General features: G+C 37.4%; 11 protein-coding genes and 2 long non-coding RNA genes across 20 annotated transcripts in view; 7 read left to right on the forward strand and 6 right to left on the reverse strand.

Moving 5' to 3' along the window:
- Positions 1–1,895: 1,895 nt before the first annotated feature.
- Positions 1,896–4,065, forward strand: LOC135719268 (uncharacterized). The gene is made up of 3 exons (XR_010521052.1): positions 1,896–2,630; positions 3,027–3,075; positions 3,933–4,065. It is a non-coding gene; the product is annotated as an uncharacterized lncRNA (long non-coding RNA).
- A 1,546-nt stretch (positions 4,066–5,611) lies between these two features.
- LOC135719244 (interferon-induced protein 44-like) lies at positions 5,612–27,407 on the reverse strand. Its single transcript, XM_065241870.2, has 7 exons — positions 27,195–27,407; positions 20,656–20,689; positions 19,076–19,280; positions 18,613–18,759; positions 17,650–17,818; positions 6,153–6,253; positions 5,612–6,058 (listed from the first exon to the last, which is right to left on the reverse strand). The coding sequence occupies exons 1-7, from the start codon at positions 27,241–27,243 to the stop codon at positions 5,882–5,884; spliced, it is 882 nt and encodes a 293-aa protein (XP_065097942.1). The 5' UTR covers positions 27,244–27,407; the 3' UTR covers positions 5,612–5,881.
- Positions 27,408–31,350: 3,943 nt separating this feature from the next.
- On the forward strand, positions 31,351–38,302 carry cist1 (colon, intestine and stomach enriched 1). Its single transcript, XM_065241874.2, has 5 exons — positions 31,351–31,484; positions 35,439–35,969; positions 36,094–36,254; positions 36,436–36,508; positions 37,692–38,302. The coding sequence occupies exons 1-4, from the start codon at positions 31,430–31,432 to the stop codon at positions 36,481–36,483; spliced, it is 795 nt and encodes a 264-aa protein (XP_065097946.1). The 5' UTR covers positions 31,351–31,429; the 3' UTR covers positions 36,484–36,508; positions 37,692–38,302.
- Positions 38,303–38,433: 131 nt separating this feature from the next.
- Positions 38,434–40,073, reverse strand: LOC141280705 (uncharacterized). The gene is made up of 2 exons (XR_012334989.1): positions 39,232–40,073; positions 38,434–38,975 (listed from the first exon to the last, which is right to left on the reverse strand). It is a non-coding gene; the product is annotated as an uncharacterized lncRNA (long non-coding RNA).
- Positions 40,074–61,219: 21,146 nt separating this feature from the next.
- Positions 61,220–141,060, forward strand: pde4cb (phosphodiesterase 4C, cAMP-specific b). Of its 3 annotated transcripts, none has more exons than XM_065241846.2 (15): positions 61,220–61,662; positions 119,707–119,886; positions 120,128–120,164; positions 120,859–120,929; positions 121,058–121,107; positions 123,604–123,716; positions 128,695–128,788; positions 130,954–131,123; positions 131,254–131,352; positions 131,478–131,642; positions 131,732–131,831; positions 131,941–132,095; positions 132,268–132,390; positions 135,852–136,034; positions 136,115–141,060. In XM_065241846.2, exons 1-15 carry the CDS (start codon positions 61,454–61,456, stop codon positions 136,505–136,507), a joined length of 2,142 nt encoding a protein of 713 aa, XP_065097918.1. In that variant the 5' UTR covers positions 61,220–61,453; the 3' UTR covers positions 136,508–141,060. The 3 variants fall into 3 exon arrangements, with proteins under 3 accessions (XP_065097918.1, XP_065097920.1, XP_065097919.1); XM_065241848.2 differs by lacking the exon at positions 61,220–61,662 and adding an exon at positions 92,004–92,472; XM_065241847.2 differs by lacking the exon at positions 61,220–61,662 and adding an exon at positions 101,267–101,713.
- A 1,512-nt stretch (positions 141,061–142,572) lies between these two features.
- rab3ab (RAB3A, member RAS oncogene family, b) lies at positions 142,573–164,292 on the forward strand. The gene is made up of 5 exons (XM_065241876.1): positions 142,573–142,711; positions 153,863–154,090; positions 161,688–161,806; positions 161,893–162,017; positions 162,206–164,292. The coding sequence occupies exons 2-5, from the start codon at positions 153,863–153,865 to the stop codon at positions 162,394–162,396; spliced, it is 663 nt and encodes a 220-aa protein (XP_065097948.1). The 5' UTR covers positions 142,573–142,711; the 3' UTR covers positions 162,397–164,292.
- Positions 164,293–165,346: 1,054 nt separating this feature from the next.
- On the reverse strand, positions 165,347–170,840 carry lsm4 (LSM4 homolog, U6 small nuclear RNA and mRNA degradation associated). Its single transcript, XM_065241883.1, has 5 exons — positions 170,686–170,840; positions 170,099–170,140; positions 169,458–169,556; positions 166,104–166,305; positions 165,347–165,949 (listed from the first exon to the last, which is right to left on the reverse strand). The coding sequence occupies exons 1-5, from the start codon at positions 170,686–170,688 to the stop codon at positions 165,858–165,860; spliced, it is 438 nt and encodes a 145-aa protein (XP_065097955.1). The 5' UTR covers positions 170,689–170,840; the 3' UTR covers positions 165,347–165,857.
- Positions 170,841–170,891: 51 nt separating this feature from the next.
- Positions 170,892–175,897, reverse strand: ddx49 (DEAD (Asp-Glu-Ala-Asp) box polypeptide 49). Its single transcript, XM_065241863.1, has 13 exons — positions 175,634–175,897; positions 175,352–175,475; positions 175,151–175,236; positions 174,471–174,592; positions 174,199–174,386; positions 173,700–173,840; positions 173,540–173,615; positions 173,372–173,448; positions 172,957–173,054; positions 171,698–171,772; positions 171,510–171,598; positions 171,352–171,423; positions 170,892–171,193 (listed from the first exon to the last, which is right to left on the reverse strand). Exons 1-13 carry the CDS (start codon positions 175,746–175,748, stop codon positions 171,065–171,067), a joined length of 1,392 nt encoding a protein of 463 aa, XP_065097935.1. The 5' UTR covers positions 175,749–175,897; the 3' UTR covers positions 170,892–171,064.
- Positions 175,898–175,931: 34 nt separating this feature from the next.
- Positions 175,932–187,862, forward strand: klhl26 (kelch-like family member 26). The gene is made up of 4 exons (XM_065241850.2): positions 175,932–176,242; positions 176,364–176,481; positions 179,760–179,945; positions 183,093–187,862. The coding sequence occupies exons 2-4, from the start codon at positions 176,432–176,434 to the stop codon at positions 184,672–184,674; spliced, it is 1,818 nt and encodes a 605-aa protein (XP_065097922.1). The 5' UTR covers positions 175,932–176,242; positions 176,364–176,431; the 3' UTR covers positions 184,675–187,862.
- Positions 187,863–190,622: 2,760 nt separating this feature from the next.
- On the forward strand, positions 190,623–214,522 carry crtc1b (CREB regulated transcription coactivator 1b). Of its 6 annotated transcripts, none has more exons than XM_065241851.1 (12): positions 190,623–190,771; positions 191,846–191,962; positions 195,728–195,865; positions 195,968–196,029; positions 196,127–196,224; positions 198,537–198,642; positions 198,733–199,066; positions 199,155–199,367; positions 199,568–199,666; positions 204,564–204,650; positions 205,086–205,260; positions 209,454–214,522. In XM_065241851.1, exons 1-12 carry the CDS (start codon positions 190,646–190,648, stop codon positions 209,663–209,665), a joined length of 1,767 nt encoding a protein of 588 aa, XP_065097923.1. In that variant the 5' UTR covers positions 190,623–190,645; the 3' UTR covers positions 209,666–214,522. The 6 variants fall into 6 exon arrangements, with proteins under 6 accessions (XP_065097923.1, XP_065097924.1, XP_065097925.1 ...); XM_065241852.1 differs by having other exon boundaries at positions 199,580–199,666; XM_065241853.1 differs by having other exon boundaries at positions 195,740–195,865.
- comp (cartilage oligomeric matrix protein) lies at positions 210,839–229,365 on the reverse strand. Its single transcript, XM_065241845.2, has 19 exons — positions 229,274–229,365; positions 226,643–226,716; positions 223,186–223,237; positions 222,948–223,096; positions 222,654–222,791; positions 222,501–222,575; positions 221,874–222,026; positions 221,682–221,786; positions 221,493–221,600; positions 220,908–221,067; positions 220,200–220,318; positions 220,070–220,122; positions 219,801–219,994; positions 218,860–219,038; positions 218,734–218,782; positions 218,458–218,654; positions 218,038–218,210; positions 217,808–217,947; positions 210,839–215,014 (listed from the first exon to the last, which is right to left on the reverse strand). The coding sequence occupies exons 1-19, from the start codon at positions 229,347–229,349 to the stop codon at positions 214,959–214,961; spliced, it is 2,250 nt and encodes a 749-aa protein (XP_065097917.1). The 5' UTR covers positions 229,350–229,365; the 3' UTR covers positions 210,839–214,958.
- A 6,281-nt stretch (positions 229,366–235,646) lies between these two features.
- diras1a (DIRAS family, GTP-binding RAS-like 1a) lies at positions 235,647–242,833 on the reverse strand. Its single transcript, XM_065241879.2, has 2 exons — positions 242,611–242,833; positions 235,647–237,353 (listed from the first exon to the last, which is right to left on the reverse strand). Exon 2 carries the CDS (start codon positions 237,297–237,299, stop codon positions 236,712–236,714), a length of 588 nt encoding a protein of 195 aa, XP_065097951.1. The 5' UTR covers positions 237,300–237,353; positions 242,611–242,833; the 3' UTR covers positions 235,647–236,711.
- A 2,243-nt stretch (positions 242,834–245,076) lies between these two features.
- Positions 245,077–288,358, forward strand: part of apc2 (APC regulator of WNT signaling pathway 2) — a 56,348-nt gene continuing 13,066 nt past the window's right edge. The window contains exons 1-9 of the mRNA XM_065241837.1: positions 245,077–245,145; positions 271,240–271,398; positions 273,198–273,288; positions 278,980–279,244; positions 282,004–282,112; positions 282,523–282,636; positions 282,997–283,092; positions 287,753–287,842; positions 287,921–288,302. Coding sequence (XP_065097909.1) covers positions 271,255–271,398; positions 273,198–273,288; positions 278,980–279,244; positions 282,004–282,112; positions 282,523–282,636; positions 282,997–283,092; positions 287,753–287,842; positions 287,921–288,302 — 1,291 coding nt within the window. The 5' untranslated portion in view covers positions 245,077–245,145; positions 271,240–271,254. The remainder of the gene's footprint in view (positions 245,146–271,239; positions 271,399–273,197; positions 273,289–278,979; positions 279,245–282,003; positions 282,113–282,522; positions 282,637–282,996; positions 283,093–287,752; positions 287,843–287,920; positions 288,303–288,358) is intronic.

The raw sequence follows: 288,358 nt of genomic DNA on the forward strand, positions 1-288,358 counted from the left end.
ACATTGTATCTGTTAGGGATTAGTGGAAGAAGCGAACCCAAGCGCAGACTTTTGACGTAACAAAAAGCTTTATTTATAATACAACAGAGAAAAACCAAAACCCACGATAGGGCAAAACCACAAAACACTAAAATGAACAAAAAACTAAAATGACTAACAACAAGGACTAGACTATGACTTACTAAACATCAGATCAAGGTACTCACAGTGACAAGACAAAACGAACCATTTAAGAACACCAAACACAAGGACTTTAAATAGGAGAACAAATAGGGTGAACAGGTGAAAATCATAACAAGTAAGGGATCGGGTAAAAAGTGACAAGACATTGGAAATACGTGGTTAGCATACACAATACAAGCCACGCATTCCCCACACAAGACATTGGCCCTCATTTATCATCATAGCCTCATTTGCAAATAAACCTTTCTTCGTTCTTATATTTTATAATATATTTTTTATAATCCTTAATAATATTTTAACCAAATGCTTTCAAAAAGTGGTGGGGACAAAATCAGCCATTTCAAAAAGTGGTGGGGACATGTCCCCAGCATCCCCAGTGTAAATGACACCTATAGTGATAGGTTCTTCACACAGATGAAGAGCAGTACAGCTTCAATGAATATTCACACAAAGGAGAGAAAGAAGAAGTGAAGAGCTCCTGATATCACAGCACACAACTCCTGAAGACAACAAAATTAAGTTTCTGTTTTACAGTAATTGTTTTACAGTTGTTGTGTTGGTACTGTTATCAAAATTTTGACCTTGTGAGGCTTTATGGGATTGAAGAAATGCCGTGCTTGTAAGAACAGAAGATGAGCAGACAGCAGACTGATGCAGAGGTTGATTAGAGCTACATTGTTCACTCCAGATGGCTATTTCATAAAACTAGATTGCAAAATAAGCCAGGCTTATTTTGTTAAGTCTGGCTTATTGCCTGTGGATTTCGTTTCATAAAACCAACTTGAACTAGTTCAACCCCGGTTACTATGGAAACTTATGCTTGGAAACTAGCCTAATCCAGGGCAAGACTACTGTCAGGCTAAGCTTCAGTTGTTGCTTAACTAGACTTCCACTAACACTGAACTGTAAATGCAATGATATTACAGCTGACTCTTTGACATTTTATTTGACTTTATTAACCACTATTAATCTAACAATTAAAGAAAATCAACTTATATTTTAAATATTCTGTTACAAAATTACCTAAATAACTTCCGGGGGCGTGGCCTGCTGTCCACCCTGTGCTCACCGTTTGTTTTGTTTGTCTGTGTTTTTTAGACTCATTTTATTTTCTAAAATAGCATTTTAAAACTGTATTTCGTTATGGATTTATTTGTCATGAAAATTGTGTTGCTGCTATGGATACTACTTTGCTTAGCGGCATTTGGAATGTGGATTGTTTATCAGACCGTCAAGATTACACTCGCGAGCACCTGCTCTCCCTAAAAGAATCGCTGTTGTTCCACCAACTCTCCCTGGTGACTGTATGGAAATACGACGGCTTTCCGAATGGTCAAAGAGAAGGAAGAAAGCAAAGAAGAAGCTAGGCTCAAGGGGAGGTTTGAGGCATCGACTTTGGAGATGTGGAAATAGATTCCCACTGCCTGTCATCACTCTGACTATCGGTAAGCAATAAACTTGATGAACTGGCGATAAGAGCAGAACATGAGTGTGAATTTAGACAAAGCAACCTTGTGTGTTTGACGGAAACATGGCTTAACCCTGGTGAAAAACAAATATACTTTATTGTATTTTAAGTATATTTAACTTTGCAATAGTACATTACAAATATACTTACAAAAGAATGTACTTTCTTTAAACATATTTAAAGTATGCTTACAACATATTTGCACGTATTTTTTACAATTAAACTTTTAACATACTTCAAAATAATTATACTTTAGTATATTTTCTAAAAGTATACTTTAGAAAAATATACTTAAAGTTAAAGTTTTGTGCAATTTTTAAAGTATACTAAATTTAAACTTATTTTAAAATGTATTTTAGGTATACTTTATCGGTATGCTTAAAGTTATCATTATAATAATGCACTGACAGTATATTTCTAAAATACATTATTTAGTATTCTTTAGAAACAGTATATTTTAAGTACATTTTGATATGTATATGGGGTGTACAAATGTATATTATTTTATGGAGAAATAACGTGGGCTTAAAATTACGAGAGAGCAGTATGTTCAGTTACATTTTATATTGTAGATGTATACATTTGTAATATACTATTAACATAATAAGGTACACTTTAACTTCACTATAGTCAAGCATTGGATAAATCAATTAACTGTGTTTTACCACAAAATAACCATGGTTTTGCTAATAATAATCAATACACCAAAAAAAAAAAAAAAAAAATACTAAACTTTTACCACAAAAAAACATTCATTTTCGTAAGGGGAATATGAGTGTTTGTTTTTTTGTAGTTTTTGAGTCAATTGCATACCGCTTTTAGCTGTACACATTAATTAACTTAAACAGTTTTCGTAAATGCATTTCAGAGAAAAGTGAATTCTGAGATTTGAATAATGCATCTGACGTGTGTGATGACGTCACGACGCACGTATTTTGATTTTTACCAGTCGTTCAAGACGGACGGATTCAGTCCCAAGGTACGTTAAAATATCTTAAAATTAATTATATTTGATTATCGTTTGACCATTCTGAAGTTTATCAGTAGACTATCATATTTCGAATGCGAAATGTTGTCAATAACGCGGTGTCTTACTCGCTATTAGTGATAAGCTGCTGTGTAGCTTAGCTTAGCTTAGCGCTAATGTTTAAGGTTTGAAAGATAGCACTGTCAGGCTGTTATATCGAATTAGTACACCCGATTGTTTTGTTAAATATATGTATTGGTGTGTATGTATATGTTAATGAAAAAAGGTAGTGTCAGAAAATCTGTTTTTTAAATGTAGCGTGAAAGTTAACCATTTATTGACTGTTTAGAGGTTGTAAGGCTTTTACCTAACTTTATTTAGTATTAATGATGCTGCATTCTTCCTCAGAAGCTAAAGTTTTTCAAAGACACTTGTAGGGAGGACTTTGCAGCTAATGGTAAGTCATTTTAAACTCTTAAGATATAATAATTCATTCGTAGTAGTAAATCAAGCTTCAGTTTAGATAACGTTATACATATTGAGGCGGTTTCCCGGACAGGGATTAGACTACTCCTAGACTAAAATAAATGTAAGAGCTGTCCAAACTGAAAACAACTTGCACTGACATATCTTAAAATACACCAGTGTCCTTTGTTTTGCCTCAAAATGCACACAGGTAATGTTTTTATTAAGGCATGTTTTTTGAAACTAGTTATATTTCTTAATTAAACTAAGGCCTAGTCCTGTTTTAAGCTAATCCCTTTCCAGGAAACACCCAATTGTCTGCTTGTTGCATTTTCTTTCTGACAAGTTTTACATTTAAATTTAATACAATAAAATCTTTTTAGGAGCTGAAGTATTTTATGTAAGGAGGATTTTGCAGCCCATATAGGCAAGTCATTATAATGAAAACTCTTAGGGGTGGTTTCCCAGACAGTGATTAGATTTATCCAGGACTAGACCTTAGTTTAATTAGGATAGTTTTAACAAACATGCCTTACTAAAAACATTACTTATGTGCATTACGATGTAAAACAAAGGGCACTGATGTATTTTAAGATATGTCAGAGCAAGCTGTTTTCAGTTTGGACAGCTCTTACATTTATTTTAGTCTAGGACTAGTCTAATCCCGCTCCGGGAAACCGCCCCTTAATATATATGATGACATTTAAGTCAAGCTCTAGTTTAGGTAAAAATATATCTGCTATACAATCTCTGCCAGTAAACTATAGATTTAATACAGTAAGTCTTAAATTAATGTAATGTTTTAATATTAAACACTTTTTAATTGAGCTTATTGTCTCTCTTTTTCAGATTTCCTTAGGCTGAACCAAAACCTGCCAGACTAAAGTTGATTTGGGAGAGAAAGCCGTTGTAAACTCACTCATCTTGACATTCTTCAATGAGTAATTGTTCAATTTTTAGGCAAATACTGTACACTTTGAATGGTGTGAATAAAACTATATTTTAAATATATTTAAAATGAATTGTTTTTGACTGTTTTAATCAGCTTTTATTTATTTGGAAAAAAATATTTTGGTTATGTTACCAGCTAAAGTAATCTATTCACAAAATAGCACTCTTTAAGTTAACTAATTATTAACGCACTTGAAGTATACTCATTACTAATCTAGCTGCAGGTATGTAAAAGTATACTTGGCATATTCATTTTTCACCAGTGCAGTTTTTAGAGTTTTGGATTGGCCAAAAATATATAGAATGTACGCAAACAGTCTATTTAAGGTATACTGATTGTATGTTTGCAAGACACTCATAATACATTTGCAATATACTCCTAACATAAATAAAACACACTCTAAATCCACTTATCAAGCATGAATTTAGCACAAAAACAGTCATGTACTTAAATTGTACTAAATACACTTAAAGTTGTTCCACTTTAGCACACAAAAGTACACTAAATACACTTAAAGTTGTACTTTGTTACAATTAATATACAACTAAAATATATTAAGTACAAAATTAGTTGTTCCAAAATAGCACTCTTTAAATAAACTAATCAATAGCACACTTTAAGTATACTGGTCATTAGTGTGACTGCAAGTATACTTAAGTATATCAAAATTAAATATATTTAGCATACTATTTTTTCACCAGGGAAAGACTATCATGATACTCCAATTCTGTCCGGGTACACCCAGCTAACAGAAAAAGGTTCTTAAAACATTCCCTGAAAGTTCCCAACGTTCCCAAAAACATTCTGCCAACGTAAAAAGTGTCCAGTTTTCTTACCGTTCTAAGAACGTTTTTGTGTTGTCTGAACGTTAGAGGAATGTTACATTTTACCATTTTTAACGTTATGACAATGTCATGTTTTTATGTTCACACAATGTTTAAAACAACAACTGTTTGTTATATTGATATGTTTGATTGTTATGTAAATGATAGAGAAAAATTGAATTGTATTATTTTAAAAAACATTATTTCTGAATGTTCAGTAAAAATATTCCTGTAGAAAACACAATTCACTTATTAGGTTTAGATGTTGATGTTTCGTTTCATTTTAAGTCACCATTATTGTGATTAGTGTTTGTTTTAGTTGGACTCTTGACCCTTGACTTTTTGCTTACTAGTTGTTTCCCTGGTTGTGTTAACTTGTTAATACACTGCATTTGTTATGAACATGTACCAAAAATTGTTAGCTGGGCATCACCTGGAGGGATGGTCCTGACCAGTGTTATTTATTGTTTAAAGTAAAACACCACTGTTTTTTTATATTTTACTATGTACTTACCTCAACCTATTTTTTCAATGCGTCCACTTAATCTTTGTACAGCGCATCGTGAATGTGTTAGCATTTAGCTTAGCCTAGTGTTTTCCATAAAGGGTGTGTCTGATGCTAATAAACCATTATTGCATTGAAATTTGAAGAAAAAACACAAAACACTTCAAAAAGCTTACCAGCTTCATAACAATATTCTCAATCTTTAAAAAAGTTCACAAAAGTCTTTTAAGCTTTTTTTTAAAACACTTTATCAAATGAATATCTTGTGCAGTTATGAATGTACATGGCATAACCATAACTAAAACTCAGATAGTCGGATATTGGAAACGGTAGAACCGGTATATCAGAATTTTTCTACATTTTATCATTATAATCATTATTTAATATAGTAAAAACAGTCAAAGGCTTGTAAAAGCATTATTCCCTGTTATGACATCTTCAGAGGAGCAGTATTGACACACTCTAATGCTGTATGTAATATCATTTACATCCATTTACTATGCAGTATTTATGAATTTTATTTAAGTGAGTGAGGGCCTTTCTGAATTCTTTTTTCAGCAGAACGCACAATCTGATCGAGGGCCTTTAAAATCAGAACATCGACCTCATCGTTCGTGTTGATCTCATTATGGTAGTTCTTCACTGGAAAGATGCTGGTTATTGGCACACCCACTTGGATGCTACAGTACTGCACCTGAAATCAAAAGGTGGATGATAACCTATAATTATGATATTGTAAACATCAGCACTAACAGGTAAAATACACATAAACATTAGGTGTGATTTACCTTTTCTTCGATCTTCTTGCTATAGTAGATCTTCTTTAGATCATTCTTCACCCATGGACATGCTTCATCCACTTTAGTCATGACAATCACTTGAGGAATCCCTACAATGATTACAAAGAGACAATGTAAATGGCCTACAACAAAGATAACAAAAAATTCCTTTGTTGGAGAGAAAGAGAATAAAAATTTTAGAAGCATCTTGCGATTGGGGACTAAATTGCGGAGGATTATAAACTTTATGGTTGTCGTTGAGACTGTGTTACGTTGAGCTATCCCCCATTCCCTGTTAAACACACTTAGCCTCATTCCACTGCATGGTGGTGCACATGGACAATTAGGTATTTTACATGTAGGGTACTCTGAGAGCAATATGTTAAGTTTGGGGTAATAAAGTAAAAGGAGTAAGAAAAAGTCCTTTACTACAGGACACCTATTGTAATATTAGGATACATGATATGTATGATTTACTGTGCTAGGCATCAATCTTTGGGTAATATGGGGAAATTGATTTTTATTTTTTTTATTTTTTTATTTTGAATTTATTTATATTTGCTACTTTCCTGGTAAAAGTGTATTATATTAATGTCTACAAGCCTTACCTCTGCCATATCTGGTGCTATAGTGGTGCTATATCACCCCTGGATGGCTCTTCATAGGTGCTTTATAGGTGCCATATAGCACTAAAAATGGTTCCCCAACGATTACGAGCTTTTAGTGCTATTAAGCAATTTTTTAGAGTGTAAAAGGGGGTAACAAAGCACCACTTTAATGTTCGGCCCGCAAATATTACTTTTATTCGGGAACCAGGGCCGGCCCTGGGCATAGGCGGAATAGGCAAATGCTAAGGGCGCCGCCGACCCCTTGGGGCGTCCGTGCGCCCAAATTATTATTTTTTAATATATGTATTATAAACATTTAACTATAAATATTTATATATTTTATAATATAAATATTTTGCACAAGAAAACAGCAGTTATTAATGAATTATTAGTAGCATAGTATCTCGGAAGATCGTGCTTGTTAAATAGCTCTGTGGCTATGCACTGAAGCAGCAGTTTAAAATATAAACCCAGAATTCAGCGAACGTCAACAACAAGAAAACGGAAACAACAATCAGACAGAGACGCGGAATTTACATAATGTTACAAAGACCATGTTTAAATTTCAATGTTTCTGCACAGAAATACCAACTTGTTCACTTTGTTTGGTATTAATAAGTGCTGGCCGCGGTGCTGAAGACGCGCTCGGACGGAGTACTGGTGGCAGCACAGATATTTACGTGCAACCTATTGGAAACTATTATTCGTTATAATATAATTATTATTCGTTATTTTACGTTATTACTTCCACTTAAGAAGAGTTCTGCACTTTTTATTTCAATATTTCTCTTTATATAAATACTATTTTGTACTTAAATCTATAATTTCATTATTTTACTAACCCCACTAACTCATCTGGGCTTTCCGATAGGTTGCGCGTAAGGGGAAAAGAATAGCTTTCTTCCCCTTGAGAAGAGTTCTGCACTTTTAAACTTAAAAAAATTTATCTCTTTACAAAAAAAACTTTTTTCTTCTATTTAAAAGCTGTAATTTCGTTATTTTACTAACCCAACTAATGACTCCTCCACTTTCCGATAGATTGCACGTAGATATCTGTGTATATGTGTCATCACGCGTCTTCAGCACCGCGGGGAGCAGCCAGCACTCCAATATGCAGCTTATTAATACCAGACAAAGTTGTTATTTCTGTCCAGAAACATTAAAAATGTATACATGGTCCGTGTAACGTAATTTAAATCCCGCGTCTTGGCCTTATTGTTTTTTTCTTGTTCTTGACGTTCGCTGAATTCTGGGTTTATATTTTAAACTGCCGCTTCAGTGCAGTATAGCCACAAAGCTATTTAACAATGAGCACAATCTTCAAAAATCACTAACATGCTACTAATAATTCATTAATAAGAGTTGTTTTCTTGTACACAATTAAATATTTTAAGTTAAATGTACAGTGTTAAAACATGTAAAAAAAGACAACATTTTAACAATGTCAAGATCATATGCCTGAGTAACAGGGTATTGTGTGTATGTGTTCGTGTGCGTGTGTTTGTGTGTGTTTCCAAAATATTTTCAAAATTAAGAAAAACAAGACAAAGCTGTGCAGTTTGTTTCTGTGTAAGTTTATGAACAAAATGATTGGAACACAATTGTGATTCTGTGATTTAAAGGGCACCAGGCGAAATCTTGCCTAGGGCAGCAAATTGGCCAGGGCCGGCCCTGTCGGGAACTACACAGAACCAGAGGGGAACATGGTGTCAGGCAATGAATACAGAAGATCCCAGTGCAGGTAACAGAAAAGTTTATTTAAATAATAATGGGTGCAAAATGACAATAGCACGTCTGGGCAAAAGCCACTCCAAGGCAGACGGCTGAGAGCGGGGAGCACACACAGGCACTGGGGCAAAGAACCACACACGTTCGGGCTCCGGCCAGACAACGAACGGTGGGAGAGAGTATATGTGGCTGATCACTTCACGCAGGGAAAGCTTAGTCAGCCCAGCTGCTGATACACGAGACAGGTGGTAGAGAGAAATCCTGCAACGGGCAGAGAGAGAGAGAGAGGCGGTCAGTGTCTTCAGCAGAGTCCGTGCTGGACAGCGCACAGGGGCTGTCCGAGTCTTATGCAGAATTACGCGCCGGAGCGCACTGCGGCTGGACAGCACAAGATGGAGACAGGCGCTCGGAGAATCCACAGACAGAGTGTTCACAGCGGCTAGATGGGAGACATGCCACTCAGGAGAGACTGACAGCAGGCGGGGAATCTGAAGGGGTAAAGTCAGCAGAGAGCACAGAGAGTAATCCAAAATCAAAAAAACAGGAGACAGATACTAAGGCACGACAGGACAGGACAAGAACTAGACAAGCTAGCGGGCAGGAATATACCAAAACGAACTTGCAAGGAGCAAACAAACACACAGGGATTAAATACTAAACCGATTGGGCATCAAATGAATATCAGGTGAGGGACGCAGGTGAAGGAAATGACACTGATGACACCCGTGACAGAGCCGCGCACGTGTGAAACTGTCAACACAAAAACATGAATAGAGAAACCAAAATACAGCGGTCACAGAAACCGAAATCACGACAGGACCCCCCCCACGACCGCCCCCAGGCGGGCCATGGGAGGACTCACCCCGTCTCCGACGGAAGTCCACAATCAGGTCAGGGTCCAAGATGTCCCGGGCCGGTACCCAGCACCTCTCCTCCGGACCATAGCCCTCCCAATCCACTAAATACTGAAAACCCCTGCCCCGCAGACGCACATCTAACAGGGATTTAACAGTAAAAACTGGGGCACCGTCCAGAAGCTGCGGGGTGGGAGGGGTGGGGGCAGAAGGGACAGGGTTAAGGGGAGAAAAAAAAACAGACTTCAGTTTAGACACATGAAAAACTGGATGAACCCGACCGAGAGCAGGAGGCAATCTGAGCTTAACCGTCACCGGGTTAATAACCTTTTCAATACTGTATGGCCCAAGGAATCGAGGCGCCAGCTTACGAGATGGCCCTCGGAGAGACAGATCCTTGGAAGAAAGCCATACCTTCTGCCCACAGATAAAACGGGGCGCGGGTCTACGGTGACGATCAGCCGCGGCTTTGGTCCGTCTGGAGGTCCTAAGTAATGTATCTCTAGCCCTCCTCCAGGTGCGTCTGCAACGTCGAACAAAGGCTAGCGCAGACGGGACCACCGCATCGAGTTCCTGATCTGGGAAGAGAGGGGGCTGAAACCCCATGGAAGCCTCAAACGGAGACATCTTATGGGATGAAACAGGAAGAGAGTTATGTGCATATTCTACCCAGGGTAACTGTTGGCACCAGGAGCTCGGATATTGAGATGTCAGACAGCGGAGCACACGACCAAGATCCTGGTTAGCCCGTTCGCATTGCCGTTGGTCTGTGGGTGATAACCTGAAGACAAGCTGGCTGTGGAGCCGATCTGTCTACAGAACTCTTGCCAAAAACGGGAAATAAACTGAGGACCCCTATCAGAAACCACGTCAGAAGGCAGACCATGTAAGCGAAAGACGTGTTCTATCATAATCAGAGCCGTTTCCTTGGCAGAGGGGAGTTTGGGCAGGGGGACAAAATGCGCTGCTTTAGAGAAGCGATCAACAATGGTCAAAATTACAGTGTTACCTCTAGAACTAGGTAAATTGGTAACAAAATCAATGGCTATGTGAGACCAAGGACGGGAAGGGACAGACAAGGGCTTAAGCAGACCAACTGGGGCTTGATGAGAAGCCTTATTGCGGGCACAAACCTGACAGGCTAACACAAACTGTCTGACATCGGAGCCCATAGAGGGCCACCAAAATCGCTGACGGACGGCAGCCAGCGATCTCCGAACTCCAGGATGACAGACTAACTTGGACTCGTGACCCCACCGGATGACCTCGGAACGGAGCGATTCCGGAACCCAAAGTCGACCCGCTGGGCACCCCTCTGGCACTTCTTCCTCCCGTCCGGCCTCCCTCACTCGCTGTTCGATGCCCCAGCGCAGAGCCCCCACCACCCTCCCCTCCGGGAGGATGGTTTCGTCTCTGTCAGAACTGGAAACCTCGAACAACCGAGAGAGGGCATCAGGTTTTGTGTTTTTAGAGCCAGGCCGGTACGAGAGGATGAAGTTAAATCTGTCAAAGAAGAGCGCCCAACGAGCCTGACGTGATGTTAACCTCCTGGCTGAACGGATATATTCTAAATTCTTGTGATCCGTCCAGACCAGGAAGGGTTCCGAGGTCCCCTCCAACCAGTGACACCACTCACCCAAAGCCAATCTGACGGCCAGCAGCTCCCGATTCCCTATGTCGTAGTTTCGTTCTGCTGGGTTAAGCCGGTGTGAGAAGAAAGCACAAGGATGCACCTTGCCATCCCTACGTGATCGCTGAGACAGAACGGCACCAACCCCGACATCTGAAGCATCCACCTCAACAATGAACTGGGAGGTAGGATCTGGAATAGAAAGAACAGGAGCAGTGATAAACCGGTACTTTAAATTATCAAAGGCTTCCTGAGCCTCCTTACCCCAGACAAACCTCTCCTTGGTGGAGGTGAGAGCCGTAAGGGGTTGAGCAATCCGACCAAAGTTTCTAATGAATCGCCGGTAAAAATTGGCGAACCCTAAGAAACGCAGTAATGCCTTACGAGAGTCGGGGACAGCCCACTTAGCCACCGTTCTGACCTTATCTGGATCGGGACGTATCTCACCCTCGGCTATCACGAAACCCAGAAACGAAACCGACCTCTTATGAAACTCGCACTTCTCCGCCTTCACATATAACTTGTTCTCAAGCAATCGGCGTAAGACTCGGCGGACATGCTGAGTGTGTTCCTGCATGGAGGGAGAAAAGATGAGAATATCATCAATGTACACAAAGACAAACTTGTTAATCATGTCTCTCAGCACATCATTAACCAAAGTCTGGAAGACAGAGGGAGCGTTACAAAGCCCGAAAGGGAGAACGCAGTACTCAAAGTGTCCAGTAGGGGTATTAAATGCTGTCTTCCACTCATCGCCCTCTCTTATGCGCAATAAATGATAGGCGTTGCGCAAATCTAGCTTAGTGAAGAACCGCGCTCCCTGCAAAAGCTCAAAGGCAGAAGACATTAAAGGAAGAGGGTACCTATTCTTAACAGTAATGTCATTCAAACCCCTATAATCAATACAGGGACGTAGGGAGCCATCTTTCTTTTTAACAAAGAAAAACCCCGCCCCTGCGGGAGAGGTGGAGGGACTGATGAGACCAGCGCGAAGGGCATCATTAATATAACGGTCCATAGCCTCTCTCTCCGGACCAGACAAAGAATAAAGTCTACCTTTAGGCGGAGAAGTGTCTGGGAGAAGTTCAATAGAACAATCGTATGACCGGTGGGGAGGAAGGGAGGTGGCCCGGGCTTTACTGAACACCTGACCGATATCGGCATATTCCGCCGGGACCCCGGTCAAATCAACCGCCGAAACCTGAGGGAGAGAAGAAACAGAACCCGAAGCAGCAGAACCCAGACAAGACACATGACACGACTGAGACCAAGCTAAAATGACATTGAGTTGCCAGTCAACGTGGGGATTGTGTTGTGCCAACCATGCATGCCCTAAAACAATGGGTGCAAGCGAGGCATGAAGGATGTACAACACAATCTCCTCACGATGATTGCCAGAAATAAAAAGACTTACAGAAGGAGTGCAGTGCGTGATCTGTGCCATCTGCTGACCTCTAATGGACCAGACATCAAGGGGAACCTTTAAAGGAACAGCAGGAATGCCGCACTGACGAGCCAAATCCTCACTGATAAAATTGCCCTCAGCGCCCGAGTCGAGCAACACAGTGGTGGAATGATCGAGGCCAGCAAAGGACAGGGTGACAGGAAGCTGAGTGCATGAAGTCGGGGAGGATTTCCTTGAAGTAGCGCCCACCAGGGCTCCCCGGTTCACCGATGGGCGGTCCCCTTTTACCGGACAGGATCTAGCGAATTGTCCCGGTTTGCCACAGTACAGACATAGGAAGTTCTGGAGGCGACGCTCTCTCTCTCTCTCTGCGAAAGTCGCATTCTACCCAACTGCATGGGCTCAGTCTCCGAAGTTAAAGGAACACTGCTCTGACTGGACTGAGAGACTTCACTCTGATGTACACGATGGTGCAGTGTGCGGCGATGATCGCAAAACCGCATCCGAGCCTCCACCCTCAATGCTAACTCAATGATGCCGTCAAGGGTATGGGGCAAATCGTGGGTAGCGATCTCGTCCTGAATGTTGTCGCAGAGACCCTCAAGAAATTGTGCCCGGAGTGCCGCCTCGTTCCAGCTGCAGGCTGTAGCCAAGGTCTTAAACTGGATGGAAAAATCAGTGACGGAGCTGGCTCCCTGCGTAAGGCGGGCCAGCCGGGCAGCGGCGGCATCTCCGCGAGCTGAACGGTCAAAGAGCTTCACCATCTCCTCACGGAACTCCTCAAAAGAATGGCAGCAAGGGTCCTGGGCGTCCCAAACAGCGGTGCCCCATTGGCGTGCTCTCCCAACCAACAGGGTGATAACATAGGCGATACGAGTGCGCTCAGTCGCATAGCGACGAGGCTGGAGCGCAAACACCAGAGAACACTGGGACAGGAACGCCCGACAGGAGGAGGGGTCACCGTCGTACGGAGGAGGGTTGGCGGCATGGGGCTCCGAATCTCGGGAATGGTGAGTCCTGTCCAGACGAGACGAAAGCTCATTAAAGCGAGCGGACAAATCCTCCATCTCCCGGGCTGTTGTAGTGAGCTGCTCGGTGTGTCTACCCAGCCAAGCCCCTTGCTGAGCGATCGCTGAACGAACGGAATCTGCATCTGCGGGATCCATGTTGGCAAGTTCGTTCTGTCAGGCAATGAATACAGAAGATCCCAGTGCAGGTAACAGAAAAGTTTATTTAAATAATAATGGGTGCAAAATGACAATAGCACGTCTGGGCAAAAGCCACTCCAAGGCAGACGGCTGAGAGCGGGGAGCACACACAGGCACTGGGGCAAAGAACCACACACGTTCGGGCTCCGGCCAGACAACGAACGGTGGGAGAGAGTATATGTGGCTGATCACTTCACGCAGGGAAAGCTTAGTCAGCCCAGCTGCTGATACACGAGACAGGTGGTAGAGAGGAATCCTGCAACGGGCAGAGAGAGAGAGAGAGGCGGTCAGTGTCTTCAGCAGAGTCCGTGCTGGACAGCGCACAGGGGCTGTCCGAGTCTTATGCAGAATTACGCGCCGGAGCGCACTGCGGCTGGACAGCACAAGATGGAGACAGGCGCTCGGAGAATCCACAGACAGAGTGTTCACAGCGGCTAGATGGGAGACACGCCACCCAGGAGAGACTGACAGCAGGCGGGGAATCTGAAGGGGTAAAGTCAGCAGAGAGCACAGAGAGTAATCCAAAATCAAAAAAACAGGAGACAGATACTAAGGCACGACAGGACAGGACAAGAACTAGACAAGCTAGCGGGCAGGAATATACCAAAACGAACTTGCAAGGAGCAAACAAACACACAGGGATTAAATACTAAACCGATTGGGCATCAAATGAATATCAGGTGAGGGACGCAGGTGAAGGAAATGACACTGATGACACCCGTGACAGAGCCGCGCACGTGTGAAACTGTCAACACAAAAACATGAACAGAGAAACCAAAATACAGCGGTCACAGAAACCGAAATCACGACACATGGGGTATTATGTTATATTTTATTAGCTGACACGGCTCAGATAGACATTGACTGTATACAATACACTTTCATCAGATAAGTGGTGAACATAAAAAAATTCAAAATAAAATAAATACATTTCTCGATATTACCCGTAGACTTTTGCCGTGTACAGTAAGTCATTTATAGCAGGTATTGACCCCCAAACTTACCACATTGTTACATTTAATACTGTAGAGGTAATCTGTTGTTACAAATAGTTATACTGTAAATTCTGTTGAATTACGCCGCACATTGCAAGGCGTATTCTAAAGCATGACGCTTTGGACTAACTTAATAAAATTACTCAAATTAGTTATGGCCAATATTGTAATATATTGTAAAGTTAAGAAGCTGTTTTACTGTAACTTACAGTATAATTAAATGTATGTTATTAACTGGCAACTGTTTGTTCAAAAATTAACAAGTAGGGTTGTCACAATGATTAAATAATCTTCTCATTACGATTATTTGACATCATCGCAATGATTTCAGATCACTGCAATGATTGCACATCTCTCTAAAAAGCACAAGGGGGAGCTACAATGCCTGTATAAACAAGACAGTATCAGATGCCGCTTCTTAAATGACAGTGTAAAGCTATACATTGCAGAGCTATATTCAAAAACAGAATTTAAAGAAATGCTGCAAAACTTTGATAAAAAAGTATGAACTGCCAGGTAAAACATACACTTCTAAAAACAGAAATTCCAAATTTAGGGAAGGTGAAGGATGATATTCTCAAGGATCTGTAAGAAATATATTTTTTGCAGCCACTACAGACACGTGGTCCAGTACAAATTAATTTTAGTTTTTTTTCAAACACTTTATTGTGTTTATTTTTCTTAAGAATTTTTTGGTTTTGAAAGATATTTTCAATAAATAATTACTTTTAAATATGTGTTATTTGTATTAATACAGCCAGGTAAAATATTTAATTTAAATAATCACAACAATGTGTACAAAAAAATTTAATGAACAAACAAAAAACGTATGAGAATTAAATGTCAAAGCAATAAAACAGGCAATTAATAGTCATAACGTCAACATTTATTAGACAATTAAATGTCAGAAAAATTTCATAATCATGACAGCTTATTAACAAGTCTTTGTCTTTACAACTATAAAATAACAGCTTTATGCAAAGCATTCTGAGAACCAGAAATCCTCATCCACCGTTTTTTTTCCGTCAGATTTTGGTTCCCAGAATGCTTTGCATGAAGCTGTTATTTTAGTTTTATTCCGTAAAGATAAATACTTATTTGACTTTCATTGAGGGGCTGCCAACTCTCAACCGACTCACAGGAGCACACACCCACACATAAGAGATGCCCCTTATGGAATGCTGCCAATAGTTAAAAGACACACACACACACACATGCATATAATACTATACTCTCACTCTTTCCATTTTTAATTAATATAAAATTGTCCCCAAAATTTTGCCACGCTAAGCACCACTTCACATTTTCTACTGAAAATGTACCTATCTAGTTAATATTTAATGTTCATTTAAATTTAAACAAACTGTCGCCATTAAATAACATAATATATTTAAATCTACAGTGACATTTATTATTTTTTCTCAAATAAGTTTATGCTTTGGTTCAAACCATTACTTTTAAATATCAATTAGAAATTAAAATTGACAAAAAGTAAAACATTAGCTGTGTCTCGTTTCACAGGTTGCGTCCTCTATAGGTCGCATTCTAAGGTTGCATACGTCATTAAGGCTGTCTCATTTCAGAAATGTACTGTAAGTAGGAGTCTCTGAAGGCGAACTTCAAATGCATTCTTCTTTCACAGCAATTTGGAGGAGGTGTATCCTCTGCTGCTGCAGATAGCCCACAATTATTTGCGTTGACGTCAAGAACCGTTATTTGAAGAAAAAAAATGGCGGCAGAGGCAGATGTACATACTAACCAAGATGTGGTGTTTAAATGTACAGTAAGTAGTTTCAAGCTTGCTTTTGTTTTAAAAAAAAGTTGTATTCGCCTCAACTCCTCAAGCATTATCAAGCAAACACATTTTTGTGTGAAATTCCTTTCCAAATTTATAAAAAAAAATGTGTTTAGTTATTCATTTGCAGCGCAACGACGCTGTAGTGAACGTGTTGGCATAGCAACGTGATATTTCCTGTTTCCTTTCCTGCCCGTTTGTCCTATGAAGGACGTCTCGTTTAATTCTGGTTAAGGATTAGTCCTCGTGAGGATTCAACCTTTGAAATTAAATTAAATGAAACACAGCTATTGTTCAATTTTTTAGATATTACTATTCCAGGTAAAGTTTTTACTTTTAAAAATGTATTCAAAAAAGTGTAATTTTGTTACATGAAATGTATTAGATTATCTCAAGGTTCTTATTCTTTACTCCAAAAAAATTGTTACTCTTTAATTTAACTGCAGATATTTACATCTATTCATTCAATGTTGGTTAATGTACACACTCTTCCCTTTGAACTAACTAAATAAAAATAAATAGTTAAAGCGATACTCCTGACAAATTTCAAAATTACCCCATGATTTACTCACCCTTTAAGCAATCTGAGATACATATGTCCATCATCTTTCAGACGAGCACATTTAGAGTTATTTTAGTTAATGTTCTTGCTCTTCCAAGCTTTATATGGTACAAAAATGGGATCAGGGAACTTCTGACTTTGAAGCCCACAAAAGTGCATCCATCCTTTACATAAGTAATCCACATGGCTCCAATGGGTCTTTTGTGAGTAATCAATGCAATATTGTGAGAAAAATATTCTTATTTTAAACTTTATTACTTATAATAACTAGCTTCCAGTAACAACGCATCTTGGACCCGCAAGTCACTGCGCAATGTACCTATGGCAACCAACGTTCACAATGCTTAAACTCTTGCATGAGACTTAGATGGTGCCGTTACCAGAAGCTAGTTATTAAAGTTCATAAAATTTGAAATATAAATATTTTTCTTACACAATCTCATTGATTACATGCAGACGACCTTTATTAACCCATTGGAGCAGGATTACCTCTGTGTAGGATGGTGAATGCATTTTTTGGGGTTTAAAGTCAGAAGTTGTTCCATAATCCCTGTTTTCTTCCATTATAAGCTTGGAAGAGCAAGGACATTTACTAAAATAACTCCAAATGTGTTTTTGTCTAAAAGATGATGGACATATGTATCTCAGATTACTTGAGGGTGAGTAAATCATAGGGTAATTTTGATATTTGTCTGATATCCTTTTACGATTGCAGTTTTACCTTGATCACTGATTCTCTCGCGAATAACCTTTAACTTCTTGAACAGATTGTTTTCTGCCAGTTGGACTGTATCTGCAGCTATGACGTAAACCAGACAGAAGACCTGGTCGGAGCCTGAAGGCTTTTTCTTGTAACCTTCATCCTCGGAAGTGAGTGCATTCCCTGTAAACTAGGATAGTAAAATAAGATAAAATATGGACTTTGTTAACATCACTGTTAGACCTTACCAGGCTTTTTTACACTTACAAACAGGCAACACTGTTGCCAACCAACAAGAACAGAAAAAGAGCAGCAAACAGAAATACAACTGCCTTACAATTACGCAGTCTTAAGCCTGGAGTATAGTTTGTTGTTTTACACACATGTGAGTGTACACACACACAGTCGAACGCAGAGCCTTGCAAAACGTAATTAATTTGACTCATACGCAAACACAGCCATTTGACAAATGCACAATGCAAAACTTGCAGTAGCTCACCTGGTCTACTACATGCTTTTGTACGAGCATAAGCGACCTACGTGTACAACGTATGCACGGTTATAAAAATCAATTTTTTAAAAATTACAAACGGGGTATTGACCTAGCAAAAAAAAATTCATTGCCAAAGAAAATGTGGCTTAACACATTCATAAACAGCCAGAAAACAACCTTTAAAACAAAAAAATTAAGAACCCAAATAAAAGAAACACTGATCACCATAATGGTGACTTTATTATCAGTTGTATTTCTGTTTCTGATGGTCTCGTCTCTTTATTTTTCTTGTTCATCTTTTCTTTAGTGATTCTGTTTCTTCAACACTGCTTCAATGTCACTTTATACACTCTGTCTGTAGTGTGCACTCAAATAGACACTATGTTAATGTAAAAATGCCTGATATGGTCCAACAGGAGTATATGTTGCAAACATTAAATCTTTTGTTAAAATGTTTGATTGTCAAATTAATTAATGTAGTGTTTTATTACTTTATAGCTCTCCTTTACGTGGCCAGATATGGTCTTGATGACATCATCCACTTGTAATCCATTTAGTGATTCAGCTTCTAAACCCATTATGTCACCGAAGACAAAAGGCAACTTTCCACTTTTATGACTGATCTGAAATGTTTGGAACTGAAAACCAAGAAAGCATAAATAGTGAAAAAATGCTTACAATGCTAAAACTTCAATAAAGAAACTTAAATCTTTTCTTTGTAGGGGCATGAATGGATGTATCGTGTACAGGGGGGGAGGGGGGGTAAGAGCAAGGACATTTACTAAAATAATTAAAAATGTGTTCGTATGAAAGATGATGGAAATGTGTATCTCGGATTGCTTGAGGGTGAGTAAATGTATTTATTTATTTAAACCTTTATTTAACCAGGCAAGTCAATTGAGAACCAGTTCTCATTTGCAATTAAATCATGGGGTAATACCAAATAATACCTACTCGTTGTGTGAAACTGCAACTTGTACCAGCAGTGGCATCAGCAAGCGCCTCACAATTAATCTCTCCTTGAAAGGCGCTATTGATTGAGTTAATAAAGCTGGACTTTCCTGCTCCAATTTGTCCCGCTACCAGAATCCTGACGTTTGATACTTCTGGATGATTCATAGAAAAGTTTTCCAAGCGTTTTTGCAACTCATCTTTCTCCCTGTGGCAAGTAAATAAAGTAAATGCGTAAGAATGCATGTAATTCTCATGTAATAGATTGCAGAAGGGATGACGTATATTTTTAGGCAAAACTGAGAAACAAGTTAGCATTTTACCACTTCTGGTTCCAACCTCCCAAAGTCAATGGGTTATTTATTTTATTTTGGTTAAATGCCTCAAATAAAATCTTAAGCCCCAAATTCTATGACATAAAACACACCATTAATACCAACACTTGTGACTTTTAAAGCTTTGACGTATCTTTAAAAAGGTGGTTGCTAACAAGTTGCTACGAAGCCCCTAAGGGGACATGGAGCAAAAATTAAATAAAGTTTAGTTTCATGTGCTCACGCGAAACTTTCATGTGCTCACGCGAAACTTTCATGTGCTCACGCGAAACCTTCATGTGCAGAATTTTTTTTTTAAAGTTTAGTTTCGCGTGCTCACATGAAACTATCGCGCGCGCACGATAGTTTCACGCGAGCACGCGATACTACACTTTTAAAAATTTTAAACATGAAGGTTTTGCATGAGCACATGAAAGTTTCACGTGAGCAAATGAACTAAGCTTTAGATTTTTTACTCCAATGTCACCTTAGGGGCTCTGTAAGTTGCTACCTGGGACTACACTGAAAAAGTTATTTATTTAATTTACTAAATTTTTTTAAGGTAAGTGGTCGCAATCAATTTATTTAAACAAAAACATTTAGAAAAACAAAACAAAAAACTTTTGTTTAAATGTAGCTTAAATAAATTGAATGCAACCACTTACCTTAAAAAAATTTAGTAAATTTAATGAATAATTTTTTTCAGTGTGCAAACTTTGTCGGGGACTTTAAACATAATCATGGATGAATATTTTAAAAACAACAGTTTATCCTTATCAGGAAACATGGTTTTAAATGAAGAGTTTCGTTGTAAACAGAGATAACTTTTTTTATTTTTCAGAAATCTTGTTTTTTGGTTGTGCATTCCAATTAATATCAATTCAACTGCAGTTGGTTTGTTTTTATTTAAACCTGCATAACTTAAAAAATACAGCCAAGTAGCACCATTAAACAAAATAATAACATGATAACATAATAATAAACATGTTTTGATAAAACATTTTAAAAATGGAGTTATCTCGTTTTTCACCGAAACTCTTCAAATGTTTTTATTTTTCGTAATCAAGTTGTCAGAAGCTTATTGGTGATGAAGTTGAGTGGCCGTAGTGTTGTAATTAGCTTGTTGCCTTATGTTAGCTTATCATTTCTAGTAAACACATTCATAAAAGTTGTGTTCATCTGTAAAGATTATCTTATAGGACAAAATGTTTGCTCCACATAGCTTAGAAAAGCTTTGATACTACTGCACAGTAAGTCTAATGAACTTACCCCCAATTGAATTCTCTCCATGGTTTCTTCAATTCTAGGGGAGAAAAAAAAACAATTAAATTACTTTGATGTATTTTGACTTTTGTGCAATCACACAACTCATGTAATTTATGACCAAGGGCATGGATTTAAACATTAGGTGTTGAAGTGTGAACCATTTTTATTGAAATGATAACATAATAATTGTAAAAGACTCTTAGTTTCTGCTAGTTTGGAGGTAGAGCATCCCAAATGGGGTGTCAGTTAAAACACCATGAAGCTGAAGCAATTTCCATTTCAACATTTTATTTCACCAAATGCCAGTACAGATTTCATGTGACACAGCTGTGGTTATGGCTTTGCTGTGCTGTGGCTGTGATATGCTGTGGTTGTTTAACTTAAAGACAAATAATAATAAAGAATTAGATAAATCCATATTATATAATAACAGTACAATATATTCCAAACAATCAGGTAAAGATAACATAACTTACATAACACACAGCTAAAGCACCACATATGCATCAGGAATCAAAGGAGAGTCTGAACTGCTGCACTACCCAACACAATTAAAGAGTCCACTAATTGAGTTCATAAAGGCTCCAGCTGTCCTTGGTGGGAGGAGCTTCCAATGACCTAAAAGATCTCATTTAATTTTCTACAATAATAGTAATTTTTCAGTAATTAACGTAACTATTTAAATTGGTGGACAAAATTATTAGAACACCTGATAAATCTGAAAATATTGACATTTTTTGAAAGACGGCCATTATCATAATTCCTCACGGCTCCCGCTTCGGACTCTAAAGTAACTCCTGTTAGCATTTACATTGTGAATCTTTCAGTCAAGGTAAGGAGCGTCACATTTCCGGCTGACGTCAGAGGTATTCAGGCCATACAGATCACAACGTACAGATTAGCTGGCCAATCAGGGACACAGCGCTTTTCAAATCGATGAGCAAAATTAAATTCAGTTTTTTCAGCTTACATATACTGTAGGTTGAAACAACTTAAGATTTTTAGGTGTTACAAATTGTACTTTTTTTAAGTTGATCCAACTTTTCACTTTTTTAAAGTGTATGTTTAAGTGAAAAATACTTTTAAGTGAAAAATGTAAGCTGAAAAAAAACTGAATTTAATTTAAATTCAATTGTAATTCATAATATTTTAAGTTGATACCAACTTTTCACTTTTTACAGTGTCAGAAAAAAATAGAATGGCAAATAAACCTAGCCTTCCAGTAAAAGAGCCAATCGTCAATTGTTAAAATAGCTGCACTTTGCAAAGTGTTGTAAATTTCTTGCCAGCCTTTGCGTATATATGCAGCAATCTGGAAAGTGTTTTAGGGCAAATTAAGTTTTAGATACAAAGTATGATACAGTGGTATACCAGCAGGCACGTGCACAGATAGGGCTCAACCTGTGCAGAACACATGCCCTTTTTGTCCTTACACTCCGAAGTGCCCTTTTTTGGAGGTATTTTATTATTATTATTTTATATATATAAATTAATGATATTGTTAAACATTTACCTCTGTCTGTGTGTTTTACAAATATATTTATCAAATAAAATTATTAAAAAACTAAATATTTTTGGATCCGCTCAAACTGTCTGTCAAACATCTTAACTCCGCCCCCTGAGTGCAGCGAGCTGAAGTTCCACAGCAGTCAGAGGCAGCTGAACGTCTTGCAACGGTAAATAAGTATCTTGTTGTTTGAGTACAATGCTGTCTCATTACGAAAGAAACACTAGTATGTATATAACGGCGCATGTTTTATAAATTTGAGCAGAGCCGAATTATCCATAGACGGGATTGGTCGAGTGGGCAATCAGGGGGCACTAAGAGCTCCAAACTGCGACCAAATTGAGTTTTTGACAAAGCGCGAGCAGTTTTTAAACAAGTGTTCACCCATGTGAAGGGCACCCGTGACAACAATACGGAATGCACGGTCGGGTTTTTACCGCTTTTTTGCATGACGCGTCTCAATCGTTAAAACTAAAGTCAACACATCTCACGCGAGAAGACGCGCCCGCGCGGGTAAATGACTAGCCTACATTAACATCAAAAACATATCAGATTAGAAAGGTCTTAGACATCAGATGCCCAGTTGGGAAAACTGGATAGAGACGAAAAACGTGTAAAGGATACAAGTATGTAGGCTACATTATATTGCCCTGTCACTCATTACAGTATGCAATCTGGATATAATTTATTGTATATGCATGTATCTTATGCATTGAATTAGTCAAGGGAGTTGTATGATTATTTGGTTCATAACTTTTTATTCTGAAATCAACTGCATAGAGTTAAGTCTACTTAGTATTTAGTATATTTTTTAGTAATGCAGTTATTTGCACCTTCAAAAGACCAAGGTTCCTGGTCCTCAGCACAGTTTTTGCCAGGTAGGCAGATACATGTTGAATATGCTAATGGTATGGCTATAGTATAGTATAATCTCCTATTTTGATCTTTAATCTCCTATTTCCCCCTCTTCTCAATCACATACATAAACATGTTAACCAAATAATAAAAATTAGCTTATAAAACAAACAGAATACCTTTTTTTTCTTCAAACATATTTTAATGTAACTTTATGTAAGCAGAGGAAAAAATTAAAATTAATATATTCTACAATTAAATAAGAGCGAGTTCACAAGAGCACTTCACAAACACATGACTACAAATAGGCCTAATACAGACAAACACCCAGGATGTAAATTGTTAAAGCCAACTTAAAAGGGCAGATATCGTTTGCACTGTATAATGCCAAGCTATCATAAAATGTCATTTTTCATTCATTAATAGTGATTTTTTTCAATCATTAATAGCTAATAAATATAAAGCTATTAAGATGATTATTAAGTGATATTTATTTGGAGGGGGTGCCCTTTTTCAGTTTCAGCACATGCCCCTGAAAAGGTCTGTGCACGGCCCTGTATACCAGGTTTATATAAAAAAAATTTGGTGTTTTTTTAAGATATCTGTTTTCCCATTTATGTACAGTATGGCTTCTTATGTGAAGGAAATGCTGCCCAGGGGTGTTACAAATAGTGTTTTCACATTCATTTTTTAAGAACCAAACACAGTTCACTGGAACCAGAAAATGAACTAGAAAAATGTGACCTCAGTCCTTTCAGTGTTCACAACAGGGGCGTCGCTAGACCCCTTTTACTGGGGCACGTGCCCCAGTATTAATCTTTTGTGCCCCAGTGTAAATCTCAAGTTTAAATTTTAGCAGTTAACTAGTGCAATCCTTTACAAAGACAATCGCGGCAAAAACGGATCTATATGCAATGTAGTTACCCAATTTACGTTTGTTAAAGCGAAGAAGCAGTCGCATTGATGCGTGCACGCACGTATCAATGACCGCGCGCGTCTTTGAGTTCATCCGCGGCGCGCACAACCGCATTCAAAAGGTGATGCCACGCGAGTGAGTTAGCTTATGAAAACATGACGAGACTAAAGTAAGTTTCTAAATAATAATGCTAATCTTATTTTGACTCGATCATTATTGGCTTCTGTAGATGTACATCAGAAATGTTTTGTGCAAAGCAGGGAAAGGGAAGCAGAAAGGAGAGATGATGAGTTTAAGGGAGGTACAGTAAGACAAACTACAGTACATCCTCACCCTGTCAGGTCTCAAACATTAGAGGAAAAATCTCAGGAAAATATCTTATTAAGTCTATAGAATTGCATTGTTGCTGAGAAAATCAACACATGTATGTGTTATATTGTTCTGCTTTTTTCAGATATTAAATTAATATTTAGTTTACTAATATTTAACTCTAGGACACTAACTTACATAACAGTTAGCAGTAACTATGACTGAGATTATTTAGTATAGCAGTCATAAAATGACTGGTTTCTTAAAATATTCTTGTAAAAATATTAATCATTGCTATCATTGTATAATGTAGAAAATATTTCTCTGCTGTCATTATTTCCAAACATGTTATGCCATTTATGCTTTCAAACATGTTAATAATGTTAGGTATGATGAAGATTACACTTGTATGTATCTTTTGCAGTAACTGTTGCACTGTAGAATAGTGGATTAAGCAAAAGACATAGTTGCACACCTCTTGCACACAGCAGGCTTTCATAAAAAGTCAGGAAAAAATGTGGGGCCTGTGCCCCAGTAGAGCTTTATGTCTAGCAACGCCCCTGGTTCACAATTTAGTGGACTCAAAAGAAGACCAAGTTCTTTTTTTGGTTCACATCACAACTTCATAAGAACTCAGACCCCAGCGTTCTGTTCAGCAGTTGATTTTGATACATGTCAAAAACCACACGCGAAGCGGACCGGGACTTCTTTGCTTTCACATGTAAAAAAGAAATTGAACCACAAAAGAACCCAAAAGCCATCTTTTGGGTCCTTTTAAGAGGGTCTGGGATCACTTGGTTTGTTCATATATACACACTGAACTGCGCTGAGAGCGTTTGGAGGGCTCAAACGAACTAGATGTGAAAACACCCTATCATTAATGAGTGCAGAGACTTTCAATAAATCATCACTAAAGACTTTTTGCTCTTTGCTCCCCCTACAGGTTGGGAGTGGAATTGTCCATTACCACTGTCGTAAATACTGCAGCATAGCTTGCTCTGATTGGATTGTAGGTCTGGCGTTAAGCAAGTTTTTGTAGTTTTCACTGGAACTACAGGACTGTGACCCGACGGTTAGAAACGTCTTTAGTGCGGTTTTGGCCGATAGAGGGCTGCAAAGCGAATGTGAAAGTGCCATTCACCCTGTTTCCAGTGGATGAACGACTGAAACTTTTTTGGAAACATTATTTTAAAGTAAAAAACTCTTTGGTGTTGCTTTAAAGGTATAATACAGTGAAGCAAGGGTGAGACATGTCTCTGCAGAACACAATACACTTTTCCAAATTAGGCCACCCATAAACCTGTTTTGCAGAGATAGGTTCTTGGCAAAAAAACGTTCACGTTTTTTATGATACATAATTAAAATCGAAAGTTTCTTTTCACTCTTTTTTAAAGGTTAATGTGTCCCAGTAGCCAAACTGACGTATTGTCAACCTGTTTTTTTTTTTTTTGCACAATGTCTTATTATGTACTGTAAGTGATAATGAAAAAACAAAAATTACAACAAACTCACCTCACTTTTTTTATGTGAATGTTTAAATAGTTTCCCATTGTCCTGCATTACTACAGGTCAGTTGTTATCAAAATGTTAAATTTTATTTTTTTCTTAATTATTTATTATTAATTTTTTAAACAAATATCACTGAATGTTTTATATTCCAATATTATATTTTATAAAATTGTACGGGTTATGATTAAAAATATTTCGATAATTTGTAATATACATTCAGCTAACTTCATTTGGCAGACTTAAATAACATTGAATCTCCCATTTGTAATCATCCTAGTTTTTTTTTTAAATCAAAATACCAAAAAATACCACACTAAACTTTGTATAACACAAACAAAATTATATATGAAAATTTAAGTTATAAAAGTGCTGTTTATGTTTCTGTGTTATTGAACGTGTGGGTGTGGTTTGAAATCAGCTCTCATCTGAGAATGTATTATCAAGTCTATCTTTCTTTATAATCTGGTAAAAGCATGTTTGAACCCGCTGTAATGTGCATGCCATAACCCAATACAAAAGCCCCTTTTAAAAGAAAACAGGTTCATTACTATTGGGTTTGTCCATGTTTTACCTTTAGTTTCAGTGATTGTAGACCCGTGCTTTCCAATCCTGGTCCTCAAGGACCCCCTCCCAAAAAGTTTAAGATGTCTCTTTATTTAACACAACTGATTTAACTCATCAGCTTGTTAGGGAGACATGTTTACCATTTTGGAAGGAGGCTGATGAGTTGAATCAGGTATTTTAAATAAGGTGACTAAAACTTTTTGGGAGGGGGTCCTCGAGAACCAAGATTGGGAACCACTGGTGTAGACAATGCAAATGTAATTTAAGTATACATTAAAAAAATTTCTTAAGGTATACTTATTTTTCATAAGGCGAAATACACGCGCACACACACACACACACACACACACACACACACACACATTCTGGTTTCCATGTTTTGTGGGGACATTCCATAGACGTAATGCATTTTATACCATACAAACTGTAAATTCTATTCCCCTTACCTGCCCCATTCCCTAACCCCAACCATCACAAAAACCTTTCTTGTACCTTAGATTTTCAATAAACATCATCTTGTTTGATTTATAAGCTTGTTTCCTCATGGGGACATCAAAATGTCCCCACAAGGTCACAAAAACACTGGTATTCCTATCTTTGTGGGGACAATTGGTCCCCACAACGTGATAATTACCAGGTGCACGCACACACACACACACACACACACACACACACACACACACACACACACACACACACACACACACACATTTTTGTTAATTAAAATACCATGTTAATATCTTTTAAAACATTATTGATTTGTGCAATATAACAAATACATGTTCAGCAAACACACAGTTAATGTGCATATTAAACACAATAAACAATGCAATTTACTACAAAATCTGTAAAATATGTTCCGCTAGCCTGCAATAAACCTACCTGGGTAAGTTTGTGATGCTGCATTTTGTTTTGACTGTGATCCTCCCATTTGTGATCTCTGTCGTGAGTTTTGTCTTACAGTATGAATTCAGCAGGTTTAACAAAAAATCTGATATTAAAACACGTATTCACATTAAATATAAAGTAGGAAGAATGGGAAACTACCCAGAGTAGTCGTGTGGTACAGTATAAGGCAGCTTTCATCAGAGTCTGTATATATACAAGTTTCTCTTTCATTTTCACTTTGTGGAAGTATAATACCTGCCATCCAAGACAAATACATTTTCAATAGAAAAAAAACGGTCCAGGCATCAACAGGTTTAATAACCTCCACCTGCTGTTTTGATTAACAAATATACGTTGTTTAAAGAGAGCATCAGGGCCGGAAAATCTGTTGATGCCCCAGGCAAGTTTTTAATTGTCACCCCATCACAAAAAAAAATCATTTTCCAACAGGACTAGGCACCTGCACACAGTGCGAAAGCTACCAGTACCTGGTTTAAGGACCATGGCATCCTGTTCTTAATTGGCCAGCAAACTGGCCTGACCTTAACCCCATAGCTAATCTATGGGGTATTGTGAAGAGGAAGATGCGATATGCCAGACCCAACAATGCAGAAGAGCTGAAGGCCACGATCAGAGCAACCTGGGCTCTCATAACACCTGAGCAGTGTCACAGACTGATCGACTCCATGCCACGCCGCATTTCCGCAGTGATTTAGGCAAAAAGAGCCTTAATATGTAGGCAAGTCTGAGTATTATTTCTCTACTAGCTCCCCCTAGTGTCTGGGAGTAAATGCGTTCTATATCTAAGACTATACGAGACTGAATGACACCGGGTCGGATACAGCGAACTTGCAAGTGGGGTATTCTTCCTACAGACGGTAGGGGCGGGCGAGAGAGTCTTCATTCGTCATGTAATGAGTCATTTAACCATATACCGACTTACGAAGATGATTTATTAACATAAAAATGCTGCCTTGTGTCCCTTTAAGTTTTTGTGTCAGATCTGAGGGTGATGATCTCTCACTTTAAGTTTTATATATCATTTTAGAGAACAAATTAATTTACTGAAAAGCTACCAAAGCCTTTGACTGTTTTTGATTTTACTGTCCAAAATAAAAAAATAGTCTATACAAAAGGTAACAAATTACATTTACTCACAAAACCTTTCTCAAAGAAAACATTGAAAAATGATTCGGACTTCTCCAAAAGTCCTCGGTTCTTACTCAATTTTGATTGGTTCTTGTTTATGTGACTGTTTGGTTTACCCCTGTCTAAGTATATTTTATATTAAAGTCTACTCTAAAGTGTTTTCCTTTTGTTAGATTTAAAGCACGTTGGGTCACATTAAAGGGATAGTTAACCCAAAATTAAAAATAGTGTCATAATTACTCACCCTAATGTTGTTCTAAACCTGTGTGGTTACCATCATTTATCAAAATATCTTCTTTTGTGTTAAACAAAATAAAGACACTCATACACAACAACACGGCAACATGACCACCAAGAACCAGAACAACAATTTACCCATAATACACTGCAGCATCATTAGCCAATGAGATGCAAGTCTGTATTGGTTTTATTAATCTGTTACTTTTACACAACACTGTTATAATGGCTGAACAAATAATTTTGAAGTAAAGCTGACAAGACACAGTCTTTTGTTGAAATTACTAAGTTAAATTAATCATATGCCGCTACTTTTGTTTGTTAAGTTAAGTGAACAAGAAATTATTTAGTAAAACTGACTCCAACCAAGTTCATTTTTTTGAGTGTGAGTAAATGATGACAGAATTTTCATTTTTGTGAAAACTATCCCTTTAACTTGTGAAAAATCACCCCAAACATTTAATCTGATTTCTTTGGACCGCTGTCAGGGGAGAAATATAATGGCGGATCAGTTTTTTTAGTGATTTATCATTCTAATTATGTACTAGTTTATAACAACTTGTAACAACTAGTTAAGGATAGAGCTCGAATACACGTTGATTCAATCTGACTCAGTCAGTCAAGCTTGTTTAAAGAAGAAAGTGTACCACCTTGTGGTGACTGTGTAAATGATTGTGTAATTTTTTTTAAATTAAAATGTTGGCCCGCTTTAAAAAAGACACTGTAAAAAGTGAAAAGTTAGATTGACTTAAAAAATTGTCAGCCCTGTATGTCTTTTTAGTGTTTCATGTGACAGGATCATGTCAGCCCTTATCATCATTTCTCAAAATATCTTCTTTTGTGTCCATCAGAAAAAAGAAATTCATACAGGTTTAAAACAACATGATGATGAGAAAATGCAAAATATATATATATATATATATATATTTTTTTTTTTTTGAGGGGGGGGGGGGGTGAACTATCCCTTTAAGTGCATAATAGTGACCAAACCAATTCAGGGTGAGCTAAATTTGTGGGTTTGATTAAAATACTTCAGGGAAGTTTAATGACAATGTATAAGTAAATATAGGGCCCTGTGGTCCACACACATCATAGGGCAGGACTAATCGTATTTGTTTGCGTTTCATTTCTGAAAAATATTTGGTCTTTATGAAGGGTTTTTAGAAACATTTACACACAAAAAAAAACATGCATAATAGAAAGCTGCAGGGATAATGTATTTTGTAGGCAACACCCAGAAGCGAGTTTGCATTTTAATACTTGCTGTTCCCTCGTACCATAGTCAATGGGTTTATAAATGGGGGTTTTGGTTAAACGCCTTTATTAAGATCCTGGGTTAACACCACTGAAAATAGTTTCATGTTTTTGTCACAGCCATCAGGTGGAGTGTTTTTAAACCCTGTTATGTTCTCATTCATTGCCTATGTTGGCTGCATTCAAAATGTATAAATTTTGCCTTCGGAGCAGCATTCCAAGGCAGGAAGGCATCAAGGCACGTCCAAATCCAATGTTTGCTTTACCTCCTGACTCATCATCTTCTTGTCCCACAATTCTATGAGTGTGTGTGTGTGCATGGGGAATGTGTTTGGTCGAGCGTGGTCGACTTCTAAAAAATAAAATGGCGGCCAAGAAAGCGGCTGGTAGTTTCAAATTTGGGAATAGTTATCACAAAAACAACTTCTGTTAATATTTCAAACTAAATTTCGTTTACACTGCCTATAAAGCTTGCCAGAGTCAGTGCCTCTCTTGAGGCAGCGAGGCTATGAGGTTTCACATACATCCGGTTTGTCATACTGCAGTCTAGCCTTTTCCTTGATGTTTACCTGCCTCTGTTTTTGGATTGACTACACAAGTTTTGACCTCTGGCTGTTTTATAGACTTAAAATTGTGAATTACCCTTTAATAAAGATGCAATTGGATCCTCACTCTTCGTGTCCTCTGCAGCTTGTGACCGGTTTATTTTATGGAATAAAACACACAAGTAATACCATCACTCATAAGCTAAGTTGGCCTACAAAAATATGTCATCCTTGCAGCACTATTTTAAACAAAAAAAATGTCAATTTTCAAATAAGTGAAACAAAGCAGTGATGTTAAAGGGACAGTAAGTAGGATTTAAGTGTTTTATTAATAAAAATCAACGTCTTTATTCATAATTATGTCCTCATTGGTGTCAAATGCCCTCTGCCAATGATCTGACATGTCTTTGTAAGCTTAACATTTCTTCTCTTTACTTACATTGAACGGGTACATCTTAAACCTATAGTAAAAGAGAATGTACTAACTTTTTTATACTTTATTGCATTTGACAAATGCATTTTCTTCTCACATACATTCAGATATTAGAATAAAAAAGAAAATAACACATAATAATACTACGAATAACAATAACAAGCTATGATAGCACATACCAGCAACCTAAAGCGATCAACCCGGTTTGGTGACATGACATTCGACATATACCATATTACGTGTGATGTTGCACACAGAAGCATATAATGTAGAAATATAGAAAGAAAATATAGAATAATTAATTAAATAAAAATAATAATAGACGTGAATATTTTTAAATAAAATGTGAATAATAAGTTTATTATTAAGTTTATTATAGATTTCTGGATCTCATAAGGGAATCTACCTTATGCAAATATTGAACAGCATTGTAAGCTGTTGTGATGAGGAAACTTTTATGAAACAATCAAACAGTTATTTATTCTGTCATGCTGCTGAAACCACGCCTTCTGTCACACCTCCACATCCTGCTTCTCAGGATATACTCTGTGTCTGCTGAGTTTCACTGTTGTTTAGTCCTGTCATATTTCGCTTACTTTGTGTCTCACATAATGACTAAAATGATTTCCTTAATAGTAATTGTCTTACTTATTTCTGTACCAGAAGGTAAGAGAAAGTCTTTCTCATTTTCGCAATGCTATTGATTTAACTTGAAATAAACATGTTAATGATTTAATATTCAGTAAAATAATACTGATGTTATACAACCTGCAATGCTTTTGAATTTTAATTAAATTTAATAATCTTGATCATTATGGGGAGGTTTAGACTAGTCCTAGACTAAAGTAAATGTAAGAGCTTTCCAAACTGAAAACAACTTGCACTGACATATCTTAAAATACATCAGTGCCCTTTGTTTTGCCTTAAAATGCACACAAGTAATGTTTTTAGTAAAGTGTGTTTGTTAAAACTAGTTATATTTCATAATTAAACTAAGGCCTAGTCCTGGCTTAAGCTAATCCCTGTCTGGGAAACCACCCCTGTGTCCCAATAAGATCTTTATGAAGTATTGTAAGAATAGAAACCAGCATACAGTGTTTTTACTGTACCTTCATATGTTGACCCCTGTAAATAAGTGTAAATTTATGCTTAAAGGGACACTCCACTTTTTTTGAAAATATTCTCATTTTCCAGCTCCCCTAGAGTTAAACATTCAAATCTTACCGTTTGGAATCCATTCAGCTGATCTCCGGGTCTGGCGCTAGCACTTTTAGCATAGCTTAGCACAATCCATTGAATCTGATTAGACCATTAGCATCGCGCTAAAAATTTACCAAAGAGTTTCGATATTTTTCCTATTTAAAATTTGACTCTTCTGTAGTTACATCATGTGCTAAGACCGACAGAAAATAAAAAGTTGTGATTTTCTAGGCAGATATGGCTAGGATCTATACTCTCATTCTGGTGTAATAATCAAGGACTTTGCTGCCGTAACATGGCTGCAGCAGGCGTAGTGATATTACGCAGTGCGTAAAATTAGTCCCCTTGGTTACTTTCAATAGCAGGGGACTATTTTTCGGCACTGCGTATCAACTTTGGCCTCTATATCGCCATATCTGATTGAAATAATAAATTGCAGTAATTGAGAGTAGGGCTGCACGATTCAAGCTAAAATGTGAATCCCGATTTTTTACATGGGAATTGAGATCCCGATTCTCTCACCCGATTCTCTTTATTTTAACAAAAACATTTATTATGCACTTAACTAAAAAAATGTGCTACAGGACTTTCAGTTATAATAACGTTTCTTAAAAGTCTCTTTTTCTTATTTTAGACCCCTTAAAATTTAGAATAATTTAAAATTTATTAGCTGTTAAATTGCACCTGTGCTTTTTGTACTATCAAACTGGCCAACCTTAAAACTTTAAAAACACTAACGTTAAACCTTTAAAAGACTAAAAGATCAACATTTTGAGGCATCAGAGAGAAACGCAGACATGTAACAATGTTCCCCTCGTGCGAAAAACCCTTTCTAATGGGGAACGCAAAGAGGCCGTTTCTCAATGTGAAGGCTGCAGCCTCTCTGGAGGTCGCATTTCTAAACTGCACATCATAAAGACTGTCTAATTTCAGAATATTAACAATTAACGTTATAAAGATGACTAATATTTTTAGTTAATAATAAATTGTTGAAGTATGTTAATGACTTGCGAATGTAATGCTCCGTTGACTCAAATGAACCAGGCTTGATGACGTATACAGCCTGCATGCGACCTCCTGAGGTTGCAGCCTTCCGATTTAGAAACGTCCGGAGCCTGAGGTAAATAATTTCCTTGCCTTTTTTCGAAACCAATGTTGTTGGATCTTCACTTTCTCCGTCGCCACCAGGATTTTCCACAGTGACACTCGTTTATCCTCTCTTTTTTGTGAAAATTGCCACTCCAGATCCACCAAGTAAACGACTGTGTTTAGGTCTGCCGCCTTGTTATACGTCACGCGAGTGACAGCGGAACGCCGCAAATGAGATGAGAGAGAGGAGAGAAACGATCGGGTCTGATTGGTGAATGAATAGGGTTTGGTTTTACCCTGTATGAGTGTGTGTTAGCAAGTTTGACTGATATTCTTGGGTTGTTGTAATGTAAATACGTGAACACTTGAACGCAGAAACTGAATACAGGGAAATACTGTAAATGCAAGTGAATCGCCGTCATTTAAAATGAAGATCGCCTATATGTATGAATCGAGATCGTGATTCTTTTTCGATTAATCGTGCAGCCCTCATTGAGAGTAGTGTTCTGGGCAAGCATTGTGCTTTGCCCCGCTACTCTGTGTGTAAATCTGATGTCTGTGATCGCCGCATCATAGAGTTTCTGTCATTATACATCCACATGACATCCTGGTTAATACATCCGCATCTAAAAACGACTGATCTAAACCCATATAAGTTATCTATTTTCACCCTTCCACACGGGGAATGTGCCGCCAAGCCTGTGGGAAACACGCGGCTGAAAATGCCCGGTGGATGTTTTATTTCAGCCGACTGCCAGCTTTCTTAAGTTTTTCACAGCGCTTTAGTTGCTGTGATACTTCTGCTTGGTTTATGAGTCGCTGATCGTTGCACCGTTGGTTGTTGTAATATTTGTCCCGCCCCCCTCCACTGTGATTGGACAACAGTGTGAGAACTGACATTGACGAGCTGAGCTTTTCACCCAAGGTTGAATATTTTTCAACTCTCGGCGCCCAGCGCTGAAAAACGCTGCGCTTCCATTGGAAACAATTGAAAACACACCAGCCGTCAGCGTATATGCTTTGTCTCAGCTCCAGTGTTCAATCCCTTCAGATGTTGAAAAGCCCGGCTGATATTAACTCTTGTTTGCCCCCTCCTGGATTTTTGTTTTGCTGTTTTTGTTCAATAAAAGTCTTTGCGTTCATATGTTGGCTGCGCCTGGGTTCTGCCCTACCAATCCTGACAAGAACGTAATAAACAGACATATTTAGATGTCATTCCCCTCATGATCGTCTTTTAAAAATTTTCATGTTTTAAACCCTGTTTTTTTATGTATTTATGTACCACTTGTAGTACTTGAACCCATCTTTGTATGAAAATTTGGTTCAAGTTTAATACAAGTGTTAAATAAAACATTTTTTTTTAATACAGAGCTAGTATGTTAAAAGTGCATTTTAGTATATTAAGTACAAAATTAGTATGCGAAAATAGAGCACTTTAAGTATATTATGTAAGTGTACTACTTTTTCACCTGGGTAGTTTTCAACGCTGATTTTTTTGATTTACTGAAAATATTTTACGGATTGCTGCTTTAACTCACAAAGTGACAATTTTATCATGTTATAATAAATTATCTATGGTATTTTGAGCTAAAACTTCACATACGTACTCTGGGGACACTAAAGATTTATTTGACATCTTAAAAAAGTCTTGTGAAAGCTCCCGTTTAAGCAATTTAAGAAACATCTAAGACAAGGTAAATCTTTTCTTAGAACTCAAATCCACATACACACTTCACTGTAGTCCCCAAGTTTCGGGAGTGACAACTACATTTAAATGCACGAGTGAATCTTCTTAATGGAGTATCCATGTGTATTGCGATGATTGACGCAGAGATAACATAGCAGCATTGTGTTATCAAGTGCATTTAGTATTCGCTTTTTGCATTTTGTTCAGCAATTTTAATGAAACCACTGTCTACAGAGGCATTGTATATGTTTGTATATATTTGTAAAGCTTTGAAGAGTGCGCTTTGACAGTGTTGCCAAGTCAATGTGTTATAACAGTTTTAGGGCTTGGCTCATAAACAACCAAAGTTTTTAGAGGTATAGGCCTACTAGTGAGCAGGTGCGGGCCATTATATCATCTGTCTCAGTTTTCATTTCTTAAGCATTTGGATTTATTGCATTTTTTCAGGGTTTGTTTTTGTTTGCCGTTTTGTTTCTTTCCAAGATCTGGCAACACAATTGAATACTCGTACCGCTTTCATTGTGATTTCCTGCACAATGCATATACAGCAAAGATATACTGATATTAGCTGCAGTGTCTACAGAGTAAAATCTTCAAAATCTTCGAAAAGAGCAACCTCTGAACAATTACATTTCTGTTTACAGGTAGTTTTCAAGAATCTCCAGATGCCCCCTCAACTACACTGAGTACCTCCAAACAAACTACAGAGATACAGAACCCAAGCAGTACAACAGCCCGATTAACCACTGACCATACCACACATCAGTCAACAACTGTTCAGTCGACAGCCCAGTCAACCACTGAACATCTGACTACTGTCAATCCAAGCGGTCAGTCAACTACTGAACATCTGGCATCCCAGTCAACTGTTAACCGTTTAACATCACAGTTCGCCACTAACAATTCAACAGTTTGGTCAACCACTGACCGTTTGACAGATCAGCCCACAACTGACCCATCATCCACAACCGAAAAGACATCTCAATCTCAGACAACACTAGAAGAATTTAATAGCACTGCTATCAATCAAACAACACAATTGACAGTTACCAAGAGCACACAAACCACCTCACAATCTACACAGCAGCCAAAAAATTCTACTGTTCAAGAAACATATGAATCTACGACGGGAACAACACAACCTACAGGACAAAACAATGCAACCTCCATCATAGGTACATGATTCAGTAAAGGAAAAGTAAAATAACCAAATATATGAGTTAGATGATGATTTGCCATTTTAATCTGCATGTGTGCTGTTTTATGCACTAATATACAGTAATAAATGGTCTTGTGCAGCTCTGGAAGGTAAAGGGGAGTCATATGTGGCTGGAAATCCTGGGCTCATTGCAGTGCTGTGTATTTTCTTCAGTACGTTGGCCATGGTTATTGTAATTGTGATAGTGAAGGTGGTTCAAGCCAGGAGACCACAGTTTGAAAGGCTTGATGATTTACCGATGGTGGGTCTCATATGCTTACATCATAACCATATACATTGTCAATATCTAGCTATACGCCTTATTCAGTCTGCCGCCATGTTAAATCCAAAACGATGCTGCGAGGGATGGACGTCGCGGAGTGAATAAGGGGTATATGACTATTTATAAAATAAGCTTTAATGATTCTCTTTTCTTTTGTCAGGGTGGAATAACTGAGGATGCGCCCTTTGCCCGCTACCGTTCAAAATAAAGAAGACACATCTATTTTCTTAAAGGTGAAGGATGTCGTTTCTGTGCCACCAAACATTACTGCAAAACAATTATAAACATTTTCAGTCTCCAAAACCAAAGACAGCTATCAGATAGCATTATTTATGAAGTTACTTCCTAAGGAAACTTGGAAGGTTTTAGCTTCCAAGGCAGCATTACATCATCCCTGCATCCGAAATCATGCACTCATACTGAATTAAATGTAGTATCTATTTCTTAACCATTGAAAAAGTACATACTGTACTATACTAGTATGTAGAGTGCATTCCAGACATTCAACATCAACCACATTTTCATTGTCATGTGTCATTTGTTCAGTCACCTACATCAGTGGTTCTCAAACTGGGGGCCGTGATGGTGCCAAGGGGGCCCAGTATAAGGACATTTTCATAAAATACATGAATTTATCATACATTTTGTGTAATTACCTTCATAAAAAATAAAGGCTAACCAACAGCTCTACATTATATAATTTAATATGTTTTGTTTTTAGTTTTGAGATGTTTTATGTCAAAAATGTTCCTTGGGGGGCCATGAAGGGATGCACCTTATACAAGGGGGGCCAAATGCTGAAAATTTGAGAACCACTGACAAATGAAAATTTGGATCAACTTTAATTAATAACACTTAAACTGAAATTCAACTGAAAATTTTTATCTAAAATAAATCTAAAGTGAAATTTTAAGTTTTTATTGTTGGTCCAAATTTTCACTTTTTACCTATAACATCAACCATGAAAATAATTTACTTAGATGTTGTACAATACATGTTAAAGCAACACCAAAGAGTTTTTTTTACCGTAAAATACGTTTCCAAAAAAGTTTCAGTCGTTCATCCACTCGAAACAGGGTGAACGGCACTTTCACATTCGCTTTGAAGCCCTCTATCGGCCAAAACCGCACTAAAGAAGTTTCCAACCGTCAGGTTGCGGTCCTGTAGTTCGAGTGAAAAGTACAAAAACTTGCTTTACGGCAGACCTACAATCCAATCAGAGCCAGCTTTGCTGCAGTTGGCTAAATTATTTACGACAGTGGTAATGGACAATTCTGCTTCCAACCTGTAGGGGGAGCAAAGACTCTTTAGTGTTGCTTAAAGCATGTATTACTTAACCCTAAAAAAGAGTCGACCGGCTTACAGTTTTAAGTTTTTTAAAATGTATTAATTTTTTTTAATTTGGTCTCTCCTCAGCTCCTGGGACCTCATGTGATAGAAAAGTGTCTGTAAGAACACAAAGAAATCTAAGTGGAGGCCATCAGGGATTTTTTCACCGTCATGCATACAGAGATTTCAGACCTACTAGTCATTTAGCGTACTAATTTTTGCATACTATATATTATTGAATTAGGTGATTCCAGTTGCAGGGAATGTGTAATAATACAAAACAGATTTAGCTGAGATTTTGACCAAATAAAAATTTAGATCAGCGTTTACAACAATTATTATTTATTAGTAGGAATACATTTTTTGGACAAAGTTTGCTGTCCTTTATGCTGGGTACACACCAAAAGATAATCGGGCTGATTTTGGGCCAATTTCCTTCCTTCTGACAATCCTAGCTATGTCCTGATTATCTTGATCGTTCTACAGATTATCTTATCAGATTTTCCCTTGGTGTGAGGTGTGTTAAGACTGTCCGAACATGATTGTCAGAACATCAGAGTCTCGCGAATCAGAAATCCTGATGTGTGAGGGAACCCCGAGGACAAACACACGCACCTCTTGAGATTATCACGTGAAACGAAACCATATCCAATCAGAAAACGAGATGATGGAAGACGGAAGCAGTCATGGTGCAGCACAAAGTGAAGTTGATGCAAAGTGAACTTGTACAGACTATGTTCCCCCTATCTACATGACTTCACCCAAACCCTTTTCTTTCCCTTGAATTTTCGGTGAAAATCATTCCAAACACTATCATTGAAATTTTGTAAAAAAAGATGTAAAATATCTTTTGGTGTGTACCCAGCATTATACTACTGCTATACTGTAGGTTAAAACAAAGAGGCTGCAGTTCCATTTGGTGCCACTAGAGGAGCAGTCATTACATACACATCATCTGTTTAACGGTACTTAATCATTCTGTCTTAATTACATTTTTATTAAGTTTGTATATAGTTAAAAATTGTGCAAAAATGTTTAAAGCACAAATTTAAAGCACTTTTATAGAGTTAGGACATGATGTGCAATGCCCAATGTATTTAGGACCTATGGTCACTTTATTTTTGTCCCAAAATGTCACAGCTATGATTTAAATTTGAAAGTGGTTTAGTATTGAATGATGTCTCATTTGCTTAAGGTTAAATACTGTAATTGACTTTTGTGGTGTTTAGGTAGGTTAATGCCCATCCATTACGGGGCTCCGGTAAGAAGTGTGACAGGAGACAGGCAACAGTTAACTCTTTATGTAGCACTTTGAGTATTAATATTCATAGCAGCATACAATCATGGCCAAAAGGTATTAATGTGGTTTTCCTGAAATACACAGAGGAATTATATATCAATTTAAGTCAGCTAACATAACATTGTTGTCAAATAATACAAATAAACATGATATATACATCGTGTGGAGTAAAATTGGTAATATAACATAAAGGTTTTAACCACAATATATATAACTGGCCTTTTACATCATAATTAACATTTATATTAGTAATAGAAACGGATTACTCAAAGTACAGCATTGCAATGAAGTATTAATGTTAATTGTTATTGTTTAAGGAGAACTTACATGCATCCACGCACATTAGCACCCAAAGAAAATGGCGGAGCGAGCGTCTGTGAAAGTGAAACTAAAATGAACCGCAAAGCGGAACTACGCCATCTAGCGGCATATAATAAAAGTCTCAAATTAAAGTTTCATAACCTACTCATAGGGAATTTAGAACAAATACTGTGTACTGGGTGCAATGATGATTTAGACAGTCAATATTTACAAGATACAGTCACTGAAGCGTGACATTTTCATCTTAACCTCTAGATGGCAATCAAATAGTTCACAAGCAATATGATTAAAACATTTTCTACCGAATTTAAACATGAAAAGATCCAGTAAATAAACCTAAATGATGCATCATGCAATACACCCAAAAGACGAGAGAGTTTGCATAAGTTCATATTTATACACCCAAAAGAGTTTTTAATATCAGTATGTTAAACTGTATATAAATACATTCATCCACACTTGACAGAATGTCTTGTGATCTTTATTTTTCATGCTAGAAAGATTTAAATAGACAAATTTGACACTGTGCTATATACAAGGGGTCTCCAACCTTTTTGTGAGAAAGGGCTACCACAATATATAAAACAATCTGAAGGGCTACATTTTTAAACAGTCTACTAAAAACGTTTTTGTTTTACTTGTTGATTGTATTTTATTTTACTTGTTGATGTTTTATCGTTGTTTAAAATGTTAACATACATAGAAGAAGCCAAGTTAATATAAAAATATGTAATAAATAAATATTAAAATTGAGGCTATTAATATGTGCTTTGGCAGGCAACTCACAGACTCCATGTGGGCACCATGTTGGAGACCCCTGCTACCATATATATATATATATATATATATATATATATATATATATATATATATATATATATATATATATATATATATATATATATATATATATATATATATATATATTTATAAAGCCTAAGTGTCCAGTATACTGTTTCAGTAGTTTCCAATTGTATTTTAAAAGAAATGGTAATAAAGAATAAGCATCGTAACTTTTTTGACTGAATCATAATAATAAAAAAAGATAAAAAAACACTTCTGAATAAGGTTAAAGTCTGTATTTTAAATGATATTACTGCTCACAGTTTTTAATCACTTTTTTGCTAATCTAAGCTATTTTTAAGTCCTATGAATTCTTACATTATATATTTCATGTAGTTTCTCTGTTAATAGTTTAAATGCTTTTAACCTAATCATTCTTAACATGCTATTTAAATGAGTTTTAGACATAGTATGGCCTAACAAGCCAGCTACCCTTGAACTGTGTTGAACAGCATGCTCTCATTGTTTACATCAAGACATTTCCAGCCATCATGTGACTGCAGTCGTCATTTGCTAAGAAATCAGTGTGCGGTTCAGAGTTTGAAGTCTAAAATCTTCCACCTCAAATAAAAGCTGAAGTATTTGAGGTCAGCTACGTATCAGTCACACCTGCTTGACACTCCCCTCCTACTGACACATGTAAGACCTTTCTGCCTTTTCACTGCTGAGTTTATAGACATTTCCAGAAATGTTTAGTTTATAAACATCATTTTCAAGTGTTTTGGTATAATATTTAGCTGGTTAAATGAAAGATTATTAACTTTATATTATCAAAAGTAGCTGACTAAATCACGACACACAGTGAGGTGTAATTTGTAAAAGTGTTATTATATAGATGTTGTCTATAAGATCAAATACCAATGTTTTCATTAGTTATTAAATCTTTGTTGTTGTTTATGTTATGCAATGGTAATTTTTATTGTCTAGTTCAGTCATCTACACCATAAAAAGCGAAAAGTTGGATCAACATAAAAATTACTTTAATTGGTAACACCAAAAAAATATATTTTAACTTAATTTTTCCTTTAAAGTGTTTTTCACACAACATGGAACATGGAAGTTGAAACAACTTAATTTTTAACGTTTAAACGTTTATCCAACTTCAATTTTTTTATAGTCTTTAGCATTTGTGTGGTTTCAGTCTCATTAAACTAGTACCGGTATTCAAACAATACTTTCTGTTAACATACATTTTTTAGTTGTTTTTAGCAGGGGTTCTCAAATGGTAAGCCAGGGGTCCATAAAATATTTATTATAAATTATATAATTGTGTTGAATAATTATTAAGGAAAGTATTTACATCTAAGAATCATGTGACTTTTGCTACTGTTGATTTCGTAAAAACTTCTAGCTAATTGAAAAAGTATTGAGGTCAAATGTAATTGAAACATAACAACCCTGAATCATGAAACATTTGTAGGGTCGAATTTTAAGGGGTCCTTTTGAAATGTTTCTACCCCTGGTTTGGGGCTGTTGGCAGGAAGTATTTCTATTTACAACTTGCTGTATAGTAAATGCTGTATAATATCTGTACTATTTAAAACCGAAAGTGAAGCAGTAGCTAATATTCCAAAATTAACATTTCAAGCACTATGCTATGCCTACATTGTTACAACATGTTAAGAAAGGGATGCTAACAACTGGGGTGAAATTTCAAGATCACAAACATCTTGGGAAAATTTTTATGTTATTTAAGTATTCTGTAAATACAACAAGTTCAAGTACAGTGCACTGCAGAAAAAAACTTCATGCATACTGGCAGCCTGCTCTTATTGTTAATAATACACAATATACGACTTTCAAAAACACAAAACATATTTTTTGTACATTTAAATATATGCTAAAGCAAAACATATTTGCAACATTTAATCGTAGCATTATTACGTTTTTACAGCTACAAAACGTAAAACATTTACAGATATTTCATACATAAATGTCACAAATTATTATCATTATTATATTTTACAGCTAAAGCGTATCAAAAACTACACTGAGGCAACGTTACTGTGTAAAAAGTGTACTATAATGTTTACAATGTTACTATAATAAACCGTCTGCCAAACCTCCCTTCACATAGCAGTGATGATCGTCCTCTCCCCTCGTCTTTATGAAACCAAAACATTTGTTATTTTCGACGAGGTATTTGTTTCAGAGTTCAGTTTAGACACTAGTCAGACCATTATACAAACAGAAACCGGATGTTAAGTTCCGACCAGATTCGTATCTGCGACAATGCGTACGATGAAACCGTATGCGATGTAGTGGACAGAAATTTGTAGGACTTTTTTTGCAACAATAAAGCATTTTAAGGCGATAATACAATCATACACAAAACAGTTTATTAAAATCATGTATTGTTATAAATAAAAAGCATAATAGACAGTCAAGTGTAATCACAATCACTTTTTTATTGCGAATTGCAGTACCAAAAGTATTTAAAATGAGGATGTACTGGAGGGCAGTCCTCTCTGGAGTATATGAAGTACAAAGAAGTATTAAAGTTATTAATCCACAATGAAGTTAATCCAGCTTCTCTCTGTGAAGACAAGCATTTTAAATTTCAAACCTACATCGACTGAAAGACAGCAATGTCACACATCTGTGATACAGCACACAAGAGCCAGTGAGCGTTTGATATCAGTGCCTGCGTCCCAAAGCTCAAAGGCAAGGCATCAAGGCACGTCTGAATCCAATGTTTGGTTCCTGTCTCCTGATATATCTTTATGTCTTGTCCCACAATTCTATGCGTGTGTGTGTGTGTGTGCGGAGAATGTGATTGGTCGAGCCTGGTCAAGTTCGAAAAAGTAAAATGGCCAGGAAAGAGGCCGGAGCACAAATTTATTTCTATGAGAAATTAATATTGTAGTTTTCAATTAAGGCGCTCTCTGTTTATATTTCAAACAGAATTTCATATGAAGGCTGTTCGAATGCGTTTCCCAGAGCTGCCTTCATTTTAAGATGTGGATTTATAGCTAATGAATAAAATTAACATCTTTTCTTAACTTATCTTGTGTTTTGGTTTAATTAAACGCCACATGCGTAACTTATTAACGTATTGGTCCTGTAAACACGTTGATAGTATACGTAAAACACATGAGATCACGTTGATACTGGAGTAACATAGGTATAATAAAACAGCGATATAGTAATGAGTTAATCCAAAGAAAGCTGATGTCATATGTTTTTACTGAAGGTGATCACTTGATGACTTATTTTTATAAAAGCAATTTAATTGCAGGTGACTATTCCTTATACAAGAGAGATCAAAACACTCCGAAGAGTTTGACCGTTTAACCTTTATATTATAATAAACTGGCACAAAGTACAGGGAAATTTGAGTCATAAACATTATCCAACGAGATGAAGTGTGTGCTAATAACAAAGAAGTTTATCAGTATTTCATGTACTGCCAGGTGCGTTCCAGTTAATACTAGAAACACCCAGAATGATATGATTTTAAATCTGTCATGTTTGTTTATGGCCAGCCAGTCCTGCATATTGAGATAAACATGTCATGTGACTAATCACACAAAACAATAACATCATGAAAAATTTCCCTTCTTTTCCCTTCTCTTTCCCTACATACAACACATAACCTACTTAACAATGTGCTGCTTTAATAAGCAAGTTCGTAGGTTAAGTTAATGTCAGGAGTCTCCCAGAGAGCAACTTGTATTGTTAATACAAAAACTATAATTTACTAATATTTTAACCAGAAAATTACATGTATACAGGTAGTCATGTTGAAATTTATGGAGATTTTCATGCCAAAATACCATGCTTTCATAGCAATTCACACCATTTTAATTTATACAATTAAATGCATTTTTACTGAACATTATTTACAGTGTTTAGCTCCCAGTATTTGCAATTACATAGTTTTTGTTCAGATTGGTTGCATGCACACAGAGTGGTCTATATATTTAACGGTGATTGGCACATGAACCCACCCATGGTACACATGCACTTAAAGAGCCTTGACGTCTCAGATATGTCATGAAAGACGTATTTAAGCTTTTATTGTCAGTCATATTTTACAGCTATTTTATTGCCTTTTTGTGCTATTAACTGCTAATTAAAGGTGGGGTGCGTGACTTTGGAGAAAACCTTGGAAAAAGGAGTCGGGCTGAGTACCAAAACACACTTGTAGCCAATCAGCAGTAAGAGGCGTGTCTACTAACCGATATCGTTGCCTGGTTTGCGTATGTGTGGGGCGGGTCTATCAAAAGAAGGTCCAGATTCTACTGGGGTAGGGCCGTGTTTGTTTAGTTGATTTCAAATATCAACATTGGCTTTCTGAGATCATGCACCCCGCCTTTAATGGCCAAAATGTTTATCAGTGCTGACTTACTAGAAATTACTGGTGATTAGTAGAAGGCATGATGAACTTAAAGTTTCGTTATTACTTAAAAATATATTTATCAATATGTTATAGATTACATCAGCAAAATAAACTAGAAATCAACGGTCAATGGCCAGACTGAAGTAAACACTGTTCACCATAATTGTAACCAAACATTTTCAATAAGACATCAGCATCTGACCGAATAAAAGTCAAACTGGTTGTTTCATATTCATTTAAATTTTAAATGAATTTTACTATTACATAAATTTATTCATACTGGTTTCATATAAATTACCAATTAGATTAACATTTTACATGCAATTAAAATACATAAATCTTATTAATTAGGCTAAATATTTTTTTAAGTAATTCAATGAATAAATGTATATCCAATTAATACAATTAATGTATAAATATATATTAATAATGTTATCATAACATTTAAAAAGGATTTATTTTTGCTTTTTTAAAACCCTGACACTGTGTTAGAGAATTTCTGTTAGCTATGAATCCATCAAATCCCTGGGTTGTAAATGGACATGTAAAAACGTTTTTGAATCATTTTTGCACTTAAAAAATCTACAAACCTTCTATGTAGATATAAGAGTACAGTTTAACAGATTATTTCAATGCATTCTTTGGCACCTTTAAACTAAAGATTTTGGTTTGGTTTGTGGTCTGAATTTCTGTTTTGGAGTGCATAGTACATTTCTGTTTATTTCTGTGTTCAAGTGAAATCCTTCACTTTCTGTTGTGCCCCAGCACAATGTCATGGTTGATTGATTTGCCTTTGGCACACACTTTTATCCAACGAAACAAAATGCTCCCATCAGAAAAGCAGCCTGAGGTACGATGCAATGGATCAAGACTATTATTACAGGAATTGCTCTCGCAAAAATGCAAATTCTGTCATCAATTTCTCACCCTCTAGTCATTCCGAAACACATGTTGATGGAAACACAAAAGAAATATTGCAGTGCTACTTTCCAGACTAAGGCTTTTGAGCTCTCTCGCCCATACTCACCTAAAGGATTATTAGGAACACCATACTAATACTGTGTTTGACCCCCTTTCGCCTTCAGAACTGCCTTAATTCTACGTGGCATTGATTCAACAAGGTGCTGAAAGCATTCTTTAGAAATGTTGGCCCATATTGATAGGATAGCATCTTGCAGTTGATGGAGATTTGTGGGATGCACATCCAGGGCACGAAGCTCCCGTTCCATCACATCCCAAAGATTCTCTATTGGGTTGAGGTCTGGTGACGGTGGGGGCCATTTTACCACAGTGAAATCATTGTCATGTTCAAGAAACCAATTTAAAACTATTTGTGACATGGTGCATTATCCTGCTGGAAGTAGCCATCAGAGGATGGGTACATGGTGGTCATAAAGGGATGGACATGGTCAGAAACAATGCTCAGGTAGGCCGTGGCATTTAAACAATGACCAATTGGCACTAAGAGGCCTAAAGTGTGCCAAGAAAACATCTCCCACACCATTACACCACCACCAGCAGCCTGCACAGTGGTAACAAGGCATGATGAATCCATGTTTTCATTCTCTTTACGCCAAATTCTGACTCTACCATCTGAATGTCTCAACAGGAATCGAGACTCATCAGACCAGGCAACATTTTTCCAGTCTTCTGCAATTTTGGTGAGCTTGTCCAAATTGTAGCCTCTTTTTCCTATTTGTGGTGGAGATGAGTGGTACCCGGTGGGGTCTTCTGCTGTTGTAGCCCATCCGCCTCAAGGTTGTGCGTGTTGTGGCTTCACAAATGCTTTGCTGCATACCTCGGTTGTAACTTGTGGTTATTTCAGTCAAAGTTGCTCTTCTATCAGCTTGAATCAGTCGGCCAATTCTCCTCTGACCTCTAGCATCAACAAGGCATTTTTCCACAGGAATGCCGCATACTGGATGCTTTTCCCTTTTCACACCATTCTTTGTAAACCCTAGAAACGGTTGTGTGTAAAAATCCCAGTAACTGAGCAGATTGTGAAATACACAGACCGGCTGTATGGCAACAACAACCATGCCACCCTCAAAATTGCTTAAATCACCTTTCTTTTCCATTCTGACATTCAGTTTGGAGTTCACAAGATTGTCTTGACCAGGACCACACCCCTAAATGCATTGAAGCAACTGTCATGTGATTGGTTGATTAGATAATTGCATTATTGAGAAATTGAACAGGCGTTCCTAATAATCCTTTAGGTGAGTGTATATAAAGACAAGACAATATTACCTTTTTTGCACTTTTTTGTATTCTTTATATAGGATTGAAACCTTGATTTGTTTTTAACAGTTCAGATGAACTCTGACTGGATTTGATTGGCTAATTAAGAAATTATTACATAATGTGACATTAGAGACATTTTAGTTCCTTAGACAGGATGAATGTAATGAACGAAATAAATGAAACTCATTTTTATGTTCTGTCCATTAAATGTTAATTTATTGAAAATGATTCAAACTGATCTGTCACAAGATTTATGATTTTTTTTCTCTGTGTTCCACACAGAAATGATACAATTTGTCAGATTTGAGCTGTGATGAAACAGCAGATATGTTTGTCATCAGTCATATTTCAGTGACTGCCTGGCTGAGGCATTTTGCCATCTGAACGTCTCTCATGTGCTGGTGCAGAAAAGCCACCTGCTCTGTTTAAAATGCATCTCCAATTGCATTACCATTCAGATTAACTTAAATCATATTTACAAAAAATTAAACAAAAATTTTTCTGTACTGTACATTAGGCCTGTCGTTGAAACTAATATTAACTTTGTTAAGGTCCAACGCCTTTATCACACAAGACATTCATTAGCCTGCGTCAGTCTACATGAAACACAGAGCTGTTTTATAACACTTGAGATGTGATAAGACACAAGAATGTTGTAAGGAATTAAAGTTTAATGATTAAGAGCTTGCAAAATTGGGGCTTTTCCAAGATTAAAGCACATATCGTACACTTTGACTCAACAGTTAATAATCATATATAAAATAACGTAGAGCATGGGTCACATTCCAATCCCTTCCCTTCTCTAACCCATATCTGTACTAATATGAATAATGGACACTCCCCTCACCAAAAAATAAATAGTTGTTTACACATAATAAGGTTGTTTTTTTTAAATGACCTAACAATGAGCAATATAGGCCAAGTTTTACAAACAAGGCTCAGATAAAGACACAACAACATGTCTCCGAAAGTATTCAGATAAATACACCTTAAGTTGTTTACGCAAGGACACATCAAATATTTCATTTAAAACAAGTGTAAATATTAATAAACTCAACACTTACCAGGATTTTTGAGGAGTTTTGGGGTTGTTTGTCTTCCTGCAAGAGGCGCTGTTTCTTCTGCTGCTGATTAAAAAACCATTGGCTTTGTGATTTTTAAATTTACATCTGATTTACTTAATTTGTTTGCCCACATTTACTCAAATAATACAATCTAATAAATGTTTTACCAAAAATATTGAGTAAATCATAGTTAAAGTTATGCTTGAAATTTACTAATTTTTTTGTTGATGTTAAATACCTGCTTGAAATGAGCAATTATTACAGTTTTAAAAACTAAAATATATAAGTTTGACATTCTCTAATATATTGATTCAAATTTACAACATATATTAAGGATATCTATTAGAAATAATCTGTTAGTTAAATACTTATTTTATTTAATGTATACAAATAAATAATATCTGTACACTTTACACAAAAATATCTGTTTATTTTTTAGTCATTTAGTCAGTGCAAGTTATTTTCACTTGAGACAAACATGTTATTTAGTCCAGGACTGTTATAACATGTACGTTGTATTTAGTCTGTTATTTAGTCTAGGACCAAGCCTTGTCTGTGAAACCAGGGGCTTGTTTTCAGCATTTATTAATCTTTGCACTTAATGCCCAACACAAATGTCCATATTAGTTCATTATGCATTAACTGTTACAACTTTTGATAATTGTAAAAATGTTTTAGTAAATTAACATGAACTAAAATGAATAAATGCTGTAGAAGTTTTAATCATTGTTTGTTCATGTTAGCTAATGCATTAAAGGTGCGGTGAATTGGGCATTTTTATTGTTTTATAGTATACTTGTCTAAGGTCTATTTATGACGTTTGCATGGTTTTTAGATTCAAAAGCAATTAAAAGCAATAAGTAATAGGCTATTTTGTACCCTGGTTTTGATGGGTGGCCGCATTGAAGACTTGGAAATTAACGCCCACTGCTATGAATTTACCACTTCTTTAAAGGAAAACACCACTGTTTTTCAATATTTTACTATGTTTTTACCTCAACTTAAATGAATTAATACATACCTATCTTTTTTTCAATGCGTGCACTTAATTTTTGTACAGCGCTTCTTGAATGTGTTAGCATTTAGCCAAGCCCCATTCATTCCTATGGCTCCAAACAAAAGTTTTATTTTGTGCCACCATACTCAGTCTGTGTAACAGTCTTTAAATAGGGAAAACATGGAAGTGTTTGGTGGCTTCTAAATTCATCCCTGTTTGGATCCCAAGGAATGAATGGGGCTAGGCTAAAAGCTAACATTTTAAAGTGCATGCATTGAATATGAAGAAAGGTATGTATTAATTTGTCTAAGGTGAGGTAAGAACATAGTAAAATTTTGAAAAACGGTGGTGTTTTCCTTTAAGTTTGGGATAATGTAGAGGCAATGGGATGTAATCATAAAAATAAGCCAGACAGTGTGATCAGGAATAACACTGCGGGGCTTATTTCGCAATATAACCCGCTGCCTGTATTTGTGTAATATTATTTTGATGTAATATTCATTTTCGTATAATATTACTTTACCTGTTAAAAGAATTTGAAGCATCCGGGTTACCATGTGTTAGTAATTTCAGTTACCTTGGAATAACTTCGAAAATTGCAAGTTGCGACTCAGCCAATGACTGGCCAATCAAAATTAAGCATTCCAATTAGGTGTGTAATAATTAATATTAACAAATACAACTGTATTGTAAAATGAATTGTGTTTAAAAAAAATCATCATTCTTTATTACTTACTAACTCTCAAAGCATGCATATAGTTTTATGGAGTCATACAAGAGCCTTGAGTGATGAAATTTCATTCATCATTTAAAATTCTGCTTTGAATTCTATTTAAATAATATGATTGAATGATGGATATTTGATTTTCATTTGTGGGTCATTTATATAAGAGGACAGTAACCATCCAAGATTGAATGGTGTATAATAAGAAATGATCGTATTGCCTGAAATATTCATGAGCTTTGAGCTATGGGTCATAATCACAGTTTATCGAGACAGCACATGCCATGCATTTCTGCTCTGGCTTCTCTCCGCCACACAAACAAATGCCCACGGCAGAGAAACAGAGAAAAAAATTTATACTTAAAATACTTGTGATGTGATATACAAATTAAAACAATCAAATTCACTGTGCTGTTGGCATTAAATCACTTTGCTTCATCTTCCCATGCTCTCTAAGTCATGCACATACAGTAGGCCTATACAAATTGAGATATTTGTGTCGACTTGGTTTATTTTGAGACAGCCATAGAGTATACGATTACTCCCACAAACCTCATAAAATTACTACAGTCATAATAAATGCAGTTTCCTATAAATGCAATATTGGTTGAGCTGTAAATATGCTAGACTAACACATTCATACTGAACACAGTTAAATTAACACTTTAGGAAGATCACACTACTGTATTTGTGGAGGTGTAAATAAAGAGGATCTGTCGCTGAATAATTACAGAGGTGAGAATCAGTGAAGATTCGATTAAAACAAAGTAGTGTAAGGGAACTAAAGAACAGGTTTTAATATGTCAGATATTTGTTATAGGGGCGGTTTCCCGGACCAGGATTAGCTTAATCCAGGACTAGGCCTTAGTTTAATTAGGAAATATAACTAGTTTTAACAAACATGCCTTACTAAAAACATTACCTGTGTGCATTTTTAGGTAAAACAAAGGGCACTGATGTATTTTAAGATATGTCAGTGCAAGTTATTTTCAGTTTGGACAGCTCTTAAAAGTGTTTAAGCCTAGGACTAGTCTAATCCCTGTCCGGGAAACCCCCCCATAGAGATTACTCATAAACTTCACCTTCAGTTATTAAAGGACTGCTGTAATAATGAATCATCCTTAATCACATTTCATCATAGAAACAATTTGAAAATCATTTATTGATGATTAATTTGAATTGAACTTGAGACAGAGACAAAATGACCCATTAATTTACCAGCAATTAGGATTGAAAATTGCAAATAGCTAATTTCCACAAGAACGTTCATAAGATAAATGTATCAATTAATTTGAATTATTTTAATTGTTTGACATTGCAAAATCAATCCCTAGCTTGTTATGTTCTGACCATGAATAAACATATTTACACTGTAAAAAGTGAAAAGTTGGATTCAATAAAATATTAGGCTAATTTAATTGGTAACACTTAAAAAATTAAGTTTCTCTGTGTTATTGGAACAACACATTTTGAGTTATTTTAACACAACATCAACACAAAATTACAGATAATGTCTTAAAATGACACCACATACTGTGTTAAAAGCATAACATAAAAAATATGTTAAAATTAACACAACACATTCCTAGACCATAAGGTGAAATTTGTACATTTTTAAGTCAACTTTAAAAAAAAAAATTTATATATAAATAAATATTTTTTTTATTAATTGTTAAAATCAATGTAAAATGTATAATTAAAATCAAAATGATTTGATTATGAGACTTTAGCTTGAATTTTACAGACAGGGTCACATATGTTTTATATGACAGTATATGACATTATAAATATAAAATATATAAAATTGGAATAATTTGAGTAATTCTTAAAGGCACACCATGGAACTTTTTGGCCACTGGGGGGTGCTAGACATGTATTTATAAGCGTGTAGCACCCCTAGAGGCCACAAGCGCCGCAACACTGTCGCAAAGGAAAAGAAGACAACTCTTTAGGTCACAAAGTGTGCCTTCCAGCATGTCATATAATATAATTTCATAGGTTTTATTTTCATCAAACGCCAAAAAAAATTCCGTAGCTCACGTTTCCAAGCCAGTTGTAATGGTGGTCGCTTGGTTAAAGTTTAAAATATTGCCTTAAAGGAGAATCGAACCCGGATCACCTGTCTCGTAGGTCCACGGCGCCACCTCAGCTCCACAATGTCAAGTGATATAAGTCTCTCTCTAAACTCTCAAAGTAGCCTCCAGTAAAATTCACGTAAAAAAATAGTGTTCGGGCGCCAGACAGGACTTATATATGGAAGCATTATAACATTACTTACTAGTACAAAAGCATGGCGGCCAAGTCAGCATCAGTCAACCCCTCCTCCTTCTTTAGTTCACGCCAGCAAGCGAACGCTGGCCCAATATAATTGATCCTCATCCTTCTTTTTATTCTGTTTTCTCTTTCTGGTCTCCTCCGACAAAACCTTGGGTTTCTTTTTCTTAGTTGCTGCTTTGACCATGACAAAAACATCAGGAAAATAAATAGTTGCGCTCTCACGTCCGAGTTTGAGGAAGTGGAGAAAGTGACGTATGCCGTAAAGCAGATTTTTGTAGTTTTATGTTTTGTGCTCGGGTTACTACCCGAAACCCCAAGTTTAAAAGTACGAGTAAAAGCAATACAGACCCCGTCAGGCTATGGTGGACATGTCATTCAACCTAAGTCGATGTACCATCACAAGGGGCTTGAAAATATATTATGAAGGTTGAAAAACTACAAAGTGTCACTTTAATGAACACATCATTGACTAAATTCATCTTCATTTTATCATATATACTCCACTTAAATTTGTAATGAAGGAAATTAACATAACAATTTTGTGTTAAAACTACATGAATGATTTTAGTAAACATAACTAACTAGGCAGTGGACTCGTAGTTCCCATGCTTTGCATGGGACTGCATTTGGAGAGTTCAATTTTAATTTAAACGCTATTTTGTGTGTTTTTAACTAAAAGGAAAGACTTTTAAGTGTTAAATGTTAATTTATCTTCGAGGTTTAGAAGAGTTTCTGTTTCTTCTTTGAGTTTTTGTAGTTTCCATTGTTCAGAAGACTGGTGCTTGTGCATAGACTGCATATTGAAGTATGTCACGCTTTACAGCTGCCCAAAACAAAACTATATATGTATATAACTATATACAACTACCTACCAAAAATAATTTTTAAAAAAAAAACAGCAAATAAAATATTTCATTATCAATTGTTTAGTTTGTCACTATAATCCCACCCACTGTTACTGTTGAAATTTTTAACTCTTCTGCCTTCCTTGAATATTTTTTCAGCTATTTTGGAACAAACAAAATCTACAAATCTGCAAAAAGCACACCAATCTGTCACAGAGTTCCTATTTAATATCTGACATGTGTTGAGCGTTTCATCATGAAGTGCTTTGTAAAGATTTTTTAAAAATTCACCTTCTGTGCTACATGTAAAAAAACAGCATAAGAGACTGAATCCACACGGGGGCGAATAAATGACATGATGTTTATTTTAGTGTGAATGATTCCTTTAATTAAGGATCTCATTCGGTCTGCATGAATATTTTACTGAATCTTACAGCTGATTGAACTCCACTGTTCGGCCGTATTATATCGTGATGTGATTCATACTGTCGTGATACAAACTGCTGCTTTGCTCTTGGCATTTAATGAAGAAAAATCCTGCTGATGCCCTCAGGGCATCACGCCCGCTAGATTGGCCCATTTGAATTACTTTTGCATATTTATAATATTAACCTGTTGAAACGTGTCACTATTTTACATCTCTATCTGTGATGTATTTTTGAGCAGATGGTCAGCAGTAGTTGGTCGTATGCTTGTGCTGAGGGTGCAGGCCAACAATAAACACGAGCCCTCAGTATAAACAGCCTTCAACATTCACTCTATACATTGAAAACATTATTCATACTAACACAATAAGTATTCAATTCAATCTTTGGCCATAACAGATAAATCAATGTCAGCTGACCCAGCCCCATTTCAAAATAACCCAATGTTCTAATATCACAACCTGAATCTCACGGGAATTCTTACTCAGTGGCGCCTCGTAAATTTTTTATTTTTTTGGAGGAGGCACGAATGGGAAACTTTTCAAAACATCGTTACGTGTTTGGAACCTCATGTCAAAATATGTGTTCCGTGTGTCAAGTAGGGCTGTAACGATAAATCGCGTGTCCGATTAAAAAGACCTGTCTAAAATCGACTCTGCATTTTTGTTTCATGCGCAGCTTGTGCGTGTACTACGGTGTTTTGGTCAGTAAGAAGTCCTTATCAATCTAAAACCATTATGAGTCGGAGTCGTTTATAACATGAATTTAAAAAAGCAACACTTGTTAAATAAAATAATTTAAAATATTCTTTATTATGATGAAAATACCTAAAACAATTTGAAGAACAGTGATATAAATATTCTTCTAGACATTACCTGGAATAGTGTTTGTAATGCTACTTCTTCTGTGGCACAAAGGGAGTTTCTGCACGAGAGCGCCCCCTGGCTTTGGGATGTAGCGGCATTTCACCGTAATTCATTCAAATTCCTTTATTGAGAAAATGCGCATTTGCACGTTTAATCGTTACAGCCCTAGTGTCAAGTAATGTGCATTATGTAATAATAATACTTTTCTGAAGTAACAAGTAAAGTAACGCATTACTTTTTAAATGTACACATTCATATTTAAGTTAATGTTTAAAAAAAGTAATGCAAGTTACTTTTTAATTTAATTAATTCAATTAAAAAAATATATGTACTGAATTAAACTAAACATAGTCACATTATGCACTCTTTGCATACAACGGCCCAGTTAGTAATATCAACAAAAATCATTCATGTGGTCCCAACATAAAATGATTAAGTTAATGTAATTTTTTACAACTGAAGTGGATTGAACATGATAAAATTAGGTTGACAACAAAAAAAAATACATAAATTGTGTTGTGTTAACTTGTTTCATTTGAGTAATGTGCAAAAAAAATTTTTTGAGTGTATGTGATAATAGTTTGTGTCAAAATCTGAGATGGCAGGCCAGAGCTCGACATTTACTTTTCAGTCATAAAAACACCTGCAAGGCCTGAAAGAGATCAATCCTCAAGATAAAGTAACGCAAAAGTAACTAAAAAGTAACGTAAGCATTACTTTCCATGAAAAGTAAAGCAATTAGTTACTTTTTTGAGAGTAACTTAATATTGTAATGCTTTACATTTAACTCTTTCCCTGCCAGCGTTTTTTAAAAAAAGTTGCCAGCCAGCGCCAGCATTTTTCGTGATTTTCACAAAAGTTTAATGCTTTCCAGAAAATGTTCTTCTTTAAATATATAAACAAACAATATATCAGATGAAAGAACAGACCCTCTGCTTTAAAAAAAAAAACTGTTTCATCCTACCTTCATTAGTTCTCTTGTAATCACCTCTCAAACATGGGTAGGTGAGCAAAAAGCTGAGATAATTCCATTTTTGCGAAGGACTTTTGATAGAGATCAGATGCAGAGCGATCTTTAAAACATACATGGAGTTCTTTCTCTTTCACATGAGGCGCTACTTCCAGGTTGTATAAGTTGCGGAATTTCCACCTGGTGGATAATAGCGGTATTGCGGAAAGACGGAAAATCTCGTCATTGGCGTGGAAGCGTTTTCTCTTAATTGACGAGATATCTTGTCAATGGCGGCGAAAGAGTTAAAAGTAACTTTCCCCATCACTAAAAACATATGCTACAGACGCTTTGTAAATGTTTATGATAAAAGAGACGCTCGCTTTAGATACTAGATACTTGCTTAATCTCATTTGTAATCAAAGTTTAGTGTTAAGTGAGTGTCTTGGAGATGTGAGCGTCTATTTTTTCATAAACTTTTATCATGTATTTTGACATTACACGCAATGTACAGGTTCCCATGATGAACGGAACACATTTTGACTGGGAACACATTTTGATTTGATTTTTTGCTCATTTTTCTGAGGCATTCTCACGGATTGGTTACTCAACTGCTTTCTCCTATTTTCAAACCATTGTCGCTTCGATTTAGGGTTAGATTTGGTGTTTGCATTAGCATGTCACTTTAAGTATTGGTCTATACTATTTTTTCTGATGTTTTCTTTATATTTTCTAAACTTTAATCAATTGTCGCCTGGCATTGGGGTTAGAGTTGGGTTTGGGTAGGGATGTCATTTTATGTAAATCTAACCCTAAACCGAAGTGACAATGGTAAGAAAATAGGATTGCGTAACCAATCCGTGAGAATGCCACGGAAAAATTCCGTGACTATCCCATGGAAATTCGTGATATCAGGTTGCACACACATGACACTCCGAATACATATTTTGTTATTTTGCCTCCTGGTGGAGGAGGCACCAGCCGCCACTGTTTTTAACTATTTTACTAGGCTAATTTGTGTAAATTCGTACAAAGTTATTCATATAAAAGCGAATAATTTTTTTTACAACAAAAAAACGAATAATGATAGCCCACCCCTAACCCCAGTGTCTAATCCCAGTGTCACCAATATACAAATTTGTTCATATGAAATAGTAAAATATATACAAATTGCCATGAGACATGTTAAACAGTCTTGATTTCGGAGTTTTCCTGTACTTCTGAGTCATTGTAGCTACGACAGATTCACAGCTTGCTTGAGGCAATTAGCACACTAACCACACAGTTTGTGTCTTAATGCCCTGCGGCGTTCTGCTCTTCATATTAGTCACCACTGTGGCTTCTTACTGTTTGTCAACAGTGTGACAGATTCACAGGAATAAAACTGATTGTAGCGGAAAGCTCGGCCGGATCATTAGGGAAGAGACTATTGGATCGATATCACGGTTTGTTTGTACTCTTCGCCTAAACTCGCTAATCGATGGGTCCTTGATCTTCGTCCCGCTGTCCACCACGTGAGACTCCGAGATGTTGTGTTGTTTACTTGTCAGAAGTGAGCTAAAGTGTTTTTCACACTTTTGTAATGGTCTCACACCTCACAGTCATACACGGTCAACCGAACACACAAAGCATTAGAAAAGACGGTAACACTTTATATTAAGAGTTTATGAATCATAATGAACTAATACCTAAATTAATTCTCATACTTATGTAAATATGAAGTAATGCTAAGTTAAGTCATGTACTAATCATATACTAATTAAGAGTCATCATGACTCAAGAATTCATTGTTAATTAATACATTAACTAAAAACATGTCATGTTGTATTGAATGATGACTCTTTATTAGTTAATGATTAGTTCATGCATTAACTCAGTAAAAATAAATGTATGTTCATTATGATTCACGTACCCTTATTATAAAGTGTAACCGAAAAGGGTAAATCCCTTTTCATATTGCTCATATAATTGCTCATCAGGAACCCCTAACCCCTGGTGTTAATTTTCAATGCGTCATTTTTCCTACGCCATTTGTGCTACAGACTGATAAATGATACCCCGAAAAGTGTGGCTTGTTGAGCAAATGAACAAATCAAGTGAATGATTTTTGCCTGGAGGATAAGTGACAGATAAAGAATGAGAGAGAGAGTCATCGAGACTTGGGCGTGGGTTCTTTAACTTGTAGGCCAGAAGCAACCACGCAAAACACCCTTGCAATGACAAAGCAACAACCACCCATAACATCTTAGCAACTGTATAGCAATGCAATGGCAGTAGTTGCATATCTTTGATGTAGGCTTATGTGATATCACTTCCTCCCTTAAGAAAAAAACATAGTTGGTTACTAACATGATTACTACACTTTTTTGTAAGAAACACATGTATTTTTTGGCTATTTTGTGAAAGGTTTCTCATAGAGAAGGAAAAACATCAAGATGTGGTTCTGAAGTGATGAAACCGTGAGCTGTAGAGATGGAATATGCGGTATGTTTTTTGGCTTGATAAAACTATTACTGTTCAATGTGATAAATGTAACAATTGTTCCCTAATTCTTTTTTGTAATTGGGTGCTGCTGTGTTTTTTATAAACAATTTATGCCCTATTAAAAAAATGTATGCCCTTATAAACTTTATTCAAAATCTGAAAATGTACTTCTTGTGATAATCTTTCTCTGATTATGTCAGCTTGACTACTTGGGCAAGAGCATCCTTTAACCCCGCCCCCTCCAGTTCCAACCAATTCATGCACAATATTTTTCTTGTTTGTTTTACTTGGAAACGTGACTTCCTGTTTACCTATCCCAGAAACAACTATGAGCAGATTTTCTGTAAAAAATAAACACAAACTTTGTGGTGTGGTGTTATCAAATCATTGCTGTTTGTTAAATGAATAGACCATTTTGCAAAATGTAAACAACACTGGTCCAGAAGCACTTCCTGTTTCAGTTTTTTAACACTACATAAACGCTGGGATAAAATATAACCAACAGAACACATAGAACTGAATCAAAAACTAAACAAACATCTTTAAGATATATGTGAAATAAATAAAACAGTCAGTCCCTCCAGAAAAACGCGATTATGCGATTGCATGATTCAACCGAGGCGCAACCTTCTGATCTATCTAATGAAGCCAATACGGAAGTGACTTAAACTGCAATTCATCGTCTGGCCGCTTGAGGTTGGCTCCAAAAAGGAGTCAATTCCCATAGACTCTCATGTTAAAATGCCCAACTTTACAATAGAAAATAATATGTTTACAGCCTGGTACAAAAAGGGTTTTTGGTCTGTATAGCAACTGTGAGGGGGGTGAATTTTTTGTAGCTCATCCGTTTAAATTATATTAAGCCTTAAAGTTCTGCTTAATTAAGGGCGTGGGCGCTTGAGTGACGGTTGAACAGCCACTGCTGTCACTACTAGACTCACGCTAGACGAGCGTGGTTTCAGCAACCAGCCACCTCTGCTTCACCCATGTCCCGCCTCATTACCCATTTTCGGTTTTCCGCGAGTGATTGGCGGCGGCCAAGATGGCGACGGCATGCAACGCCTAGTTTAAGCTTCAAAAACAATCTTCACAAACCAATGGGTGACGTCACGGACACTACGTCCGTATTTTTTTAAGGTCTATGGATTCAACGCAAAATCAACCAAAGTCTGCATTATTTATGCAGGGGCTGCATTTTTTAATACGCCGCACATTCGCAGCATAAATTGCAGATTTCCGTGAGTAAAATATGCGGGGCTTGCATGATTTCAAAATATCTTAGCAGAAAGTTGAAAAATGTTGCATTTACTTCACACAAGCACAGCCATGTCCCCTGTTGCCATGGGAACGTTATGTAGTTACATGAACATCATTGCAAAGCTACAAACCATTTTTGCAAGTTCCTGTAGTTTTGCAAGTTCCCGCAATTTTTGCAAGTTCCCGCAATTTCATTGCATAAAATTGCATAAATATTCTGCATATTCCATTGCATTTTTTAAGAAAACGTGCCGCAAGATTTTGCCCGCAACAATCACAAAAAAAACTTTTTCTGGAAAGACTGAACAGTTACAAACTGAAACAGGAAGTGTTTCTGGACCAGTGTTGTTTACATCTTGCAAAATGGTCTATAGCCCCACACCTCAACATGACATTAACAAATGGCGTGGGTTTGGGGTGTAGTTATCGTTTTTTGTCGTTATCTGGCCAGATTGTTTGGGAACCCTAAAAAAGTTATTATTTTTGCAATATTTTACACAGTATATATTTCTGAGTTTAGCATGACTAGAAATTACATATTTCACCTTTAGGTTTTTTGCTTCATAATAAGCACAGTTAAATAAGAATGATTACTGCCATATTACACTCTTGCAAAATTAATTGTTTTTGTTGACAAAATACATTTTGCTTGGTTGACCAATGACTATCAAATTCTTCATTTAGACACGAAGGTTATCCCTCGCCAACATAACTGATCCTCTGCCCAGCAATGCCGTGCGCCGCAGGTTTTCCGGGACAATCCTGCTTCCGCCTTTGGCCCGCAGACAATCTTCCCTGGATGCCAAGAAGTTACTGGACCTGGAAGCTTTGTACAAATCAGCCCTAGCCAGTATTGAGATCCATAAGGAAATAAAGTGAGTACTGTGATACCTGTCAAGTAGTATTAGAATACGAAATCAGAACTGATGTGTTCAGAGCTTAATCTGATGATTAAAGCACATTCAGCCTTCCCGACAGATTGATTCGTTCACGCATGTCCACTGCACTGAAACACGGATCAAACGGTGATACAGTAACCGATGTAACCGGTGTTAACTGTCTTCTGTAATGGTCCGGTACAAGGATCAGAATCCAGTGAACTCAGTTAAACTGACCTGGGAAAGCAAGTGATGGAAAGGTCATAGAGATTTGAGCAGAGGGTGGGAGCAGCTCCCTGGTGCTTTTCTTTCAACGTGCTGTGTTAACTGAGACGGTAAAAGGGCACAATGACTCGAAATGAGATCATATGAGAAGAAAAACAGAATGATCGCCCGCAGCCATTTCATTTAACATGAACATTATGAACCCCCAACATGTCCTGTTTTATTTAGGTGAGCATGAAAACAATAAGAATGAACACTTATTAATAGTTAACAAGTTTGCATATTCGTTTATCACCATGGTGAAATATAGAGCTAGGCCTACCGGGGCTATTGCACACACGGATAGGGGCATACATTGCAATAAAAAATGTAAAACAACCAAAAGACAAAGTTCAGTGATTATAAAATAACTAAATAGGTAAATATATATCATAAATTTGTAGCGCATAGTACAACATTTTACGGCAACAATGCATTTCATGCAACACAAGACTTTTTTAAGATGTAAAATAAACCTTTGGTGTCTCCATATGTGAGGTTTAAGCTCAAAATATCATATAGATAATTTATTATAGCATGATAAAATTGCCACTTTGTAGGTGTGAGCAAAAATCTGCCGTTTTGGGTGTGTCCTTTAAAATGCAAATGATCTGATCTCTGCACTAAGTGGCAGTGCCGTGGTTGGCTAGTGCAGATTAAGGGGCGGTATTATCCCCTTCTGACATCACAGGGGGAGCCAAATTTCAATGAGATATTTTTTCACATGATTGCAGATAATGGTTTACCAAAATTAAATTACAGGGTTGTTTTTTATCACTTTTTTTAGGTTGATAAAAGCACTGGGGACCCACTTAAACATGGAAAAAGTCAAATTTTCATGATATGTCCCATTTAATATATACTTTACATTGTTTTATCAATGTGTCTCTGTTGCCTACACTTTAAGAAAACTGGGTTATTTTCAATCCATTGTTGGGTAAAATATGGACAAACCCAACTGTTGGTTTAAATTATCTTAAAAAATAACGATAAAATAAAAATATATTTGTAACCCTAATATCCATGACCATCAAGTATAGAAATCCAAATGTTGCAACCTAAAAATCTTTATATTTTACCAAGGCTTTGTTTTTTAGGAATGCTTGAAACCAAACCGATCACGAGCCCCATTCATTTATCTTTTTCACTACTATTGAAGTCAATGGGGCTCATGATTGGTTTGATTTCAAACATTCCTCAAAATATCTTCCTTTGTGTTCATCAGAACAAAGAAATTAATACAGGTTTGTAACAACATAAGAGTGAGTAAATGTTGACAGAATTTAATTTTTTGGGTGAACTATCCCTAAGGGCTTGAACCGAAGACTTTGTTTGCTAACTCAATGCTGGACCAGATAAACCAGATGAGCTACATGAACATTGGTATATGCAAATATTTTCATCATCTATCAAATCACATCACCTTTGTTTAATGTTTGAAGCGTGTAATATATGGGAGTGAAGTGCCTGGTGACGTCACGTCATCACGTCGTTCGCCTGGATCTTTATAGAGCGCGCGCTTTACTTCAACCGGATACAAGACGCGACGCTGCCCTGCACGTTTCGTCTTTATTTTGCTCTTCATTACTGCTTATTTTTCAGATAGCGTATGAAATCTCTCGGTTTTCTTCTGCACTGTTTAACTTTAATCAAGCAGTTTTGATTCTTCAGCATGTGAAGTTGAGCGCACTGGTTACAGCACCAGTAAACGGTGGACAGAGGATACCTGACTGTAAAGTTTACCTCAGAAAAGACAAAGCTCGAGATTTATGATGGAGTGCTCGGCATTGAGCAGAGAGGGAGCAGGTTTGGCCAAACCGCCCAAGCATCTGTGGAGGCAACCTCGAACCCACATCCGGATCCAACACCGGTACCACTCCGACAACGAGAGATACCTGTGCTGTAATAAAGCCACGGAGAAAAAACGACCGGGTCTTAGGAAGCCACGCATGTCCTGGCCATCGTCTTTTCATAAGCGGTACATCTTACTTTAAATTGGTACCAGATATTGATTAATGCAATCCGGGCTAGTTGTACAACTGCAAAAATGATAGTTTTCTCTCGCATGTTATAGTTGCACGTTAGGTGTTCTGGGAGCTTACCTTAGCCCATAAAGTTGTGGGTTCGAATCCCAGATAATGCACATACTGATAAAAATGTAATGCATTGTACTATTGCAAATGGATAGTTTAAAGTGTCGAGGATTGGGATATGTTTATGTTTACTAAGTTATAATATATTTTATAATAGACTATTTTAAAATATCTGTGGACTGAACAGGTGATCACAAATACAGCTACTGTATATTCTGACATTTAACACAAACAGCTTCGGGGCAAGGTTGGGTAGATTATTGCTTGCTTTGTGTTAAATGTTTATTAATTTATCTAAAAAAACTTCCTAAATGAAGCCAGAATGACCATAAATCCACTTCACATGTTCTTTAAGCAACACACAAACAGTGCATTTAATGTAAAGCCCTTTAGATTTAGCCTGTATTATTCTTTAGCAGTCACCCACACAAGCGCTTTCTTAAAACACAAGTGCAAGTTGTGCACAATGAGATGGCCAAGAGATGTTATATTAAAAATAGCTGATGGTAAGGCAGCGTATGGCCCGTGAGCACTGATTGTTTGCCATTGAGGTTTGAATAAAAGCTGAATCACAGATATAGTCAGAGGTAGGTGTACTAAAGTGACTCACAGCTCTTCAACTTTCAGTTGTTTTTATTTATTTAAACTTTTACTTTTTACGGTTACTAATGCTATTGTGCATCAGTGTATGAATAACATTTCTGTGTGCCATCAATATTTTCCCCATATCCCATATCAGCCTTTTGTGCAATGGGGCAATTTTGTAAAGAATTGGAAATCAAATAATCTATCACAGTCTTCCTGCATTAGACATCACAAAGCAACACCCAGGAAAAATTCATTGCATTATATTATGACCTCTCATCCGGCATGTAGCGTCCTCTGGGATCATTTAAGTTAATTTGGCTTTCTGTTATTTGTTTGATGGAGCAGGATTCCTGTGTATTTTCCCATTTGTAATAGCATAAGTCATTGTTGGTTTGGTTCAGTGAACAGCTTTTTTAAAGTATTTAGTCTTGTCGAGTAAAAAAGGAAATGAAAAATGGAGCTGCATGCACCAATTACAGGGCTGAGAGCATCAATGGCAAACTGTGAAAATGAGCAGATGTGTTCTGTCACAGCACCTCGGTGATGAATTCATGAAAAGTAGTTCAAACGCTATGAATATATTTACAACTTTATATCATTTTGCACTGCATCTGAATTTATGGGATATTATGTTGCCAGTTTGTCAATTTAAGAAAGTTTTGAATCAGTAGATCTTTCCTGGAGATGGTGTGTGGGGCTTAGTCTCAATCTGATCTGAGAACATTTGAATTGGTGTTGGTGCTGGAGGGTTTGAGAAGAAAACTTTCAAATTGATCAGACCTTCCCGAATCAATGTGAGAAGTTGTTTACCATTTCGTTTTGGTTGCTATGAACTTTCAACTAGAAGATGAAAAATCTAACAAATACAACAGGTGCATACTACAGATAATGCAGGGGAAATATACATAATGTACATAAAGGGCATTTTTATACAAAGGTCAAAAATATTTTAGGCGTGTTTGACAAAATTACTGTTTTCTTGTTCAGGTGTAACCCTGTTTAAAGAGCAACCATACTTAGGCTATGGCCACACGAAGCCGGTGCATTCCCTATCCGATCATTTTTTTCCCTTGCTCTAAAAAAATGATCTGTAAACACGAAACCACTGAAACCGACTGAAAGCGGTGTAGTATATATGCCGGACCAGTATGGGGCGCTGTAATTCTGCCACAGATATACACTATACACGGAGAAGAAGACTTTGAACGTGCGCATAACCAACATATGGGCTGCGTCCGAAACCGCATACTGTATAGTAGGTACTGAATTAGATGAAGTACCTACTTACTTGGCGTTAAAACAGTAGGTACTGTATAGTATGAATCCGGGTAGTATGAATGAGATTCGGACGTACTACATCCGCCATGTTGCTACATCACGTGACATACGTCGTCATCACGTCATGTCATTTCAGCGCGAAAACAGCCGCGTGCCTCTTCTTCTTCGTTGGATAACTCCTCGTCCGGGGCATCATGGGATAGTGAAGCGTCCATCGAATGCACACTGCAAAATCTAACCGGAAGTAGTAGGTCATCCGGGTACTTTTCGCATACTGTTTTTCGAATACTATGTATTCGGACATACTACTCGCCTCGCCTACTGCTTTTCGCGTACTATATAGTATGTAGTAGGCGGTTTCGGACGCAGCAATGGTGTTGTCCATTATTGCTTGTCACCACAATTGCATAGAAGCAATAGATTTTGCTGTAATAAAGCTAGTAGGCTTTAGTAGCTTCTGTAGCACGAACACAATCACGTAGTCCGCCGTTATTGTTGTTGCTGTTACGTGTGACGCTTCTGACACGTGATGTGATGACGTTTTCGCTTCACAAAATATACGGATTGGCTGTACAGACGAAACCGCAAGGGTGTTGGTTTCAGATTTATCCACTTTAGGACCCGGTTTAAAAAAATAGCGGATTCAGTCTCCCAAAACACCGGATCCGTGTGGATGAAACGCCAATACGATAACAAATTTATACGTATACAGTGATACGCGTCTCCGTGTGGACAGCCCCTTAGCATATTGCATAAAATAGGATATTTAATTAAGTGACAAAATATTAAAAATCCCTGTGGGTTTTTCTGAGTTTCTCCATCCTGTAGTGTGGATGTGCTGGATCCAGCATTCACACTTCTGTTCTCCGGACATCTGTGGAAACAGCTGTCATTTACACATTTAAATTACGTTAAGGTGGTGTCAGCTGGCTAATGTTGAGGATGTGTTCAAAACATATTTTATTGCTTTGTTGCACATGTAGTCTAGTCATCAAATCGTTTTATGAGACACATGCTCTGTTCAAAAGCACAGTGAGCTCCCTACAAAGGCACAATCCTGATGTTGGTGCCTCCAAGGTATCAGCATCCTTATTGCCAAATTCTAATACGTGTATTTTTTGCAGAGAAAGCAATCCCAGAATGCATTGCATTCTCATAAAAAGTTCAGTCTGATTAAGTATAAATTTGTTTTTCCAATATTTGTATGTTTATGGAAATTTAACTATACTGGAAATTGTGTGGCATGCAGACTTTAAAGGATTAGTCAATTTTCTTAAAAATCCAGATAATTTACTCACCACCATGTCATCCAAAATGTTGATGTCTTTCTTTGTTCAGTCGAGAAAAAATATGCACTTTTAAACCATAACTTCGCATCTGTCTCCGGTCCTGTGATGCGCCAACGCGACCTCACGCAATAGGTCGTCACGTCAAGAGGTCACAGATGATGTATGCGAGTTACGCCCCAGTGTTTACAAGTGTGGAGAAAGAGAACCGTTCCGACGTTGTTGTATGTTGAATGATACAAATTAATGTCTTTTATTGTTTAAAATGGTCCGCAAATGTGTGCTTCATAACATGTGACCTTTCTACGTGAGGTCACGCAATTACGTGAGGTCGCGCTGGCTCGTCACAGGACCGGAGGAAGAAGAGAAGTTGGGGTTTAAAGGTGCATATTTTTTTATTTTTCTTGTCAAAAATGACAATCGTTTCACTAGATAAGACCCTTAGGCTTCGTTTGGGATCGTTTAGAGTCCTTTGAAACCTTTGTTTGGTTAAGTGTTAAGTGTTGGGGTCCAATAAAGTCCATTAAAATGAGAAAAATCCTGGATTGTTTTCCTCAAAAAAAAAAAAAAACACAATTTCTTCTCGACTAAACAAAGAAAGACATCAACATTTTGGATGACATGGTGGTGAGAAAATTATCTGAATTTTTTTTTAAGAAAATGGATTAATCCTTTAACTCACCTATGAGGGTCCTTCTGGGTTGGCATTCTTGACTATTACTTTACTAGAACGTTTACTACTTTACTAGTTATTTTCAACCCAGCATTGGATCAAAAAGGGACAAACTCAACCGTTGGGTCAAATTAACCCAGAAAATGTTTATATTTGACCGTTTTGCATAGGGTAGGTTTATTCATTTTTGACCCAGCGCTGGGTTGAAAGTGATTCAGCATTTTAAATTCAAGTGTTCAATTTATCATTATTCATGTTTTAAAACAATCTCATTATCACCATTTTTCTTCATTTGGGTGCTTTAGTTCTCTTTCCAGACAAATGATAGGTCATTTTTTATCACTAAAGTGCAGATGATATTTTAATGATAGTATGCGGAATTATATTAAACCAGAGTCCATTTCTTTTCCACTTACATTGCCCCCAATATTCCTCACTGAATTCCGATTTAATAAACCATTGCTTCTGATAGCGATGTGTCCTCAAGCACAAGCAATATATATATATATATTTTTTTAGTTTGGTAGGAAAATACATTACAATCAGTCAAATGCTGTATGACATGTATTTTGCTTTCAAGAACCTCTATTTTCGTGTCAGAAAACATGCTGGGGTTCTACCCTCCGGGGCATGGTACAGACTGCGTTGGAGAAAAAAGTAAAAATTATATCCACTCATTCAGATCAGACCAAGATGTGCTTTAGCAAGTCACCCACGGGATAAAAAAATGCAGCATAAAGTTAAAAAATACTTGGTTTGATCTGTGATCAGTTGACCTGTGATCAGTTGACGTAACAAGTTAAAATTGTTTAACTTAATTTGTTAAGTTAAAGCAACATAAAAAAAATATTTGACGAAAATGCTCCATTTTTACAATGCAAGCCACACAGAATAATGCTTAAAGCTCACACTATACATTTTTGACTTATATAAATTCTGATATAATAACTACGTCACCCATAACTGAAATGTACAGACCCAAGGAGCATCTGAAAGACTACCAAGCTTTTTGAGAGCAGAGGGAAAGAGCTTTCAATGTCGTCTGCCCCACTAAAAGAGGGCCATTGTGTCCTTTTACAAGAGTTTTTAGCGAGACCATGTTGTTCTTTTGAAAACAGGATTGGATATCATAGAGCGCCATTTTCTAATAGAATAGTACTGAGAATATTATGTTCTGGATGAAACTTAGTAAAGGAATCATGGTAGATGCATCATTTGCAGTCTTAAATATGCTATCAACAGACTTTATTATTGCCTACATTGTCTGCTGGCTGTGTTACTGGAGAAATGCACTTTTCTGTCATTGACTGAATATCTGTCATTATCTGTCTGACTGCAGTGGATTTTCCAGACCCTGCAAGAAAAGTCCTGGCTGTTTCTTCTTTATCTGTGTCTTTGTGTCCAAGAAGTTTTACCTAATTATTTGCACGTTTGTATTGCTATGAAATTGCCTTGCATTTTTAAGCATAGAAGTATTATTAAATAGTTTAAATTATTATTACTCTTGCATATAAAAGGGTTAGAAACCTATAACCTTAAAGTCCCCATGAACAGGAAGCCACAATTAAGTATTTCCGAGTAAAACAGAATATCACACGTGGAAAATGTGTTTTTCATTCTGAATCGATTGGATCTAGAAAAGTAGTCTTTTATTCAGAAATGGAACTTGCAGCAGATTAATCCTTTAATCGCATACGGTGACAGAATGTACTGAATTAGATGAAGTAGCTCTTCATTGACTGTTAAAACAGTACATTCTGTATAGTATGGGTAATCTAAATAAAATGTAGACTTTCTACATCCACCATGTTAATACATCACATGCGAGTTGTGAGTTGTAACGTGGATGATATTAAACAAGCGCAATTTAACCACAAGGATAGACCCGCGTTACTGCTATCTGACATTTTTAAATATGACAATGGCTCTCCTTCTTCTTCTTCATGGGGTGACTCCTCTCCCAACGAATGCACAATCCAAAATCTTGCCAGAAGTAGTTTGTCATCCAGGTACTTTTTGCCTACTGTGTTTTTAGAATTAGGGATGTCCCGATCAGGTTTTTTTGCCCTCGAGTCTAAGTCCGAGTCATTTGATTTTGAGTATCTGCCGATACCGAGTCCCGATCCGATACTTCTATAATACATAAAAAAAGAATAAAGAAGAGCGAAAAAACAGAACCAGTCCAGGATGTTCCTTATGTCATGCCGCACGCATTGCTGTTTCTGTGTGGAGTCAAAAGAGTCTAACTCTGTGCCAGCGCATAACTACAGATGTGTTAAAAAATAATGAATATATACTATATATGTTCAGGGGTTAAATTGGGGTTTGTTTTGTGGGGAGGCTCTGTTAGGAGGGAGGGTTCGAGGGGTAACATGTTTAATCCTGATGACAGCAAAGCCACTGGTGTGTTTCAATGACATTTTGTATCTCTGATAGGATTTTATAAGTTTCAGTTTTAAAGCTGTGCCACATGTTGACCCAAACTTTAAAACCTGAACTTTAAATTATGCAAATCTATGAGTCTGACACCCTATATGCATTTGGTGCACATGTCATTATGCACAATTGATCAAACTTTGAATGAAGTTATAAGACTTAACCTCCTTGACTCATTCTAGGCATAAGATAGGCTACCCAAAAAGACTCAATTAACAAGAAAAACAACATACTGATTCAGCAATATATCTTATAAATTAGCCATAGAGATTCCCTAAGCTGGTCAGCAGTTAGTTATCAAATACCTATAGTTAGGTCGTGATTCATTTGTATAATCAAAATACATTATTTTATTAAACTATACAATCAGTTGTATCCAGTTATCTAGTTAACATTTTGTAATTAGATGAGTGACATGGCTATACATACTTTAATACTTTGTTTATAGACTTCTATTAGGTTTTTTCGACATGGGCACCATTCTTGCCTCTCTTTCTCTCTCTCTCTCTCTCTCTCTCTCTCTCTCTCTCTCTCTCTCTCTCTCTCTCTCTCTCTCTCTCTCTCTCTCTCTCTCTCTCATCTCTACAGTAATGTCAAATGATCCTGCGCGAATGCGCGTTCTTGAGGTTCTGAGTGAGACGCGGAACTGCGTCTGAGCACATGTTGACAATAACGATCAACGCGTCGTTTAAATGAGCGGTAAAAACGCGGTTTTGTCATGGGTTCCTTGCACGCACGAGTGTGAAGCCTATGAATGAAAGCACGTCAATAGGCTTGTTCGACTTCATGCGGCGCCGCAACAATCGACAGCCGGGTGACGTCAAACTACCGCGAGAGTGATCCGCGAAATCATACGGAGGAGTTTGCTTTTTAAATCGTTCTCGCGGAACTTTGACGTCATGCAGCACCACAAGAACCGGCAGCCGGATGAAGTCGAACAAGCCTATTCTCTTCAGTTCACACGAACCAGCGCAGCGCGTACACTGGCGCGGAGCAGAGCGAGAACTTAATGGATTTTAAACCCTGCATATGTATCCGAGTCCTGATCGGGAGGTAACGTCTGATTCCGATCGAGTCTGAAACCACGTGATCGGGGCCGATTTCCGATCACGTGATCGGATCGGGACATCCCTATTTAGAATATTATAAATGCGGACATACTATTTACGAGAGATGGGCACGTGGCATCGATGATCGATCACGAAAACGATGATCATGTGGGTTTATTTTTTTGTGTGTGGTTATGAATGTCATTTGAATGTCTAGTTAGCATTACAAGCGCATTAAAGACTGGGTGCGTGTTTGACGTTGAGCTACGCAAACCGGTGTATGACATCACATCAGTATTGTTACCACGCATGATTCAAAAACAAACAGATAAAGTCCACGGACCCGCCAACCGCGTAATAATGTGAAGCCAAACACACCTCACATCACTTCAGTAGGACGAAAATACAGTCAGTCAGATGCAAAATGAAAGTTCTCTCATATCATCTCATATTTAAACATCAAATGTCAAGAGATACCAGAGAGCCATACGAGCATTACATCTTGAAATTGCTAAAATGATAGCAAAAGCTGCTTAACTCTTTCACCGCCAGCGTTTTAAAAAAAAGTTGCCAGCAAGTGCCAGCGTTTTTCATGATTTTCACAAAAGTTTAATGTCTTCCAGAAAATGTTCTTCTTTAAATATATAAACATACAATATACCAAATGAAAGAACAGACCCTCTGCTTTCAAAAAAAAAAAAAATGTTTCATCCTACCTTCAGTAGTTCTTTCGTAATCAGCTTTTGAATATGGGTAGGTTTCTGCAAAAACACCACATTTTGATAATTCCATTTTTGTGACGGACTTTTCATAGAGATCCCATTCAGAGCGATCTTTAAAACAGACACGGACATGCAGCCGCTTGCCATAGGGCAATACTTCCGGGTTAAAAAAGTTGCGGAAGGGTGCCACCTGGTGGATAATAGCGGTATTGTGGAAAGACAGAAAAACTCGTCATTGGCAGGGAAGCGTTTTCTCTTGATTGACGAGATATCTCGTCAATGGCGGGGAAAGAGTTAAAAAGATTTAATTCATTAATAATCTAGTATGTGTTCATTTTTCTGTCATAGCTTCTTCAAAATTAAGTTTTATTTGAGTGCTTTTAATTAAAATATTTTCACTATGACGTATACGCCCCGCCCCTTTGATTGCCCCGCCCCCCAGTAATTGAGTACTCGTTCTTCAGACCTATGGAATAATCGAAATGAAAAAATGACATAAATGCACATCCCTAGTATTTCACCTATATAGAAAGTAAGTAGGTGAATTTGGACGGACTATAATAGTTGGAGGGGGGCGGGGTTAATGGCTGCTTTGATATCATCAGAGAAAGATCACCACAAGGGGGCGGAAGTACATTTTCAGATTTTGATTACATTTTATGACGGCACATGAATTTATCCAACAGTAATGACCCACGCGGATAAACTGTTTATAATGAACACTACAATATTCCATTAAAAGATAAGAATAGTCAGTTTTGATTTCATAAGGACTTTAAGTAGGCCTACACAACTTTAACCTGTAACTGAGCCCAAACCATTTGACCGTTTGAAAATCCAGACTCACCTTGTGTGTTTTTTTCTGTCATTCTCTCTCTAAAATGTGTGACATTACATAGCATGTTGTATTTTAGATTGACTATTAAATGTGAATTGTATTTTGCTATCTTAAAATAGCAATTAATGTAACTTTAGCAAAATGTCTCTACAGGGCACCTTAACCCTTGTGCATCCTTGAGGACATTTTTGTCCTTTTCAGTTTTGTTTTTTTTTTGATAACTTTGCCTGCGTTAATGCTAACTGCATAAAATTTGCCACAGGTGTGCATTTTTATTGGAATTTTAATATTTGACCTTCATTTCCTTTAAAAAAATCTATTTTCTACAAGGTACACAAAATACTTCCTCTCAGAACCTTTTGGACAAAAATGTCCCCATTGAAACCCATTAAAACTGCAATTTTTAATCCCGGTGCCATTCAACTATAAAATGATGCAATCTTTGTTAACAGGCTTTCATTCTGTTGGCAAGGCTTCAAAATTTAAATTTTTACTATTTTTTACCAGATGGTGCCATTTTTTTAGGTTTGGCATATATAGCAAATTATCGCTTTATTGTTGTTTTCTGCTTATGCATATTATAGAGCCATTTAGATATATTACGAAGCTATAATTGTGTGAGTGTGTTGGTATGGATGTCAGAGTGTGGTTTGTATGTGTGTACTGAAAATTGTATGTGTATGTGTGTGAGTACCTGGTAATTATCACGTTGTGGTGACCAATTGTCCCCACAAAGATAGGAGTACCAGTATTTTTGTGACCTTGTGGGGACATTTTGAGGTCCCCATGAGAAAACAATGTTATATATCAAACAGAATGATGTTTCTTGAAAATGTGAAGTAGTAGAAGGGTTTCTGTGATGGTTGGGGTTAGAGAATGGGGCAGGTAAGGGGAATAGAATATACTGTATGGTATAAAATGCATTACGTCTATGAAATGTCCCCACAAAACATGGAAACCAGAATGTGCGTGTGTGTGTGTGCGTGTGTGTGTGTGTGTGTGTGTGTGCGTGCGTGCGTGTGTGTGTGTGTGTGTGTGTGTGCGTGTGTGTGAGCGTATGTGTGAGCGTGTGTGTGTGCGTGTGTGAACAGTTTGAATGAAAAAAAATATATTGTACTGGATATCACAAGACCGCTGCAAAGGAGGTGTCGTTTTTGTTCATAAAAAACAACAGTGGCATTGTGTAAACAAACCAGCATTTGAAGGGTTAAAATTCTGAATTTAATGAATGTTTGGTCATTGTGATTAGAGCTGATGCTGGTTAAAAAAATGGCATCAGTGAAAGTGGAAAAAAATATAAATCTATAATATTTTTATGACACTTTTTGGACATGGACATTTTTGTCCCCTGTGAACCTATGTGTAACTTTTTTTAAATTGATGCACAAGGGTTAATAAAAGTCAGACTGTAGGTTAAACAGTTATGAAGTCACAATATGTGACTGAATCAGGATAATTTCCCTGCGTCTCATACATGTGTGCTATTCGATCTGAATGAATGTTTTGTGCTGACAGCTCTGCTGTACCACTTTTCAGTTTTGACCTTTTATTTCTCCGAATGAATGTGAGAGGGGACATTAAGATGGATTCGGAGACGTCAGTGATGTTAAATTACACTTTGGTGTGCATACAGTACACATTTACAGACGCTTGAGCACCTGAACTCTCCTCCTGTCATATTCATCAAATAATAACCCAGATCTAATTTAAATAAGGTGAAGTGTTTTTAAAATGATTGCTCAATTTTGTCAAGTGGCCAGATAATTCCATTGCTGAAAAAATACGATGCACGAATCCAAATTATGGCCATGAATTGTTTTAAAGGCTTTCTAATTCTTAACGGATGTTTCCGGGGACACTAACCGAGCGTTTGCCAGCTGGCTCCGGCACCACGGCTTACGCCCTCCGATCTCGCCCTCTGCCCTCCACATGGTGCCTCATCTGTGAAATGAAACCCATTTCTCATTTCAGAGGAGAGTAAGGACGGGTGGCTGTCGCCACACACCTCTCTCCGTCTCCACAGACCATGAGGAAAGTGATGCCCAACTCATGTCACGATCAAATCTCTGAGCACCGTCTGGTCACTGAGGCCAGTTCACTTGACCCGAAAACACTGCAATATTATTAGAGCATTAATTCTGTCCATAACCCTAGTTACGCACGGCAGCAATATCTCTCCTGCTTGTGTCCACCTGAACATGCTGTGTACCCTGTGGATTTCTTCAAAGCTTTGATCTCAGATCTTAAAAATGACGCCTAAAGCCATATTGGCGTCTGGACATATGTGACTCTATTTTAAAGTTCCATAATTGCATCATGGTGACTGAACTGATATTTTGTAGCTCTCAACCTCTCATATAGGAGCACCTGCCATCCCAGTACTTTCATAAGAGATCAGATTGCAATCCCATAATGCCTTTATTCTGAAGGTTATGGAGTACAGTAAGAGTTCTTAAAGGGACAGTTCACTAAAAAAATATAATTAACTCAACCCATCAAAGATGTAGGTGACTTTATTCTTCAGTAGAAAAGTATTGATTTTTTGCTAATAAAATGCAAGTCTGCCAGTGCCAGTAGTCGAACCACAAAATTAATACCTGCGGCTCCTGACAATATAGTGAGGTCTTACGATGCCTCAGGCAAACATTCCCAATCCCATCGGGAATGTGATCTTCCTGTTAAATGAATGATATATATTTGGTAAGCATGCACATAGACCAATCATTTTACTTTTTAAGACCTTAGTAGCTGCCGGACCCTAGTTTCTTGTACAAATCTTTTTTTCTTTACTACTTAACAAACAATGTCACCTACATCTTGGATTAAAGAGCACCTTTTGTCCGATTCACGTTTCTACATTTCTTTTGGTGTGTAAGTTTGTATTAGTACATGTTAACCATATTCAAAAGTTACAAACCCCAAAGTAAACGATGACACAAGTTATCGTCTCCAACGTAAATCTCTTTTTTTGGACTACAACAAACACACAGACTGTAGGCTACGGTTTACTTACTAGGACTGGTGATGTAGTAAAGACCGACATTATCATAATTCCTCCCACTTTGAATCACAGCCTGTAAATTAATTCCGTTTAGCATTGCATTGTGACCGAATCTATCAAGCATGGTAAGGAGCTCCATTTATGAACACCAACTACTGCCACCTGCTGGTACGGGAGGTTATCTCACACAGGTGCAGAACAGACGTGTCACTTGATGGCCATGTGTTTGGTGTGTCAGGGCACTTTGGACCCAGAGGGATTCAGCACGTGGGCAATGTGAGCTGACCTCACAGTCTGTGCTACTTTATTAGCGTTGGTTTTGTCCTACCGGTAAGGTGACTATAGGGTTTGTTTGCATTTAAACAATTAACGTTCAGGCTAGGCTAAAAGGTGCAGAACTCATTCTGTGTGCAGTTTAGAGCAAACAGAACAATGTTTAGCTAAGCCATCATGCCAGATGTTGAGCTGAGGATTGGTCAATCACTACTGGTGTTTACTGAGGCAACTCTCACAATTACTAAAGCTCATAGTTAGATTTAAGGATTTTTGATTATTAACACCTATAACCTTTGGCTATCCTACTGAAAACAACAACTAAAACAGGCATAGCCTTGAGAGTTTCATCTTTGAATCCAAATACAATGACTTCAGTTTTGTGTTTTTTGAACTGGAGAAAGTTTTGACACATCCAACTGTTAATGTCATCAATGCACTGGCATAGGGTGTTAATGGGGCTGTAGTCATTGAGGCTTAGTATAGATTTTGGTGTTATCTGCATAAATGTGGCAAGCAATTTGGTTATTTTTCATTATTTGGCTAAAGCCGCTTTTCCACTGTACATGACATTCAGACACGACTGTCATAAATTTTAGTTAAGTCTTAAATCCGTGTCAACTGACAACACAAGAGAGAAACTCATTCCAGAGCCTTCAGTCTAATATTCGCCATAGTGAAATTAATTAATTAATTAATGCAAATAAAAGAAACAATAAACAGATAGGCTATGCATATATGACAAAAACACCATTTATTTTATTTTATTTATTTAGTTATCAGGGACATTGCACATTAATAAAACATTTCTGTAAATGCACCAGAATTAGTCAAAGGCTATTTTTCATCTGTTGTCCCTGGACAGATTGTTATAAGTCACCCTAAAAGGAAATACAGTTTACAAAAAGTCAAAACACAAACAATTAAAAGTAAATAAAAGCATCACAGAAACCATTAAATATACTTATAAGTAATAATAATAGCAGATTAATAGCAGGGCTGCTAGCAAACATTTAAAATTTTAATGTTGAAAAAACTGAGTTCTAGTTAGCCATTTCTTTAACTGAACCTTAAATGAATCATAAGACTCGCAATCTCTTATATTCACTGGAATTGTATTCCATTGTCATGCAGGTTTAACAGAAAAGGCAGACTGACTTAAATTACCCCGTCTCAAAGGAATAATGCAAGCACATCTTAATGCACCTCTTGTAGGACGATGGGCAGATTTTCTAATGCTAACTAATAGGGATTGGGCGTCGTGACATCATTACTTGGCATGGCGGCCATGTTGATTGCCTCCTTTACTGCTACTCGGACTACTGCGTGCTGTTTATAGATGTACTCCTTCTCATTCGTGTGTCTTAATTAGATTAATTTGGCATTATTATTTCAACCATGCTAAACCGTTGCTGTATTAATAAAAAAGTAACACATTAAAAGTAATTAAAAATGACAGATAGGGACAACTTCATTATGTTTTATTCAATGTAGGAAACCAAACATTAACCTCAACCCCTCAGTAATGTGTATAAATGACATATTAATGACATTTATATATATACATACGACAGTGAAACATCTGAATATTAATTTATATAGCTTAGGTCAACATTGAACATTGAAAATAAGGGAAATTTCCCAGTTTACTCGCCCAAAAAACGGGAAAATTTCACCATTAATCTTTCTGTTGCTTTCCCTCTGCTGACAGCAAAAATTCGTACTACAAAACTGCTGCATTAACAAAGTGAGTAGGTCGTACGTGACTTTGCTTACAGATTGGCATAAAATCGTGCTCTCACAACAACCACGCTGTTATCTTAAAAAGGCTCTTTAGTCACTCTTTTTTCATATGGATCCAAACCGTTAATAGTTCAGATTTTGTCCCTGGCATCCTATTTAAGGTATCCCGATAAATTCCACATCCTTTTCAGGATTTTAACAACTTTTTTCTTTCTTTTCATTCTCCCAACTCTGCTGCTTCTCCTCGTTCAACTTGCTGTATGTTTACATTCACGAGGCCATCAACATGGCCGCCACGTCCCAGAATGCAACACAGCACCCAAGCCCTATTACTAAGAGGGGGAGAAGATAAGCCATGAATGATCTTATAACTAAGGGCAAAAATTTGCGAACATAATCATATTATCCCAACTCAACAAATCATATTTTTTAAGTATTAAACAATTATGAAAATATACAGATTTCTTATCCAATACTTTAAGTGTACGTTTATACAAGGACTTTAATGGTTTTAGAGTCATTGAACTTGCCTGGGACCAAGACTTTAAACAATAGGTCACACACACTAAAAATGGCTGGGTTATTTTTGACCCATAATGGGTAAATATTGGACAGAACACGTGCTGGGTTAAAATAACCCAATGTTGGGTTGTTGTTATGCAACCATGGGGTATAATAACCCAAGCAGTTGGGTTAAAATAACCCAGCATTGGGTCAATTTTTAACCCAGCACGTGTTCTGTCCAATATTTACCCATTATGGGTCAAAAATAACCCAGCCATTTTTAGAGTGTATGGGAGATGATCATAGAAGGCGTATGCATAGTTGCCTCAAACGACATATAGTAAATGATTAAACTCAACCTGTTTACAAACCTATTTAACCTGAGCTTTAAAAGTAAGTTTTGAATCAATCAGAATTCTAAGGTATTTAAATTGAGAGACTAGCTGTAACCTCACACCTGACACAAAAACATCCAGCTCTTTACTAATACTATTTGACTTGGACTATTTGACATACATACTGTTTTTGACACATTAAGTTGCAAACAATACATCCCCCCACAGTTTGTCTGGAATACACTGAAATACTTAACTTCTGGTCGGCGTGTCGTATGTGGTGTAGTCGCACAAGCACAGTTTTTAATGCATAAAAAGTTGTGGCTTAAGTGGGAGCATAGGATTGAACAGAAGTGGTACACGAATCAAGCCCTGTGGGACTCCATGTCATGAACAGTCCAATCAGATTTATAGGTATATGTTCACAAAGTAACCCCTCCCTCTTAGGTATGATTTAAACAATTTGAGGACCATTGCAGAGAGCCCTACCCAGTTTTCCATTCTATGTAAGAATATGATGTGATCTACAGTCAAAGGGAGCATAAGATCAAGTAACACCAGAGATATAATTGATTATCTTTATGAGCACTGTCTCTGTGCTGTGATGCTGACGGAAACCAGATTGAACATTGTAAAGGTAGTCTTTTGCCTATAAAAGGAAGATTTGAGATGGTCTGTAGTTGCTAAGTATGGTTTTGTCACCCTCAAGCAATACAAGATACATTTGACCCTGCTTTTCCAAGCTTATATTGGGAGAAAACAGGGACCAGGGAACAATTTCGGGACTTTGATGCCCCAAAAAAGTGCATTTATCCTTCACAGAAGTAATCCACACGTCTCCAAGGGGTTAAAAAAGGTCTTTTATGGGTAACTGATGCAATATTGTAAGAAAAAAAAAACGTTAAACTTTATTAATTATAATAACTAGCTTCCGGTAACAACGCCATCTTGAACTCACATGATTCACGAGAGTCACTGCGCAACGTACCCATGTCAACTAGCGCTTGCTGGGCTAAAACTCTCACGTAAATCATGTGATTTCAAGATAACGTTGTTACCGGAAGCCAGTTATTATATTTTATAAAGTTTGAAATATGGATATTTTTCTTACACAGTCACATCAATTACCAGCAGAATTACCATTGGAGCCATGTGGATTACTTCTGTAAAGGATGGATGCACTTTTCGGGGTTTAAAGTCAATAGTTGTTCCCTGATCCCGGTTTGCTACCATTATATGCTTGGAAGAGCAAGGACATTTACTAAATTAACTCCAAATGTGCTCGTCTGAAAGATGATGGACATATGTGTCTCGGATTGGTTGAGAATGAGTACATCAAGGGGTAATTTTGATATTACTTTAACAACTGACATTTAGAGACTTTTTAGACTTAAATTCCTTTTTGAGAAAGGATGTAAGGAGTGTGTCAATGCTGCAAGTTGATGCTTTAAGATGCTGTACTGCAAAAATGGTAGCAAAAATAGTGCAAGTGTTGTTTATGTTGTTGTTTAAGAAGAAGGTCTGTATAGCAGTGCCTAGTTCTACATTCTAGCATCTATAAGGACAGCATTCATGCTTTCAATGTACTTCAAGTGTTGATTTCTGCAATGCACGTTGAGTTTTTCTGCATGTCCTTTTCTTGCCCTGTACTGCTGCTGGGTTTCTCCAACCTCCTTTATGACTGCCAGTGATCATCAGAGAGATGGATGTTAGGTATTCAGGTCTTTTTTCTCCGAATTATAATACGTGTATATGTGTCGTGTCTAATGAGTATAAACTCTTCATGTTTCAGCTCAATCTGCCATCTGTTGTGTATATCTCAGACATGCAGAAATCCGGTTACGGTGATTTTCAACAGCATTCTGCAAGTTTATTGAAACACACACGCGCGCACAAACGCACGCACAAACACAAACACAGATGTCTCTTTGAGCAGCGGAGCTCAGGTGTGTTGGTTATGCTGATTGTGATTATTTTCCACAGTAATGCCACCAGCAACTGTTACTCATGGATTTGTGATTCATATCAAAATCTTACATAACATTACCATTGGACTGCATGTGTAATGCCAGAGAAAACAATTCACTCAAAATTCGAAATATGATCATTTTTATCACTCCATGTCGTTCCAGGCAAAATACAAATGAGAACTTTTGACATAATTGAGAAAAAAAAATTTACTTGACATGCGGATGAGAAAGTAATGACAAAATGTTCCTCTTTGGGTGAGCTGTCCCTTTAAATAATCTACAACTGTAATAAAATAAAGTGCGTGATTTTAACCCATATGTATATGTAATTGTGATAATGTGGTGTCACAGCTAGGGCTTGGCAAAAGTTTTTATTTTCAATCATCAGGCGAGAAAATCAAGTCTGTATATTCATATACTGTCCCGTTTGGCCTTATGTTCCAATCACCCTTAATTCACCCTATTGGTTCAGTGTTTAAAGCTAAAGTTTGTACACAGTGCATGAATGATCAATGATTAAACAATAACAATAGTCACATAATTGTACTGCATAATGACACATAAAGGACGTGGAAGCCCGGGACAGAGATGCCTGGCGATCCCTGTAGATGCAATGTATGAATGAATGAAACATAATCAGACCTAAATTACTTTCTGAAGCATGGGAAAGATTGGATCTAAATTGTAAAAATCAATGGATAAAATCAACCTGTGATATTAAAGGTGTGACAGATAATTATCTTCAAAAACATTACTTGGTCTAAAGTCTCATATCCTGATAACAATCACTGTGTTAAGTGATATAAATGTATTTTATAGTCTATGGAAGGTGTAAGACCATAAAATGTTCATTCAATCATTGCATTTGGTCTGAATTGTAGAGGTAATAAGGAACACACTACATTTACTTTGTTACATTTACTTAAAGCTCCCCTGAGAAAAAGCACTTTTAAATGTGTCTTTTGAATCGATTCTTTACAAAACAAACAAGCCAAACTTTTTGAATTGGTCCGCGAGTCAGTTTGAATGACAAGTTCGGTTCTCTGCAAAAACTGAATCGTCTGATGCAGTATCACTCGTATCAAGAAACACGCAGCAGAACATAAAGAGTGTTGGATGACATGGATGTGAATCTACTACCTGTATATCTTTTTACTACAAGCAAAAGGTGTACCCGCCATTTTATACGCGCGACCTGTTCGGTCATCAGACATAGTTAAACGCGTGCAATCTCCAGAAATACTGTATACACTTGAAGCACAGAATGAAGAAAATCCATTGATGAATACTGTACACACATGACATTTACGTTCACTCAATTTCTGGATTGTTGTTTTTTGTTGGCCCCAAATTGACTCAAATATAAAAAAGTATGTTTGCTCAACTAGCTTTATAGTTCATTCAACTAAAATGTTTTAATCAGTTGAATCTTTAAAAACTTACAGCAAAGACTCTGTCAATTAAAATTTAAGTATTTACTCAATGTTTTATGTGTTACTTCAATTAATATTTATTAGTTGGGAATTTTTAATAAACTTTTTAAAGTTATTTGTCAAATAATTTATGCTGGTGTTGTTAACAAATAATTAACTTCAGTCACATAAAAACAAAAGCTTTATTCACTTATCATACAGACTGAATATACAGAATTAAGTCTTCTTAAAACAGTCCATAAAACAGTCCAAAAAGCACTCCAAAGTCAGTCAGAACATCTGCAGGGCCATTTAGGAGAATTTTCGAGGAGACAGTCTTGCAATGTATCCCTCCGGTCTGCCTCTCCACATCAACACCGCTCTGGTTTGATAAACAGAGGAATATAAATACATACATAAATACATGTTTAATATAATAAAGCTTGACTGTGAAAGACTTTATTCCCTAAAATAACGTTAACGTTAGGCCAAATTTCCCTCAGACATCACACGTAATTAAATTCGGACAGGGCTTATCACTGACTAAAATACTGACATCTCTTAACATATGAGTGCTATAGTTTCGTCTCAAAATGCATGCCAGTATTGTATTTTATAACGTTTGTTTGTAAAAATGTCCCAATTATAATTAAGACCGAGTCCTAAACCCTGTCCGGTAAACCAACCCTATTTCCAGGCTATCGTAACTAAAATAGCTTCAATTCACTCTGACACATAACATAACACATCTTTATATAAATATCTTTACAAAAACGTCGAGTATTTGCATCTTTGCCAATAAATATAGTCTAAAATTAACATTTGTTTACAACCACTTACCTGACGTGAACTTGAGGAAATGGCTGATGACTTGTGTCCTTGTGGGAAACAGTGAGTGATTCCGGCTGTTACGTGCGGATTGATCTCAGATGAAATGACCTGTGATACAGATCCTTCAGAGTTAAGACATTTTAAATTAAAAACTCACACGCACATACATACATACTCACGAGCGTGCGCAGGGCGCGCACACACGCAGGCACACGGGTACAGACACGGGTATATTTAGAAGTTTTATTTAAGATTGTTTATGATATTGGGACTATTTCTCCACCCGCTCCTTCAACTCTGAAGTTCAAATTCGCAGGCAGGACGCAGTCCGGTTAAAACAAATGTGAAATATATGAAACATCACTCAACAGCAATATCAATTAAGTGCAATCCTTAAATATGATTTAAAACATAACCTTTCATTATTAAGTATAAGGAATTAAAATGAATTAAATCACGTTTAAACGCCACAGAGAAATTTGCCAGCAGTCGATTTCTGATGGGCTTGCCGAGGCGAGGCTGCGCTGGGCGGGGTGTGAGCGCTTAAGTGTCGGTGATGCTCTGGAGCTCATCTCTGTTCGAAAGTGTTTGAGCACACTTTTAAATAGACGCTATCTTTATTAACTGACCACATATTTAAACTTTAAGCACATACATTCACGCCTGAACAACTCTTACAATTACATTTTCTGACCAAATAACAAAACAATAAATAATATTATGAGCATTTTGTGGTCAGGAAACGTAGCTGTCATAAGTCCACATATTTACCAGATTTGTTTTAATTAGTTGAGTCAACACTAGCCATTCTGAATGTTGACTGAATTTGAAAATAACCATTCATTTGATGTTTTAAACAAAGATTTATGTAGACTTAAAATAATATGTCTTCTCAACTAAACCCAAACAAGAAAATTGGTTTAACTTATATATTTTTGCCCGTCCAACATTTCATTTATTTGATTTTTACAGTGTATACCACATTGACATTTTTGCAATTATCCCCCAAATATTCTGTCAAAATGAAATAAAACCAGAAATTTTAGACTTGGTCCTCAAAAAAGAGAATGTATGCAAGTAATCCGCAAATTTATTTTGAAGTTTTAACCCTTTTACATTTAACTGAACCATACTGACACAAAATAATTAAGGTCACTTCATTGACCCCTTTACTGATACTTATAAAGGTACATAATATAGCAGAGTAACTAGTAACTCACTAATTCAGAATTCTTTTCATTGCATAATTTTTTGCTTTTACTCAAGTAAATTTTAAACTCATGACTTTTACTTCTACTTGAGTAATCATTTCTTAAGTTAATTGTACTTTTACTTAAAGCTCTACTGTGTACTTTATTGAGTTAATTCTTAACAAAAACCCATGTTTTCTTTCAAAAGTATGTGCTCAATCATGTGTAATTACTGCCCACCCACTAATGAAAGTATTCTCGTAAGTGTAGAATCTGCTATTTAAAATGCATACCGTCGAAGCGCTCTCTGGCTGAATCCATGTTGTGCCTCCATCTTTGAAATACATTCGCCGACGAGGGACATTCCTGAAATTCAAGCTCCGCCTTTCGCGCTTTCTCTCTACACTCACGCTGGCCGATAGCTGAAGCCTCCGGAGGTTGCATGTGTAGGCGGTATACGTCATCAAGAGTCAAGACAGTCTTATTTCAGAATATTAACAATTATAAAGCTGACAATTATTCTTAGTTAATTGTAAATTGATGTAATATGCTTATGACTTGCGAATGTAATGCGCAGTTAATTTAAATAAACCAGGCTTGATGACGTATCCAGCCTGTGACCTGCAGAGCTGAATCCTTCGGATTTTACAACAGCCGCACACCGTGATGAACCTGCGATCTAATGCTTTGATTTGAAAGCCTGTTGAAGACATATTCTCAAGGACATTAAAACAAATCGCCAAGGAAGCGAAACGGGGATTTTAAACGACAACGTGACAGGAAAAACATCAAGACCAAAGTCACTATTGGAGTTAGTTTTCCAAGATGGGGCTCAAGGGACACTGAAGCTGCACTTTCTATATTCTCCACAGGTAATTCAGCATATTCGTTTACATCGATACAGTCCATGTTGTAAACTTGAAGTTTTATAGTTCCTTGGCTAACTTTAGCATGATTATGCATAACACTTAGTGTAAACACGCATGTGGTTTAATGTGTTCGAACAGCCACACGCCGTCTCTCCGCCCATTTATGTAATCTGAGGTACTGAGAAAAATGTTTTTCATCTTTTCTGACCTCTAGCACAAACACACGGTGACAGCCCTATTTTTAGCTTTTCATTGATAAAAGCGTCTGATCTGCGCGTCTTTCGTTTCATTTTACAAGCGTGTGAAAGTTGCGCGATCTTTTTTCACCAATATGAGAGAAAGCTCTTACATATACACGGACATGTAACGTTTACTTAAAACATAAGCATTGTACTCTGACATAATGTCTGACATAATACTCTGATAAAAGCGTCTGATCTGCGCGTCTTTCGTTTTATTTTACAAGCGTGTGAAAGTTGCGCGATCTTTTTTCACCAATATGAGAGAAAGCTCTTACATATACACGGACATGTAACGTTTACTTAAAACATAAGCATTGTACTCTGACATAATGTCTGACATAATACTCTGATAAAAGCGTCTGATCTGCGCGTCTTTCGTTTCATTTTACAAGCTTGTGAAAGTTGCGCAATCTTTTTTCACCAATATGAGAGAAAGCTCTTACATATACACGGACATGTAACGTTTACTTAAAACATAAGCATTGTACTCTGACATAATGTCTGACATAATAATCTGATAAAAGCGTCTGATCTGCGCGTCTTTCGTTTCATTTTACAAGCGTGTGAAAGTTGCGCGATCTTTTTTCACCAATATGAGAGAAAGCTCTTACATATACACGGACAGGTAACGTTTACTTAAAACATAAGCATTGTACTCTGACATAATATTAGTTCGCGTCCATTTAAACCCGTCATGGTTGCTTTTTGTATGTGATTTTAAGCGGACATATCATGACAATCAGACTTTTTTCATGTTAAACATAAATCTGTGTGCTTTGATGGATCACAGGCAAAGGACATTGCAAATTGTTCATTTTTTCTCATTGCTTTTGCTTTGTAGCTACTGGAAGCCATGTTAACCTTGGCATGACACGGCCGGGCCACCGTAAAAGTTAAAACCCGTTCCGAATGGCGGGGTTAGAAAGTAATATTCAGTTGCTTGTCATATAGACTTTCACCGCTAGATGGGAGTAGATCCTACACAGTGGAGCTTTAAGGAAAATATTTGGCTACCCTTTCCACCTTTGCCGAATGGTACGATTTGAGAATAGCAGGCAAATAGCAACCACCTTACTTTGCTTCTAAACCAACTATAAAGTTTGAATTTTGTGTGTTTTGAAGGAGGCATGGCTTTGGATATGCATCAATGCTATTAGGCTAAAGTTAGTTTTTTTCAAATCATAGACTCCACCTTTAAGGAATTTCTCTTTAAGCATGGCCTTATAATTCTTAAGCCTTGATGTTTTCGACGATGTGGTTTTAGCTTTTTTATCCACAGGAAATATTACATTATTCTGACATGAGATGTCAGATTTGTTACTTTAGTCATACTAGAACAGGAGAAGACATCATGTTACAAATGAATATATGAATGCTGCAATGCATACATTATTGTCTCATCAGCAGAGGGCAACGTTTTTTGTTTTTTTTCCGCTAGGGGGGTAAATTTCTGATTAGACACTTATTACCAATCATTGAGGCTGTTTTCATCAGGATCTGTACGCTCCTATGTCATTTTCTTCACAGTAGGTTGGCCGATCGGACGCAGGTCAGGCATGATTTATAATGATTCAGATGATGAATGCAGGAATGTTAGCAAGGCTGAAGATGTGCTTCTGATATCTGCTAATTGAAATGATGCTAAAAGCTTTTACCGCATCTGATCGGTAAGGGTCAGCATGTCATCAGTTGCACACTGGGACAAAATCCAGATTTATCAGAGGGGGATGGGACAAACGCTGCGTGCCTCACGATGATAGCAGATGGCTTAATGGTACTAAACAAATGGGCCGGCCACAGTTCTTCATGACATCTTCCACCTGTTCTCAAAAACTAATTATTGGCTTATTTTTCCTACTAGGGATGATAAACCATTTTTAGAGCACGAGAAAGAGAGTGAAGAAAAGTACAAATATGTAAATATAAACATTCACGGGTGTCTTTGAGTGTCTATGACTCGCTTTTAAACACATATTTAATTTTAGACTTGAATGCTGGTCAGGGATTAAAAATGTGTTTAAGATTATCATTTTCTGTCTGGGCGTGACTGGAAACATTTGTTTTGTAGGACACTTAATTCTTCAAAACTTTAAAGGGACACTCCATTAATTAAAAATACGCTCATTTTCCAGCTCCCTTAGAGTTAAACGTTTGATTTTTACCGTTTTGGAATCCATTCAGCCGATCTCCGGGTCTGGCGCACTTCTACTCAACATGCTGTATGAATTGAGGTATTATTTATAATAAAAGATTTGCACAAAAGTTTGTACAAAAGTTCAGGAGGTAATGTAAATTTTTCCGAATTGAGAGCTGTTATGTTAAGATATCGTGATGACAGAAAGTTGTGTACAGATGGTGGTGTCGACATGTTATTTATATGAGACCATCTGTTATGAAGATGATGATGAAGAAGATTATTATAATGAGGAGTTTAGGTTAATCCATTAAGTGCACCTGTAACGTCTCGTTCTGTTAAAAACAGCTGAAAATGATTTTCATTTGTGCTTTTACATACAACCTCAGAGGGGTGAAAAAAGCTGTAATGCCCCTAAACTCCACTGTGGCACCATTGGTGACCTGCTGCTGGTACCGTGGCATTGCAGATTTCCAGTGTATAAGATCCAACATGCGAAAAAAATGGCATTTAGGCAACTCTGCTTTTCCTGTCTCCCATTTCCTTTGTTTGTTGCAGCTAGGTGCTTGATAATCCAACCAAATCATCAGTCTGGTTCTGTGTGATGTTTAGTTCTGGTAGAGCATTGCATTTGCAGCGGTCAACAGTTGGAAGCACAGGATAAAGGCCTTGGCAAAATGCATAAAAATTGTAAATGTACATTTGATTTTAGCATTGAGTTCATGACATGTATTTGTGGTCTTGTACATCTGCTTACACTGTTACAGCTGCAGTTGCAGACCAAGTACTAGGGCAAGATGATCATGAAGCTTCTGATTTTCAGATCTACTCTGAATCGCTTGGGGTGAACAGTGTTTGGCTTTATTTAAGCATTTAACCTTTCCCTGGCAGAAACTGGGCCTTGTTTGGATCCACAGCATGCACCTCTGCACATCACGCGCAGTCCTCCGGACTAAAGGTTAACCAAGGTTTCAGTGATAATGCATCAAAACATTGAGTTCGGAAGGAGACAACCACATGGTGAATATGAAAGGAGGCTATTGTTGGGTTCAGGTTTAGATCTCAGATGTGCCTCAGGTGATTTCTCATCCCTGCACTCTAAAAACAAACGGTGCTAAATAGAACTAAAAGTGGTTCACTGGCTCATAATCATAGGGGAACCATTTTAGGTGTCATATAGCAGGGGTTTTCAAACTTTTTGTGTGTGTGGACCACTATTTGTAATCAAGAATTTTCGCGGACCACCTTATAATACTCATAATAAAATGTCTACACAAAGTCCTGAATTTATCTGCACTTCTAAATAGGCTTACTAGCACTAAAACTATAACTGGTCATCACATCATTACCACAGATTCTTAAAACATATTCTTAAAAAAATATATATTATTCTTAAAAAAATATATTATTTTATATTTTATTTTGCCTTTATACGGACCACCTGCAGTACCCTCACAGACCACTAGTGGTCCGCGGACCACAGTTTGCGAATGGCCTTCATATAGCATCTACCCGTGTGGAACTATATTGTGCTATATAGAACCATATCTGGAGCTATAGTGGTGCTATATCACCCCCTTATGGTTCTTCATAGATGCTTTATAGGTTAGGGTGACTATACGTGCCATTCTTCCCGGACGCATCCTGTCCAGGATCTCGGTGCGTCTTCCGGAAGTCGTATTTGTTGACCGCATACGCCATTTAGTTAAAAACAGAAGATATACAATCGTAGTTTCATTCTTACCTTAAAATGTAACGGTTGCTTTTCTGTAATAATAATTATAATTATCCTCTATGACGTATGCGGTCGACAGATACGACTTCCGGAAGACGAACACAAAATCCTGGACGGGATGAGTCCGGGAAGAATGGCACGTATAGTCACCCTATTATAGGTGCTATATAGCACTAAAAATGGTTCCTCAAGCTTTTAGTGATATTTAACACCAATTTTTTTAGAGTGTGTTACTAAACCCAAGGTCAGAAAATTTTTGAGACTTCTTTGTCAAGACAACATATATTTTTATAGGATCTCTTTTTTTCCTCTTTGACAGTGATAAGTAATTTCAGTGGAGCTGAGCAGTCAGATTTTTGCATCCAGCAATGAATGTGTATAATGAGCCCTTAACATAAATATATTTTCAGTGGTGTATACTGTAAAGACTACCTTAGAATGAGCCGTTTTATGTAGATACACAGCAGATCCCACTGAAGTCATAGAAGTTGCCATTTTGTGCAAAAGCATTTCAATAGCAGTCTCCTATGTATGATTTCTCAAATCACTCTTGCAGGATTTTGATGTCACCCCTCAGTTCTTGTGGCACCAGGCACTGGTTAGGTTAGCGTAGCAGTCAAAAACAGGACGCGGGACAAATCAATCGACCCCAAAACGGAACATCCCAGCTAATACAGGACAGTTGGCAACGCAGCATCGACATGCAGACGACTAATAGGCAGTGTGAATGGGCATGTAACCGGTGTAACCCAGAGTATAAAGGCAAAGCTGAAGAAGCAGCATCTTGTTGTGTATGTTGTTGGAGAAGCATCAGCAGAGATGGCAGCAAATAGACGACAACTATTGTTAAACAGGTAAACCTGTTGTTATCTGTGCTTTGCTGGAAGTTCCCAAACTCCCTTGAGAGATGAAACACATCCACAGGTTGAAAATCAGGAACACCATAACAGTTTTTTTCCAGACTTGCAGTTTGTGGCGACACATTCGCTGCGCGCACTTCCGCATGCTTAAATGCAACTTAAAGGAACAGTATGTAGGATTGTGGCCAAAATTGATATTGCAATCACAAAACTTGTGGCTAAAACTGGTACTGCAAACACACAACTGGTGGCCAATACACAAAACGACAACATAAACATCAGTTGAGGGTAGGGTGGCCATTCGTGCCAGTTACGCCGGACACGTCCCGAACATGTATTCGGGTTCGTTCTCCGGAAGTCGCGTTGCTCGACCGCATATACGTCATCGAGGTTCTCACATTTCAGTTAAAATACATTAGAAAATTAAGATTTATTTATTTTAAGACATACAATCATTGTAGTTTCATTCTTACCTTGAAATGTAACGGTTGCTTTTTTTTAAATTAAACCCGAAATATTAAACCTTGATGATGTATGCGGTCGACCAACGCGACTTCCGGAGAACGAACCTGAAAACATGTTCGGGACGTGTCCGGCGGAACTGGCACGAATGGCCACCCTAGTTGAGGGCTGCAACTCCACTTTTTAAATGACAATATCCTTGCCAGACCACTGTTGTCAGTGATATAAGTATTTGAAATGAAAATGATTTCTTAAAGTCTAGTGACATATCAAGGCCATTTTATGATTCATTGATATACATTTCTTACATACTGTTTCTTTAAATGAGCCTCAGCGGAGTGCCGTCGACTGACGCCACGTGTGTTCATACAGAAACTGTCATGTGAGACAGAGGTAGTGATAAACGTGATGTGCAAACATCTATTTGTGGTGATCAATTTTAATTTTGTTGCAGTCTGAGAAATAAATAAATGTATGTGGATGTACAACGACACTCTCACTTGTATGATGTCACAGCAGTAGGCAGCGCAAATATAACGACATGCCTATAATCCCTCCCACTCTGAAGTGTTACTAAACTCGATTGAAACGCTAACCAAACCAAAGTTAGGTGAGCTGACCCAACCTGACCCAAACCAAACCGTGGGGTACTATGCAATGGAAAGCGCCATATGTGTAGAATACGCCGTACACTAGACGCAGAAGTTTAAATTGGGCTTTACTGTATCTGCTCAGACCTTCAGATGAAAGTTTCACTTTGAGATCACTGCTGTTTCTGGGAAACAACTGAAATATTGAAGAGATTCTTATCTGTGATTTTTCTTTCTCATGGGTTGATGCTGTGACATGTCAGAATTTAGAATAGTTGGCAACATGTCTGATGATCTTTATTTACCCACAACTATCAAGATATGATACCACAACGATGAATCATGAAAACACTTTAAAGTTACTCCTGTAGTAACACGACTCCTGTGCTTAAAGCAGGCATAAATCGCCTACTTCTCATATCTTCTCAAGATCTTTCTCACAAAGAAATGTGGGTTTAAAATAAAATACTGTGAAGCTGAAAAAATACATCAACCTTTGAGTACATTTTATCATCTCGTGAACAAATAAGCTGTTTATTACTCAGACTGTCATCTCCTCTAAATTGTGACTAGAGAGGAAATGACAGAATATGAAGAAAAGTGCATCTGACATGCTTTCCTGTAAATGACATTTTTATCAGACTCTTAATGGATTCTGACAACAAACCCATATTTCTAAATGGCCGGGATAAAGTGGATCTACAGCAGATTTTAAAATCAAGCTTGGAATATGACGCCAATATGTGTTTACATAACTACATCTCCACACAAGACAGACAAAACAGGCGTCTCTACTCTTAAAGTTTTCAAACATTTCTTAAAGGGGCGGTGAATTTGTCGATTTTATTGTTTTATACTGTTGCCTGATGTCTACTTCTGATGTCCGCGTGGTTTTTACATTCAAAAACATCAAAAACAATAAGTAATAGGCTATTTTGTAACATAGATTAGTGGCTGTCTGGAGAAATGGTTCGTTTGAAGGGGCGGGCCGCATTGAAGACCTGACGTAAACACCCACTGCTATGATTGGACGGCTTCATTCCCCGTCATTACATGTGGGGAAATGTTTTAAAAACATTAATGTGATAAAAATAGCAGCCGAACACAAATATGTTTGAGCCACAAAAGATTCTGGGTGCTAAATATGATACACATAAATGACAATACGTATATTAAAGTAGAAACAAAACTCGACGCGACTAAATTACCGTATACAACACAGTAAGCGCGCATCAGAATCTAAACTGCGGCTAATAAATCCTTATCAATAACTTTGTATAATTCGATTGTGCTTGTGAGGTTGCTTTTACATTCACGTAATGTTAAATACCACAGTTATATGATAAAAAATAAGCTTTGTTGAGTGTTTGACCTTTCAAACGTAACTCGCCTAAATTACCGTATACAACACAGTAAACGGGCATCAGAATCTAAACTGCGGCTGATAAATCCTTCTTTATAAATAACACTGTATATTTCTACCGTTAAATTACAGTCGTGTTGTTAAGTGGTGTATCTTTATTAATCGTTTAATGTTTTTAGTACATTAAAACAGTCAAACATACGTGTTTAGACACGGATGTTACAACAGACATATCAAGCGATCTCTTCTAACAAAGCAATAGTGAAACACAGTAACTTATATAAAGTAAAATGTCTTACTGTGTATAATGCTGTGTCATTGTTGTCAGATCCAATATAAGTGGTGCTTTTAATCACAGTCTCTCTGCAAATCCAGCATCGACTTCTTTCCAAATAAATCCGTGTACACAAAGTTAACAAACACTCCCCACACGAGCTGGAACTTCTTAAAAAGCAAACTTTTTCCAGGCATTTAATGTTATGTTCCAAGCCTCTGAATTAAAGTATTTAGCTTCTGTGTTGTTCCCACGCGGTTCTTCCACAACCGAAAATGCGTTTCCAGTCTATCATAACAGATCACCGCGTCAAAATAAAAGTCTCTCAGAAAAAAATGTATTTAAAAGTCATTTTGGTTACATTTGTCAATCTTTAAAGACATATTTACTTGTTGAGACACACGTGTGTCACGCGAAGCTGTGGGCGGGACTTCAAAAGTGGTCCTTGTATTTGGCTATGGGGCGGTGCTTCAATTCTACTTTGACGTCATAGATTTCCGAATTCCACACTGGCTTGTTTTACTGGCTTGGTGCCAAAAACGGTTATATTTCAGTAGCACGGACGTTTTCAGTTCTGAAACTTGCAGGATGTTCATTTAAGTATGATGACCTCTTATATAACAAATTATCAAGTTAAAATTGAGTTTTTGATTCACCGCTCCTTTAAGACGGTCATGACCTGTTAGTGGAAAATAACTTGACGTCAGAGTACAGGAAGAGTTTTTCACTGCATTGGGGCAACAGAAGAAATGTTTACATGAAAGTAAGATTCACTAACATATGCACAGCTCGGTCACTACAAGAGTTGCTGTACAGTACGTTAAACACGTGATTTTGAATGGAGACTCCTTAGTTAAAGGAATAGTTCATCCAAAAATAGTTCATTGCTCGCCCTCGTGTTGTGGGAGAGTAAGATACACAAAGGATTATATTTGGAAGAATGTTACTGGAAAAATAATACTATGATGCCCCAGATCTGCTTTTGCAACAAACATTCAGTAAATAATAACAGATGAACCATCCCTTTAATAACAGAGAGTAAAATTTTGTGAATAAATAAATAAATAAAAATGTTAGCTTGATATAAAACAACCAGTACATTCCGGTCTCTGTGAGAAAGCTCTTGGGAAATCTAAAACTTCATGATAAGAGAAGCAGACAGCTTTAGGCCTGCCTGTTAGATGGCACGGGTTCAACCAAACATGTCTCTACAGGAAGGACTCTATTTTGAATATACATCACTGTGGCATGTCAAATCTATACGTCCAGGTGTTGAGAAAATGACCCGACCGGATCCATTTTGATCAGACAGAAGTGCCGTGAATCGAGCATGCAGACGACAACATATGCATGTCAGAGCATCACCCGCTGCGAAAGTGTGTTGTTATGCTTTCATGCTGTGTGCTTTCACATGCTGTTCCGATGCCATTGGCAGGCTATTTACAACACACACAGATGTAGGTATGCATTACTGTAGCGTGTGACCGCACACCACCCTCCAGGCTCAATGAGTTGTACCTCCTCTTTCTTTTTTCCGCTTTCTCCTCCCGCCCATCTAACATTCAGCCAAAGAAACTAATATGGAAACTAAACGGGACCTCATAGCCCCAAATAGCTTCTCCAGGGAGTGTAATAATGTGGTTGATGCGCTGTTGTTTTCATTTTTTTTTTTAAAGTTAACAGAACAGTTTCTGGTGAGCCTGTGAAAAAGTTTATCTGGTAATAAGGCATCGGTCATGCTGGAGTTAACCTTGGAGACGCTGAAAATGCATTAAATCGAGATTTTATTGGGAGTGAGATGTTAGACTTTCTTTCAGGCCCCTGAGGTCTTCACCTGACTGCAACTTTTACCTGTACACGTCCATTGAGCTTTGGAATAGACCGCCGCTCGTTGAAGATGTTTCCTTCAAATAAAAAACATTGGTGAAACGCCAAAGTTTTGATTCAGTTTGAAATGATGCACAAGGACCATCGTAACTTCAGGAGGAGTTCGTTTTTTAACTCGGGCTCCGCTTGGAGACGCCACTCCTGCATCGGGTACGTTAGGTTAAAAAGCGCATTTAAAATGCTTTTTTGCTTGCTGCGAATGAATTGTACGTGGATTTTAGAGATTTCGATTGCTTAGTTTAGATCAGTCAAGGGTCGTCTGCTTCAATTCAGTTCATATTTATTGGCACACTTCTCTGATGATACACAGTCCCATAACAGCTGTGTAGACATACTTTAATAGTAGTGTTGATGTCTTCTTGTATAACCAGATATTTTATTATCAAATGCAGCGTTTGGCGTGTTGTTATTGTTATTGTTATCTGTGGTTCAGTAGGGATCTGTTAGGAAACCGTGTCTACAAATGCAAATCTAAGTCACATGGTCTGTCTAAACATATAAATAAACACATTTTTTACATTTATATTTATAACGTTAACTTGCTCATGTTTGAAACGATGAAAACGTGACTATTGGAAGTTAACATCGTGTGACTTTGGTCAGTCGTTGCTAAAAAACCACAGCAGACCGCTTTTCTATTATTAGGAACGATTACTGACTGACTTTGCTGACTAAACTCCTCTGCGAAATCTTTTCCAGATGTTCAGACATCACAATTGCGCACGTGAGCTTGCGGAAACTTCTTTTACGGTTACAATTATGCTAAACCATTTCATCGAAAGCCTTTAAACATCAAAGCGGTGTTTTAACCACAGTCCAATGATTGGACATGTTTAATGTCAATTCCAGACCCATAACCAAACCAAGACTACACACCCCTCATGACCAAATCCAGTTACAAACCAAGACGTTGTTTACTGTATATGGTTTCAAGACGTCTGAAGACCAAGACCAAGAGATCAAGACTTCTCAGATTCTCTGGTTTAGAGTCTGTGTGGACGTGAAACTTGATGAGATAGATATAGTCTCCATTTGTAGGATGGGGTAGTCGTGGCCTAGTGGTTACAAAGCAGGCAGCACCTTACAGGGCTCCAGACTGTCACCAAATGGGGGCATTTTGCCACCAAAATTTGAGAGTGTGCCACTGAATTTTACATCCAGTTGCACATGTGCGACCAGTAAATTTTACCTTTTTTTTGTGATATGACACTGAATTTGAAAACTGCACATTGTACTTTCTGTATCTATCATTAAAGTTTTTATTAGTAATACAGTGGAAATTAGGAGAAATGTGATTATTTGGATAGCATGTTGATTAACAGTGTGTGCCCCTAAATTTTCTTGTTGCGCCCCTAAAATTTTCAGTTGGGGGCCACTGTGCTCCTAGTAAAAAAAGTTAGTCTGGAGCCCTGCCTTACCCCCAGTTGCTCACCAGCACATCATTTTGTATTATACAGTATCTGTATAACTAAGAAACAAATAATATCCAAAAGGTGAGTGAATATGGCCAAATTGTCGTATTTACTTGGGTGAATTATGTGCTAGCGAGATAAATGGGAATGCTAACAGAAAGGGGATGTAAAAGAGTCAAGTGGGATTTGTCAGGACACATTTCAGTAAAATCTGTCAGTTAGTAGACATTACAACTCTTAAAGCAGATGTAATGCTGCAGTTTATTCTTCTCTCTCCATTCAAACCTTTATACACCAGCATCATTCATGAGTATGCAGCCTGCACTGTTTACTGTTTTATTTCTGAGATTCAAGATTTTTATTTGTCACTTACACAGTAAGGCTGGATTTACACTGCAGATCTTGATGCCCAATTCGTTGACTATTTATATTTTTCTGATGACCCGCTTACATCATCTTTAAAAGCAGATCTAATCCGATATCAACATTTACACTAAACACTTGGCAAAACAATTCAAGGTACTCCACTAAGCAGAGACGTCCATGAAGCTGTTGTCCTCTGTTGCCCTGCTAGGGATTGCAGGTGTGTCTACCTGAGTTGACACCTGAGTCAGGTTTTTCGATGACGTACGACATGGGAATATCCGATCTGTTACATTGCAGAGGCGAATGCATGTATCTGATTCATATTTAATTTATTTATACATATGAATGAGGCATAAAACCGAATATCGTAATCCATGCGCCTTCATCCTGCTTTTTGTGGGTCATATCCGATCTGTGCCACATATAAAAAGAGAAAGAAATCGGAATCACTTTAAACGTGTAAATGCGGCCTTGTGTGCATATGAAGAGTTTGCTTCCAAAATGCGATAAAAAAATGTGTTACCACCAAAATCAGTATTGCAACTGGTCAGCATTAAAAAGTAAATTCTTAATTTTACGCAAAATCGATATCCGCTTTGTTATTCTGTCTTCTTTTCTCTCTTTTTTCCCAAAACGCGATAAACGCCAGTCTTACTTGTCTGCAGATTCCAATAAATCAGCTCAACAAATCACAACAATGGCGGCGCTTTAAACACAGAATTAAATGTTTTTCTGATCTACTTTGTACTTCGTGATCAACAAACAAACAAAATCAAAACAAACATTTTGATGGCATTGATAAACCTGTGGTGGTTTTCTGTTGCAGGGAAGAAACGTAAGCCATCAACATCTAAAAATTTATGCGGGAGGCACGCAGGCGAAGAAAAAATGTCGGCTGTTGCTTGTTCTCACACGACAGCATCAAGATTATCTCATGCTAACACATTGACCCCATAGGATCTTATGAAAACCTTTCCATTATTTTACTCAAAGTCAACAAAATCGAGCAGGACCAAAACATTTTACAGCTGATCGCTGTCAAAAAAGTTCAGCGACGACGTCCCAAGGATGACAGCAGCAATGACAGTGTTCTTAATATGACAAAGTAAAGGGGGTCGCACACTGGACATGCAGCTCAGCGCCATGTCGAGTCACGTCTAGGACAACTCGAAGGTATCGTAGAACCGGAAGTGCACATTAAATAGCGTGAGCTTAGTCAGATAGCGTCTACTTCAAAATGCAAAATATACGTTAGCAGCCAATGTTAATCGTTAATGATTAATTAATGTTAAAGTATGTGAGTGGCGCTCTGTGGCGTGACCGGGATTTGAGCAACTTCCTGAGTCGTAGCTGGGCGCCGCGGACAGGTGCCACCTGTCGGCGGCAGTGTGCCTACACTCATAGAAAACAATGTGTTTGATTTTTTTAGAACGGCGCTGAGCTGCGCGTCCGGTGTGCGACCCCCTTAAGTAATTTGATTAGTGCCATTAATGTTTATTTTTTTAGTCAGTGTACCACTATTCAACTTAATTAATATAACATGACAAAGATGAATGCACATTTATATATTGATTCAATAGATTTATAGCATTTTGAAAAAAAAAACTTGGAATTGCAGACAAAATAATCAGTTTATATACTAAATCTTTGAAAATCAAATAATGGATTTTAATTAATTAATTTGTAATTAATCTTATTATGAACTAAAGATACTATGTGAAAGTTTTTAACAGAAAATAGTGGTTTTCATCTTGTCACTTTCTTGGTATAGAAAACACTTTTTTACCCAAATTAGTCAAAATGGATTTATTGCGTTTGGAACCAAACTCTTCTTATACACCTGCAGTGAAAACAAATTTAGACTTATATACATCTTGTAAAAATATATACAATATATACACTAAATTAAAAAATAAAAGGAATCCAACATTTAAGAAAAAATTAACTAAATAAAAAAACTAAATTGATTTAAGAGAACAGAGATTGAGGTAGGACTTTAAGGTAGATAAACTTGGTTTAAGTTATTTTTCCTTGTGTTATACTGTTGGGTGTAATGTTCACAACAGTTCTTTGTGTGTGGCTGCCCTCCTCTGGATAAAATGGTGAACTGTGTTTGTTTTATTTATACAGTAATAAGTTTTATCTTGCAGATAACATAATGATTACGCAATTACTTCGGAACGCTTTATTTACCAAATGAAAGAAGACGTGCAATTGAAAATTGTGCAGGCTTTACAAACTGTCTGGACTTTTATACAAAGTTGTTAGAGAGAGAGATGCCATTAGTCATTAAAGATAAACAAATACACTGCTCTCTCTCTCTCTCTCTCTCTCACTCACTGAAGAAAAAGGGACACCAGGGAATTTATTACATGTGGAAAGATACACTTTTGTAGGTGTGTGTGTTTACATAGCTCTGTGTCTTTGGTAGTTGTTTATTCATACAGTAATGTGTACAGTATTTAGACTTAATAGATTTAATCCATCATAATGCCTGCTGCATCGCACCCTTATCTATTCCTGTACTCCATGTGTAGGTAACCTACAGTAGGTTTGTAGGTGTGCACTTGCCACATTTTTCTACCAAGGTTTATTCTGTATTTAGCAAAATAATTAGTTTGAGCAAATTAAGCCCACATGAAGTTTGACATGTAAATCAAGCCAACGTTCTGCATTATGAGGTTTGCAAAAGCATGCATCACTCTTAGTTTTTTCATATGTAAAATGTAAAAACGCAGTATGAAGTCAATTCAAAAGTTTTGACTTGTGATAAGCTAAAATTATTTAACTTCATTTGTTAAGTTAAAGTAACATTAAATTAACATGTATTTTATATAATTTTTACAGTGGTGTAAAGATTTACCCAAACGGTACAGTATTAAACTTATAAAACACAAACCTTGACCTGCACCATAAGTGCTATATAATGCCTTAACTTCTGTGAATTGGTTAAATTGAATTTTAAATTGGGAATCTATATACTTTAAAAGAAAATGCAGCATTTTGTCAAATCAACTTACATTTTTGTGTTACTTTAACTTAGCAAATTAAGTTAAACAATTCTAACTTGTTTTTATAGGTTGTGTAAACTTATCACATGCAGAGCATGTGAGCGGTGCGGAGCGGGAGCGGAGCGTTGAGCGGTGCGGTAATATTTCCATCAGAGCGCAGAGCGCATTTCCGAAAATTCCGCTCCGCTCGCTCAATACGCTCAGCACCGCTCGCTCATCCCAGAATGCCCTTTGGTAATTTGCTAGTTCGAGAATCTATAAAAATGGCTAGCAATAAGTTATGGAGTTCAAATATTGTTTTAATGAAGTTGTCAGCCTTATATATAAATGAAAGAAATGAAACTAAGATGACAGAATAACTGTAGCGTCGTCTGCATCTAGATGCAGTTTTAAAGATTAAAATAACTTTAATCTAACTGATCAACACAAATACAAATATATTTATAACTGATTGCTTAAAACCACTTAAAATAAAAACATTTAATAGTTCTTTGTGTATGTACAGCGGCCACTCCGTGGATGAGGAAGCTGTAGCCAAAAACGCCGGTGCATTTAGTATTAACTGACTGAACACTTGACTTACCTGGCCATTTAGATATTACATTTTTTCATCAACAGTATCTGCGTGGAACATTATAAACATTGATGATAATCTGCCGACTCGACTGATTCAGCACGTCCTCTATTTTACAGAGAGTCCGCTTAATTAACGGCTTTTCGTTCGGTCCGCGTGACCTAAACATTTTTGTTCTGTAATTTGTTCTCGTATAGGCTATATTTCTACATATTTTCGACCATGTAACATTTGGGATAAAATGTAAGTTGTTAGATAGCATTTAAGCTTGTTCTTGTACTGAAATGATGAAATGTTTAGTCTGAATAAAATGATCTATCCAGATTAATTTAGCCAAAATAATGATTTATTCGTTTTCATATAGATACATGTTAATTTATCTACTAATATACTATTGAAAATGCCATAAATAAATATTCTGTATTGCATTCGTTTTGTACATTTACAGGTTCATAAATACTGTCTAATTTTAATTTCTTTAAGACACTGTGTTCTGTTTTTACCGATGCAATGTAAATTCGCACTTAAAAACCTTCTTGTTAAGAAATTGTTCTTAAATTTATTTTAGTTTTTTTCAAATAATATATTTATATAATATTATAGTTTGTTAATCTTTTTCTCGTAAGGGGAACTGTTATAATATTTCGTATTATATGATCTATCCAGATTAATTTAGCCAAAATAATGATTTATTTTTTCATAGATACATGTTAATTTATCTACTAATATACTATTGAAAATGCCATAAATAAATATTCTGTATTGCATTCGTTTTGTACATTTACAGGTTCATAAATACTGTCTAATTTTAATTTCTTTAAGACACTGTGTTCTGTTTTTACCGATGCAATGTAAATTCGCACTTAAAAACCTTCTTGTTAAGAAATTGTTCTTCAATTTATTTTAGTTTTTTCAAATAATATATTTATATAATATTATAGTTTGTTAATCTTTTTCTCGTAAGGGGAACGAATTGTTATAATATTTCGTAATTACTTATTACATTTATTATAACTTAAAATTGTGAATTAGTAAAACATGTGGATGTCGTGGAAACAAATTGTTAATTTGAATTATATCCGTATCAGTTAAACTAGGTCTAATAGCCAACACACAACTGTACATAACTGCTATTTATCAGCTAATACTTTAATTAAATGCAATTATCCAAGAACGTCAGTACAGAAAACAATTAGGCTTACTAAATATTTTTTTTTATGTCGGAGCGGGATCTGAGCGGGAATTGGTTTATTTGTGAGCGTGAGCGGAAAGTTAACGGAGCGCTTGCTTGGGCCGTGAGCGACTGAGTGGAGCGCTTGAACAGTAGAGCGGAATATTTAGCGGAGCGTCACACCGCTCCACACCGCTCACATGCTCTGATCACATGTCAAAATTTTAAATAGTAGGTTTATTTTTTTACAAAGCAGATTTGTGTACATTTGACAAGTGAAAGGATTGAATAAAAAGCGTTGACCATACGGTCTCTTCCTGAATATCAGGGCTTGGGGCAACCATTTAAATCTTTAACAAAACTACATAGCGATGTGCTTAACTCTTTCCCCACCAGCGTTTTTTTTTTAAAGTGGCAGCATTTTTAATTATTTAAAAAAAAGTTTAATGCCTTCCAGAAAATGTTTTTCTTAAAATATATAAACATACAATATATTAAATAAATGAACAGACCATCTGCTTAAAAAAAAAACTAAAACATTTCATCCTACCTTCAATATGGGTACCATTCAGCGCGATCCTTAAATCTTGCACGGACGTACAGCTGTTTGCCCTAGGGCGATACTTCCAGGTTTTATAAGTTGCGGAAGGCCACCTGGTATAATAGCGATATTGCGGAAAGCCGGAAATACTCATCATTGGCAGGGAAGCGTTTTTTCTTAATTTATGAGTTAACTCATTAATGGCAGGGAAAGAGATAAAATACACTCAGAGCATCTTATAATTATAAAACATTGCTATAGCAACCACATACTGTTGAAACAACCTGGCAACCTAGTCATAGACTGGCAATCATGCAAAACACCCTACACACAACACCTATGCAACCACATACCAACAACCTAACCAACACTCATAACAGCATAGCAATCATCATAACATTAGCCAACAAAGTCAAGTCAAAGTCCAAGTTTAAATATTTTTACATGATAATTTTACTGAATAATTTGGTGAAAACCCATGTGTGGATATACTGTAGGATGTGTGTGTATCTCCAGGCATGTATTTATTTACACACGGAATTCGGCGATGTGTGTATAAGCCCCTCTGTGATAGACCTTCCCTCTCATGTCCCCCAAAACCACTGACTGAACAAATATTTACCCTGATTTGAACACAGATCAGATTCAACCCTGAGGGAGGAAAAATCAGCCCAGACTTCCCTCATATGAAATACTGATAATGTATAAAAATAAAAAATATGACTTTTTAAAAAAGTTTGAATGTCACAGAATTTGATAATGAAATAATAAAGTGACATTTCAAGAAAGACAGCACAAGCACACACATTTATAAAATCAAAAGGTACAAAATGGCAGCGATGCCAAAGAAGAAAGATTTTTGAACAAAGAATCATTTATTTTTTGTGTAAAAAATTTGCTGTAATTATGCAGCTGTTTGCCAGTAACTTACTGTAGAAGATAAAGACTGAAAATGTTTAATGTTCATTTAACTTTGAACAAACTGTTGCCTGTAAATAACAATAATGTAAAATCTACAGTAAGTTACTGGCAGCTTGCCAGTAATACCCAGTTATACTGTTATTTCTACAGATTTTTTTTACAGTGTAGTCTATGTTACACTACAAATTACCTTTTTGGTTTTTCGTATGTTAAAGGTTCTTTATGGAACCATACAGCATGACAAAGGTTTTAAGTTTTATATTTGTTAGGTTTCAGATGGTAAAAATGAGTTATTTTAAGCATTTACACAGTGTTAAAAAATATTATACATATAACATCTGAAAGTCGTTGCATTATATAACAGCATATCAAAGCATTTGGCATCTGCTAACAAATCATGCTAGACCTGTTCTCAGAAGTTACATCACTTTTCTGAGACATTTTTGCATTTGCTTTTAACCGACTGCTTTCATTGTGTATTACTGGCTGTGTGTGGTCACTTGCCTTCAGGTTCACAAAGGTGTCCTATAACAAACTGACCACAAGTGCTGTTTAGAACATGAACAAGTTTAAACATCTATATCAATCATTTTTAACTCATCAAAATAACATAAATGTGTTTCATTAATGTGTGCTTGCGCTATCTTTCTCACAAAAAATAATGTCACAGTTGTTTATGTTGCTGATGCATTGACGTTCTTAAATTAATACAGTAAGTGTCCAAGCACTTTTTAAAGAGATGTACTATAAATACAATGCAAATTAATGTAACTGAGGGAAGCGTGCAGTAAAGAGTTAATGCTGAAGATAGTCATTTGCTTGCCCCGCCCCTTATATGGGCTGTGACCTCACTGTTCAGCTGCCAGTCCCTCCAACACACATAAACACATGCATGCGCACACACACATACGCACACACATACACATGCTGCTTTAAACTCTTGGATCAGTTCAGCTGTCAGAGAGAGAGAGTGAATGAGAGAGAGAGAGAGTAGTTTGGTGACTTTGGAGGTGTCCCGTTCTCGCCATTGCACGTAACAGCAAAAGAGTTTTACGAGTCGGCCGAGACCTTCATGCTGAATATTTTTGTGATTTTAAGTTGAAGAATGACAGCTGAACGAGACCTTCAAGCCATCTGGAGAAGCTCAGTCATGTCAGTGTACCTCCATGTGTTCAATGCTCTTCTGTGAGCGTAAGCCAGCGGTTGGAGGCATGTGTCTCAAACTCCACGTGAGGGAGAGCTGATTTCTGGGGCACTACTGGAAAATATGAGTTTGCCGAGCGGCTGCTTCTTTCTTCCTTCGACCGACCGCACTTTCAAAGTTCGGAATGGGAATCTCTACGGCTCACCGTGTGCCGTCAACTGTCCGATTGACATTGTGCAGAAACGCAGGCGGTAAATAAGTTTGTTTTTCTTATGCTTCTGTTGTGATGTGTTTGACTCTTAAATGGTTCATTTGTTTTTACCATTTTAACTATTAAGATTCATTGACTGACTTCCTAATGAGTGTAAATAGTGTGGCTTTGAGGAGCTATCAAAACATGAACAAGTTTTTTTGCTTGAATTTTCTGACATGTCAACTTCTTATTTAACCAATGGTGTGGGTTTAGGGCGGGGCTACATTAATAGGAGGCGGGGTAAGAGGTAAAGTTTGGGAAACTTGTCTGAAAACAGTCACAATTTCTTGAAATTCTGCCTGGTTACAGAAATAACTTTCAGTTGACAACACTTTACAGATGCGACTTTGTTAAAGTGCACCTATTTCATTGCTAAAAACAATGTTTTTTTGTGCATTTGGTATAATATAATGTGTTTGCGTTGTTTATGGTTAAAAAACACATTTTTTTCCACATACTTAACATTTTTGTAGCTTCAGATTTCAATCTCTTTCTAAAATGCGTGGATTTGAAAAGCGCTGTGTCTTTGATTTGCCAGCTAATCTGTACGTTGTGATTGGCCTGAATACTTTTGACGTCAGCCAGAAATGTGACGCTCCTTACCATGTTTGAAAGATTCAGGCTGTGAGTCAGAAGCGGGAGGAATTATGATAATGTCGGTCTTGTCTATATCACCAATCCCAGGAAGTAAACTGTTGCCTACAATCCGTGTGTTTGTTGTAGTCCAAGAAAAGAGATTTACGTTGGAGACGATAACTCGCGTCATCGTTTACTTTGGGGTTTGCACCTTTTGCATATGGCTAACATGCACAGATACACACAAAAGGAAATCGGACAATAGGGGCTCTTTAAACTTTGTGTTTGATCCTGTAGCTCAATTTGTAGAGCATTGCTTAAGCAATGCAAAGGTTGTGGGTTCGATCCCAACACAAATTTTGATAAAATGTGTAGATTTAATTCACTGTGTGTCATTTGCTTTGGATAAAAGCGTCGGCCAAATGTGTAAATGTTAAACTACAGTCTTATGCCAATGTTACACCCCTGCTGATATACATCAGCACCGGATCAATGGGTTGTTGTAGATTGTATAGGCCGTCTTTAATTTTGTTTTATTTTATGTTCGGTTACAAAAGCTTAAAGGATTACTCCACTTTCATAAAAAAATCTAATTATTTACACCCATCCTGTCATCCAAGATGTTTATGTTTTTCTTTGTTCAGTCAAGAATAAATTAAGTATTTTGAGGAAAACATTCCAGGATTTTTCTCCATATAGTGAACTTTATTGGACCTCAACACATTACAGTTTCAATGCCGCTTCAAAGGGCTCTCAATGATCCCAACCGAAGTATAAGGGTCTTATCTAGCGAAACTAGATCGCTTTTTAACCACAACTTCTCATCTTGCACTAGTCGTGTGACCGGGTGTGCATCATACATACATCTTGAAAAGTGAAGCCGCTGGCTCTTTGATCGCCCCCTGGTGGCTAGCTGCAGTACAAGTCATAAAACCCGGACTGGGCTTTAAATTAAAAAAAAATGTACACTTCCAATAAAATATCCTGAAAGATAATTTTGGTTCTTTAAGTTAGTTGTCATCACGCTTATATGTGTTTAATTGTTCGTTTTGTGATAAGTTTCATTTTAGCTAGTAATTTGATGCTATAGAAACGGGGCGTTTCGTTATGATTGGCTCCTCTGGCTCCACGGACGATTCTTTCTCCGTATTCCCTGGCCCCAAACTGACGTTTTAACGTAACGTGGCAGTGCCCGTGGTTGGACATTTTTGGCTTCAACTCATTAATAAATGAAGAGCAGGCTTCACTCAATGTATATGTAATTCAACTTTAAGAGTGCTGGCCTAAATAATTGGAATACATGAAGTAGGAAAGGGGCCGCACTATGCATAAATTATTTTATTTGAAAAATAAAAAAATAAAGAATTCAAGTAAATAAAAGAATTTATGCATAGTGCGGCCTCTTTCTAATGGTTTCAATTCATTATAATGAAAGGAAGCGTTGTCACGTCGTCCATCTTTTTTACAGTCTATGCGTGTGACACTCCAGCACGACCTTACATATGATGTATTCACGTGGAAAGGCCATGCATGATGTATGCATAACAATCGCTCCAGTGTTTACAAGTGTAGAGAAAGAGGACCGTTCTGATGTTGTTGTATTAATGTCTTTGTGTCAGTTTATTATTTAAAATGATCCGCAAGTGTGCATTTCACATAATGTAACACGTGACCTTACGACGTGATTACGTAATATGTAAGCTCACGCTGGCACGTCACACGGCTAGTGCGAGATGATGATTTGTGTTTTAATAAATACTTTTTGGGCGAAAATGTCGATTGTTTCGTTAGATAAGACCTTTATGCCTCGGTTGGGATCGTTTAGAGCCCTTTAAATCTGTGTTGAAACTGCAAATTTAAACTGCATTGACACTGACTGCGTTTACATGCAGCCAATAACCCGTTCAAATCCGGAATATTAGCAATAACCCGGTCGCGCACGTCCATGTAAACACCGGCAAAAACCCGAATATGCTCATATTCCTGTTTTTAAAATCCCGAATATTACCCCTGGGTTACCTCTTTTCTAACCCGAAATTTTGGTCATGTAAACGCGCATACTGTGAACCATTAAGGTCCAATAGTCCACTATATGGAAAAAAATCCTGGAATGTTTTCCTAAAAAAAACACGTAATTTCTTTTCGACTGCAGAAAGACATAAACATTTTGGATGACATGGGGGTGAGTAAATAATGTACTTTACGTGGACAGTAATATATCAACATATACAATATGCATTACTTAAAAAAGATATTTGCTCCATGTGGTAATCATGTTATTCCCATGGTACTTTTCGTACACTTTCAAAAGGTACGAAAGCTGTTGGGTGGCACGTATTTCAAAAAGTACACCTTTATACCTAAAGAGTGCATGTCAGTACCTCTTGGTATCAAATGTATACGTGCTTCAATGGTACACATTAGGACCTTTTTTAAGGGTACTGTCCTGGTCAGGCTTTCGTCCCTTTTTTCTTAATGAGCATATTTATGTAAGATTTCTTGTGTCAAAGCAATCATTTGCTCACCCTTATGTCCCTGGAAAGTCATTGGTCTTGATGATCTTTCTGTAAAACCAAAAAATAATCAGGAGCTGAAATGGACAGTCACATATATAAGCGTGAAACAGTTATTTATTTTAAATGCTATATACAGTATAGTCTTCGAAGCCATAAAACTGTTTGAAAGATGTTCAGTTTTTGGGGGGTTATTTCATGTTATTCTTTGACGTACATTGGACTACCAATGTAGTATCTGATACAGTATCATAGACAGGGCCGCCTTAACCTAATGTGAGGCCCCGGGGCTAAGAGGTTTTGTAGGCCCCCCTTCCCCTCGATTTATAGTCTAATTTTTTTTTGTAATATCTAGGTAATCTACATCACAAAATGCATTAGTTTCTTTCGAGACATACAACTGTGAGTTTTCCCTCTTTGAGCCAGAAAACACCATAATATTGTTATTAACATATCACTGAGCCCACTTGAGCATAAACACAAGACACTTTATTAACAACCACACACAGCAACATGTGGTGATAATAAAACCAAAATGTGTGAAAGTATATATGTTTATAAGCTTTATATTTATATAGTTTTTGGAATATACAAATTTGCAGAAAATTGCCACTCATACTTAAATGCTCACCACAGTTTTAAAAATATAATAAGTTAAAGTTAGTTTTAAAGTAAAAATGCATTAATGATAACAAAAGATAAGTCTTTATAGACAGAATCTTGTTAAATGCATTAATGATAACAAAAGATAAGTCTGACAAAATCTTGTTTTTTAATCAGTTATTTATTTTGTAGGCTATTGAAGATATAGTATGCATTGTATTTAGTATTTATGCATACATAAGCATGTAAAACGACCAAGTATGAATATGCACAAGACAGACAGGGAACATACCTGTATATAAGATCTTTAGATAATGAGATTATAATGGTGCTATCAGGGGATGATCATTTGAGATGGTCTTGTCGCTCTTTACTTTCTTAGACTTGCACCTTTACCGTTGCGTCTCTTTCTCGTCTTTCTAAACCAACAGATGTATGTACTGTGAGCTAACGTCGCGTCAAACATCGCTCCAGCTGCGCACGCGTCACTGATATAAACGCGAGTAAACTTAAACTTTATAACAACTAACAGCATTATGTGCGGGAACTCCTTTCTTAATTTAGCGGCACAGTTTCTTGTGCACTTTTGGAGAGACTTCTGCATGCCAGAGACTCAGACAGCTGCACGAGCACAGAGAGAGCGAACGAGCGAGCGCGCGCACGAAAGAGAGAGAGACCTGCACCTCACTAGTGCTTATTATGAAATTTCAGAAATTACTCTTTCATTTGTTGGTGGATTATTTCCTGTTTCTCTGTCATACTCAGTCTAACATGCAGGAATGTCAAGTTGACAACGCGCACTTAATTACATTACGCGGAATAAAAAATATGTTACGTCTGACATTTTATTTCACGTTAAGTTACAACGGACCAATCAGCAGCCATGTAACGTTCAATTAGAGTGATTGACAGAAAACCTGACAAGTTACAAAACAATATGACCTTTTCAGCTCATCATGAACGCAAACTTGGGAGGCCCTTGAACTTGGGAGGCCCCTGGGCTTCAGCCCAGGTAAGCCCGTGCATTAAGGCGGCCTTGATCATAGATATAATGGTATTACCATCAGATACCATCACTGTACCATGGTCTTTTATTGCACTTTTAACTTTCACATGTCCCTCCCTGCCTGATGATTGATGTACTGTGAGGGGCCTTGCTGTGAATCTTTGTAACCTGAGAGGTCTAGACATGAACTCAAAAAGATACTGTGCTGATATGCACTGTAGATATGAAAGGCTCAAGTCTTATCTCAAGCACATCAACCACCACTGCCTCTTATCTCTGAGCAAACTCGCCTTACTTTCAGCCACGTGCAGAGCAACACAGATGTCTGTTAGTCAACCGGAAAGACCTGCGTGTGTTTAGTGGGTGCTTAAGGAATGATTCTCAAATCTACATTACAGAGGCTCACAACCTGGTGTTTTAGCTGCCTTGGTTTTGAAACAATTTCCTGTAAATTTTTTCCATAAGGATTAGAGAGTCGGGGATCAAACCAGTCAGCTTGGAAACCAGTTATGACATTATAATGTTTTATCATGTCTTTAAAATCATGTGTTGTGTCTTTAATGATTTATATACTATGAAACATTGAGAGGCATGTAATCGAATAATAAGAATATATATAAAACTATTATGATTAAAAAAGATATGGAATTTGTTAGAAGTATATTACAAAATCTATTGTAGTATATTTGTGACCCTGTCTGTGAAGGCCAGGCTATAGTCTCATAATCTAATGAGCGTCAAAGTTTGATTTCACTCCTCGATTTCAATACTCAGTCAATATTAAAGATATCAAGGTTATATTTTCACATAATGTTACATTGTGTATTATCACAAAAATTACTTTAAATGGGATTTCACAGACAGGGTCACATATAATATATTTTTTTAATATAAGTTGATTAAAACTGTGGACAAATGATTTGATTGTCACAATTGGTTGGTTACAGTAAGAAAGTTTAACTAGTTGCCTCAAATGGATAGTTCACTTTAAAATGAAAATGCTGTCATCATTTACTCATCCTGATGTTGTTATAAACCTGTATGAATTGCTTTTTTCTGATGAACACAAAAGAAGATATTTTGAGAAATTATGGTAAACACAGCAGATAGTAACCATTGACTTCCATAGTAGGGAAAAAATATTTTTAAAGTATTGTGATAAATGATGAAGAAAATATTTTGATAAATGATGGTAAGCAAACAGTTGACAGTACCCATTAAATTCCATCATATTTTTGTATTCCTACTATGGAAGTCAATGGTAACAATCTGCTGTGTGTTTACCATAATTTCTCAAAATATCTTCTTTTGTGTTCATCAGAAAAAAAGAAATTCATACAGGTTTAGAACAACATTAGCATGTGAAAATGATGACAGAATTTTCATTTTAAAGTGAACCATCCCTTTAAAGTTAATTTAAATTAAAAATATTAGTCTCTCTCTCTGAGGTTTCCATTCTTTAATGCAGGGAGGGGTGTCAAACTCATTTTAGGTTAATGGTAAGCACCATTACCATATTAGGGCCAGATAACTTTTTTTAAACCTTTGTGTGCTGATAATTGTGTTATATTAACTAAATAAACAACAAATCAATTAGTAAGAAAGTAGAAAAACATATTTCACAAATCTTTAGAAACATTAACATACTTATACTGTACAATAAAATACCACACACAAATTTACATCTGTAAAAACCCACTGGTCTTGGGTTGAAAAGCCTTAATTAACTTTCTCTCTATGGAACCTTAACTAAATTATACCTTATGCTTATAGATGGTTTCATCGGACGCATGCGATACACGTCTGGATTCGAACCTTACTTCCAGTTTCGTTTTTTAATGGTCTGACTAGTTGCTAAACTGATCTCTTGAACAAATGCCTCGTCGAAAATAACAAATGTTTTGGTTTCCTAGGTAATCTATGTGTTGTTTTGTTTGCTTGTTATATAAATAAACTATGTTTAAAGAATTTGTTGTTATTTATTATTAGCGGAGTTTACCGGAAGTTAGGTTGCTAGTCTCATTTGTAGATGTGTGTCCAGATCAGCCACGACAGTTAAAAGAAACCGAACCCACTGCTGTTTGTCGCATGTTGCCATCGCAGCAATACACAGTACGCGGCAAGCGGCAGATTCGCCGCACAGCTGCCGTGTTTCTCAGCGCCTGCCACGAAAAGCCATGCCTGTGGAAACATCAGGATTTTTGCTGCAGCGTCCGGACCGTCTATGTTCCGCCTGTGAAACCTTTCCCTATGTCTCCTATTGAAAATGAACTAGACACTTGGCAGTCACGACTTGCCTGAAAGGGTTTTTAAAATATGTATTTAATATTTAATAATACTCTATAAATCATCATTGCGAGCCAGATTACACACTTTTGTGGGCTGTGTTCGGCCCACAGACCATATGTTTGACACCCTTGCTTTAACAGTTGCTGACTGGCTCTTTTTACTGGGAGGCGGGTCTAGAGCTGCCATTCTGACCGTTGCTATCTCCTCTATTCATATCAATATTAGTGACACATCTTGTTAATGTTAAATATCTTTGAAAAAATTGTGTAGGCAACCATGTAACTTACTTTTTCTTGTTTTATTTTACAGTGTAGATTAGATTGCCACAATTCAAGCTGCCACTGTAATGCTACATTAAGACCAGCCACGGTAGAGGCATCAAGCATGAGTGATTTCAATGTTAAGTCAATGTGAAGATGCGTTGACGCGCGTCTGGAGGTCTCGCGGCGTGAATGAGACGTTTAGCGCGGTAGACGCGATTCCGCCTTATTCGCGCATCTAGTTTGTGCAAATTGAACGTTGCCGTGGGATACGTGTGAGTTGAAAATTTTGAACTTTTACCAATCAGGAGCTTGCTCTAGTAGTGACGTGATTACAGAAAGCGAGCGGATTCGCAGAAGCCCCTCCCATTTGACTAGAATTTCACGCGCGGCTTTCATGCGCAAATAGAGCGAGTAATCTCAAAATGTTCAAGCGGCAAACTAGACGCGGTAGACGCGCATTTGATGCCTAAAACGCGGCTGGTGTGAACCCACAGTAATAGTGGATTGTGTAGAAGTATATACTGTACTGTCTTTCAACAGCCTTACGGCTCGTGTTAGATCTATCTTGTAAAGCTAATATGTTTTTGCCATAAATGAATTTCTGTATGGAAAAAATTATGAGAAGCGACTGTTAGACTAGTTTCAGCATTGCTTAAAGACACTTTACTCAAAAAAGTCCACCAGATATGGGGAATTTTTTTCCTGAAAAGCAAGATTTTTCATGAATATTTATTTAAACTTTATATATATATCGTATAGAGTACTTACACAGTAGTGTACTTCACAGTACTTTAGCCAATGGTCATGGTCTGCTTTTGTTTCTGTTCCACTAAAGAACAGAAACTAAAGTCATACGTGTTCAGATCAAATTACTTTAAATAGTTTCATTGCTCTTCTGAGGTAAACATGCTAACTGGTATGACTTAGTCCTCCTGAGCTCATTATTGACTAATTTAGGCAGGAAGTGGCAGCGGCCGAGCTTGATTTACTCATTTATTGAAATGTTTTGATTTAGGCCACATCTGCACCTTTAATCCGTCCCTCCAGAGCTGCTTCATGCATCCCATCATGCATTGAGCCCTTATGACTGGCCACTGTGCAGGCTAATTGCCTGTGCTCGGTAACCGATGCGTCCTGTCCTGTCACGATCGAAGCAATGTTCCAAATAAAGACCGAGCCTTAATAAGAGCCAGCAGAGCTCTGGACTACAGCTGCTGATCTGATGAGACGTGGCACGAGTGCATTGTGGGAGAAGAACTGTCCCCATTACCGCAGACCTCTCATCGCGCCCTTCACACCAAGAGCTTATCGATCCCACCATCCTCGTTCTCCTCTCATAACACGAGCACCCGGTGTTATTGGTTGTGTCTTTTCTGAATCCACAGCTTTATGTTAGCCAGAGCACAAACAATGAACATGACCTTTAATGGTGAACTAGCATTACATGCTCGCAGGACGAGACCATAATGCCGTTTCAGAAGAGTTGGAATAGGTTAGACTAAATCTATGCTGTATTGTACTGTAAGTAATAGTGATGTTTCATTTCAAGATGCCCTTTTTTTCAAAGGTCAAATGCACTTTAGGAAAAAGCTGGGTTTTCAATATTGGAGTAAAATATGGACAAACCCAAGTTTTGGGTTTATTAGGTTTAATAATAAACATCTGCGGAAGTACTGTTTGATTTTGCAGATAATTTGTTTAGTCAATGCATATTATGCTGTTGTTCAGTAGAGGAAAGATGTTCCGGTTGGTTGGTGTAGTATTTGTCCCGCCTCTCCACCATCATAACTGGACGGCTCATAAAAAGTGACTTTACAGAGCGCCACATTTTGATAAATACAAATAGTATAACAAAGTGTATTACAAAGTAGTCCCAGCCTTACCCCCAATTTCCACCGACTGCGGGAAGGCTGGGGATCCGCTACAGTTTCAACAGAATTTCAAAGGACTCTAAACAATCCCAAACGAGGCATAAGGGTCTTATCAAGCGAAATGATTAAGAAAAATAAAAAATATGCACTTTTAAACCACAACTTCTCGTCTATCTCCGGTCCTGAAAGCACCAGCGCGCCCTCACACAATACGTCATCACGTCAAGAGTTCAGTAGTAACTGAGTTATGGTCTGGCAAAGCTTCATAGACAAATCATTTGCAAAGGGGCGTCACCAAGGGCCATCGCTTAAATGGGTCTGGGTGCAATTGGATAGTGTCACGGTGAAATCCGTGTCATGTTTTGTGTATGTTCCGATTACGTCACCTGGACAATTAATTGATTCCTCATCACACCTGCACATCATTAGTCTGTCTGTATTTATACCCCTGTTTGTGTTGTACTCACTTGTCGCTGATGTCATGTTTGTTTCCAGTGTTCCAGTCGTTGTTCTTACCTGCCCGTGTTGTTCCTCGTGTTTGATTTCATGTTATTTATATTAAATGTTACCCTTTCGTGTGAACCCTGCGTTTGTGTCCTTACTCGTATTCCCGAATGTGACAGATAGACCTAAAACCAATCAGAGCGATAAATAACCACTACCAGAAGGCTCTCATTACAACCCATTCTTTTAGCCACTAAGGGGGCAAGCAAGTATATAAGACTTTTGCTGAATACAGTAGGTAAGACGGCGAAAACATCTATTTTTAGATATGAAGGCTTCGAGTGTTGTTCTTTGCTCGTGTTTTAACGAAAAGGAAAAGTTGAAATTGCTTAAAACAGAATGAGTGATGTTCCACGGCCGCATCCATCTTTTTAATGTACAAAATCTGTCGTCATCGTGTAAAGCCCGCCCCAACGTTTCTGATTGGTGCAGCGATTTCAACTGATTAGAAATGGGCTTGAATGGCCTCTTTGCCAGACTACTTGCAAAGCAAATCTAAATTTGCAGGAAGTTGTCTGGGTTTTCCCAGGCTATCTTAAATACATATATGTGTCAAAATTCCCGTCTTTGCAAGTTTCCTTATAAACACAACCACTATTAAAAGAAGGTTAACAGCTTAAAGAGAAAACGCATGTGTAAGAGTAGATTGGATCTGGACTTTGGTCTTAAAGGGGAAGTTACCTAATTTTGCTTCTGTCTGTCACTCTTTTTACTTTTTTTATTATCATTCTTTCATCACTGACTGTTTTTGGCATTAAATATTAGGGCTGAAAAAATCTATTTTTTGATTAATCGTTTTTTAAAACGTGGTCGATTAAAAATCGATTCTCAAAGAGCAGAATCGATTTTTTTTTCATATTTATTTCCGCAAACATTGACCGGAGGAATGGAAGCATTTTAGATTTCGCAAGCTTTTAGATTTCGTGTTGTGGCTTTTAATTTCTTTTTATTAATTACCCACTTGTAAACTGCTGTTCACTGTTCTTTTTTATTAATATAGTATGTGTATTAAATCTATATTCATTGAGTTGAATCGAGAATCGAGTATAAAAACCAACCTGAGAACCGGAATCTAAAATTTAATCGAGAATCGGAATCGAATCGATTTGATAGCTTGTGAATCGAAATCGAATCGATCTGGAACATTTGAATCGATACCCAGCCCTATTAAATATTTTAATAGCATAAAAACCTTACTAAAAGATGATACATATAGTTCTCATGATATGAAATGAATCCTATCGTGAAATAAAATTCTGGTCATAATTCTTGCCCACCCCTACAAAGTAATGTTTTAAAATATATAAGAACCTAAATTAATATGTATATTTCTTTTGGAATATAATTAACATTTTTATCATTTTAACCTGACCCCCCCCCCCAGAATGCTCCGCATATGATTGGATGTGAAGGAACATTCTCAATTCAAAATGTCACACAACCCTGACTTTAATTAGCTGAATGTTTCTCAACCGGATTAACATTCACAGCTGATGACGCCACTTGGATGTGTGTCGAAACGCAAACAAGAAACACGTTGACTAGAGTATCTCAACAGTGTAGGATGACCTGGATAACTGGAGACTCTTCATGCACATTGCTTCATTTAACTTACGAATACAGTATTTGTACAAGCGGTTTGCTTTATGGCTTGAGTAAATACTGTGTGTACTAACATTTACCCTAACTAAGCTCATCTATCTCTTTATCTTGGTGTGTGTTACTCATACTGTAGGTATTGTACGTCAAAGTATATCATCTGATAACATTACTGTACCATGACACTGAATTTTCAGTGAGGGTTATTAAAGGACCAAATGCGCTTTTCAGTTTTCATAAAACTTAATTAAATCATACTTGTTTAAATAAACAAAACTGATCAGATAATCTGATAACATTTTTTTTTTGTGACTGAATTTTGCTACAAATGCAAATATTAAGCAAATGATAAAGATGACATCTTGGGTGTATTAATATAGCAAGATTTTAATTAAACTCTTAGAAAAAATTATAAAAAAGCTGTCACTGGGACAGTACCCTCTTAAAAAGGTCCTAGTATGTACCCTTTAGGTATAGGAATGTATAGATTTGGTACATTTGATGTACTTATATTAACTTTTTAGGTACAAATGTGTACTTTTTGAAAGTGTACCCCTTGGAAAATGTCACATTGTCACATTTCACACAAAAATGCTAAGAGAAAAATAAATATATTTCTAAAAATATATATATACAGTATGATGTTTTGCATTGTAACCATAACAAAGGACAGCAAGCCAAGTTCGTTTACTATAATCATTAAGACTAAATGCGCAGGTGAACTAGTGAAGCTGGTGTAGCAGGCTAGTTTTAGAGGGGCTTTGGACACTTTTTAGCTGGTCTGGAAGCTGGACTTAGACTAGAAGACCAGCTGACCCACCAGCTTAAACCAGCTTGACCAGGCTGGAAGGTTTAAGATGGAAGTAGCAGGTTTAAATGGTTTTCCCAGCTTGGCAAAACAGGTTTACAAGTTGACCGCCAGTATTTTTGTGATTTTCACAAAAGTTTCACAAAATGCCCTCCAGGAACAGGAACTAAAAATATATAAACATACAAATATATAAAATGAAAGAACAGCCCTCTGGTTTCAAACAAACAATAAACAAACAAACAAACAAACAAAATGAGGGAAAAAATTCATCCTTTGTTAGAGATCAGATTCAGAATAATTATCAAAACATACACAGAGTTTGAAATTAGTAAATCATTTCTTGCTTCAGTGTTTTTTGTAAGTGGATAATCGCGGTATTACATATTAACATAAAACTCATTAGGAATACTTATTTTTCAAGCAAATGCTTTATCTTAATTGACAAGATAACTCGTCAATGGCGGGGAAAGAGTTAAAGGATTAGTACATTTTCTTAAAAAAAATCCAGATAATTTACTCACCACCATGTCATCCAAAATGTTGATGTCTTTCTTTGTTCAGTCGAGAAGAAATTATGTTTTTTGAGGAAAACATTCCAGGATTTTTCTCATTTTAATGGACCCCAACACTTGACACTTAACAGTTTTTTTCAACAGAGTTTCAAAGGACTCTTAATGATCCCAAACAAGGCATAAGGGTCTTATCTACCGAAACGATTGACATTTTTGTTAAGAAAAAAAATCTGCACTTTTAAACCCCAACTTCTTGTCTATCTCCGGTCGTGTGACGCGCCAGCGCGACCTCACGCAATACATCATCACGTCGAGAGGTCACGGATGACATATGCGTGTTTACAAGTGTGGAGAAAGAGGACCGTTCCAACGTTGTTGTATGTGGAATGAAACTAATTAATGTCTTTGTGTCAGTTTATTGTTTAAAATGGTCCGCAAATGTGCGTTTCATATATGTAACACGTGACCTTTCGACATCATTACGCTATTACGTGAGGTTGTGCTGGTGCGTCACACAGCCGGAGGAAGAAGAGAAGTTGTGGTTTAAAAGTGCATATTTTTATTTTCAAAAATGTCAATCGTTTCGATAGATAAGACCCGTATGCCTCGTTTGGGATTGTTTAGAGTCCTTTGAAACTCCGTTTAAAAAAACTGTTAAGTGTTGAGTTAAGTATTAAGTGTTGGGGTCCATTAAAGCCCATTAAAATGAGAAAAATCCTGGAATGTTTTCCTCAAAAAACATAATTTTTTCCCGACTGAACAAAGAAAGACATCAACATTTTGGATGACATGGTGGCGAGTAAATATCTGGATTTTTTTAAAGAAAATGAAATAATCCTTTAAGCTGGTCTCCCAGCCTGGTTTTAGCTATTAAAGCTGGTGTCAAGTTGGTTAGGGTCTTGTCAGTAGGAAAATGATATATTTAAATGAGTTATAGTATGTTTACAAGTACACTTGTGTTTAACTGTCATGAAAAAGTGCAATAAATACTACAAAAAAAAAAAAATTCATTTTCGATGTGTTCTCTGCTAGGCAGCAAGTCTGTTCCTGAATTTCTCTGACATGCTTCACCGTGGTATTTAACAAATCTGTCGGATCACTTGACGTGCGTGTTGGGACTTGTGCATTGGCAAAGAGCAGAAGCACACGTTACTGTATATGTGTGTGTGTGTGTGTGAGTGTGTAGGAGAGAGAGAGAGAGAGAGAGAGAGAATATAAATGCTAGTCTCTTCATTTATCCAACTAAATAAAGGTCTTTAATTGAAATGTCAAGGTAAATTAGTTATTGTAAACCAGTATTACATCATTATGGTCAGGGCGTATTTAATATAGTAAGGTTGGCAGTAAATGTGTCTTCAAGGATCCTTATTAAAAGTCTGGAGAATGGCAGTCTACCCACGAGAGAGACAGATATTTGACCAAAGGCACGTACGCTGGTGAGTTCACTCTTGCCACATCATACAAACTCTGCGCTGTTTTGTCAATCTGCTCTTCACGACTCATCATTTGTACTTTGCTCTTTAACACTCTGTGGAAATCCTGCTGCACAGATGCATAAGTTACGAGAAAGAAAGAATAAAAGCATTTTTTTCTGTGGGGTTGTCTGTGTGATGATCACTCTAGCCAGCCGTTTACACCACACGTCTTGTCTTGCGTGTTGTTTTTTCCTGTGGCACATTCTTTTGGTCCCCTGTCTATGAAGAGCCAAGGCTATATAGGAGCCACCAGGAAAACTATAACCTGTTTTTTATCCCACTGCATAAAGAGAGGAACAGGGGTCGGGTTTGGCCTTTCTTTTAAATGCACTTTTCTTTAATGATAACATCTGTGCAGGAAATCTGCAGTTGTGTAAAGGCCCGTTCACACCAAGAACAAAAAAGGAAAACATTCACTTTATTGCATGATACAATGCATCTGATAATACAGAATGACCTGTGAAGTCAGCATGACATCAAATATGACCCTGTTTACATCCTAAACACATTATCTAGTGGTGCACGTGAATGCAAATCAAAGAAATGTTTATAGTCTCACTTCTCATCATAAACCTGACTTTGTTTTGGTTTTATTGTTCAGTGCGGGTTTTTTGATTCAAAGTTTTATTTATTTGTTTTAGAGATACAAAAGTAATCATTTAATTCAATTCAAATGTATTTCTGTAGGGATTTTTTATTGTAGCTTTAAAGTAAACACAAATTATACGCACATTTAAAAGGAGGCTTATGAAATATATGGGATATATGGTATTATATTAATAATACATGTAGATAGGCAGTACCAACAGCAGAAGCATTTGTTACTGTATACTCATACTGGATTGTTATATTCATAACTTAATTGAACATTTTATCATAAGCAAAATATATAGTTTATTACAAAAATCAATAAATATGTTTTCTAAGCATGATGTAAATGTTGTAAATAGGGATGGGCATTCGATTAAATGTTTTTAGTCGATTGTCGGGAGAATTAACAATCGACTATCGATTAATCATTAATATTTTTATAATGAAAAAATAATTATTTAACTTTTATAATTAAAAAATGTTGAATACAAAAACACAGCGTGTTTCCCTCCATGAGACCTTTATTACAAGATCAACTTGTGGCAGACAGTTAAACTACATTTAGTTAGACATACGGAACATATATGCGCTTGAATATGCGGTGCTCTAAAGCAGCGGAACCTGCAGCTGCGAGCCGCATTCTTAAACAAAGACCTCATTTGTTCCAAAAAATCATGACCTCTTCATGATTATTTTTTTGAAATCAAAACGGAAGGTCTCAGATAACGGAGTATGGTGTCAAATATTGCACCCTGGTGGTAAAATGTTGAATTGCTGCCACACAGTGAAATTCATTTAATTGCTTCAAGACCCACGCTACGCTAGGCAACGCATCCTGCATTAGATAAAAAAAAGTATTCGATTAATCAATAACAAATTAACGTCATCGACTAAATTCTTAACGATCAATTATCGATCGTCGATTAATCATGCCCATCCCTAGTTGTAAATGATAATGCTAGGCTGTTATCAGATAAGCAGGGCAGAAGGATGATGATAAGGGGTTAAGGTGATAAGGATGTATATTTCTTCGTCAGACATACGTAGTACCCTCTACGCTGTAGGCTACGTCTCTGTTTTCATTTATACTTGATATTTTTAAATATCATTTTAAAATGATATTAAGGCAAAAACTGAAAAAGAAGAAGCTTGTTGTGTGCATTGTTGGAGAAACATCAGCAGTGTTAACGCTATCTCACGATAATTCGTACATATTTTATGAGTTGGCTAATCCATTTTAATTCGTACGACCACATTCGTAAGTTTTGGTACGATTTTTCTTAACCCCTGTGATGTTGGGGTTAGGGGTTCGATTTTGTTGTTGTTGCTTTTTTTCATGAGAATCATACGATTTTGCAATATGATGCATATGAGTAAATGTACTCTTTATTTTGACCTGAGGAAGGGGTTCTAGCAGTGCTTTCAGTCCATGTAAAATTGTTACATTTTTGGACAAGTGTCTGCATTTGTGAATCATGGTTTAGTCAGTCAGTAAATTCTTTAAATATGAACACATAGACTACTTACTAGGGGTGTAATGTTGCGTTTACACCAGCCGCAGTAGGGTTGTTTTTGGCAGCCTGTTTTAATTTTAGTTTTAGTCTAGTCTTTGTGTCAAGCTGTCATTTTAGTTTTTATTAGTTTTAGTCACGTTCATACTCTTTTAGTCTAGTCAAGTTTTAGTCGAATAAAGTCTGGGCATTTTAGTCTTATTTTAGTCAAACTAATCCATGACTATTTTTGTCTAGTTTTAGTCAGTGAAATTGTATTTAAGTCTCTTTTTATTAATGCAATTCTACACCCCAACTTACCCTTAACTCAAACCCTAACCATTTTTAAACCCTGAAATTAGTGTGAAATAATAGTTTGAGGGGTATTTTTTAAAAGCCCCTAACCCAATCCTAAACCTAAATCTAACATACACCCAAATCCTAATCCTGCAATCTTATTGGTTAATGAAAATGTTGATCCAGGACCAACAATGATGTTGATACACGTCACTACTACAGCAAGGTCCTGATTGGTTATCGCGGGGCGGAAATCCGCTGAAGTTCAGAATTTTCGACTTGCGCGTTTCCCGCGGCAATGCTCAATTCGCGCGGAATGCGTGGCGCATTCCGCGCGAATTGAGCGTTGCCGCGGGAAATGCGCAAGTAAACCTGACCCTTAAACCGTGATACGCACCGAACCGTGAGTAATTTGAACCATTTCACCCCTACTACATACAGGCTGTGAGTCAGAAGCGGGTGAATTATGATAATGACCGTTGTGTCTACGTCAACCAGCCCAGAAAGTAAACTTTTGCCTACAATCTGTATGTTTTTTGTAGTACAAGATAAGAGATTTACGTTGGAGACGATAACTCACGTCATCGTTTACTTTGGGGTTTGTAACTTTTACACATTGTTAACATGTACTAATACACACTTATATTAAATCGTGAATTGGATAATAGGTGCTCTTTAAAGTAGCTTCCCGAACACTGGCAGTTTTGGTAACTTTGGTTCCTCTTTAAAGCCCAGGATACATTGCACAATTTTTAGCTGTCCCAGACAAAAGATTGCCATCGTCACGATTTCTGTGATCATGGCTCTTTATCAGTGGTCCTATATCGTACAGTGGGAGAGGTTCAAAGATGGCCGTTTTCCCGGTCTTGCATCCAAAGATAGCCTACAATAGTTTTCGGACAGTGTCAGAAATTCAGCATGATCAACTCACAGTGCGTTTGCTGCTACGACATGCGTACTGGTATTTGTTTACCACTAGGGCATGCTGGTGACGTTTCACTAACGTGTGACGCAGCCATTGAAGCCCCTGTGTCATCATCGTGCCGTCTACATGCCTGTTGTACCCAAGTTTAAACGATCAGTGTCGTACAGTGAGATAAGATAATGATCTTATAGGAGTGCAAAAATCCTGCAGTGTATTTTGGCTTAAGGTTTTTTTTTACTGTGCATGTGTTCATATTCTCAGTGGAGAGAAGCAAGATTTTACCTTTAAGAGAGATTGAAAATAGACCCTCAGTCCATGGTGGGGAACCTTTTCCGCAGATATAAATAAACCAGCCCTGGCAAACCTTTACTTTAGAGCAGAGAGAAATCAGATGAATGGTTTCACTGAAGGTCTGTCAACCTTTTCAGCATACAGTACGGTGTTTACAGCACGTGGGCTTGATTCACTCAGGAATGAATAAACAAATTCATTCACAACTTTAAAATGAGTCTTTCCACGGCTGATGGATCTGCACAGACAGAAATGTTAAAATATTACAGTTTTCACTCACTTAGATAAATAATAAGAACTATTTTTAATGTTCCTCATAACAAAGTGTTTTAAATCTTCCATCAAAGTCCTAACATCAAAGTCTTTCTTCCGCAGCTTCGATGTGGAAAATGGGTTGTCGATCGGGCGAAGTCCACTGGACCCCACGATCAGTCCAAGCTCTGGCCTGGTCCTCCAGGCGAACAGCCAGCGGCGCGAGTCGTTCCTCTACCGATCCGACTCGGATTTTGACCTCTCGCCTAAGATGTCCAGAAACTCCTCAACGGCCAGCGAGCTGTGAGCTATCATCATATCTTAAAGTCAAATAATGTTATAATCATTCTGTGATTAGGCTTATTTGACTTATTTAATGTGAGCAGTGTGATTTATTGATGAGTTATTTGTTAATCTCTTGGCGCTGTGCTCCTGAGACTTTTTATGAAACTGACCACATTTGAATTTAGTTATTTTCATGCGGATCTCGGTGTTTTGTGATTTTTCCATGTTATAATGTATGTATTGTTTTGGCTTTTTGCAGTCATGGGGAGGACATGATCGTAACGCCGTTTGCTCAGGTCAGTTGGCTGCTAATTTTACACGTGAATAACATTTAACATCTTGTAATATTTGAGGCAAAGCTCCTAGCGTTAGGATCCATATGCAGCTTTAATAACAACCGGCAGGGATACTAACATACAATACAACAGCTAGGCAGTGATCAGATAATATACACAGGCCATATAACAAGCAATGGTCAGGGAAGCCAGCCCAGCAGAGATACGTACAACAAAAACACAGTCCCGGTAAAAACAACAAATCTATCAAAAGATACAAGAAATGCTCAGAAATGTTCACCAAGGCAAATCATTTTTTAATTTTTATATATTATATAAATTTTTGGTGATTATGAATTTATATATATATTTGTTGCATTACAAGTAACGCGCATTAAGTAATAATATTACTTTTCTGAAGTAACGAGTAAGGTTATGCATTATTTTATAAATGTACACATTAATATTTTAGTTACTTTTTTTAAAAGTAATGCAAGTTACTTTCAGTTTAATTAATTAAATTTTAAAATAAAATAGTAACTTAATATTGTAATGCATTACTTTTAAAAGTAACTTTCCCCAACACTGTATATATATATTACTATTTTGCAGAAGCATTATGGTGGTATTTGTTTTTAGTTGCTGCATAAAGGCGGCTTTGTTTTTTTCTGATTTCACAGTCCATGATTTTTGTGTGTTTTTGTGTGCACTGTAGGTTCTTGCCAGTCTGCGTACTGTAAGAGGAAATGTTGCAGCTTTGACTCACGGGCAGGACAGAGGCAACAAGTGAGTGCATTGCCAAATATTTTCAGGCAGACAGTGAATGAATTAAACGGAAGGATTAACAACATTACCAGAAAGAAATATTTGAATACGTTGTTAATCTTTATGGATGTCATTTTTTATTATGTTAGGAGACCGCCTGTCACGAATCCTCCAGCTGTCTGTAAGACAAACCTATCAGGTGAGCAAAAACTTGAGCTGAGCTTTTTAAAGACACAAAGATCTGACGACAGTATTGAGATAATGCAACAGGTTTATTCTAACATGATAAGCAATAAGGATGGCCGGGGTGAAAGAGTTCAGGACCAGTTCGGTTTGTCGTACGTTATATTGTACATTCCTTAACTCTTTCCCCGCCATTGACGAGAATTCTCGTCAATTAAGAGAAAACGCTTCCCCGCCAATGACGAGATATTCCGTCTTTCCGCAATACCGCTATTATCCACCAGGTGGCGCCCCTCCGCAACTTTTTAAAACCGGAAGTATTGCTCTATGGCAAGCTGCTGCATGTCCGTGTCTGTTTTAAAGATCGCTCTGAATGGGATCTCTATGAAAAGTCCGTCATAAAAATGGAATTATTTCTGCTTTTTGCTCAAAATATGGTGTTTTTGCAAAAACCTACCCATATTCAAAAGCTGATTGCAAAAGAACCACTAAAGGTAGGATGAAACGGTTTTTTTTGTTTGAAAGCAGAGGGTCTGTTCTTTCATTTGGTATATTGTATGTTTATATATTTAAAGAAGAACATTTTCTGGAAGGCATTAAACTTTGGTGAAAATCATGAAAAACGCTGGCGCTGGCTGGCAACTTTTTTTAAAAACGCTGGCGGTGAAAGAGTTAATAAACCTTTTTTCAGGACAATGCTTGTAGCCTGCATTGAGCTGTGTAACTATTACTGTATTATTGCAAATTAAAAAGAAAACATTATTTGCAGTGTTCGAATTATGTCAACGATTATGGGGGGGTCCTCTAACTAAGCCCCACCCCCGTCATTATAGGGCCGCCATGATTTCACAAAGTAAGATGATCCTGGATCAAGATTTTTTGTTAGTCCTGGATCAACGTTTTAATTAAAGAAACCCCAAATTACCCTTAACTCAAACCCTAACCATTTTTACCCCTCAGTAGTGTGAATTTTTTAAAAAACCCTAACCCAATCTAAATCTAACAATCTGTCAATTCATCCACAAAACAGTGTGAGGTGCACTTAAAGGCGGGGTGTATGATTTTTGAAAACACTTTGGAAAAGGGAGTCGGTCCGAGTACCAAAACACACTTGTAGCCAATCAGCAGTAAGGGGCGTGTCTACTAACCGACATCGATGCCTGGGTTGTGTATGTGTGGGGCGGGTCTATCAAAAGAAGGTCCGGATTCTATTGGGGTAGGGGCGTGTTTGTTTAAGTGATTTTAAATGTCAACATTGGCCTTCAGAAATCATGCACCCCGCCTTTAAGGGTTTTACATTTATTTCAGACAGAAATCTTTTGGATCAGTTTATTGCAAAATTGGGAGAAATAATGGACAGTATCATTTTGTGGCAGCGCTGCACGAAAATTTAAAATTCATTTTAATAAAAAAAAAAACAAGGCACCCCCATATGTGTTCCTGTATAGCTCAGTGGTAGAGCATTGCATTTGCAGTGCAAAATGTCATGGGTTCGACCCCCGGAAACACAAGTACTGATAAAAATGTATCACTTGTAATGCACTGTAAGTCGCTTTGATAAAAGCGTCTGCCAAATGCATAAATACATTTATATTTTTGTGCTTTATAGGGGGTCCCTCAATGCTGATAGGAGGTCCGGGACCACCCCAGACCCCCCTCAATTCAAACACTGATTATTTGTTGTATATAGTTTTTTGCTAAGAAAAAATGGTAACACTTTATTTTACAGTGTCTTTGTGACATATGTTAGATGTAATTACCAGTATTACCAGTAATTTATGCAGAATAACATGCAACTTACCCTAGACCAAACCCTTATCCTAACCCTAACCCACTGAAATGTATAATTATAAAGGAAAATATCACAGTTTTTCAATATTTTACTATGTTATTACCTCAACTTATACGAATTAATACATATCTATCTTTTTTCAATGCGTGCACTTAATCTTTGTACAGCACGTTGTGAATGTGTTAGCATTTAGCCTAGCCCCATTCATACCTTAGGATCCAAACAGGGATGAATTTAGAAGACCCAAACACTTCCATGTTTTCCCTATTTAAAAAGTGATGTATGGTGGCACAAAATAAAAATTTTCAAATAAAATTTTTTAAGAGGATAAAAAGTGAGAACTATATTGTATGGCGGAAGAGCACTTAGTTTGCAGCACCTCGACCTTGGCGCGCAGTAACATCATCACTCCTGACTACTCCCCCTCTCGCTCGATGTTATTTTCAAAATATTGAAAAACAGTGGTGTTTTCCGTTAATTGAATGAATACAAAATTACAAACAATATGTAACTACTTTTGAAACTGTAACTGTTTGTATCACATAACAATATGTAACTACTCATTGAAATAAGTAAATACTAAATAGTTGAAAAATAGTTGAAAAAATTATCTTTTTGTTGTGAGTCCTGTGAAAATATTGTCAGGGCACACACAACCAACCAGCAGAAATAATTTGTATTGTAAAGTAGTGCGGTTCTGAGATCTGTTTTGTTTCGTAGATGAGGCGTATCAGAAACTCGCTGTCGAGACTCTTGAAGAGCTGGATTGGTGTTTGGACCAGCTGGAGACCCTGCAGACACGTAACTCAGTCAGTGAAATGGCATCCAATAAGGTGAGAGGGCGACAAGGTTCATAGACATAAAAAGCATTCATTTGGATGGTGTTCATGATAACATGTCAATACTTATCCAATGTACATTGGCTTTTGTGTACGCTCCACACCCCAAAACCATACATAAAGAAGACACAGGGTTGTAACAACTCAATACTGTAGAGAAACTCTGATGTAAGCATGTAGAGGAAGTGTTTTGAGGCAGTACGTTTCAATACACTAAAATACCTTTAGGACTTAAGGGACTTTGGCTTAACTACTTGAAATGTATATAATATGCGACCCTGTCTGTGAAATCTAGGCTAAAGTTTTAAAATCTAAAGGTACATTCACATTATAAGCGACTTTGTCGCACTGTGTCTCTCATCTCTTTCAAAAGAGGTGTTTCTATATCTGGTTGTCATAAACAAATGAGTAACAGTCACTCCAGTAACTGAGGAAAGATGTATGACGTGAACTCCCCTGCTTCATTCTCATTGGTAGTCGCTCCCGAATGTCGCTTATAATTTGCATAAAGTTAAACATTTCTCAACTTTGTTGTGCGACTGGACGCGCCCATCCAGCCGTCACTGTCGCTCGTGTCGCCGGATGCCGCCGAGCTTCCATTAAAATCAATGAGATTGTGTTGCTCGGCTACTGCTAGTCATTTATCATAGATATATACACTAGATGTCACCTTGGCTACGGGAGTTCATTGGACTTAATGCGTCAAATAGAGCCACCATCTTGAAACAGGGGAACCCCGCATCAGCGTCATTGTAGGCAATGGTGTAACGGAAATAAAACCACCATAAATCATCATGAATGTGATTTTCTTGGTTTTCTTTTGGTTCGTTTCAACAGTCAGACATGTATTTAGCATTGAGTCCAGAAAAAAATTAAAATCTGGATATTATGAAAATCTACTTTTTATAACTATAATGCATAGTTCTAGTAGGCCTAACATCCATACGCAGCACAAAAGTCCGGCATCATCTATGAATTTGAAGTACAGGCGGAGATAGCAGTTTTACCTAGCTATTCCCTATGACAAGACCCCTGTTTCAAGATGGCGGCGGTTTTGATGCATGCTTAGAACCCCATGGCGACATCTAGTGTATATATATCTATGGTCGTTTATAATGTAAATGTACCTTAATGATAAGATTAGGAGCACCAAAGTTTGATTTTAATGATTAAAATTAACATTGATTTCAATCTTTGACATGATCTTACTCATTCAGTATTTAAGATATCAAGGTTATTTTCCATAGAAAGTTCTTTATATATTTATGTAAAAAATAGTAGATTACAAAAAATTACTTTAGCGTTAACAGGCAGAGTCCAGGCCAGTCTCACGAAATTACGTACCTATAGTATACATCATTTTTTGATTCTTTTTTGTGATACCATCACAAATTTCCGTGTTTTTTCGTGATCGTATTACAAATTTTTGTTTATGTGTCATTGTCATGTATTGGTTACTATTGTTTTTTGCTGTTTTCTTACCATTGTTGCTTCAGTTTAGGGTTAGATTTACATAAAATTACATCCTAACCAAACCCAACTTTAACCTTAACGGCAGGTGACAATGGTTTAAAAATCAGAAAATATAAAAAAAATAATCAGAAAAAATAGTATAAACCAATACTTAAAGCTCCACTGTGTAAGATCTACTCCCATCTAGCGGTGAAAGTCTATATGACAAGCAACTGAATATTACTTTCTAGCCCTCCCCATTCGGAACGCGTTTTAACTCGTACGGTGGCCCGGCCGTGTCATGCCAAGGTTAACATGGCTTTCAGTAGCTACAAAGCAAAAGCAATGAGAAAAAATGAACAATTTGCAATGTCCTTTGCCTGTGATCCATCAAAGCACACAGATTTATGTTTAACATGAAAAAAGTCTGATTGTCATGATATGTCCGCTTAAAATCACATACAAAAAGCAACCATGACGGGTTTAAATGGACGCGAACTAATATTATGTCAAAGTACAATGCTTATGTTTTAAGTAAACGTTACATGTCCGTGTATATGTAAGAGCTTTCTCTCAGATTGGTGAAAAAAGATCGCGCAACTTTCACTTTATCAGAGTATTATGTCAGACATTATGTCAGAGTACAATGCTTATGTTTTAAGTAAACATGTTACATGTCCGTGTATATGTAAGAGCTTTCTCTCATTTTGGTGAAAAAAGATCGCGCAACATTCAGACGCTTGTAAAATGAAACGAAAGACGCGCAGATCAGACGCTTTTATCAATGAAAGGCTAAAAATAGCGCTGTCACCGTGTGTTTGTGCTAGAGGTCAGAAAAGATGAAAAACATTGATCTCAGTACCTCAGATTACATAAATGGGCGGAGAGACGGCGTGTGTCTGTTGAACACATTAAACCACATGCATGTTTACACTAACAAGCATTATGCATAATCATGCTAAAGTTAGCCAAGGAACTATACAACTTCAAGTTTACAACATGGACTGTATAGATGTAAACGAATATGCTGAATTACCTGTGGAGAATATAGAAAGTGCAACTTCAGTGTCCCTTGAGCCCATCTTGGAAAACTAACTCCAATAGTGACTTTGGTCTTGATGTTTTTCCTGTCACGTTGTCGTTTAAAATCCCCGTTTCGCATCCTTGGCGATTTGTTTTAATGTCCTCGAGAATATGTCTTCAACAGGCTTTCAAATCAAAGCATTAGATCGCAGGTTCATCACGGTGTGCGGTTGTTGTAAAATCCGAAGGATTCAAGCTACGCAGGTCACAGGCTGGATACGTCATCAAGCCTGGTTTATTTAAATTAACTGAGCATTACATTCGCAAGTCATACGCATATTACATCAATTTACAATTAACTAAGAATAATTGTCAGCTTTATAATTGTTAATATTCTGAAATAAGACTGTCTTGATGACGTATACCGCCTACACATGCAACCTCTGGAGGCTTCAGCTATCGGGCAGCGTGAGTGTAGAGTGAAAGCGCGAAAGGCGGAGCTTGAATTTCAGGAATGTCCCTCGTCAGCAAATGTATTTCAAAGATGGAGGCACAACATGGATTCAGCCAGAGAGCGCTTCGACGGTATGCATTTTATATAGCAGATTCTACACTTACGAGAATACTTTGATTAGTGGGTGGGAAGTAATTACACATGAATGAGCACATACTTTTGAAAGAAAACATGGGTTTTTGTTAAGAATTAACTCAATAAAGTACACAGTAGAGCTTTAAAGTGACATCCTAACACAAACTCCAAATCTAACCCTAAAGCGAAGCGACAATGGTTTAAAAATAGGAAAAAGCAGTTGAATAACCAATACGTAACAATGACACATAAACAGAAATTTGTGATACGATCACAAAAAAACTCAGATATTCATGACAGTATCACAAAAAAAAGACTGGGTAGCAGAGTCACATATATCTATATAAATTATGCTTACATTTCTATTGCTGAAAATGTACTTCAATTATTATTTTGAATTGGTCCAGTTAATGAAAGAAAAATACATGGGAATCCCAGAAACGGACCGTTTCATTTGTGTTATTTCAACCCAGCCTCACTGAAATTCGTGTCACGATATATTTGATTCATTTATTTGTGTTATTTACACGACTTTCCACTGTTTTTCTGGCCACTAAATAGTTTTTTGTGTCTGTGGCACGACTATCTTTATCTTGTCATTTTATATTTTGTTTCTCATTATTTTTTCCTATTTTTTTACCCCTGTTGTTGGGGGTTGGGGTTGGGGTTAGAATCACTTTCTGCGACATCTTAACCCAAACCCCAACTCCAGGCGAGTATAGTTTTAAAAGCGGAAGAAAAATGTAGAAACTAATGCATAACATTACATCCTTACACAAACCCTGAATCTAACCCCAACCCCCAAGCGACAATGATTTAAAAATAGGGGAAAAAACAATGAGAAAAAATATAAAATGACACAATAAAGAAAGTCGTGCCACAGACACCGAAAACGAAAAAGACATTCGCGCTCTAGTGGCATGAAAAACAGCGGAAAATCGTGTCACTAACATGAATACAACATTTTGTGACTATTAACACAACTTGCCTTGAGATAGGGTAGGCTATTTAGTTAATATCAATATGACTGCTATTATGTATAAACAGTAATACTAAAGAATAAATAGGTGTGTCCCAACATTTGACTCATAGTGTATACGAAACATAAATTAAAGTGTTGTATTAGAAACCTTTGTGAGCATCTTTGAGTATTTGATGTTGAATGCAATGGATAGTTTTGAAAAACAATCACTAAATTAACTGTCTTTTACATTCATCTGTATTTATCTGGCATCATTTTGCATATGTTTGTGTTTGTGTCAACGTCTTTGTGTGATAAATCACATTTGGAAATTACAGACAACACCCATTTGTTTCTCCTGGAGGGTACAAACCAAATCATGTGTCTGGTTTAAACACAGACACTCAGCAGAATGTAAGATCTAGTGATAATTTATCAAATCAAAATAGAAAAACAAAGGTGTTGTAAACCAGAGCAGGTAGTTAAGAATACAAATGACATTAATAATGTAATACAATTACATTACATGGCGTGGCAGGCTAGATCTGTGACCTCCGCCCAGGCTCTACAGTTGAAGTGTAGCCTGTAGCAAATCCTGTTTCAATATTACAATAAGATTATTTTATAGCTTATTGTACAATTAAAGTACATTTGTATGTTTTGAAATGCAATAATCACATTTTGACAGTATTTATTAGAGTTATATATTAGTTTGCTGATGAAGGATTTTATAAACTGTGAATTAAGTCTGAATAAAGATGGGTTCTTTTACAGCCTCAGTTACCATAGTAACCCAGTAACATTGTTTTGTTAACATTGTTATTGTATATTGTGCTAAATCATTTATATTTCACTGCTCAAACCATTTGCACTGCATTCTCTCTCAATCTAATAGACAGCTATACTATAAGACTGAAATGTTTATGTTTGTGTTTTATTGTTTGTAGTTTAAAAGAATGCTCAACAGAGAGCTTACTCAGCTATCCGAGACCAGCCGATCTGGAAACCAGGTGTCGGAGTTCATAGCAAGCACATTTTTACGTGAGTGATTTTATGTGATGAAGACGACGTTAAGGTATTTGACAGCCAGATTTGTCATAAAGAGAATTAGATGACTACCACAAAACAATACATAAACAATAAATAGACATTGTATTGGACCTGCATACGGAAACAAACATAGTCCATCAAAGACTTGCGGCCAGGTTTACTAAATGGTGCAAATTAGTGTGAGAGCGCAATTTCAGAAAAGCGCCGATACAAGTGGTAATATCTGTGGGTTTATTTAAAAGGCACATATTAACTCTTTCCCTGCCATTGATGAGTTATCTTGTCATTAACATTTGCATGATAAAACGTGTATCTGATGGGTTTTTATGGTCATCTGTAATAGCGCGAATATCCACTAGATGTTACCCAATTTATAAAAAAACTGAAGCAAAAATTATTTGTTAATTTTACTCTCCATGTGTGTTTTGATAATTGCGCTGAATCTGTTCTCTAACAAAATTTCTTCACAAAAATGCAATTATTTCAGTTTTTTGCTCAAATTTTTTTATTTTTGAAGACAAATAACCATATTTAAGAGTTTATAAACAGATGAAAAAATAAAGATATGATGAATTTTTTTTTTCCTGTTTTGTTTGTCTGTTCTTTCATTTGATATATTTGTATGTTTATATTATTTTTTAAGAAAATTTTCCTGAAAGGCATCTTGTGAAACTTTTGTGAAAATCACAAAAAATGCTGGTGGGCAACCTTTAGAAAAAAGCTGGCGGGGAATGAATTAAATAACACAGGCACAACAGCTGATTTCCATAATGACCAACGCAATCTACTAAGAGCAGTGCAAATTAGTTCAGGGTCGCAAGTAAGCAGAGCTGATGCTCCTCAGGTGCGAGTGATCTTCTAACGCCTAATGCGCTTGAGTTCAGCTCCACATACATCACAGATTATGGATAGGACACTGAAAAGAACCGGAAGACAAAAAAAGTAAGATTTACAAGAAGTTTTGAAACACATGTTGCATGTTATTGTGTGACTTCTGTAATTTAAAAAACCTAACATGGCTTGGCAAACAATATTTTTGAATAATATGTTCTTCTGGCATTACAAATAAACTATTTTGTGTGGAAAAAATCCTCCGCCTTGTACTATCTCTGCCATGCCTCCTCTGATCAGCTACAATTGCAACCATTTCAAGCACAAAAGATTAAGACATGCTTTTTGGCTTTAAATAATGGTGCAATACCAGTTACTGTATGTTGCAACACATTCTCACTTCCCAAGGTGTCAAAATCTGAAGCCTGTTCAAATGCCTTCAGCGTCAGTATGAAGACGCGAAGGGTGCCCCTATGCGTCACTATTTCGACAAAATGGGAACTCCGTTGCTTTCATGCTAATTCCTATGCAACGTCAATGTATGCGACGTCAATGTATGCGACGATCGGCAGGATCATATGCCACTTCTAAGAAGAGCCAATCATAAATCAGGAATGATTCTCTGGAGGAGGGACTCTCACTGTAAAAAAAATCACAGCATTTTTGTCAAATCAAAAAAATTTATGTTACTTTAACTTAAAAAATTAAGTTATACAATTTTATCTTGAACTCGTCAACTTTTTAAGCCAAAACTTCAAAAATAGTAAGGTTGAATTGACTTGCAAAACCAAGTTGTTTTAACGTTGTGCTGTTTTTTTACAGTGTGTACAGTACTGTGAGAGAACTGCCAGCCTTTGCACATGCGTAACTGAAGCAACTTGGACAAAAAAATGTTTTTAGCATGAATTTAAGCTTATATCTTTTCCCGCCAGCATTTTAAAAAAAGGTGCCAGCATTTTTTATGATTCACAAAAGTTTAATGCCTTTCAGAAAATCTTCTTATTTAAATATATAAACATACAATATATCACATGAAAGGACAGACGCTCTGATAAAAAAACGGTATATCCTATCTTCATTTGTGCTCTTTTTATAGACTCTCAAATATGGGAAGGTTTCTTCAAAAATACCCAATTTTAGATAATAGCATTTTTGTTGGTTTAAACCTTTTTTAGTGAAGACTTGGTGACTGCAGCTCCCGAGATATATGATCTGATTTGAAGATTGTTTTTGTAAAGGACTTTTGTCCCCCTAAAGGGACTAAGTTCTTGTAAAAATGAAATGAAGTGGATTTCACATTCATATGGCCTGTGTTTGTGTTGCAGAGAAACAACACGATGTGGAGATTGTGCCAGCAACATGTAAAGAAGAGAAGAAACGGCGTCCAATGTCTCATATAAGTGGAGTAAGAAAACTGAGCCCCAGTCCAAGTCTCCCACCAACATGCATCCCAAGATTTGGTGTCACCACACCAAATGAGAATCTCCTGGCTAAGGTGCCCATCCATTATTATATACACACCCTTAAATAACCAACAGATTGTTTGATCAACTTATGCTAAATCATTTTATATAGCAGTAGTAGGTCTCTTCCTTTGAGTAAAACCTCAATATTGTTCTCTGCAGGAGATTGAAGAAATAGATCGATGGGGTATAGATATCTTTAAGATAGCAGAATATTCCGGAAATCGGCCGCTGACAGTCATAATGTACACAATCTTTCAGGTAATGGTGTCACTGGTTCGCTGTCGTAATACCCAATATATCTTACAATAAATAGTTTTACTTTCAGTTTGAATGCTGACTTTAAACAGATCATCCAAAGAATAATTCGTAATTTTCATTCTCAGGAGCGAGATTTGCTCAAAACCTTCAAAATCCCATCAGACACCTTCCTGACCTTCCTCATGACTTTAGAAGACCACTATCACGCAGACGTAGCCTACCATAACAACATCCACGCTGCAGATGTTGTACAGTCCACGCATGTTCTTCTCTCCACACCTGCACTAGAGGTCTGCATGGATGCTATTGACACATACATACACTACTGACCATGGGAATTATGGGGTTATCACCATGTTATATCTTTGTTTACTTTCAGGACGTGTTCACAGATCTTGAGATCATGTCTGCTCTGTTTGCCAGTGCGATTCATGATGTGGATCATCCAGGACTGTCCAACCAGTTCCTTATTAACACAAGTATGAATCTAGGCTTTTGTGCCCTTTGTCCTCTTTTGAACACAAATACACAAGCACATTTCAACAGCCAGCAGGACCAAAGCGTGTTATTTTCTATGCTTTCTTTCAGACTCTGAACTGGCACTGATGTATAATGATGCCTCTGTGTTGGAGAATCATCATTTGGCTGTGGGCTTCAAGCTTCTACAGGAGGAGAACTGTGACATCTTCTGCAACCTCAGCAAGAAACAACGTCAGTCCATGCGGCAGATGACTATAGATATGGTGAGTCACAGACTGAGACTATGCATTATTCATCTGAAAATATTTTTTACCATTTTTAATGCATCTTTACCACATGATAGTCCATCTATGACACATGCATAACATAAAATACGCATGGATCATAATACTTTCTATAATCCACAATTATGCACCTGATATTGTATTTCTCCAGGTATTAGCCACTGACATGTCCAAACACATGAATTTCCTTGCTGACCTCAAGACAATGGTAGAAACCAAAAAAGTCACCAGTTTAGGAGTTTTGCTGCTGGACAACTACTCAGATCGAATACAGGTACTGTAATTCAATAAAAAAAAATGTATGTTGTGCTTTCTATAGAATATAACATTATAACAAAGCAGCTTAACAGTACTCAGAAAGAGGAAAATCAGGCAAAGATAAAAATGTATAAGAAATATACAGAATATACGATATTAAAGAAGTCCATAGCAACTGCATCCACTCAAAAAATAAATAAATAAATAAAGTGTTGATATATTTATGTTAGGAAATTTACAATATATCTTCATCTTTGGCATGAAAAATGATCATTTTGACCCATACAATGTATTGTTTGCAATTACTTCAAATATACCCATGTGACTTACTTGGTTTTGTGGTTGCGGCAAATCGTACAAATACTTATGAAAGTGGTCGTATGAATTCATGCGAAGTGAATTGTGCAAATATTTATGATTCTCATGGAAAAAACAACCACAAAACCTAACTCCGCCCCTAACCCCAATGTCACAGGGGTCAAGGCAAATCGTACAAAAACTTACGAATGTAGTCGCATGAATTCATACGAAGTGAATTGTGCAAATATTTATGATTCTCATGAAAAAAACAAAATCGAAACCAGTCCCCTAACCCCGCCCCTAACCCCAACATCTCAAGGGTTGAGGCAAATTGTACAAAAACGTACGAATGTGGTCTTATGAATTCATACGAAGTGAATTGTGCAAATATTTATGATTCTCATGAAAAAACAGCAACGAAACCAATCCCCTACCCCCCCAACCCCAACGTCACAGGGGTTGAGGCAAATCGTACAAAAACTTATGAATGTGGTCGTATGAATTCATACGAAGTGAATTGTGCAAATATTTATGATTCTCATGAAAAAAACAACCACGAAACAAGTCCCCTAACCCCGCCCCTAACCCCAACATCTCAAGGGTTGAGGCAAATCGTACAAAAACTTACGAATGTGGTCGTATGAATTCATACGAAGTGAATTGTGCAAATATTTATGATTCTCATGGAAAAAACAACCACAAAACCTAACCCCGCCCCTAACCCCAATGTCACAGGGGTCAAGGCAAATCGTACAAAAACTTACGAATGTAGTTGCATGAATTCATACGAAGTGAATTGTGCAAATATTTATGATTCTCATGAAAAAAACAAAAACGAAACCAGTCCCCTAACCCCGCCCCCAACCCCAACGTCACAGGGGTTGAGGCAAATCGTACAAAAACTTATGAATGTGGTCGTATGAATTCATACGAAGTGAATTGTGCAAATATTTATGATTCTCATGAAAAAAACAACCACGAAACCAGTCCCCTAACCCCGCCCCTAACCCCAACATCTCAAGGGTTGAGGCAAATCGTACAAAAACTTACAAATGTGTTCGTATGAATTCATACGAAATGAATTGTGCAAATATTTATGATTCTCATGGAAAAAACAACCACAAAACCTAACCCCGCCCCTAACCCCAATGTCACAGGGGTCAAGGCAAATCGTACAAAAACTTACGAATGTGGTCGCATGAATTCATACGAAGTGAATTGTGCAAATATTTATGATTCTCATGCATAAAACAACAACGAAACCAAACCCCTAACCCCGCCCCTAACCCCAACGTCACAAATCGTACAAAAACTTACGAATGTAGTCGTATGAATTTATACGAAGTGAATTGTGCAAAAACATACGATTCTCATGAAAAAAACGATAACAATGACAAAACCAAACACCTAACCCCATCGTCACAGGGGTGAGGGCAAATCATACAAAAACTTACGGATATGGTCTTATGAATTTATACGAAGTGAATTGTGCAAATATTTATGATTCTCATGAAAAAAACAACAACGAAACCAAACCCCTAACCCCGCCCCTAACCCCAACCTCACAAATCGTACAAAAACTTACGAATGTGGTCGTATGAATTTATACGAAGTGAATTGTGCAAAAACATAAGATTCTCATGAAAAAAACGATAACAATGACAAAACCAAACACCTAACCCCATCGTCACAGGGGTCAGGGCAAATCATACAAAAACTTACGGATATGGTCTAATGAATTCATACGAAGTGAATTGTGCAAATATTTATGATTCTCATTAAAAAAACAACAACAAAACCAATCCCCTAACCCCAACGTCACAGAGGTCGAGGCAAATCGTACAAAAACCTACGAATGTGGTCGCGTGAATTCATACGAAGTGAATTGTGCAAATATTTATGATTCTCATGCAAAAAACAACAACCAAACCAAACCCCTAACCCCGCCCCTAACCCCAACGTCACAAATCGTACAAAAACTTACAAATGTGGTTGTATGAATTTATACGAAGTGAATTGTGCAAAAACATAAGATTCTCATGAAAAAAACGATAACAATGACAAAACCAAACACCTAACCCCAACATCACAGGGGTCAGGGCAAATCATACAAAAACTTATGGATATGGTCGTATGAATTCATACGAATTAGCCAAATCATGAAATATATTCGGATTCTCGTTAAAAAGCGTTGGTTTGGACATAAATGTGTGTTGGCAGCATGTAAACACAGTGGAAAAATCCACTGTCTCATGTTTTTAATCCCCATAGCAGAGCAAAGCATTAAACCATAGCAGTCTCATTAGACATGCTGTTTTGATTCTTGTGTAAATGTGATGTCACACAAACAAATCCCCGCCCACAGCCACTTACTGACTGCTTAACTTTACCCAAAAGCTTTTCAAAATGTGTTTGTTAGCACAGTGTAGGGCTCATTCGGCTAAAAATAGTATTGTCTCAGACTGTATTCACAGAAGTCAGATTTAAAGCGCTCACTGTCTGTTTGTAAGAAAGTGAGGAGCAGTAGCTCATTTGCATTTAAAGCAACACTATGTAGTTTCCATGTAAAAATGACTAACAGCTACCCCATGTGGTTGAAAAGCGCAACAGTGCCTGGTATCAGACACTCTTCTGCAGGCAGGGGGAGGGGCGGGCTGTGTTTCCTACCCTCCACCGCCACTTTCAGAGTGTGCTTGTAGCAGCTAGGAGGCTGCTCAGGTTGAGAGACATTATTTAAAGGTAAAAAAACTACATAGTGTTGCTTTAAAGGTGCACGCGCAAAAAAATCTATTATTACATGCTATAATAAATGATCTGTGGGACACATTCTACAGTAGCCACACCTGAGACTTATATTACTATCTATATCTAATAAGAATGGGGCGGGCATAATACGTAATATAAACAAATCTAAATACCAAAACAAAATACAATACAGCATTGGGAATGTGCACAACTACATAATTAGAAAATCAACTTGTTTGATTTAATTATATTTATATTAAAAGCTTGAACATTGCCATTAGTACAGAAAACACTATTTTCCTTGCATTAAAGTGTTGTTAAGTAAATTCTACTGACTATTCTATTATACAACTACTTAAATAGATGACCACCCTGATCCATTTGGTTTCATAGCTGTTTTTAGATACAAAATGGCAATTTTGTCTTCTGCAGGTGCTCCAAAATATGGTTCACTGTTCCGACCTCAGCAACCCAACCAAACCCCTGGAGCTCTACCGACAGTGGACAGATCGTATCATGGTAGAGCTCTTCAGTCAGGGTGACCGCGAGCGGGACAAGGGTATCGAAATCAGCCCCATGTGTGACAAACACACAGCATCTGTAGAAAAAACTCAGGTATGCTGTGACGTTATCATCATGTGTCCATAACACAAACATTTGCTGTGTGTTTAACTACTGTCTCTGTAAATCTAAAGGTGGGATTCATCGATTACATCGTCCACCCTTTGTGGGAGACGTGGGCTGATCTAGTCCATCCAGACGCTCAGGATATTCTAGATACATTAGAGGACAATCGTGAATGGTACCAGAGCATGATTCCACGCAGCCCTTCGCCCACCCCTGAAGAGCAGGACTCACGGGCTATAGTGGGTGCCGGGGGCTCAGCGGCAGAAAAGTTTCAGTTTGATTTGACTCTTGAAGAAGAGGATGGAGAGTTAGAAACTAATGAAGAGAACATTAATAAAAAAGCACCAAGGACTATGAACGTCAAGCATTTAGCAACATCCGAGAGCTTTACGGTTATAACTCCTATGTTAGACCTGGACCAAGAAATGACCAGCGTGTCCATCCTGCAGTTGGAAACTTAACACGGCCATCTTCTACCAGAGTTGCTTCGATCATGATGCTTACACTTGTGAGGTTTGAGGTTTAGTGGAGACTGGCAGGTGTGTCAGCCATCCACTACTAAATCTGGAGCATTTAATATACTTTTTAAATAATTGGACTCAACCGGTTTTAAAAACGCAAACTCTTGTGAAGGATTGAGGAGGAACATAGATGAATGTTTCCACGAAGATACATGGTGTCTTCCCTTATCCTGCCCACGAATGCTGACATTCTCATGATGTGAACTTTATCAGACTCTAGGATATTTATTATCTCCAAACTTTTAACTTAATGCTTTTGATTTTTTATGCTTTTGCCACTGAGATAAACCGAGTTGAATGGAACAGGACAGTCGTTACAACTATTTAATGCATCAGCGATAAGATTGTGATGCTAACAACCTCAGGATAAGAATGATATTATGTAGCAAGACTCCATAGGGCAGTAGGGCAGTCACTAAACTTTATAATCTTGTTATAAACCAATTAAACAGGAAAAATGTTTAATAAATTATCAAAAAACTCACTGTCAAATTTAAGCCCACCATATGGAGAATCCCTTTACATGTGTTTGTACTGAAATACCTTTATACCTCTTGACAGATTAGCACTATGTAGACAAACAGGATTGATCTTGAACTTCATTCCTGACCAATGAATGAACTCAAATGATCTTCACACACTCCTAAAAATAAAGGTTCCTAATGGCGCACTCACATTTGCCAAGGTTGCATTGAACCTTGCCCACTCTCCCACAGGCTTGCACTCACACTATACTTTTTTCGATCCGTGCCCAAGCACGCTTTGTCATTAGGATGCGGTTGTTTTGGAAGTAAAGCACTCTCGTAATGTTTAATTTGTGGTTTTTCATTTGGGACGCGATGACACACATTTCTCTCACCATGCCTGCCATCATATTGCTTAGTCGATCTATTGACGTAACTTGCTGCTGAACCAACATAGTACGATGCATAATTGGAGAAACTAACTACCTTGTCACGACTGTTTCCCGAAAGCATAGTAAGTTTGTCGCACATTCGTTGTTTGAACCATGTTGGTTTAACAACATAGTTGATGATGTCACATGGGAGGTTAAGTACTAATTAATTTGTGCAAATTGATTTAATGTCAGATTATTGTTGTAAGATTATTGTTGTAAGAAGACTGATTTTGTTATCGTGATTTAGTTATCTGTTGTTTATTTTCAAGATATTCAATTAATGCGCAAGTTCCCTCTTACGTCACTCCTCCCAGGGATTCCCCAGGATCTTAAAGCTTGTATGACTGCGCTCATGCGCAGTTTTCAAATGCAGCGCTTTAATTTTGTTTACAAACTTAAAGACATAAAATAAAATTTGTATATATTTCGAATGATGGATATAGACTGTACTACATGTTTTTTGCTTATTTTGTTCGAAAACATGATCAACGTAAAGTCTACAGATTAAAATAACAAGGAACTATGCTTCTAACCACAGGTGAAGAGCTGTCGTTCCAACGACACAACTTTGCGATGCAGTTTGCGAATGTCCGCTGGAGCGATGTTTTCGGGAAACACCCGAACTATGCTGAAACGATGGAACTTGCAATCGTAGTTTGCTAACGATGCTTTCGGGAAAGGCACCCCTGTGCGATTTTCTAGGCAAATATGGTTAGGCACCGAAAATATTCCCCTGTATTGAAGTTACCAAGGGGAGTATTTTCGGCTGCTGCGTAATATCATTGCGCCTCAAGCAGCCATGTTACAGCAGCAAAGTCCTTGATTATTACACCAGAATGAGAGTATAGTTCCTAGCCATATCTGCCTAGAAAATTGCAACTTTTAATTTTCCGTCGGTTTTAGTAACTACAGAAGAGTCAAGTTTTAAATAGGAAAAATATCGCAACTCTTTGGTTATTTTTTTGCGCGATGCTAATGGTCTAATCAGATTCAATGAATTATGCTAAGCTATGCTAAAAGTGGTACCGCCAGTCCCGGACATCAGCTGAATGGATTCCAAAACTGTAAAAATCAAATGTTTAACTTTTAGGAAGCTGGAAAATGAGCAGATTTTCAAAAAAAGTGGAGTGTCCCTTTAGCCCTGCTGTGCAAATCAGAAGGTTTTTGCGACGAATCACCTTCTCAAACTATGCTCAAACCCACCTCTGCATGTGGGCCAGGGTCTGATCAACCAAACCGGAGCGCTTAAGCGAACCAGGCTTTGGGGGTCAAATGTGCTTGGGCATAGTGTGAGTGCGCCCTAAAATGTTTGTTGTCAGGCTCAGATAATATCCACGCTTTCTGTTGCACAAAGGGTTTTTTGTAGTGAAAATAAGACTATAAATATGAAAGAAATGACTGAAAGGTTCATTGAGAAAACCAAAAAGGGTTCTCCGAAGGCATCACACTCATAAAATAAAGGTGCTTTAAAATTCCCGAAATCGAATCACAAGAATTTCAGCATTCCAAAGATATGTGACATGTTTAGTTTTCTGTCAAATAATGTATACCTCTCACCACACACTGGAAGGTTAAGGGGTTAAAGGTTCCTTTTTTGGGTTGCCATAGAGGAATGTTTCACAATCTTGGCCCTCGAGTAGCCTGGTCCAACCAGACTCTCGTAAATTCATTTCATTTGTACAGAGAGTCTGGCCAAGCTCTATTGCAAAGCGTTACTTCCGTTAAGGAGGGTCCATTGTTGAAGTTTAAAACTATTGGATCTGCCCAGAGTCACTCAGGATCTGCCAAAGCCAATCGCTAACGTGTGGTCGTGAGGTATATCATGCACCGAAACCGGACGGAAACAACAAGTCAGAATAATCAGACAAACAAAACTTAGCAAACCTGGTTCTTGCTCCGGCTTTAACTTCTGTATATTCGGCAGTTTTGCAACAACGGACCGAATAGCTTTTCTCACGTCTTTCTCCGCTGCCATTACTGAACTACAACTCAAACTGTCGCACGACCTCAACGTCATCGTTCTTAGCCACCCCCATCTGTTCGCTGATTGGTCCTGCAGATTTTTGCAGGAGAAAACGAAACTCTATAGAGCAATCCCAGACGTACTGCTGAAGCGAAATGAAAATTAAGCGGAAGCGCGTAGGAGGGCGGAGCCAGGCTAGCCCTCAAGTACCCCCTTCCAGAATGTTTTAGATGTCTCCTTATTTAACACTTATTAAAAACTCATTAGCTTGTTGGGGAGACATGTTAACCTTTCTGGGAAGAGGCTGATGAGTTGAATAAGGTGTTTTAAATGAGACGACATCTAAACCTTTCTGGAAGGGGGTACTCAAGGACCAGGATTGGGAAACATTGCCATAGAGGAACAATTTTTGGTTCCTTAAAGAACCATTCAGTCAAAGGTTCTTCATTTCTGAATGTTAAAGGTTCTTTATATAACCATTCAGCCAAAAATATTTATTCTATGGCATCATAAAGCACCTAAATGTTTCTGAGTGCACTACAAAAAACACGTTTTAGCACCTTTATTTTTAAGAGTGTCGAGCCTTCTGTTGGCAAAATCTAATCTCCCCCACACTTGCACTAACTGAATCAGTATTTTATGCTGATTTTCACTGATGTATCCATGTTCAGTGAGATTGTAAATTGGAGAAAGCCTCTAAAAAACTCTGGCTGCCTCCACCAGGTCATAAACAAAAGTGGATCTAATATTAAATGTCACAGATGGATTTATTTTTGTTAACCCCAGATCAGCACACTATGAGCTTGCAGGCTTTGAAAAAAACCTTAAGTCAGCATTTGTAGATGTTTATTCTTCAAAATATTCCATGAATAAAAGATCTGGATGTGTAGAGTCAAAGTTGCAGACATGCCATGAAACGACTTTAAAGGTGAAGTGTGTACTTTCTACTGTATAGACAGATTTATTTATTAACCCTAGATTAGCACTGCTACATTTTTGAAGAAAGAAATATTTTAAATGTATATATGCTTACAAAAACACACAGCTACTTTAAAGGCAATCATTGGAGAAATATTTTTTCACAGACAGATGGTGGTGTAACGGCACAGGCTATCCTGCCAAAACTGAACCCCCTATAGGTTTAAGAGTAAGTTTAAAGAAGGACTACCTTTATGTTTGACCAAAGGCAGACTGTTACACACTTCACCTTTAATATGTAAAGAATAATAAAAAACGAATTTGTAACATTTTCTACATTCCCTTAGAAAAGCAACAGTCATCTGCACCGAGAGAGGAGGTTAAGTCTGCATTTACATTTATTTCAGCTTTGATGCTAAAAAGTGCCACATACCCAGTAGCCTTGGCCACACTCACCTCAGAGATGAGCCAGGGTAGAAACGCAAGCATATACAGCCTTAAAACACATCCCTTTAGCTTCAGTGCTCTTACAGTACAGTAAAGACTGTGAAACATTTATAGTGTCTAAAACCAATTCTGTTGTATGATAATAACTCTTATCTGTAATGATGTGCTGAATTCTCTGTATGTAATATTACTGACAGTCTCAAAAGTATTTGTTCAGTTTGTTTACAGGTTGAGGCCGCATGTGCTTCAGATAAAGGTGGTTTATCACATTGTGTGTTTGTGCCCTCTTTTTGTTCTTCACTGTTAGAGCCAAAAAATACATGATTTTTAATTCAGGTTGCTCTAAATGTACAATAAATTAGATTAAAAGCATTAGTGTTGTGTCGTGCGGATCTGTGTTTATGTAAATGTGTTTATGTAAATGTCCAGTAATAAATGTCAATAAAAGGTAAAACATAAACAGATTATTTGCTGGGGCGGACGCAATAAAAACAGGGATCATTAAACATTTTTATGAATACAGTTTTTCTTATGTGGTAACATAAATTTTAAAGATTTGTCAACTTTCATTAATAAATGGAAACATTTAGCTTTGTTACATTTTTTGATAGTTTAATTGCTTTCCCCTGATGTGTTTGTATATTATTTTGGTTGGGTTTTTTAGTTTTTGGTTTACAGAAATCAGTGAAATCCTAAACTCCTATAAGATAAATATGAGATTAGTAGCATTAAAGATTAATTTTAATCATTGATCTCAATCTTTGACATGACATAAAGTTATCAAGATTATATTTTCACAGAATGATTTTATGCAGAAAAGAGTAAATACTTTAGGTGGGTTTTCACAGACATCTATTCAAAAGAAAAAACATACTGAAAGCTACTTTGTTTTAAAGAAAGATTTTCCTAGTAAATAACAATATAGCCAAGTACTAATAGTATTTTGGCATAGATATACACTAGATGTCGCCTGGGGTTCTAAGCATGCGTCAAAACCGCCGCCATCTTGGAACAGGGGTCTTGTCATAGGAAGTGTAAAGCTGCTATCTCCGCCTGTATTTTAAATTCATGGACGATGCCAGACTTTTGTGCTGCGTATTGATGTTAGGCCTACTAGCACTATGCATTATAGTTAGAAAAAGTAGATTTTCATACTATCAACACTTTTATATTTTTCTGGCTAAATACATGTCGGACTGTTGAAACGAACTAAAAGAAAACCAAGAAAATCGTATTCATGACGATTTATGGTGATTTTATTTCTGTTACACCATTGCCTACAATGACGCGGATACGGGGTTCCCCTGTTTCAAGATGGCGGCTCTATTTGACGCATTCCGTCCAATGAACTGCCGTAGCCAAGGCGACATCTAGTGTAAATATCTATGGTATTTTGGCAGAAACTACAGTGAATTCATAAAGTATAAAGGACAAACATTGGTTACATATCAGCGTTGCGCAAAGCCACTGACCTTCACTGAACATGTAAACAAATCCTTGTGTCAGCTGCTCATTTTCTACAACCATTTTAATTGATAAATTATGGAGGGACCGAAGCCCGGCTGTTAAATCATGAATGATGCCGGTTTTGAATATTTTACGTCCTGTGGGAGGGATTGTTTTAGAAACAGGCGTATTCGACTTCATGCGGCGCTGCGCAGACTATCCGCGTATGTCATCACAGTACCGCGAGAACACAGCGTTCAAATTCAGTGCTCTCGCGATATTTTGTCATACTTCGATCGATCTGCGCAGCGCCGCGTGAGATCCAACACGCCTATTAGTTCTACGAGACGCCAATCAAAGCTGAGGCGATCCCGCCCTCTGCGTCACACGTCTTTCAAGTGACGTCAATGTGTCTGCAGGTGTTGGAAGAGGCGCAGTATTGGCGTAAGTGACGCTTGAAACGGCTTTTACGGTAAGACCGCATCACTAATAAGCGTTTTTATTATTTGCGTTAAAACCCTTAAATGTGCTGCACGCGCTCGTTATTACTAAATAAGGCGAGAAAACGAGCTGACGGTAATAAGAATAACCTTCATTTGACATGAATCTCGCGCATCCTCTGCTTCAATTTTTGCTCCCTATCTGCTACATAGCATTGGCATTTCACATATCATATCAGATGTTTCCCTTTATCGTTTTATATCTATATATATAAATAAAAGAAAACCGCGATCGTATTTCTGATCTCGTGATGGTGAATGAGGTGAAAATATCTTCCGCAGCGGTTTTGGTGTACATGTGTGCTGTTTCCTATTATGTAAGGATGCTCTGATCGCATACTGGTTTATAAATCTTAAAATATATACTATATGCTATAATGTGGTCAATATATTGATTAAATCGATTAAAAAAATAAACATGAGAGCACATCTCACATCGTGATCTTAGATGTGCAGTTATAATCTCATTTATGGCTTTAGCCTGGAAGATTTTCCTCTTTCGTTTTTTTTTTTAGTCTGGACGATTTTCATGTTTCATTTATTTAACAAAACTACTGATATGCTTATATGCTTACATCTATCTTCTTTTCTCCACTGTAAAGCCGCAATAACACATTTTAGCTCTGTGTGGTTGCTTTATTTGATTTCTGCATGGAATCGACCTAGTGGGCTATTTAATATTGGGATTTTGAAACAAATCACCATGACAGTTGTTGGACAAAGCAGCAGTAAGCACACAGTGCCCAGTGCTGTCAGTGTGGATTACCCGGACCTTTGCATTATTGAGGATTGGAGTGTAAAGGAGGTGAAAAGCAGAGCCTGAGCTTTTCATTGGGTCTCATTGCTGCCCAAACCCCTTTTCTTCAATGTTATGATCTGCGCTCAGCTCCCTCCAGGGCGCTCCTGTTTTTGTTGGACTGAGAGAGCAGCTGGTCTAAAAGTTCGTCTCTATTTTTAGTCAGCTCTGGCCCTGTGTTATCAGGAGAGATGCTGACTTCAGGATGCTTTGGTGTTCTGCGAATCTTTCCGGCACACCAGACCAGACGTGTGTTGAGTCGCAGATCATTTCCAGGGTCTCCTGAGGAGAAGTGTTTCATTCTGCTTGTGTGCTGGTCTAGGTGTTATTTTGATTGAAATGAGGGTTTAGTTGAAGCAAACGAATGGATGTTATTTGAATGTTTGTGCTGTATTTAGCAGAAAATGAATGTGCTGCTTTCTCAAATGTATCTAAAGATCAGGTTTCCTTGAAACTGAATAGCACGCTAACATCTCCAGTTCCTGTTTTTGCGTTAAGTCTTTTCCTCCGTATTGAAAATGTTTTCTTTTTATACGTGTGGGCTACCTTGAAAAGATTATACGATTATTTTAAGAATCCCTTTCTTTGTGTGTGAGAGGGACTCTTTCTGTGTCCCCATTCACTCACTTGTACTATGCCCTACGAGTATGGTAATGTTTTGTTTTGGCAAAGTGTATACATTTGAGTATGTAAGAATGTGCAATATCATACCATACTAACGTTTAATTGAAGTAATCGTTGCCTAGACACACATTAACAATAACACACTTCACTGCATTTAAGCTATTCTTCATTCATTATTTATTTTGTAGTGTTTAGTTTATTCATTCATCACTAATTAGATTTTTTCAGTGAAGTTTTATTAAACTCATCCCTCTTGCATTGAATTGTGGGTAATATCAGTCGTAAGAATGTGCATCGATCTTTGACCTGAATAAATTCCATTCTGTGGCTGCTTTAAAGGGACAATAAGTAGGATTTACCCCCATCTAGTGGTGAAATTGTATTTTGCAATCAAAATGAACAGTGCTGTCTAGCGCCTCGCATTTCCAAATTCATGCTGCAACTATGGTAGCTATTATGTAATCACTGATCTCCTTGTCCGTGTCAGCTGGTTCACATGGTCTGAACAAAAACGCGTTGTGGAAACGCGTTGGTAGGCTAGTGCTTTTTGTCCCTCTCTGCTATTATAGTTTATCAATACGGCGAAACGACATGGAAGCCTTCTTGGACTTACCCGTTCAATGTAAGTAAAGAGAAGAAATTCTAAGCTTACAAAGAAAAGTCAGATCATTGGCAGAGGACATTTGACACCAATGAGGACATATTTATGAATAAAGACATTGATTTTGATTAATAAAACACTTAAAACCCTACTTACTGTCCCTTTAACTCTTTCACCGCCAGCGTTTTTAAAAAAAGTTGCCAGCCAGCGCCAGCGTTTTTCATGATTTTCACCAAAGTTTAATGCCTTCCAGAAAATGTTCTTCTTTAAATATATAAACATACAATATACCAAATGAAAGAACAGACCCTCTGCTTTCAAACAAAAAAAAAACCGTTTCATCCTACCTTTAGTGGTTCTTTTGCAATCAGCTTTTGAATATGGGTAGGTTTTTGCACAAACACCATATTTTGAGCAAAAAGCAGAGATAATTCCATTTTTGTGACGGTCTTTTCATAGAGATCCCATTCAGAGCGATCTTTAAAACAGACACGGACATGCAGCAGCTTGCCATAGGGCAATACTTCCGGTTTTAAAAAGTTGCGGAAGGGCGCCACCTGGTGGATAATAGCGGTATTGCGGAAAGACGGAAAATCTCGTCATTGGCGGGGAAGCGTTTTCTCTTAATTGACGAGATATCTCGTCAATGGCGGGGAAAGAGTTAAGTATACTCATTTCTACATACTACTATTTGGGACACACTAATTCTATTTTTGAAAACTATTTAGTAGGGCTACAATGATAAGTCGCGTGTCCCATTAAAAATACCTCTGAGATCGATTCAGAATCGATTCTGTGTTTCATGCACAGCTTGTGCGTGAACTACGGCATTTGGTCAGTAAGAAGTCCTTATCAATCTAAAATCATTAGAAATCTAGTCATTTATAACGTGCATTTAAAAAAGCAACACTCGTTAAACAAAATCATTCGAAATATTCTTTATTATGATGAAAATACCTGAAACAATTTAAAGAACAGCAATATAAATATTCCTGCAGACATTTCCTGAAATAGCGTTTGTAATGCTGCTTCTTCTGTGGGGCAAAGGGAGTTTCTGCACGAGAGCGCCCCTTGGCTTTGGGATGTGCCGGGATTTCACCGTAATTTATTAAAATTCGCACATTTGCTCGATTAATCGTTGCAGCCCTACTATTTAGGAAAGATGTCAACCGATAGTGGATTTTACCGATACCTATAACTAAGTTAGTCCTTACTTGCCGATAACCGATTAATCCACCAATAGTTGGATAATGGATAAAAAACAAATATAACACTTAAAGTGAAACAGTGCGGAAATTTATTACAAAAGTTATAAAACAATAGTACTGAACATGAAAATGTGCTAAATGAAAAAATATATATATATATCAATAAGTATTGAAGTAAATACTTTTGTGAAATACTCCCACTGGTAAAACTGAAATTACATAAATGTATATTATGTCTTGTACTTTATTTGCTTCTGTTTAAACATTTAATGATTATCTAATCAAAATAACAAAAGATGTACTGCAGTGATGATAAAAAAGAACTGAAATCAGATTTTGATTAGTTGGATAGTTTGCTTTCTCTCGTTATTAAAGGGCACATATTTCATTGATAAAAACGTTATTTTGTGTATTAGGTAAAAAATGTGTTTGTTATTTTCCACATGCCATATATTTTTACAATTCCAGATTTCCATCTCTTCCGGAAACGCACACTTTTTGTACAAAACTCATAGATCTGAAAAGCTCTGTGTCTCTGATTGGCCAGCTAATCTGTACTTTGTGTTTGGTCTGAATACCTCTGACGTTAGCCGGAAATGTGACGCTCCTTACCATGTTTGAAAGATTTGCTCACAATGCAATACTTACAGCAGTTAACTTACAGGCGCAGTCCGAAACAGATGGAATTATGATAATGTCGGTCTTTACTACATCACCAATCCCAGGAAGTCAACTGTTGCCTACAATCCGTGTGTTTGTTGTAGTTCAAGAAAAGAGATTTACTTGTTTCATCGTTTACTTTGGGGTTTGTACCCTTTGCATATTGTTAACATGTACTAATACACACACCAAAGAAAATGTAAAATCGTGAATCGGATAATTGGTGCTCTTTAACTTAAAATATGGAAAAATGTAATCAGCTGGATATAAACTAATGCAAATTGATGGTAATAATCATAACATTAAACATTTGGGTTTGATTTATCTGCATGCATTTTTGTATAACTGTTTGAGGTAATATTAGCGTCCTGTCAGCCTTGACGACAAACTTAGGTCCCTGTTGTTTTTCTGCAAATGCAGTATCTATACAGCAAATAGATGACTTCATAATGATAAAAGATTTTTTGCAGACATCCGATTGTTCCACCAATTAACTATTGTGCCGATTAATCATCAAAACCGATTCATCAGTATACCTCTAATTTAGGATGCATTATATAGCCTAAATTGGTACGTTGTGGTTGGAATTCTAACTTACTCTCTAAAGAGCCCCTATTTTTTATGATTTTACATTTCTTTCGGTGTGTAATGCGGCTTTCACATAGGATGCGGTGTGCGCTGCGCTCGCCGCTGGGTTCGGCGCAGCCAAGTGATTGTGCTCTGATGGCCAGACCAAAGTAGGCGGGGTTTTCAATAAATTACTACAGTGTTTATATTTGCGTTAAATAGTCGACGAGGAATACAGAGACTGATGTTGCTCATCTCCATTTCACGTAACTTTAAGCATACCTACAACAAGCTGCTTGACTTAAACCACACCTAACATGTCAACTTGAATTGCTTACGTGTTTCCATGACACGGCTTTCCTTCCGATGTCTCTGTATGAGCATAAACTTGTATTATAAAGCTCTGAGAATCCCGAGTATAAGCTTTCGTCCATTTTGCTTGTTTGGATGCCCCATTTCTATTGGCCGCGCGGGTAATCGTCACAGAGCGCAGCACAAAAGTTAAACTATTTTGAACTCGCGCTTTGCTCGGCGCAACAAAAAACCGCCCTCGCGCGGCGCAAGCCATTGAAATGAATGGGTTTCATAGCGCAGCGCAGCGCACACCGCTTCCTATGTGAAAGACCCATTAGTGTGTGTTAGTTAACGCTGCAAAGTTACAAATCCCAAAGTCTATGATAATGCAAGCGCGTTATCCCTGAAGGGCACCTTCTCAATTGCTCAGAAAAAATAAATGTTTCATTCTGTATAAATATGGAGTCACAACACACCATTTTTTTGCGGTAAATGCAGTAAGTCACACTGAAGAAAATGATTCATTAAATTTACTAAATTTTTTTAAGGTAAGTGGTTGCAATCAGTTTATTTTAGCTACAATTAATCAACATTTTTATATTTTACTTTACTAATATTTTTTGTTTAAATGAAGCTTAAATAAATTGATTGCAACCACTTACCTTAAAAAAATTGATTCAATTCAATTAATCATTTTTTTCAGTGCACAGCACTTTTCCTGCGTATGCCGCGGCCCCGCCACCTGCAGATGACTGCAGATGAACAAATGTGTGTTTGATGGCGCTGCGCAGATCAATCCACGAAAAACATAGTAATACTTTCATGCCATACGCCATCCGTTTGCACAGTAACACATGTCACAATTGATGGACAGCTATGCCGGGAAGTTACCGTTCTGTCTCCAAATGAAAAAAAGTCCAAAATAAAACCCATGCATAACTTTCAGATCAGTTCACAAGCCTGTGAAAATGTATTGCTTTGGCGGCTGACACTACCAACTTATCTACATGATTTAAATTTGTCACATTAGATTAAGCAGTACAAAATTAAATTCAGTTGTTGGTTGTGGTTTAGAATCAGTATGCAGAGTAGTCCACTTGACCAGCACAATGTCCTATAACATTGACACATTCATTTTTTAGAATCCAATGCTGAGGTTGAACGTTGCATATAAACTATATATATAACTATATATCCTATAGTATATAGTAAACTATATATTACTAATATTTGTATAATTGTGTTGCTCCCAAAATACAATTATAGGCTTAATTATTACAATAACATTTTAATAAAGTTGTATTCTCACAAATAATATAGTATAGATTTTGTTGTTGTTTTTTTTTACTAAAGGTGGCACCACAGTGTAAGTCCGCTTAGGGAACCCCCTTGGTCCGTTGACATGAAAATGCAGTATTTGTATTTATGTACCTAATGTGACATACAGTTCACTGAAAATGCTCTTAAAACTGCTCTTTACATACAATGAAAGTAAATGTTGACCATGAGTGTGGATTTTGTGAAAGAAGAAAAATATGAACATACTGAACTACATACTGATTTCATTTTGTATTCCAAGAAAAAAATCAGTTTAGTTGTGCAATGACGTGAATAAATCATGACAGAATTTTCATCATAGCACTTTATAAATCCCTTTTCTCCCTTTACTTAATTTTGTTAAACTTTGTGAGGCTGGAATGGTCACTCTGAGATCATATAAAGCCAACGTCATCGTTAAACAGCTTGAGACAGCCAGATAAAAATCTAACATCTGCCCTTGTCAATGTGAAACGCTCAGTGTTTCAGCCTCCTTCTTTTACAAAAAATAAAATGGATATCATCAAACATCTGGTAGATCCATAATTGCTTTTTATTTGATCTGAATAGGTTTCTCTGTGCTTTGCCAAGTCATTGTGATCTGTAAAGCATAGCATGTAAGCTCATGTTACAGTTGCCCTGCATACTTAACTTCCTTTCCAGCTCACCTTTATTAACATCCTGTACGCTTCATTGCCTTTTTGAAAAAAAAAAACTCTACTGTTACCAATCATTTCAGTGATTCCAACAGCAGCTTATGTAAACCTTCCCTGGACAGTTAGGTAAAGCTAAAACATGGTATTTCTTATTCAAATGCAGATTAAAAGAAAATTTAAAAAAAGAAAATGTCATATCATTTTTTTTTTAAGGCAGTAGTAGCCTGTAATTTGGTAGTAGGCATAATTGACTATTGGGGATTACTTCCCTTTGACCAAGTTTTGTAGTGCATTTGATCAGGTGTGAATCTGTATGGGTAATGAATGGGAACTGTCGTTACAGGAGTTTTCAATCTTTTGAAAGAATGGAAAAGCACTTTAAAAGTATCATTAAAATTATAAAATTTTGTCCTTACTGTCACGATCTCCATCTCTCTGTCTGCCTGTTTCTCCATTCATCATCCCTTTAAACTCAATCTCCCATAATTCTCCATACTACCACACCTGTTCATTGTCAGTTATTATCCTCACCTGCCAGCCATCATCCTCATCTACTCTACCCCATGTATACTCTGTCTGTTCTCCCCACTCTTTTTAGTTATTATTTTTTTGCAGCGTTTTAATTGTTGCCTTTATTCCCACCATGGGCCTACCTGCTGTTTAGCATATGTGCCTGGAGCAGGGAGATCGCTCCCTTAAGGATCACCTGGCCTCAACCCCACCACACAAGCGCAGCTGTCCGGGAGGCTCCTCGAGGGAGCTTTGTCACCTTTGTGGAGTGGGTGCTGGTATCCTGTAGATCTCCATTCACTGTGGAGGATGATACCAGCCCCACTCCCATACCAGAGACCCACCAGCCTTCACCCCGTTCCAAGGAGTGTGAATCAGGGCCCACTGCTATTGGAGAGCCTGAGCAAATGAATGACTAAGGGCGCACTCACGTGACAGATCAACTAAGCAATATGATGACATGTGAGAGGGCTGTCTTAAATCACGCACCAAACGACTCCGAAAAAAAAAAAACACAGACTTATCATTACGATGGGTTCCAGTGTTAAGAGAGAGCTTTACTTCCTGCTTTTTTCAAAACAATCGCATCTTAAAAAGTACAGTGTGAGTGCGTGCACCTGGGGGAGTAGGGAGGGGTGACAATCGCGCTGGGGCATGGTTTGCTTTGGATAATGTGAGTGCGCCCTAAGCCTGTCACCGCCCAGAGCCCGAGCCTCTCCAGAGGTCTGACCAAGTGCATGAACCGGTAACACCGTGCGTTACCATAGGAGTCCTGTTGGAGTTCAAGTGCCTTGAGGGAAGCCCCAGCCACACTCCCAAGGTAGAGGTGAATTATTTAAGTGTCTTAATGAAGATTACCGCTGTCTACTGCTTCCGCTGGTTCCAACCATCTCTCCTTAATGCCTGCTGGTCCTGACCATCTCTCCTTTTTCCCGCTGGTCCAACCCAGCTCTCTTTCATCAACGAAGGTCCCGCCCAACTCTCTTTCGTCTCCGATGATCTCGCCCAACACTCTTTTGTCTCTGCTGGTCCCTCCCAGCTCTCTTTTGTCTTCGCTGGTCCCGCCAGCTTTCTTTCACCTCCGCTGGTCCCGCCTAGCTCTCCTTCGTCTCCCCTGGTCTCATGCAGCTCTTCTTCGTCTCCGCTGGTCCTGCGCTGGTCCCGCGCAGCTCTTCTTTGTCTCCGCTGGTCTCGCGCAGCTCTCCTTCATCTCTGCTGGTCCAGCGCAGCTCTCTTTTGTCTCCGCTGGTCCCGCCAGCTTTCTTTCACCTCCGCTGGTCCCGCCTAGCTCTCCTTCGTCTCCCCTGGTCTCATGCAGCTCTTCTTCGTCTCCGCTGGTCCTGCGCTGGTCCCGCGCAGCTCTTCTTTGTCTCCGCTGGTCTCGCGCAGCTCTCCTTCATCTCTGCTGGTCCAGCGCAGCTCTCTTTTGTCTCCGCTGGTCCCGCCAGCTTTCTTTCACCTCCGCTGGTCCCGCCTAGCTCTCCTTCGTCTCCCCTGGTCTCATGCAGCTCTTCTTCGTCTCCGCTGGTCCTGCGCTGGTCCCGCGCAGCTCTCCTTTGTCTCCGCTGGTCTCGCGCAGCTCTCCTTCATCTCTGCTGGTCCAGCGCAGCTCTCTTTTGTCTTCGCTGGTCCCGCGCAGCTTTCCTTCATCTCCGCTGGTCCCGCGCAGCTCTCCGTCATCTCCCCTGGTCCCGCGCAGTTCTCCTTCGTCTCCGCTGGTCCCGCGCAGCTCTCTTTCTTCTCCGCTGGTCCCGCTCAGCTCTCATTCGTCTCCGCTGGTCCCGCGCAGCTCTCCTTCGTCTCCCCTGGTCCTGCGCAGTTGTCCTTTATCTCCGCTGGCCCCGGGCAGCTCTCCTTCTTCTCCACTGGTCCAGCGCAGCTCTCCTTTGTCTCCGCTGGTCCTGCGCTGGTCCCACGCAGCTCTCATTCGTCTCCGTAGGTCCCGCGCAGCTCTCCTTCATCTCCGCTGGTCCTGCGCAGCTCTCCTTCATCTCCGCTGGTCCCGCGCAGCTCTCCGTCGTCTCCCTGGTCCCGCACAGTTGTCCTTCGTCTCCGCTGGTCCGGCGCAGCTCTCCTTCGTCTCTGCTTGTCCCGCGCAGCTTTCCTTCATCTCTGCTTGTCCCGCGCAGCTCTCCTTTGTCAGACAGTATTTAAAGTCTCCACCTCCCACCTCCGAGACCGGACACCACCTCCACCTCCTGGCTCCCTCGTCTTAATGTAACCCCTCATCTCATTAGCTCTGCCAGGCTCTCTTGTTCCTCCGTCTCCGCCTTGGACAGTTGTTGTCCCGCCTCGGGACTCCACTCCTCCAGCTGTGTCTTATCACTCTATCCCACCGGCTCTGTTGGGCTCCTCCTTCCTTCCAGCATCACCTCGGTCTTCAGTCACTCTGCCTACACTGCGGTCCACACTCCGTTGACTCCGCCCTGGGGCATCATCCTTGCTTGTCTCTGGACCATCTTCTGGCCCCTCCTGCTCCAGGCTCCTCCATGATTCCTCCCATCCTCACTGTCCTGTCTCCATAGACTGTACACTTTTTCTGTTGTCTGCCTGTTGCCTGTCTCTCGTCCAACTCCTAAACCCCCACCCATCCTCCTCTGATCTCTGTCTGTCTGTCGGTCTGTCTGCCTGTTTCCCCTGTTTTCCTGATCATCATCATCCCTCTTGACTCAATCTCTCATAATTCTCATCACTCCCTCACCTGTTTATCTTCAGTAATCATCCTCATCAACTCTACCCCATGTATTCTCTGTCTGTTCTCTATCTGTTCTCCCCATTGTTGTTCGTTATCATCAATGTTTTATGTGATTATTGCCCATCATCCTGTTGTTGTTTTATTTATAATTAAAGTTTATTCTCATTTCGGTTACTCATTGTCTCTCAGGTTACATAATGTGACACCATGCTATGTATCTCATGAAGTCATATTGTTGCCTTTGTGTTATAAGACAGTAAAAACTTGACATTAACATTAGATCTTTCTTGAAGTCATGAGAAAAGTACGCTGTCAAAAAAAATGTCTCCAGCTCACAGTTTTCAGTAAATACTTTCCAGACAAATCTATTCAATAGTTTCAAAAGACTTGGAATGAAGACCATTTTTATGGTATTTTAATTATGTTAATGTATGTCTTTGTAAGAAAAAATATATACAGTAGTATATTTTATTTTCTAAATGTCTTCTAAATTGGTTTACAAAGGAAAGAAATTATGGGCTCTCAAGGCATTTCGTGGTATAGTCTTGAAATCTTTGATTTATTTATTCATGTTCATGGACACGATTTTCTTCTTTATTCATGTCCCAAGCACGACTTTCTTTTAAGTGTCATTTTATGAATCGATTTCTAAATTTTTCCTAGTTTATTACCATTGTCGCTTGGGTATAGAATAATAATAACAATAAGACCCCTTACGAAAATGAACCATGTTTTCTTTGTGGTATAATTGGGACTGGGTTAGCTGCCAACTGCTTCGGGTGTTGTGTGTATGTTTTACTACTACTTGCCGTGCCAGTGTTCACTACTCACTGGGATGGGTTAAATGCCGAGGTCACTTTTTGAGTATGAGTTGCATACTTGACATAGCTTGTCACTTTCACTTTTTAAATTTCACATTCGTGCTCAATGACATGAAAAAAGCCGTGGAAAATCGTGTCCAATAACCCAAATAAATAAATCACATATTTAATGACTATACCACGAAATGTCTTGAGATAGGGTTTGGTTTGAAGCTGCATATGTAGATGAATTATTTTCTTAAATTGAGCAGTCACCCTTGGTTATTATTCATCTTAAAATTCCAAATAAATAAGCAAATTTATATATAGAAACATATATACACTTGGTATTTTTATGTTTTATTCAATAACCACATTTTCTCTAAATCCTCTAGATGGCTTCAGCTACAGATAACCGTTATGGACAAAAGGAGTCTTCTGATCAGAACTTTGATTACATGTTCAAAATCCTGATCATCGGGAATAGCAGCGTCGGAAAGACAAGCTTTCTGTTTCGTTACGCAGATGACTCTTTCACCCCAGCATTTGTAAGCACAGTGGGCATCGACTTTAAGGTGAAGACCATCTACAGGAATGACAAGAGGATAAAACTGCAGATCTGGGTGAGAAATCTTTTCCCATCAGTAATGAGAAATTTTGATCGGGTTTTGCCCTACAATATAACCTGTCTGACAATTTATGGATTTGTGGTTATTTTAAGCCAGAGGTAGAAAGAGGCCAATGTATACAATACAAATATATCATTTATAATTGTATATAATACAAATTATAGATTAAAGGCACAATATAGTTTTAGCACTAGGGTCGCATTTTCAAAACAATAACAAAGGCAAAGCTTAATGACGTTATAAAGGAGAGTGGAACGATGGGAAATGTTGTTTTCACCATCCAAAGATGTATGGAATTCGCTAATCATGCTCATGGAAGAGGTAATGAATTAAGATTTTTTATAACCTATACGTTTGATCACATTATTTTATGCCATCATGATGTATTAGCTGCAAGGCACAACAGCTGTGTGCTAGAGATGCTGTAAAAACCACCACTTCTGCATTTGTCCACTCGTGTTGCAATCATTTCTACAAGTGGAAACCGAGAATAGCGCAAATATTAATTACAACAACAAGAGACTAGCCACTATTTAATTTGGATTTACAAATCCTTGACAACATTTGGGAAATGCAAGTACACAACTGCATAAGATATGTCACACTGCAAGTGGTTTTCTGATAATTAATTACATAAATCTTATACATTGTGCCTAGAAAACCAGGACAGCTTTATTGATTCTAGCTGTTTTATTATTGTAAAGTTCATTACCTTTTAGTCTTAGCTCTATAGTGAATCATCAAGTTTATACTGCCGTCAATATTGATCATCACATTTTAAACTAACAAAGCCCATCTCAGAAACATTGGCAAACGTATATTTGTTCTCATGGAGTTTGCCTCAGGATCCAGATTTCACATTAGACATCAAGTGGCATACTACTAATAGAAAAACAAAAGTAAAGAATAAGTGTTTTTGGTTTGTTAGGGGTTTCTAAATGTCTCTTGAATTGTATTGCTCCATTGCATTGTGGCAGCCAATAATTCATTGCATGAAATACTGAATTGGACATGTCTTTTCATTTTCCCAAGTAAATAATATCTCTCTTGCAGCAAATTTAATATATAGAAATATATAATTTCAAGTTTATTTTATTTATATAACACTTCTTTACAATGGTGCGTTGCTTCAAAGCAGCTTTAAATGAAAAGAAAAAGAACCACATAAAATTGGAGAATTATTAATATAATCTAGATAGAATATAGTATTATTGGAAATAAATTTTTAATCTAATAAATTATTTATATTAATATCATATTTATATAATAAAATGGTGTGTACTTTCCATTGACTATGAGATGTTTAGTCAGTTAATATAATAAATGACAGGCGTCATATTAACTCTTTCCCCACCAGCGTTTTTTTTAAGTTGCTAGCAAGCGCCAGCATTTTTCATGGTTTTCACTTCCAGAAAATGTCCTTCTTTAAATATATAAAGATATAAGATCTTTAAAACATACAAGGAGTTCTTTCTCTCTCACATGAGGCTTTACTTTCGGGTTGTAAAAGCGTTATTGTGGAAAGCTGGAAATTCTCGTCATTGGCAGGGAAGCATTTTCTCTTAATTGACGAGATAACTCCTCAATGGCGGGGAAAGAGTTAAACTAGACATGCAATAATACCTACTGTTTAGGGTATAATTGGTAATAATAACATGAACAGCACTGTAAAAACATCATTAAGTGCACCTCCGCATCATACACTAACAAAAGTGAAATTATGTTATGCCTTAATACTATACCTGGACCATTACAATAAAAGCCATATTAAGGCGATGGTCAACTTTATTTTGAAAAGTAAAGTTTTTAACCAAACTGAAATCTCAGATGTCAATATTTGGTGGTTTAAATACCCATGCAAAGTCTCTTATAATTTTTTTGTCATGTCCATATGAATGTCAAGTCCATAACATTGTTTCTTCCTCATAATTGCGCATACTCAAATTTAAATAAAAAAATATATAATGTTCATTGAATAGCCATCTTTTGTCCATTTGTTGTTGCTTCTGGTTTGTGCCTTTTTAATTTACAAAATTCCTACAAAGTATGTTGTCTCCCAAAAACATCTGTCCTTTTTTTGTCACATCCATAATAACACATGCATGTTCCCCTCATCTAAAATAATAATATAAAGGACTGTTGTGGTCTACAGCGAGAGTCAGCAGTCAGTATGGCTATGTAGGTTTTATGATGCATAGGATGAGTAACCAATCAGAAAAGGCCAAGCTCTATCAGGACCCCTCCCCCTCAATGTGTCAAATTTCTTCTGGTGTAAAATTATCCTCCCCCACCACCCCACAGGCTCAACCAGATCCACACAGAGAAAATCATTCACTTTATTTCTTAAGGTTTAAAGACAATAGTTTGCAGTTTACTTCTTAATAAATATATGCAAGTATATACCGTATACCCTTGTGTGATGTTTAACAATAGTATGTAAACGCATTATGCAACAATAAATCTTTTAGTCTTAGTTATCACATAACCTCACTGTGAAACCTCATGCACGATTTAGCAAACACTGTTCAGTTACCATTTATCATCATTTATTTTTTAATCCATTTTTGTATTTGGCAGGTCAATAAAGTAATTTAATTATAATTACAGTTGATATGACTGCCAGTCCATTCTTTACACTGGAAATGGAAGTCTAGTCAAGCGCATTGCATTGTGGGATTTGGTTTTGTCCGTCTGCATTGCACATTGTGTCGTAAAATGCATACGGAAAGTTGCATACTTTATTTATTCATGTTTACTATTAAGCTCTATACCAAATTTAAATGATTCAGGGACAGCATCATTGAAATAATAAACACTGCAGCGTATTCCTGAAGAGATGCTCATGTGTTTTGTGTGCTATCAGACTTCAAAGCCAAAAATAGGCTTTCAGTCTCCATTCCAGATCTTTTGGTATATTAATAGGTCTGTCAGTAGACGGCGTGCGGTAGAAAGCCAATATGACCTCATAAAGTCTGTATAGGAATGAGAGGTTGGTTACACTGAATGCCAATGAGGAATCTAGTCTATCGATCTGTGATGTTATTTTGATATAATCAGCACTGATGCGTGATGCTTGGACAAACTCATAGTTTAACTGTACTTATTTTTATCTTAGAAAATAAATGGGTATTCAATTTTTAAAAATATCTCTGATGATGGGTTTCAAGCTTTACTGGCTGTTAATATCACTATAGTATACACACAGACAAGTCAGCCCATAGACAAGCTCTTGTTACAGTGCAAGACTGTTATACAGTAGTTAAATTGAGTATATTCATTATTAACAGACTAATTTCGCTTTTCCAGTGATGCACAGATCAGTTCCCTATATAAAACTATTTATATTCTGAAGGCTCTTATATTACATTTCATGGTAAGAGGAGCCAAAAACTGAAACCATGGCTAAATCTTGTTTTCCTGGTTGCGTGAAAAGAAAGTGCAATGTCACTGACCGAGAACTACCTAAAGACATACTAACATCTACTAACTACTCATTTCTTAACTACTATCTGAATACTCATATCACGGTGTAGACAAATCAGTATGGGTTTTTTTGTATTTTTAATTGATCTAATATTACACTACCACACACTTGACTGAGTTTATGTCTCTTGTAATCTCATGAAACCTTTTAATGCGAATGTTAATCCCTAATTGCTTAAAATTAGTTTTGTAGGCAAACATATGAATGCATAAATTTCTTTATAAAACAAAAATCATGTTTGCGAAATGTTTTTAATAAGATTTAGAAAGAAATTCTGAAGCTTACAAGCATACAGCAAATATGTGAACTTCTTCAATATTGTTTAAAAAGCATCTCATGGATCATTTCTGGGAATGTCCCTGGATTTTCAACTTCTGGGTTCAAATACCTGTTATTCTATCAGATATTTTGGATCTGACACTTGATCCTTAAATTTTAAACAGACTATCTATTACACTGCAAAAAAGAGTATTTTTGTCTTGTTTTCAGTAAAAAGATCTAAAAATTCTTAAAAATTCTCAAATTAAAATGTTTTTCTTGACGAGCAAAATGACCCAAGAAAATAAGCCAAAAATCTTGAACATTTTTCTTAAACACTACATTTAAGAAATATTCAAGAAAACATTGCTTACCCCATTGGCAGATTTTTTTGCTTGTTTTATGCACAAAACCACTTACATTTGATATTTTTGGTCTAAAAACAAGTTATTTTCTTTGATCGTTTTTTATTCTCGTTAATTTAAGAATATTTAGATATTTTTACTGAAAACAAGACAAAAATAATAAGATTTTTTTTCCTCTTGAAAATCATTTTTTGCAGTTTAGTTCATGGTTTCCTCCCAATTCTTTGTCAAACGGCAGTGGTTGTCCTATTTTATAGATATTGTTTGTTAGGAGCAATCCAGTGCCAATGAGTAAAGGGCGATTTATAGTCGTGCGTAGGTCCGTAGCCTGTGCGTAGCTCTGCGTAGCCTGACGCGCACCTCGCAAAATTTTTAACAGCGCGTCAGATCTACGCAGACCGCAAGCACTGTGATTGGTCCACCAGAACCCCTCTCGTCAGGTAAAAAACTGCGTCATAGGTATTTCCGTTTGTGACGGTGAAAACAAAGATGAGCCAAGTTGAGGAGTGATTTAACCCAAACTGCAACAAAAGTCTCTGTTTATTTACTTCCATCATTGCTGGTCTTCTCAAATTATACACAACAAGTTGCCGTTTCTTCTTCGTTTGTGGGTTAACTTGCCAAGCTTCTTCTTCTCTGACGGTCGCGCTGCTACTGTGGATACACGCGTGGATACTGCCCACCAGCGGTCGCGCGTGTGTTTGCACGTGGACACAGACGACGACGCAAAAGTATAAATGAAAACCGACGCGGAACCTACGCCGTAGGACCTACGCACGACTATAATGAGCCCTTAAAGATAACAACTATTATGCACTGAAACTAAAATCATGACTGCTTAATTTACATTCTTAAACGTAAACTTCAATGATTTTAGGGCGGTTTCCCGGACAGGGTTTAGATTATTCTAGTACTAGGCCTTAGTTATATTAGGACATTTAAGTAGTTTTTACAAACAAACCTTAATAAAAAACAATAGTGCATCTTGAAACAAAAAATGGCACTGATATCTGTTAAGATATGTCAGTGCAAGATGTTTTTCAATTAAGGCAGCTCAAACAGCAGCATTTTAGACTAGGATAAGCTCTGTTTAAGAAAATGTCCAATAAAGGTTTAAGACAGGAAAGCATCCTAACTGTGGTTTCACACCACACGCGAGTTCAACAATTTGCATGTGTAGATTAAATACAAAGTCAATGCAAAGACGTGATCAGACGCGTCCTTGTGTGTGGCGATGCAAATATGGGCGTCGCATTTGCTGCGAAAACACGGCCTTTTCGCCTCAAACACGTCTTCGCATGATACAAAGTTAAATGCCACAAGTAATCTAGAGCGAGTAACGCGATGCCCCACGTTTGGTGTGTACGTAGCATAAGATGTCAGAGATGGATTATGAATTTGGAGTGCCCTGGGCACAGATGTCTCAAAGCCGAAAATAGACATCTAAAAACTACTGACCTTTCTAAATCATATTACTTGGAAAGAGTCTTGGTATTATTTACATTTCTGCATTAGACGAGCGTTTAGCAGTCCATGCATTACAAAACAACCAGTATCAAAAAGCAAGCTGGCAACTTGTGTCCCAGAGGGATAATTTAATTACTATTACAGTACAAATTCACAGCGGCACCGCTATGGTCTCCTAACTTTGCAAGATAACCAAGAAGGTTCCAGTTATTTGTACTATTTTGGTAATCTCATAACTTACTGGCAACTGACAGGCAACTTACAATTATATAAACATTAACTTATCTCATTGTTGGAAATCTGCCCTTTTTGATAAATCAATATTAAACCCAGCAAACACAAAACGTTCCCCTAACATTAGCTTTTGGTTATTTTTTGGGAACCAAATAATATAAGGTTCTTTTAAGTTAAAAAGTTAGAACTAAAGTTAGGGGAACGTTTTGGGAACCAAAAATTGTTAGCTGGGAATACACCATTTACATTCACAACTTTTCAGAAGTCATTAAAACAGCATTTAAACATGACATATTAGGGTATAGTCTCACAGAATCTCGTCTGACAGCATTAACAGCGCATTTTTGAAAGGGGACAGAGAATGAAAAACCATTTTTACCTTGTCTTTGTTGAATAATGGTAGTCTACCCGCATTCACGAACATACAAAAAGTGCTAGACATGCTAAACATCTCAGTCTCATAGAAATTCCTCTTTTAAAATGGTCAGCCAGAAAACGGCCCAATCTGAAAAACTGATGCTTATGACATCAGAGGCATCTCACTGCCCCTCCACTTTAAAATAATTGGCTACATTTTTTGAGTACAAAGTCAGCCAATCAGTAATGAGATTGCATGTTAAGCCAGTAGGGGAAGGCAAATAGGTGCAAAACCACTTGTTTAAAATCCCCCACCCTAATAGAGCTATCTGAGAGAGGTTTTTAGGAAGCTTCTAAGGCATTATAGACCCAAACAAAAAAAATTTTTTCTATATGTCACATCACAGAACAAGGATAAATACTCTGTTCAATCATTCTATGTCACCTTTAGGGTGCCAAGTAGTACTGACAGGAACAGTAAGAAAAAAATTGGTTTTACCTTAGCTGGACAGTTAAGGGAGGCATACAAAATATGCAGAGCAGTGGGTCCCCTGGCTGGGACAAGATTGAAAACCCTGTAACCTCTTTTATGCATGAATGCATAACATTGTTTTTTTACTCGCTCTCAACAATGATGCAATGCATTAGCATAATTTATTTCTTAAACATTTATTTGTTATTTATTTATAAAAAACACGTTATTTCACAATATTTAGTGCCATTTCATAAAATAAAATAAACATTTTATGAAACATTTACATATAGTAGCCTAAATGTGGCAGGGCCCCCTGTTGGTCCATTGCCCTGGGTACGTGCCCTAGGCCCGTGCATTAATTCATCCCTGTAAGATGCAATTGAAAGCAATTTGGACTGCAGCTCTTTGGGTTTGTATTTTTTCTTCTCTCTTTTTTTTGGTTATCTTTACTTAGAAAGACACTTTCTTTTTCTCAGACATTATGTCTATATGTCTTTTTTTACTTATTTGTATATACATACTATATGTCTTTTGTATTTCTGTTTCATATTCGTTATCAGTTATGTCCTTCACACTGAAATAAGTCAGTGAAAACTTGCTACTGCGTCAATACTGGTAACTTTATACTTTATTTAAAGCACAATAAAGTAGTGGTCAAAAAAGCGTCCCATTGAGCACCATATGAATATAGTTTATGAATACACACTTGTAATATAAGCAAAGGTGGCTATTTGGAAGGATGTCAAATCTATGAAAAATAATTTGTCATAGTAGTATTACATAATTTTCTTAATCTATGAATTTCTTTCATATTTGATATTTTTCCAGTTGAAATGTTTTTACTCTAAAATGAGGTATCAGCTTAAAAAATTTATGTTTGTGTATCAAGTTATGTTTTTTTAAATCTCTTGGTTTAGTTCATGTCATGTCTTACTTGCTCTTCTTCAACAGGATACAGCAGGACAGGAGCGATACAGAACCATCACCACTGCCTACTACCGTGGAGCCATGGGCTTCATCCTCATGTACGACATCACCAATGAAGACTCTTTCGCTGCAGTGCAGGACTGGTGAGGCAACAAAACATGCATCAGATCCGGCTTTAAAGGACTTTTCATAGTATGATATAAAAATCAAACTCGCTGATCTTTCACAGGTCCACACAGATTAAGACATACTCGTGGGACAATGCCCAGGTACTACTAGTGGGCAACAAGTGTGATATGGAGGATGAGAGGGTCGTCGCCTCTGAGAGGGGCAGACAGCTCTCCGAGCACCTCGGTAGGGATTTCTCTTATATATCTATTCTTAGTATAGTATAGTATAGTATAGTATAACAAAATAGTAGACTAAAATATATGTTAACATGAAAATTGCAGTAAATGTGGGAGTGCAAAGAATGCATCTTTAAAAAATTGTCTTTGGTGTGGATCAGAGCCTTAGTATGAATTATTTTTTTTTATCTTTAGGTTTTGAGTATTTTGAAGCCAGTGCCAAGGACAACATCAACGTCAAACAAACCTTCGAGAGGCTGGTGGACATAATCTGTGAGAAGATGTCCGAGAGCCTGGATGCTGCTGATCCTGCAGTGACGGGAGCCAAACAGGGACCCCAGCTCACAGAGCAACCCGCCGCTCCGCACCAGGACTGCGCCTGTTGAAATAAAACCCAGCTTCATCTGCACTGCCTTGCACCAACACAAACAAACAAGTTTAGGTATTTAAAAAAAAAGAGCGAAAAAACCCTCTATCTCCCTTCATGTTTGTTCTAGCTCATTTTAGGACTGCCCCTTAGCTCCACACCCATTAATGAATTTTGACATCTCAAGCTTTGATAATTCCACATGCAGTTCATAAAATTTAAAGATAAAGAAATCCATAGTACTTCGAGGGGTTTTATTAGGCTTTCATTTTTAATGTTGATTTTATAAACCTTATAATTAGGCCCAAATTTAAATTTTAGGACACCAGATCACATAGTTCCTCATAGCATTTCTTTTTCAGTTTTGAAGGTTTGTGTCCGCACACACATAATCTCTGTTAGAGCCGTCATTTCAGGTTTCTCTTCTTCCCTCTCCTTGGATTATTTATGAACAAATTTAAAAGAGGAACGGGACAGATTTCTGTATATTTATTCCGATTATGTACATAATAAATACAGTGCAGTATTTAAATGATACAGTTAGAGATGCATATCTAAAATGTTTATTATAATTTTTTTTTTAATGACCAGTTCACAAAAATATAAAGTTAGAGAAGTCAGATAACGCTGTTTTCATGGTAACTTTGCAGTGCTTGTCACGAACCTTTCTTGCTTATTTGTATCTGTGACGTATTAATTGTTCACTGCCTTGCCTCATGTTATCTCAGTCGGGAGACTGAAACCCAAAATATCATACACAAACATTCCTTAATGTAAATTGCATGGAAGGAAATAAAGCCATTTAGGCAAATAGTGGTAGGATTCCTTTCTAACCGCTTTGTTAGGTCTAGTCAAGTGTATTTCTAGTCAAAATCTGAGTTTAATTTGTGACCGTGCTGTTGCTTCCTTAAATGTAGCGACAGAGGCATTCATATCAACAGTACTTATATTATATCTCAACATTTAGCAAAAGTTACTAAGATTTGACTAGCATTTCCCATAATGACTCTATAGATTGGCGTGTCCTTGTGTAAGATTTTATGTGGCAACAGGCCTGCAACTATAACGCAAAAAAATATAAATGTTTACATGTGTAAGATCCTCCCAGATATTCCTGCATCTTTCCTTTGCTATTCCGTCTTCCTTTCGTGAAAATTTATTGTAAATACGTTTGAGTCTCTGGTTTTACGTGTGGACCGTGATGTATCGATCCTGGGCTTCAAAAAAACGTAAGATAAGTGAAGAAAATTGATATGAAGGATGTACTTTTCCTGCTGTCGTGTATGCCTGCTTGTGAATGAATGTGTCACTTTATTACAGAGCAATATTGAAGAAAGTACCTTTCATGTGTTACAGATTAGTCACCATCACTCTGATAGCATAAAGCATTTCATGATGTGAAAGAAATGTGATGAAGTGGTTTAATTGTGAACCAAACGAGGCTGATAGACTGAATGTCACATCTGATGTGGAGCAGGTTTACTGATATCCAAAACATGACATAAAAAAATCATTTTTTAAATACTGAATGAATTAGTTAAGCATCACCTGTTATTTAATTAATGTAAATATCAGATGTTTAAAAGATATGGGCATCCTGTACTGTAACCTATCCACCATCACATCAGTTTATCATGAAAAGATCTCAAATTTGTCCTGCATTATGTATAATTGTTTTTATTTGTATGTGTGCTGGTTAATGCTTACCATTGTGTTTTTATTATTATAATTTTTTAATGTTCCTTTATCAGATATCAGAGTGTGTTGTATGATGAAAAAACACTAATATGCAGTAGTAAATGTACTGTATTTACAATAAGGGGTTTGGTGTCAAAGTGTCCAGTGAAATTTACCAAATCAACTGTCTATGTTGTGAAATGACTGAAGTTATACAAATAAAGGTTTGTGCTGTTTACCTCAGAATGTGCGCTTGCTTCATTGTGACCTGCTGCTGTGGCTGTTTTAAAATTAAATGAAATGAGGAAAATACAATGACTTGCGTTGCAAAACAACCGCTAGAGGGAACTAAAAGTTAAACATTTAGTTCATGTATGTGAACCTAAAAATAGCAGCCGCTCCTCTAGGAATCTGTGCTCGGATGAAGGTTGATTCAATTGTTGCCATGGCAACACACGACCGTGTGAGCCGGTTGTTCTGGCTGCAGCTACCGCCAAATCTCGCGAGATTATGGGTTTAGCGTTAGGATTGGGTTCAAAACAGCGGTTTTGGCTAGATTGAATACAGATACGGCTAGAATCCCGTGAAATGTTGTGTTTAAGGGTAGGATTAGGATAAAAACAGCGCTCATCACGCAAGATTTCACGAAATTTTGGCCCTAGCTGTATCCCTTCTAGCCACAACCGTGTGAGCCGCAAGGTAAGATCGCTGATTGGCTAGGAGTCGGGGGGGGAGCACGTAATTTTTAAAGGGAGAGTTTACCCACAAAAAAAATCTGTCATCATTTACTCATCCTTATGTTGTTACAAACTTGTATAAATTTCTTTGTTCTGATGAACACAAAGGAAGATATATTGAGAACTGTTTGTAACCAAACCATTCCTGGACCCCATTCACTTCGATAGTAGGAAAAAAGAATACTATGGAAGTAAATGGGGTCCATGAATGGTGTGGTTACAAACATTTCATAAAATATCTTCCTTTTCATTAGAACAACAACATGAGAGCAAATGATGTCATAATTTTCATTTTTGGGTGAACTGGTCCTTTAAGGTAAATTTATTAAACAGATCACTTTTTAAGTAATTTACATAATTCAATTATTAATGCTTGCAGATACCGATAAGATTTTAGTTCTGCGAAAATGCAACTATCAAGAAATAGGTCTACTATCACAAAACTTCATTCGATAAGTATAGGAGTCCATTTACTTACTGTTTAATGTATGCCAATAATAGTTTACTTTTTATTTATTTGGCTGCAATTAAGTCTTCACAAACACATTAACAACATTTGCCATTTTTAACAAAAATGTTTTATTCACAAGTGCATTATACACAAGTTACACCATAGTTGCATTGTAAAGCACAAAAAATTAAAACAGAGCAAACGAAAAACGTGAACCAAAATGTGCCGTGAACAGAAAATAAAAACAGTTCGGAGAAAATGGAAGAGCATCTTTACATCAGGATGTGTCTAAATTAAAATCTTCACAAAGATCCCTTTTAAAGTAAACTCATTTTTTCGGTTGACTATCAAACTGAGAAAGTAAATGACACAAAACGCCTGTTCATACATCAGATACTTCACATGACCAAGTGTTGTTTCATCCAAGGTCTTAAAAAATAAACTTAGTGCAAAACATTTGAAAACACTAATCTGTCAGCTTGATGCATGGACCAAAACTTTCAATGAGGCTCTTTACAGAGAAAAAACAACAACCTTGAAGTGTAAATGAGACCCAAAGAGGTGCTCTCAAATCAAAACCAGTAAAACTCTAATCAATCAGGCTATGTTCTTTAGCTAGTGTTTGTCACCCTGTGGTTTTCCAGGTTTTTTGTCTTGTTGTCCACGACCTGCGCCTGGCGCACCTCTGCCACGACCTCCAAAAACACCTAAAAAAAGCAGAGAAGGTCAATATTTGTGTGTATTTCATAAACTCTGACCTCAAGTTTTAACAAACTGAAAATTTATTTTGGATTTTCAACAGAATAGATTGTAGTGGTGTGTAGTAAAACTTAAAAAAAAAAAAGTGTAAATGCATCTTACCTCTTCCTGCTGGGCCTCCTCTTCCAGGTCCACCTCCTCTGCCCTTTCCTTGTGGTTTGTTCTGCTGCATTCCACCTCGGCCACGACCCTTTGACATTACTTCCTCTTTCACCATGTCTATGATTTCATCAGGGATTCGTAAGTATTTAATGGTGCTTCCTCTGATGTAACATTCCGGCATCCTCCAAAATTTATCTCCATCCTGAAAAAAAAGGTCAATGACATCATTTAGATTTTAGCCACAAATCGTGTCATCTCTCTCTATTCTGTTTCTCCAACAGTGACTGAAGCTATGTTTACATTAATGCGTTTATCCTTTAAAACGCGTTACTTTTGCTACGTTTACGCCTTTCATTTACACTACACCACCGGTTTCGACCCTCATAAACGGATTCGTTCGCAAACGCTGCAGACCCTGTTTCAGTTTGAGAACTCAGACGTTGCGCTGCAGTGTAAATAAACGTAGACGTAGTCTTATGTAAACGAACAGCGCATCATTTTCAAAGTAAAACTATTTTTATTCAGGTAAATGGAGGTTTTGCCAAAAATAGTAAACATCTACCAACCAGCTATTATAAACGCTATATCAGATTGTTTTAACATGTATCCTTACAGATAATGTCTGTTTTATATTTATGTTTGAGTATTGTTGAGTTTGAATATTGTTGTAATGTTGTTTATGTTTTGTTTAAATCTAGTTAGCTTATTACGAAAGATAGACTGTAATTTTAAACACCATAGAGGGTTTTCACGGCGCGTCATCAGAGCGGAAGACGCCATATTGGAGGCACTCCGCATTACAACAGAGCAGACACTGATGTATATCCCGAACGTCGTCAAGGAAAATAGTTAATTATTGCCGTGTTTGAGATGGTACCAACAGTACATATTGAGAAAAACATTTGGATTATTATCGACTTCCAAAAGTTATTAAAAACCAGGGAAAGGAATGCAAGAAATTATCAGAGGAGCGGCGCTTGTGGTTGGTAAAGCTCAGGAAAAAGAGTAGTATTCTATTAGAAATATGATTGAAGTACATAAAGTATAAAACAATTATGCTTCTACTTGTTGTGCTTTATTTAAAGAGTATTTAATATGTACTTTAGTGTATGCACAAAATGTACTTAAACACAAATAAAATTTGCGCTGCAATGCCTTAATGCCAGTGTGCTTAATTGCTCATAACAAATTTTCTATTGTAATGATAATTATATTTTTAATAGTAAATGGTAAAAACAATTATTGCTTTTATTTTTTACTGTGCTTATTTTACAGTAAAGCACTTTGGTAGGACACTGGCTATTTTAAATTTGCTATATAAATAAAGCTTACATTGACATATGGGCTCTGCATGAAAACTAGGTAGTTCACTAACTTATATCGGGATATGCAACTGAAGGAAGAATCGCCGGGTCGTCACGGATCCTAGAAGAGGGAGCTCGTAGGGATCTGCACTGCCTATAAATTGTAATTTCTCGAAATATCGTGCCTTTTCTTGTGGTCCAAGTCCTTCCCTATATGCATTTGCATCTTGGATGCGTTTTCTGTTGTTTAGACATGTCTACATTCACTTAAAGTATCCAAAGCGCATAATATTCCATTGCACTCCGTTCAGTTCTTTACACCGAGTGCCTCCACAATGGCCGCGCATCCGGGTTACCGCCCAGAACGTGACGTCGGTGAAAACCCTCTATACAGGGCATTGTAAAGGCCAATATGAAAGGAGAATTGTAATAGGTCAGACATTATTTTCGAGTTTAAGTTTTGTTTGCTACTTTAAAATTAATATTGTTTCATATAATTTGTCTTTTAATTTTAATCAATGTTTTGGGAACATATTAATATTTAATGCTCGTTTAGCCGATTGCGCTTTTTGCTATTTCTGTGTTGCTAGCGGAGGACGTGCATGGACCTCACACACTTTAAAAAATTTACTTCATATTAATTTTTGATACTTTAGCCAGCCACGCTTTTTTGACGGAGAACGCGTGCGAGGGAACACACACGCGCACTGAACAGCAACGGGTAAGGGGAAATAAATTTTTGCTTCAAGTTCGCTACTGTTTAGTACTGTTCACTTGAATGCTTCCTTTTTAAATCATAAAGACCTTTCTGTCTGGTTTATAACATCAACATTAACCTATTAATCATATTAATGTGTTGTAGGAGGGAGCTAGAACAATATAAAACTTTCCCAAAGACATTTTTATAGATTCAAAAATAGTGTCTGTTGTAGTTGCCGGCAAAACTTCAACTTCAAAACAACTTTATCTATCCCCGAAGGGCAATTCAGTTTCTAGCCTACCAGTCGTATCAACAAGACGAGACAACACAACACTTAATTTGAGCCTACAGAGAAACAGAGAAACACTGTCAGTGACATCATTTTGCATAGATTGGCATAAAAAACCATACAACAAGCAGCAAGTACACCAGCCACAGTACTGACTAAGCAGCAACCAATGCTCACGATCATAATAATAAATAGACAATATGGAACAATAAATACTAATAAATAATAATGCAAGGTTTAGGATGGCTGGCACCTAGTTCCCACTGTCCACAGTATATCTATAGATATACATTCCATCAATATATACAGGAAATAATAATAATTAGGAATCAGTATTTAAAAATGTAATAGCAGAAGGAATAAAATAATTTGCGTATCTGTTAGTTTTCCTTGGGGGAGCAAGGTAGCGTCGTCCTGACAGCATTAGACAAAATTCCTGACTGAGAACATGGTCAGGATAACTCATGACCTGTCTAGCCTTCTGGAGAACCCCTTTTTTCCAAAGGGTGCTCAAGTCTGTCAACTGAACACCAATAATCTTGGAACAGATTCTAACAATACTGTTTAGCCTATTCTTGTCCCGCACCGACAATCCATAAAACCAGAAGGTGAAGGAAAATGTTAAAAGGCTTCCGCATCAAGTGGATTCTCTGTTGTCCTCGCTTAATGATTGACTCTGTGTTTTATCAAACCTAAGGTTAGAATCAAACATAGTTCCTAGGTACTTATACGTCTCTACAATTTCCAAAGGATCCAGGTATGAATTTTTGTCAATATCGCACACCCCTAGGCTACATAAATGCGCAAAGGTAAGCTATTATTAGAGTAATAAGTTATTTTACACTTTAATGCGCATGCCCAGTTACGTGATTGGTCATGTTTCATGCGTTTATTGTCGTGTATAGTGTGGATGAAGATTCTTTTTAAAAAAATGCCTGTATAAACGAGGATCGTTTTCATTTTAAAATGCCGTTTTAAAACGCAATTGCTCTAATGAAAACAGGGCCAGAAACATTTAAATGAACGATGACTTGGCCTTTTTAGGGAATGTATTTACTTACCCGTGAGGTACAAATAACTTCTCTTAAATTGATGTTCATCCAGTTGTCACAGCTGACCAGATGACCGTTGTACGTCTCACCATTCTTCAACTCCACCAGCTGGAAACAAAAGTAGGCTGACTTAAAACCTAAGAAATTGACAATTCCTTTAATTTTCTGCGTTAACTGGTTTTATGGTTTTGGCAGTAGTACAGTGATGCCATCATTTTGATTGTATCATGTGACACATCACATTTTTTAGTATCCTTTGTTCCAGAAGTAAATGTGTCATGAATTATCTCCATTTGCATTTCAATTCCTACAATTGGTTTGTGTGTGAATGTTCATCCAAAAATAAGCTCCAACTGGGGTACAAAATGAAACTTTCATCCATTTATTAATAATATTAATGTGCGTGTGTCAGATTGAATGTAATTGTGTCATTTACATTGCCTTTTGGAAATAGTCATCATTACTCAACTATTTTGCTGCTATTGCTATAGCAACAGCAACTTGTGAACCATATCGTTGCTGTTTTTCCATGATGCTATATGGATTCCGCGTGCTGCCATGGTAATAAATTAAAAGTCTGTACTAACTTTAATGTTTAGTAAGTGTTAGGACACACTGACTAAACACTTCGGGTGGTTCTGCATACTCACCATCGGGTGGTTCTGTGCGGTCTTCAGTAACGATAACGGGAGCTGGAAAAAAATGCAAAATAATTCTCAAATCAAACATCATATCTACTTATTTAAGTATCACAAAACAATAATTCTGTATTCACAATAAACTTCCAAGTGTATGCTTTCAAAAGAGACCAACTTATGTGTTTAGAGCAAAGGCTTCATGGATTATATATCTATATAGTTTGGGTTACTTATGACATTTTTGGGGGGTTCAAGAGGACGGTAAAAGCCAAAGAGGTTAAATCGCCCAACACTTGGGATTTTGCATTTGATGTTGTCTACTGTCGATAGAGAATCACATGGGGAAACGAAAGTTACGTGATATATCGGTCAATGTCCAATATATCAGCGAATTCTTGCGTGTATTGTCTTTAACATAGATCGAGTTTGTACATCAACAGGTGGATTCGTCTAAACATGAATATTATATCATATATCAGAAACATATACCCCTAACTGTGCATAGAAGTGAGCGCCAAACTACACCGGTTCAGTAATGCATTGCGCCACAGCTTCGTTTATTTTCTGATTAGGCATCAGGATTACGGACGTTTACTTACCATGTTAGCTACACGACTGGTTAATCTCCTTGAAAGGTTTTGATCAAATCGGTTGAGGTTTGAAATCACAAAGGTTTGATGCGAATCATCCGTACAACATAATGCGGTCAAAATGACTACTGCTGTACTTCCGGCTGAGACCGGAACTTACCAGAATAAAAGTCGGGAAAAAGTACTGGTGCTGTTTGCATGTTATCAAAATATTTATTTGAATTTTTTGAGACTTATGTTCTTTTGCCACACATGCAACGTTTCCATAAATTGTATTTATTTTGAAATATTGCAATATTTTACACAACTGGTTATGGAAATAGACAATATATGTATATATACACACATACAAACACAGAACTCAATTTACAAAATTAAACAAGCAGTTTTAAGAGTCCACTTCTGTCGTGTTGCTCTGTTCTCCCCGCTCCCTTTTCTTCAGATTTTTTCCTTTTAATTTCTTATTTTTCCTGATCTTGTCAAGTTCGTTTCTTCTTTTTTCTTCCAAATCTGGATCCTGTGATTCATGTAAAAAAGAATTCCTGGTCAAAAAGAAAACTGAACCACGCACACAATGTAATTTTGTACATACAGATAATTAAATATCAAGTTCACAGAAAGGCTTCTTCTACAGCTTTTCTGACAGTGAAACATAGTACTTAAAAGAAATCTCACTTTTCCCTCTAGAATCATCTGTTTCCGCTTGTTTATCTTCTTTTTCTCATCAAAATCGGTTGACTCCAGTTTCTACAACAAAACGAAACATTATCCAATTAAAATGTGTGTTCTGTATAAAATAAAATTAAATGATCTCTCAGAATCTAGAGGCTCACAATTTCACACTGTCGTCTTGTCACATTGACTTGCGTGAGGATCTTCAACACTTCTTTTTCTTGAACAGGAAATTCCTTTAATTTTACCTCTAAACACAAAAATAATGCAAAAAGTTGTGTCAACCCCTGTAAAATAATCTAAATTACTTTTTAAATTCAGATTTAAAAGGTTTTAGTGGTAAACTTACGGATCTGTTCCTCAATGGCACTGACAAGGTGGATGTCATACTGAGTGACCAGTGTGATGGAAACACCATTTCGGCCTAAAAAAAAAAAAAAACAATTTGAGCTGACCTACACTAGTCAACATTTGAAATGGATCAAAACCTTTCATAAAAGTTGTCTTAAAATTTTAATTTCTTGTCTAGTGACAACTTTGATGAACTTTTTTGATCCACTTCAAATGCTGACTAGTACAGTTGTTTCAAAGGGGACATATCACGAAAAATGTAGTCTTTTTTCCATGTTTAAGTGCTATAATTGGTTCCCCGGTGCTTCTATCATCCTAAAAAAAATTGAAAAAAGATCAACCCAGTAACTTAGTTTTGGTAAACCATTCTCTGCAAGTATGTGAAAAAATAGGTAACTGACATTTGGCTCCCCTTGTGATGTCAGAAGGGGATCATCCTATAATTATACCACCCCTTTACCTGCGCTATCCAACAACAGCACTGCCATTTAGTGCAGAGATCAGCTCATTTGCATTTAAAAGGACACACCCCAAAACAGCACATTTTTGGCAAATTTAACATGCTATATTAAATTATCTATATTGTATTTTGAGCTAAAAATGTACTGCGGGGACACCAGAGATTCATTTGAAAATGTCTTGTGAAATGTCCCCTTTAATCTTGACAGATACTAAGCACTAATATTGACAAATAACTTATAAGGCTTCAGTCACACCAAAAGCGCTTTAAACGCTTGCAAACGCAAGGCGCGACGCACTGCCTTTTTTAAAAAAAGAGCAGTGCGACGCGGCTTTTCATATTGCTAAGCAACCACCGAGTCAGCTGTCTTGTCAATCAAATATTGAAGCGTGAGCGCTCTTTTGCTGTTAACTGTCATATCAGCAGAAACTTTAAAAAGAGGACGCTTGCTCTGACCTTGTTTGAGGGTGAGAGGTGCACAAACACGCAGGAGAGAGTGAGCGAGTGGAGTCCGGTTCTTCAAAGCAACTGTAAACTTCCCTCGCCACAACGTAAGGCCCGCCTCTCCCCTCATTCGATTGGACAATGGAAAGACACGAATGACGTCGGGCGCTTCTCCGCTCTCAGCGCTCCTTCAAAAACGCGTCCGCGGCAGGCGGCAAAAAACCGCAAGGCGCTCGGCGCGCATAAACAGCGCGCAAACGCGCCCTGCCCATAGAATATCATTCAAAAAAGGCGCCTGCAACTGCCATAAACGCTATTGGTGTGACTGGCCCCTAAGTCTGCACTAAACTCACCAGCTCGAGCAGTTCGTCCCACTCTGTGGATGTAAGTTTTTGGCAAACCTGGTGTGTTGTGATTGATAACAACTTGTACCATAGGAATGTCCAAACCCCTTCAGATAAACAAACAAACAAAAAAAACAATATATTAGAGAGGAATAAATTATTATAAACCTTGGGTTATATGATTTGCTTCTTGTTGGAAACTTTTGAAATAAATTTGTATTGAACCAAGGAGGTCAATAACATTAAATAGACTAAATAAACTCATGAGGGGATATGCTTTATAATCTAAGGAAAGGTCATCTTGGCCTCTTGATGTTAATTTATCTCTCAAATGCTCAAACTAAATACAAAACATAAAAGTGATTGGTTGTTTCTGAAACCATTGTTAAAGTATTGATATTGAAGAAATCTGTTTGCTCTGCACCTGGAAGCAACATCTGTTGCTATAAGGATTTTGAAGACGTTGGACTTGAACTTTGCAAGGTTGGCAAACCGTTGTCTCTGGAAAAAAGAAAACACAAAATCAACCATAAGGCAGACATTAGGCAAAGAGCAACAACCAATTATAACTATATAATATCATGTCACCTACCTGCTTCATCATTGAGTGCAGAGAGATGGTTGGGAAATTGAATTCACGCAGCATCATTGTGAGTATCTGACAGTTCCTGTAAAAATAACAAACATTACAATGTCATCTTAAATTTTAGCTCTGAAAACTGTTTTTAATTCCCCGAAACTGAGAAACTTACTTGCATGTGTTGGTGAATATTATAACAGACCAATCATCATGTTCATCCTGGAACTTCTGGATGAGATGGACCAGGTAAGCATCCTTGACTTTCTCAGGAGTGAGGATGTATCTCTGATCCAACTCTTCTACTGTTCGCACCCTGTCAGAAAAGTGCAGATGACAATATTAAGAAAACGGATCAATCTAAACCACTATCTGAACAGTGTTACCAGCTTTATTTTAACGTAGGCACCGTAGTGTATTGTTTTCATCTGTGTGGTTGTACTGTATAGCTGATGTGAGTATATTGTATGGTGTATATTGTCACGTGTTATGTATATATGTGCAATGTTCTTTATATTTGTTCAAAGTATTTTTTTTTGCTCTTATGTTTATTAATATATGTATCCACTGTACTTTTTCATATATGTTCCTGTGTTCTTATGCTTTCTACTTGTTTTGTTGGGGATAATAAAGTATTATCTTATTATCTTCTAGTCTGGATTTGAGTGACTTACTCGGATTTGTGCTCCCAAAAGAAAGGTCTGTTCAAGGCAATGCTCTGTAGCTGCTGCAGTGTATCTGTAAGTGTGGCACTGAAAAGCAGCGTTTGCCGTTTCGCTGGAACAACACTGAGAATGACCTCTAAATCTTTAGTGAAATCTGTGCAGCCCTGCTCCAAAAGACGGTCAGCTTCATCCATGATCTGCCAAGAAATTCAGAAGAACTGCTTTAAGACATGTGAAGATAAAACAATCATTTGTAGTTTCTCAAAAGTTCAGCACATTACCAGAAACTGGATTTTGTTCAAGCTGACGGTGTCAGAGCTTCTGATGTGATCAGCAAGACGTCCTGGTGTCGCAACAACAACATGGGGCTTTTTCGACAACTCCAAACCTTGGGTCACCATGTCTTAAGAAAGAAAAAACATCCATTTATATATTTTTTTATTTTTCTAGTCATTTCAGTTAACTGGGTTATGTTTTATACAGGGTTCCCACACCTAAGTTAACTTCAAATTCAAGGACCTTTCAAGGACTTTCCAGGTCCAATACCCTGAAATTCAAGGACTAAATGTAGGGACACATTTCAAGTCAGAGCAAGGTTACATCGTGTTACCTTTTAAGATACATTGTTACAATTTCCGTTCGAGGACGCGTCTGAATGGGTATATCAAATTCAACCAATGGTGAGGCTTAACGACAAAGACTGGGTGATGCGGGAACCAGGAAGTATATCGCTATCTGAAATATTGCCAAAGACGGCGTTACAGGGTCGCAAGAAGTATGGCAAGGGAGACGCAGCGTCTCGTTCCCTTCTCAGGGAACAACAGTTACACAAGTGTCACAATGTCAAATCCACACATCTTTCCAAGTTTTCCATAAACGTGGAAATCCCTGAATAGGGGCAATTCATACAGTGATGGATTTGTTTATTAAATATGTTTGAAGAGGTTTTGTGTTAACTTACCCATTCCACCCACAACGATACAATCTTTCAAACCCAGTGGCTTTCCTAATGCTTTGAACTGTTCTGCTATCTGGTAAGCAAGCTCTCTAGACAGACAGAAAGACAAAAAACTCATTTTCTTGTGCATTATCTGACATTAAATATTACAATATAGCAAAATTAACATATTTGTATAAACAATTGTCATAGTAAAGAGGTAACCTGGTAGGGGTTAAAACCAAGCAGAAAACACCATAAGGATCCTCAGACAGCTTTTGCAGAACCGGGAGAACGAAAGCTGCCGTTTTCCCACTGCCAGTTTTGGCACATCCCATGCAATCCCGACCTGCGTGAAACACAACCAAGATTACGCTTATTTGTTTACAACGAACACCCAAAACATACGAAAGTACAATCGACTGTATTTGTATAACATTTGTTAATGTGATCGTGCCACGTATGTGGGGTTTAATGTTGTCATAAAAGTAAAATTGGGATCTTTACCATCCAGTATTGCAGGGATGCATTTCTCCTGTACTGGTGTTGGTCGACTCATGCCCATCTGCTTACATTGCTGGATCAACCAATCACACAGCCCGAGAGACTCAAACGTAGCCATTATACACAACAATATGTCTATTTAAAACCAATACTCAAGGAACTATATTAAACATTGGTTAATTAACAATATTCAATGTATATCCAACAAGCGTCGCTTTAAATACCGATCGTAGCTTTCCTCGTGTGATTCTAGGATGGACGCGTGAATTACACGTCATGTGATGACGCGAAGACCACGCCCCTCACGGTCAACGCGGAGCGGCGCGCGTTCTTTCCTCAGATTTGATTAGAGGAAATATGTAAGATATAACAGTCAGGGTTGCTCTGAACCGATTAATCGCACATAAACTAATATTAAATGATATTACATGCATTGTATTGTAAATAGAAAACGGCGTCATAGATGTAATGACGAGTTTTGCGGGAGTGGCGTGTTCGTGAGCGCGCAGCCTTTGCGGGGTCGCGCATGTCCGGAGGGAGAGCGGAGCGCGCAGGTGATCTCTCAGCACCTGGCTCGTGTTCTTCGGTACAGGTCGTGTCATATTAAAAGAGGTAAAATAATGAATTGCTTGCTTACTTTTATTTGATTGTTGGCATCATCATAGCGGTCCATGAACTTTGTTTGTGTTTGTTTACTGTCCAATAATATGACGTGTCTTGCTTTATCATTTAGTAATATTAAGCATGGGCACCGGTGGTTTGGGTTTGTGCACATGATGATCTTCCTCATCCTCGCTGAGTATGGCGGAATCGGATGCTGTGCAGTTCATTGTGAATCGAGCTCAATGCAGGTACACATGCATGACAACAGCATCATCATATCAGATACACATAACCAGATGCTTTCAATAAACTTCAATGTCTATAAGGAAAATAAATAAATAACTTACTAACTCTTTATGTCATGTAGTGTAACGGGTATATTCGGTGACATTAGGAGAATAGAGGAAACGTGTCGGTTAGCAGTGTAAAAAAAATAGCAGTATTATTCTTAAGGGCAGTCCCGGGCAGGGTTAGATTAAACCTGGACTTTGCCATGTTTTTTTTTTTAGGATTTTAAGTAGTTTTTACGAACATGCCTGCACTGATTTATTATATAAGCTGTTTTAGCTCAAACAACCCTTTTAGTCATGGACTAAACCGTCCCCTTAAAGTATTTTTCTTAAATCATTTTGTTGCATCGCACATGAAAAAATTACAGTAGTATCATATTTGCCATAGTATATAACAGTAAGTACTACACTTTGTTAATGTGCAATATTCTGTAGTATTGATTATAGGGAAATAATAAACTGTGGTGCATACTGTAGTGTACATTAATATTTACTATGGTGTTACTGGAATTGTACTTTAGCTTTCTGTACTGTATACTACAGTATTTTTCAATTGGTATTTGGGGAGTTTAAGATGTTGTTAAAAATTATATGTAGGAAGTAGGGCTGGGTATCGATTCAGGTTCTCGGGACGGTTTTTTATACTGGATTTTCGATTCAACTCAATGAATATAGATTTGAATTTAAGCTTATTTGTTTACAACGAACACCCAAAACATACGAAAGTACAACTGACACTTGTTCAAATACTGTATTAATAAAAAAGAACAGTGAACAGGAGTTTACAAGTTTGTAATTAATAAAAAGAAATTAAAAGCCACAACACTATTGTCGTCGTCTTGCTTTTTGAAATCTAAAATGCTTCCATACCTCTGACTTTTTATGTGAAGGTGGCATCAACGTCGATGAAGCGCCTAAAACCGCCATTTTAAGCACTGAATGAATGAATGCTTGTATCTCGCTCCTTGGTAACATCGCGCATTAGATTAATCTAGTAATTAGATTAACGTTTATCTTACGTTCATTTTTTGCGGAAATAAATATGAAAAAATAGATTCTGCTCTTTGAGGATCGATTTTGAATCGACCAGATAAAAAACGATTAATCGAAAAATCAATAAAATTTTTTTTTGCCTAGGCCTAGTAGGAAGAGCATAATTGACATTCATGGATTGGATTGTGTAAATAAATACTCATTTTATATCTATTAGAGCCCGACCGATATATCAGCAGGCCGATATTAGACATTTTCCAAACTGTCGGTATTGGCATTCATAATGGTCGATAAATTAATATATAATAAAAAAACAGACAAAACAGCCTTCATTATATTTCCTCTTTATATTTTAGCTGCTGGTGGGGTCCAGATTTAGGCGTCTAGCCACTGCCTGAGTCAAGTGATCAGCAACTTAACAGTGATCAGAAGTCTCCAGTCCTATTTAAAGTTATATTTATGAACCAAGTCTTTTAAAACTGGTAACTGATTTGGTTGTTGTTGTTTTTGTGTTTTTGTTCAAAGGCCTTTACGTTTCATATCTTAAGTTTGTATTTTTATACATTTTATTTATCAGAACTTTAATATATTTTGATGTTTCTCTGTTCTTTTGTGACAATAAAAGAAACAAGTTTCTTTTTAAAATGCATTATCATATTATTTTAATTAAAACTCATAAATAACTACAAATAACTAATGTTAGAAAAACGGCCAATATATCGGAATATCGGATTTTAAAAGCAACAAACATTTGTATCCGTATCCGCCTTCAAAATCCTTTATCGGTTGGGCTCTAATATCTTTCTAAGGTTTTTTCTGTGTTTACATTTATGCGTTTGGCAGACACTTTTATCTGAAGCGACTTGCAGTGCATTACAATGTACAAGTCATGACGTAAGGAATACCGTTTCCGGGTCCAAGCCTCATTAATTTCAATAGAGGATATTATTCAAACAGCCATTTATGAGCAGCACTAGTTATTAATATCACATGTTTACATAAAAAACTCCCAGTTTTGCATTATGATACGAGTGTATATTAGCGTGATTTTTCTGTTATTTCCCTATGGCATTTGATATCGGTTGGACCTGGAAGTGGCGCATGACTTCAGACTTAACAAGCGGATACATTTGATCTTTTATCAGCATGTGTGTTCCCTGGATTCAACCCAGAGCACCCTATACAAAACACAACAAAATAGACAATATACTGTATTTGTTTTGTTGTTTCTATTTTTCTAAGGTCTTAATCCTGGTCAGGAATCCCTTAAATAAAAATTAAAGTAAAAGATGCAATAAAAAAGTTTGTTGTCCTTTGGACTCAAAGTCTTCTTTAATAGCTTAACAGCTCAATCACATTTCTGAGAAGTGCAGACATATTTTGTAAGAAGAAAGGCAGAGGTTCAAATGAATGATAGACTGATATATTACAGTGCCCGATGTTTCAGACGATATTTACATTGGCCGATTAAATCTTTTCAGTCGGCCAATAAATCTTTCTGTTCCTTAAATGTGTTGTTTGTAATGAAAAGACACTCAGCTTTAAAGCAAATGTATCCCAGAAGCTAAACTGATCAATCATTATTTACTTTTTAACATGATGTTATGTTGTGTTAAACAAAACAACACTTCAACTTGCAGCAAATTCTTATTTAAACAGTACTGTAAGGTGTCAGATCTGCAGTTTGTTTTGTAAATATTCTTCTGTATAACAAATGTTTATTTAGTTTTACCAATGATCAGGTTTTTTTCTCATTTACTGTAATAAATTTAGTCTTACATCGGCCACATTGTTTTATCAATATTGGTATCGGCAACGACAAACTCATATTGGTTGACCACTAGTTTAAATATATAATAATAAAAATAATATAATATCTGGCTAAATAGTTATAAGTCAAAGGATCTCATTCAGATAATTCAAAAGTAAAACAACAGTTAACTTCTATCTACTATCATCACAAGCACCAGTTGAGCTTGTCAGGATTTGGACACCAACTGTTTGTTGTTTGGTATTTGTAATGCTAATGGGTTCTGTGTCCAAATAGGTTCTTTATCCATCCATTCTGATGAATAATTGAAAAGTATGCGCCATTACAGAGATCATGTTGATGCACCAGTTTAGAAACCGAGAGCAGCTGCTGGTGTGTCTGGATACAGCAGATCTGAAGTTCAAATGACTATGTGAGCAGACATAATAAGCAGGCAGTGTTGAAGGATAAAGTTGCTTCTCTCTTCTTTCAGCATGGCTAACAACAAGAATAGCACACTCCGTTGTACTTTTTCGGCCCCCGGCCACAGTAACACTCTCCTGAGGGGGTTGTCTGCATTACGCGCTCAAGGTCAATTGCTGGATGTGGTTCTGGCCATTGAGAACGAGCGCTTCGAGGTTCACAAAGCTGTTTTGGCTTCCTGCAGTGACTACTTCAGGTGAGACATTACATGATGAGGGCATTTACTATTGATCATAATTAAGATATTATTTGGACTTTTCCTTTGTTCTGACTTAATAAATGTAATTGCTTGACAGGCACAATGGTCTTTCATGTGTTGACACTGTTTTAATGAAACATATTGAAGTTTGCAGGACACAACAAGTTAATGGTTTTTTCATTCTCAAAAAAACCCATGTTCACATTTACATGGAGAGGCAATAATATAAGACATTATGTTATGTTATATCAAAAATAATGTTGAACTTTTTTTATTTTGTATCAACTTTTACCAGTTTTGAACATTGGTAACACCAAGTTGATGGAAAAAATAAATGTTGCATTATTATATATATATTTATATATTTATATATTTATATATATATATATATATATATATATATATATATATATATATATATATATATATATATATATATATATATATATATATATATATATATATATATATATATATATATATATATATATATAGGCCCAGTTTCATAGGCAGGGCTTAGATTACACCAGGATTAGGCTTTAGTTAAATTAGGACATTTAACTACGTTTTCATAAAAAAAAACTACTTGCATTACTTGCATAAAAATATGCCTTATTCAGTCCGACGCCATGTTGGTTCCAAACCGAGGCTGTGAATCTCAGAAATCATGGAATGTGAAAATAAGAAGGAACATATGACCTAATTTTGAGATAAGAGCAGCACAATGTGTACATAAAATCTGTTGGCTAATCATTAATTTCTAATGTTGTAAGTATGCTTACTTTTCTTTAAAACACCAATATAGTCCTATAACTGTGTACATATCTTCAATTCCTACAGATTACGAAAAACCCAAAGCTTGAATACGTAAAAGTTTTTAAAGCACATTGACTGAAATCAACATTTGCCCCATTGCCTCATTTCTAACTAAATAACATTTGTACACAACTTTAAGGGTTGATATGGGGTTTCACCCACTGATCTATATAAATGACTGGATTGCGCATGACGTCAAAATTTTGAAGCCACCACGCCGCCATGTTGGTATACCCAAACATTCTATTAAATCAATGGACGTTATCAGATTTTAATGATAAAACATCACTTTACTAGTCTTCGTTTTTATATCTACCCTGTACATTATTACAATGCATACGTCCTAAGCATGTACATAGTTATTTACTGAAAGTTGTACATTTTGCGTTTTAATCAGTTATTATACATTCATCTTTATTACAGTATCAGATCAGCGGCCATCCGCAACATATTTAGTATTAATGACAAACATGCTCATTCTGAAATATCAATAAATAATCATGCTTTGTACCGTATGTGCATGCAATAGTTTGCTGGTTTTGTAATTATGTTAACCTTACAAGTTACCAAAACTTATTCAGAAAAATAACACTGACCATGTAGCTTAATGTCAAAACCTTTATTTATACCCGTGTTATTAACAGAATGCAGCAGACACGCTCACCTTAACGGTTTTTATAAATCCATTATCGTGCCCGATTAAAACATAAACATTGCAAATAACACCAGAATTAACAATTAATTTACATACACATATCCTAAAAACAAACCTTGTGTGACTGATACGCTGTAAAGCAGGTGAATTTACGTCATGATTTTGAATAGAAGTCAATGACGCCCTCTGCCGGCTGGGTATACAAAGATTGTGGCTCGAACTCTGCGCTGGCTTCACCTCACGCTGTTACGTAAGCGTTCTATGCGCAATCCAGTAATTTATATAGATCAGTGGTTTCACCTCTAACAATACTTGGACAATCAATCGTGTCTACGTCAATAGGCCGAGGAATTAAACTGTTGCCTACAATCCTGTGTTCGTTGTAGTCCAAGAAAAGAGATTTGCGTTGGAAATTATAACTTGCACAACGTTTACTTTGGGATTTGTACCTTTTGCATATCGTTAACGTAGTAATACACACACACACACACCAAACGAAATGTAAAATCTTGAATTGCATAATATGTGCTCTTTATGACAGCTACATTTACATGACAACTATGTAGTAAAAAATTAGTTTTTCCTTTTGCATTTAAAAAAAATCTCACATACACATGATAAAAAGAAAACACGGATTTGCCAAGACAACTAAATGTGCAGCATTATGTGTGCCAGGCCAGCAGCAAGGTTACTTTGTAAGGAAACACTACATGCTTGCGCATATGCACATTTATCTGCAGAATGATAAATACAAACAATCAAGACACCAAAGCATTGGGCAGTTTTGTTTAGACAAACAACGCGGTAGGTTTATTACTACAAGTGACTCTGGAATATAAAGTAGCAAGACCCACTCACTTTTTAAGACCAATGATAATGGACCCACCCACTTTTTCTCTAATTTAGCGCATAAGTATCAAAATGCTTTTTTGCATAGTTGTGTTTGAAACATGAAAACGTCTTCGTTTTACGTATGTAACTGTTGTTCCCTGAGAAGTGAACGAGACGCTGCGTCTCCCTTGCCATATTTCCTGCGTCCCTGTAACGCTATCTATGGCAATATTTCAGATACGATATACTTCCTGGCACCCACGTCACCCTGTTTTTGTCTTAAGTCTCACCATTGGTTGAATTTGATATACACATTCAGACGAATTTACCCCTGGATGCGTCCCCAAAGTGTCACCGCAGTGACGCAGGGTGAGTTCCCTATAAAGGGAACTGTAACAATGTATCTTAAAACGTAACATGTAATCTTGCTCTCACTTGAAATGTGTCCCCACATTTAGTCCTTGAATTTGAGGGTATTGGACCTGGAAAGTCCTTGAAAAGGTCCTTGAATTTGAAGTTAACTAAGATGTGGGAACCCTGATAAAAGCAATTGTTTAATTAAAAGGCACCAGAATACAAGAAAATGGCATCTACTCCGGTCAATGCATTTTTTTACTTATTACCTTGAGCAGCACAAACCCAGTCCTGTAGGCTGCTACTGCAGTTTTGGTTATATTACAGACTGGGCCAAAAAGTTCAAAAGCCCCAGCCGAAGATGTGTCTTTGAACTCTGCACTGTGGGAAAGAACGGAGTTAAGATTTTAAAAATTTCTCCGGTCTGGAATGACATGACATGAAGCAAAAAGTTGTTTGATCTTTCTCAATCTTCTTAATCCACACAGAGCCATGTTCACTGGAGGGATGAAGGAGTCAAACCAGGACACCATTGAGCTAATAGGTCTGTCACCCAGAGGCCTGAAGCACATTATTGATTTTGCCTACAGCTCCGAGGTCACGCTGGACCTGGACTGCATTCAGGATGTTCTCGGAGCGGCCGTGTTCCTACAGATGGAGCCTGTTGTGGAGCTTTGTGAGGAGTTCCTCAAATCGGCAATGAGCGTCGAGACTTGTCTGAATATCGGTCAGATGGCCACTACTTTTAGCCTCTCCTCCCTCAAGCAGTCCGTGGACACGTTTACGTTTCGTCACTTCCTGCAGATCGCCCAGGAAGAAGACTTCCTTCACATTCCCATGGAGCGACTGGTTTTCTTCCTTCAGAGCAACAAGTTGAAGAACTGCAGCGAGATCGACTTGTTCCACGCGGCTATCCGCTGGATCCAGCATGATGAGGCTCGGCGAGCCATAGCCAGCGAAGTGCTCTGCCACGTGCGCTTTCCGCTAATGCGGTCCTCTGAGCTGGTGGACAGCGTCCAAACGGTCGGCATCATGGTGGAGGACGTGCGATGTCGACAGTTTCTCTTGGAGGCCTTCAATTACCAAATCCTTCCGTTTCGACAGCACGAAATGCAGTCGCCCCGAACTTCCATTCGGTCCGATGTCACGTCGCTAATCACCTTCGGTGGAACGCCGTACACCGATAACGACCGCTCGGTCAGCAGCAAAGTTTACTATCTACCCGACGTCGTGGCACGACAGTTCAAAGAGATAACGGAAATGGAGATGGGGTGCAGCCATGCCTGCGTATCGGTTCTGGATAATTTTGTATACGTGGTAGGCGGGCAGCATTTGCAGTACCGTAGCGGAGAGGGTGCGGTCGATATCTGCTTCCGCTACGACCCTCATCTGAACCAGTGGCTGCGGATCCAGCCCATGCAGGAGTCTCGCATTCAGTTTCAGCTCAACGTGCTGCAAGGGCGTCTTTATGCCACAGGGGGGCGCAACAGATCTGGCAGCTTGTCCTCTGTAGAGTGCTACTGCCCCAGGAAAAATGAATGGACATATGTGGATTCCCTAAAAAGGAGGATCTGGGGTCACGCCGGTGCTACGTGTGGGGATAAACTTTACGTCTCCGGAGGTTACGGAGTATCCGTTGAGGATAAGAAGACTCTACATTGTTACGATCCAGCCTCTGATCAGTGGGACTTTAAGTGCCCCATGAATGAGCCGCGAGTCCTGCATGCCATGATCAGTGTAAATAACCGCATTTATGCCCTCGGTGGAAGAATGGACCACGTTGACCGCTGTTTCGATGTTCTAGCTGTAGAGTATTACGTTCCAGAGACGGATCAATGGACGACAGTCAGCCCGATGCGTGCCGGTCAGTCAGAGGCAGGCTGCTGCTTACTCGATAAAAAGATTTATATAGTCGGAGGATACAACTGGCATCTTAATAACGTCACAAGCATTGTGCAGGTTTATAACACAGAGTCGGATGAGTGGGAACGGGATCTTCATTTTCCAGAATCTTTTGCAGGAATAGCTAGCACACCCATCATACTGCCTCAAACCACCACCCAACGATAAGAGTTTCTTCAATACAAAGCACATATTACTATATTTGCCTCTAGGCTAAGAAAGGTTGTACCCAAACAATTGTGGTAGAATTGATTGGAAGGGTTTACCCAAGAAGGATGAAAATGGATCATATGTGCTTTTAAACATGCACCATGAATGATTTAAGGTCTGTTTTTATCAGTACGATTACATGACACGAACCGTTAACTGTCTAGATCAGGGGTTTTCAAACTTTATGATGGCAAGGACCCCCAAATATGATGAACCTTATACAAGGGACCCCCATACTAAAATATATATCATTTTTTGTGTAAGATAAACAGTAATTTTGATATTATAAAGACAGCAAATTGTTTCCAAATAATTGGCTATGTAGTATATATTTGCTATTTTTGCTTTGTCTTTTTTCTCAAAAATTTTATGGGGACCCCTTCGAACCTTCCAAGGACCCCAGTTTGAAAACCACTGGTTTAGATGAACTTGTTCAGACTGTGAAGTATCTTATCTTACACTTCGCAGGCAGTAGATTTAGTTACGGCTATTTTTTTATACTGTTGTTTAGACAAATCCAATGGATACTTGCACAAATGCCCCATTAGGATTCAGTTTTCATGAAGAATGAAATGTTTTTGTCACACGTGAATGATTTAGGGCCTGTTTACATTGATGCGACTAACAGACACGAGCATAAACCGGCAGGCAATATTTGCACAACTTATTCCACCAAATCATCTTATAATCTTTTATTAACTTCCTTTATAAAATTAGATAACTAAATAAATTTTTCGGCATCTAAACAACAAAAAATGATCAGCTAGCTAGCCATAAAACAGAGGAAATAATATAATGACACAAGGTGCTTGTTCAAAATGTGAAGTGTCCCAGTACGGGCTTCTTTAAATTCTTAAAATGTGTAAATATTTCACAAACATATTTGATTGTAAAAGTCTGTATGAGAATAGCTTTACAAACAGTTTGCCTACATACTCCTTATGCTCATGATGTCTTTTTAATGGACATGACGATTTTCTCAACAGGATCGATATCGTATGTTGCACCTCAGTTGCATTCATATTTCATCTGTAGTTAAAACCCCACTAGCAATATAACGGCAGCCGAAATGAATTTTTTTTAAACGGCATAGAATTATTATATATCATAACATAGAGGAACCAGATGGGTAGATCTGGGTTATCAATTTTGTGTTTTTGAATGGTTTTGTATTTTCTTAAATGATAAATTGCCTGGGACAGTACCCTTTGAAAAGGTATTTATATGTGGTTAGAATCAATATGTACCTAATATGCACTCAAGGGTACCGCCCTAGTGACAACTTATGTATTTTTTCTGAGTGTGTAGGAACCATTAAAGAAAAGCTGTGTACATTTTCATTCTGAACACTTCAGGGATATTTGTATCACTACAAAGGCCTGAATTTACACTTTGACGCATAATATAAATTGGATAAAATGTGTCTAACCCTTACAGGTGTTTTTTCAACTAAGCAAGCACATTTCATTATGCACTTTAATCAGTGACTGATATATAAAAAAGGTGCATTGTTTTATTGTGAATGTATAATTTGTGCTGTATGTATGTCTATGGTCTGCATATGGAGCAACGGTTTCCCAGTTTCTTCATTGCCATGTTTTTTTTTTCAGAATATGAATGTTTAAAACACTGAATTAAGAAACTTCCTAATGTGGTGGGGGTTTTTGTAACCCTTTATAATAAGGATGTTTTTGTTAATATTATTTGAATACATTAGTTTACACAAAGTAACAATGAACAATACTTCTACAGCATTTAATAAACTAAGTTAGTTAATTTCAGCATTTATAAACGCATCTGTTAACATTAGTTCATATGATCTAACACGAATGAACAATGATATATGTTTTAAACGACAACCCTAACCCTAAATATCGAAAATATATTGTTAATTGTTTGTTCATGTTAGCAAATATATTAACTAATGTTAGTGAATGTGACTTTATTGTTAAGTGTTATCCATTTTTGTTTTGCGACTTCCTATGTTTAAATGCATTTGTTGTAGATTTTTTTACTATTACTATTAATTTCATATGAAGGAATGTTCAGTAATATAAAGTAAATTGTAATTAAAAGCATTTTTGGCATGTTGTTAATTACCACAGAAAAAATGATTGATATAAAAATCATGGTTACTCAGTGGGTCATTTAAGAAAATATTAAATACAAATAAAATAATAAAACACAGCCAATAAAACAATGTAACACATAAAAATTGTGATATAAAATCACTTGCAGTATTAACCTTGTGTTTAAAGTTCTAACAATAATTTTATTACCCTTATTATGGTGTCATGGCAACAAAGTGGGAATAAATGGATATATTCTTACAGATGTATGTTATTTTGCCTTTGGTTTGACAGGACACGCAGAGGAAAAAATTTAGGAAAGGAACTTGGAGCCAACACAGATTATGTTAGTAACGTGGTTTTATCACGCATAAATCATGAAAACAAATAAACGTTTATATCTTGTGTATCTTTACATTTATGGAATGGCCTCAGTAAATTTCCGAGATAATCAACGACATGCCAAAAATGCTGAGCTATTGAATTTGAAATATTTCCTTAATGGTGATTTTGCTTTTCAACAAAATAATTTTTTGTATATTATTATATTACTTAACATGTTACATTAACAGTGTATAATTACAGCGGTGAATGACTGTCAATGTCAGCTCAGGGAAACTTTGAAATGTAAAGATGGGTGACATCTGGAAAGGACTGTTGAGTTATTTATTTGACCTGTAATCACTTCCTACAAAACTCATTTCACAGGTCAGCCTTAATTCGCCTGTTGAAAGCACTTTAAGTGCAGACTGATTCTTTCAAAATCAAAGCATTATTTCACAAATATTTTTGGAAGTTAAAAGCTTAGTCAATGTTTAGCTCGAACAGTAAATTCAAATCCATTTCAGTTTTTGTCACACAGATGTTCATATAAACTTGAAGTATTAATACAGTTCTGAATTTAGTGGTATTCGTTTTTGAAAGTTCTGAATGTAATCTTCATAGCACTTTTTGCAATTACGCCTTTATGCTTTTTGTCTTCCACATATAAATATGTTCATGTGTTTTGCATCTTGCTACATCTGTTATGTTGTGTCCTTTACAGTGTTGTCAAAATAAAAGTTCACTAAATGTTTATTGATTGGTGCCTGTCTACAATTTATCTATTAATCGATTTCTTACAAAAGGTTTGATTTGAAGGCCAAGTTAAGTTGTGTATACACTGAACTATAAACGCAACACTTTTTTCCCTTATTATTCATGAGCTGAACTCAAAGTTTTAAGACTTTTTCTATGTACACAAAAGGCCAATTTCTCTCAAATATGGTTCACAAGTCTGTATTAGTTACCACTTCTCCTTTCCGCGATAATCCATGCAACTCACAGGTGTGGCAAATCAAGATGCTAATTAGGCAGCATGATTATTGCACAGGTGTGCCTTAGGCTGGCCACAGTAAAAATGTGTGATTTTATTACACAACACAATGGCACAGATGTCGTAAGTTTTGAGGGACCATGCAATTGGCATGCTGACTGCAGGACTGTCCCCCAGAGCTGTTGCCCTTGAATTGAATGTTCATTTCTCTACCGTAAGCCATATCCAAAGGCATTTCAGAGAATTTGGCAGTACATCCAACCGGCCTTACAAAAGAAGACCATGGTTTGCATAACCAAAGAAAACCGTCTCAGGGAAGCTCATCTGCATGCTCGTCATCCTCATCGGGGTCTCGACCTGATTGCAGTTCGTTGTCGTAAGTGACGTCTGGCACTTTGGAGAGGTGTTCTCTTCACGGATGAATCTCAGTTTTCAATGAACACAGTTGAACTTTATTGATGGCATTTCGAATGCACATAGATAGCGTGACAAACTCCTGACGCCCATTGTTGGGAAGTTCATTCAAAACCATCACCTAATGTTGCTGAATGGTAGGTAATGCACAGCCCCATGTTGTAAGGATCTGTATACAATTCCTGGACGCTATCCCTATTTTTAACATGGCCAGCATACTCTCCGGACTCACATATATTGAGCATGTTTAGGATGCTCTGGACCAGCGTATTAGACAGTGTGTTCCAGTTCCTGCCAATATCCAGGAACTTCACACAGCCATTAAAGAGAAGTGGAACAACATTCTACCTGATCAACTGTATGCGAAGGAGATTAGACGTGAGGCAAATGGTGGTTACCCCAGATACTAAGTGGTTTTCGGACCCCAGTACAGTACAACTGCACATTTTAGAGTGGCCTTTTATCGTAGTCAGCCTAAAGCACACCTGTGCAATAATCATGCTGTCTAATAATCAGCTTCTTGATATGTCACACCTGTGAGGTGGATGGATTATCTCAGCAAAGGAGAAGGGCTCACTAACATAGATTTAGACAGATTTGCAGTGGCGTGTTTACCCACCACGCAAACCACGCAATTGCTTGGGGCCCCACGGGCTTGGGGGGCCCCCTACTGTCCACAAGCGGTTAACTTATTTAATGATTTTTTATTTAATGATTGCAGAGTTATAAAAAGTCTGCGTGGTAAGCATTCCGCTTTTTTCTTATTTTTTTTTTTTAAGATCACACACTGAAGTTGCAGTACTGTATTAATTACATCATTTTAAATACATCCTACAAGGAATTTGCCAGCAAAGGATATATCTGAGATAGGCTTAAAAATATATTTCTGTACAAAAGGGAGGCCTTTTGGAAAAAGTTTGGAAACCACTGCGGTAAAACCAAGACCTTTATGTTTTTGACAGATAATGATTCTTTATTCTTTTGAATAAGACAATGGGCACTATTTGTATTTTTAAACCAATAATTTTTTTCTTAATGTTGGGGCATGGGGGGCCCCAGGTCCTTGGACTTTGCTTAGGGCCCCCAAAATGGTAAACACGCCACTGCAGATTTGTGAACAATATTTGAGAGAAATAGGCCTTTTGTGTACATAGAAAAAGTCTTTGAGTTCAGCTCATGAAAAGGCAAAAACAAATGTGTTGCGTTTATTATTTTGTTCACTGTATGTTTTTATTTAACAAATATATTGATATATAAAGAGATAAATGTTAAACATTAAATGAAATACTTTTATATAAAGGTTAAAAGTAAAATGTACACATAAATTACAAAAAAAGAGGGCTGCACAATATTGAAGAAAGTGCAATATGATAATGCACGTTGGTAAAATCAAAGTTTATAAAATATTTTATATATATATATATATATATATATATATATATATATATATATATATATATATATATATATATATATATATATATATATATATATATATATATATATATATATATATATATATATATATATATACATATATTTACTTTATATAAAGTTATATAAATAACATACATGTTTCCCAATTTTTCTGGAATAAAGGTAGCAGCTCTCTTTGTCTAACCAGTTTTTCTCTTATCTGCATCAACCTTAAGATTTGGCTGTAACTTTTTAAAGTATCAAAATAGTTGTGTTATTGCAAACCATTGCTATGGCCATTTGCAATATTTCAATAATTTCAATATATATGGGAGACAAAGAAAAATATAAAGGAAATCTTAAATATAAATCGAATTTAGAAAACATGCAATGTGTGTGGCATATTGCATTTTATGTGACTAATTAGAGCAGTTTCGCAACACGTTTGATAATACAATGGCGCCCTTAAAATCCTAAAGAATATTTGACTGATGCCACATCGATGAGAATACACAGTAAATATTATATAAAACGATATATCTTCTGTATACTCATTGAAGATGATGGTGGGTGTGTTTGTGTGCTTCCCCAATGAGATGCTTCAGCACCTGACCGTCCCTGGACTCCAATGCCCAGAACTCTGGCCGTGATGACGCGCCGCCGCAGCGCGCAACGCGTCTCACGCAACGCTCTGTGTTTTGGAGAAGAACGGAAGATGGCGACCTCAAACAATCCGCGCAAATTCAGCGAGAAGATCGCCCTGCACAACCAGAAGCAGGCGGAGGAGACCGCGGCGTTTGAGGAGGTCATGAAGGACCTAAGCATCACGCGAGCTGCGCGGGTAAGTGTGTCACGGATAAACGTGTAATGACGAACCATAGCACAGCTGCTATATGGGATATAAGCTGAAATATGAATGAATCGCCTTTGTCGAGCGAGAGTCGTGATAAATCGGCGGATTATGATGTCCGTTCGGTTAAACGATCAGATGAATGTGGTGCTGATGCTGAGGCTGCGCATCTGTAACGATGCTCGGCCAGTGGCCGTATACAGATGCCATGCACATCTGTACAGGGACTGCGAGTTTGTTCTGGCCTATCATATACTAAATCCATTCATGTTTTTGTTTCTTGTCCTATTGATGTGTATTGGTCAGAGTGCTTTTGAAATGATGAAATGTCATATACTGTAGGAGAGACCGGGGTTAATTGTCACAAGGACTATACCTCCATTCACACAAATGTTTCTCTTTTGTTAAAGTGGCTTTTTATGTTGGCTTTAAAGACCTAGTCAGTAATCTTTTCAAATTATAATAAAAATTAAATAATATAATATAAGTGAATTTTATCCTATATAGGCTATACTTTAAGGGATACAAAATAAGTATCATCAAATGTCTGTAGTTTTTGTATAAATAACATAATCATACTGACAGACATTTTGGCATGGGTAAACTGCATCACCAATATATATTTTAGCTTTATAAAAAATCTGAAATGTACACGTTATGTATATTTTACAATTCTTTACTTGGGAATGTTACTTCCCACTTTTAATATTTTATAGTTTTAAATTGTTAAAAATAACTAAAAATACTTCTTTGTATTGTATAAAAAATGCAGAATTGACCAAAAAATAATAACTTGAGAAATATTCACTGAAGTAAATGGTGTGACAACTTGCCCCAGTTTCCCTGTCAACGTTTCCCTAGATGAAAAATTTGGAGTGTGTCTTTTTGTACCGAACTGAAGTCTAATGTGACAGGTTTATAATAAGCTGACGCTCATGTTCTGCTGTTCACCGGTGGCTTTTTTCATGCCTCGCCTGATGAAGTGTTCAGTATCTGCTTTAGGTTTCATTCATGGGTTCATTACATCATTCACTGCTGCTTTTCACACACTGTTATTTTGCACAGCTGCAGTTGCAGAAGACCCAGTATTTGCAACTAAGCCAGAATCGAGCTCAGTGCTATGGAGGGTCACTGCCCAATGTCAATCAGATTGGAAATAGCAACACTGACCTCCCTTTTCAGGTGAGACCTTAGATCTTCATAAGACAATTTTTTCTTCTGTCACCTTATGGATGAATTTCCCTGATCTAGATCATGATTTCATAAACGCCCTATAACTGGATAATTCTGATGTAGTGCTTTAGATGCATCACTCCTGTAATGCAGTTACTTTTGAACTTTGCAGCTTTTAGGAAGAATTTCTTTAAAGAGCACCTATTCACGATTTCCTTTGGTGTGCAAATGTGTATTAGTACATGTTAATGATGCAAAAGGTGTATGCCCCAAAACAAACGATAATGCAAGTTATCGTCTCCAACGTAAATCTCTTTTCCTGGACTACAACAAATACACGGATTGTAGGCAACAGTTTACTTCATGGGATTGGTGATGTTGAGAAGAACGACATTATCATAATTCCTCCCGCTTCAGACTCACAGCCTGTAAGGTTCTAACTCCTGTTAGCATTGCATTGTGAGCGAATCTTTCAAACATGGTAAGGAGCGTCATATTTCCGGCTCACGTCAGATGTATTCAGACCAATCAGAACGTACAGATTAGCTGGCCAATCAGGGACACAGAGCTTTTCAAATCCAATCGTTTCAGGAAGAGAGTGAAATCTGGAGCTACAAAAATTTACTGTATGTGGAAAATAATGTGTTTTTTTAACCATAAACCACGCGAACACAGTGTATTATACCAAATACACAAACTAATGTTGTTTTTAGCAATGAAATAGGTGCTCTTTAAAGGTGATTTGTTGGATTTAGTGCCATCTAGCTGTGAGATTGTGAATTGCAACCAACGGTTCAGTTCACAGCTCACCCCCCCCCCCCTGCGAAACACATAGTGAAGCCTATAGAATAGCACTCTATAGACGGTTTCATCAGATGCACGTGTGTTGTTGCCGTTACGTGTCTGAGTGGAACTTTACTTCCGGTCTCTGTTTGTTTAAAGGTCACGTTTTTCCTGGTCCCATTTTTCAAACTTTAGTTAGTGTGTAATGTTGCTGTTAGAGCATAAATAATACCTGTAAATTGATACAGCTCAAAGTTCCCTGCCAGGAACTTTGACAGCGAATGGTCCGTTTAAACTACAGTCCTCCACTTCCAAATTAAATTACGTCAATATAAGAGTTTTTGACTAAACTCCGCCCACAGGAATACATCAGTCGCCAGCTAAGCTCAAACGGCTCTGCTAAGCTAAACTGCTGTCGAATCACAACACACTAAACAAACTACACAATCAGAACTCGATACGTATTTCTGAAGGAGGATCTTCATAGAACAAGAAAGACATCAGCCTGTAGGACAGTGAAAACAGCAATTAAGAAATAAGTAAATTGTGTGAAAAATACTGTGTTTTTTTACACATGAAACATGAACACATGTTATATTGCGCACTGTAAACAGAATTTAAGCTTCAAAAACACAGAAAGAACGGGAGTTTTAATGAACGGGTTAGTGGTTTAACTGAATTCTGGAACAAATACCTTGTCGAAAATAACAAATGTTTGGTTGTCCTAAAGATGAGGGGATGTGAAGGGAGGTTTGACAGCCGATCTGTAGTTAATATTGTATACATTTTATAGTACACGTTTTACACAGTAATGTTAGCTCAGTGTAGTTTTCACTTTAGCTATGATAAGTCGGCACACCTCTGATCTACACTCAAAAAAATGAACTTTCGCCTTTGCCAGTTTTACTTAATCCTTTCATATTGTGATTACTTAAAAAAATTAATTTAACAACGTGAACTTAATTTAATTGAGTTTATTCAACAAAAAGGTGTGTCTTGTCAGCTTTACTTAAAAATTATTTGTTCAGCCAACATAACAGTGTTGTGTAAAATTAACAGATTAATAAAACCAATACAGACTGGCATCTCATTGGCTGATGATGTTGCAGTGTATTATGGGTAATTGTTGTTGTTCTGGCACCCTCTTGCAGAAGTGTAGCACCATTAGATAGGTACCTGTGGCCAACTATGAGTGAATTAACTTGTTCTGATATATTATTAGAACAAAAACAAACAAATTAATGGTTTGAAATGTAACATTTCATTTCAAATATATTTGTGATGCACTTGATAAGTTATAATTAAGAGGCTTATATGATTAGTTGTATTAAGCAGCTGCACTATGATTGATTGATTGATTGATTCGGTGTTAAGGAGTTATTAGATAAAAGGGGTGGAGTTTAAATGGCAATGTTCAAATTTTTGTCATCATTAATTAATTTTTTTATGTACAATCAACTCAACTGTTGTTTGTTAAGTTTACTTAATCTTTTTTTGTTAAATGAACTAAATTATTGTTCGTTGAGTTTACTTAACAAATTATGTGGAACCTGTTGACAAAATATTTTTTTTCCGTTGAATTCAATGGGGTCGCTGTGTCCATTTTTTTTTTTACTGTCTATGATTTTGCCACGTTTTGATATTTTGAAAGTTACTTGTAATGCTACTGGTTCCCTCCAAAATGAGGGCACTTTCTGCGAGATGAAGTCATTATGGAAATGGCTTTTGATTGTTTTGTTATTTTTACAGAAAGGATTTTACAAAATACTATCTACATCTACTACATCTATGAATAAATATAAAACAACATTCATAAGAAAGCATGTTTTGTTAGTGCTTGACACCATTGGAATCCAAAAGGCAACATCCTATATTATTAAAAAAAAAATAGTGAAATTATTTTAAATGTGCCTCTTTGTTCACTTTGTTCAAAGTTAACTTCTGATAAAAGTGAAATAATGTGACTTCCATCTTCCATCTGTTGGTTAATATTTTTTATTAAAGGAGCATAGATTTTCAGTTACTGTTCGTAAACACAACATTTAGTCATCTGAAGGTGTGCTATTAGCTGAGGCCTAGATGTTTTTTCGTGTCCAAAGAAATCTACCCAACCCAAAAAAACAGAATCACTTTGTACAAGAACCCGACGTGCATAAGTAATTTTTTTTAAAGGCCCAACCCTGACAAACCCAAAAAAATTACATTCGGGACCCGAATGTAAACGCCAAACATATGTTTGCAGTCTGCATCCCTGCACACACCAGTCAGACAGAAAGAAACCCAGTAGCGTTGCATCCAATTTGGCCTGCTGCTGCAGTTATTTTACTTTCTTATTTGACGACGACACCAAGGTAACCGCTAAAATGTGCATTCAAAATTGATTAACAGATTTGCCTCAATGAAAATTAGATAGTTCGGGTCCGTTAGGAAAAAACACATTCATTTTAAATTACCCGAGAGTCGATGCGCTAAACCCAACCCGCGTCCGAGGCACACGTGAAACTTTTAGACCCAAACCCGTTTGGTCTCGGGTCGGACCTCTGGTTTTCGGATCTAACTGGACCTGTGAAGACCTCTACTGATGGCTACACACCTACTGGGCAAAAGTTGCCTTCCTAAACATCCCAAGCAACCCAAAAAATACAAAACAGGAAGAGGATTGTAGTAATAATTGTTATGGATTATGAACTGATAGTCTATACCAAAAATTCACAATTTTATTATTCAATAAAGTCTCCAGTATCTAGCAAATCATGGTGTTCATGAAGTCATTAAAAATGTGCATTTGCTCAAGAGCCATTCCTCTTTTATCATTGCTCTTCATTTGAGACACATTAGCTTAATGATGTTCAGGTCGGATCCCATTGCACAAAGCTTTCATGCTGCCAATCCATCTTCTGCGTGAAGCTATATTATGCTTTTATTTGCCTAGCAAGGCTGCAATACAATTGTGACCAAGTTATGAGCAAAAATATCTCTTAAACATATCAGATTATTTTTCAGACGACAGTTCTGGACACCAGTCGGACAACCCGGCATCACGGCCTGGTGGACCGTGTGTACCGTGACAGAAATCGCATCGCTTCTCCGCATCGCAGGCCTCTCTCCGTGGACAAGCATGGACGTCAGATATCCTTCACCTTAACCCGACACAGCTTTAACTTGGTTGATTTGTCGATGTTTTGTTAATGTTGGCTTTCATGTGACAAATTTTTCTTAATTCCTAGTTACATTGACAGCTGCCCATATGGCTCAGTATATCTGTCTCCACCTCCTGACACAAGCTGGAGGAGGTGAAATGATGTTCCTCATAGACTATAATCAAATAATATAATTTTCTTATAAATCTTGCCTTCATTTCTGTTGCGGTATTTTCTGGTTGTCCTGCAGGACAAACTCTGACTCAGCTCTACACCAGAGTGCTGTGACTCCACAGGACACTTTTGTCGGTGGATCTCAGGAACTGCAGTCAAAAGGAGTTAAAACATGTAAGAATATGGGTGGTTTGTCATTTAAGAATGTGCAAAACCAGGACAGTAGTCTGTCTTTTCTAAGGGTACGCGAGCGTACCTGCACGGTCGAATGCACAGCCTTGCAAAGCAAAGTTTATTTGCCTTATTGTGACGTTCGACGCTTGCGCATTGCAACAATGCAGTGCATCTTCTTTGCTACATCCTACATTCTCCTGTAAGCAGAGCCGATCCTGGCCTTCTGGGGGCCCTAGGCAACTTTGTGAGGGGGCCCTGTCAGCACCTCCATAAAAACCCATTCACTGTCTCTGCTTAAATGTAGCTTTAAACAAAATGTTCACTAAAACATGTTGTATTACTGTACAGCAGTACATTTTTGCCATTACGAAGGACATTACTTTGACACTCATCAGAATACTTCCTAATTATAACATTGACATGTGTTTTCTGAAAATCCCTTAGTCTGTTACATCTGTACTTAGAAAACAATGTCTACCGCCAAATATATTTATTAAGAGATGTAGAACATCAGGGAAACAAATCGAAAAGAAAGAAAAACTATAACAAAGAACTCAACAGATTTTCCAATTGCTCAAATTGTTTTAAAAGGCTAACAGAAGTCACACAACATCTTGCATGAATAAATGTGTTTATTTCTTTAACACATTAGAAAGATTTTGATTATTGATGCGTACAAGCATTTTTTTCTAACAAAACATACTCGACTTATACTCTGGGGATTTGGACTGAGTGTAATAAATCCATTGCATGGTTAGTCAAGGATAAATAGGAATTTAAAGGAAAACACCACCGGTTTTTAATTTTTTTTCTATGTTCTTACCTTAAATTAATACATACCTATCTTTATTCAATGCGTACACTTAATCTTTGTACAGCGCATTTTTAATGTGTTAGCATTTAGCCTAGCCCCATTCATTCCTTAGGATCCAAACAGGGATCTATCTGCTTAAAAAATCGGCACGTTTTATTTTGTGCCATCATATTTACTGGTGTAACTACTCATGTAACAGTCTTTAAATGAGGAAAACATGGAAGTGTTTGGTGGCCTCTAAATTCATCCCTGTTAGGATCCTAACCCAGATTCACAACGCGCTGTACAAGGATTAAGTGTACGCATTGAAAAAAGATAGGTATGTATTAATTCATCTAAGTTGAGGTAAGAACATAGTAAAATATTGAAAAACTTTTTTCTTTAAAACATTAATGTGTCCTTCATGGTGCTTTTTGTCTTTTCTGCTCTGGGCGGTTCGTTTTAAATCATATCCATATATCAAGACGCATGTCCATAGGCGCGTCAACTTCATGCGGAGCTGCTGCACTGACCGATTGACAACTGGAATTTAATACCTTGTTCACACTGTCAGACCATATCCAAATTTTGTTGCATATCCAATTCGACAGACTAACTGTCCATATTGTGTATCACAACTGTTCAGATCTGATCTGTTCGTCATGTAGCGTTCTGCTGGTTCCGGATTATCTGCACTGTTTCTATGGCAATGACGTTGTGCGGGCACCACAATCTACCTTGACGTCTGACATTGTAGAAACTATACATGGACTTGCCCAAACACCTCTATAATTTCATTAGAAATGGACTGTTCCAAAGTTCGTGCTGGGGTTTTGTTTACCCGATGTGACAGCATGACATAGACAAAAAGCTACACAAATGCAATCAGAGCAGTCAGTCTAAAATGGGTTTCCAGAAATGCGATTTGAAAGGGATTTCAAACTACCTCTGGATGAAGCCTGAAACGGATTCGAAAAAATGGATTACATGCATTTGTTGACCGTTCACATGTTCTAAATGGGATTTGGGAAATGGGATTCCAATCGTATATTCACCAAAATCGGATTTGGACTGACAGTGTGAACAAGGTCAAAGTATCGTGAGTTGAGACTGCTTGTTATGCTTTTGAATAGCTCTGGTGGCACAATGATGTCACTCGGCAACTGGTCTGTGCAGTGCCGCATGAAGTTAAGAGCAAGGGGGCCCCCTAGTGGTTCGGGGCCCTACGCAGCTTGCATACCCTGCGTATACGGAGGATCCTCTCTGCCTGTAAGTGCATGTGTAACTTACGTGTACAAAGTACATGCAGTTTGAAAGATCTGGTGGCGCGTGTACTATTCTGATGACAAATGTGCATTACGCACACTGTACGTGGACTCTCATAGACATTCATAGAAACCGGACTGTACTTTTAGCGCAAGAATCAAAGTGACTTCAAACACGTTGTGGCAAAAATTCTACTATGCAATGACCTGGCAACTTCATCTCTTTGTTAATATGTCTGTCTCTGTCCCTCCAGTGCTGTTGCTCACCCCTCCAGACACAGAAGACACCGAAACAGAGATGGAGAAAGATGAGCCAAAAGGATCTCTACACTCAGAGTCACATGATGTTCCTGGAATTAAGTGAGTAGTCAGATATGCTAAAGAGTTGCCTTATTGAATCTTTATTTTTTTATAACATTTGTCATCTCTGTGCTTTTATTATATTTTCAGCATATTTCCATCTCCTGATCAAGAAATGAACAGCTCTCTGATGCCAGCGGCTCACAGCACAGGTGGCTCTTTACCCGATCTGTCAAACATCCAGTTTCCATCCCCTCTTCCCACCCCGCTGGATCCAGATGATCCCATTACCTTCCCCACATCCAGCCCCAGCACTACCAATAACCTGACAACAAACCTGACACATTTGGGCATCAGCGCAGCCAGTCACGTTGCTCCAAACCCTCCCGCCCAGCACACCGGACCCTCGCCCAATATCAACCAACAGCAGCAATCCGCTCCCACCCTCCAACCTGCGGTCTCATCTCAAATACCCATCGCACAGGTGAGGCAGTCTCAAGATTTTTAGATTTGTTTAGTGAATGATGCGTTTGATGGATATTAAAAGTGCCATTTCTCTTTTGTACTCGTAGCCGATGGCGATGGACAGCCTGACATTAGAGCAGCAGTTATCTCAATACTCGCTGTTGAGTTTACTGAACGATCTGCAGAAACAGCCACACATGCTCCCACAAAACATCCGTCTCATACGACTTCCGCCTCTCACTGTAAGCTCCACCCCCAACACCACCCAAAACTCTCTCGACAGCCAATCACAGATGGTCACGAGCGGAACCGCCAACTCGGTAAGTTTTACTCTTGTGCACAGGCACACATGAAAATGTTTTGTTTTGTAAGCCTCGTAATTTTCATTCATCTACTCGTATTAATGCAAGAATGTCATGTTTCAGCCGTAGATGCTGTACATTTTTTAAATGCTGATATCAGGCACTGTTGAAGATATGTCTCATTGACCTGAATGAGATTTGTTACGTAACTCTGTTAGTTCACTCAACAGTATCGCAGTCAGACCGGCTCTTCAGCCAATCAATCACCCACATCTCCAGTATCCAATCAGGGCTTCTCACCTGGAGGCTCACCACAAGTAAGACATACATTACTACGGTTTCATTTGCTGATTTATTTTGTGTATTGTTTTGTGTGTTTATTGCCATCTTATTATCTACTGTTGTCTGACATATTATTCAATGCAAAACTTAAAAAAAAATATGGCTTATTCCAGAATTGCAGGTAGATGAAAGAAAAATAAAAGTAATTTTACCAATAAAAATTTTTCTATTAAATTCTTATTTTAATTGAACATATTTTAAATGTTATTTTTAGGTATCTGCTGACCTTAATCCTGTAAGATTTTAAATATTTATTCTGAAGGTCAAAAAATATATAAAAATCTTTTCAAACCATAAACGGAGCTCGTGAAAAGAGAGTTGACATTTCAACCTTTTTGTAGTTTAACTTCATATGCTAATTAGGGGTCAAGCCCAGAATGGGCGAAGACCCCTATTGTATCTGTTAGTTTTCTTTTTCTTTTTCTTCCTCCGCCATTGCGGTCTATGGCAGCCTATAGAACCGTACGTAGGAAAGTTATGAAATTTGCCACACCGATAGAGGACTGTCCAAAAAGTCTCCACAGCAAATTTGAAGCCTGTACCTCTAACCCGCTAGCGCCACCTACAGTCCAAATTTGCACTTATGTATTTGCTTATAACTTCTGACCCGTAAGTCCTAAACACTAAATTCTTTATAGATTCCTTGGCTCAAGACCATTCGATTGGACCCTATGACGTCATTTTCCGTCATGAAAAAATTTCCGCCATTTTGATTTATTCATAAAATTTACTTTTGTGAACTTGTCCTAGAGCTTTTGCCCAATTGCCACGAAAAACGGTATGTAGCATCTAGAGACACTCAGGGCAAAAAGTTATTAAAAGAATTTTGATAAACCATTCCGTTTTCGTATAGCGCGTCAACAAATTTTACGTAGAGCGCAAAAAAACAGGTTTTAGTGTGTATCTTCGCCAATCTTATGTCTATTGACGCCACACTTGGTAGTTGTGATGCCAGTGAGGATCTGAGGGGGCATGCAGTGTTTCGTCACAGCGCCACCTAGTGGTCATACGAATGCTGTACATGCTTATAACTTTGGCTGTGATCAACGTATTTTCACAGGACTTGATTTTTCGGAGTCCTGAATAGTTGCCAAGTCCAACGATACCAAACATGCCAGAATTCGCCTTACGGTTAGCCCTGTGCATCAAAATAGTGCTTAAAAAACACACGCGAATATCTCCGCGAGCGTTTTTCCGATTGACTCGAGAACGCCATAGGAAGAACATTGCATTACCTTCTGAACAAAAAACTCTATTGGCCCTATATTAACATTTTAATCAGAAATGGCCTAAATTTGCGAAAAACAAAAAATTACCTTCAAATTTTGTGTTTTTTACACTTAAATGGTTATAACTCCGCAACGAAATGGAATTTTTTCACCATATTTCATACGCTGATGTACGACCACAGTCTGAGGCTACACAAAAAATTTTTTATGCTTGCACCACTAGTTGGCCTTATAATTGAACAAAACCTTAAAATCAAGCCACCCTATGGTCATACAACTGTTTCTTCACTAAACTAAAGTGTATAGTCATAAAACTAGCTAGATGTAACACAGTTATGACCTGAGGTTGCATGCACAAATTTTGTCATTGCGCCACCTACTGGTTTTGAGATAGAATATGGCATTTTTTGCCTAAAACTACTGCAACAACACATCTAAAACCTTGAGTCATCATGGATTATTCCTTTCATGGCTTTGACTATAATCACTGATGGTTGCCAATTCACTCCCTAGCAACCAATGAGAATACCTTATCAACCGTTTTTGCAAGAGCTATATCTCTGCGTCAGAACATTGTAGAGACATGGGGGTGGTCTCTTTTGATTCATTAACACCACTGTAACATTTTGTGAGCTGAGTATTGCCACTGCAAGCACCACTCATTTTTACTTCAGTGTTCTAGTTATCAATGCTCGTCGAAAGAGAGGGAGAGATTTCACTAAATGAGAACACAGCGTTTTTGCTGATAACTATTATATTGTTTTGTCTGAAATCAAGAGATTTTCCTAGGTTCTTTAAACTGCACATCCGAAGTCAACTTTACTTTCTGCTGTGCCCTTTTTGGCTTGACCCCGGTAATTGCTGCTTGCAGCTATATTTTCAAATTAGATTCCACGTGGCAATTTTTTCATCATATTATGTTTTTAATTAAATGAGAGAACATAGGAAGAAACACATTTTTTATTTTATTTTTAACTCTTCCACCGCCAGCATTTTTCATGATTTTCACAAAAGTTTAATGCCTTCCAGAAAATGCTCCTTTTTAAATATATAAACATAAAATATATGAAATAAAAGAACAGACCCTCTGCTTTCAAACAAAAAATCCGTTTCATCCTACCTTCATGTGTTCTGTTTTATCACCTTTCAAATATGTGTAAGTTTCATCAAAAACACACAATTTTGAGCAAAAAGCTGAGATAATTCAATTTTTGTGAAGGACTTTTGATAGAGATCAGATGCAGAGCGATCTTTAAAACATACACGGACATACAGCTGTTTGCACTAGGGCAATACTTCCGGTATTTATAAGTTGCGGATAATAGCGGTATTGCAGATTGACGAGATATCTCGTTAAAGAGTTAAACAGAAAATACATTAAATGCAGAAAATAAATGAAAAGCTCAGATGCAAAAGGCTCTAAAAACCACCTCCGTCAAAAATGAGATAATGATATTGACAGAAAGTGCTCGGCACATACAATACGTTCATTAAATACTTTCTCTCCAAAAAGAAAGTATCTTCAAGACCTAAACTAATCTTTCTTTTCTCCCAAACAGGTATTGATTAGAAATAGTGAAATCTTGTATCTTCTTATAAGCACCTTTTGTACTATTGCATCCCTATGACACATCACTTTTATGGTTTCCTTATCTTTGTAAGTCGCTTTGGAAAAAAGCTTCTGCTAAATGCCTAAATGTAAATGTGCTTTGTAGGCAGAATCTGCCACAATGACTTTTCAGAAGTCCTCTAAGTGCATGGAGGAAGAATTGGATGAATGATGGGACACGTGCAAGAGGTTTTTATTTGGTTAAAAGAGGTTTACTGAAAATATAAGGATATGGACAGATTTTTTTATCTTATTACCTTCATTCAGAAAGGGCAGTGAAGAGATTGGAGGGTTTTGCGGCGAAAGACTAAATGTCTAAAGTGATATCACTTTGCAAGCACGAGTGATTTACATGTTAATTCAATGGAAAGACGCGAATAGGCATCCTGTGGCGCAGGACGCGTGGCACAAAACGCACAAATTGAGCATTGCCCTGGGAAACGCGCAAGTTGAAAAATCTGAACTTTGGTGGATATTTGCACCACATTAACCTATCAGGAGCTTGCTCTAGTAGTGACATGATTACAGGAAGCGAGCGGAGTCGCAGAAGCCCCTACCATGACGCGAATTTCCTACCCAGTCTCATGTAGATGCATATAAATAGCACAAAGAGTAAAAATCGTGCAATACATATACATAGGCCAGTTCTTCCCATTCACTTAAACGGTGCATCTTTTTTTGTTGTTTTATTTATTGGTTTCTCAATTTTTTTCTGTTTTTTAAAGCATTTTCGCTTGGGTTTAAGGGTAAGATTTAAGATTTGCTTAAGGAGGTTATTTAAAGGCACACAAGGCAAGTCTGAGTATTATTTCTCTACTAGCTCCCCCTAGTGTCTGGGAGTAAATGTGTTCTATATCTAAGACTATACGAGACTGAAGGACACCGGGTCGGATACAGCGAACTTGCAAGTGGGGTATTCTTCCTACAGATGGTAGGGGCGGGCGAGAGAGTCTTCAGTCGTCATGTAATGAGTCATTTAACCATATACCGACTTACGAAGATGATTTATTAACCTAAAAATTTTGCCTTGTGTCCCTTTAATAAACAGGTTTCTCCATGTTTTTGTCCATATTTAAGCCATGGTCGCTTGGAGTTGGGGTTTGGGTTAGGATGTCATTTTTAGATAACAAAAAGTTGTTCTAACCCTAAACCTAAAAAAAAGCTAAAAAATTAAGAAACCAATAAATAAAACGACTAAAAAAGATGCACCGTCTAAGTGAATGGTAAGGACTGGCATATTATATGCGCGCCAAAGTGGAATTTGGCGTATGTATTGCACGATTTTTACACTTCGTGCTATTTATAAGCAACTCCGTGAGACTGGGTTCAAATTTCCACGTGAATGTCTTGAATGACTAGAATTTCACATGCAAATGAAGCGAGTAAACTCAAAATATTCAAGCGTCCAAATACACGCGAAATAGTGTGTTTTTGCCGCCTCTACTGTCTCGTGTGTGAACGCACAGTTACAAAAAAATGCTCATTTACCAGAAAACTTGTCAGACGCGCTTAGAGGGTTTTGCATCTGAGCAATTCAAATATTATAAACAATTGATTCTACAACAATTAAATGAGTAAGTGTAAATGAACATTAGATTTCATTTATTTATGTTAATACAAGAATGAATGTATTAATCATTTAGTCATTCTTTTCTAAATGGTTCTTATATGTAGTGAAATTATAATATAATTGTGTTTATTCTTACTTATGATATTCGGGTTAAGTAGAAAAAAATAATTTATAGGAAATATTTTACAATAGTCAGTGAGCAAAATACATTTTATCAAATTAATATGATGTTAATATATCTACATTCTTTGAAATTTGTAAAATTGTTATTTGTTGGTTTTTTTCTTGTTATGGTAAGTTCCTGTATTTTTGTAAATGCTCGAGTGTGTCACTTTGCATAAAAGTATTTGCTAAATGAACCAATGTAATGTCAAAGTGTGTTATTAGGATCATTTCTCTTACTTATGATTTCTTAAATGTTCTTTATTGTCTCATGGTGGGTCTTGTTGTGTGGGTCCTCACAGCACATGCCTGTCGTTGGCAGCATCTTTGGAGATTCGTTCTATGATCAGCAGCTGTCATCCAAACAGACCACTGCCCTCTCTAACCAGGTACACACATTTGTGTACATTTTTGTGTAGGGAGATCCTGAAATATGGCAAGGAAAAGTGGTTAATTTCAGTTTTAGTAGTCAAATAATGTATGTTTTACTATATTTCATGTTTAGACATTTGCAGAGTTAAAAGTACACTATTTAACTATTAAGCAATGTAATTGTGTACAACACATTCATATTCATATTTTGTTTGTTAAAATCATCACATAAATATCTGACCAAAACTGTGTCTACTTTCACATTGCTTTAAAAATAAAACTACAATAAAGATATATACTACTGGGGTTAGGGTTGGGTTAGGATAAGGGTTAGGGTAAGGCACTGTTTGGGATTAGAGTAAGGGGGTAGGGATTGCATTACCTCTATGAATGTCCTCACAAAAATAGCTGTACAAACCTGTGTGTTTAACTTTGTAATATTGGTGTTGCAGTTGGAGCAGTTCAATATGAATATGATGGAAAATCCAGGCAGCTCCAGTCACTGTTCGACACTGAACTACACGCAAGCAGCCATGATGGGCTTAACTGGAACCCACAGCAGTCAGCCGGACTCACAGCAGCTGAGCTACAGTAGCCATGGCAACATTCCCAACATCATCCTCACAGGTATCATGCATTCCAGTTCAACAAGAACTTTCCAAGAGGTACAAAACCATCAAGTTATTTGACTGTCTCAACATACAAATATGTTGCTGTTGTGTTTAAGTGGATTAAATTGCTTACTTGATCAGAAAATACTTTAATCTGATTGGCCGGCCTAATACAACTTCCTAGAGAATTGGGTTTACATCAACACATCAATCAATCACTGATGCAAAGGTTTTGGGTTTGATTTGCAGGGAACACACATACTGGTAAACATGTAGATATAGTGAGGAAAATAAGTATTTGAACACCCTGCTATTTTGCAAGTTCTCCCACTTAGAAATCATCTGAAATTGTCTTCGTAGGTGCATGTCCACTGTGAGAGACATAATATAAAAATTATCCAGAAATCACAATGTATGATTTTTTTAACTATTTATTTGTATGATACTCCATTTATTATCCTAAATTAGATGCACCTGTTTGAAGTCTTAAGACACATGTCCACCCCATACAATCAGTAAGAATCCAACTACTAACATGGCCAAGACCAAAGAGATGTCCAAAGACACTAGAGACAAAATTGTACACCTCCACAAGTCTGGAAAGGGCTACAGGGAAATTGGCAAGCAGCTTGGAGAAAAAAGGTCCACTGTTGGAGCAATCATTAAAAAAATGGGAGAAGCTAAACATGTCTGTCAATCTCCCTCAGACTGGGGCTCCATGCAAGATCTCACCTCGTGGGGTCTCAATGATCCTAAGAAAGGTGAGAAATCAGCCCAGAACTACACGGGAGGAGCTGGTCAATTCCCTGAAAAGAGCTGGGACCACCGTTTCCAAGGTTACTGTTGGTAATACACAAAGACGTCATGGTTTGAAATCATGCATGGCACGGAAGGTTCCCCTGCTTAAACCAGCACATGTCCAGGCCCGTCTTAAGTTTGCCAATGACCATTTGGATGATCCAGAGGAGTCATGGGAGAAAGTCATGTGGTCCGATGAGACCAAAATAGAACTTTTTGGTCATAATTCCACTAAACGTGTTTGAAGGAAGAAGAAAGATGAGTACCATCCCAAGGACATCATCCCTACTGTGAAGCATGGGGGTGGTAGCATCAAGCTTTGGGGGTGTTTTTCTGCACATGGGACAGGGCGACTGCACTGTATTAAGGAGAGGATGACCGGGCCATGTATTGCGAGATTTTGGGGAACAACCTCCTTCCCTCAGTTACAGCATTAAAGATGTTGAGGCTGGGTCTTCCAACATGACAATGACCCGAAGCACACAGCCAGGATAACCAAAGAGTGTCTCTCTAAGAAGCATATCAAGGTTCTTGGCATTGTCTAGTCAGTCTCCAGACCTAAACCCAATAGAGAATCTTTGGAGGGAGCTCAAACTCTGTGTTTCTCAGCAACAGGCCAGACACCTGACTGATCTAGAGAAGATCTGTGTGGAGGAGTGGACCAAAATCCCTCCTGCAGTGCAAACCTGGTGAAAAACTACAGGAAACGTTTGACCTCAAACAAAGGCTACTGTACCAAATATTACCATTGATTTTGTCACGGCCGGGGGCGGACCCAAGTTGACTAAAAGGCCACGCCCCTCTCTAACTTCCACCTCGAGGAGGTTCCCAAGACCACTCCAATGACCAGACAGACAAGTATACTACGTTTAAAAATATATCTTTAAATAATTAAAAATAAGGAAAGGGGATGGGAAAAGGAGAAAGGGCATTTTAAAAACACTTCTTCTCGCCCCCCAGGGCGGCTTAGACCATGGAGCGGGGGCCCGGACTCCTGTCCACTTGGTCCTTGAATTCGTGGCGCCCTCCGCTTCCTCCTGGAGGCAAAACAGGTAAAACACTGTTAGTGACTTGTTTTCAACGCGGGATTGCGACTAGTCTGATTTTTCCTCCATATCTCCTACACCCTTAGGTTTTCCTTGTTGGGGCCCCTCACTCTCTTCGGGACGGTGTACTAGGACAAAGGTAAGTAATTTACTCCTTCCACACAGTTAGTTCCTTCCGCAGGACGTTGCTGTGGGCACAGATGGATCAACACATAACACAGGTAAGTTACTCACAGGGCTTGGACCTCTCGTCTGCTTCGAGACGGTGCACTAGGACAAAGGTAGGTATTTCACGCTCTCTTCACAGTTCGTTCTTCCCTCGGGGCTTTGCTATAAGCACAGACAGATTACCACATCACAAAGGTAAGTTACTCACGGGGCTTGGACCTCTCGTCTGCTTCGAGACGGTGCTATTTCACTCTCTCTTCACGGTTCGTTTCCTCCGCAGGACTTTGCTATAAGCACAGACAGATTAACACATCACACAGGTAAGTTACTCACGAGGCTTGGACTTCTCGTTTGCTTCGAGGCAGTACGCTAGGGCAAAGATAGGTATTCCACAGTTCGTTTCCTCCTCAGGACTTTGCTATAAGCACAGACAGATTAACACATCACACAGGTAAGTTACTCACAAGTTACTAGGTATTTCACTCTCTCCTCACAGTTCGTTCTTTCCTCGGGGCGCTGCTGTAAGTATAGGTAGGTTAATACATCACACAGATAGGTTACTCACAAGGTTTAAACTTCTTGTTTCCTTCGGACAGTGGGCTTTCGCAACAACGTTCATGCACCGTATACCTCCACCCGTCTGCTTACGCCTCAGGGGTGTCGTAGGGGCTGATGGGTCGAGTGCCACGGAGCCGAACGCTTCCCTAGCTCTCCCTCCTTGCTTGGACAGCCGGGGGCCGCGAGCTGGGGCGAACTCTCGATGAGGCTCCGCACACACCAAAAACTTCTGGGGGATAGATTCAAATATTGCCACGACCCAAAATCCGTACAGTACACTTAGTTGCTACTCACTTGGACGTAACGCTGGACTTCACCACTGCCTACTTTCAAAGTGATGCGGTTATTACTGACACGCAGGGGGCCGAAAGATTTGGTTTCTTCTTCGCACGGGGCACGAGCCACAACGTGTTCTTCTTCCCTCACGAGTCGTCCGAGGCTGGGGCAGTTCTAGACACTACAAGCACAGCACACACAGCAAGCTTTGTGTAGACACCAATGATAATTGCACTTACCCACAGCACTCGACACACTCTCACGTGAATTTCGGGACTGGACCACCTAGCCTCGAGCGATCAGTGAGGCTGGTTGGGCGTCGCTCTTGTCGCAGGAGAGATAGTATAGTACACAATGGAAAAATCAGCACAACCCATGTGTGTTATTTTACTACCTGTTTGGCTCACCCACACTTCTTGTGTTCGCAGGGCCAGACGACCTACAGCAGACGGCTTCCCCAACCGAGTGGTTCCTGTTCGTGCTTCGGTAGTCCCACGGCTCACCCACGCTTCCCTTCACAGTGGGGCCAGGTACCTTTAACACACTCCGAATACACAATAGCAGCCGTTTGTCAATACTGCATCCACACACAACAGCGGTTACTCACTCGTTGTTTGTTCTCACAATCTGGGGTTTAACTGCACTCGTTGACTCTGAATTCGCACACTCACAAGTAAATCCGTCCACCAATCTCTTCACCTAGTCACCTTCTGCCTCTTTCTTCCCCAAGGGATCGATGTGCATCAAAACGGTGGCCCTACACAGCAGCAACACAGCGTGGACAAAGTACACCAACAAGCTCCCCTCTGATGTCTTCAAATGCCTTTTTGTACTCTGCTTGTTCTCCTGATCGACCTATCAGAAATCGCTGTGTAAATCGCCCCCACCTGTGTATAATTTGGCCTGATTTCGTGTTCGGGGAAACCCCGGAAATTCCGGTGTTTGGAGTTAGTCGTCCGGGCGGAACCCGTCTTCCACACTTTTGGTTCCGCCCTTACAGATCGTCACCTGGTGACAATTTTCTCAGGTGTTCAAATACTTATTTGCAGCTGTATCATACAAATAAATAGTAAAAAAAACCATACATTGTGATTTCTGGATTTTTTTTAGATTATGTCTCTAACAGTGGACATGCACCTACGATGACAATTTCAGACCCCTCCATGATTTCTAAGTGGGAGAACTTGCAAAATAGCAGGGTGTTAAAATACTTATTTTCCTCACTGTATGTATATGTATAAGAAATGCACTTAAAGGGGCTTTGGATAAAAGTGTTTATCCAAATGCATTCATGTAAATGCCATCCCATTTAGTAGTTGCTGTATCAAGTCTAACTCGCACAAATTGCTGTGTTTCACTTTAGTGACGGGAGAGTCTCCGCCAAGTCTCTCCAAGGAGCTCAGCAGCTCATTGGCCAGCGTTGGCGATGTCAGCTTTGACGCAGACTCTCAGTTCCCATTGGATGAGTTGAAGATAGACCCCCTTACTCTGGACGGACTGCATATGCTCAACGACCCAGACATGGTTCTCGCCGACCCGGCCACTGAGGACACGTTCCGCATGGATCGACTGTGAATCTGTGAATGCGATTTTAGCAAGACATTCAGCTGCATGGCCTCTCTGTTCACCATCTGGTCAGTGGCCATCCCCCCAACCACCCACATGACGGCATGCTGGCGAACCGCTCGTGACCGGAGGCTGATGGTGGGGGTTTGGGGGGTGAGTGGAGGTGGAATTGCTGTATCCACACTGGATAGTTTCCAATGCGCAATACTGTCCACCATCCACTTTCTTTTTGTAGTCATCGTTTTGCATTTTGTTGTCTAGTGTTTGTTTGTTTATTGTTTTGACTCTGGAGGAATATAGCTTTTATTTGATGGGTCATAACATTTAAGTATCGTTTTATTTGTTTGTTTTCATTGAAATGCCAAAATATCTGTTTTTAATGTTTACATAATTATGCCATATGTCCTTTAATAATGATCTGTGTATGTGTTAAGTCAACATATTTATTCATATTTTGTATTAATTATAATACTTTTTATTCATGTTTATGTAATGTTAAGGAGCACTACTCCCCCAGATTGTGTTTCAAGGGTTTAAGGGAGGTTGCTCAACATGTAGTGGAAGAGTTAAAAATTGCTTTAACAAAATGGCTTCCATAATATTTCATTTTGCTAGCATTTTATAACATTCAAACATGACGATCTGTTATTATTCTTGTTTGTATATTCCAATATTCTCCAGTGATTCCTTACAGAAGGACAGCAGACTCTGGAGGTTTTGTGTACGTGGGACATCTTGTATCTTATGCATATGTTTTGTTCGATGTTATCGCTGTATTGTTCGCTTCACAGGTGGTCGGTAAATGTGACCCAAGAGCTGCTGCAGTAACCTGCTAAACACTTCACTGTGAGAGGACCTGATTTTGCCTTATATAAAAACAAAATGCTGTTTTTAACCGTCAATGTGTTTTCTAACGTCTCAGAAACGATTTTCTCTCGTGTCTGTTTCTAGTTCGGCTGTGGTATTCTTGTTTTGACTATGCCATTTTGTTCGGTATTCTGTATGGTTTGTATTTGTACTGCCACAAAAAACGTCAACTTGAGGTTCTGTTGTAAAGATAATGTCAATCTAATGGCTTGGGGTGAGTAATGCTCCTTATTCTCTGTGCTGTTATGGGAAGTTTTGTGTTTGTTATTTTTTAAGGGTATGTTCGAGCCCTGCTGCACATTGATCAAATTATATTTTATTTTTTGTGTGTGCTGTACGAAAGGTATTAAGGAATCACTCATTTGTAATTCAGCATTGTGGTGTACAGTCTGGTGCAAAAGTCTGAGATCACATGAAAATGAATGACCAATGTAACAAAAGGTCCGATTTCCTTCCTTCCATTGAAGCACACAAGATGATTTATGGAACAGTATGAGATAATCATTATCAGGTTTATCACAAACTTGTGGAGTCTATGCCAGCTTAAAGGGATAGTTCACCCCAATTTTATTTATTTTTTTATGTTTTTTTACTTCTATAGTACGTTTTCTACTGTACTATAAAAAGTCAATGGTGCTCCAAAACAGCTTGATTACAAATATTTTTCAAAATATCTTCCTTTGTGTTTAAAAAATTGCAGGTTTGGTCAACTAGAGGGTGCACTGCAGAAAATTACTTTCTTACTAAGTATTTTTGTCTTGTTTTCAGTACAAATATCTATATCGATTTATTTTCTTGATGAAAAAAATGACCTAAGAAAATAAGTCTAGTTTTTAGGCAAACAAATATCAAATTTAAGTGAATTTGTGCTTAAAACAAACAAAAACAATCTGCCAATGGGGTAAGAAAATTTTGATTGAATTTTTTTAACGTATTTAAGAAAAAGGTTGGCAGATTTTTTCTTAAAAAATTTTAAGCACAAATTTACTTAAAGGAACAGTATGTAAGAAATGTATTAATCATTAATCATAAAATGGCCCTGATATGTCACTAGACATTAAGAAATCATTTTCATTTCAAATACTTATATCACTCACAACAGTGGTCTGGCCAGGATATTGTCATTTAAAAAATGGAGTTGCAGCCCTCAACTGATGTTTATGTTGTCATTTTGTGTATTGACCACTAGTTGTGTGATTGCAGTACAAGTTTTAGCCACAAGTTTTGTGATTGCAATGCCAGTTTTGGCCACAATCCTACACACTGTTCTTTAAATTTTATGATTTTGTCTAAAAGCTAAACATATTTTCTTATGTAATTTTGCTTATCAAGAAATATTATTATTCTTTTTTAAATATTTGTACTGAAAAACAGACAAAAATACTAAGTATGTGAGAAAACTTTTTTAGTATTTTTGTCTTTTTTCAGTAGAAATATATAAAAATTCTTAAATTAAGATGCTTTTTCTTGACGAACAAAATGACCAAAGTTTTTAGACAAAAAATTTAAAATGTAAGTGATTTTGTGCTTAAAACAAGCAAATTCACTAACATTGTTTATTTTGGTTTAAAAACTAGACTTATTTTCTTAGGTCATTTTGCTCATTAAGAAAATACATCTTTATTTAAGAATTTTTAGATATTTCTACTAAAAACAAGACAAAAATACTAAGTAAGAAAGTAATTTTTTGCAGTGTAAGTAAATGATGACAGAATTATCAAAAAGATTTTTAGGCAAACTATCCCTTTGCTGTCATTAAAGGGTGACATATCAAATGTCAATTTTTCAATAAACTCCTGATTTAAATTTGTATACTGTTTAACAACATTTTTTTTATTAAAATAAAAAAGAATTTGAGGTGGTCTCAGATTATGAACCTGACTGTACTGTACTAAAGTGTATCTTTAAGAAATGGTGCCACTATAGATGAGTAGCCAGGCAATGTTAAGCCCTTTTCTAAAACTAATCGCAATGTTACTTTATCAAATTTTTGTAATTTTGATTAGGTTTATTTGGATAGATTTGGGGTCATAAAGGTTAACCTGGGTTCTTCAAAAAAATTGCTGCAAAAAATTGCAAAGTCAAATTTGTGAATCTATGCAAACTGAAGGCATTAGCCAACCAACAAAATTTCGTTGAATACGATTTGTGTACAAAGTTTGGGCCAAGACATTAGGCACTGGTCAGATTGTGGATATACTGTAACTAGACACAACAAAACTCACTTTATATTTCATAGTCTTATAGTCTTTCTTCAGTTGTTTTACGTGTTTCTCAACCATTCATCTTGAATATAGTGTACATAAAGCATATCGCTGGAATATCATGACTGCATGTCAAAATGAGAAAAAACCTTTGGAACAAGGTCTTTGTTAGCTTTTTGGTATGAGGTCTTCATTAGCTTGGCTGATTCCAGTAAAAAGTTTTAATGCAGATGAAACAATATAGACCCCCAAGACATGGTGCATGTATTATTTAATGCTAGTGGTGTCATTTTACGGTTTTCTTTCTGATATCCGCGTCTCTGATCATGTTTAGAACAAGAATGTATTTATGGGGCTCCATGTTATGATGAGCGCATTACACCAAATGACCTGCTTGCTTGACCAAAGCACTACTGTTTATTTTGGATCTGATTTGTTGGTTTTTTTGGTCATGGTAGCATTTTTTTCTGTTTATCACAATTGTAGCATGTTTAATATCTTCAGTTGGGTCATTTTTCTGCTTACATCTCAAATTTCCATCTGAAATTCTATCAGAAATCTCCAAGATACGGCAGCTTTCAAATTGACGTATGTGCATCTCTTCAAAAAAAATATTCTTCTGGCTGTCGCTCTTCAGAGCTTCAGCCTTAGCTTTGCTCATGAAACTTTGACTGTTTAACCTTCTGAGAATGCAGACTGTTCAACGCTGTACATGCATTTTGCCCCGATGTATTGTGAAGGTATCCTTTGTGAACTGTTCTCTGCATTGCACTGAAAATTCAGAGGGAAAACTATTTTGGAAGTGTATGTGCGACTTCCCAATGCAAACTGAAAAAAGGGCTCAGTCTGTTTGTTGCTTTACCATGTTAAACATTAGGAGATGCGGGCAGATCGCATGTGTTTCTTCGTCAAATACTCTGTTTTCGATGCTTAGCATCTTGCTAACATAGCAGCATGCAGCCAAACTGGTTGGGACGTTTTACTGGTACGGTTTTAATACGGCACTTATGTGTATGTTGGAATTGTTAATTCATGTCCAAATAATTTTTGTTAAAGCAAACCCCTTTAGCGTAACTTTCCCTTTAAGCCTTAATAGAACTGTTGAGCAGTTAGTTACCATGGTTACCATGTCCTCACCCCTCACCATTAAGACTAATAAGGATGTAGATGTTTAGCTGGGATGTATTTCTTAATAAACATAATGATAGTGACCCATAGGGCATAGCTGAGAAAAATAACAGCCATTCCCCATAACGTATAGTGTAAGCGTAAACTAAGTGCCATCTACATCGATTTCTTTCTGTAAAGAATATATATATTTTATTTATTTTGTCAACCTTCATTTCACTTAAAGCAGGTTTAATAAGCATTAAAAGAGGATGTGAAAATAAACGTTTTGTGAAAGCGTTAGAATACAGAATACACGTACGATTTTTATGTGGAGAGCACAAGCAATGCTCGCTCTTTATTGGAATTAATGGTATATTAGGACATATCATTTGTGGTCGTCTAGAGCTTTTATTGGGTTGGTTCTATAAAGATACCCCGTTTTGTAGTCGCTGTGCTGATGTGGTCATCTCTTTCTGTGTCTCTTCTGTGGTAACGTATTGTAGAAGGAGCTGATTTCGTCTTTGTTGTTTTGCTGGTCCTTTTTCTTTCTTCAGAAAAATATGCTAAATATGGATGTGCATGATGTCTCAGCTGCATATATCAGAGCCTTCTTGTTATATCATTTATATTTTGTAACCTGTATTTCTGTACGTGTTTTTAAAATACATAAATATATTTAAATTAGGGTGTTTGTGAGTCTGTTTGGGGAAACAGGAAAGACAAAAATCTGATCACATTAGCGACAGTGTTGTTCTGATTATAAGCACGGCAGTGAAATGTATGAAGCCGAAGGGTAATCACAACCGTGCTGATATTCAGAGCAACTATGCGAGTTTGTTACGTTTAACAGTTAATGATACACAAACTTAGTTTGTTCTGATATTTTTTGTCTGCCAATGAAAATAGAAGTCAAAAAAAGAAAGCCAAAGAAGCCAGGGTCAGTGCTACAAACAGTAAAGTCCCAGTAAATCTAGGTAAATGTAAGCACTCTTGGAATGACACTTCAATCAGATTATAAAAAAGGCTGAAAAAATGTAATGATAAAAATAACAGAAATATACAACTTTTCATTCATCTGGTATAAAAAAGTTTATATAACTATAAAATTGTTGAGTCTGAGTTTAAAAAAGCTGGATTTGCTGGGATCGGAATGCTTCAAAGTCCTCAGGAATGGTATCTGTAAAACAAAAACAACAGGAAACTGAATTTATATTAATTGAATATTGTTCATTGAACATTGCTTGTAGTCAGCAATGACCCAGACCAGACTTATGTTGAAGAACTTTTGTTAATGTTCACATGAAATGCTGTTGGCAGCCAATTTTACTTTTATAATCTGATTCTGACTGAGTGAACTGAGTTGATACCATTGACCACAGCATTCTCCTGAATACGATTGAAAATTATGCTGGAAATAGCGGCAATGCGTTGGTATGGTTTAGATTGTATTTATCTGACCAAATCTAATTTGTAGCTGTAAAGAGGTGTCAAACTGATCATGAGTACAGTACGGAGTGCCACAGGGCTCAGTGTTTGGACCTCTGCTTTTAATTCTGTGCATTCTATCTCTTGGAGCTAAAATCAAGATGCGTAGAGTTAGTTTTCACTGGTATGTTGATGATACTGAGCTGTATATTTCTTCAAGGCCTGACGAAACACAACAACTCAGCAAAATTAAAGAATGCTGATATCAACAACAAGACAACTAGCAACTTCCTACTACTGAAATCATATAAAATGGAAATCTTAATATTTTTAAGAATAAGTACCAAGTAACAATCTAGAACACTGTCTAACTATTAATGGATGTTATATACATTCCAGTGGCGAACCGTGGGTACTTCAGCTGGGCCTTCAAAATATGCAATGAAGTGCAAATGCCTCTCCATCCATAATACTAGACTATTCATATTTCGTTAAATCATACAGTGAACGTGTAAAAATTCTGAGCACGCAAAGTTAAATTACAGAATGGGCATTGTCTGCCTTTAAATGCAGTTTTAAAGTTTAAAATTACTTTAATCTAACTGATAAACACAAATACAGACTCTGCTGCTCTGTAATGACAGGGGCTCTGTAAATTTGCATTTAACAAGCTTAAATTATGTTCTTTAATTTATTTTTTATTTTTTGGAAATATATATTTAGCTGTAGGATACCTTGTTAATCTTTTTCATAAGGGTAAATAGCACCCTGCGTTCTCAGTGCACCTCCTTGTGGCTTATAACTGTTGTTATAATATATCTAGGGCTCGCAAAATCTCTAGCCCGAGCCCCGAGGTCCCGGGGCTATTGGGAATTCTTGTCGGGCTACCAAAATGTATCTCCGCCCTGCCCATCGGGTATAGCGAGGTAAAAAATATTTGAATGTTTTCGCATTCTCTCAGATTTAGTTAGGAAATTATATTGTATGTAATTCGGCGTCGTCTGTCAGTCATTACTATCCTCACGTAACAAGTGAAACTGTCAGGAAGTAAAAGTATAATTAAACCCATTATTTTTCTCGTGTTCGCGTCATATGCACAGGCTCCTCTGCACGCGCTTCTCCCATCTGTGCTCTTCACGAGTACGCGCTTAAGTAATTTCGTTTTTACCTCAGCCCTATCAATCACGTTTTCCGCCATTTACCTCAACCACTCTCACCGCAGAGATTCGGGCCATTAGACTGTATTAATATTAACGGTCTATGATCTTCGTCTTTGGTGTTTTACGGCAGCTCGCATCCAGTTTGTTGCATGATTAGGACTTCATGAAGGTCTACAATGTTTTGTTTTTTTGCCCGCCCACTTGAAATCAAAACGTGATTGGTCGATTTGCCCGTCACTCTCCACACCAAAACACATACTTGGCCTTCCCTGGGATTCATGAAGTCCTAACCAATGAATGAGCCAGATAACCGGGCCTTAATAGAGACAGACGATTCTGATTGGATTAGATGTTTTCATGACATGAACCTGACAGTAAGCTTAACGTTAGAACATAGATGAGAGAAAATATATTACATGTATTGTATTAAATTGAATTAAATAGAAATGTAAAAATGTAAAAACATATTTTTATTGAATATTATTTATTTGTATTATTATAATAAAAAATCTTTTTATTAATTTCTTTAGGCCTTCTCTGAAGGCGTAGAAGGCCCTGAAGGTTCCCCACTGATACATTCCTTGTAGTCAGATAGGAATTTAGGTGTCACTTTTGACAGCAGTTTATCATTTGAAAGCTACTATCTTAAAATATATCAAAACCACAACATATGCTCTCTAGGTCAAATACTGAAAAGTTAATGAATGCTTTCATGACATCTAGACTAGATCATTGCAATTCCCTAATGGGTGGCTGTCCTGCAGGTTTAATACTGACACTTCAGCCCGTCCAAAATGCAGCAACCAAAGATCTCACAAGAACAAAAAGTACAACCTTATTAGCCCAGTTCTGTCAACCTGGATTAGTTACCTATTAAACACTCTATTAACTTTAAAATCTTGCTAATGACCTGAATGATTCAGCTCTGCAATACCTGGGCAAGCTTATATTACATTATGGTCCTTCAAATTCACCACAATCACAAAAGTCTGGCCAGATGATAAAACCTAGAATACCAAAATCAAGCGGGTTCATTTTTCTATCTAGCACCCAAACTTTGGAATGGTTTTCCAGCTTTGTCCGGGAGGCAGACACACAGTGTCAACTGTTATACTGCTTTAAGCCTGTCTCTCTGTCTTTTCTCTGAGGTCTGTTGTCCCAGCTCCAGTCAGATGCTAATCCTTGTGCCAACTTACAACTATAGCTGTACCCTGGATCACCAAGAAGCAACTGGAGTAATAAAAAGTAGACCTTTGAATGTAACCATGGATTGAATTGTATAAAGAATATTTATAGTCAAAATTAACAGGATTAACCTTAGATATTTGCTATAAAATAAATCATGCATAGTATATGGTATTGGTTGATTCATCAGAAGAACTGACCATTGCATCTGTAGCGCAGGTTGGCCCAGATGATGTTCTCCTGTGAGAAGCAGAAAACTCCCAGCCTACCACCTCTCATGGTTGTGTCAATGATAATTCCTGTGTCTGCCACCATCTGTGTGCCTTCATAGAACCGAACTCTGCATGACACAGAGAGCACTTACTTCACAATACTCTGCTAAGGAACAAAAGGATAATTTGTGGATGCAACAATGTCATTTTGGTTATACCTTATATAGCCTTCCTGGGGTCTGTGCTGCAGAAACCAACGGTAGGAGGTCTTATCCTTCCAGCCAACATTTCTGGCATCTTTCCACAAAAGTTTCACCTGGTCGGTTGAGTCTCCTGTGTGCCAGAGTGAGTTGCGGAGGTTCTCTCCGGGACCCGTATTAGATTTTACGGCCTACCAACAAAGTAAACACACTGACATTGCATTACCTGCTAAAGAACAGCATAAGCCGGTATTTGTCTTTTGGGACATTGTAGAAAGAACCTGTTTAAACACATATTGGATAGTACAGCCAACTAATAGCTGCATGGTTTATTGATGCATCTCAGATAATGACCAGTCTGGACCAACTAGAAACCGGCTACCATTTTCCAAAGCTTAAGTGGGATTTAAGGGAGCAATAAATAAAAGCAGATCATACCTTCAGCTGGATTCCAGGCTCAGCCACGGCCCGGAAAGGATTGGCTTGCCAATAGATCTGCTCCACCTGCTTCCACATCACCACATAGAAACTAGAGCTGTCCTGATAGCCAAAGATGAAGCCTGCATAGTCATCATCTGTCTCAGTATTCACATGAAACGTCCCTTCAAAGTCCACGCCATTGAATGCGGTGTAGCCTTTCAAAATATCAAGAAAGCAATGAGCTCGAAACCTTCTTTGGTTAGCACAATGTTTACCTGTGACATAGTATCTTACCCACAGCCAGCCCAGGGTCACTGTTCATGGTCTGAACAATCTCTCTTCCCTGTTGAAAATGATACATATTGCTTCAGGTTATGTAAACTTTGAGGAAAATCAAACATACTGTTTAAGGAGGCTGACCTGATTGAGCACAACCCAGTTTGGATCAATCTGTGCATCGCCTTCTGGATCCAGAACCACAGTCTGATAAGTTCTAAAGTCAGTGAGAGTGACCTCGGCATTCTCAGGGCAAACGTCAATGACATCGCTGTATGTGTCATTGTCAAAATCGTTTTCACAAACATTGCCAATTCCATCACCTGCCAAATGAATAGTAAAAAAAATTACCCAGACAATTGGGATTAGACAGATGACAATGCTAAAGATCAAAGTTGGTATATAAGTCCATCTTCACCAGGAAATTGTTGTTGGTTAAAATAGTTGATGCAATGAATAACTGAGACATCAGCATAACAGCATCTTATGTTCGAGATCAACCTTTAAAACCAACACATCCTCACCCCATTTCGTCAATATTTGACGACACTTGACCATTCGTCATATGTTGACGTGAAGGGTATACCTTTCGCGTCATTTTTTGACGAACTGGGGACTTCAATACTATTACGTCCGTTGCATTCTCTTTCCTATTTTATTACCATTTGCGCGTCGGTTTAGGGTTAGATTACGCGAAATTAAACAGTGTACGCGAAATTAAACAGTGTACGCGAAATTAAACAGTTGTCACCTGGCGTTGGGGTTAGAAACAGTTGTCACCTGGCGTTGGGGTTAGAGTTAGGTTTGGGTAGGGATGTCATTATGTAAATCTAACCCTAAACCGACGCGCAAATGGTAATAAAATAGGAAAGAGAATGCAACGGACGTAATAGTATTGAAGTCCCCAGTTCGTCAAAAAATGACGCGAAAGGTATACCCTTCACGTCAACATATGACGAATGGTCAAGTGTCGTCAAATATTGACGAAATGGGGTGAGGATGGGTTGTTAAAACACCTCACATGCTGGTCAACAACAGTGTCATCTGTTTGTGTTAAGAAAGGTTTCTAAGCATAAAATCCTGACCATCAAAGTCCTCCTGTAGAGGGTTTGGGACTAGACGGCAGTTGTCTGGCCCAGGTGGAAGAAGGTCAGGAATGCCATCGTTGTCGTCATCCTCATCACATTCATCCCCAATACCGTCCTTGTCTGTGTCCAGCTGGGAACTGTTGATAACCGCTGGACAGTTGTCTCGAGAATCCTGATGACCATCTCCATCACTAAGGACAGAAACCCGGAGATCAGGAACAGAACAGGAATGTGACAATCATCAGCTAAAGATTTGTGATAAGTACCTGTCTTTGTTGGTGTCACAAGGATCGCCGATCAAATCATTGTCCACATCCATCTGTGACCCAGAGAACAATTATTATAATGCATGTAGTAGGAGAACTTCATTTAAAGAGTGTAGGGTGTTATTCTGACCTGATCAGGGTTGCGGATGTAAGGACAACTGTCGCAAGCATCACCAACGTTATCACCATCTCGATCTTTCTGGTCACGGTTTGGTACCTTTTTGCAGTTGTCCTTATCATTTTTGATTCCTGGAAAGCAAACCCAAGTTCTCTGAATCAGTGCAAAACACATAATAATATCCATTAGAGCAGGGGTGTCCAAGTCGATCCTGGAGGGCCGGTGTCCTGCAGAGTTTAGCCAAAACTTCCCTCAACACACCTGCCTCAAAGTATCTAGTCTGCCTGGTAAGACCTTGGCCGTTTCTCAATGTCAAGGATACTTCCTTGGCAAGACTAGTCCTTACAATTCACTTCCTTCAGAGGCTAGGCGAGGCTCCTCTTAAGCATTCGGAGAACACGTTAAATGGAACAGGCTAGCCAGTGCACGTCATTGCGTCAATGAAAGGTGTGCTTTCGGTGCTGCGCGCATAGGATTGTAGGTGATTTCAGCACGCGAAGAGCACAAAGGATACACATATGCATCCTTTCCTGTATATGGGATATGTCTCGAACGAAGGACTCAGTCTTTGGCTGAAATTCCGAGGATCCTCGACATTGGAACAGTCCTTCGACGGATGTCGATGACGTAGCATCCTCGAAATTCTGGCTTCCGAGAATCCTTCATTGACATTGAGAAACGATTGGACACCCCTGCATTAGAGGAATATTAAAATCTTACCATCCCCATCAATATCATCATCACATTCATCACCATCCCCATCACCATCTGTGTCCTTCTGGTCGTTGTTTTTGACCAGACGGCAGTTATCACAAGCATCTCCGTAATCATCCTGGTCAATATTCTTTTGATTCACATTGGGGACGAGGACACAGTTGTCCTATCAGAGAAGACAACAGTATGTGAAGTGGTGAACACAGATTTCATGTATTCCAGCAAGCAGCCTTGTGTTTGAAGACGTATAATAGCATCCAAACCCAGCCCAGATGGCTAGGCTAAAACAAGGAAAAGTTTGGGCTGTCAGATAAATTTTTATAAACTATAAAATTTTATAAACGTCTAACCATAGTCCAAAAACAAGTGAATGAACAAATAAATTAAATCAAACACCTGTTTCGGCAAAAACGAAGTGTTACCAAATTCAAGTTTATTTTGGCTAGAAGTGGGTTACTCATAGCTGGACTATATATAGTTAACCTAGATAGTGAAATGATGGCTATTGCTTCCTGGGATTGTTCATATTTTTACATTTTTTTTTTCACCAAAATTTAGTAACAATTTAATAAATGAACAGATTGTGCAGACCTCTATGTTCAGGATCCCATCTCCATCTGCATCATCATCACATGCATCACCAATGTTGTCTCTGTCTGCGTCCTCTTGACCCGAGTTTGGAACGGTGAGACAGTTGTCCTACAAAACCATTTTTTAAACGTCATTAAGGTTTGTAATATGATGTTTGTAACATTTTTGTTGATTATGATTTCTTTTCACCTTTGCACAGTTTCTCTCTGCACAATTTAACTTTTCATCGGGAAAGCCATCGATATCAGTGTCTGCTCCACACAAGTATCCATTCCCAGCCCATCCAACTCCACACTAAAACAGAGCAGCTCGGCTGTATCAGTCAAACCCATACACTGTAACAGTTTGCATGTGTACATAACCTGATTCTTATCGACCTACCACACATTCGATCTGTCCATCACGGTGAACGACGCATTCTGCGCTGGCGTGGCAGGGGTTTGCCTGTCCGTTGCCACAGGCACGCTCTGGTTTACAGCCACTTACCTGATCCCCAATAAAACCAGGTTTACAGCGGCCACAGCGGAAAGAGCCCTGATGTAAACAAACATTGTTTTACATGGTAGAATTTGTATGATTATATCTGTCTGTTTGTCAGTCCATTTATCTGTTCTATGTATATGTATATATGAGCATGTATAAGAAGAATATAGTGCAAAAGTCTTGGACTGCATCTGAAATCGCATATTGTGACAGTAGGTACTGAATTTCAGGCATTTTTTAATAAAACAATGCCCCTCCGTCTTCTTCTTCTCCTCTCCTGGGGATCACTTCGGGATCTTGCCGGAAGTAGTAGGTCATCTAGGTACTTTTTGCCTATATACAACTTCGAATACTATGAATTCAGACATACTGCTAGCCTCGTCTACTGCTTTTTGCCAACTATATAATAAGGAAGTAGGCAGTTTCGGACGCAGCAGGTGACCATTACACCAAAAAAAACAAAAGCTGGTGGTGGTGGCCTAAGACTTTTCCACAATACTGTTTATACCATAAGGCATTACTCACGGGTGTGTTGATGCAGTTGGAGTTCTCCACACAACCTCCATTTGAGTTCTCACACTCATTAATGTCAGAGCAGACCTGCACATATGAGTTTCCATTTTAACAATTTTATTAATTCTCTGTAGGTATTAAAAGATTTGCATACAAAAACAATACCTGTTTGTTGGCAGATGCATAGGCGAGCCCTACGCCCTGTACCTGGGGTCCCATGTACCCAGCAGGACATGGGCCACAGCGGAAACCAGGCGATGTGTTTATGCATCTCACACCCATGTGACACGGTGTTACAGCACACTACACACAACAAATCAACCATAGAAACAGATGTTACAAATTTGAAATAGTGTTTACTAAGAAGGCATATGTGTAATGTTGAATTTAATTTCCAACAGTTCAAATCCCATATAACCGCTATATAAACTGCTAATGACGTGTGTGCAGCCGTCTCACCTCATCAACATCTGTACATTTAGATCCAGTTCCAGTCATGCCATCTGGACACGTGCCGCACCTAAATCCACCGGGTGTTATGATGCATTCAACACCAGGGTGACAGGGGTTGGGATTGCATGCATTCTGTGGTTCTACCGGCCGCATGCCTGCAGGGGAACACGACAAAAAATGTCCAAAAAAGATGATAAACTCTTCTTTGTGAATATGATATGATGGTAAGCTTAGAATTCCTCACCACAGGCTTCACACTCCATGACAGTGTTCTTCAGGAAAACTATTTCTTGTATCTATATAGAAAGAATTAGAGTTTAATAGTTTTTAAAGAATATAAAATGATAAAAGAGTTTGCCTCTCTATGCTTGCCAAAAATATTTCAACCTTAAATTTCACAGACATGGCTTAAGGCCAGTCCTAAACTAAAACCTATGTTTGAGCTGTCTCAACTGAATATAACTTGCACTGACTGATGTTAAAATATACCAGTGCCATTGATTTCTCTCAAGATACACACCAGTAACATATTTTTCTAAGGAATTTTTATAAAAGACATCTAAATTAACTAAAGCCTAGCTAAGCAACCCAGTCTCACCCCATGTCGTCAATATTTGACGACACTTGACCATTCGTCATATGTTGACGCGAAGGGTATACCTTTCGCGTCATTTTTTGACGAACTGGGGACTTCAATACTATTACGTCCGTTGCATTCTCTTTCCTATTTTCTTACCATTTCCGCGTCGGTTTAGGGTTAGATTTACATAATGACATCCCTACCCAAACCTAACTCTAACCCCAACGCCAGGTGACAACTGTTTCATTTCGCGTACCTAACTCTAACCCCAACGCCAGGTGACAACTGTTTAATTTCGCGTAGACTGTTTAATTTTGCGTAATCTAACCCTAAACCGACGCGAAAATGGTAAGAAAATAGGAAAGAGAATGCAACGGACGTAATAGTATTGAAGTCCCCAGTTCGTCAAAAAATGACGCGAAAGGTATACCCTTCGTGTCAACATATGACGAATGGTCAAGTGTCGATGGGGTGAGACTGTGTTACGCTAAGCGATGTCTGTGAAATCAGGCCTGTTGTCAGCCATTTGTAACATTTAAAACAAATTTTAATAGTAGTTGGACTAATATCATGTTTTTAGGCATTAATGTTTTAATTTTTAACATGTACAATGGAAATATGGTTAAAAAAAGGTACAAAAGCTGTCACTGGGGCGGTAATGTAGCCTATATCTTTGTACCTAAAGAGAGTTTGTCTCTAAATGGACCTTTTAAAGGGTTACTGTCCCAGTGACAATTTATGTTAGTACCTAAAAGGTACATATTGGTACCAAATGTATACATTACTGTCCCAGTGACAATTGATGTTAGTACCTCACAGGTACATATTGGTACCAAATGAATGCATGTCTGTACCTAAATGGACATTTTAAAAGGTTACTGTCCCTTTGAAAATTTATGTTAGTGCCTCAGAGGTACATATTGGTACCAAAAGTATGCATGTCTGTACCTAAGTGGACGTTTAAAAGGTTACCGTCCCAGTGGCAATTTATGTTAGTACCTAAAAGGTACACATTGGAACCAAATGTATGCATGTCTGTACCTAAATGGACCTTTTAAACGGTTACTGTCCCTTTGAAAATTTATGTTAGTGCCTCAGAGGTACACATTGGTACCAAAGTATGCATGTCTGTACCTAAGTGGATGTTTAAAAGGTTACTGTCCCAGTGGCAATTTATGTTAGTACCTAAAAGGTACACATTGGTAACAAATGTATGCATGTCTGTACCTAAATGGACCTTTTAAAAGGTTACTGTCCCTTTGACAATTTATGTTAGTACCTCACAGGTACACATTGGTACCAAATGTATTCATGTCTGTACCTAAATGGACCTTTTAAAAGGTTACTGTCCCTTTGACAATTTATGTTAGTACCTCACAGGTACACATTGGTACCAAATGTATATATGTCTGTACCTAAGTGGACGTTTAAAAGGTTACCGTCCCAGTGACAATTTAGGTTAGTACCTAAAAGGTACACATTGGTACCAAATGTATGCATGTCTGTACCTAAACGGACCCAAGCACCTGCCCCTTTACCCCTGGATGACCAAAGTGCCCTTTTTGTCAAGGCCTTTTTTTGTAATTAAATGCCCTTTTGTGAAGGCCTGCCCAATCTAACTATTAGTAAAATTAATAAAAAATAATTTAGACGCAAATAAAATTAGTCACATGATGACGTATTGACCTTTCATTGGACAATCTCTTTAGGGACGATCATCACTAGCTAGCTCACAGCGCTAGCAGCGCCCACACGTGCACGACACGGTGCGCAGTACAGGGAGGATCCCCCTCGAGCCGGCATTGAACCGAAGCGATATGCTTGTTATATTATTATTATTTTACAAGAACAATGTGAGGAGAGCATGCACAGCTTTTGTTTATTGCTGTCTGTGTGTATTAACATCTCTACAACGTTAGATGCAAACAGGGCTCTCAAGTCTCACGCATTCGGCGGGAGACACACGCATTTCAGCCAGTTTACACGCCAGTGACGCCACACCTTGCATTTCTCACGCTGAAAATAAAACATTCTTCCCATATAAAAACAATGGATGAGGCAAAGGCAGGGACGTTCTCTGCCGGGAGTTCATACAGGTAGCTGTCTCGAGTTTTTAGGTGTGCTCAACTTCACGCAGCAATGCAAGAACCGAAACGCACATGACATCAAAGTACCGCGAGAAATATTCGGGAAATCATACGGAGGAGTTTGATTTCAAATCGCTCTCGCGCTGTTCTAATGTCATCCACTTGTCACGCGGAGTTTGTTGGAGGAGCAAGATCCGATGAATACGGTAAAAAAACTCGTTTAATTTTTGTATCATATTGAATTTACGATTCCTGGACTCGCCTTTGATAAAAGACAATGTGAGCTGATGTTGGGTAATATAGCAATACTCGTGCTAAATTATTAACTCAGTCAAAAACTCTCCAACTTTGCAACCAGTTTTAGTTTACCTGAAAATAAAGAAAGTACTAGAGGCTTCATGAAATGAATGAAAGGAGAGATGAATGTCATTATTTTATTGCCGTGTCATCAAGGCATCAAAGTGTGCAAAAACACGATTCAAAACTATAGGCTACTCTCTTTGTATACAAACTTCGAACAGGATTAGAATAGAATAGAATTATATTTTAAATATGACAACAAAAACACAAGACTGTAAACGTAATAATTAATGTCACAATGCAATAATATCATATAATTTCAAAACTGCATATGTTGACACACACAAACACAAAATGAAATGCACTGTAAGTCGTTTTGGATAAAAGCTGCTGCCAAATGCATAAATATATAGATATAAAACTCAGTCTATATAGATTTTTCTCTCTCACTCTATTTGCAAGGAAAATAAAGGAAAACGTTAGACTTAAAATCATCTTTCTATTCTGTATTACTTTATTATTTGTTTCAGTTGTGTGCTTGCGTGTCAACGAGCAAAGTGCCCTTTTTATTTTTTGAGCACCTGCCCCTCCAATTGTCTCTGCACGGCCCTGTAGTAGGGTACTGTCGCAGGGTACTTTTACAGCTTTTGTACCTTTCTTTCTGAGAGGGCTATTCAATGTTTCAATCCCACAGAAAATGTTTAAAACAGTTATTATTTGGTGTGTTGCATTACCTGTTGCTTTAGTAACTCTTTGATTTCAGAAAGCTCTTGGTTTGTGCTTTTAATCTGTTTGATAATCTCCCCATCTGTTGTAAAGAAAAATTGAGTTAAAAGGAGGATTTTGTAATCTTGATCTATATGTAAAGCACATATATCTTACCAAACAAATATTAATGTTGCCATCATTTATCATTTGGTAAATAAGAACTGTGAACAGCAGATCTCTGAAATGTGTTTTTTTCATACAATGACTATGGAAGCATGCTTATACTTTTATTGTATGAAAATAAGCAAACTGGAGATTCTACTAAACCTCTCTGTTTCACAAAAAATAAGAGGCTTAACATGACAGATTTATCTTTTTTGGGTGAACTATCCCTTTAAGAGTGCATCAATAGTAAAATACATAAGCAAGAACAACAGGGAAATTCCATTATTAATGTGTATAGCTCAGCTCAAACTATAATGTTTTTCCCAGCAGTTCTTCTGGATCATTTTCAACACCTGACATTTGTGATCTGTGTTAGAGTCATGCAACAGGCACTTTATTTATATTTATGAAGTCTGAGTTCATTATAAATACTGAATGATTGTGCATGATGTTCCGCCCAGACCAACCACAACTAATACTTAATTCCTGTATTTAAACATGAAAACAACATCAAGATATAATCTTTCATTCAGCTTCATCTCTTGGGTACACATGCTTTTATGACAGCAGAGGGGGTAAACTGTTTCTGGTGTGATTTATGAGCTTGTTTTTTTTAAACCACAGACCACTGGATCAGCAACACTTAAATGGACCCTAGACTCTTTATTTCCTTTGAATTAATGTTGGGTAAGGTTTTTTTTTTGTTTATGATTGTAGTACATTTAAGCAAAAGAACAATCCAGAATATAAAGCTAATGGGGCTTCTGTCAGAATTCTCTCTCCCTATAGGGGGTTTGGATAAACAGAAAAGGAAATGTGCTCAATCCATTAGCGATATCAATGTTTTCCATACGCATACCAGGCATAAATTCAACTTATCAGTTATTAATCTTGCCTGGTGGGCCACTAAAATGTTGATCTTTATCCTGCAATTGCTCTGAAAATAGAAGTTTGAAATCTGTTTTGCAGTATACGCCTTTAACATCAATACAAACTTTCTGTTTTACAAAATTTTCTTTGTAGTGAAAAACATTCTACGCACTATTAAAGGTAAGAAAGCTTTGATTTAAAGGTTCTTTGGAGAACCAATAATAGTTCTTATAGGCTCTAAAAAATTTAGCTTTGCGATGCCATCGACGAACTATTTTCATCTGAAGAGTCTTCCTGTTCTTTACAGTTATAAAGGGTTTTACAGACTATTAAAAGGTAAAAAATGTAAGAAGATCAAAAATATTGCAATACAGCATCATAGTACTTAATGAATAATAACTTATTTTGAAGCACAGCACACAATGTACCATGTAAGGAATAATTGACGACGGGCCATTAAATTATTCGTAAATAATGCACACGCAAGGTGGTAATGTGGCATGACACAAACAGATTCTATTTATTATTATTATCATCAAATATATTATTTTCAAATAATTCAAATGAGTCAATTATTCTGCTTACACAACTGTTACCAAACACTGTAACAAATTGTTTGCTGCCTTAATTTTTTGTTGAATCAACTCAGATTTACAAGTCATTTCAACTTACCACTATTTATCTTGACTAGAGCTGAGTTGTTATAACTACAGATGAGTTGTTATAACTTATAAAATATAGCTGAAAAAAGTTGTAGCAACTCATCTCTTATCAAGATAAATAATATTAAGTTGACATGACTTGTAAATCTGAGTTGATTCAACAAAAAAATTAAGGCATTTTTTTACAGTGCAGACATTGCTCTGGTGGTTATTTTAAGACTGGTCAGGTGTGCATTTATCAAAAAACAATGTGTAGTTGTGGAACGTTTCTCAACCAATCAGAATAAAGCATTTAACAGATCTGTGGTATAAATCAATTATAATGTAAGTATATGCATGTCCTAGCTTTAAATCCAGAGATAAAGCTATACATTTTGGAATAATGTAAATTATTTTAATGTGTGATTTTTAGACCTGGAAAAACATGTTACAATTTCTAAAGCATAATCTAATTTGCATGTACAATATTACACTGTAAAAAGTGAAAGCTGCTCTACTTAAAAAAAACTTGCACTTCAATTGGTAAAAAAAATTATAAACTCAAATTTTCTCACTTTAAGTATAAAATTTAAGGTGAAAAAAACGTATCAACTGAAGTAATTTTTTTAAGTTGATCCCAAACTTTTACTTTTTACAGTGTTGCAATATTCAAATGTGTAAAGTGTGTAATATAAATAAATGCACTCTAAGAAAGGATGTGTTAATTTTAACACGTTGTTTTGTGTTATCCTTAACACGTTATGTGTTATTTTAACACATTATTTGTCATTTCATGTTCAAATAAATAAAAGGGACCTCACATGATGTGTTATAACACCACAACAATTTAAGAATGTATGCTCATCTTATGCTCAAAGTTAATTGCGACTTAATTTTCAGGAACAAGTTATGGAAAAGCTGAAGTTGTATAAACTCTTAATGTGTGAATAATAAAAGTGAATGCATCTCATAAGGACTCACCTCTGGATAATCCTTGAGCAGAAACCAGAAGAGTGTGCAAGCAGAAACCACAGCTGAACAACAGAGTCCACAGCATGTTTAATGTCTGAGGATCTGAATGTGTCTGTGTGTGTCTTCAGTCTCTGCTGCTTTTATACAGCGTCTCTGACGTCATCTGCAGTCTGACTCTTCACACATCACACCTTTCACCGCAGTCCAAACTGAGATTAAAGCCAAGCACACACCAAACACACAACTAAGTTGGGGTTTGCTATAATTAGAAAATATTATAAACAAATATTTGTTTACTACTTTATATAACGATGTTTCACAGCAGTTTAGTTTTCACCATGTGAGTCACTTTGGAAAAAAAGTATTTGGCAGATGTGTAGCCTAAATGTAAATGAAAAAAACAATCCCTGATCAAATATACAGTAAGCACAGTACAATAATAAACCTGTGTGCCCTTAGCATAAACCTACTAGACTGAGAAAGTCTTTTCCAGTTTGGTGTGCAATATGCATCAGACAGATGGCAAACTGACTGTGGGCGACCTGTGGTTGAAACTATGTAATGTCCTTTGCCTACATTACAGCTTCGCACACTTTGGCCATTTTCCCACGCAACCAACTTTATAAGGTAATTCCTGTACACTTTTATTTAGGTCAATATCATAGATTATAACAATTATACTGTATTTGATACTGTACAATTAACAAAAAAATCCCTTTAGTAGTTATAGAGTAAAGCAAAACCTCTTACATCACACAGGTTTTCTGCACAGTTGAGCTCGTGTGTTTATTATAGTAAGTCCTGTTTGCTGATAATTGCATTCACAGATGTATAGTTTGAATTCCAGCTTGTAGAGCCCATGGGGTTCACGTGCTGCACCTTGAGCTCTTGGTCCATTCTGCTGAACTGACTCTCTTACTGTGGAAAAACAAACATAGCAACTACAGGACTGCGGTTTTCAGATCACACGGGAGAGAGAATTAAACAAGTTTTCTCAAAATGCTTCTAGATTTTTTAGTTGGGTTTACAGGAAGGATGTGATACAAAAATATATTCAATTCTACCCATTGTGTTAAAAACAGCACCAAATTCTTTAAAATTCATCCCAGGGTGAGACCTTAAGAATCGGCTTCAAAAAATAAAAAAGGTACTAAATAATTTTTTTTTTAATTGTACTCTACTGAAGATGATAACATAAATGGTTTCTTTTTTCGATGCCTTTAGTCGCAACATAATTCCTATAGCTACAATTGACTTATTCATATACCATTATTCAATTTTTTTAAGGTTTTTAAACTTTTGAATATACATGATATTATGTTATAATTTAATTTATTGTTTATGTGAAAACTTGTGAATGGGAATCAAGGGGTCTCTGTTCCTGGGAAATGACCACTTGGTGTGAGTGTAATAAAGGTTGAAAGGTCCTGGCTTTTAATGGTACTCAAATTTCTAAGCAGTGGCTAAAGGACAGAGCTTTGCAAGGTGAGCAAACAAATGTGTGCTCGCAAATCATACACTTTAATTACCAAGATCGCTGATTACTTTTAAAGATGTTTCTAAAAAACTAACCTACAAACTATGATCATAATATCATCACATCTGTTCAATAGCTGTTTGGTAAACAAGTGAATACAATAAAACCACACTAGTAGACATTGATGTTATACTAATCATTTAATGGCAAATCTACAAGTAATACTTGCAAAGTAACTGCAATTTGTTCACAGACTGGCGGGACCATTGAGGACTGGGCTTCCCGTGACATCTTTGACCTAAACTGTCCCTAGTAAACAAGTGTGATATCATTGTAGTTCTCTTATACACAATACATCATATACATAAACAATCATGCATTAGTCTGTTCATAAATGTTATGTCCGTGTTTTAAAAATACTTACATGTACACCACTTTGAAAACTTCCCTAAAATGTTTAACTGATAGATTGTTGATCATTAAGAATATAAAGATCATTGTTTCATTAAGAACTTTGATATGTAAAACAAGGTTTAAAATATCACATTATTATGCAAATCATGATGTAACTACACAAACCATAAATCAATAATGGCAAGTTGCACAGGAAACTAGGAAATACTCCACCATGTTTTTATATTCACAACAAAATAAAATTCAATGACACAGAAGGTAGGCTACATTACTATTTAAGCAATAATACAAAAGAGAAAACTTTCACACGCAATAATCTCTGAATGTTCAGGTTTAAGAAATGAAACCACTGCTTTTAATTCTCAGAAGTTAGATCTAAACTGGACTTAACCATTAAATCGTGATCCTTTATAAACTATAGTAGCCTATTTGAAATATGACACAAATATCCACCGGATCCTATTAAAGGCTAATAAAGATTTTTCAATGGTTTTCTGCCATCCTCCTTAAAATAACACAATTTAAAAATTGAGTGAGTAAATTGTTTATCCAGGCCTTTTGACAAACAGGGACATTAAACAATCCAGGATACAACTTTTATTCTGCTTTATTTGAACTATGGTGCATTAATTCATTAAATCATTAAATGTCAAGACTTATAAATACACAAAATGACTTGTTCAGTTACCCTTTTTGGATCATTCATTATTAGGCATTAATTTTGTATTTCAAATTTGCTTCATTCCTTTCTTAACCATCAGAGGGCAGTACCAGGGCATTTTACCTTGACAAACAGGATTATAGTACACTCACCTAAAGGATTATTAGGAACACCATACTAATACTGTGTTTGACCCCCTTTCACTTCAGAACTGCCTTAATTCTATGTGGCATTAATTCAACAAGGTGCTGAAAGCATTCTTTAGAAATGTTGGCCCATATTGATAGGATAGCATCTTGCAGTTGATGGAGATTTGTGGGATGCACATCCAGGGCACGAAGCTCCCGTTCCACCACATCTCAAAGATGTTCTATTGGGCTGAGATCTGGGGACTGTGGGGGCTATTTTAGTACAGTGAACTCATTGTCATGTTCAAGAAACCAGTTTGAAATGATTCGAGCTTTGTGACATGGTGCATTATCCTGCTGGAAGTAACCATCAGAGGATAGCTACATGGTGGTCATAAAGGGATGGACATGGTCAGAAACAATGCTCAGGTAGGCCGTGGCATTTAAACGATGCCCAATTGGCCTTAAGGGACATAAAGTGTGCCAAGAAAACACCCCCCACACCATTACACCACCAGCAGCAGCCTGCACAGTGGTAACCAGGCATGATGGATCCATGTTCTCATTCGGTTTACGCCAAATTCTGACTCTACCATCTGAATGTCTCAACAGAAATCGAGACTCATCAGACCAGGCAACATTTTTCCAGTCTTCAACTGTCCAATTTTGATGCGCTCATGTAAATTGTAGCCTCTTTTTCCTATTTGTAGTGGAGATTAGTGGTACCCGGTGGGGTCTTCAGCTGTTGTAGCCCATCCGCCTCAAGTTTGTGCGTGTTGTGGCTTCACAAATGCTTTGCTGCATACCTCAGTTGTAACGAGTGGTTATTTCAGTCAAAGTTGCTCTTCTATCAGCTTGAATCAGTCGGCCCATTCTCCTCTGACCTCTAGCATCAACAAGGCATTTTTGACCCACAGGACTGCCGCATACTGGATGTTTTTCCCTTTTCACACCATTCCTTGTAAACCCTAGAAATGGTTGTGCTTGAAAATCCCAGTAACTGAGCAGATTGTGAAATACTCAGACCGGCCCATCTGGCACCAACAACCATGCCATGGTCAAAATTGCTTAAATCACCTTTCTTTCCCATTCTGACATTCAGTTTGGAGTTCAGGAGATTGTCTTGACCAGGACCACACCCCTAAATGCAATGCCATGTGATTGCTTGATTAGATAATTACATTAATGAGAAATTGAACAGGTGTTCCTAATAATCCTTTAGGTGAGTATGTATATATATATATATATATATATATATATATATAAACATCAAACCATTCTTTTCAAACATAAATAGGCAATTGGAATTTGGCTCCCCTTGTGATGTCAGAAGGAGATAATATCACCCCTTAATCTGCACTAACCAACCACCTCACTGCCATTTAGTGCAGAGATCAGCTCATTTGCATTTTAAAGGAACACGCCCACATTTTGGGAATTTAGCATATTCACCTTATTCCCCAGAGTTAGATAAGTCCATACATACCTTTCTCATCTGTGTGCATGCTGTAATTCTGTCTGACAAAGCCCCCGCTAGCTTAGCTTAGCACAAAGACTGGAAGTGAATGGCTCCAGCTAGCATACTGCTCCCAATAAGTGACAAAAAACGCGAACATTTTCCTATTTATGTGTTTGATTTGTATAGTCACACTGTTTAGAAACTTGGGCGGAGTGATTTGCACAACTGACCGAACTCTCTGCTCCTCACCGGGGGCTTCTCGGGTGCTGTGAGCAAATCACTCCGCCAAAGTAGCAGTGCTTCACCTTCTGAGAATATAGTTCCCAGTATGTATACTGTTAAAAGATCGCTGTGTCTCATATCACCTTGTTATTTGTACACGGTGTGACTATACAAATCACAACATAGAAATAAGAAAATGTTTGGGTTATTTTGTCACTTATTGGGAGCAGTATGCTAGCTGGAGCCATTCACTTCCAGTCTTTGTGCTAAGCTAAGCTAGCGGTGGGTGCGTCACACAGAGTTACAGGATGCACAGAGATGAGAAAGGTATGTATGGACTTATCTAACTCTGGGGGATACGGTGAATAAGCGAAATTCCCAAAATGTTGGAGTGTTCCTTTAAAGGACACAACCAAAACGGCAAATTTTTGCTCACACATAGTAAAAAGTGGCAATTTTAAAATGCTATAATAAATTATCTATATGATATTTTAAGCTAAGACTTTACATGTGTACTCTGGAGACACCAAAGATTTATTTTACATTTTAAAAAAGTCTTCAGAAATGTCCCCTTTAATGTACCTATACATACATATCTGCCTGTGTGTTATAGTCTGTATAGTCTGTGTAATGTATTTACTAAATGTATTTAATAAAATTTTATATATGATTGTAATAATAAAAAGTTATTAACTATTTCATTAAATGCTAGTCAATATAGTCAAACTCTAAAGAATTTATGTTTGTAAGAGGCCTCGTGTCTTGTTTTACGCCATCTAGTGGCTGTACAGATACAGCAGATACATCATAATGGAGTTACGTAAAGCCAGGTACACACCACAAAATAATCAAGCTGAATTTGGCCCGATTTTCCTCCTTTCGACAATCCTAGGTAAGGTCCTAATCGTCTTCGTGGCACAGATTATCTTACCAGATTTTCCAGTGGTGCGCGGTGTGTTAAAGGAACGCGCCGACTTTTTGGACTTTAGCTTATTCACCGCATCCCCAAGAGTTAGATAAGTCCATACATACTTTTCTCATCTCTGTGCGTGCCGTAACTCTGTCTGACGCACCCACCGCTAGCCTAGCTTAGCACAAAGACTGGAAGTGAATGGCTCCAGCTAGCATACTGCTCTCAATAAGTGACAAAATAACGCAAACATTTTCCTATCTATATGTTGTGATTTGTATAGTCACAGCGTGCACAAATAACAAGGCCATATGAAATACAGCCATCTTTTAACCGTATACATACTAGGAACTATATTCTCAGAAGCACTGCTACTAAACGATGATGCGAGTTTTGTCTCCAACGTAAATCTCTTTTCTTGGACTACAACAAACACATGGATTGTAGGCAACAGTTTACTTTCTGGGATTGGTGATGTAGACAAGATCGACATTATCATAATTCCTCACGCTTTAGACTCACAGCCTGTAAGTTAACTCCTGTTAGCAACCAAATCTTTCAAATATGGTAATGAGGGTCATATTTCCGGCTGACGTCAGATGTATTCAGGCCAATCACAACGTACAGATCAGCTGGCCAATCAGGCACATAGCGCTTTTCAAATCCGTACGTTTCAGGAAGAGAGTGTAATCTAGAGCTACAAAAATGTACGGTATGTGAAAAATTATGTGTTTTTAACCATAAACCACGCAAACACATTGAATTATACCAAATACACCAAATAACGTTGTTTTTAGCAATGAAATAGGTGCACTTTAATTGAGTTTCTTTCTCTTTGATCTCTTTAGAGATGACCCACTGAACAGTTGTTCCACCAGATGTCCTGTCCTGTCTTCAGATACATTCCTCTTCACCAATGACCATCCATTTCCATCATCATAACCTTCAGTTGACTGTTGACGTTAAGGAAGTTAATGAGAATTTTCCTATTATGTAAACTATTCATTTAATATGAGCATATTTATAAGTTAGTAAAAGAAAGTACTTCAATAACAAAAAACCTTACAGTACGAGTCCTCGTGCTCGCCTACATCTAAAGCCACACATAAAAAACAAGCCAGTCGTTGTTTTACATTACATTTGTGCTTCTTTATTTTTCTGGTCCCTCACATAATATTTATTGAATAAACACTGTTATCTGCAGTAAAGTTGTAAACGCAGAGTGCTGTCGTAAAGGTTCACGCTCTGTGTTTCGAATGTGCTCAAGGTTCTCTAAAAGTGCTTTTATATCATGTATTGCTAAAGCAAATGGCATTAAATCATCAGAGGAAATATAGACACCGACAGAAAAACAGGGTCTGTACAGGGGATTTCATTAGTGCTGATCATACACATAGATTTCACATACAGAATACATGTTTCTCGGTTAGATGATGAAATGCATATATTAAGGTTTTCCAGTGCCATCAACACTTGAAAAACAGTAAAACAAAACAGCGACACAGGCCCCTTTCCCCCAAGCCCCGCCCCGTCACAAAAAAAATAATGACCTTTATAAATAATCACATTTAGGACTTATTCACTGTGCTTTAATAAGATATAGCTCTGTTCTGGATGAAAAGATCATAATCACATTTAATATGAAGGTAGTTTTATATCGTCAGACATGCATTATGCACTTAACTCCAGGTTAATCACTGGCAAGCCGGTTAACTAAGAATGTCCTGCGTCCCAAATTATTTTCTAATTCATAATAGGTTTTTGTGCCGCTATAGTATGTAATTTGGAAGAGCAGATAGTGCCGCCGCTGCGTTCGAGCCTTTTCCATCTTTGGATGAGCAGTTCAAGACATCTGCATTTCGACACTGTCCCATTAAAGAGTAAAAATGGGCTCATTGATGATTTGGTCTGTCTTGAATTGAATCAAAAGTTAATAATATGCAGTGTGTGTGTGATACTCGTGGGACATCCATCCTCCCTGCTTCATGTGTCAGCTCGTATAGTCTTGTACAGAGAGTCACTACAGGAGCCAAAACATACGTAAAGGAGACGGTCGAGGGGATGCGCACTAAAGGATACCTGATTAAGACTGAGAGGAGTGAAGAGTTAAGGTGAGGGACTTATGTACAAATATTCGATGAGTCTGTCACACGTCGGGTGACGCGGGTTCGGCCTCCTACATCACGCTGCACTTGGCCTTCAGCTTGTCGGCGCGTCTCTGCTTGCTGGAGCGCATGTTCAGGCTCATGTCGCGCTTCTTGTCCAGGTTCAGAAGCTCCTGAAAAAGCTCCTTGACGTTGGTGTTGGTCTTGGCTGACGTTTCCATGAACGCGCACTTCCAGATGTTCGCCTGAGCTTCGCCCTCCTTGGTGTCCACCTCTCGCTGACTCTCGTCGCTCTTGTTGCCCACCAGCATGATGGGGATGTTCTCCACGTTGCCCTTGATGGCCAGCACCTGCTGGTAGATAGGCTTGAGCTCCTCCAACGACTGCCTGCTGGTGATGGAGTAGACCAGGATGAAGGCGTGACCCTTGGAAATGGACAGACGCTGCATAGCGGGGAACTGGTGGCTGCCGGTGGTGTCGGTGATCTCCAGAGTGCATACGCTCTTGTCGCAGCTGATCACCTGCCGGTAGGTGTCCTCCACCGTCGGGATGTAGGTGTCCCTGAAAGTGCCCTTTACGAAGCGCAGAACCAGGGAGCTTTTGCCCACGCCCCCTGCTCCAAACACCACCACCCGGTAATCGTTGCTCTGCTCTGGCATTCTGCTTGGGTTTGTCGGGGTATCTGGCGATTAACACTCAATTTTCCCTGAGATCTGAAAAACAGAAAGGCACAGAATGGTTCACATCTGATACACGTGCATACATTTCCAGCATGAATAATTTCATGGTGTCCAGTATGAATCTCCCATCTAAGGTGGAATAACAGAGATATAAAAGATTGTCTTAGGACAACTTTGATTAACTTTTTTGATCCACTTCAAATGTTGATAAGCGTACATTTTTAGAAATCATAGACGTATTCGACTTCATGAAGCAGTGCGCAGACTAATAAGCATATTACATCAATGCGATCCAAAACTAGTACTATTGAGTCGCTCTTGCGAGATGCCATTGATCGATTAAGCTCCGCATCGCCACATGCGGAAGTAGTATTGTAGCGTATAGCACGCCACTCTATTGTTGTTTCCTTCAAGCCAATCTGTTGACTTATAACGATTTAAAAAATCTATTAACATGATTTGTGAGTCCCATTAGATTGATTTCCAGTCAGCAGTGAAGGGAAGGACTACACTTTCCAGTAGTGATGCACCAAAATGTAAATTTTGGCCTGAAATTCAATTCATTCTGGATGCACTTGCCTGATAATGACTTAAAGGAGACATATCATGAAAATCTGACTTTTTCCATGTTTAAGTGCTATATTGTGCTCCTATCAACTTAGAATAGAAAGCATGAAAAGAACAACCTAATAAGTTTGTTTTAGACCATTCCCTGCAAGCATGTGAAAAATTTGCTAATTCAGATTTCGCTCCTGTTGTGACGTAGAAAGCGAATCTTTTTACAATAATACCTCCCCTTAATATACACTATTCAACCACGGCACCACTATTTAGTGTAGAGAGAGAGAGAGAGAGAGAGAGAGAGAGAGAGAGAGAGAGAGAGAGAGAGAGAGAGAGAGAGAATAATTGACAGCAAAATTGAGTTTCAATTTTAAAAACCCACCATTATGGTGATCAGTGTTTGCATTACATCAGCTCATTTGTATTTTAAAGGAGTAGTCCACTTTAAAGGGCGTCGCACACAGGATGCGCAGCTCAGCGACGCGCAGCTCAGCGACGAGCAGCACTGCGCCATTCTAAAAAACTTGAACACAAGGTGGCGCCTGTCCGCGCCGCCCAGCTACGACTCAGGAAGTTGCTCAAATCTCTGTCGCGCCATAGAGCGCCACTCACATAGTTTAACATTAAATAACATCATATTTGTCCCAAATCATTAACGATTAACATTGGCTGCTAACGTATATTTTGCAATTTGAAGTAGATGCTATCTGACGAAGCTCGCGCTATTTAATGTGCACTTCCAGTTTACGATACCTACAAGTTGTCCTAGACGCAACTAGACGCGACGCTGAGCTGCGCGGACGGTATGCGACCTCCTTAAAGATGGGGCCCATTGACTTACCATAGTATTTTTTTCCTACTATAAAAAGTCAAAAGACCCCATCTTTAAAGTGGACAACTCCTTTAAAGGACCCCAAAACTACAAATTTTGCTCACACCTTCAAAGTGGCAAATTTAACATGCTTCGTAAATTATCTGTGGGGTATTTTGAGCTAAAACTTCACTTGTGCACTCTGGGGACACCAAAGATTTATTTACATCTTAAAAAAGTCTTATGAAATAGCACCTTTAAAAAAACAATTTTAGTATAATTTACTTTTTAGATTAATTAATTTAATGAATCTAAGTTTTTAATTAAACCAATAATTAAAAAACAATAATAATAATTACAAACCAATAAAATTATCAAACATGTTTGAATGTAACACACTAAAATTGGATGAAAATAAAACCAAAAATACTTTTTTTTTTCATTTAGTTCTATGCAACGGAATCAAATTAAAACTATTATATGCAAATATTAAAAGTAAAGTAATGCAGAAACACATTAGTGTTAAACGTACATTTAATTAAGGTTACACAATCATTTTAATCAATGAAAACAACAGGTAAGACACAGCATGACAGCAAGCCTTATGTCAACGGGATTAAAATGAGCTTCAGTGACATCATCACCTTCCACATAACAGTCCAACATGAGTTACTGAAAACTTTCGACATCAGTTATTGACAGTCCCGATCAACATTAACAGCTATATTTGATAGCCTGTTGCCTTTTAGAACTTGCACATGATCACATTAAAGTGCAATCACAGGCAGTGGAGCATCATCATGTGTATCATTTTAAGTATTTGCACACACACATGCTGTGTAGCGCAGTTATAAGGGCAAATTTTCGCTTTATATTTTCAGTTGTTTTTTTCTTTCGGACAAAAAAACAATAATGGCATTTTCGGACAAAGATTTTCGATGGATGAAATTTCGGTGCATCTCTACTTCCCATAATACCACGCTCCTTCATATCGTCATCAAGCTGCGATTTTGCTTTTGTATGGCGACCTCTAGTGGCAAATATTACAAACTGTGCCTATAAATACTATTATATTGTATTAATACTTTAATGTTTTTTTTTTTGTGAAATAAAACCAGGACGTGTTCATAACAGGGGTCTCCAACCTTTTTGTGAACAAGGGCTAAAAAAAATAAAAAATAAAATCTCCCCTCCAGATAAAATCTGGATGGCTACTTTTTGATATAGTCTACTCAAAACCTTTTTGTTTTACTTGTCGATTTGATTTGATTTTACTTGTTTATATGTTTTATCACTGTTTAAATGTTAACATAACATAAAAGAAGCTAAGCTAATATAAAAATATGTAATAAATAAATATTAAAATTGAGGCTATTAATAGAATGAGCATTGGCGGGCAACTCACAGACTCACAGTGCTCGAGGGCACCATGTTGGAGACCACTGCTATATAAAGTATATACCACATTACACCATTGGCAACAAGGTTGTCTTACATTGTTCTTTGTGGCACACAGAATTGATCTCCAAGAGTATAGTCAGCATATTCCAGCATATGTGTGTGTTTGTACACTGTAAATATGAAAGCGTGAGCCTGTGTGCCTTGTATAGGATGGTCTTTACTGCCATCAGCATCAAGGTCATCTATTAATGACTCATTTATCTTGCTGCGAAGCAGCCGATGGACTCGGCCTCCTGTGGGAAGCAAGATCGCACCGGATATTTCCGGCACGGATTTCTTGCAGCATTCAGACACGGTGGTCACTTCCTGACTCGCTCAGCAGAGGTTTATGACTAATTTTCAGATGATGGATCATGTTACACAGACCGATGTGATTAACACCTGTCAGTGTTTAAGAGCTTAAAAATCCTCTGCGGGGCGCACATCTACTACAACCCCAAAGGAAAATTAGGCGGTGCTTGTGAATCACCAGTAATGACAGACTTCCTACAGACTGTCCTTTCAAATACAGTACATATTCCACCATTTTACTTTTATGGTAAAACCCTGATCATATGCAAAGATCAGACATTTCATAAAAAGGTTTAGCGAATCCCATCCACTGGATTTAATGGATAGGAGCGTCAGGGAATATGTGACAAGCTGCCTGACAGCTTTAGGATGGATTTATGAATGATAAATGCCAGATGATAATAAATAGTTGGACAAGGTGCTGCGTTCTGGTTGTACATTTTGTCCTCTCTGCAGACACAAAACAACATTGCATGTAGTACACCACCAATTTTTCATTGTAAATAAACCACTAGACACAGGAATGTAAAGTTCATTGCTTTATGAATAATTGAATAATGAATCATTAATAATGAATAATAATAATTCTGCCTCTACATAACATGAGTCACATTCAATGGCACTGAAAAGATTGCATTTATCAACACTTTATTGCATAATATCAGTGCATGTCCTTTTAAACACAAGTTTAAATGATTTTCTACAACCTCGAAATGCTAATGAAAACTCAATATCAAGTGTAGATAAATGCAGTAAACACAGCCTATAGGTTTTCTTATTTGGGAGATGTTTTACTCCGATTAATAAATTTAGTTTTTTAACATTTGTGCATTACCATCTCACTACTCATGAACTACACCAATTTTACCATGCTTACCACGCTTAAATGCCACTTTTACAGTAGTAAAATCACTGTATCAATTACTGTGCCTCTCTTGGTGTTTTGCATTTGATCAAGTATTACTTAGCTACATAACGTTCATCTTTTTCACACGGCATCAAAGTGGTCTCTGCTGGTTTGTAACAGCTTGCGTGATGTCAGTAGATACATCAGGCCTTTGAACACCTAAGCATGTATCAAAGACTCTCCATGTGTCTCCCTGTGTGACTCCGGGGTTTCTGTTGTGCGTCTTTTTTGGAAGTCTGGGAGTTACTGTGGTAACAGACCTCGGGGGCATGTACTGTAAAGCGGCCGGGCTATAAAACAGACATCTAATGTTGGATGGGTGGGATTATAGACATATCATTTTTTCTGTCAGTTCAGTTACCTTAGTAACCAGCTGACAAACAGTGGGTTTAATGTACGTCATCGCAGCCTTTTCATTCACTGATGTGAAAAACTATTTATAGTGATGAAAGATTACTACAGGATATATGTAATCTCTACATCAGCCGTTTGGTTCAGAAATTGCAAGAACTACAGAAGAACACACACTAATGTAACTTAGATTTTATTTTATTTAGATTAAAAAACATAATTATATATAAATTTATTTATTTCAAATGTAAGCCCTTTGGTGGCCTGTAAGGTTTGCAAACATGTAAACGTCCTAACATCTCATGTGTCTATGGATTGTGGAGTCACTGAAGCTCTGATGGAATTCACATCTGATCTATGAATCAATGGCATTTGCTATTAATACTGCTTTTAATGTAATGTTAATATTAGCTGTATTTGGCCAACATTATAAACTGTTATTTTCTCTCAGTCTGTTGGCTATAGAGCACAGCATAGGCCATGCAATCTGAATGCATATAAGCCATGCATTATATAAAATGCTTTTTCTCTTCATTAATACTGAATTTGCAGTCACATATGTCGACATCATGTGACAACAGATGCATCATCCTGGGTTAAATCCTTACGTGATCGCATTTTTATGAAAGGTTTTTGCTGCGTCCATACTCGTTGGTTTGGCATCCAAACCGCGTCGTTCAGACACACAGGAGACGAATAACAAAATGCAAATGATTCCTAAACTCATTGCGTTTCTCGGCATGCCGCTGCCTTTCCATCATACGCCGCGCCGAAAAGATGCTACTGCGCTCCGTCACGCGAATTTGCGCAAGGACGCGCGACAAAAACATTCGAGCGCATCGATACACATTTTTCTATACGTTTTATAAAATCAACACATTTAGCTTATAACAAATATTTTTTCTTACCTGGCGACTGTGTTTGCAACGTCCCAATCCTTGGTTTTTATATATTTATAGGAAGCATTAGGAGGTCAGATACACGACAAATGTCTCACGTTCCAGTCCCGTTTCATTTTCTCGTATTATTTGCATGGCGTATATCGAGCGATGTCGATGAAATGCTGTTTATTGCTCTTCGGGCGGGCGGGCGGGCGCGCGCGCTCCAGCTATCCTACCACGTCCTCTGTGACGCACACAAGCGCAAGATGTGCCGCTCACCCCCGCGTCCTGTGTCCCGTTACACGACACAAACCCCACCTGCTCAACACCGTTTAAACACACTCCATCAACACCATTTTTCCGATACTGATAGGAGCATGACGTTAAAAGAAAACATTATTGTGTGCCTAAGGTTCTACATAGCCTACAAATACTGGACTGATACACGGTTAGCCAATATAAGACAAACATAGTTTCATTTGATTGCTATCTACATATAAAATATGAGATATATACAGACAGGCTATGTATGTAGTTTAGGCTATATGAGGTTTCACCTGTGAAAGTGTTGGCCTATCAAAAGCAGCTTTATCTGGTTTTCAGATCAGATTACATTTCTATCTTTTCCAACAATCGCGTAAAACCGACATTTATTCAGAGTAAAAGACTGTTAGGATGAAATATGAAATAGTAGACTATTAAAATAAACAATGATGTGAAAAAATAAGCTGTCAGATTTATTTAGATCCTGCAACAACAGATTTATACAGACACACCTTAACTGTAAGGTGTGTACATCTTTGCGTCATCATGACCGCTTTTGTTCTTTGGTAAACTAGTCTTTGTCTCCCTCCAATGGTTTTCACACAAATCGACAAAATACTCAGTTTATACATAAAACCATTAAAACACTGTGAAGACCCCGGTCACATAAGATGGCAGAGAAAAGCACATCTCGGTAACGCAAATTTTTTTTGGAGCAATGTTTGTTACATTTCATTTGTTATATAATTAACAACATTTCAATTAAAATATTTTAATCAGTTCTATCTTCCAAACCAAAATCCCAATATATGTACAATAGGCTATTGTTATAGGCAATATTATATATTTATACATTTTTGTAATACCGTCCTTGCTTCAGGGTAAAATACTGATAGTTTGTAGGTTAATTTAACTAAAAGGCAGGGCTTGTCTTAAAACCATGGATTGAAACAATGGTGGGTTTAACTAGTTTATTAAATTACTACTAAGTTATTATTCATTTAAAAAAAAACCAACGTTTTACAGATGTAAACGCAGATATCAAATTCAAATCATGTCAAATATTTATTGTGTGTATATATATATATATATATATATATATATATATATATATATATATATATATATATATATATATATATATATATATATATATATATATTTAGGGCTGGGAAAAGATTAATCGCGATTAATCGCATACAAAATAAAAGTGATTTTTGGCATAATATATGAGTGTGTGCTGTGTGTAATTATTAAATACACACACATTTATGTATGTATTTAAGAAACATTTACAGGTGTATATATATTTATTTATATTTTTATATTTTATATATACATTTAAAAAAATGATATATAAATAAAAAAATCCGGCATGAATATATGTATGTGTGTGTGGTTAAATATACACAATAATTACACACAGTTCAAACACATAGGCTATATTATGCAAAAAAAATAACTTTTATTTTGTATGCGATTAATCGCGATTAATCTTTTCCCAGCCCTTATATATATATATATATATATATATATATATATATATATATATATATATATATATATATATATATATATATATATATATATATATATATATATATATTATATATTATATATTATAGTAATTCATTTAATTTACAAAATTTTTAAGGTAAGTGGTAGCAATCAATTTATTTAAGCTACATTTAAAATAAAATTGAAATACAAAACAAAACAAAAAACTTTTGTTTAAATGTAGCTATAAATGTATATATATATACAATATTTACACACACACACAATAAATATTTGATATTTGATATGATTTGAATTTGATATCCGCGTTTACATCTGCAAATGGCAAGATGTCTCTAAATGTATGTAACTCTTATAAGATTACCTTTATCAGATATTTTTACACAGCAGATGTTTTCCAGATCCCAAACCTAGCAGACATCATACACACGTATCTGGGCTATCTGGGATATGTCAGCTTGCTCAGGTCTGAATATTTAGAAAGTATTCTTGCCCTGATATACATTAATTTAATGCCATTGCGGCATCATATTACGCAATAGAGCTTTTGAAAAGCGCATTACAGATTATTCCCAATAAACCTGCGTATTTTTATAAAACAACTGGAAACACTATTTATGCATGTGTGTGGGAGAGCGAGAGAGAGAGAGAAAACGTTGCGTTGCGTGACATCAGAGCGCGCGTGCAGCATCACTGAACGCAGGGCATCATCGTCCTCGCAGAGAAAGACAGCACAGACTCCACGCCCAGTAAATACCACCAACCCCTCATGAACATGAGGTAAGATTCCTTCGTCTTTAATCTATTAACCTGTATTTTAAATCATGCACGACCGATTATCACATAGCATGCATGTATACTGATTGTAATGTGGAGAAATCCAACGGTTACGCTATATTGGTACTGATGAGAATATTTATGAGCGCGACGCAGATCATGGCTGCTCGCGCTTTCACGTTTCTTTTTTAACCTATAACGAGCACAAACAGGATTAATCAACCCTGCCTGGGACAAATTAATTACTATTTATTAAAAAAATCGGTCTCAATTCTGTATTCAAAGTATTACGGCCAAGGTCATTAAAACTGATCAGCATCATACTTCAGTACTGCGTTTTAATATAATTAGAAATCCAATAGTCGGGGTCATTTCGTGGTTCAGTTTATACAGCAGTAATAACGTTTAGGCATTTAAAGACTTTGATATGGAGAAGAAAGCTTTGGATCTTGAACAGAAGCTCAACTGCGTGTGTGTTTCGGCCTGGGTTGGTGTTCTTGCAGTAGCACAAAGAAAATGTGATTATTAAAGTTGCAGGTGATATAACAGTCTATACATTTTTGTGACTTTTTTAGACTTTGTTTAGGAAATCATCATCGTAAACTGGCTTTCAATTAGATATATTTTAATAATAGTGTAGTCATCATAATTTGAAATTATAATAAACCTAAGAGTAAATAATGAATATTTCTTTTTGAAAAAAAAGGTGCAAATGCTGTAACTGGGGCAATACCCTTTAAAAAGTACACAATTATAAAATATGTGTTAGTACCTTAAAGGTACATACTGTATTGGTACATCACGTCACAGGTTCATATCTGTAGCTGGTCGTTTATTAAGCGTACCGTCCAACTGCAGCTTTAGTAAATTTTTCTGAGAGTGTACATATAAATGTTTATTAAGCCAAATAACTAAAACCTACGCCATAAAACACTACGAGTCCAAAATTTTATATCATTTACTGTGCCCTGGACCACTAGTTCACCATCACAAAGGCTTTTCTTTGAAATATACTGATACTGTATGAATTACTTTAGCTTTCCACCAGCGTTAATTCATGCACTGTTTGTACAACAGAACCCAGTTTCACGGAGTTGCGTATAAATAGCACGAAGTGTGAAAATCGTGCAATACATACGCCAAATAGGAATTTGGCATATGTATTGCACGATTTTCACACTTCATGCTATTTATACGCATCTACGACCGAGTAGGTAGATCCCAATAGACAGTCCCGTGGACACTAAAGTCCCACAAACAGTTTACATAATGTTGTGTATGAAACATTATAGAAAGTGAAAGCTGTTACGTTTGAGTGTGTATAAGTGAGTACTACATATTCAGACACAATATGATGGTGCACTTTTGGACCAGTATTAAAAGCTTGTCTTATTGAGGTCTGTGTAAAATATTATAATAAGTGTTTTACTGACCCCCCCAAAATATAAGATTTAATTTAGGGTGCTTAGTTCATGAGAAATATTTCTAATCTAAATGTTACATTCATTATTACAATAAGCCAGTTTAATACATTTGTTTCATAGGGTTTGTTGTGTTCAGATGTTTGAAAGAAAACCTGTTTTATTTCTTATTTGTGACCCTGTCTGTGAAATCCAGATTGAGATTTGGAGCATCAAAGTTTGATTTCATATTGAATTCAATCTTTGACATGACCTAACTCATAAATAAAGATATCAAAGTTATATTTTCACATAATGATTTCATGTAGAAAACCCACTTTAACTGGGTTTTCACAGACTGGGTCACATTTCCATTTATTATTGGGTTTTTTTCTGTACCGTTCTGTGTAATATCAGCCTGTTTGTCCTCAGAATTGTGATATGTATGATGTCCTAATTGCATTTAAAGAAGGTGCAGTCATGTTGTGCTCAGAGTAGATTGAAATGTCCCATGAGAGAAGATATCCTTCTGTTTAAAGATATGTGAGAACTCAGCTTCTGAGCTAAAACTTGTGTCATGTGTACTTCATAGTATGAGTTGAATTAGATCATAATACAGTATATGGATCTGTGCATGCAGATTTTCAGTGAGCAGTCTTATGTTGTAAGTGCTATAATATCAACAACAAAAAAAAGGTTATTGGCAAACTTAATGAAGGTTTCTGCAGTCAGTTGTCTGATAAAAGATGAGTCAGTTTTATTAGTATGCCCCTGGTCATCTGAATAATTCAGTGACCCTTATTTGATAAAAATACGTTGTCAGCTGGTTTGGTTTTGGTGCATCTGCATGAAGACTGCAATACTCAGAAAGGTCATCTGTATGAGAAAAGCATTGATTTTGTGCAAACAGTGACACCAGAATTTCTACACCTAAGCTAAACATTTGAAATATATTATTATCACTTTAAATTCCCCAATACATTTTGTCTTAATGTCTTTAATACAACAAATACAACCTTATTTATTAATTGAATTTTTTTTTTTAACATATCTCCATTTAAATGTACATTACACTCTTAGAAAGGATTTACGCATTTTAAGCTTTTATCACATTATGTGTCATTTTGTGTTGATTTTGTGTTAAATAAAACACATGTTGTGTTAAAAGTAACACAAAATGTGTTTTTTCAATAATAACACAATGCATTTAGTGTGTTGTCCCAGAATCAACACTAATGTGTTGTTTTTAACACATCCGTTCTAAGAGTGTATATCTCCTTTAAGTCACACATACGTGAGCTGCACAATGTGTCTTTCTTTATCCTCCGCTTGTCTGAATTCTCTGAATTTGTGGCCACCATTTTATTCAAACCGTTCAGAGTACAGTACTACTGTAAATCTGTTAATGCGATCTCTTAACCAAACACATGACCTGCTGGCTCCGATCCTGAATTCTCAGGCCTGCCTTCCTTTCGCAGGTGCTGTTTCCTTGGTAACCAGACGGTCTGGGATTGAATGGTTGTTGGGAGATAGATGTGATCTGGGAGGGGGGGGCAGGGTAAGCATCCTCCATCTTCTTTGTTCTCAATCCTGCTGCTTGTGGCCTACTTTAGCCCCATGTATAATAATAGATAAAGTATCTATTGATTTCTAAAATTAAATAAATCATTGCTTTTAGCTCAGTAAAGGTTCAGTAAATAAATCGTTAGATTGCTATCTTGTTGATATATATTGTTTCTCTTTCTTAGATAGTCTTAATGAACAGAGCTTGAAAGTGGCTTCGTGCCCTTTACAATAATGTCTAATATAAATATATAGTTAAATATAATAAATAATATAAAATATTTTTTTAGATTAAATTAAATTAGATTATGGTGATGGCTGGTTTGTCTGCTGTCGTGTGTCCATGACTAAATAGCCTCAGGCTTTATATCACAAAGAGTCGCAGACATTTCTGACAACATCACTGATGTTTGGTGTCTGATGCAGCACATATTGATCTCAATGTAATTGTTATTAAAATTTGTATTTTTTTTACAAACGTTTATAACAAAACAATCAATCATGTGACTGAACCATGTCCTATCTGTAATAGTTTAATGTTATTATTTTATCTTATGTAAGCAATAGGGGTGTGACGAGATCTCGTGCGACGAGATCTCGCAAGATTAAATGTGTTTCGCAAAGTTAAATGTGTCTCGCGAGATTTGTTGTGGAGGTGCTGACTGTTTCTCAAATAAAAGACTGCTTCCTTCGGAGGTCGCATTTTTAAACTGCATTTACTTCATCACTGTCTTATTAGAGACTATTAACAATTATAAAGTTTAGTAATTATTTAGTTAATCGCAAATTGTTGTAATATGCTCATGACTTGCGAATGTAATGCTCAGTTAATGATCTGAAATAAACCTTGATGACGTATGCAGCCTGCATATGTGACCTCCGGAGGATGCAGCTTTCTGTTTGACCCTTTTACAGTGCATGCATTATATTTGTCTTTTACTGCATTTGCTTTTTTGTTTGGGCTTTCAATAATGTTCATTTGGGAACTCGTGTGAAGTCTGAGACACGTTGTGTTTGTCTGTTGATCAGTGTCAGATGTGAAGTCTCAGCAGATTAAACCTTCACACAGAGTTTACATGATTTAATGTCTGCATGTTCTTGCTCAAAAAAAGGCCAGTGTCTGTATTATTTCTAGTGTAAAGAAATGGACATATATTAAATAATAATATGGGTTTAAACATTGTTTGGCTAAAAATAAGCGTTTCTCTCTGTCTAAAGTGAAAGTGAAAGTGAAGATAGCGTCCGCGAGACGAGTCCACAATCGCCCCCTTCAGGCATTTACTATAATACATACATAATGCTTTTTATTTATAGGGCACAAATGTAATGTGTTTGTTAATGTTGTTTAATGTAACTTGGTTTTAATACTTTATTTGAACCAATTATTATTGCATCTTCGTTATTATGTAATTTTAAATGCTACTGCTCACTTGGGTCTATTTTATTACCCCAAAATAACAAATTACTTCATTATCAGTTAGCAAAATAATTGTTAGGGCCAGTCCTTGATTGGTTAAAACATTTTAAAATAATGTGATTTCAGTTTCTCATTCTTTTATTTTATCATTGAGGGTTTCTAAAAAAGTGTAAAAATATCGTCTCGTCTCGTTCTTGTGAACCCAATCTCGTGTTTCGTCTCGTCTCGTGGATTAAGTGTCTCGTCACACCCCTAGTAAGCAATGAGATACAGGATGGTATGCCGAATCATGTAATATGCGAAGCAGAGAGCCAATCCCTTCAGTCTTGACTTATTCATGATACAGCACTAGCCTCGAATACCTTATTGCTCTTAGAAAACCACACATCAAGCGGTTATCCAAAGCGACTTAAAAGATTAGGAAAAAATAAAATGAAACAATAAAGTAAACAATAAAAAAACAAATAAAATATCATCACTGATATCACTGGCCTCCCCTTGTAAATAGCGCACTAACTCTTGAGTCATTTGCTGGCCATTTGCGTTCACACGAACTTGAAGATATCTCGCTGATCAAGACTTTCATAGTTTGTGATGTGCACCCCATTGCGGGTTAGAGGTGTGCATTGGCACTGCCCTCACAATTCAATTCAATTACGATTCACCAGGTAACGATTCAATTCAATTCGATTCTACGATGCATTGCGATGCATCAGAATTCTACTGTACACAACAAGGCAAATTTTTAATAAGTCAAGTAGTAAACTCAAGTGCAACTATTCTCAACAAAAACGAAAGCTGACCAGGGCTCGCAAAATTTTAAAATCCCTGGTAGCCCTTCGGGCAGACACTCTTTTGGTAGCCCGAAATGAATATAAGTAGCCAGAATAAAAAAATACACTGTTTAATGTAGAATATTGATAAATCATGGATTTCCATGTAAGCCAAATATTCCTGCCCATCCCAGCTAACAATTTGGTTCCCAAGACGTTCCCCTATTTTCCAAGGTTTTTGGTGAGCCAGGAATGTTTTCTTTAAGAAAATAAACATTCCCCTAATTAAATTGTTATATTACTGAAATATTATATGAATGTATTATAACACAGGTTATTTTTTATAAAAAATACCTCAACACATCACACATTGTATTTAGATAACATGGTTTTTTATCAAATATATAAACAACCAGTGACTTTAACACAATATAAAAGACTTAAAGCAGATATTTATTAAAAAGGAATAAACATAATTCCCTTTATGTTCCCCTAATGTTAGACTCTGAGGTAAAACGAAATGACAAACACACATTCTATTCGCTTTAGGTAAACATATCTTACCACTGCTGTTTAGTCACCTATCAGCTTGTAACATCATACTCTCAATAGCCTAGATGTAAATCACTCAAACATATTTTCCTTCTCACATATTTAAGTTACTAACTGAAGAAAGAAAAAAAATACGATAAAACAATGTTAGTCTATGAGGTAAAAATGAAATGACGTTATTTTATTAAATGACTTGAGTTTGCGTAAGGTGCTCGTGAAGAACCTAGCCGGTAGAAGCGCGTGCAGAGGGTCGCACGCATATATCAGACGTGCACATTAGAGGATGAGTTTATTTATGCTTTCACTTCATTTCCTGACAGTTTCACTTGGTACGTGAGGATAATGACTGACAAAAGGACATCGAAATACATACACTATAATTACCTAACTAAAGTCTTGTTTCCCATTAACTTCATAGAATCCGAAATGTGCCCATATGTCCACTTTCCATGGAAAAGGGTGCGTTTTTATTTACCCGTCTATCACTGTCATCTCCAGAAAATAAACAGTGACATAATCGATTATGGCATTTGCTGCTTCGATGCTGAATCGTGCATGTGCGCATTGCGATGCATTGCCGAATCGATTATTGTTGACACCCCTATTGCGGGTCACACTACACCACCTGAGGTTATGACAACCTTCACATGAGAGCGCATACCTGGCTATCAACCCTCCCTTTTTCCCGGGATTCTCCCGAATTTTACCATTCTATCCCACCATCATCCGTTTTTTGATGTTTTGCCGGAGGATGACGAGCCGCACACATTAAAGCGCACACCTATGCCCACATACAAAACCTTGCACGTTTAGATCCCACTAAACACTGGACGGAGGATAGACATGCAGATCATGTCTATATTGAGTCTGTCAGTCCATGACCAATTCTGGACATCTATTCGACGTCCAAACTAGGTCCACATATTACGGGTCAACGTTTGACTTTTGAACTGGGTAAATTTTTTGGACGTCAATTGGACGTCTATGACTGGCCTATATGTATATATTACATAACGTGTTCGTGACTTGCAGTGGATGGGTAAAAATACATGTCATGTTTCTTTCACTTTATACGCTTTTACACAGATGTCCCACAGACGTGAAAATTAGACGGGCAGAAGACATAAAAAAGACGTCACCTGGCGTTACAAAACAACCCCTTTGATGGAGCAAATTTGGACATCCAAAAATGAAATAAAAAAGACGTCACTCCGACATCACATTGCGCAGTGCAGACTGATGCGTGTGGTTGCTAGGGGTGTGCATTTTATTTTTATAACTTTGCGTGTATGGAACACTGATGTTTGTATTAGGGAAGGTGTTAAGGAATGCAGTGTCTGCGACCTATGTGTACTGTATAAGGAAGATGCAAAAGAGAGACATACAAACAATTATACAAGGTATATACGGCAAAAAATGACTTTCTTAATTTGTTTTTTTTTTGTCTTGTTTTCCATACAAACATCTAAAAATATTTTAAATCAAGATGTATTGTCATGTGCAAAGTGACCTAAGAAAATATGTTTAGTTTTTAGACTAAAATATCAAAGTTAAGTGGATTTGTGATTAAAACAAGCAAAAAGCTATTAAATAAAGCAATGTAATAAGAAAATATTTCTTGAATTGTTTAATAAAAGGGAACTTATTTAAAAAAAAATCTTTTAAAGCACAAATTTACTTAAATTTGATATTTTTATCTAAAAACTAGACTTATTTTCTTGCACATCATTGTGCACATCAAGAAAGTGTCTTAATTTAAGACTTTTTAGATATTTGTACTGAAAACAAGACAAAAATACTAAGAAAGTCATTTTTGCATCGAGAGGAGCTGTTAGGGTTCGGGAATTTTCCCTTATTTTCAAATCCCAATGTTGACCGGTATGGAGAGCGGGTAAATGATAACAAAATTTTCATTTTGGGTGAACTATCCTTTTAAGCTTTGTTAGATGTGTAGTGTTGGGCGGTGTGTAATGTTAGTCAGTGTTCTCAGTTTATTCCACTGAAAATTTATTGACACGTTCATTATTAAATTCCCAAAATTGTCCTCGTACACAGTCTAAAATGAAAACAAAACTCTATCCCTCTTGAATAATGTCTGCCAGTTTGTTCCAGTTGTTTTTTGATGTTTCCTGACATCTTTACTATATTTAAAGATTGTGCATTATGAGTCAGAGCATACTGTGGGGTTATAGATGATCTAATTTTTGTGTGTGCATGCGTGTGCGGCTATGTAGATTTTTGTGCTGTATGAGTCACTGGAGTAACTTACAGACTAACAGCATTTGCAATGTTTCTGCTGTTCCCTAATTTGCAAAACTCCCTCAGTGAATTGGGTGCTAAACTATGCAGGCAACCAATGTACGTAAATAAACAACACAATCAATGGGTGCTATTCATTGTGAGTCATTAGTCCTCTGTGTGTATCTGTCCTCTGTCAGTAACACAGTCTCACCCCATGTCATCAATATTTGACGACACTTGACCATTCGTCATATGTTGACGCGGAGGGTATACCTTTCGCGTCATTTTTTGACGAACTGGGGACTTCAATACTATTACGTCCGTTGCATTCTCTTTCCTATTTTCTTACCATTTCCGCGTCGGTTTAGGGTTAGATTTACATAATGACATCCCTACCCAAACCTAACTCTAACCCCAACGCCAGGTGACAACTGTTTCATTTCGCGTACCTAACTCTAACCCCAACGCCAGGTGACAACTGTTTAATTTCGCGTAGACTGTTTAATTTTGCGTAATCTAACCCTAAACCGACGCGAAAATGGTAAGAAAATAGGAAAGAGAATGCAACGGACGTAATAGTATTGAAGTCCCCAGTTCGTCAAAAAATGACGCGAAAGGTATACCCTTCGCGTCAACATATGACGAATGGTCAAGTGTCGTCAAATATTGACGACATGGGGTGACGCTGGAAAGCTCAGTTTCCTACGTAGCCCGGGGGAGATGTGCCGTACAGCCAGAAACCTGAACGTCAGATCGTACAGTGACACATAACGTACATCAGACATCACTTCTTTTCCCGTCCGTCAGTGTAAAGTCAGATGCTGTGATTTTTAGCTCTCTCCCTCCTGAAGCAGAACAGGGATATAGGGAGTTTCCATGGCAACCGTCTAGAACCGCTGCAGCGCATTGGCAGCTCACTAACCCTCTCTCGGTTATTGTCCTCGAGGGACTGATCTTTGAACAGATTACCCAGCATTCACTGCGACGCATAAAACGCAGCAACGTGGAAAACTCACAAAGCAGTTTTCCTTTAATATAAGACACCTCCAGCAGCCAATTAGAATTCAGCATCATCTAAAGTCCCTGCGTGGTGCCCAACTGGTCATGTATTGAGCCTATTAGATGGGGAACAAAACTAGCCAGATGAAAAGATGAACCAGCTGAGCTTGAATCCCTGTGGACGGGCACACATGCTTTATCATCAAACATTTCTCTATCCTTAAGCTCTCCACCCCCTATTTTTCTTTCATGGTGACTTACCATTGACTTTTGATTTTTTTATACAGAGCTAATGATATTTTGGACTTCTCCCCTTCCTCCTATCATTAACATATTTTTTTGATTTATATAAAGACATTATTTAGTATGTTTTTGAGACATTTTTCTTGATTAATTAGTAGATACTGTAGTTAATAGCTGTTAACACTCTACAATAACACTGTATTTGCTAACAGTAGTAAATAAATAAGCTACTAAACACTATAGTTTTTCAGCATTTATTATATAATTAAACCAAATAAAAACTTATTATAAGTGTTGCGAAATAATTTATGTTCTACAAAATGGGTTTTTTTTTTTTGGCTAATTTATGAACTGATGTGTCCTCGTAAACTACGTATCTGACTCCACAGTCCACTGCTCTGTCCCTCTGTTGCCATCTGATTGGTTTTCTACATTGATCTGCAAGTCTGAATTTGAATGGATTGATTTTAGGGTCATGCACGATCTTTACATAATCCAGTCTGTCCTCAGATGGATCTCGGTTGAGCATAAAAGTGTTCTAGAGAGATCTGGCTGAACGTGTTAATGTAGTTTAACACTGAGATTGGTTGGGTCTGGAAAACACAGCAGCCTGTTTGTGAGTAAATCTTTATTTGACTAATAGAGGGCTATTAGAAGAGAATTACAGAGACTTCATTTAGGAAATTAGAGGATAGTCCTGATTGTTGTGAATGTCTTGGTATTTTGGATCTGTGCTGGCATCTCCATTAAGAAAATGATCAAACCAATATGTTTATTTTAATTGAGTAAATAGTCATGTTATGTTATATCAGGGAGCCAATTTAAGCACGCACACCTTTATTTAATCTGCAATGCTGTGTTTCCCCTTGGTTTTCAGACTACAACAGGGTCAGGGTCTTTAGTTTCAAGGGTTGAAAAACTCGGGAGTAGTGTGGATGCCAGACATAACCGTAACAACCCATATGGAAAAAATATATATATTCAAATTTAAATATTTTTCAAAATATGCAAAAAAATGGCAAAAAATATATATGCTGGAATATGTTTAAAAGCATTTACATTCACATGACAATATTAATATATAATAATTTGATATTTTATATATACGTATACATTTTATACTTATACTTTATACATTTTATACAAACTTATATATTTTGGCCAGGAAAAATATATATTTTGCCGTATGGGTTGTAAAATTAGAAATGTAATTGTTGCCCCTGAAATACATTTTGAAATATATTCTCCTATATGAAGGTTTTCAAATTCAAAAATATATTTATTTAAGCTTAACTTACTACAAAATGTATTTAGTATATATTTATAAAAAAATTTTGGCCAGAGAAATTTATTTTATGCTGTATGGGAAAAGCAATGCGTTTTAAAACAAAAACTCGCTAATGTAAATGTAGCGTTAGCTTGTGTTAACCTGTGTTGGGCTGCAATAGAGTGTAGTAAACTGTGCTGGCCCATGTGAGATGTGTTAAGATGCATTAGGGTGTGTTACAGTGTATAAACTGTGCTGGCCCATGTGAGATGTGTTCAGATGCATTAGGGTGTGTTACACTGTATAAACTGTGCTGGCCCATTTGAGATGTGTTAAGATGTTACACTGTGTAAACTGTGCTGGCCCATGTGAGATGTGTTAAGATGCTTTAGGGTGTTAAACTGTGTAAACTGTGCTGGCCCATGTGAGATGTGTTAAGATGCGTTAGGGTGTTACACTGTGTAAACTATGCTGGCCCATGTGAGATGTGATAAGATGTGTTACACTGTGTAAACTGTGCTGGCCCATGTAAGATGTGTTAAGATGTGTTAGGGTGTAAAACTGTGTAAACTGTGCTGGCCCATGTGAGATGTGTTAAGATGCTTTAGGGTGTTAAACTGTGTAAACTGTGCTGGCCCATGTGAGATGTGTTAAGATGCGTTAGGGTGTTACACTGTGTAAACTATGCTGGCCCATGTGAGATGTGATAAGATGTGTTACACTGTGTAAACTGTGCTGGCCCATGTAAGATGTGTTAAGATGTGTTAGGGTGTAAAACTGTGTAAACTGTGCTGGCCCATGTGAGATGTGTTAAGATGCTTTAGGGTGTTAAACTGTGTAAACTGAGCTGGCCCATGTAAGATGTGTTAAGATGCTTTAGGGTGTTACACTGTATAAACTGTGCTGGCCCATTTGAGATGTGTTAAGGTGTGTTACACTGTGTAAACTGTGCTGGCCCATGTGAGATGTGATAAGATGCTTTAGGGTGTTAAACTGTGTAAACTGTGCTGGCCCATATGAGATGTATTAAGATGCTTTAGGGTGTTACACTGTATAAACTGTGCCTGCCCATGTGAGATGTGTTAAGATGCGTTTGGGTGTTACACTGTGCAAACTGTGCTGGCCCATGTGAGATGTGATAAGATGTGTTACACTGTGTAAACTGTGCTGGCTCATGTAAGATGTGTTAAGATGCTTTAGGGTGTGAAACTGTATAAACTGTGCTTGATCCATGTGAGATGTGTTAAGATGCGTTAGGGTGTTACACTGTGTAAACTGTGCTGGCCCATGTGAGATGTGTTAAGATGCATTTGGGGTTGTTAAACTGTGTAAACTGTGCTGGCCATGTGAGATGTGTTAAAAAGCGTTAGGGTGTGTTACACTGTATAAACTGTGCTTGATCCATGTGAGATGTGTTAAGATGCGTTAGGGTGTTACACTGTGTAAACTGTGCTGGCCCATGTGAGATGTTAAGATGCGTTAGGGTGTTACACTGTTTAGACTGTGCTGGCCCATTTGAGATGTTTTAAGATGTGTTAGGGTGTTACACTGAGGGTCTTACACTGTGTAAACTGTGCTGGCCCATGTGAGATATGTTAAAATGCGTTATGGTGTGTTACACTGTATAAACTGTGCTGGCCCATGAGATGTTAAGATGCGTTAGGGTGTGTTAAACTGTGTAAACTGTGCTGGCCCATGTGAGATGTGTTAAGATGCGTTAGGGTGTGTTACACTGTATAAACTGTGCTGGCCCATGTTAGATATGTTGAGATGCATTAGGGTGTGTTTCACTGTATAAACTGCGCTGGCCCATGTGAGATGTGTTGTAAGATGCATTAGGGTGTTACACTGTATAAACTGTGCTGGCCCATGTGAGATATGTTAAAATGCGTTAGAGTGTTACACTGTATAAACTGTGCCTGCCCATGTGAGATGTGTTAAGATGTGTTTGGGTGTTACACTGTGCAAACTGTGCTGGCCCATGTGAGATGTGATAAGATGTGTTACACTGTGTAAACTGTGCTGGCTCATGTAAGATGTGTTAAGATGCTTTAGGGTGTGAAACTGTATAAACTGTGCTTGATCCATGTGAGATGTGTTAAGATGCGTTAGGGTGTTACACTGTGTAAACTGTGCTGGCCCATGTGAGATGTGTTAAGATGCATTTGGGGTTGTTAAACTGTGTAAACTGTGCTGGCCATGTGAGATGTGTTAAAAAGCGTTAGGGTGTGTTACACTGTATAAACTGTGCTTGATCCATGTGAGATGTGTTAAGATGCGTTAGGGTGTTACACTGTGTAAACTGTGCTGGCCCATGTGAGATGTTAAGATGCGTTAGGGTGTTACACTGTTTAGACTGTGCTGGCCCATTTGAGATGTTTTAAGATGTGTTAGGGTGTTACACTGAGGGTCTTACACTGTGTAAACTGTGCTGGCCCATGTGAGATATGTTAAAATGCGTTATGGTGTGTTACACTGTATAAACTGTGCTGGCCCATGAGATGTTAAGATGCGTTAGGGTGTGTTAAACTGTGTAAACTGTGCTGGCCCATGTGAGATGTGTTAAGATGCGTTAGGGTGTGTTACACTGTATAAACTGTGCTGGCCCATGTTAGATATGTTGAGATGCATTAGGGTGTGTTTCACTGTATAAACTGCGCTGGCCCATGTGAGATGTGTTGTAAGATGCATTAGGGTGTTACACTGTATAAACTGTGCTGGCCCATGTGAGATATGTTAAAATGCGTTAGAGTGTTACACTGTATAAACTGTGCCTGCCCATGTGAGATGTGTTAAGATGCGTTTGGGTGTTACACTGTGCAAACTGTGCTGGCCCATGTGAGATGTGATAAGATGTGTTACACTGTGTAAACTGTGCTGGCTCATGTAAGATGTGTTAAGATGCTTTAGGGTGTGAAACTGTATAAACTGTGCTTGATCCATGTGAGATGTGTTAAGATGCGTTAGGGTGTTACACTGTGTAAACTGTGCTGGCCCATGTGAGATGTGTTAAGATGCATTTGGGGTTGTTAAACTGTGTAAACTGTGCTGGCCATGTGAGATGTGTTAAAAAGCGTTAGGGTGTGTTACACTGTATAAACTGTGCTTGATCCATGTGAGATGTGTTAAGATGCGTTAGGGTGTTACACTGTGTAAACTGTGCTGGCCCATGTGAGATGTTAAGATGCGTTAGGGTGTTACACTGTTTAGACTGTGCTGGCCCATTTGAGATGTTTTAAGATGTGTTAGGGTGTTACACTGAGGGTCTTACACTGTGTAAACTGTGCTGGCCCATGTGAGATATGTTAAAATGCGTTATGGTGTGTTACACTGTATAAACTGTGCTGGCCCATGAAATGTTATGATGCGTTAGGGTGTGTTAAACTGTGTAAACTGTGCTGGCCCATGTGAGATGTGTTAAGATGCGTTAGGGTGTGTTACACTGTATAAACTGTGCTGGCCCATGTTAGATATGTTGAGATGCATTAGGGTGTGTTACAATGTATAAACTGCGCTGGCCCATGTGAGATGTGCTGTAAGATGCATTAGGGTGTTAAACTGTATTATCTGTGCTGGTCCATGTGAGATATGTTAAGATGCATTAGGGCAGTGGTTCTCAACTCCAGTCCTCGGGACCCACTGCTCTGCACATTTTGGACGTCTCTCATATCTGACATACTCAGTTCAGTTCATGGAATCTATCCTAACGAGCTGATGATCTGAATCAGGTGTGTTAAATAAGGGAGACATGCACAATATGCAGAGCAGTGGGTCCCGAGGACTGGAGTTGAGAACCACTGCATAAGGGTGTTAAACTGTGTAAACTGTGCTGGCCCATGTGAGATAAGTTGAGATGCGTTAGGGTGTGTTAAACCGTGAAAACTGTGTGTTACACTGTGGAAACTGTACTGGTCCATGTGAGATGTGTTAAGATGCGTTAGGTTGTTAAACTGTGCTGGCCCATGTGAGATATGTTGGGATGCGTTAGGGTGCTACACTGTATAAACTGTGCTGGCCCATATGAGATGTATTAAGATGCATTAGGGTGTTACACTGTATTAACTGTGCTGGCCCATGTGAGATGTGTTAAGATTCGTTAGGGTGTTAAACTGTATAAACTGTGCTGGCCATGTGAGATATGTTGAGATGTGTTTGGGTGTGTTACACTGTACAAACTGTGCTGGTCCATGTGAGATGTGTTAAGATGTTACACTATATAAACTGTGCTGGCCATGTGAGATATGTTGAGATGTGTTAGGGTGTGCTAAACTTTGTAAACTGTGCTGGTCCATGTGAGATATTTTAAGATGTGTGAGGGTGTTAAACTGTATAAACTGTGCTGGCCATGTGAGATATGTTGAGATGTGTTAGGGTGTGTTAAACTGTGGAAACTGTGCTGGCCCATGTGAGATGTGTTAAGATGCTTTAGGGTGTTAAACTGTATAAACTGTGCTGGCCATGTGAGATATGTTGAGATGTGTTAGGGTCAGTGTTGGGAGTAACGCATTACAAAATATAATATATTACAGTAATATATTAGTTTTTGCAGTAACGCAGTAATATAACGCATATTACTAATAAAATTTTGGTAATATTTTACTCGTTACAGTCTTAGTAACGCGCACGTTACAACAATGCATTTCAAAAATAGACCGTGTTATTTTTATTTTTTTATTTTTGACCAATGCGCGCGACCAGCATCCACACAGGAAAAATCTGCGGGTAAAATAGGCTGCGTCCCAAACCGCATACTTCCATCCTATATAGTAGGCGAAAAGCACTACTTCTCGTACTCTTTGCCTACTATATAGAATGGAAGTAGGCGGTTTGGGACGCAGCGTATGGCCGTTTCCAGGTGCTGTATGCAGCATGTTCATTTTTACTTTAATTTTGTATTTAAAATGCGATTTGGACGCGGTGCGTGTTAAATATAGACGCGTTTCTTAAAGAGCCGAATCTGGGAAGTCCGCGGCCGTATAAGCATTGACTAAAGTGGTCGCAATCAGGTCCGGTAGCGTCGCACACGCATAATACTGCGAATGAGAGCACTAAGTAAAAGCAACAGAAAGTTTCTATCGGTCTCCCATGCTGCTTGAACCTCAGAAGTAAAGAGACTTTTAGAAATCTTGCCAGTAAAATCCATTTCACCACACCAGCAATGACAAGGTAAGCTAACGTTGCTATGGTTACAGTCCATATGCATAATAGATTGCTAGGCTATTCCTATGCTATCTACAGTTTTATTACAAACAGCAACCTAAACTACAACATAACATTAATGTAGACTTAAACATGGTTATTTAAATAGTACATTTAAACATCACTGGTTAAAGTTTTTACCAGCCTTTGTATGGGAACCTATATTCATTGTTTGGCAAAAAGCAGTGTTCCTCTGTTTGTCTATGTTTTATATGTTAGTCTACATGTAATCCTTATATTGTACTGAAATGAGCTGTTTTCCTTGAGGCCTGATCCTCCAATAGCACTTTTTGATAAGTTGTGTCAACCCAGTGCATGCCAGGTTTGTGCTGTGAATCTGAATCAAAAGTGAAGAATAGAAATGAAAAGAGGTTGCGTGTCTTGCCATGTTATTAGTCTATAGGTTGCATTATAGTGGGCTCTAGCTCTATTGTGTTTGGTATGTCTACCATCATTTACCAGACTTTTACCAGATCATTTGTCCATGTTTATGATTCTGACAGTGATTGTTACTGTATTTTGCCATAAGTCTTCACAGTGCCTATTCAAAGCTTGAGGGCCAACACATAACTTCTAGATTTATAAGCATCGATAAACTACATTTTAATATTTTATATGCCACGTCATACTTCTGTTATTTTGATGAAAGTAACTCAAAAGTAACGCAAAAGTAGTGTAACTCATTACAGTTCAGAGACAGTAATATTGTAATGTAACTAATTACTTTCAAATGACAGTAATTTGTAATATATAATGTATTACGCTTTGGAAGTAACTTGCCCAACACTGGTTAGGGTGTTACACTGTGTAAACTGTGCTGGCCCATGTGAGATGTGTTAAGATGCGTTAGGGTTTGTTAAACTGTGGAAACTGTTTTGGCCCATGTGAGATGTGTTAAGATGCATTAGGGTGTTAAACTGTACAAAGTGTGCTGGCCCATGTGAGATGTGTTTCGATGCGTCAGGGTGTTAAACTGTATAAACTGTGCTGGCCCACGTGAGATATGTTAAGATGCTTTAGGGTGTTACACTCTATAAACTGTGCTAGCCCATGTGATATGTGTTAAGATGCATTAGGGTGTGTTACACTGTATAAACTGTGCTGGCCCATGAGATGTGTTAAGCAGCATTTGGGTGTGTTACACTGTGTAAACTGTGCTTGCGCATGTGAGATGTGTTAAGATGCTTTAGGGTGTTACACTATATAAACTGTGCTGGCCCATGTGAGATATGTTAATATGCGTTAGAGTGTTACACTGTGTAAACTGTGCTGGCCCATGTAAGATGTGTTTAGATGTGTCAAGGTGTTAAACTTTATAAACTGTGCTGGCCCATGTGAGATGTGTTAAGATGCTTTAGGATGTTAAACTGTATAAACTGTGCTGGCCCATGTGAGATATGTTAAGATGCTTTAGGGCGGCCATTCCCAAACTGTGGTCCGCAGACCACTAGTGGTCCGTGAGGGTACTGCAGGTGGTCCATGTAAAAGCAAAATAAAATATAAAATAATATATTTTTTTAAGAATATGTATATTAAGAATATTGATATCAATTTTAAATTAAATTGTCAAGTTATTGTGTGATTACTAAAATAGGCCAGTGGCGCTCGGCTGTGACATTCAAGTTCAGTGCCGTACAAAATGGATCGGTGGATAGCAACAGGTTCTCTGAAAAGAAAAGAGGCAGAGGTTTGCCTTATTTATATGAAACAAAATGTTTATAAATGGAATAAATAAGGCCTGTTATTATTTTAATTTCCAGTTTCTTGATCTCACGTTTCTGAAATGTTTTGCAGATGTGCTGTTAAGTGGACTTGTAAAACTCTGAAGATTAATAATCCCCTAAAATCAACAAAAGTTTTGATATGTTGACTATATCCAAGTGTTCTTGTTACTGTATGGATTTCATACTACTCCATTGCTATGGAAATAAGCCCGTTGTTCAAATGAACCAAGCCCTGGGGCGCTTGAGTAAATAAATAAATAAAATATGTGGCAGCCGTTTTGTGCAGAAAACTTTCTTTTAACAAACCTGTTGTTATGATGTGATGACCAGTTATAGTTTTAGTGCTTGTAAGCCTATTTAGAGGTGCAGATGAATTCAGGACTTTGTGTGGACATTTTATTATGAGTATTATGAGGTGGTCCGCGAAAACTCTTGATTACAAATAGTGGTCCACACACACAAAACGTTTGAAAACCCCTGCTTTAGGGTGTTACACTGTATAAACTGTGCTGGCCCATGTGAGATGTGTTAAGATGCCTTAGGGTTTGTTACACTGTATAAACTGTGCTGGCCCATGAGATGTGTTAAGAAGCATTTGGGTGTGTTACACTGTGTAAACTGTGCTGGCCCATGTGAGATGTGTTAAGAAGCATTTGGGTGTACACTGTGTAAACTGTGCTGGCCCATGAGATGTGTTAAGAAGCATTTGGGTGTGTTACACTGTGTAAACTGTGTTGGCCCATGTGAGATGTGTTAAGAAGCATTTGGGTGTTACACTGTGTAAACTGTGCTGGCCCATGAAATGTGTTAAGAAGCATTTGGGTGTGTTACACTGTGTAAACTGTGCTGGCGCATGTGAGATGTGTTAATATGCGTTAGGCTGTGTTACACTATATAAACTGTGCTGGCCCATGTGAGATGTGTTAAGATGCGTTAGGGTGTGTTACACTGTATAAACTGTGCTGGCCCATGTGAGATGTGTTAAGATGTGTTAGGGTGTGTTACACTGTGTAAACTGTGCTGGCCCATGTGAGATGTGTTAAGATGCGTTAGGGTGTTACACTGTGTAAACTGTGCTGGCCCATGTGAGATGTGTTAAGCTGCTTTAGGGTGTGTTACACTGTGTAAACTGTGCTGGCCCATGTGAGATGTGTTAAGAAGCATTTGGGTGTTACACTGTGTAAACTGTGCTGGCCCATGAGATGTGTTAAGAAGCATTTGGGTGTGTTACACTGTGTAAACTGTGCTGGCGCATGTGAGATGTGTTAATATGCGTTAGGGTGTGTTACACTATATAAACTGTGCTGGCCCATGTGAGATGTGTTAAGATGCGTTAGGGTGTGTTACACTGTATAAACTGTGCTGGCCCATGTGAGATGTGTTAAGATGCGTTAGGGTGTGTTACACTGTGTAAACTGTGCTGGCCCATGTGAGATGTGTTAAGATGCGTTAGGGTGTTACACTGTGTAAACTGTGCTGGCCCATGTGAGATGTGTTAAGCTGCTTTAGGGTGTGTTACACTGTGTAAACTGTGCTGGCCCATGTGAGATATGTTAAGATGCTTTAGGGTGTGTTACACTGTATAAACTGTGCTGGCCCATGTGAGATGTGTTAAGATGCGTTAGGGTGTGTTACACTGTGTAAACTGTGCTGGCCCATGTGAGATGTGTTAAGATGCGTTAGGGTGTGTTACACTGTGTAAACTGTGCTGGCCCATGTGAGATGTGTTAAGATGCATTAGGGTGTTACACTGTGTAAACTGTGCTGGCCCATGAGATGTGTTAAGAAGCATTTGGGTGTGTTACACTGTGTAAACTGTGTTGGCCCATGTGAGATGTGTTAAGAAGCATTAGGGTGTTACACTGTATAAACTGTGCTGGCCCATGAGATGTTAAGATGCGTTAGGGTGTGTTACACAGTATAAACTGTGCTGGCCCATGTGAGATGTGTTAAGATGCCTTAGGGTTTGTTACACTGTATAAACTGTGCTGGCCCATGAGATGTGTTAAGAAGCATTTGGGTGTGTTACACTGTGTAAACTGTGCTGGCCCATGTGAGATGTGTTAAGAAGCATTTGGGTGTACACTGTGTAAACTGTGCTGGCCCATGAGATGTGTTAAGAAGCATTTGGGTGTGTTACACTGTGTAAACTGTGTTGGCCCATGTGAGATGTGTTAAGAAGCATTTGGGTGTTACACTGTGTAAACTGTGCTGGCCCATGAAATGTGTTAAGAAGCATTTGGGTGTGTTACACTGTGTAAACTGTGCTGGCGCATGTGAGATGTGTTAATATGCGTTAGGGTGTGTTACACTATATAAACTGTGCTGGCCCATGTGAGATGTGTTAAGATGCGTTAGGGTGTGTTACACTGTATAAACTGTGCTGGCCCATGTGAGATGTGTTAAGATGTGTTAGGGTGTGTTACACTGTGTAAACTGTGCTGGCCCATGTGAGATGTGTTAAGATGCGTTAGGGTGTTACACTGTGTAAACTGTGCTGGCCCATGTGAGATGTGTTAAGCTGCTTTAGGGTGTGTTACACTGTGTAAACTGTGCTGGCCCATGTGAGATGTGTTAAGAAGCATTAGGGTGTTACACTGTGTAAACTGTGCTGGCCCATGAGATGTGTTAAGAAGCATTTGGGTGTGTTACACTGTGTAAACTGTGCTGGCGCATGTGAGATGTGTTAATATGCGTTAGGGTGTGTTACACTATATAAACTGTGCTGGCCCATGTGAGATGTGTTAAGATGCGTTAGGGTGTGTTACACTGTATAAACTGTGCTGGCCCATGTGAGATGTGTTAAGATGCGTTAGGGTGTGTTACACTGTATAAACTGTGCTGGCCCATGTGAGATGTGTTAAGATGTGTTAGGGTGTGTTACACTGTGTAAACTGTGCTGGCCCATGTGAGATGTGTTAAGATGCGTTAGGGTGTTACACTGTGTAAACTGTGCTGGCCCATGTGAGATGTGTTAAGATGCTTTAGGGTGTGTTACACTGTATAAACTGTGCTGGCCCATGTGAGATGTGTAAAGATGCGTTAGGGTGTGTTACACTGTGTAAAATGTTCAGGCCCATGTGAGATGTGTTAAGATGCCTTAGGGTGTGTTACACTGTATAAACTGTGCTGGCCCATGTGAGATGTGTTAAGATGCTTTAGGGTGTGTTACACTGTGTAAACTGTGCTGGCCCATGTGAGATGTGTAAAGATGCGTTAGGGTGTGTTACACTGTATAAACTGTGCTGGCCCATGTGAGATGTGATAAGATGCGTTAGGGTGTGTTACACTGTGTAAACTGTGCTGGCCCATGTGAGATGTTTTAAGATGCGTTAGGGTGTGTTACACTGTGTAAACTGTGCTGGCCCATGTGAGATGTGTTAAGATGCGTTAGGGTGTGTTACACTGTATAAACTGTGCTGGCCCATGTGAGATGTGATAAGATGCGTTAGGGTGTGTTACACTGTGTAAACTGTGCTGGCCCATGTGAGATGTTTTAAGATGCGTTAGGGTGTGTTACACTGTGTAAACTGTGCTGGCCCATGTGAGATGTGTTAAGATGCGTTAGGGTGTGTTACACTGTATAAACTGTGCTGGCCCATGTGAGATGTGTTAAGATGCGTTAGGGTGTGTTACACTGTATAAACTGTGCTGGCCCATGTGAGATGTGTTAAGATGCGTTAGGGTGTGTTACACTGTATAAACTGTGCTGGCCCATGTGAGATGTGTTAAGATGCGTTAGGGTGTGTTACACTGTATAAACTGTGCTGGCCCATGTGAGATGTGTTAAGATGCGTTAGGGTGTGTTACACTGTGTAAACTGTGCTGGCCCATGTGAGATGTGTTAAGATGCGTTAGGGTGTGTTACACTGTGTAAACTGTGCTGGCCCATGTGAGATGTGTTAAGATGCGTTAGGGTGTGTTACACTGTGTAAACTGTGCTGGACAATGAGATGTGTTAAGATTCATTAGAGTGTGTTACACTGTGTAAACTGTTCTGGCCCATGTGAGATGTGTTAAGATGCGTTAGGGTGTGTTACACTGTATAAAGTGTGCTGGCCCATGTGAGATGTGTTAAGATGCGTTAGGGTGTGTTACACTGTATAAACTGTGCTGGCCCATGTGAGATGTGTTAAGATGCGTTAGGGTGTGTTACAATGTATAAACTCTGCTGGCCCATGTGAGATGTGTTAAGATGCGTTAGGGTGTGTTACACTGTATAAACTGTGCTGGACCATGAGATGTGTTAAGATTCATTAGGGTGTGTTACACTGTGTAAACTGTTCTGGCCCATGTGAGATGTGTTAAGATGCGTTAGGGTGTGTTACACTGTATAAACTGTGCTGGCCCATGTGAGATGTGTTAAGATGCGTTAGGGTGTGTTACACTGTATAAACTGTGCTGGCCCATGTGAGATGTGTTAAGATGCGTTAGGGTGTGTTACACTGTATAAACTGTGCTGGCCCATGTGAGATGTGTTAAGATGCGTTAGGGTGTGTTACAATGTATAAACTCTGCTGGCCCATGTGAGATGTGTTAAGATGCGTTAGGGTGTGTTACACTGTGTAAACTGTGCTGGCCCATGTGAGATGTGTTAAGATGCGTTAGGGTGTGTTACAATGTATAAACTCTGCTGGCCCATGTGAGATGTGTTAAGATGCGTTAGGGTGTGTTACACTGTGTAAACTGTGCTGGCCCATGTGAGATGTGTTAAGATGCGTTAGGGTGTGTAACACTGTATAAACTGTGCTGGCCCATGTGAGATGTGTTAAGAAGCGTTAGGGTGTGTTACACTGTGTAAACTGTGCTGGACCATGAGATGTGTTAAGATTCATTAGGGTGTGTTACACTGTGTAAACTGTTCTGGCCCATGTGATATGTGTTAAGATGTGTTAGGGTGTGTTACACTGTATAAACTGTGCTGGCCCATGTGAGATGTGTTAAGATGCGTTAGGGTGTGTTACACTGTATAAACTGTGCTGGCCCATGTGAGATGTGTTAAGAAGCGTTTGGGTGTGTAACACTGTATAAACTGTGCTGGCCCATGAGATGTGTTAAGATGCATTAGGGTGTGTTACACTGTATAAACTCTGCTGGCCCATGTGAGATGTGTTAAGAAGCGTTAGGGTGTGTTACAATGTACAAACTGTGCTCGGAGCTGTTAATACATTTTGGGTGGAATTAAACTGTGTTGACCATTTGGTGCAAATGTGTTGTGCTGTGCATAGAGGGTATAAAACTGTTGACTCTGTAGAATCTTATCTTAACTGACTGATAAGAAAGACATTGAGGTTTATATTCCAGTACAGGTGTCAAAATCCTGTTGGTTTTGACGGATTTAAAAGAACAGTTTAAATATTTGAGGCTTAAGCCTTAAAATCCATCAGCTTTGTGGAGCACAGCAGTTCACAAAGACCAACACAGACATGCATCTTATTCATGCTGTAGATCAGATCCCATCTGCTGTCATGAGGGATATGTGCATGGGTTTTATTATTGGAAAGTAAGAGAGAGAGTAGTATGATGATGATTGAGTCTGTGAGAAAGAGAGATGGGGAAATAAAAGGTTTGATGTGTTGCTGGTGTGGATTGTAATGTGGGGGATGGTTAGAGAAAAATGCTGGCACCAGCAGTCACTGAGAGAATTAACAGCCGTGAATAATGCAAACCTGTCATATCTCTGGCCATACAGACAGATGGCTTGGTCCTCATATTTTGGGACATGGCCATTCACAAGCTTAAAGACAGACTTTTATTTGCTTCTGTCTTCCAGACATGGCTTTGCATTTATTAAGTCAAAAATTGTTACTCTGAATGATGTATAAACTGTACTGTAGTATACATGAGTAATGAGTAACATTTAAACACGAATATCTCTTCATCCATTGTTATAAATGCTCACTTGCCTGTCAGGCATCGACTGAAGTTTCTCTTGTATGGCAGTTAATCTGAATAGCTACACAGGAAATGCATTCAGGTTTGGCCAAGTGTGAACGGTGATAAAAAAAATTTTTAACTGAATTTGACAGATGATTTATTCATTTTTGGTTTTTTTACTGCCAGCAATATGAAATGTTACTGAGATCTTTCCAGTGAAAACTTACACCAGCTAGCGGTTTGTCTGGTGGGTTTGATGTATTCATATTGTAAACCTGCAGTATTTGGGGGGAGGGAAATAAAACTGCAGGGTAAAAAGAGCTGAATTCATTTTTATTGTCTATTTTTACAAAAAAATATGTATGAAGGGCAAAATATTCTGAAAGATCCAGCTACATCCAGGTTTATTTAGTATAGCAGGTTTACATGGTTTTCAGTTTGTGCATATCACATATGGATGTTGGCTGGTTCAAGCTGGTCTGCTTGGTTAATCATCTGGGTTGGTTTGAGCTGGTTGGCTAAAAAATTAATCAAAGTGTGTGAGACAGTCTCAGTATATGAATAATGAAAATTAACAAATCATGTCAGACAGTCGAAGCTGATATATTTGTAATACATAGGATTGTTAGGCTCTTAATCTGTTTTCACCATCTACACCATGCCATTGGCTGTACAGCACCCTTACGATCTTATAGTTTATATTTTAAATAATGTTCAATTTTTGTTTTTAATAAAGATTTGCAAACTACACCAGTGCTACTTTGAGGCTGTTTAAGATGCGTTTTGATCGATCGCATCATAAGTGGATGTTTTATAGATTTTATAGAAAGTAAAGCTTGATTAAATATATGTTGGAATTTGAAAATATATTTACGTTTAAATATAAAAATATATCTGGAGACCCTATGTATTTAAGGGGCAACAAATACATTTTTAATTTTACAACCTGTACGACAAAAAATATTTCCTGGCCAAAATATAAACGTTTGTATAAAATGTTTAAAGTACAAGTATAAAATGTATAAATATGTATAAAATCTAAAATTATTAGTATACATTTTTGCAGTTAAAAAATATTCAATTTTAATTGTTTTAAACCTTTTATGTTCACAGGTTTGTAACTTACAAAGTTCTTCCAATGCGACATGAATATAAATGCTTAAAATATATTTAATTGTAAAATATATTTCAAAATTGTCAAAAATATATTGGTGAAAAATAAATTTTTGTAAACATATTTCAAATATATTTTAGCACATATATTTCTGGCCATTTTTTTGTATATTTTGAAGTATATTTAAAATTATATTTGAAAATATATTTTCTGCCATGTAGACGGTTTTAGCAGTAACAACATAAACAATCGGCTTTCGTGGTCCACATGTAACTTCCGGTAAACTCTGCTAAGAATAAAATAACAACAAAGTACTTTTAAAGTAGTTTATTTATATAAGAAGCAAAATGAACAACACGTAGATTACCTAGGAAACCTAAACATTTGTTATTTTGATGAGGTTTTCATATGTTGAAGAGTTCAGTTTAGCAACTAGTCAGGCCATTAAAAACTGAAACCGGAAGTAAAGTTTGGACCAGACGCGTATCGTATCACCGCACGTGCGTCTAGAGAAACTGTCAATAGGAGACACATTCACGTTTACAGCAGGGATTTTAATCCGTCTCTTTTGTCCACTTTCGACTGCTTCTGTCCAAAATACTAAGGTGATGGTCTGTGGGCGAGTCCCTCTGCTTTCGTTTAAACACGAACTGAAGAAATTACAGATTTAAATTGACCTGAACTAATATTATGTAAGAGTCACGGCATGTGTCGTTCATAAAAATGCTGCACAACATTTTGTATGTGTATATATATAAGAGCTTTCTGTGATATTTCAGAGCAATTGATGAAATAAGCTCACCCAACTTTCACACGCTTGCAAAATGAAACAAAAATTAAAGAGGCAGAGAGCAGATGCTTTAGTTTTATAAATGAAATCCTAAAGATCACGCTGAACACTGTGGGCTTGCACTAGAAGTCAGGCTTGGCGTTAAAGGAGACATATCATGAAAATCAGACTTTTTCCATGTTTAAGTTCCATAATTGGGTCCCCATTGCTTCTATCAACCTAGAAAAAGATCAACCCAGTAACTTAGTTTTGTAAACTATTCTCTGCAAGCATGAGAAAAAATAGCTCATCAAAATTTTGCTTCCCTTGTGATGTCAGAAAGGGATAATACCGCCCCTTAATCTGCACTATCCAACCACGGCACTGCCATCTAGTGCAGAGATCAGCTCATTTGCATTTTAAAGGACACACCCAAAAACCACACATTTTTGCACACACCTACAAAGTGGCCATTTTAACATGCTATAATAAATGATCTATATGATATTTTAAGATTAAACTTCACATATGTACCCTGGGGACACCAAAGATTTAGTTGACATCTTAAAGAAGTCTTGTGAAATGTCCCCTTTAAAACATTGTGCTCGGTTCATCACATTGGAGCAATAGGCTGAAAGTAGGCATTTTTATGTTGCTGCTCGAATGCATTTTCAACTACCTCTGAATGTGGTCGAAAGTGGACGAGCTCAAAATGTTTTAAACCCTGTTTACAGCTGTCTTCAGCATCGTTCAGTTGTCACCCGATCGACCAGAATGCATCTTAATGCCAGATGTTAACACCCTCTTTGTTCCTAAACTCAGCACAATCACTTCATCTTGTATAACTTGGTTTGGTCAGCTGTTTACTTAGTGTTGTGTACACACATAGCATTTTATTCCTTCAGATTTTGTGCCAGTGGTTGGATTGAACTATAACCCCTGACCTCTGACGTCCTCAGGGATCTCATCCTGTGATGATGTCGTACCCGACGGCCTCCTATGATCAGCTGGTGCGTCAGGTGGAGGATCTCCGTATGGAGAACTCTCACCTGCGACGTGAGCTTCAGGACAACTCACACCACCTATCCAAGCTGGAGAATGAAACCTCAGACATGAAGGTGAGTTAAACTCTGATGATTTCATTGTCATTTAAGTAAAAACGCAAAATTTTGGTTCTTCAGAATGTGTTGAGTCTGCAAAAATCTAATACAACAATTACGTCTGTGACTGCGCTGACTGCAGCGCCTGCCGCCAGAATAAAGTAATGTAACACGATCAAAACTGCGAAAATCTCCGTAAAGTGACAAGGATGCAGCACAGAATTGATAATATTGTGCATTTTAAACAGATCAAACATTTACTCCTAAAACGCCTAAAACCTATGTTATTCTAGGAAAAATACCCTTATCTCCTGAGGGTTTTCAGAAAAAATACTAAGAATTGTCAACGTCTACCAAAAACTTAATATCTAAGCCTCTGTAGCCCTAAGAAACATGAAATAAAAGTAACCGGCGGTAGATCTAATGTTTCGGCACGCAGCATCAGGCGCAAATGGGTTAAAAGACAAATAACAGATTAATGGACGCTTCTTTGATTAGGAGGTTGCATGCAAAATTCATTTGGCTCAAAAAAAAAACCCAAAGGGGCATATGTCCCCTCAGTTTGAATGGGAATGATGCCTGATTTTATAAAAAAGAATTGTTCATTGTTAGTTCATGTTAGCAAATGCATTAACTAATTGTTAACAAATACAAGATGATATTTATAAATGTGCAGTGTACTCTTCATTGCCTCCGTCATGACCCACTTTCACAAAATGTCTGGAGATTCAAATGGTGAATATCCAGCAGCTCCGATGTGAATAATGTATGTTTAATTCACAGCTGCCCGTTCAATCCCTTGTTATTGCTTTCAGTTTATTTTATCATTATTGACCCTGAGTCTTGAATTGCAGTACATTGGATGTCATATGAGCTTGATGTTGCTTTGATTTCTTCAGTTCCAGTAAAGTGGGTGTGCCCGGTTCCTGTCAGAGTCTGTCTTATAATACGACCGTCAGTTTAATGTGTTCATTTATTTTATAAACAACATGACAAACGACTTAAAAACCATGATATGCAACATAATGGAAATTATCCTTTGCAGTTTTATAATTTGATTTATTTTGGGAGGTTTTTAATCAATTAATAAAATAGATTACTCAACTTGATGAATTATTTTATTAGTGTTTTAAGTATAGTGACATTTCTTAAACTAAAGAATAAATAATAGGCTTTCTGCCTACTGGGGTCACATCAACAAACTGCACAAATTGTGTAATCGGGTCTGTTTTGTCAATTGAACTGTGTTTTAAAGACGTTAATCCTGTAGGGAGTGAAACCTCTGAAGACTTCATTAGGAATCAACATTAGGAATCTCTTATATTAACATTTAAAATGTGTAGTTGCTTGTAAATCAATGCAATTGTTTAAACCATGCTTTTCCGCGATTTAACATTAATTTATAAAAATATATAAATCAAGTTGTTTAAAAAAATTAAAACATTAATTTGATTTTGTACACATCTTACACGGGCTTAACTGTAATATGTATTGTTAATGCCTTGACTCTATATTCAAACACAAAGCAATGAGTGCTTTCCTGGGCTTATACTTAGTTAAGGTGGTCCGTGGTCATTTTCTGTATCCTATGAATTCCCTGTGGCACAAATGCCCAGATGTTGTGTGTAATCCCAACTAAAACTGATTACATCAGAGCATTATAAAGATGAGCTCATCTGTTTGTATTCAATCGAAGTGTTTATGGGAAAAGATGTCGTTCTTCTTTTTCTTAGTTATTTTTTGCTAAACAAACCACACTGGCAAACTCTGACTGTCGTCTGCCTGTTTTTTTGTTTTTGTGCATTTTGCTGTTGTAGGAGGTTTTGAGGCAGCTGCAGAGTAAACTGGAGCAGGAGGCTGGGACGCTCGCATCCTCGGGCAGAAGTGATGTGCTGGATCAACTCAAAGGTACTGCGGGAAATATACACACAGTTATAATAATTCATTTATTATTTATCAGTATCTAATGTCCTAATCCTTTTAAAATGATTTATTAAATTAACAACACTCTAAAAATGACTGGATTATTTTTAAGCCATAAATAAATAAATATTGAAAAAAAAAACCCAAAGCTGGGTTGTTTTAACTCAACTGCTGGGTTATTATAACCCATGGTTGCATAACAGCAACCCAACATTGAGTCATTTTTAACACAGCACGTGCTCTGTGCACCTATTATGGGTTAAAAATAACCTAGCCATTTTTAGAGTGAAAAAATAAAGAAACGTTAACATTTATTCAACCCAATGTTGTTCAAATCTATATATGATTTTTTTTTTTTGAGAAAGACAAAAAGAGGATATTTTGAAAAATAAGTCTTGTTTGAGTCTTGACATTCTTCAGAACATCTTATTTTGTGTTTGTAATGACATGAAAGTGAGAAAATTATGAAATCATTTTATTATTACAGTATTTGAAAACCTTTCCACAAGCATCATACTACTGTATTATACACTAAATGTATAATCAAATGCAAAATTATTTGTTTTTCAGAACTGTTTTTCCAGTTTTTGTAAATATTGGAATCAATTTCCCTTTTATAGAGTTAGTTTATTAAAAAAGTTATGTTAAAATTTATTCACTGACCAACAGTCAGATGTTATTATAAAGTGATAGTTCACCTCAAAAGAGTTCAAAAAGCAAAATATCCAATACAAAAGCAATACCCACGACATATTGACATCTTGTGAAGCCAATCAATCGATTTTTGCAAGAAGTTAACAGGTAGGATATACAGGAAGTGCGTTTCATCCACCCGCTCTATTCAGTAGGTGGCACTTAGAGGCTGGTTTGTCAACAGCTACCAAACCAGAGGCGTAGCTACAGCCTGTGCCCACCCACTTTGATTTGTGGCCCACCCAACCAGAAAGAATTAAAGGAATAGTCTACTCATTTTCAATATTAAAATATGTTATTACCTTAACTAAGAAGAGTTGATACATCCCTCTATCATCTTAGTGCGTGCACGTAAGCGCTGGAGCGCGCTGCTACACTTCGATAGCATTTAGCTTAGCCCCATTCATTCAATGGTACCACTCAGAGATAAAGTTAGAAGTGACCAAACACATCAACGTTTTTCCTATTTAAGACGAGTAGTTATACGAGCAAGTTTGGTGGTACAAAATAAAACGTAGCGCTTTTCTAAGTGGATTTAAAAGAGGAACTATATTTTATGGCGTAATAGCACTTTTGGGAGTACTTCGACTCGCCTGAAAAATCCGCTCCCCTTCTCACTCTCATAATGGGAGAGGGAGGGTGTTACTGCGCCAAGTCGAAGTACTCCCAAAAGTGCTGTTCCGCCATACAATATAGTTCCTCTTTAAATCCGCTTAGAAAAGCGCTACGTTTTATTTTGCTACTTTTTTACTACGTTACATTCTATCTATTCATAGTTTTTATTAAATATATAAAGTTTCACTCTCAATTGTATTCAGTTTCGTAGTTTAGACTTACCCTACACTCAGTGCTTTAAGTGGGCCGGAACGCCCCGGTACTCAGTACCGCCACTTCTAAAAATAGCTCTTATGAGTACCACCACCTCTCCGTGCGCCCAGAACGTGCTTTTAGCGTACCGGAACGCTCATTTGCACATCTGTTTAAAAATCAGAGGTTTAATTTAATCATTTGGCTGCGCTGCCGCTTTTCAGAGCGCCCTTAATGTACGCTTCCTAATTCGTCCCACCGCGAGCAGATACTACATTACCCATACACCCTTGCGTTTACAAGTTAAAAGCGCATGCGTCCGTCAGTCAGTGTCAACGTGCTCTGGAGAGGTGTGTGTTTGTGTACGCGCAACCATAGCTGCTCGGTTAAAATGAAAATACAATGAACACGTAATATGCCCTCCTTGTTTTAGACTCTGAGTAGTAAAAAAACACCGTCAGAATCAGAGGACTCGCTGACATCCCACCAAGCCAGAATGATAGCTGCAGGTCAGACGCAAGCCTTGTAGGTACGTGATAATCTCCGCTGTCGCGGCTGTCAGTTTGGTTCCCCTCGAAGCAACTTCGGATTTCCTCAGGCGATGTGCAGAAAACATTCTTGAAATTGTAATATACATTTAGTTTAATTGCTAAACTACAAGTAAACGAAATTTCAATGAATTTGAACGACGTGCACAGTAGTTTTACCACCCGCAAAATGGAAAACAGTGGGACAAAATAAATGACTTTAGAGTTTCAAATGGCCAGTATTTTGTTATTCTTGACCCCATAGACATGGTCTTGGTGTCATTTTAAAGTTTTTTTTAAAGCTCTTTCTATCTGAACAACAAGTTTTAGCATTTAACCATGCTGAAATTTTACTCACATATCTACCTTTTGCGCATTTTATTTATGTTCAAAAGCTCTTTCTACAGTAACTCTTTCTAATGGTATTTTTTCCAAATCATTTTGCACATTTTATTTATGTTCAGTAGCTATTTCTAGCTCAAGCAAATCCACAAATTTATAAAATTATTTATTATTTTTTACAAGGTCGTCTTGACAACAGTCGTTGACTGCTGAATATAAAACCCCTTCAATATAGGAGTCGAGTCAGAAAAAAAAAAAAAATAGAGTACCGGCACCTCTTTTGGGCCACTTAAAGCACTGCCTACACTTGAGTTTGTTCTGCATTGAGTAAGACATCTTTTCACACGTAAAAAAATGTGTGTTATAAAACTGTTCTCCACAATAAATAAATCAGATTAAAAAAAATGTATTCGGCCTTTGATGATTACTGAGCGTCTGTGCGTTTTATCTCTGCACTTATTTGTGTGAAGTTCTGTGAACTGACAGATACGCTTGATTATGATCAAAGATAAAGGAATTTGTTATGATCTTTAACCAGATGCCCCAGGGGATGTAAAGGTGAGTTCAAACATGTTGTATTGCAAGTTATTTTATCATTTTTCTCTTTGAAGCGTAATTTGACACACAGTTTATATATGTGACCCCTGCTCGCAAATTTTCAAAAACTTCACAACGATTTATGATTTAATCTGACAAAAAATGATGATGTTTGAAGTTGATAAAGTCAAAAAAGTACAGTTTCAAAAACAAGATCACTGCATCCATACCTTAAAATCACTGGTCAAACTAATATGTTTGATACACACTTGAACATTTCTGAAGAAGTTTGTGCTCATGTTTGGCAGAGGCTCTGCATTATGTAGACGATTTATTTGTGGTTTACTGTTTTCTACATAAAATCACCCTATATATTATATAAACTTGTTTAATATGTTTATGTGTGGTATGTTTAATATTGACTGAGTGATGTCATGTCAGCGATTGAAATCATATTGAAATTTATGCTGTTAATCTCATAATAAGATTTGAGACTTTGGTGTAGTTTTCACAGGCAGAGTCTCAGTGACATACTGTATACTTGAGCTGTTACACACACCAATAAAATTGTAACATTAAAAAACAAATACACCTTTTAGTAATTTACCTTCTGCCTTAAATAAGACTGGGTCAAGAAATGCTTGACCAAAACGTGCTTGTATTATTATTATTATCATTATTCATACGGTTAAACAGGTTTCACACATTAGCAGCTTCAGTAAAGCAAAAATAAGGACAAACTCTTTTCTGAATTTGGTGTAAATCAAATATTTTAAATTGGCTTAAATAAAAAAATTAAAGATTTTTAACAGACTTTATCTAAATTCAGTTTCCTTCAATCTGAAATATGTATTCATTCCAAGTAATGTAAAAGGCTTCACAATTGACATAATCTAAAAAAATTTAATCCTCTCAATATATAAATACATGTTTAAATGAGTCAGATCAAACGTTCTTTTAAATATTTGTTTTTACAGAATTTTCTGCCAAAACAATCGTTTTACAAATACAACATTCTGAGACAGTTCAAGTCAGTTCATTTCAAGTTCAATTTCATATAAAGCATATTAAAATGTGAATATATCAAATAAGAACAAATAAGAAACCATTGGTATGTCAGTCCAAATAACATTGATACAGCAGCTGCGGTTGAGGGCATGTTACTGAGGACCTTTGCTCCAGTTCATCATCACTTGGCATATCCTGGCGAGACAATAAATAACCCCCATGAGTAAATAAATGAGTACACCACCCTCACATTCATTTCCGCCTTCGCAAATGTAAAACATAAAGCATATAAAATCCACGTTCATATTGGCATTTAGCCTAAACTCCGAGCGGCAAAATCAGTGTAACGTTACACGTCACATATTGAGGTGATTCATTTAACGTTAATTGTCAGCAGAGAAATGCAATATACTCAAGCCTTAGTTATGAAAACAACTTTTTTACAACATTCAGAGCGAGAAAATATGTTTTTCCTTTCATAATATCCGTTCAATCAGTCTATATAATATTATCCCTATTACATTATGCTAGGTCACGCTAGCCTGTACACCTAAAACGGTGACAGTCACCTTATAAAAACTGAACTAGTCACCTTATAAAAATTATAGTGTGAGTGCTGAAATAAAGGGAAAGGATAACGCTGACGTGCAATTTTGGTTAATTCCCCCTTACCTGAAAAACGGGTCCTGTTCGCGTTGTTCAGCAGATAACCGTCGACTGCGTTCGGTCTCTCCCTGAAGAACTCTCTTGAGTTTTCATCTGTGCGCATGTGCAAACTGTGCTTAATCTAATAAAAGCAGTTTGATCGAATGTATAATTTGAATTTCATTGTTATGTTATAAATTATATTGTATCAATCTAATAAAAGTCGTTTGATCGAATGTATAATTTGAATTTCATTGTTATGTTATAAATTATATTGTATCAATCTAATAAAAGTCGTTTGATCGAATGTATAATTTGAATTTCATTGTTATGTTATAATTTATATTGTATCAATCTAATAAAATAGATTGAAAGACACATACAAATTACAAAACTTAATTTTACTTAACAATCGAATAAGTTTAGGCTATTGGAATGAAAACAATTACATCAAACGAAAAACAGCCATGTTTTACTTTTTACAGTGCACTTGGGTTTCTGCAAAATATCTTCCTCATTGTTCTACTGAAAAAAAATGCCACTAAGATATTAGATGGCCTGAAGGTGAGTAAATAAACAAAATGTACTATACCTTTAAAACAAATAATCAATTCTAAATAAATATAAATTTTTCGTCCAAGAAATACAGTCCCAAGTCAGTCCCAAACAATATAACCGAGATAGGTGAACAATCCAAAATCAGCAGGTAAAAATCATTATCCGAAACTTGCAGAGAACAACTGGCAACCGGACAAAATAGGCACAAAAACAGGCACAAAAGCAAAATAACATCCAAAATAATACAGGCACAAAAGCAAAATAACATCCAAAATAATACAGTAACCTGGCACAGATATACAAGGTGTAAATAAAGCAAATACTCAAGGGGAGCAAGAGCTTGTGTTAAATAATAATCAGTAGGTGGAAGCTTGCACATCAATGCACCAGGTTTGAGATCACTGAAGCCAAATACATGGTTCTCTGAAAGGATCATTCATGAAATCGGTATCATAATTCTTAATATTCATTTCTTAGTGAAAATGCTAAAATATTTCAAATCTGTCAGTGGCTGGCCTGTAACTGTGTGCATTTCTTAATTTTTTAAAATCTCCTTCAGAGCTCCATACGGACCTGACTAACTACTACGAGCTCAAGTACCAGCCGCACAACCTGCGTTCGTTTCCAGAGACAATGGCCGGTCAGTTAGGGGAAGGCGAGGAAAGACTCAGCATCGGCAGAGCCCGAAGTCCCATCTGTCCGCTCTCCCGCAAGTCCTCATCTGCATCTGGAGAGGGTACGGCCATGCACCCCACGCATCCTTATCAGGGACCTGGAGAAGGTCGCATTACTGCCCAACACCTGGAGGAACTGTGCAAAGAGAGGTAGGATAAACATCATTTCATGATGAGGGGGTGGGGTCAGGAGACAAGACAGAAAGCCCATGGCCTGAATAAACAAGGCCAGCGCTTTCACACAAAACATGGGACTGCCATGATCTGGTATGGGACTATGGGACCTATTTTAACCATCTAAGCGCATGGTCTTAAGTGCACGGCGCATGGTTTAAACGGGCGTGTCCAAGTCAACTTTTGCTAATTTAACGACGGGATAAATGGTTTATGCGCCAAGCGCATGGCCTAAAAAGGTTGTTCCTATTTTCGTAATGAGTAATGGGTGTATTATGGGCGTAACGTGCAATAAACCAATGAGAGTCACAGCTTTCATCCCCTTTAAAAGCCAGTTGCACCTGGCACCATGCTTAATCCATATTTAGAAAGTGGAATTAATAAACTGAAAAACTAAGTGGAGGAAGAAGATCCCCAGTTTAAGATTAATGTTAAAAAATGGGTTGTTTTTATTTGTATTGAATTTTTTTTTTAAAACCTTTAAAAGCCGTTTTCTTAAAGTCATGGAAGTAAAAATAGCAGGCTTTTAATTGATGTAAATGTATTTATATCCTACATAATCATTGTAATCTCATAAAATAATTTCCAAATATGTAAGAAAAGGTTTGTACTCTAAAAATACTTTATTTGTAACAAACAGGAGATAAAGAATTTACAAACGTGTTGAGAGCCTTCAGCACTTGGACAGCGCCATGAGTTTTTTAAAAGCATTACTTATATTCACAGGTACAAAGTCATCATATACAATACATCTGTGTGATAGCATTTAAAAAAAAAACATTTAAAAACAGATGCATTTGTTTAAAGGAAAGCATTAATTTACTTACCAGGCTTCAGGTGAAGCAGCTCTTTACGCCTTCTTACGTCTCATAATCGGTCCTCATTTATGTCCAAGAGACTCAATAATAATCTTTTACATTTTAATCCTTTAATTTTTCGTATTTAAGCGCGTTTTTGTGCTGCTGCGCATCCAAGTGTGTGATAAGCAAACCGGCGTTGTCATCCAGTTTATAGGCGTATATTTCTAACGCGCTCATTAAATAACCAAAACAATATTGCGCCATTGACTTTAGACTTTAGACCAGGTTGCCTCAAAATAGCAATGCACCAACAATGCGCCTGAACACACCTCGTTTTCAGACCAGAACGCCCATGGGCACAAACTGGGCGCAAATGCATTTGCTATTTAAACAACGTGGCGCTAAACGTGAAAATGATAATTACACCGAGTTGAAACTAGCAAAAGACACTTGCGTCGCACATTGCGCTGCATAACGGCGGGTGTATGATAGGGCCCGATGACTTTGAAAACTGTGACCTGAAGACAGGACCATGACATTAATCATTTAGTACAAATGGTATTGTTTCCTTAAAGAAGTTTTCTGTTTGTATTTCCTATCTAAAGAAAAAGTTAGGGCAGAACGATAAAGAAATTATCTGTTTTTTAATTAATTAATACCAGAACTGACTCATCGCTCCTATGAACCACTTCATACGGTTCACATATTTGGATGTGGCCAATAGTTCAAGATTAGCCAACAAAATTTTTTAATCTTTTTTTCTTTTATTAGGAATTATACCGAGCCCCTAATGTGACATTGGAGTAAAAAAATCTAAAGTTTAGTTTCATGTGCTCACGCAAAACCTTCATGTGCAGAATTTTTTTTTTAAGTTTAGTTTCGCGTGCTCGCGTGAAACTATTGCGTGCTCGCGTGAAATATCGCGTGCGCACATGAAACTTTCGCTTTCACGTGCGCGCGCGATAGTTTCAGGTGAACACGCAATAGTTTCACGTGCTCGCACGATAGCTTCACGTGAGCACGCGAAACTAAACTTTAAAAAAAAAAATTCTGCACATGAAGGTTTCGCGTGAGCACATGAAACTAAACTTAATTTAATTTTTTCTCCATGTCCCCTTAAGGGCTCCGTAGAATTATAATTATAATGTGTTAAAAAAATATTGTTGTCAACTTTGGAAAAACTTGTAGATCTTTTCAAAGCCAGCAGACATGAACTAAAAGCCAAAAACCCCAATTTTTATTTTACAAGGCTTAAAAATTGGGTTTAAAGTTAAAATTTAAAATGTAAACAAAACGTTTTGTGGCTGTCCTATTTGGTAAAAAAAATTTTGAGTTGTTTTACTAAACCCATGTTTGGGTAAAATATGGACTAACAATTAATGTACAAAATGTCCATATTTCACTTAACAATAGGATGAAACAACCCAACATATGTTCATTTAAAGGTGTAATGTGGGACTTTTGAATTACAACAAATGGCTCAGCTCACCCCTCCCTTTCGAAACGCATAGTGAAGCTATTGTAGCTGCCACAGGACAAACACATTTGAGACAATGTAATAACTAATCTATAGAGCAGTTTTGTCCATTTATGAAGGTGAAAATTGGTGACTTTCATGTTAGGGGACCTGCGATGAATGTAGATTAAAAGGCCTCATTCTAAGGTTAGAAAAACAATACAGTTTATTTTCAAGGGTCTTTATACAGCACTGATAATATAGTTATATAGATTATATTGCATTTCTATCAAGAGATCCTTCTGTCAAGAGTTCCAAAAGTCCCACATTGCACCTTTAAACCCAATTATTGGATTTGTTTATTTTTCAAAAGCAAATCACCAAAAAACAAGACTGAATAAAGCAATTCGGATAAAGTTTTCAAACTCTTATAGAGTTTAATTCATCTGAGATTTCATGAGTGTGTCTGTTTATTGTAGGTCCATGTTGCTGAGTGAAATAGAGAAAGAAGAGAAAGAACGGCGGTGGTATTACTCACAGCTGCAAAGTTTGTCTCAGAAATTGGCTGAACTGCCCCGACTCGATACGGTAAACGGTCAAAACATATCTCACCGTAATTCAACTAAATATGAATGAGACTGTGTACATCTTTAGCCAGAAATGAGGTTGCCGGTTTGTGCTAATTGCCAGCACAGATTGTTGTGAGTCAAGATGAGATTTTTTGTTTAGTTTTCTCACATATGGTTTTACAATAGCATGAGGATACTTATGACAGCATTCTTATTAGGTGAACTGTTTTTTTACTTGCAAATTCACCGCCATATGTTGCTTTGTGCCATTGTGGATGAAAATTAAACAAATCTGGATCAGCAAATGTTTTCATATTGTGTTGGCTCATATTTATGTTTGGTTTATTTAGCCTCACCTCAAGAGGTTTGACTTCACTTAAAAATGCTAAAAGAATAATAATGTGTGCAACATTTTCCTGTGCATCCCAGTTCTCCTTGCAGGTGGATTTAATTCGTCAGCAGCTGGAGTTTGAAGCTCAACAGTTGCGCTCTGTTATGGAGGAACGGTTCGGCACCAGCGACGAGATGGTTCAGAGGACACAAGTAAGAACAGATTAAAGATCAACAAAGATCCAACTGTAAATCCAGCTTAAGTGTCACGTGTTTGTTACATAAAACACATGCTGTAAACCACAATATATCTGATTCTTTTATAAAAACACCAGCATTCATGGTCACCATGTTGCTTAAAGCTGTTCCCAAACAAGGCTTCTTAAATATCTCAACCAGCAAGATTTCTCCAGTTAACCAGTTTCATCAGAAATCTATGTTGGTTAATCCCTTGGTCCAGCAACAAATCCAACACTAAACCAGTACAGACTAGCATAAACAACTAGAAAATCATGCTGGCTTTTTGTGTATCAATAATTGATCAATAATCACCACACGTCTGTCTGCATACAGATTCGTGTAGCTCGGTTGGAGCAGTTGGAGAAAGAGCTTCAGGAGGTTCATAGCTCACGAGCTCCACAGGAGAAGAACACTTTACCTGAGACTCAGGTGACACATATACACCTCAACCTTACATCTCATCATTTACATTTAAATATTTGCTGTTTGTAAATGAGTATTTCTATCATTAATATTGCCAAGCAAGCAATTTTGCCTTTTAAAAGACATCTAATAGCCATCCAAACACAGCCCAGGGGCCTCATTTATAAAATGCTGTGTTGAAAACGTCCCAAATTTGACCTTACGATGATTTCTCAAAAGCATGCGGGTGTGATTCACTTAAAACTTTAAAAAGGGAATTAAATAATAATTTAAAAGTATATATTTTAGTCTAAAATATCATGAGGCCCGGACAGGTGATCTTCTTTGGCCAATGGGTGCAGCGCCCGGTGAACCTTTGACCTTAACGCACGGCAGTTTGTTTTTGATAGCAAGTTTGGAAATTTAGCCAAGTAAAATACACCAAAATGGATACACCTTGTGTTGAATACTTTGACATAGTCGTGGAACGAGGATAGGCTAGTTAATGCGGGCGTGTACGCGTGTATAAAGGGTGGTCCAATGCGACCTCCTTAATAAAGCACCCCAAAATTTAAAGCACCTTCTCTTAAGTGTTGAGCATCACCATAGCACCTGCATCAGTACATCTCTAAAGCCGCCACTGAAACCATGCAAGGTACATGATAAGAATACTGTCCCGCAAAGCTGCTGCCTGTCAATCACGGAAAATAAACAGATGTTCTCTGACCAATTAAAGGAAAGTTTACTTGCACGTGACTTACGTGTTAACAAAGTCTTGTTCGTTTGGAAATATTGCCTTGTGAATGCAAACCAAACCAAAATAAAATTGCAACATTGTAGCCATTTAACCCCCAGTTTCAGAACAAAGCAATCGATCAACAGGTCTGAAAATACCCATAAATCAGTGATTGAGCAAGTACAGTATGTATTTATAACTTTATTTAAAAAAATATCGCCTTACCTTACCATGATTCACCACGGTAAGCTTATAATAATGAGTTATACGTTGATTGGGAAATGTCAGTTAGCTTTAATAAATACATTTTAATAAATAAATAAAAACATGTAACAAACCAGCCTAACAAAAATGTTTAGTTTATCCTTTCAATCCTCTTGACAATTATTAATTCTACCTACCTAGAAACACAGAAAAAATCTAGTTTTCAATATTATACTAGTCAACGTATGAAGTGGATCAAAAGAGTTGATCAAAGCTGTCCTAAGACAAGAACAGGTATTGGGTAGTTTTTGATATAACTAAAATGAAACAAACAAGACACTATACTTCAATAGGGTAAAAAATAATTTTTTTGATGTAACAAACAAAAGGTTTGCAATTAGCCAGGGGCAACACCAAAAATGCAGTTAACATTGAACATTTAAGTGACCTATACACCCAACTGTATATCTCAATCTCACCTACTGTCTCATTGCACAGACTGGCACTGAATGTTGCTATGCAGAAAACCGTGAAGACGCCCACTGTTCGCTGCGTCCTATTGGCTGCTCAGTATCTGGTTGGCAATTGTAAGCTGTAATTTTAAAGTATAGCTTTATGGGACTATTGTATTCCCACTGCAGTACAGTCATCTGTCTAAACAAACACAGATTGACAGTGAGCTCTTGAGACAAATCGCCTGCTGTGAGATGAGATGAAATTAAACCTGCAATATGAGGTTGCCATTTAATTTCTAAGGAGCTTTAGGTTTTCAGGTTATAAGATGCTTGGTCATTTTGGGATCCACTGTACATTTAGCAATACTGCAGATTAAAACAAAATATATGTGAATGTACAAAATATACTTAAATATCAGCAAGTACATTTGTAGTACATTGATATTTTTTGTGTTAAATGAAAATGTTAATACTTCAGATATTTTAATTAAATGTATAGTTCTCCTTCAGCGCATCTGAAAAATGATACTAAATAAGAATAATACTTAAATTGATTTTTAGTGTATTGAAATATCACAGCTGAGTACACTTAGATGTTCTTAAGTTTGTCTTAAGATGTACTAAAGACTCATTTTTTGTATAGTAAGCATAAAATTAGTGCATGAAAATAGTAGGCGAGAGCGAGGTCGAGGCTACCGTTTTGCAGAAAAATGTCATTTTTAAAAAAAGATAATGTATTAGAAAGCTATATATATTTTTGCTGTGGTTAATAACTCACAAGTGTGGTCTATCAATACCAACCACCATGTCATCCAAAATGTTGATGTCTTTCTTTGTTCAGTCGAGAAGAAATTATGTTTTTGAGTCAAACATTCCAGGATTTTTCTCATTTTAATGGACTTTAATGGATCCCAATACTTAACAGTTTTAATTCAGTTTAAAATGGCTGTTTCAAAGGACTATAAACGATCCCAAACGAGGCATAAGGGTAAACTTCTCATCTTCCTCTGGCTGTGTGACGCGCCAGCACGACCTCACCTAATTGCAAAATGACGTCGAAAGGTCACGTGCACATATATGAAACGCACATTTGTGGACCATTTCACACAATATGCTGACACAAAGACATTAATTAGTATAATTCGACATACAACAACATCTGAACGCTCCTCTTTCTCCACTCTGGCAGAAAGAACACTGGGGTGTAGTTTCGCATTTGTCATCCGTGACCTCTTGACGTGATGACATATTGCGTGAGGTCGCGCTGGCACGTCACAGGACCAGAGATAGAAAAGAAGTTGTGGTTTAAAAGTGCAGATTTTTTATTATTCTTGCCAAAAACGACAATCGTTTCGCTAGATAAGACCCTCATGCCTCGTTTGGGATCGTTTAGAGTTCTTTGAAACTGCAATTTTAAACTGCATTAAAACTGTTAAGTGTTGGGGTCCATTAAAGTCCATTAAAATGAGAAAAATCCTGGAATGTTTTCATCAAAAAACATAATTTCTTCTCGACTTAACAAAGAAAGACATTTTGGATGACATGGTGGTGAGTAAATTATCTGGATTTTTTTTAAGACAACGGACTAATCCTTTAAGTTGCACATTGTTACGTTTAACAGCATCAGCTGGTATGAAAGTAACACAAAAGTACAAGATAGATTTTTTGCGTTACTCTTTTTTTTTAATTAAATATACCTGACTATGGGGATGGTGAGCAAGACACTGAACCGATAGTTGCTCCAGAGGCGACCTCTGATATATATATAGCAATTGTAAGTCGCTTTGGATAAAAGCGTCAGGTAAACGATGACTATGACCTTGTTAGTATGTAACAGCAAACATACAGTATTTTATCCTTTATCTTTGCAAAAAATAATTAAATTACATTTTCATTTCAGTTTAAGAAAATGTTTCAAAAGAAACCAGACATTACAAATTTGAATTGTTTTCAACTGTATGAACAATATGAAAACTAAATTAAATTAGCATAATATAAATTCCCAAAAGAATGCAGCAGTATTTGCAGCGGGATAGAAACATAATTATAATTTATAATTCATTATTATAATGCCCATTCCAGTGACTTTTACTTTTGTGGGTAATAAAAGACTTAAACTCCATTAACACAGCACTTTGGTCTCATAAAATTTCCGTAAAATTGTCAGATAGGCTTCTGTGTGAACACAAACACGTCCGGTAAATGTTCTGCGCTGAAGCTGAGATAATTCACCAGAATAACAGAACACGCATAATGCTAAGTTTACACCAACCGCGTTTCAGGCGTCAAAATCGCGTCTACCGCGCGTGGTTTGCCGCTTGTACAATTTGGATGCATTCGCGAGTGTAGAGCGGAGTAGACGCACGGGAAAAGCAAGCATTTGACGTGAAAGAGGTGGAAACGAGTCTTCCGCGCTGCGCCGAACGCCTCTTCCGCGCCGCGGGACCTCCTGACGCGCGTCAACGCGTCTTCACATTGACTTAACATTGAAATCACTCGCGCTTCACGCCTCTACCGCGGTTGGTGTAAATGCAGCATAACACGTTCCTTATGATCTCTTCAAGAAACAAAACATGAGAGAGAAATCACAGAAAAATAGCAAACTTCAGACGCTGTGGAAGAGTTAAAATACGTCAAGTGTGTTTACGGGATCTTTATGGTATCTGTGTAAATGCATGCACAGATTCCAGAAAATTATTGGCAGTGTTAATCAACCAAAAATCAAACGATCCCAGAAAATATCTGGGATGCATTTTTCGTGTATTTTCCGTAATCTCTGTGTAAAAGAGCTTTACAAAGTAATGTTACTCACCTACAGGTTTTCACAATGTGTCCAATTGTATGTTATTGGATTATTGAACATAAGAGGAAATAGATTATTTGAGATTCATTATTTATGATGTCCTTATTTAATACTGACAGACCTAAATGTTTATCTGAAGTCATAATATCCATTTAATAGTTTAATTTAATAAAAGTAAATCTCTTTAAGCACTGCTATAGAGATCACATGTACATCACTGTTGGCTGAGGTTGCTATAGAGACGCGCTTGCCCATGAAAGAATGAATCAAGTGCTTTGGCAGTGGTGCCGAGTTCCTCCCTACATACAGATGGTGTTCACTCGCTCTGTGTAGATTTCAAACAATAATGTGCAAACTATCTGTATGTACTCTCACAATATATATAAATTGAACAGTTGTGTCAAACATCTTCTTTGCAGCTTTAATATATTGATACACAAACTACATTTTATGAGTATCAGGAATACATCATGCTGTCTCTGTCCACAGAGCACTGAATGCCTCTCAAAAGCAACTCTTCCTGACATGGATACAGGGAATGCTGGTACTTCGGATGCTCCTGGAGAAGCAGGGGGCAAAGTAAGATCATTTTTCCCGTGTTTCTTTTTCAACTTTTAGACAATTTATTATAAATACTATACTGTGTTTGTGTTGTAGGTAGAGATGGTGTTTTGGCTGTTGTCTATGCTGGCGTCCAGAGATCGCGAGGAGATGTCTCGCACGCTGCTGGCGATGTCAAGCTCACAGGAGAGTTGCATCGCCATGCGCAAGTCTGGTTGCGTCCCACTGCTTGTGCAAATACTACACGAGGGAGGCACAGGCGAGGCGTCAGGGACCGGGGGTTATAGTCGAGAAGCCCGTTCCAGAGCCAGTGCTGCCCTGCACAACATTGTGTACTCACAGCCGGATGAAGGTCAGGCTCGGCGTGAGATGAGGGTCCTGCATGTGCTAGAGCAGATCCGTTCGCATTGCGAGAACGGCTGGGACTGGATTGAGAATAATCTGGGAACCCCTTCACCTGGTGGTGCCAAAACCACAGGTTAGTGTTGGTTAAGTTCATAATAGCCTGGTTTTCGTATCTATAGTACTTAAAGA

This window comes from Paramisgurnus dabryanus, chromosome 14 (genome assembly GCF_030506205.2).
Source record: "Paramisgurnus dabryanus chromosome 14, PD_genome_1.1, whole genome shotgun sequence".
NCBI classification, from domain to species: Eukaryota; Metazoa; Chordata; class Actinopteri; order Cypriniformes; family Cobitidae; genus Paramisgurnus; species Paramisgurnus dabryanus.

Coding starts and splice junctions, on each gene's coding strand:
- comp (XM_065241845.2), bottom strand. CDS start 229,349: ATGCTGTGGACTCTGTTGTTCAGCTGTGGTTTCTGCTTGCACACTCTT. Junction 222,027..222,500: donor CCAACTGCATCAACACACCC/GTGAGTAATGCC, acceptor TGTTTACATCAG/GGCTCTTTCCGCTGTGGCCG. Junction 218,211..218,457: donor AGCCTGGAATCCAGCTGAAG/GTATGATCTGCT, acceptor CTTTGTTGGTAG/GCCGTAAAATCTAATACGGG.
- crtc1b (XM_065241851.1), top strand. CDS start 190,646: ATGGCGACCTCAAACAATCCGCGCAAATTCAGCGAGAAGATCGCCCTG. Junction 199,368..199,567: donor CGAGCGGAACCGCCAACTCG/GTAAGTTTTACT, acceptor TAACTCTGTTAG/TTCACTCAACAGTATCGCAG. Junction 199,667..204,563: donor CACCTGGAGGCTCACCACAA/GTAAGACATACA, acceptor GGGTCCTCACAG/CACATGCCTGTCGTTGGCAG.
- ddx49 (XM_065241863.1), bottom strand. CDS start 175,748: ATGGCTACGTTTGAGTCTCTCGGGCTGTGTGATTGGTTGATCCAGCAA. Junction 175,476..175,633: donor CATCCCTGCAATACTGGATG/GTAAAGATCCCA, acceptor TGTTTCACGCAG/GTCGGGATTGCATGGGATGT. Junction 173,841..174,198: donor TTTTGGGAGCACAAATCCGA/GTAAGTCACTCA, acceptor CTTTTCTGACAG/GGTGCGAACAGTAGAAGAGT.
- klhl26 (XM_065241850.2), top strand. CDS start 176,432: ATGGCGGAATCGGATGCTGTGCAGTTCATTGTGAATCGAGCTCAATGC. Junction 176,482..179,759: donor GTGAATCGAGCTCAATGCAG/GTACACATGCAT, acceptor CTCTTCTTTCAG/CATGGCTAACAACAAGAATA. Junction 179,946..183,092: donor TCCTGCAGTGACTACTTCAG/GTGAGACATTAC, acceptor TAATCCACACAG/AGCCATGTTCACTGGAGGGA.
- pde4cb (XM_065241846.2), top strand. CDS start 61,454: ATGATGGAGTGCTCGGCATTGAGCAGAGAGGGAGCAGGTTTGGCCAAA. Junction 131,124..131,253: donor ATGAGAATCTCCTGGCTAAG/GTGCCCATCCAT, acceptor TGTTCTCTGCAG/GAGATTGAAGAAATAGATCG. Junction 131,643..131,731: donor TCTCCACACCTGCACTAGAG/GTCTGCATGGAT, acceptor GTTTACTTTCAG/GACGTGTTCACAGATCTTGA.
- cist1 (XM_065241874.2), top strand. CDS start 31,430: ATGACTAAAATGATTTCCTTAATAGTAATTGTCTTACTTATTTCTGTA. Junction 31,485..35,438: donor ACTTATTTCTGTACCAGAAG/GTAAGAGAAAGT, acceptor TTCTGTTTACAG/GTAGTTTTCAAGAATCTCCA. Junction 35,970..36,093: donor CAATGCAACCTCCATCATAG/GTACATGATTCA, acceptor GGTCTTGTGCAG/CTCTGGAAGGTAAAGGGGAG.
- rab3ab (XM_065241876.1), top strand. CDS start 153,863: ATGGCTTCAGCTACAGATAACCGTTATGGACAAAAGGAGTCTTCTGAT. Junction 154,091..161,687: donor GGATAAAACTGCAGATCTGG/GTGAGAAATCTT, acceptor CTTCTTCAACAG/GATACAGCAGGACAGGAGCG. Junction 161,807..161,892: donor TTCGCTGCAGTGCAGGACTG/GTGAGGCAACAA, acceptor GATCTTTCACAG/GTCCACACAGATTAAGACAT.
- lsm4 (XM_065241883.1), bottom strand. Junction 169,557..170,098: donor CCGCACAGAACCACCCGATG/GTGAGTATGCAG, acceptor TTTTGTTTCCAG/CTGGTGGAGTTGAAGAATGG. Junction 165,950..166,103: donor AGGAGGCCCAGCAGGAAGAG/GTAAGATGCATT, acceptor TGCTTTTTTTAG/GTGTTTTTGGAGGTCGTGGC.
- diras1a (XM_065241879.2), bottom strand. CDS start 237,299: ATGCCAGAGCAGAGCAACGATTACCGGGTGGTGGTGTTTGGAGCAGGG.
- LOC135719244 (XM_065241870.2), bottom strand. CDS start 27,243: ATGGGAGGATCACAGTCAAAACAAAATGCAGCATCACAAACTTACCCA. Junction 20,690..27,194: donor AGCATCACAAACTTACCCAG/GTAGGTTTATTG, acceptor TTTCTCCCCTAG/AATTGAAGAAACCATGGAGA. Junction 6,254..17,649: donor CGAGAGAATCAGTGATCAAG/GTAAAACTGCAA, acceptor TAATCATTGTAG/GGATTCCTCAAGTGATTGTC.